Genomic DNA, 288358 nt, shown 5'->3' on the forward strand with positions numbered 1-288358 from the left:
AGAGAGACATATATCTTGTTGCTTCTGTTTCTCTGGAAAAAAACTACTGGTACAGGCAGTCCATCCACCAACACAATTTGGAACCAATCTTTATAACACTTATTCAGATGTTCCATTTTCTCTTTGGGGAGTATACTTTTTTTAGCGGTAACATCACAATACTGCATCTGCATTTATGGGGGAAATGAGTACTTTTCATTTGAAATCACGTAGGAAAAGAGAGATTCAGACAGAGAGGGAAAATGAGAAGGGAAAAAAAACATAGTTTATACAACTTTTCTTGAGTTCAGAAAGTGCTTTTCCATTTTTTATTAAAATGTTATTCTGCAAAGACTATAGAAATACATCCGGCAGTGACTTGTTAGAAGTCAACCATCTGCTTCAAACATACATAAGAAATAGATCCACCAAATTCTGCCTCCTCAGAAAATAAGTAGTACATGTATATTATCAGAACTACACAAAAGTGGCTACATTTGACAGATTCTTCTAAAGTGGACATGGTTTTCTGACAGATGGTTTTCCCCCTTGATAAAAGCTGTAACAGTGGTGAGGGTTTTGAAGGATGAGCTTGAAGGGCCACAACGTTAGCTGTCAGGCGAGGAGCTGGGGATGGGCACGGAGGGCCCTGGGGAGAGGCAGCCGCAGGAGGGGGTGTGGCAGGACTCCTTGGGGGCTGTGGGCCACAACACTCTAAGGAGACCTGGTCCTCAGAGGAAAGCGCTCCCTCTGCGGGGGCAGGGCCTTTGGGTTCACATTCAGGAATCACAAGACCCCCCTACCCAAGAGAAGAAAAGAAGAGGGAACTCCTTGCACCTGTCTGGGCTCCCTTGGAGGGCAAGGGCCCACTTGGCTAAAGGAAGGGGCGTGTGAGGACCCCCGGCTTGAGGATGGGGAAGTCTGCAGGTGAGAATACTCAGGCTCCTTTCAAGTTTGCTTTAGGGACTGGAGAGGCTCGCTAAGTAACAAGAACAAGAAGAAAACACCCTAGAGAGAAGAGTGAGTGGCGCTGGCACTTGACTTGCCCTCGTTAAGAGTGACATGCCATCTGTGGTTTGAATTCAGCTGGGAGAAATCCACTCCAAGAGTGGGCTCCCGTCACCTGGATCATCACCAGGGCGCCCATCAGCCGAGGGCAGCATCCTCCCTCTTCCACCCGCTCTGGCCCCTGCTAAAACTTCACCGAGAAGGAGGAGGTGAAGCACTCACCGGAGGCTCAGGGTTGCCTTGGTATTTTATAATGATTATCAGGATTAGTTTTCCCTGCTGTGTTCCTCCTCCATGACCAAAATGAAGGGAGAACCACAGTTGTGCAAATAAACTGGAAATGAGGCAGGCCTGGCCTGGGTTCTGCAGTCCTCATTCGAAGGAGCTGTCTTTGTCAGATGCCTTCTCAGTCTTAGGGCCGACTCACCTTTCCCAATAAAGTATTTTAATTTCATGTGTCCAAAAGCCCCAGTTAACACTAACTTTGCATTTTTTTACATTACCTTTTCATTCTGAATGTTTGCGTAATTTTTTTCACGATACTTCACTCGCACATTTCACCTAGCACCTTTCATGTGAGATCGCATGGGAAGAGAAAAGACTATAGGTGTCATGGCACTGTGTAATCTCTCTCCCCTCTAAGCTTCTCTTTCATTTTTTTAGAAAACAAAATTTAAGGGAGGAAGAATATGGCGAAGAACTTGGAGTGTTTCCCACCCAACACCTGCCTGGAGGGTGGAGGTGCATCGTTCTGAGACCTGGGTGATGCTAGGAGAAGCCGACAACCAAGACAAAATATCTCCTTTACCCCTGGGCACAGATATCTGTCAAATAGGGGTGGAACAGTCTGCACTTCCTGACTCCCAGGGAGAGGAACGAGGGTGCGTGAGAAGGTCCGTGATTGGACCTTCCAGAGAAGAGGTGTCATATCAACATAAAAAGCTTTGATATTTTGTCATTTTTAAGTCAATCAAACTGACATTTTCTTAGTGGCCATACCACTCCTTAATTATCTTAGGCTTCCCTTAGAGAGTCCGCACTCCCTGTGGGCTCACGGATGCTCTTCTCTCTGTGTGTCTGTTCACTGCTGGGCCCAGGGAAATGAGGAGTCCCAGGAAATGCACATGGAGCACCTGCCGGGACATGGACTTTACTAAGCAGATGTATCACTGAGATAAATATATATAATAAAAATATACTCCCTCAATAAAGAGGACATTTGAATATACATATATATGTACATGTACATATTCATATACATATACATAAACATATACATAGATATATATAATTGGCCTTTCATTCAAAAGTATTTGACCCACACAGGAAGAAGTTAGCCCATACCAGGTTGCAATGCCAAGCCACGTGATCAGACAGATCATACAGCAAGAGTGAAGGGAGGGCAGGAACGTGGAAGCTCCCTGTCGTTTCCACAGTCCTTGCTAGGAATCCACCTTTGGAAAAATGCTCACTTTATTGTTTCTGCTCATCTTCCGCTCCCCCCTGCCTGCCCTGGGCATCTTTGTCTGGATCAGCTCTTCGGGAGTGTTCCCCAAAGGGGGAAGCAGCCGCTTCTTGCTGTTTCGGGTTTCAGAGAGCCACTGAGGAGGCAACTCAAAAGGCCCAAAGCCGAACTGTAGGGAATACTTGTCAGGAACTGTCTCGGATTCCACAGAGGTTGCTGATGCCATCTGGGACATAAAGTCTATGGTGCCAGGGGGCGATGCCACAGGACCAACCTGCGGCCCCTTCTCCAGCTCCAGGCAGGTGCTGAGTATCTCCTTGGCCTGGAGATCAGCTGAGCCAATGTACTTGGCTTCACCCTCTTCCTCGTCCTGTGTGGATTTAAAGATCTGCTGCTGCCCTATGTGGAACATCTCCAGGAGCTGGCTGCCTGAGCGCATGCTCGGCTCCAGGCTGGCCTCGGCCACCCCACTCCCCATACCGACCACGTTCCGCCGACTGTACCGGCGGTGCAGCTGCACCAAGGTCCCCATCAAGCACTTGCGGACAGATTTGTTCACGGTGAGGAAGAGCACAGGGTTGGCCAGCAGAGAGACCTTGGGCAGCCAGATGGCAGTGAGCAGCAGGAAGACAGACGTGTCGTGCACGTGGAGCACGGTCTGGTAGACGAGCAGGGTGGTGTAGGGCACGCTGCATAAGGTGAACACTGTCACCATGGACAGCAGCGTGGCGTGCAGCTCGGCCTCCCGCTGGGAGGCGTAGGGGATGGAGATGGTGTTCTGTGGGGTGCGCAGCGCAGCTATGACGACCTTCTTCTTCTGGCTGGCGCTCAGGGCCCGTCGGATCAGGATGAGGAAGAGGAAGACCACAGCCACGGGCACGATGACCGTGGTGATGTTGTAGACCAGCACGTACACCAGGTGGCCCAAGGAGTAGCTCCAGACTTCGGCGCAGGTGGACATGGCATAGATGTCGGCCACGTTGGTCACTGCAAACACAGGGACGCTGGCCACCACTGCATGGGCCCAGATGTAGATCACCAGTTCCCGGGACCTGGCATCCGATATTTTCCTCTCCAGTGGATAGAGGACTGAGTAGTACCTGCAAAAGACACAGACAAAATTAATTTCATAGGCGATCCTTTTTTGTTTTTTTTGTATGCTCAATGGCAGGGTCACATTTCATTATTTTTTCATGTTGAGTATCCCGTTATTGTAGCATCATTTGATGAATTTTTGTTTGTTGTTTTGGGAAGTGCATGGACTAGGAATTGAACCCAGTTCTCCTTCAGGGCAGGCAAGAATTCTACCACTGGACTACCCTTGCACCCTCAAAAGATATTCTTTTAAATTAGGAGAAACTCTATAACCAAATGCAAGAGAGTGGGGAGAAAAGTGTCAAGTCTTTTATTTTGCCTAAGACAGAGAAATTCACTGGGGGAATTTGGCACATAATACCTTAACTTTTTAAGACTTGGCTGCACAATTTGAAAAGCATCACTAGACTGATTAAAAAAAGGACCATTCCAAATGAGCCTAGGGACACAGCCCTGTTCTTCATGGTACTTTCGAGACTCTTTCTCCATCAGGAAAACAACGCAATACTTTGAATTCATAGCCAGCTTTATAATTATTGTCACCAGGATTACATTCCAAAGAGTGCCCTCAATACAAAGGAGGTCTCCATCTACTGTAAACACATCTATTTCTCAACTTTAGATTCAATTTGCAAAAATGTTGCATGAGCTATAAAAACTTTAGGGCAATTTTCAAAGCCACTGGAAGAAAGAAATGTGTCTACACACACATTCAAAGCAGAGTCACAGCATAGCCTACACACTGGATATCAATAGTGTTTAAAGCTCAGGGCAGGAGAACCCACATAGGGGATGGATTCTGACAGGGTCCTTCTACAAAGTCAATCTGGCTGACAAAAAATTAGGACTGGGCAGTGCAATGGTGGCTCAGTGGCATAATTCTCGCCTGCCATGCCAGAGACCCGGGTTCAATTCCCAGAGCCTGCGCATGCTGAAAAAAAAAATTAGGACTGCTTAATAGTCACTGCTCCAACGATAATCACTCAGTAACCCTAGGAACAATTAATAGATCTAAAATCTTGCACAGTCAGATTTTTGTTAAAATCAGATCAGACTCTTCTTCCTGCCAAGCTTTAACTGGGTTATTCTAAACCTAAACAGAATTCCTAAAGCACCTGGTCAGTGTTAGCAAGGGTTTGGGGGACCTGCATAATTCTTCAGACCCTAGAACCACATCGGTTATGGCAGGACTGCCACCAACCATAAAAGTTAGGGTTGCTTCTTCTTTATGGCTGGACCCACATCTCTTCATCTAATTGGGTTGGTGTCAGCCTTACAACCCAATTAGATTCATTCGCTCACGGGGCCAGGTAAGCATGCACGCCATCCTGGAGCAAGTATTTCTGAGCACCTCCTACATGCCAGGTGTGACACCAGACACCAGGGTACCAAGATGAAAAAGCACACAGGAAGCTCTCTGAACTCCATAGGTAAAAAGACATACAAATAAACAATTGTTAACAAGATGATGACTTACTGGAGGTGTGCACAAAGAGGGTACAAGGAAAGGATCATCTAAAGCTACCTGGGAAAATATCAAAGAGAAGGCAGCACCGTGAAGGAGTTTGGCTTGAGGACAAGCCTGGGAGAGTGTTCCAGGCTGAAGGAGTTACTGTGCAAACACAGCCGTGAGCATGGATGGTCAGGGACGGATGGAGCACGGTCAGGGATGAATGGAGCACAGTCAGGGATGGATGAAGCACGGTCAAGTGTGTTCTAGATCTCTTTCAGAGAGGGAGAAAATAAAGAAAAATAACTGTATATGTTCAGCATTCTTTCCAATTTTTTTCTGCCTATTAGCTTTCCTGTTAACAACTGTATAAATACAATGAGATGATGGCCCTGCACCCTCACACAAACTAATGCTCAGGAACCCACGGTCTCAGACTTCCCTTTGCTCATTGCCATGTAACAAACTCTGGCTTCTATAAATTTCTAATTCTGTTATGTATTGAGAAATAGGTTGCAAAATAAGTATATATTTGCTCATTATAAATAATTTTCTTGGTGTTTACATCTCTAGAAGATGATGCAGGAAGTGTAGGCGGCCACCCCCAAGGAACATGCTGACTTGGTGTTATGAAACAAATAACCAAGAAAAAAATAAGAGAAAGGCTACTGCAGGATTTCCTTTCCTTATTTTTCATGTATACCATATTTACATTTGCAAGGAATTTGTATCTCTGAATAATAAAATAGGAATTCACCAGCCTTGTTTCTCTACTGGAAGGACCTCTTTACATTTTTTTTTAATGATGGTGAAAATACAGTAGTTTTCTGCTGGAAAGAAAGTAAGAATCTCTTATTGTTTGCCTATTTTCTTCTCTCAGATCAAAAACAGCCTCACAGAGATATATCACCTCGTTTCCAGGTATAACAGCAAATGGTTCAGAATAACGTGTCCTACTCTCCCTGAATGCTATTCTTAAAAGACTGTCAGGATTCAACATTATTCACAACAGCCAACAAAGTGGAAACAATCCAAGTGTCCATCATCTGATAAGTGGATAAATAAAATGTGGCACATATGACATATACAGTGGAATATTTGGGGGTAATACAAAAGGAACAAAGTACTGATAAATCCTACAACATGGATGAACCTCAAAAATGTTATGCTAAGTGAAAAGAGCCAGCCACAGAAGGCCACACATTATATGATTCCATCTATATGAAATGTCAAAAAAAAAGTCAAACATATACAAAGAGAAAGTAGACGAGTGGTTCCTGTGGACAGAAATGGACACAAAGTTTCTTGTTAGGATAATAAAATATTCTAAAATTAGACTGTGGTATTGGCTGTACAACTCCCTAAATGTACTAAAATTCATTGAAATAGAGCCAAAACGGGCAAATTGTATGGTATTTAAATTATATCTCAATAAAGCTGTTTTTAAAAAATCTTTCAAGAAAGAAAAGTCCAGAAGGTAAAATGGAAGACTCAAGATCTAATCAGAGCAGGTGGTACAAGAGGCAGTGGGAAGGATGTACCCCATGAAAACAAAATGGCTCAACAGGAAATAGATTAGAGTACCTACTAGGGTATAAACTTGAGGGAAGGGATCTGACTTTTCACTATTGTATCCCAGTGCTGTCCAGTGGCACACATGAGATGCTTAAAGACTCCTCGTTGAACAATGAAAGAGGCATGCAAAGTCATTGTCAGGCTGGCAAATTGGCATCTCATGGCCCATATTTTGTTTGCTAAAGTGATTTCGGTGACCCGCAAAATATTTTTTAAATGAAAATTAAATTGCCAACATTTGAAAACAAAATTCTGGATTTATGATCTCTCTTCTTAAAAAAAATTAGAAAATCCTGCCCATTGAGGATCTAGATACACACAAAGTAGTAATTAGCTACATCTGACACACTCTCCAGAGTGCCACAGCCCCCAGTTTTGTCACCTGCCTCACCTGCCCATGTGGATGGTCGAGTTTCTAGCCCCTTCTGTAAGAAGCCCTAGCTGTAAGAAGCCATTACAGCTCTTTAGAAGGGGCTTCTAGCAAGACATGATGGTAAACTGATTACAGGCATTAACATGTCTGAGGAAAAATGTGCAATCAGAAGGGCAATCTAGAGAAAGGGAGGCAGACTTTGGCATGGTCTATCCAAGCACAGCATGAATGATTTACTAATCCTTACTGCTGAGGACCCCGGGGCCATGAAAATAAGCATCTCTGCTCAAAACCACCCGGCTAGAAAGCAGTACAGGCAGGACTCACAGCCAGGCTTCTGGCTCCAGAGTTCACCTTCTTGACCACGAAACCAATAACTTCCCCAGGTCTGCTGGGGAGTTTGTGTTACTCTGTGTCCCTGCAGTCAACACTGGGCAGCTGATGAAATCAGGGATCCAAGACCGAGAAGCTAAGGTGGCTCACAGATCTGACTGTACCTCTTCTTCATGGTTCTGCCATCAATACCCTCATAGGTCTCCAAAGTATTAACTATTTTTTGAAAGGACAGGGAGTTCTAAAATTCCAACTCATCTAAAAATTTAAATTTAAAATAGGGTGTGAAGTCAGAATAGCTAGCACTTTCTCTTTGGCAATTTTTTCTCTCTGTAAATCTTGAAATCAAAAGTACTCAAGGTTGGATGATTACACGGTATGTGAATATATAATATATATCAATAAAACAAATAAATAATTTTTTTAAAAGATCAAAGGAGAAGGTGGAGTTATAAAAGAGAAGATAGGATTTAACAAATGAGTATGATGCCTGAATCATTATATTGATATTTCTTTTAGCTTCCAGTGCCTTGGAGCAGCCAGAAGGAAAAACCTAAAATTGTGGAACTGTAACCCATACCAAACTCTGAAATCTGTTCCTTAACTAATTGTTGTGGTGTGCTTTGAAATTTATTGCTGTTTTGAATATATATTATTTTTCACAATTAAAAAAAAAATAACCAAGAACATAAAATACTTTTCAATTCCTGTTCACTTATTGAATTCTATTCTCTAAAATGTATTCTGATCTAAACCATGTTCATGGAATACTAGCAAAAAAAGGGGGGGGGAGGCACGAACTATTGATTACTGTGATCTTTACCACTTAACTTTGATAAATTGGATCAAATTATGTATGACAGCAGTTAAACACAAGATATGAGATATTTCCAAGTGAATATCCTTGTGAAGAGTTTGAGAAGAACAAACAACCTCCAGCGTGAGACCTTGGAAATAAATCCTCCAGAGGAATTCTGGTGTTATCTGGTTCAGTCCAACGACTGTCCAGTCGCTTGTTAAATAGCCTCTGAAATGTTTCCTTGTTCTTTAAGGAAGATTTTCATCCTGCAGCAAAGAGCCGTAACTGCAGAGTTATCCAATCAGGCAGGCAATCGGCTGCAAATTGCAATGCAAATACTACCAGTCCCCGCTAAGGTGAACCTCCTCATGATCCAGAAGCTCGGCCCCAGCCTCCTCCCAACGTCACCCTCCTCCCGGGGTCTTCTCTCACTGTTCTCTGTTCTTTGGCTGCCGTTAAATCAGACTGTGCTTTTAAAGGCATCTCTATCAGACCCTCATTCTCTTTCTGTTGACCACAAGCAGGCTAATGAACAGTTTTGGAACCGCATCTATTCACCATTTGCTTCATAATGCTAATTTGTCAATACACCTTAATAATTTAAAAAATATTTAAGAGGCAGAGCACCTGGCTACCTGATCTTACCTGTCCAAAGCAATGGCAGGGAAGCTGAGGATGGTTACGGAACAGAATACTTTGTGCAAGAATTTGAGGCCCTTGCAGAAGAACACGGTGTGGATCCACCTGCAGCAGTGAGGGCTGGTGCTGAGCATGATGTCAAAGGGCACACAGACCAGGCTGGCACAGAGCCCCGAGCACGCCAGGTTTTTAATGAACCTGTTGGTGACAGATTTGAACACGGTTGTGCGGCAAGTTGACCATAACACCATGATGTTTCCTGGCCGGATATGAAAAAGAAATAAACAGATAAATAAGTAAATAAAAGAGATAAACAGATTTAGAAAAGAGAGAGAAAGAAAGAAAGTACAGATTCAGAAAAGATTTTAAAAACCAGCTTTGAGAAAGGGGTGGTTTCTTTCCCTGGCTTTCTGGGGCCTTCTTTTTATTCTTGAAACGCATCAAAGTTGTTCCTGCCCCAGGGCCTTTGCACAAACTTTTAAAAACTGCCTTTTAAATACTTATAAATCAGGATATTGTCAACTTATGTGAGATGAGTCAATCGCTTATTTATAGATCAGGGTCTAGAAGACTTAGTGGTGAGTTTTGTCATTAAACTGTAGGCATAATAGTATTATGTTAATGATGATTCAGCCTTATCTGAGAATAAACAGTTTGCTAGGTATTACTCAATCTCAGGGAGTTTACTTTTTTCAAGGTTGCTAATGACCTCCACCCCGCCAAACACTGCACTAGCAATACAACACAGGCCACACAGGTGATTTTAGATTTTCTAGTTGGCATATTTTTTAAATCATTAAAAAGAAACAGGTGAAGTTTTAATAATATATTTTATTTAACAGAATATATCCAAAAATTATCATTTCAGTATGTAATCATGAGAAAAAATTAATGAGCTATTTGACATTTTTTTTTTTTGTACTACGTCTTCAAAAACTGCATTTTATTTTACACTCACAGCACATCTCAACTTGGACTAGTCACATTTCAAGTGCTCAGTAGTCACATGCAGCTTGTGACTACAGTACTGGTCGGTGCTGTTCTAGACCTTTCAGCAACAACGACACCATTAGCCATTTCCCCTTAGGGCTCTCTCCTCTCCTGGCTTCCAGTAGACTCCTGACCTTCCTCTCTTATCCTGCCCTCCCCCCCCCCATTGGACTGCCCGTTCTCCTTTACCAGGCTCTGCTCTCTTTTCTCTCTCCAGCCTCTCCATGGATCACTCTCACATTCACCACCCAAACTAGCTCTCTCCTCTCAACTCGAGACTCCTACATCCAACTAGTGGTTCTGTACTCCCTCTGAACCCACCAGGGGGCCTTACCCTTACCAGGGCTCTCAAGGGCGTGAATGAGCCAGCACTGGTCTGCCAGATCTCACCCCTTTCTTTCCCCAGCTTGTGGGACCTGCTTCCTATTCTTGAAGCACAGCAATATGATTCTTGCCCCAGAGCTTTTGCACAAACTTTTTATACTACCGCCCATGTTTTTCATTGGTATGGTTCCTTTTAATCCAGGTCTTAGCTTTTAAATGCTGTCTCCTCAAAGAGACCTTCTCTAAGTATCATTTTATTTTAAATATTTATTGCTCAAAAAAAAAATAATAAATAAATAATAAAATAAAGTACTTATTGTTCCCACCCGTATTTTCTATGATAGTAATCTGTTGTCTCTTCATAGCTTTTATCACAATTATTAATTTCTTTACTTCCTTTAATCACTTCACTTCTATTTTATGAGGACAAAAACTGTGTCAATATCGTTCACTGTTACAACCCCTCTGCTTACGTCAGTATGAGGTCAGTATCTAGCATACAGTGGGCATCTGATAAATATCTGTTGAATAAATAAGTTTGTAAAATAAAGGGACCAACAGTAATTGAAAGTCCCTGCGGTAAGAAGAGCCCTTTTGTGGCATGTATGACATGAGAAGATATTCTAAGTTAGTAGTTCCCAAACGTCACTATTCATCAGAATTACTATCGAAGACATACTGAACCGGAGTGAAGAGTAAGGGCACTGGGAACCTGCATTTGTAACAAGCACTACAGATACAGTCAGCTCCCGACCAAAATCTTAGAAGCACAACTTTTAGACCCAGAATCTGGGGCCGCCACCTGCAGAGTCTAAGGGCCCAGGTCTTCAGGTATGTAGGGCGTCCTGCTCTCTTGATCGAGCTTTTACCTGGGAGCCAGGTCTATTCAGTAATCCATTCATAACCTGGGGACACTGCTACTCCCCGCACACATGCTCAGAGAAGGCCTTAGAGCCGAGGGAGCAGAAAGAAGAGCAACTGTGCCAGGGAAGGGAGCCCAGAAGTCAGGGCTGTGGCCAAGGTTTTAAGTTGCATCTCAGAGGCCGACACAACACACTGTGAAGAGTCTATCTTCAAACACGACATTCTAGGGCCACCGAATATCTGTCAGACAAGGTAGATAAGCCCATCCCCTTGTGAGGAATATAGGCCTGTGGCTTCCAGGAAATTCTCTACCAAACATTCTTCACATTCCGAGGCCGACTTGGAGAGATTAAAGCTGCTCTGTGCTTATGTATGCATATTTATTCCTGTAAGAGTCGTTTATGCTGATAAACATCACCACCTCCCGCCTTCTCCGACTTTCTTGTTACCAAGGTGATAGGCTGACAGTAATGATTTATTTGAAGCGCCACCAATTCAGGGATTTTTCCCTGGCCTTCTTTTGCTGAAACACAGATCAGAGTCTCATCTTTCCTCACTTAGGTTAACATACCAGATTTTAAATCTCATAAGCATCTAATCATGAAGTGGTCAACTTGAGGGGATCTGCCACGGAAAGAATGTACATGGCAGCATTTTCAGTTGTCAAAATTGGGGGTGTCTCCAGTCCAGGGGAGTGGTTTGCCATTAATTATAATCCTTCCTTGTTATAAAGCAAGACTTTTCTTTTTTTTTTTCCTCACATCACTATTAATCTTCATAGTTGGATAGGTTATGCTGCATAAAATATATTGAGACTCAGAACAAAACAGGATAATTCATGACAAAGGCAGGTCCAGCTCTCCTTTGTAGGCCAGTGGTCTGTTGTCCACACAGCAGTTTCTCTCAGAACAGAACTGAAATTAATTTCCGTCATTACTCTCCTGTCCTGTCCCCCACCTCCTTATTGTGTCAGACATGCTTTTAATTGTTTGGGTTTTTTTTTTTTTAAATCAAATTTTAGCCACGTATGTGCTGCTCAAATACATTATAACAGTAATAATTTGAAGTCAGAATATTCTGGCTATAGGACAGGATACCAGAGAAGTCATCTTTGGAAGGATATTGGAATATAATGAACATTTTGTTTGAATGTCTACACTTGTAGGAAACTTTTTTCAGTGAGTTAGCATTTTAAAAAGTAAGACTGCTATAATCACATTTTATCTTCATTGATTCATGAGGCTCTGGGAAGCATTTGAAGCTTAATCTCTTTTGCTATTATGACCCTGAAGCTAAAGACCATGCTCTTCCTGTTTCTAAACCACTGATTTCTCTTCTCATTAAAACCAACTCATTTGGCTTGAAGAACCATCACTGGGACAAAATATCAGGAGAGAATAACCCATGCCCAATATCTGATTGGCCACACATAAAAGAATACAATGTGTGTATGTATAGACATGTATATTGTGTGTGCTTATAAACGTGCATGTGTGCATATATATTTACATATACTTGTCTACACACACACATTGTATTCTTTTATGTGTGGCCAAAATACAAATAAAGATTTCTCTTTACACAGTACACTTGATAGACAAGGTATCTATCAAGTTGAAGACAGAGACATGTACATTACCTACAATTCACGAATAGTGCTTCACAGATCACAAGGAGTTACACAGTAAAATTTTTTTCCAACTAATTTTGTCTCAGCAAAATTTTCGCTGTGACTCACCTATTAAACTGGTTTATAGAATTTGCATCTTTGAATGAGGCAATCCTGGTGTGTTAAAGAGACTAACAACCAAAATGAGAAAGATATTCCAAAAAACAACCTGGAAAAATTGTGTGCCTTTGAAAATCTTCCTAAGAAACGAGAAACTTTTCCATTTAAAAACTACCAGCTTCCCCAGAGATTTACAATGGCAAAAGGATCACTGATGATACTTTTACAGAAATATAACAAACCACCAAGAACATTCTAAAAATCAAAATTTGAAAAGGCAAATGTAAACTGGAGTAATTTGTTAAATTACAAGGAAAAGCCTAAGAAGACAGACTGTGCCGAGAGGTCAAAGAGAAGCAGAATCAAAAAAAGATGGGAAAGACTACAAAAGAACATTTATACTCAGCAAACACCTGTGATCCCAAAGAAAAGTTTAAGCAAATTGAGAAATACTAATCCCATATAGAAACAACAACAAATTTTTTTTAACTTTTTTTATTGTGTAGTATAACATATATACAAAGCAAAGAAATAAAAAAGCAACAGTTTTCAAAGCACTCTTCAACAAGTAGTTACAGGACAGATCTCAGTGTTTGTCATGGGCTACGATACAATCCTCTCATATTTTTCCTTCTAGCTGCTCCAGAATATAGGAGGCTAGAGGACTTAAATATTTTTTTATCATCACAATCAACTTATTTTCCTTTTTTTGTGAAAAATAGCAGATAAACAAAAAAGCTATAAATTTCAAAGCACAGCATCACAACTAGTTGTAGAACATATTTCAGACTTTGACATGGGTTACAGTTTCACAGTTTTAGGTTTTTACTTCTAGCTGCTCTAAAATACTGGAGACTAAAAGAGATACCAATTTAATCATTCAGCATTCATATTCACTTGTTAAATCCTATCTTCTCTGTATAACTCTATCATCACCTTTGATCTTTCCATCCCTCTCTTTAGGGGTGTTTGGACTATGGCAATTCTAAATTTTTCATGTTGGAAGGGTCTGTCACTAATATGGGGTTCAGAGATGGAACTATCTGATGTTCTGGAGAGGCTGGGCTAGGTTTCAGGACTTATCTGGACCAGGGACCCATCTGGAGGTTGTAGGTTGCTGGAAAGTTACTCTAGTGCCTGGAATCCTTGTGGAATCTTATACATTGCCCTAGGTGTTCTTAAGGATTGGCTGGAATGGTCCTGGTTAGGGGTTGGTGGGTTATGATAGGTAGCAAGGTCTACCTGAAGCTTGCATAAGAGCAACCTCCAGAGAAGCCTCTCGACTCTATTTGAACTCTCTCTGCCACTGACACTTTATTAATTATACTTCTTTTCCCCCTTTTGGTCAGGATGTAATTGTTGATCCCACAGTGCCATGTCTGGATTTACCCCCGGGAGTCATCTCCCACATCCCAGGGAGACTTTCACCCCTGGATGTCATGTCCCATGTAGTGGGGAGGGCAATGATTTCACTTGTAGAGTTGGGTTTAAAGAGACTGAGGCCACATCTGAGCAACAACAGAGGTCCTCTAGAAGTAACTCTTAGGCATGCCTTTAAGAAGTCTAAGCTTCTCCACTCCCTTCATAAGCTTCACAAGAGTAAGCCTCATGATCGAGGGCATGGCTTATTGATTTGGGTACCCCTAAAGTTTGACACAGTATCATGGATTCCCTGATGGTAAGGTTTAATAGTTTCATATTCTTTCTCCCTTCCCTCAGGGGACTTTGCTAATACTTTTTTATTGTCTGCTTAATATACTCTAGGATGTTTCCAGGCATTACAATAATCTATACAGGATTAAAGGACCTCTTTCTTATTCTGTGCTCCCTGTGTTTCAATCGTTCAAATGAGCTATATAGATAAATTGAATTAGATTATGCACTACAGAAAATTTCAGTTCCAGACCAAGTAAACCTTTCTTCTATTGGTCTCAAAGAGTATGTGTGGTTCCAAAATATAGACACTGTCTTCCTCACCCCTCTGTTCTGAATTACTTCAACCCCAACCTGTTCAGCTTTGCTCTTATCTCTAAATATCACATTATATATATATATAAAACAGCCTCTCAAAATCCAAAAACAACAATCACCACTCCAGACTTAATGTGTCTGGTCTAAAAGCTTACAGTCTAGGCCCCTGTTTTCTTATAAGCATTTTCTAAAGGTGACCATACCATTCTTGTTCTTTTGTTTCTGGTTTATTTTGTCTCACCAAATGTCCCACAAGTTCATTCACATCATTGCATGCCTGATGACTTTGTTCCTTATTGTAGCAGCACAACCTTCATTCATGAGTATGCACCATCATTTGCCATTCTACTTTATCAGTGCATCCTTCAGCCACCTGCATTCATCAGGCATCAAGTAGAGGGCCCAAAGTCCACAGTCCATCAACATTATCAATTTTAGATAATTTCATTGTTCCCAAGAGAAAGAAAACCAATAAACACACCCTCGCCAAATAGGAAATCTAAACCTCCTCTTAACTTTTGTCCCTCACCCCTTATTTACCTCTGCTGTTGCTGTGGTACTGCTGATGGTTTCCTTTTGGACATAGCTGATAGCATGCAAGAGCAGTTTTCCCCTGTACCTTGGACTTAAAAACTCTTTTTCACAAGAATTATATCTTTGAAGTAATTCTTGTGAGAACTCATTCAAATTTCTAGTGTAAATCAGTGGGACACATAAGTCTATACAACCCTTTCAATCTTGTTCATCTTCAATATGATAATATTACTTATAGACCCATTAGAGAATCACCTTCACTCCTATCTATTCCCTTACATTGGAGTTCAACCTCATTAGCTAACAGTTCACCCATTTCTAGCTTTGACGTATCTGTAAGTCCCCCATATTCTGTATTATAAGCCTCTGATTATACCTTTATGCTGGTCATAAAAGTGGAATCTTACAGTATCTATCCTTTTGTGCCTGGCTAATATCACTCGGCGTTATATCCTCAAGGCTCATCTATCTTATCATGTGCTTCAGGACATCATTTTGTCTTACTGCTGCATAATATTCCATCATATGTATACCATATTTCATTGATCCACTTGTCTGTTGATGGGCATTTGGTTTGTTTCCATCTTTTGGCAATTATGAATAATGCTGCTATGAACATCGGTGTGCAAATATCTGTTTGTGTCATTGCTTTCAGCTCTTCTGGGTATATACCAAGTAGTATATATACTTGGTATATATATACTTTATTGCTTGGTCATAGAGCAACTCAATATTTAGTTTCCTAAGGAACTGCCAGTCTTCCATAGTGGCTGCACCATTATACATTCCCATCAGCATTGCATAAATGTCCCAGTTTCTCCACATCTTCTCCAACATTTACACTTTCCTGTTTGTTTAATAGCAGCCATTCTTATAGGTGTGAGGTGGTATCTTATTGTAATCTTGATCTGCATTTCCCTTAAAGCCATTGAAAATGAGCATCTCTTCATGTGCTTTTGAGCCATCTGTATTTGCTCTTCAGAAAATGCCTACTCAAATCTTTAGCCCATTTTATAACTGGATTGTTTGTTCTTTTGCTGTTGACTTGTGTGATTTCTTTGTATATACAGAAAATCAACCCTTTGTCTGATATGTGATTTCCAAATATTTTCTCCCACTGAGTTGGCTGCCCCTTCACCTTTTTAACAAAGTCTTTTGAAGTGCAGAAGCATTTGATTTTGAGGAGTTCCCATTTATCTATTTTTTCTTTTGTTGCTTGTGCTTTGGGTGTAAAATTTAGGAAGCTACCTCCTATTACTAGGTCTACATTTTCTTCCAGAAGCTTTATTGTGCTAGTCCTTATATTTAGGTGTTAATTTTTTAACTTTGAGTTAATTTTTGCATAGGGTGTAAGATAGGACCTCTTTCATTCTTTTGCTATTGATATTCAGTTCTTCCATGCCCAAGTATTGAAAAGACTACTTTATCCCAGTTCACAGGATTTGGGGGCCTTGTAAAAACAAGTTGACCATAGATTTAGTGGTCTATTTCTGCAATGTTAATTTGATTCTATTGATCAATGCTTCTATCTTTGTGCCAGTATCATGCTGTTTTGAATACTGTGGCTTTATAATAGGGTCTAAAGTCAGGGAGTGTTAATCCTCCCACTTTGTTCTTCTTTTTTAGGATGCTTTTAGCTTTTCAGGGTCTCTTTCCCTTCCAGATGAATTTGGTAGTTAGCTTTTCCAAATCTTCAAAGTAGGATGTTGGAATTTTTATTGTTACTGTATTGAATCTGTCAATCAATTTGGGGAGAATTGACATCTTAACTATATTTAGCCTTTCTATCCATGAGCAGGGAATGAAAGATCTCCTTTGTTTCATTTTAGCAACGTTGTGTAGTTTTCCGTGTACAAGTTCTTTACATCCCTAGTTAGGTTCACCAGACAACAATTTTGTGAGAAGAACTTTTGGGGGGCGAGGTGGAGGAAGGGGAGATGAATGGTCTGGGAAATGAAGAAATTTTTCATTTCTTCTCTGTTTCAGTTTGAAGCCAAAAAGATAGCCAAGAACATAGTCCCTTGGGTTACAAGAATTATGTGAAGGGGATATTAGGAAATTTTTTAAATTAATTTGCCAGGTAACAATAGGAATTATTTTAATTGATTTATAGCTTTATATTTAAAGTGGCTTTCTTGTAAATAGAATATAGTAAGTTTTTACTTTCTTAATCAATCTGACAATTTTTCATTGGTTTATTCAGAACATTTAGAGTAATGTTATTATTGCTATGGTTGGATAAAATCTACCATCTTGCTACTTGCTTCCTGTTCTTTGTTCCTTTTTATCGACTTTATTTCCTGTTTTAGATTGACTGAGTATTTTTATGATACCCTTTCATCTCCACTTTGGCTTATTATTTGTACTTCTTTTAAAGTTATTTTAGTCGTTGCCCTATGATTATTATATACATCTTGGATTACTTGCAGTCTAATTTCAAATGCTATCACACTGCTTTGCATGTAGTGTAAGAATCTTTTATGACAATATACTCTTAATTCCTCTCTCTCAACCTGTGAACTTTTATTGTCATACATTTTACTTTTATATTAACTATAAACTGCAAATATGTCCCTACAGTTTTTGCTTCTTACAGTCAATTAACTTTTAGAGCAATTACAAAATAAGAAAATAGGGCGGGCAATGGTGTCTCAGTGGCAGAGTTCTTGCCGGCCATGCCAGAGACCTGGGTTCAATTCCCAGTGCCTGCCTGTGCTGGTTTGAAAAGATGTATGTCCCCTAGAAAAGCCACGTTTTAATCTAAATCCCATTTCATAAAGGCAGAATAATCCCTATTCAATACTGTATGTTTGAGACTGTAATAAGATCATCTCCCTAGAGATGTGATTTAATCAAGAGTGGTTGTTAAGCTAGATTAGGTGACAACATGTCTCCACCCATTTGCAGGGTCTTGATAAATGTCTGGAATCCTATAAAACAGAAAACATTTTGGAGAATGAGAGATTCAGAGAGAGCAGAGCAGATGACATAGTCATGAGAAGCAGAGTCCACCAGCCAGTGACCCTTGGAGATGAAGAAGGAAAATGTCTCCTGGGGAGCTTCATGAAACAGGAAGCCAGGAGAAGAAGCTAGCAGATGATGCCATGTTCGCCATGTGCCTTTCCAGATGAGAGAGAAACTTTGACTGTGTTCGCCATGTGCCTTCTCACTTGAGAGAGAAACCCTGAGCTTTACTGGCCTTCTTGAACCAAGGTATCTTTCTTTGAATGCCTTTGATTGGACATTTCTATAGACTTGTTGTAACTGGGACATTTTCTTGGCCTTAGAACTGTAAACTAGCAACTTATCAAATTCCCCTTTTTAAAAGCCATTCCGTTTCTGGTATATTGCATTCTGGCAACTAGCAAACTAGAACACTGCCCATATTAAAAAAAAGAAAGAAAGAAAGAAAAAGAAAATAAGTTTTTTGTGTTTATCTTCATTCTAACCATTTCTTCATTTCTTTGTACAGATCCAACTTTCTGCCTGGTATCTTCCAGGCCTGAAGAACTTCCATTAATATTTCTTGTAGTGTGGGTCTGCTAATAATTAATTCCTTTATTTTTGAAAGATATTTTTGCTAGAGATAATATTCTGAGTTGAAGGGGCTTTTTGGGGGACTTGAAAGATGTCATTCCATTGCCTCCTGTATTGCATAGCTTCTGACAGAAATCTGCAGTAATTCTTATCTTTGTTGCTTACATATAATGTGTCTTTTTTCATTAATTTTCTTCAACATTTTCTTTGTTTTCATTTGTTTAAATATGAGGTGTCTAGGTGTATGTGTGTGTGTGTGTGTGTGTGTGTGTGTGTGTGTGTGTATTTACCCTGGTTAGAGTACTCTGATCTTGGATCTATGATTTGATGCTTTTATTATTTTTGGAAAATTCTGAGCCAATATATCTTTTTGCTTGTTTGTTTTTCTTTATTTATTTATTAAACATAACAACATACAAATGGAAATATTCTTACCATATGATCATTCCATTCTTGATATATAATCAATAACTCACAATATCATTACATAGTTGTATGTTCATCATGATCATTTCTTAGAACATTTGCATCAATTCAGAAAAAGAAATAAAAAGAAAACAGAAAAAAATTCATACGTACCATAACCCTTACCCCTAGTGATCCCTTTCATTGATCACTAGCATTTCAATCTACTAAATTTATTTTAACATTTGTTCCCCCTATTATTTATTTTTAATCCATATGTTCTACTCATCTGTCGATAGGGTAGATAAAAGGAGCATAGACACAAGGTTTTCACAATCACACAGTCATATTGAGAAAGCTATATTATTATACAATCATTTTAAAGAAACATGGCTACTGGAACACAGCTCTATATTTTCATGCAGCCCCCTCATCCTCTACATTACACCTTAACTAAAAAGGTTAAACCTTAACTAATAACCTCTCGACTCTGTTTGGAATCTCTCAGTATTGACACTTTATTTTGTCTCATTTCACTCTTCTCCCTTTTGGTTGAGAAAGTTTTCTCAATCCCTTGATGCTGGGTCCTGGGTCATTCTAGGATTTCTGTCCCACATTGCCAGGAAGGTTTACACTCCCGGGAGTCATGTCTCACATAGAGAGGGGGAGGGCAGTGAGTTTGTCGTGTTGGCTGAGAGAAAGGCCACATCTGAGCAACAAAAGAGGTCCTCTTGGGGGTGACTCTTAGGGCTAATTTTAAGTAGGCTTAGCCTAATCTTTGTGGGGTTGAATTTCATATGAACAAACCCCAAGGTTGGGGGCTCCACCTATTGCTTTGGTTGTCCCCACTGCTTGTGAGAATATCAAGAATTCTCCACTTGGGGAAGTTGAGTTTTCCCTCTTTCTCTTGGCATTGGATTTTTAGAGTTAGATTCTGAACTGTAATGAGGTAGAGTCTAGCCTCAATATGGGAAGAGGGTGAAGGCCAAATTTGCCCAAAAGTTTCCAACCATGTATATTATAGGACATCTGGTGATTTCCACCCATGTTCCCCACCTCCCACATTCCCATACACACACATGCACAAATTCCACAGCAGCACCACTTAGGTTAGAATCCAGGTCCCAGACCACATGTCAGTCACCTCACTTAGTAGTCCCAGTTAATATATGTAGGATTTCACATAGGCAAGAAACAAGAAGGGGACATGAGTGATAATTTTTTAAAATGAGAGGACAGGAGAAGGTAAGGAAAAAAGGAGGAACAGGTCATTGAAAAATATAAATGTTTTATGATGTGGGGTAGACAACTCCTACTACTACACCATGCCACAGTGCTGTGGTTCCTAAACCCGGCTGAACATTGGATCTCCTGGGAAACTTTTAACTACGGATCCCCTGGCTTCAGCCCTACTGAATCAGAATCCTGGGGTCCTACAAATCTTTATTCCTAAGTGCTCAGTGGGTAATTCTCATTATTGACTAGGGTGCAGCCCTACAGCCACTCACTGTCTGCTTTCATCATACTGAGCAACTTAGGAGCACTGTACTCACTGTTGCTGGTTTTTTCCCAATATAAAGATAGCCCCTTTACCCTACCTCTTGCCCCAATAACAAAGCCAGAAACACCCAAGTCATAGTGAGCTCTAATTATAGTCTCCATGGAGTCCAAAGCAAATCCTTCTCTGGAGAAGAATCAGTGGACATCTGCTGCTCAGCTTCCCAGCACTGCCTGCAGACAGGGTGAGCTACCACTACAGAAATAGCTTTTCTACCAGAGGAGAAACACAACAATGGTTCACCTCCTTTGATCATTTTTTATTATCAATGCTCACTGATGCTTCACATGTCTCCCAGTTGGTCCTTGGCCAACCCAGAAAGAAAAATCCATTTATTTCCAAAGCTTTAAAAAAATTAGGTCATTCACACAGCAAAAATAAAGTCCATTTGGGACTATATATGTGATTTAACAAAGAGAGGGGGAAAACTGAAAAATATAGTTGCTTACTCAGAGCTGCAAAGCGAAGGAAAAAGGTGAGTGAAACAAAAGGGAATGCAACCCAAAGGACTTGCTTTCCAGGCTACAGTTTTGGTTACCACGTACAACAGTATGCCCTTTGGCCATCTAGACTGCTTTAAATCCTTACAGTTGGAGAACTTCAGGGTACCACTTGGTTTCAGGTTTGTTTTTCCTTATTCCCCAAGCAAAACACATTATTGTTTTGCATGATTATTAAAGTAACACATACCTAATTTTTAAAATTCAGACAATACATAAAAGGATAAAGAAGAAGGAAAAAATTATCTACCCAGTGATAGCTGTGTATAAATTTAAGTATCCATCCTTCCAACTTCTTTTCCTAAACCGACTTTTGTTCAGACCCATGCGACCATACTATGCATTTTGCTTTGTAACTTGTTCGTTTCACCATATCAATCACTTTCCATGACAATAATATTAGACTTAGATCATCTTAACAGTTGAATGGAAGTGTTTTTTGTATTTCATCTATGGCATATTGATAAATTTTTAAGGAAATTCCCAATATTTCATTATTATACAGTTCTGAGATCAACATCCTGTATATTTAAGCTTTTTAAAATTGAAGTGATTGTTTGCTGAGAATAAATTCCTGAAATAGAATCTCTGCATCAAACTACTTGCATGTTTTTGGTTCATATTGGTAAATGACCGTCCACAAATAACATTTCAGAGAGTTGGTTTCCCCATATGCTCACCAAAATGTCTGCAATTTCACTACCGTGTTTCTAGGCCTACATTAGTTCATTTTTCCTGTTTGGAATATTGTGTAATTTCTCAATTGCAGAATTTATGTTTTCCTAATTTCTAGAGAATTTTCATCTATTATTTCTTTGAATTTTACATTACCATCTTCTTCTTCTTTTCTTTTGAAACTCTTATTACACTTAACATCTCATTCTATTAGTTGTATCTTAAATGCTCATTCATGCTTTCCATCATCTTATCTTCTTAAGCAAACTGGATGATTTTTCTCAAATGTAACTTCATTTTAGCAATTCTCAATTCATTTAGAGCTAAGAAACAATACTTTATTATTATTTTTTTGGGCTCTTTTAAAGTTTGTTTGGGTCTACTCAAACTGCCTAATCTTTATTTCTAGTGTTCAAACATTTTTCACTAATGGCTTCTATTCCTTTTTAATTTTTAAATTATTTTAAGGATGTTAATAGTTTCTTTCAGATTATTTTATTGTGTCTAGTTCCAAAAATGTCCATCTTGCTATTTGTTGGTTCCAACTGTCCCTTATAGTTTTTCTCATATGGTTGGTTTATAATACTCAATTGTGATTTCATAGGTTGTAGAGATTGTCTGTTGTGGTAGACTGTATTCCTTGCTTCAAAATGGCTAGCCAAGTGCACAGTAGCATTTTGTTGCAGTTTTCTGAGCAAATAAAAGACAATAGGGTTGAAGGATCAAAGGTTAAGTTTGTAGGGACATTTTTATTCTACGGAGAGGCAGGCTATTTTAATGATTAAGAGCATGACACTGAAATTCTACCCCTAGAATAAAGTCCCATTCTACCACTTACTAGCTGTGTGACCAGGAGTAAACTCTCTGTGCTTCCATTTCATCATCTGTAAAGTGGCATAATAACGATACCTACCTCCTAAGGGCATGTGAGGATTCATTAAGTCAATGCAAGAAATTTGTATATAGCACTGAGAATGGTTTCTGGTTCAAAATGTGTACCATGTAAGTGTTAGATGTAATTGTTATGATTCACTGTGCAAGGTTACCAAGGAAAGAGCTGACAGAGAGGGAAAGAATGGGTCAGAGGAAAAGGAGCCACAGAGCAATGTGAAGTGAAGAGAGATGAGAAGAGGACCATTCACCAGAGGGACTTGGGAAGCAGCCAGGAATAAGAGCCATAGTAGGGCTGACTGGCCTATGACAAGATGCCGATGACAAGATTCAGCACTGAATCCAGACAAGAGCAGGGAGGGAAAGACAAGTTGTGTGCCTCAAAAAGCCTGAAAAGAGACCTCTGAGTTGGTCACAACTTTCCAAAGGGCAAGTTCCCAGGCACCCATCTTGAGCCCATATGGTGCCGAATGGAACACCAAGGAAGACTCACCAAGGATTAGTCCCATGGAGGTCTCTTGGATGGTGCCGCTCTAGCAGAATCATAGCAGTTCGCCTTATGGGTTCAAGATGGGTGCCTGGGAACTTGCCCTTTGGAAAGTTGTGACCAACTCAGAGGTCTCTTTTCAGGCTTTTTGAGGCACACAACTTGTCTCTCCCTCCCTGCTCTTGTCTGGATTCAGTGACTTCACTAAAGGATTGCTTCCCCAGCAGAGAGGGCAGGAAATGCCGCAAGGCTTACTCCTTCCTGGATGACCAGCTTCGACTGCAAGCACTCAGGAGGGGCTGCAGATCAAGGATGTCTCTTCTCCAGGTGGATTCCTGCTCCTAGAATCCATCAAGTCTACTTTAAACACTCAAAATCCCCTGCAGCAATCTTGCACATAAACATGAGACATCTTAATAGACACCAGAATGAATTAAAAACCATGAAGGACACATTAACAAAAGGAAAGGGAAAAACCACATAATCATCTCAATTGATGTGCAGAAAAGGCATTTGACAAAATAGTGCATCCTTTCTTTATAAAAACACTTAGAAAAATAGGAAGAGGAAGGAAAATTTTCAGCACGATAAAGGGCATATATGAAAAACCCACAGCTACCATCATACTCATACTTGATCTGGAACAAGACAAGTATGCTCATTGTCATCACTATTATTGAACATTGTACTGGAAATTCTATCCAGAGCAGTTAGGAAAGAAAAAGAAATAAAAGGCATCCAAATTGGAAAGGAAGAATAAAACATTCCCTATTTGCAGATGATAATAGTAGCTTTATTGTAGATTTTTCAGACAGATACATAGAAAGTCTGAAAAATCTACAATAAAACTACTAGTGCTAATAAACAAATTCAGCAACAGGGTGGGACACAAGATTAATAGGCAAAAATCAGTACTGTTGCTATATAATAGTAATTAGCAATCTGAGGAGGAAATCAAGAAAAAATTCCATTTAAAATAACAATAAAAAGAATAAAATATTTAAGAATAAATTTAGCTAAGGATGTAAAGGACCTGTACAAAACATTGCTAAAAGAAATCAAAGAAGACCTAAATATATGGAAGAGCAATCCATGTTCATGGATTGGAAGACTATAGTTAAGATGTCAATTCTACCCAAAATGATTTATAGATTCAATGCAATCCCAATCAAAATTCCAACAGCCCACTTTATAGAAATAGAAAAGCCAATCATCAAATCTGGAAGGGTAAGGGGCCACAAATATCCAAAAACATCTTGAAAAGGAAGAACAAAATTGAAAGACTCACATTTCCTGACTTTAAAGTACATTATAAAGCTACAGTGACCAAAACGGCATGGTACTGTCACAAGGATGGATATATTGACCAATGTAATTAAATTGAGAGTTCAGAAATAGACCCTTACATCCATGGCCAATCGATTTTCTTTTTATTTAAATTTCATATAATTTTTGCATTACAAGTATTTTGATTTTTTCAACCATTTAAAAATATAAAACCATCTTAGTTCATGAGTTGTACAAAAACAAGTGGTAACACAGGCCAATTTGCCTGACCCCCGTTCTATAGTTACTATCCCAGAGCCAGGGAGTTTGTTATTCATTCCAGGGACTTCTAGATTTCTCTACTTGACTTAGAATAAATACTTGGCTTCCAACTGTATTATAGTCTTTTTATTCTTTTGGTTAAATTCCTCCATAGTTAACTACTTCCATTTGTAGATAATGAAATACATAAAAATCCACTTCAAATGTTGGCACTGCTATGAACATGGTCTCTCCCCTTCAGCTCAGAATTAAGAATTTTGGTTCTTGTTTTTATATTCCAGTCCCAGAAGTAGGCTAATTGTAGGCGTTATACGAAAACAGTCTTATGCTGCCTATGAAAAGGCTCTAGCTTCTCCAGGAACACTACAGGGTGAATTTAGTTTAAACATATTAAACTAAGAGCCATTCTCTCAAATGAGTTTAAATGCATTTTTATTTTTAGATAGCCTACATCACATGTTTTTCTTAAAAACAATGCCTCTGTTCTAAATAAATCAAGGTCAAAATAAATGAGTTTGAGATGGCATCAGTCCATTTGTCTAAGTTCTGATACTGTGTGGATGAAAAGCAGCAGCCAGTTATGACAAGTGATAGATCCAAGAAATTGCCAAGTTTGTTAACATTTCTTCATTTCTAAACCACCTTAAAGAAAATCATATATGGGGTCACACCATCCTCACGGCAGTCCAGGAGAGCCACCATACCATCTGGATTCACATTTTCACCAACATAGAACTGGTAGTTTTTCAAATTAGCAAGGATGCTTGATTTTTTTCTGCAGCCCCATCATAAAAGATTTTACTCTTTCTGGTCTCTGTTCTGCAGGTTTGCCTTTGATTGATTTCATGTAATCTTTGTTGTGCTTCTTGTAGCCTGCTTTTGTGAAGTTGGTTTCCTATAAGCTGATGGTCTCAGCACCAGCGATAACTGTGCTTTCAGTACCTCCACCCACGGGGCCCTTGGTGGAGACATTTCTACCAATGAGCGTGTCGTCAATGCCACCCTGTCCTATTGATCATCTTTCCCTCCACTTCCAGGCACAGCCCACGTGCAATTTCCTGGATCTTGTAAATGTTGGAGAGCATCTCATGGCTGATGAGATCCCAGTAGATGATCACAACGGTGGCTAGAGGGAGGCGGCAGTGGTGCTGGCATGGCAGGAGGCAGGAGCTCTGAGCCAGCACAGAACAGTGCTGGGGGGTGGGAGGTGCGGGCGGAAAAGTGGCTAATTGATTTTTGACAAGGCTGCAAAGTCCGCTGAATTGGAAAGAATATGCTCTTCAACAAATGGGGCTGGGAAAAGTATCACATGCAAAAGGTTGAAAGACGACCCCATCTCACACCATATTAAAAAATTAACTCAAAATAGATCAAAGACCTAAATATAAGAACCAGAACTATAAAATTCCTAGAAGAAAATGTAGGGAAGCATCTTCAGGATCTTGTTTCAGGCAATGATTTCTTAGACTTTACAGCCAAAGCACAAGCAATGAAAGAAGATAAAACGTAAATGGGACCTCCTCAAAATTAAAAACTTTTAGTGCATCAAAGGATTTTGTCACAAAAGTGAAAATACAGCCTACATGATGGGAGAAAATATTTGAAAATCACATATCTGATACAGGTTTAACATCCAGAATATATAAAGAAATCCTTCAACTTAACAATAAAAAGATAAACAACTCAATTTTTTTTAAATGGGCAAAAGACTTAAATAGACATTTCTCCTAAGAGTATATAGAAATGGCTAAAAGACACATGAAACGATGTTCAACATCACTAGCTATTAGGGAAATACAAATTAAAACCACAATGAGAAAGGAAGGTAAGTGGGAAGAGGACAGCTCCAATGCCAGAAGGAAAAGGAGGGAGAGGGTGGGAAGGAAGGATTCACGTCACGTGATAGGGTGAAGTGGCGGAGGTGTCAGTGTGGAGGAGACTGAGTTAAAGTTGGGAGTGCAGCGATGTTGGTGTCAGCAGCAGCGCCACAGCCCGGCGGGGTATTCTACCTTATAAACACTGTTATTTGTATATACTTAAATGATAATGTCAGTGGGCACTAACTGAGCCTGGGGAAACCGGGAGCAACCTCAAAACCAAAGCCAGGCCACTGCGGAACAAATTCGACTTGCACAGGTGATTTTGGACCATAATGATGCTGACTTTGAGGAGAAGGTAAAATAATTGATTGATATCACCGGCAAGAACCAGGATGAATGTGTGATTGTTTTATATGATTGCAATGGAGATGTCAACAGAACTATCAGTGTACTGCTGGAAGGAAACCCAGACACACATTCCTGAGAGATGGGCAGGAGGAAGAAAGGAGGCTTCAGGACAGGAAGATGGTGCAGACAGAATCCAACAAGGAAGGCAAAGAACATTGAGACCAAGACAGAGGTTATAGTCAGTGACATGGTGAGCCACCAAGACAGGGGAGAGATGGCACTGTGGATGAGAGTTTCAGGGATAAGAAAATGGATCAGATGGCACCAAGAGTAGAGGGCTTTCTGGAAGAGGCACACTTCTTTCTGGAAAGAAGAAGGGACTGTGGCTAAGGCAGAGGTGGTTCTGGTAGGCAGGGAGGAAGGTTCTCTACTCAAGGAATGGGAACTTTTAACCCAGATGGTTATGCGGAGCCAGCCAATACTGACGATAACTATGGCAACAGTAGCAGCAATATGTGGAACAACATTGGCCACTTTGACCCAGATGATGAAATGAGACTTGATTTCACTGGGATTAAGGGGTAAAATTATCCCTCAAAATTTGGGACTGCTCCTGGTGCATGGAGGACTACAACAGAGGAGTGGGGAACTGAAGTTTGGAATGAAAATCTTTCTGAGACCAAGATCTTTGCTGCCTTTAATGCATTTTCAGTCCCTCGACCTGGAGAGAATGTGACAATCACCGCTGGTCACCAATGATTCATCTCATCTGGATCCATCTCCGGCTCCTTCTCTTGCCCAGCCTCTGGTGTTCAATAACTCAAGGCAGAATGTCCTATCACAACCTGCTTCTGGGAACAAGTTTTCTCATCACAGTATGGTGAGCACATTAGGGAAAGGATTTGGTGATGTTGGTGAAGCTAAAGACAGCAGCACCACAGGCCCCCAGTTCATGGAGTAATTCAAGATTGCTCAGACCCTGGCTCAGTTGGCAGCTCAGCATTCTCAATCTGGAAACACCACCCCCTCCTCTTGGGACACGGACTTAACCACACAATCCCCATCACTGGTGTAGTATGGTGAGAAGGATGATTTGTAGACCCAAATAATTCAACAGTACACAGCCCCTTTACAGAGCGCCAGGCCTCTACCCCATTTCCACCATGATGGAGGTGTTCCTTCAGGAGACCTGCAGTGGCTACATCCACAGCTGCATCTCCACCCCACTTCTTCTCCTCTGCCAAGCAAATCCACTTCAGCTCCACATGTTTATCTACTCAGCAGAATACCTTTCATTGTCAACATCTCCCAGGCAGACTTCAACATCTACTCTTGCACACAAGCATTGAGAGTGAGGCATATCTCCATTCTTCCTCTAGTACTTTCTCCACCTCATCTAGCACAGACTCTTCACCTCCCTCAGTAGACAGTGTCTCCTCCAGTCTTAATAGTAGCAGTAGCCTGAGATTAAGCCTAGGCAGCAACACCATAACAGCCTCAACTCGAATCTCAGTTGCTATGACTTCAGGAAAAGCTCCTCCCAACCTTCCTCCTGAGGGTCTCACCATCGTTGCCTGATCCATGTATTAGGCTCCGGGGCTGTTACATGCTTACCCACCCAAGTGTATGGTTTTGATGATGTACAGATGCTTCAGACAAGATTTCCTTTGGGTGACTACATTTCCCACACCTGCCACTCTGCTGACTGGGAGGGATGGTAGCCTGGCCAGCAACCCTTATTCTACCGACCCTACAGAATTTGGCCAGGGGGATGCCTCCTCCCCAGACCCGGCCACAACCTTGGCCCCACCCCAACAGAAACAGGTGCAGACTCACCACACCACCCAGCAGACATTCCTGAACCTGGCGCTGTCTCCTGGCTACAGTTACCAGTCTGCCAGACTACACTAGGGGTCCCAGACCTCCCTACCCCCTCCAGTGTGGAGCTGCTGTGTTCCCTGTGGTTCCTAACTCTTCCAGGCAGCATGGTATGAATGTCAGTGTGAATGCATCGTTCACCCCTTTCCAGCAGTGGGGTGGATATGGGGCTCATCGATACAACACTGGTCTATCAGTCACCTACAGTAACATGGGTGTGCCAAATATCTCAGGTTCTATGTACACCGAAACCTAGTTCTTTGAGAAACAAGGTTTTCATTCCAGGACTTCTTCTGCCTCATTAAACTTACCTTCAGCCCTAGGAAGTGGAGGGCCCATTAAACTGGCCACAGTTGCTGCCTACCCACCTGTCCCCTTTATGCATATTCTGACCTCCCATCAGCAGCAGCACCCCCAGATCCTTAACTCTCTTACTGGAGTCCTTTATAAGAAAATGAAATTCAGACAGAGAGAAAGATGCAGAAGCTGAGAGAGAAAGCTACAGAAACAGAGAAGAAGCCAATGAAGCCAGAAGTTGGAAGCAATGAAACCCAGAAGACAAGGGAGAGATCAGCATACACTGCCATGTGCCTTGCCATCTCACAGAGAAGTCTATGATCACCTGCAACCTGTCTTCAGGAAGAAGGCATTGTCCTGATGATGCCTTACTTTGGACATTTTCACAGCCTCAGAACTATAAGCTTGTAATGAATAAATTCCCATTGTTAAAAGCCAGCCCATTTCTGGTATATTGCATTTCCACAGTTTTAGCAAACTAAAATGGGGTATATGGGAACAATGTGTTTTTTACCTGATTTTTCTGTGAACCTCCAATTTCTCTGATTAAAAAGATTTTTTTAAAACTAGGACATATTTCACAGGTCTGTGTGTATTGAGTGTTTTAAATGAAGTAATCCATGTGATTTACTTCACGTAGTGCCTAGAACATAGAATCTCTCAATAAATGCTGGTTACTACTGTTTTAAAACAATAGTACAGTTATTAAAAAGTGCTGTCATCAGTTATGACAAATGCAAACGTTCCATGCCATGCAAAGCTTTGGTGGTGGGGTGATGTATGGGAATACTGTATCTTATGCATGACCGTTCTATAAAACCACAACTTCTCTAAAAAAAACCACAAAGGATCAAGAAAATGGAAAAAGGAATAAATGGTTTTGGCATTGTTTCATTAAGAAAAAGGAAAAATCCTAAAGCAATGATGACTGCCCAGTCTTGCTTTAAATTCAATTAGCTAAACAGCTTGAAACAACCAAGAGACTATATCATTATGAAAAAAAAAAATTAATGTTATCTGGCTAAGGATATGTTACAAGTTATAAGTCAGTGACTACAATTGTACTTTGATACTTGTAAATAAATAAAAATCTTTAAAAACATTAATCATTTTTTTCTCTATAGTAACATTCTATATCTTTTTCGGTTATGTTGCTAGTTCTTCTAAACCAATGCAAATGTACTAAGAAATGATGATCATGCATCTATGTGATGATGTTAAGAATTACTGATTGCATATGCAGAATGGTATGATTTCTAAATGTTGGGTTAATTTCTTTTTTTCCGTTAATTAAAAAAAAAAAAAAAAGAGAAGGGGTGATTGGAGCTGAAGGGATACAGACTGTACAACGGGACTGGATATAAAAACTCAGAAATGGACAGCACAATACTACCTAATTGTAATGCAATTATGTTAAAACACTGAATGAAGCTGCATGTGAGGTATAGGGTTTTTTTTTTCTTTCTATTATCGTTTTAATTCTTATTCTGTTGTCTTTTTATTTCTTTTTCTAAATCGATGCAAATGTACTAAGAAATGATGAATATGCAACTATGTGATGTTATTAAGAATTACTGATTGTACATGTAGAATGGAATGATTTCTAATTGTTTTGTTAATTCTTTTTTTAATTAATAAAAAAAAAACATTAATCATTACCCACTATCTTTCCAATAGGTAGCCTCTAAGCACTCTTGTGAATTTAGGCTCCCAAGATGAGCAATTAAAAATTTTAATCAAAATGGAAAAAAATACTATCCAATTTCTTAAGGACATCATAGGAAAATAAAAGTGTCCCTAAGTATCTGAGGTCATTGCTCCATTTCATTTCAGTATGATTCATATGTTATATCATTGCGACACTGATTTGGGGCAAGAATTGGTAAGAAAAAAATTGCCAAGAGACAAAAAAGTGTTGAGGTTGATGGGCTAACTCTATTTTAAAGAACATCAAGTGTTCATAAGGTGTTTGTATATCAAAGGTGTACAAAAGTAACTTGATTCATTTCACCAAAAGTATCTGTTCTAGTTGATTAAGCTGCTCAAAACAGATACCATGAAATGCACTGGCTTTAGCAATGGGAATTTATTAACTTATAAGCTTACAGTTTTGAGGCTGAGAAAAATGCCCACACCCAGACATCATCAGGTGCTGCTTTCTTCCCAAAGACCAGCTGCCAGCAGTCGCGGACTCCTCAGTCACATGGCAAGGCACAAGGCAAGGCACATGGTGGCATCTGCTGGTCTCTCCCTTCTCTTCTGGATTTCCTTGCTTTCAGCTTCTTGCTTCCTTGGCTTTTCTCTTCATCTGAATTTCATTCTCTTATAAAGGACTCCAGTAAGAGGATTAAGACTCTCCCTGAATGAGGTGGGTCACACATTAACTCAAGATACTGCGCATCAAAAGATCCTACTTACTATGGGTCCACACCCTCAGGAGTGGATTAACTTTAACAACCTACTATGCAGGGGTCCACACAGCTTCAAACCACTAAAATATCCAATGGCACTGTACTGCATTAAGGAAAAAAAAATTCAAACTCCTCGACATCATATAACACCCTTTAAGATATAATACCCCCCCCCCCAAAAAAAAGATATAATACTCTGGCTACCCCTCCACTACTACCCAAAGTTGCAGCATCACGATGAGAGGAATGACCCTGGAAATAGAAGGGTCAAATTAAATCCATGTTTTCCTCTGCACCTCTAAATCTGTTCTACACTCTTTTTTTTTTTTAATTTTTCTCTCTTTAGTTTTGTGAGTAAATTGCCCAGCTATCCAGAGAGTCAGCGCTAGCTTGAGGTGGTAAACAGGTTTTTGTGTTTTGTTTGTCTGTTTTTACCACTGGCATCAAGAGAATTATGGCCATCAACAAGAAAGTGAGGAAAAAACAGCTTGGAGGCAGAGTCCTGTGCCTGGTAGTTTTCAACACAATTTGCTCTTCCTCCCAGTCTAAAACTGTGGGCCTCTTCTCACTAATGAAGTGTCAATTCGCTGAAACCTGTGATTAAACTATCTAATACCTACCAAATCTGTTTAAGGTGATTGCTATTAGGATGAGAAAATTATGTTATTTTAGCTATAATTGATTTGATTCCAGAGGTTTTCCTAAAATGAAATAGGAGGTTCAAATTAAGCAGGAATCAAATGAACACAAGGAAGCTATTAGTACATTTATTAAAATTCATGGTGAATTTTAATTACTTTGAATGAAAAGCACCTTATGAAATATATATCTCTAATCTGACCTTGGATGGCTTCTCCTTAGAATACTTGTTCCCAATGAATGATTCTGATAAGCAAAATATTAACCAGACTCACTTTTGCAATATATAAGAAAATATAAAGAGAATCCAAGACTAGCCTCCACTTAGCAACGGTGAAGCTGCTTAAAGGGTTTCGCTGAGTCTACAACCAATGCACACATATGTCGGCAAAAGCGGTCTTCCAAAAGGTGAGGCCAACTGGGCAGCACAATCAAGACAACAAACACCTCCGTGACTACAGCCAAGCCTGCCCCATCCCTGAGTCTCTCACGGAAGTCACAAAGCCCCTGAAATTAGCCCAGTCCCTCATATCTCTCAACACACAGTAAGATCCATACAGATACGTAAGGCAAGAAGAAAGACAAAGCTTTGGAGTCTGAAGTTGAACATCTCCTTCTTCAACTACTCATATTTGTTTCCAAATAAATCAACTAGAAAATGTCTAAAGCTTCATAAGACATCTCACCCTCTGATCTCTCCCATTGTCTATGAACCTCCCTGAAAAGCTCTGGGAGGAGTCTCAGTATCATTGGCCCCTTCTAATTGTGACAAAGTTGACACCCTTGCTAACCGTGGGTTCCATTTCCCCCTCTACTGGTGTGTGGAGAAAGCATTCAGAGAAAAGGGAGAATGGAGTCCTCTCACCCTCTCCATCGTTAAGCATGCTCGCTTTGGATCAGCATCCTAACAAGTCATTCTTGATTGAGTGAAAGTGACTTAGTTCACCACCCTAAGTATCTGCTGCACAGGAGATGAGAATGTCAGGCCATCTCACTAAGAGTCCCTGCCTATAGATTAAATTGCTCACCAATCTTTGAAGGCACGGTCCATATCTACTGCACCACTTGCATTGCATTTACCTTAGAGGGGCTATTTCTCCCCTACCATATTGTAAGATCTGAAGCCTGAAAAGAACCTTATCTGACAATTCTGCTTTAACCCTTGTTAGTACCAATCACAATTTTAAACCTAGGAGTTGCTTCATAAAGACCTGAATAAATGAATAAACACCTGAAGTTTAATATAAGTTTACCAGAATTTTTTTCTGCATGCTCAGTTTTGTAGGTACTTCTTTTAATGGCCACTGCATTTGATCAACGAGCTGAATGTTTACTATCTCCCCATTGCCAACACATGGTGTCAGAGCAGCCTGGGAGAGACGTATTGTACAATGGCACATCAGGCTATACTATAATCAGTCTAGTGAATATACAAAGAATACCCAAGCACTCTATTTTCCTACTTCCTCTGTTCCAATAACTATAATTATGCAGTCTAAGGGAAAATCATGATGGAAACATTTCCAAAGACCCCAAGAGTAAGATAATGAATGACTAGGATAGGAAAGTGAGCCCACTCCTGCTTCAGTCCACCGGGACCCAGCACGGCTGATGTCAGTTGGAGGAGTAAGATTCTGGGAATGAGGGCATTTTACTCATGATCTGGCACAATCTGATAATGATGTTAATTAGAAGTTGAAAATTCCATTCCTTTTTCTGTGGCTGGGGAGGGGAGGCAGGAGGAAGAGGAGAGGCTGGGGGTGAGGAAAAAGAAATGGCATTTCAATTCTTCAAGTAGATTTTGGGCTACTTTACACTAATCACTATCAGAGAGATTAAATTTGCTCTGAATCATACTTCCTATGTTTCTTTCATCCATTTCTCCTGTCCCTGCAGGCAGGGAGAAGGCCAGCAACGGAGAGGTAAGAAGCCAGGACTAGGAGAGCCAGAGCAGCAAACTGCAGAAGAGCTAGAAATGGCCAGATCCAGCTAGAGACAAATGGCGGAGGCAGGGAAGGGTCTGGAAAGCAGTGATGAATCTGAAGGTCAGAGCCAGGTCAAGAGTAGAACGCAGAAGGCACTGAAACGGTGAGTTACAGCACAACTTTTCAGGGCCAACCGGCAACAACAGAGAATGAAATAAATACTCCAACAGAATACTAGGCGCCAAAAGCTCTATAGGAAGGAGGGAGAGGGGCAAAGTAAGCAGAATAAAAGATTGGCGCATTGGTAACAAGGAAGGAGCTTGATAATGAGACAACCTCAGCCTAAACCCAGAATCTGGCTACTGTTCCTTTTGAGAAGAATTGAAACAAGATGTACTTAAGGGTCCTGCAGATGCAACATGATTTTTAGAAGCACCTAGCTATAATGAAATGCATGTAGGTGGACAGACACAACACCTTTTGGATAGCAAATCTTAATGCTTTCTTACTCTCCCTTATAGCCTTCCTCAAGTAGTAACAGAGAAGGGAAAAGAGGAGTAGGAGAGGGGAAAAATTGAGAACAAAATAACAGGGAGATTAATTTCAGTTCCATTTATCTCTAGACGCCAAGCCCTGTTTTGTATGTGCATTTCCAGTGATTATTGAGGGCAACCAAGGCTTCCTAAGTCTGAATCTTCATTAGTCACATTGCTGAGAACTGGACAGAAGGTCTCCTTGCTTTGCACCATGTTCCAAGAACCTAAAATTCACGGTGAGAGTGCTCATGGGGACACAGAAGAAGAGAGGGAGAAGTCTCCTTCTATTTCAATATTTCATGAAGAATCAGCTCCCAACTCCTGTGTTTTTCCTCCAATATTAAATAATTTGAATAACACTGAATTATTTACCATGTATTTTTCCTGTTGATTCAAAATAAAATCAGCAGGAAATGTTATTAGCCCATTTAAAGCACTAAGATCAATGAGGAGAAGTGACCTCTTATTTTCCCATTATAAGACAAAAGGCAGGTGGAAGAATTTTCGATCCTGAGAGATACTGATTTTTCACTTTGTGGGTTTATAAATTACTGGCTTTCACAGTGCAATCAATGTCACTTATTCAATGTGGATGAAGTAAATAAGATAAAATGTAAAAATCTGCTCACTTTCATTAAGCCACAGTGTCCATTAGTTTCACCCTTGACATTATTCTTAAAAAGGTGTAAATCTGCAAATACCATGTCTAATGACAGAACACTTGCTAATAAATATAAGCCAACAAATGTTAATATTATCCCAAGTAAGGAAATTAAGGTGAACATATAGAGTAAGAACATGCAGCAGCTTTTAAAATTATTTCTCCAATGAAGAATTCTGAAATTCTTTAATAGGGGTAAGCAGCAGACTAAACACCAAGAGGACTCTACACATTCATATGGTTGCAAGGAACCTGGAAGAGTCATCAGCACCTGCTTTTGTTTCCAGAAAAGACTCTGCAAGCCTTGTAGAGGGAAAAGATATTTTTGCTAAATTGTTGGCAATTTCTGGGAAAGCAAGATCCAAAGGCCACCTTTGATAATCTGCCTCCATGATGGCCAGTGGTCCTTGCCTCCTGGTACTCATGTTCCTCAGGCAGGCTTCTCCTATGGTGAGATGGGCCTACCTGTATAAACAGGATGTAGCAGAAATGAGAAAGGAAGGTTCTAAAAGACGTTGTTGCTTCTGTCTTGATCTCTTTGGAATCACTTGCTCTGAGGAAAGCGAGATGACACAGCATGAGGACACTCAAGCACGTCCTTAGGGCTCCTGCTAACAGCCATGAGAAGGAACCATCTTGGAGGCAGGCCCTCCAGTCCCTGTCCAATCTTCAAGTGACGGCACCCCAACCAACATCCTGATGGCAACCTATGATGGACCCTGGACCAGAACCACCCAGCTAAGCTGCTTCTGAATCTCTGATTCACTGTGAGATAATAAATATTTGTAGATATAAGTTCTCTGGTTGGTGTCTACCACTTAAAGACAACACATAAATTCTGCCTTACTTTTCTCATCTGTAGAATAGGCATGACAAAATTTACCTTGCAGGGCTATTGTATTAAATGAGATAATACAGAGGAAGTACCAAACACTGCCTTGCCCAAAGTAAGTATTAAATAACTATAAATTAGCGAAATTTATTTCTAGTAGTCACAAACAGCATCCTAGTACTCAATCACAAAATGATGTTTCTTCAGAGTATTGGATTTTATTTATGCTTCAAGAAAAAAAAAATCAAAATCTTTTCAACATGACTCCTAATGGCATCTCATTAATCATGTTTACTCTCTGACTTTCTCAGAAGTATAATGACCACCAAAACACCAAACAATTAATAGTCCTTAAAATAAGTTTATCAGCTTGACTTCTTTCCATCACCAATAAAATTAATGAAATCAGAAAATGTGACTACTCAATTGGCAAAATATTGTTTATCCTAATTAAGTGGGTATTTAAAAGACCACAAAAACCCTGGTCAAGACACATCAGTCATAACACTGGGCACTAGACCCCTGGGGTTGCAGCGAGGGCCCGATAGAGGTAGCAACTACCTTTACTTTATGGAACATTAACCAGATCATTCAAAGGTCTTGGTTCAGCTCCCAGTTAGAAATTAAGAATTGCCAGTAATATGTATGCTCAGAGTACATGCTCTTGGTCTTCCTCCTACTTCTTTAGCCACTTCTTCTAGGTATATTTTGCTGACTCTCCTCTTTCATCAGAGCTTGGTCCCTCAGCCCATTTCAGCTGCATTTTTAATGGCTCCCAAGTTTTTTGTCCCATCTCACCTCTCATATAAGCCCTAGACCCGGATATCCATTTACCCACAAATACCCCCAGGCCCACCTGGCCTCTCCACTTTGGAGTTTCACAAGCATCTTGAATTTAACATGTTCAAAACAGAACTTTTGATCTTCTTACCCAAAACTCCTCCTCCAGCATTATCCATTTCAGGAAATGGCACCGCCAATCCTCTTGGTTGCTTATGTTAGAACCCTGGGATTCATCCTTGACACCTTCTTACCTCTCAACCTCACATCCAATCCCATGTTGAGTCCTGTCAACTCTACCCACAAAATGTAATTTGTAAAATCTGCTTCTCTCCACCACCAGCACTCTGTCTGCGCTGTTACGCCTGACCCCCCACCTTGGCTGCTGCAAGCGCCTCCTAACCCATCCCCCACTCTCCTCCTCCTACTCATCGAATCAGTTCTCCAGACTAACAACCAGACTGAGCTTTTTAAAGGAAGTTAGGAGCATCACTTCCCTGCTTGAAAGCCTCCATCGATTGCCCACTGTTCGCCAAGACAAAATCCAAAATTCTGTTTTCCACCAATAGAGTGGAAAAATTGTCCCTTCACTGTCCTCTCTCATTTCATTGTAATAAATACACAGGTCTGTGACTGTGAATGTTAGCAGCACCCTAGAGTGAGGTTTCGGATAAGATGCACAGTTCCTATGGGGCTTCTTTTGAATCCTAAAACTTCAGAGCTCCCCTCTGCCTGGGGGCCATCCCTGTACCCCACCCCAACCAAATTCACCTCATTTTTCAGGTCTTCCTCAAAGAAACCTTCCCTGACCGCCCTCTGTGCCCCCCTACCACCACTACCCCCCACCCCCACACAGCCAATCTAAACTGAGTCCTCTGGTATCGTTTTTCATCAGGCTGACTACATTTTTGTAGCACTTTTTATACTGGCAAGTAGTTCACCATCTGTGCCAATCTCCATTAAATCATGAGCTTTATGAGGGCAGAGAAGTGTATCCTACTAGCCCCAGGCCTACTGGACATGCGGGAACCAATTTGGACCTCAAGTTTAGGGGGAACCCAGAAATAAGATTCTGGACCACACAATACAAGCCTTGTAGTTCCTCCCTCTAACCCTCTGTTTTTGCACAGTGAAAACAGCTTCAGTTTCTCTTAACCAGCACATATTCACCGCTATATATTCAATGGTTCAGAAAAGTAGAGGAAAAAGGCAAAAATCACCTGGACTCCCAAGACCTTAAGATAAGCACAATTAATCTTTCGGCAATCATCTTTTTTCATACTGTATATACACATACATACACATACATAATTTTATGTAAATGAAATATCTTTGGGATGCATTGTTTTTCTTTGTGGACAGAATCTTCTTAAAGCAATCAAAGTGAACATACCTGTGATGGTTTGAAGCTTTATGGACCCCAGAAGATCATATTCTTAAAGCTAACCCATTCTTGTGGGTAGAGACCTATTGTGGGTGGGACTTTTGATTAGGTTATTTCGGTTGAGGCATGCCCCAGGTGGGACTTGATCTTCTTATAAGAGGATGAAACACAGAGAGAAAGAAGCTCAGAGAGAAAGACACAGGACCTGAGAGAGAAAGCCAAAGAAACAGAGAGGAAGCCACTGAAGTCAGAAACTGGAAGCAACAAAACCTAGAAGAGAAGGGACAGACCAGCAGATGCCACCATGTGCCTTGCCATCTGACAGAAGGATCCAGATATCACAAGATGATACCTTAATTTGGACAATTTCACAGCCTCAAAACTGTAGGCTTTGCACCAATAAGTCTCCACTGTTAAAAGCCAGCCCATTTTATGGTATCTGTATTACAGCAGCTTCAGCAAACTAAAACAATATCTTTCTCCAATCTTACTATTTATATATAAACATACACACTATATTTGCATACCTATATGCTCTTATCATTATTTATTTTGTAAAATATAGAATTTTATTATCTATATACTTGCAGCACATAGTGGGAAAATCACCATAGATTAGTACATAGATTTCATCTTTTTTCTTTTTTCAAACACCATGTTATTCCATGGTGTGTATTAGTTTCTTAGGGCTGTGGTAGCAAAGTACTACAAACTTAAACAATGTGAACTTATTCTCTCACAATTCTGGAAACTAGACATCCAAAATCAAAGTGTTGGTAGGGCCATGCTCTCTTGGAAGGCTCTAGGGAATCTAGAATCTTTCCTTGCCTCTTCCTAGCTTCTGGGGGGATGCCAACAATCTTCACCGTTCTTTGGCTCACAGTTGCATTACTCTAATTTCTCCTTCCATCTTTGCATGGCCAGCTTCCCTCTGCGTGTATCTGAGTGTCTCCAAGTCTCCCTCTCCTTATAAGGACACCAATTATTGGATTTAGGACCTACCCTCCTCCAGCATGACCAAATCTTAACTTGATTGCATCTGCAAAGACCCTATTTCCAAACAAGTTTACATACACAGGTACTGGGGGTTAGGACTCAACAGATATTTTGGGGGGACAAATTCAAGTCGCTACAGTGTGATTATATCACAATTTAATCAACCTTAATCCCACAGATAGGCAATCACTTAAATTAGAGGTTTCTGCCAATATTATAAACAATGTTGCAATTGTTATTCTTGTACATATATCATTATTTTCTGGTGTTTTTACTTCTGCGAGATTGTTTCTCACTTCCACCGGCATTGTTTATAGAACCTTTCCCCACAGATACCTGTCTGCAGCAGGTGCTATCACTTCTCACTGCTTTTTGGCAATCAGTAGGTGAGGGGTTACATCAAAACCCATAAGAAGAAGTCCATGTGCCCTGTGCTTTATGGACATAACACCTGTTGTTCATTAGAGCATATATTTTTCAGAATAGATTACTATAACATTGATGAGAAATAATCCAGCCAGTTCAGGGCTGAACACTGCTGTCAGTCCACCATCAGTTCAGCAACAGGCTAAGCTGGCCAGGTCCACCCTCCTACTTCAGTACTCTATCCCCAAGATCATATTTGCTGCCTCTATGGAAGAAAGTACTTCCAGCAGAGTGTGAGCATGCATTGCCCTGGAGTGCCTGCTCCATAGCATGCTGGATGAGAAGGAGAATAGAGTGGCAGGAGAGGAGGAAAGACGGAACCATTATGCCTCAGAGGAACATTAACATCTAAAACAAACTCCCAGGGACTCTGGTCCAAGAGACATCATATTTCAGCCAGTTGGAACAGAACAGGAGGTGGGGACATTGAGAGAGCAGATCAGAAGCAGAGATAAAAGGTCATTTCTAGAAAACTCCACTCACTATTAAGCAAAGTGCATTAGGAGTGGGGTCCGGGTCTGGGACAGGGTTGCGACGTTTCCATAAGCTACAGTAAAGGCAAGACCCCACGGGTTGCCAGGGTTTCCTGCTTTCCTGCCTCAGGAAAGGAGGACCACACAGGAAGATGAACCTCATTTTAGCAGGGAAGGGGTGAGAAAGGTTGGGAAGCTGCTTAACTTTGGATGTCTCATTATGTGCCTCTCTCCAAACCAGCCACCTTCAAAGAATAGGTCCTCCCCTCCTGCAGGGCACTCCTGCAGGTTCTGCAGAGAGGTGGGCAGAGCAGGGCAACCCCTGAGGAGAGCTGGGGAGAAGCCAAGAGAGAGCAAAAATCAGCACCCATAGCATCTGTGCACACACAAGTATGTATTTTTCCCTTCTCTATAACCTTTCCAAATGGCATTAGCAGGAAATCCATCTTTCTGATTGTTTTAAAATCATACAGCACATATCAGCTTCTGTGATTAAAATCCATTCTGTTGGGCAGGCCACGGTGGCTCAGCAGGCAAGAATGCTCGCCTGCTACACCAGAGGACCCGGGTTCGATTCCTGGTGCCTGCCCATGTAAAAAAAAAAATCCATCGTGTTCACTGAAGCTACTTCTTCAGCTCCTGCCTGAGAACTCTAAAAGCAATCCCATAGATGCCATTAAGAAAGAACGCTGACCGCTGAGGCAGTGCTTCCTAAGGGAATGGTAAAATTGCAAATTAAAAAGGAAAAATTGTTTTCCACCAATATTTGGCAAAAATAATATAGAACTGATAAGACCCAGTGTTACAAGGGTATGGAGAGGGTGCACAGGTGGTTCAGTGGTAGAATGCTCGCCTTCCATATCAGAGACCTGGGTTCAATTCCCAGATCATGCACACACACACACACACACACACACACACACAAAAAAAAAAAAAAAGAAAAGAAAAGGGTATGGAAATACAAGCATTCTTATATGTTTTGGGTGGGCAAGTAGAAAACTCAGAATTTCTGGAAAATAACCTGGTAGTACCTATTATATTAAATGCATGTAACTTTGAGCCAACAAGTCCTTCTTTTGTGAAACTATCCCATGAATAAAGGATCAATATATAAGGCTACATGTTCAAGTGCATTGAAGGATTACTGATAGGAACCCCAAAATGAAAACAACCTGAAAGTAAATTACAACACGAACCTATATGAGCATTGAGAAATATGTTGAAAGTTACATCCCAGGTTGTCGACGATGGTTGCCTCAAGTAAAACAGTGAAATGTATGTGAATTATTTAATTTATTTTTAATCTAAAGACATGAGAGGGAAAATATTCAAAACCACAAAAAAAAAAAGAAAAAGAAAAAAATTCTCCACTTCCGGCCAGTTTGATATGTTGCTGGAAATGCCAACTTTAGGGGTTAATTTTTCTATTTCCAAAAGTTGATTATTAAAATACAAATATTCCTGGAGTTGTTTTTCTGCCCCTGACAACGGAGGATGTATTGGGTGATGGGGATGGGTGGGTGGTGGGGAGATAATGTCTTGATTGCTCTCCAGCAGTGACAGGCAGCTGAAAGAAATGTCCTTAACTAGGAGGGTTAAGTTTCTGCATGGGGAAGGAAGGATAAAAGGAGGGAAAGAGGGACAAGGCTTTCCTGACCGAAACGCATCTTGCTGACACTTGTCTGGGAAGGAGAAACAAGAGATGAAAATACATTGGATGGAAGGGCTCATTGGGAATACACATTTCCTACTCCCTGCTTTGCTTGAGGCCAGTACTTAAGATGCTGCTCAAGTTTCCTTCCAGGTTCTCTGGGACTTGGTACAAGCCCTGAGACGGCCCTATTGCCAGCCAGAGGGGCAGCTGACAGGGACCATGAAGGGGTTGCAGACCTCACATGGGCCGAGGGAGTAGCCTCACAAGCAGAGATCAAAGGCGCCAGACGGGTGGGCTGTGGTGGCTCACTGGCAGAGCTCTCGCCTGCCATGCTGGAAGCCTGGGTTCCGGTACCTGCCCAAGCGGGGGGGTGGGGGGGAGAAGGTGCCAGACACGGTTTCTTGCAATTAACTCAGCGCAGGACAATTAGAAAAGTGCGATTTTTCCTCCTCTCTAACGAAATGAAAGGGGCTGTCCTTTTTATAAAGAACTGGGAGAATCAATAAGGAGACCTTGGCATGCCCTGAGGTGCCAAGTACTGACCTATGCGTCCACCATATGTAACCTGAGGACAGAGGCTCTTTGTCCCCAGTGGCAAAACTGCCACATCGTAGATGGACCTGTTTGTCCAGACTGGTGTCACTAAATAATGTAAGCAGATTAAGTGTGCTAATATGGGAAAGAATAATGCTGCTAGCCAGCATTTAGGGGGCACCTCCTAATTGCCTGAGTCTTCTTTGCAAGAGCCCATGAGATTAACACTATTTAACCCATTTTATAAATGAGGAAACTGAGCACTGAGAGGTTAAAGGATTTGTCTGAGGTTATCGAAATCAGAAGTGATGGAACTGGAATCCAGACCCTGGAGACAGATTCAAGCCTGGGAAGTAAGCACCCCACCACACCGCCTTTTCATGAACAGACAACTGACCTGACAAGAAAACCCCTTATGCTGAGAATTAGGGCCAAGGATGTGTTGCTGAAAATCTCAAATTCTGACTTTGGGGCAATGGAATTTTTGTTATATTTGGCATGAATAAGGGAGCCAGGAGATCAGAAAGAATGCCAAACTCCTAGGGGCAGATGTACATGTGGCAATAAGGAGCTTTGGATTAAACACAATGATCTAAGGGTAGAACCTAGGAAAGTTCTGTGGTAAAGCTGTCAGTGTCTACAGGGAAAAGGGAGCCATCCTGCAACTGAACAGTGGGACTTGGGACACACCTCAAGGAAAGGAAAGCTTAAGGTGCTTGACAGACTCTAGTCAAAAATAAAAACAAGGATAGTTACTAAAGGCAGATCCATATGCTCTGATTTGCTGGCTATTTCTCTGTTATAAAGCATATGTATTTATTGCTATGACTTTATAATCACTCTCCCCGCTCGACCTGAAAGCAAGGCCACCTGGTTACAGCTCCAACATGAAGATTTTAAAATCCCCCTAAGGGACAGAGTTGACCTATTCTTCAGGCCCTGCCTTTTCTCTCTGAGCATGGAACCAGATGGAAGCCTGCCCCAAATATGACATCCTCTGCCCGCAGTTGGAAGAACATGAGTTGCTTGTCTAGCTTTTTTTCTCTGTAAGTTATTATAATACTTAAGGCTGCAATTTTTAATCAAGAGCAGATCATAAATATTCATTGGGGGTAGATTTTATTTTCTCTGTCCAGAACAACTTAAAGAACTTTGTATAGTCTTAATAAACACTGATGTTATGGTAATTATATAAGTTTTCTCTCAAGCAGTCAGAAAAATAAATCTTGTTGTTATTGCTACTAGTGTGATTCATTTACAAAACCCAAATCATCATGAATATTTTGCATTACAAGACAACTGGGCGTATAAAGAAAATCCTATAGTGTTGTTGAGAACATATTGTCATTATTTAATTATTTTTCTAACTCGCCATTTAATTATAAATTAACACCCTTTGATATAAAAAAGGAACTACATTTATGATAATAGCACCAACAAAATAAAGTCCATTGAGAAAGAAGGCCAGGCTCTGAGCTAATACAGGCTTACCAAATACTACAAAATCTCAAGGAACTGACAAAGGGCATGGAGATAGATAAGTAGCTGGGGGATATGCAAGGCACTCTAGGAGCAGAGAGGAAGAGCCAATCTTCCTAGGCTCGGAAGGAAGACTCTTGAGCCGAGTCTTGGATGGAGGCTCGGGGAAACCATGGGGAGATGTGGGGTTGAGAGAAGGGGCACCACAAACATTTAGGCTGAATGCACAGCATGAATATGGCAAGAGTAAGGGGTTTAGCAAGGCCAGCGAGCAGAATGACTTTGGGGAAATAAGAGTTTGAGAAAGTAGATGAGGTGTCAACCAAAAAGTATCTCGATTCCCATGCTAATTGTCAATGGTTGAAGCAATGCAAAATAGTAAAGACAAAGATGTTCATAAATGGCATGAGATTTAAAATTTTTTATTATTATTATTATTTTTGCATGGCCAGGAATCAAACCCGGGTCCCCAGCACAGCAGGTGAGAACTCTGCCACTGCGCCACCATTGCCTGCCCAGCGAGATTTAAATTTTAATGCTTTATTTTCTCAATTCTAAAACACCCCTTTAATGTCAACGATTTAAGAAATGTTAGAATGTAAAAGAACAAAGGAAATAAGGCAATAACTCCTAGAAGACCTCATCCAGGAGAATTTAAACAGAATGAAAATGTTCTGTTTAATTGCTGTGGATGTCTGCTTTGCCCCAGAGCTAAGGTCACTATAAGTAAAACCCTCCACTGCATTTCATGTTGAGAAGCTAGTTTTCAAGCATTTCAAGCTGGGACAGCATTGTCTGTAAAATTTTTTCATTGGTAAACTGAATTAGAATTATTAAAAATTGAAATAGTTCTTTTTTAGGGTAAGGCTGGAATTGAGGATGATTTTTAGGCACCCTCAAAGCATGTGTCAGCTTGATTCTTAAGTAATTAGACATACTATAGGAAAATGTAGCTACCTTCGTTTCTACTCCTACTAAACCACAACAGCTGAAGCATCTTTTGCCCACCTCTCTGTCTCTCCCACAGTTGGCTCCTCCAAGTCTCATTTCCTCAAAGGATGTTTCTATCCTTAACCCACTTCCCTTCTCATGCCACACACCCCACAGTTGATCTCATCCACACCCAGTTTCAGCTAAACCTACTGCTGTCGATGCTTACTTTCGTCTGCCTGGCCCAGACCTCTTATCTTAGCTCCAAACTCAGGCGTCAAACTACTCAGAGGACATTTCCACCTGGATGCTTCACAGGCATCTCAAGGTCGACATGTATTACTGTGTGCTGGTGTGAAAGGATGTATGTCCCCTAGAAAAACCATGTTTTAATCTAAATCCCACTTCATAAAGGCAGAATAATCCCTATTCAATACTGTATGTTTGAAACCGTAATCAGATCATCTCCCTGGAGATGTGATTTAATCAAGAGTGGTTGTCGAGCTGGATTAGGTGATGACATGTCTCCACCCATTTGGGGTGGGTCTTGATTAGTTTCTGAAGTCCTATAAAAGAGGAAACATTTTGGGGATTGGAGATTCGGAGAGAGCAGAGAATGCTCCAGCACCACGAAGCAGAGAGTCCACGAGCCAGCGACCTTTGGAGATGAAGAAGGAAAACACCTCCCGGGAGCTTCATGAAACAGGGAGCCAGGAGAAGCTAGAACATGATGCCATGTTCACCATGTGCCCTTCCAGATGAGAGAGGAACCCTGACCGTGTTCACCATGCGCCTTTTCAGATAAGAGAAAAACTCTGTGTTCGCCATGTGCCTTTCCAATTGAGAGAGAAGCCCTGAATTTCATTGGCCTTCTTGAACCAAGGTATCTTTCCCTGGATTCCTTTGATTGGACATTTTTATAGATTTATTTTAATTGGGACATTTTCTCAGCCTTAGAACGGTAAACTAGTAACTCATTAAATTCCCCTTTTTAAAAGCCATTCTGTTTCTGGTATATTGCATTCTGGCAGCTAGCAAACTAAAACATACTGTATTAGTTTCTTATTGCTGAAGTTACAAATTACCACAAACCTGGTAGCTTAAAACAAATTCGGAAGATCAGAAGTCCAAAATGGGTCTTACCCCGCTAAAATCAGGGTGTCGGCAGGGCTGTGTTCCTCCATTTCCCTTGCCTTTTTTTTCCAGCGTCTAGAGGCTGCTGACATTCCTCGGCTTGTGGCTGCATTCCATATTTAAACCCAGCAATGGCCAGTCAAGTATTTCCCACATCACATCACTCTATTTCCTTTGTCTCCATCTTCCATATTTTAAGGCAACTTTGATTATTTTGGGCCCACTCAAATAATCCAGGATGCTCTCCCTGAAGTGAGCTGAAACGCAGTCTTATTCCGTCTGTAACCTTAAAATGTCCCTGCCATGGAACACAACATATTACAGGTTCCAAAGATTAGGGTGTGGACGTCTTAGGGGAGAGGAGGGAGGACACTATTTTGCCTACTATCCAGCAATTCCATTCCTAGCTATGTGCCAGAGAGAAAAGAAAACGTATGGACATGCAAAAACTTGTCCACAAATATTCACAGCAGTATTATTCATAATAGCCAAAAAAAGTGGAAACAGCCCAAATGTCTATCAAGGGATGAAAAGGATAAATAAATTGTAGCTATCCATACTATTTAGTCATAAAAAGGAATGAAGTACTGATACATGCTACGTGGATGAACCTTGAAAACTATGGTAAATGAAAGAAGCCAGTCATAAAAGGCCACATATTACATGATTCCATTTATATGAAATGTCCAGAATAAGCAAATCCATAGAGAAAGAAAGCAGATTTGTGTTGCCGAGGGCTGGAGGGGCTGGGGGAGAGAAGTGGGGAGTGACCACTGTTGCCTAGCAGATTGGAGTGAGAAAAATGTTCTAAAATTGAGTATGATGATGGTTACCCAACTCTGTCAATATGCTAAAAACCACTGAACTGTATACTTTAATCGGTTGAATTGTACAGTAAGTGAATTATATCTTGATAAAGCTGTTATTTTTAAAAAAGGGGACTCAGAGAGTATGTTCGTGACAGCCTGGGGCACAGAAATGAGGGAAGTCCTCAGTCACATTCAATTACATTTCCCTTAAAGGCTGCTTTCAGTGCTACTTTGCAGGGAATGCAGTCTCCTGAATACGTCAGAGAATAAAGACAGCTGGCACAGAAGTGTGTCTGGCCTCTCAGACGCTGCTTCAATTTCATGCACCGGAGGAATGTGACATTGCTCCCTCACTGGCATGAGTCTCTGCTCCCCAGAAAGCCATTAAACATGTCTTTTTTTTCCTTCTCTCACTCACTCAATACACACACAGAGAAAGCACATTTCTACTAGTTCTCCCAAGATAATGTAAGTCCATTCTCTCCGTCCTTTCACGGTCAGTAAACAGCTTACTTATTTCACTAAGAGCAAGCTTCTTGTAATCCACTAATACAAATCATAGGCACAATCAGAACCCCAAGCCAGTGCAACCAATTCTACTCTGTGTACGTGTGTGTATACAGAGAAAGTGTGAGGAGAATAGCTATGAGTGTTTTTCTTAAAACAAAATGGTAACAATTAAAATGAAAAGTTCTAAATCCACTGATTGACAAAAAGCTATCAAATTAAAGCACAAACAAAATTGTTATATTCCATGAAGGCTTGTTATGAGGAAGAAGCCAATCAGTTTTTCTCCATCTTCAGAGACTGAAACAAAAGAAAACAGAAAAAAATTTCATCAAGGATACTTTTTAAAACATAAAAAGGAATATTTTGCCCTTAAGGATGATTAAGCCCTGTAATAAGCTTCCAGGAAAGGTTACGAAAGCTCCTTTCTTGAAGGAAGTATTACTGAATCACTTAAGATTAGACATAGCTAAATACAAAACAATAGTTTAAACAAGACAAAGGTATCTCTCTGTCTTGTATAAAACTCCAGAGACAGTCCAGGGTTGGGCTGTGGATTTTTAGGGGATAGGGGCTCTGTCCCATAAAATCCTCATTGTCTTTCCGATTCACTGTCCCAGCATCCCAAATATGTGGCGCCCATCCTCATAGTCCAATACAGTCCAAGGTGGCAACTAGAGGGCCACCCAACACATCTATGTTTCAAGCTGCAGAGGAGAAGACGGGATGGAAAAGCTGGGAAAAGGGCAGCGTGTGTAAACTGTCTTCAAGTTTGCATGGGTCACATGACCACATTGGTTGCCATGGAGCCTGTCTTTATGCTAGGCAGGCATGTGCCCAGGAAAAATCATGGTTTCTACTGCCATGGAAAGAGTGGGAAAAGATATCGAAGAACATCCCACAGTCTATGTTACTGTCATCAAAATGCATCTCTTTTACTTTAGGCAGACCCTCAGAAAGTACTTCTTTTGATAAAATTTATAAGAAGACCGAGAGAGAGAGAGAGGGATTTTTCACACTTTGTACACCCAGAGACATTTAAGTACCTTCCCATTATCAAGACTTTTGGGTAAATTTTTTACTTTACTCTGCTTTAGGTTTGGAAAAAGATGCAATTGTGGGTGGGCCACGGTGGCTCAGCAGGCAGGAATGCTTGCCTGCGAGGCCAGAGGACTCGGGTTCGATTCCCGGTGCCTGCCCATGTAAAAAAAAAAAAAAAGATGCAATTGTCCCAGACCAAAAATATCCAGAATCTTATCAAGTAAGCGCAGGGCAAACAGTTAATGAATAAAACTATAAAAGCAAACAAAAAAATTAAGAAACAAAAGAATCCTCACTGTCAACAAGTCCCTACACTTATGCCTCCTGGAGGCGGCACATCTGAAGCAATCCACATGTGACATCAAAACAGAACCTTAATTAATCACATTGCTGAATCTGGATGATTCCAGCCTAACTCCCTTAGGCAGAACCAGCTCTCTCAGAAGAGTTGTTTTCATCTGCAGAGCCCACGATGGTCCAGACTATCAATTTCCAGGTACAAGTACCATGAAGTACTGCTCGTGGCTTCTTTGAATTTTGGATGAATTTGATTTAGTTTCTATGTACAAGTACCCTCAAGTACTATTCATGGCCTCCTTGGGTTTTAGATGAGTTTGATTTAGTTTAAATTAAGGGGATTTAAATGTTGTATTTAGTATTTTCTTGATATTTGTTATATATGAATCCATTTGAAGATATAATAAATAATTATAATATATACAAAATTGCTACCAAAGGAAAACACAGGTTCTATTTTCTAGAAAGTGCACAATATTTTAAACAATGATAGATCATGCTACATAGACAGCTGCTGTGTAATTATTTCATATGAGATTATCATTTAGTTATTTACCAAAGCTAACTAGAGCAAATATCTGTGAACACATCCCAGTTATATAGGCTAATTGCAACAACGTGTGCATGGTCTTTGCTATTCTGTGTTGGAAAGGCAATTATCAGAACCATTAGCTCCCCACCAGGTCACAGTGCTTCCAGAACAAAAACAACTCTCCATGCTCTTGTTTTTATTGCTACTGTCTGAGTTCACACCTTATCTTCAGATTGAGATACGGTGCTCCTGGCTCACCAGGGACTGGGACCATCCTGTATTAAAAGAGGACTCCAGTGCTATGCCCCTGCCCAAGTACCTTTACTCAAGAAAAACATTTCATAGACTTTATGAGGAACTTCAGCCAGTGCTTCAACATGGAGAGATAAAGAAAGACAAGTTTCTGGGAATTTGGGGGTAAAGGGAGGTAATCTCAGCATAGGAGAAATTATAGAGGAGATCCCATTTAAATTAAGAGGGCAAGGATATTCCAGGGTCTGGGATGAGCTCGCAGCAGTGAGAAAAGATAGAGAGTGAGGGCCTAGAATGTATCAGGGATTTCAAGTAGGAAAAAAATGAGCCTTGGGCTTAACTAAATTAAAAGTAGCTTTGCCCCTGAAATCAGATTGTCTTTGGGCTCAACTCGATTCACATACCATAGACCTCATTTGGCATCAGATGAACTCAGAAGGGTCTGTTATAGTTTGTTAAAGCTGCTGTAGTGCAATATACCAGGAACAGAACGTCTTTTTTTTTTTTCTTTCTTTCTTTTTTTTTTTTTTGCATGGGCAAGTACCATAATTGAACCCGGGTCTCCAGCATGGCAGGTGAGAATTTGGCCACTGAGCCACCATCGCACCGCCCTGGAATGCCTTTAAAAAAAGGGATTTTATTATTAAATTGAAAGTTTTCAGTTCTAGGGCCATGAAAATGTTCAATTTAAGGCACCAACAAGATGTTACCTTCACTCAAGAAAAGCTGATGCCATCTGGAACACCTCTGTCAGCTGGGAAGGCACTTGGCTGGCATCTGCTGGTCCCTTGCCCCAGGACTCCATTGCTTTCAGCCTCTGTTTCCTGTGGGGGTTCCTCACTTGGCCACTCCAGGGCTGGGTGTCATCCCTTGGCTTCCCTGGGGTCTCTCTAGGTTCTGGCTTGCTTAGCATGTCACGAAAAGGCACATGGCGAAGTCTGCTGGGCTCTGCCCATGTCTAGGCATTTGCTCTCTCTGTTGGCACTCCTAGCATCTCCAAACATCCGTGTCTCTACCAGTTCTGAAGGAACTGTTCTCCAAGCATCTGCATCTAAGTTTTCTCTAAAAGTTTCCCCTTTAAAGAAAGGACTCTAGTAAACTAATCAAGACCCACTTTCAATGGGTGGAAACACATCTCCATCTTTAAAAAGGCTTCATCTACAATTGGGTGTATCATATCTCCATGGAAGACATCAAACTGAAAGGTCACACCCACAACTGGGTGTGTAACATCTTCATGGAAACAATCCAATCAAAGTTTCCCACCCTAAACAATAGGTCTGGCCCCACAAGACTGGATCAGGATTAAAACAGGGCTTGTCTGGGGTACATAATAGTTTCAAACCAGTACAGGGTCCAAGACTGGAGCACAGCACAGCACACCACAGGGCAGCATGTGGCTCTTCTCTTCAGCAGTTCTTGATATAGCCTCCCTCGCCCCACTCCCTCCCATGGGTAACAGCTCAGGAGCAAGATGAAATCACTGTCACTGGGCGTGACAACTACCTTAGCTGTGAAACTCCATGTCCCAAATAGAAATCAATATCAGTGTCCCAGGAGCATGACTTTTCAGGGGAGGATGTGTCCAGTTACATCAGTTGCTGCACTTAGGAGGCCATAGGTTATGGTTTTCCGTCAGATACTAACATATCCTGGCCCAGATGTAGTTCGCCAATCAGGGATCATTTTTACCATGAGCGATACTGCTTCATCTCACAGCTGGATTGCATCATTATTAGACTTCCTGGGGGACAGAGGTATAAAGTTGACCCAAATTTGTCCTAAGATAAGGAGAAAGGGAAACATTTTACTTATAGGCTCCTTCAGCTAATACAGTGACCTTTATAGAGTAGTTAACCAAGATTAGTTCAGGAAATGCCCCTGTTCTTGAGTCAAACATAGTACTTAGCACATGAAGGTGTTTAATAAATATTTGTCAATGACCAATGAACAATGACAAATAACAAAATTAAAGTGTTACATTAAATTAAGTTTATGCATTGTGGATATCTTTCTGATCCTGCAGCTGAGATATCTGCCTAAGCCCAGAAACAAACAAACTTGGGAAGGTAACTAACTGAAGGTGTCAAAGAGGCAAAGGCATTTCTCAAGGAAATACTGAAGATAATGATAATGAAAAGCCAAATTATGGCTCAAGATCTACACAAGGACTCCTACAAAATATTTCTCCTACTGAGTGGTTTCTATTTCCATTATCTCTCTTCTTCCAAACCATCCTTCACATTTTTGCCAGTCATCTCTTAAAAGCCAGACTTTAAAAGATTTTTCATCACTTATTCACTGCTGGTGGGACTGTAAAATGGTACAGTCGCTGTGAAAAACAGTTTAGAGGATCTTCAGAAAACTAAATATTGAATTGCCCTATCACCTGGCAATTCCACTACTCCTCGGCATATACCCAGAAGATCTGAAATCAGGGACACAAATAGACATTTGCAGACCAACATTCACAGTGGCCTTATTCACAACTGCCAAAAGATGGAAACAATCCAAGTGTCCATCAACAGATGAGAGGATCAACAAAATGTGGTATATACATATGACAGAATACTATGCAGCAGTAAGAAGGAATAACGTCCTCAAACATGTGACAACATGGATGGACTTTGAGGATATAATGCTGAGTGAAATAAGTCAGACACAAAAGGACAGCTATTGTATGATTTCACTAATATGAACTAACTAAAATATATAAATTCAGAGTTCTAAAATGTATAGACTACAGGGTACCTAGAGATAGACAAAAGCTGGAGAAGGCAAACTAGTTACCTAATATGTATAGAACTTTTAATGAGGTTGAACTTGAATGTTTGGGAACAGATAGAGGTGAACATAGCTCATTTTTGGGATTGTAAGTAATAGTGCTGTATCATAGGTGAATTTGGTTGAAAGGGGTTGTTTAGAGTCATGTATGTCACCAATTAACACTACAAATATAAATAAGTTCTTACATGAACTACTACAAATGCATGACACTTGTACAAACAATTAATAATGGAGTGGTATATGGGGAAATTATCTTTTGCAAGCTATGGACTACAGTTAACAATAAAACCTTAATATTTTTTCATTAACAGTAACAGGGGTACCACACCAATACTAGGGGTCAATAATGAGGGCATGATAAGGATTATGGGGTACTGTGGGTTTTCTATATTTGTGTCTATCTGATATTTTTCTTTTTGGAGCAATTAAAATGGTGTAAAATTGAGAATGGTGATGACTGCACAACTAAGTGATGATACTGTGAGACCTGATTTCACACTTTGGATGGAATATATGGCATGAGAGTATATCTCAATCAAAGCTGCAGATTCATTTAAAAAAAGGTTTCACTCTTCTATTAAAAACCCTTCAATGACTTCAGGTATTTATGTGATACCTGAGACTCAGAGTTAGAGCTACGAAGCTATGAAAGTCAGCATTACCCCATACAGTAACTGTTAAAAAAGTGAAAAAATGATCAGACTTTGACTACAGATATGAATGAAGCTAATCTAGACAGGACTAAAGTAAATCAGAATACAGGGTGTGCTGGTTTGAAAGGATGTATGGACCCTAGAAAAGCCATGTTTTAATCAAAATCCCATTTCATAAAGGCAGAACAATCCCTATTCAATACTGTATGTTTGAAACTATAATCAGATCATCGCCCTGGAGATGTGATTTAATCATGAGTGGTTGTTAAAATGGATTAGGTGACGACATTTCTCCACCCATTTGGGTGGGTCTTGATAAGTTTCTGGAGTGCTATAAAAGAGGAAACATTTTGGAGAATGAAGGAGATTCGGAGAGACAGAATGCTGCAGCACCACGAAGCAGAGCATCCACGAGCCAGCAACCTTTGGAAATATAGAAGGAAAATGCCTCCTGGGGTAGCTTCATGAAACCGGAAGCCAGGAGAGAAAGCTAGCAGATGACACTGTGTTCACCACATGCCCTTCCAGCTGAGAGAGAAGCCCTGACTGTGTTCACCATGTGCCTTCTCACTTGAGAGAGAAACCCTGAACTTCATTGGCCTTCTTGAACCAAGGAATCTTTCCCTGGATGCCTTTGATTGGACATATCTATAGACTTGTTTTAATTGGGACATTTTCTAGGCCTTAGAACTGTAAATTAGACACTTATTAAATTCCCCTTTTTAAAAGCTATTCTGTTTCCGGTATATTGCATTCTGGCAGCTAGCAAACTAGAACACAGGGTGAAGGATAATATCATCCATATTTTAAAACTTCAACTTCTGTGTGAGACAAAAGGCAAAGGTGTTTATTTGATGCAAAATTTATATTTTGGGTAGCGCATTTTCTAATTTAACTTGCATGGTCAGTTTATTTGAATACCATAATTACATGGAATCTTGAATAAGGTGTGAGATGTTGTTAATTTGTACAGGTTAGTGTAATGCCTGATTTATTCCAGAGTAATTTGACCTGAGAATAAACAAAGTATTTGCAAAGTCCCATTGGGGGACTGGAGAAAAAGGAGGAAATATTAAGCTTCCCTATCTGAGGAATTCCTGATATTCTCACAAGCAGTGGGGACAACCAATTCAATAGGCTGAGCCCTTGATCTTAGGGGTTGACATTATGAAACTTATTCCTGCAAAGGAGAAACTAAGCCTACTTATAATTATGCCTAAGGGTCACCCCCAGAGAAACTCTTTTGTTGCTTAGATGTGGCCTCTCTCTCTAAGCCAATTCGGCAAGTGAACTCACTGTGCTCCCCCCTCCATGGGGCATGACTCCCAGGAGTGTAAATCTCCCTGGCAATGTGGGACAAGACTCCTGAGGTGAGCCAGGACCCAGTATCATGGGATTGAGAAAGTCTGCTTGACCAAAAGGGGGAAGAGAAAAGTGAGACAAAATAAAGTTTCAGTAGCTGAGAGATTTCAGAGTTGAGAGGTTATCCTGGAGGTTATTCTAATGCATTATATAGATATCCCTTTTTAGTTTATGGTGTATTGGAGTGGCTAGAGGGAAGAATCTGAAACTGCTGAACTGTGTTCCAGTCGCCTTGATTCCTAGAGACGGTTGTATAATGATATAGCTTTTACAATGTGACTATGTGATTGTGAAAACCTTATGTCTGAGCTCCTTTTATCCAGGGTATGGATAGATGAGTAAAAGATACAGGTAAAAATAAATAAATAATAGGAGGGATAAAGGGTAAAATAAATTGAGTAGACTGAAATACTAATCGTCAATGAGAGGGGGGCAGTAAGGGGTATGGGATGTATGAGTTTTTCTTTTTATTTCTTTTTCTGGACTGACACAAATGTTCTAAAAATTATCATGGTGATGAATACACAACTCTGTGATGATATTGTGAGCTATTGATTATATACGGTGGATGGACTATATGTGTATGAAGATTTCTTAACAATATTAAAAACAAAACAAAACCTTCCACGTCTGTTCCCTACCCACAGAATAAAATCCCAAATCCTTAGTACAGTATCAGAAGTGACTGACAAGCTGACTGTAACCAGCAGCCTCAGGTTATCTCTGTGCACTCTCATCTGCCTGGAAACCCTATTCCCACTTTCAGGACCCACCTTAAAGGGTCTCCTCTGTGAAGACCTCTCTGATTTCTCAGAAAGTTCGAACTTTATCTTCCATTTCTCCCTTATACTTTGTTCACACCAAAAACACAGCACTTAACACAGTAGTAGTGACAGAGAAGTAGTAGCTAACATGTGTTGAGCACTCCTATACATTAAATGATTAACCACATGGTCTATAACCTCAGTTGCAAGTTAGTTCACATTCTGGACTTTGAACATACCAGTTGATTGACAAACAGTAGGACACTGCTAGTACCAAAGATCATTCCATGAAAGTAGCTCTGGCAGTGATGGGAAAGAAAACTGATTGCCCATCTAGGATGTCATCTGTATTTATAATATAATAAATCCCACTCTAGAGTAGATATTATTTTTTAAGTATTAGACATTTGATGAAAGCCAGTGCAGGTAATGGGAAAAATGCTGACTTTAACCAAAAAGAAAAAAATTGCTCAGTTATCTCCTGGGAATTCAGCCCAGTTTCAAAACACAGGGCAGCAACTGCTTTCTTCTTTTCTGTGTGATTCTGACTCTTCTTCCCTTTTAATTTTCCCTTCAATTCTTGAGAAGGCAAGTAGCACTGAGAGCAAAGGCTGTTAAACTACTATGAAGATATTATTCTGTCACTTACCACCAACGTTCTCTCTCTTTCCAATGCCCAAGGCAGAAATAATAGCATCCGCAAAATATTGGGAACATTGTAAAAAGCCTACTGAACCTTAACCTATATGATAAAGCTTCGGTTCAGCTATTCACCTATCCCACTTTCCAAACCACAGCTAGACAGTGCTGCCCAGTCCTCACCAGTCACTGCACCAGACCAATAAATGGAGATCAGGAAAGCTTTCAAACTGCTCCTGGTGATGTAATGAGAGCTCCCCTGACTCCACTCTAAATTCACTTTACTAGATAAGAGCTAAAAGATGATGGAGGGGCAGAGAATGAACAAATTAAATAAATAGTGGAGATTACTGATAGTGATAAGAAGGGAATGCCTGAGGGGAGGGGCCACTGGATACAGGTATGCGCTGCCTACCAGCATCCCTTGTAAGCTGGGCCCATGGACAGAGATTTTGATTTAGTGTGGGGTGAAACTTGGCCTTCTGATGCTGGCCTGGTGATGCCAACACTTAGCCAAGGTGGAAAACCCCTGACCATGTGAAAAGGAAAGCTCTCTCTGAGGACCCATTTGAGCTGAGACCTTAGTGAGCAGGAGGGAACTGGGGAAAGGGCCTTCTAGCAAGTACGAGGCCCTGAAGCAATAGTGAGCTTGAAGTTAGAGGAAGAAACTATGTAAATTCAAGGAGGGCGGGGACTTTGTGCCTAGAACACCAGCCTATACAAACATCTGAAATGAAATAGAGGAAGTTCATTTTTTTAAAAGGCCAATTGCCTGAAGCCACAAAGTAAGCAAAGGGGAAGAAAACACATGGCAAAGGACGGAGGGGTAGGCATGGAAGATGGTGCCCTGTGGGCCGAGGCGCCATGCTGGGCCTCTATGGTGAGCACAGTGAACATAGCTGGAGGGTTTCAGGCAGCAGGATGACATGACTTAATTTATTTAAAAGATCACTCTGGACTTCGCTTCTGGGAAAATGGAGCAAAATACTTCTCCCTAGTCATTCCACTAAGTGCAACTAAAACCTCTGGCATTACCCATGGAACATACATCATATCTTGGGTCACAAAATGGTCCTAAACCAATTCAAAAGAATTTAAACCACGCAGAGTATGTTCTCAGGCTGCAGAAGAATCAAACAAGAAATCACTAACAGAGAGATAACAGGAAATCTCCAAACGTTTAGAAAACTGTGAGACACGATCAAGTGTGCCAATATGTGCATTGTGGGAGTCCTAGAAGGAGAAGAAATAGAGAAGGGGGCAGAGAGAATATTCAAAGAAATAATGGCTGAAACTTCCCAAATTCAATGACAGACATGAATATACACATCAAATAAAAAAAAAAAACTCAACAAACTCCAAACAGAATAAACCCAAATAGACCCAGGCTGTTGCATATTATAATCAAACTGCCAAATGCCAAAGATAAAGACAGAATTCCGAAAACAGCAAGAGAGAAGCAATGCATAACATACAAGGGAGCCTCAATACGACTAAATGCCAATTTCCCATTGGAAACCATGGAGGCAGGAAGGCAATGGGATGACATATTTAAAGAACTGAGAACAAAACACTGCCAAACAAGAATTCTTTATCTGGCAAAACTATGTTTCAAAAAAGAGGGAAAGATGAAGACATTTCCAGATAAGCAAATGCTGAGGGAATTTGTCACCACTACACCACCCTTATAAGAGATGCTAAAGAGAGTTCTGCAGGATGAAAGGTTAAGGACCATAAACAATAGATTGAAGCCACATAAACAAGGATCTCTGGTGAGGGTAACAACACAGGTAAATATAAAATGAAGTATGTTGTATTTTTGTTTTTTAACGCCACTTTTGGGTGCACTGATGGTTCAGTGGTAGAATGCTCGCCTTCCATGTGGGAGACCCAGATTCAACTCCCAGAACTTGCATCCCCTGCCCCCACCCCCCCCACACACACACAAATATATATATATCACCACATTTTACTTCCCATACAATCTAGAAGGCAAATGCATAAAATGTAGGGATAAAACAGTGGCTTTGGATTCATAATGTATAAACATATAATTTGTGAAAAGAACTATATAAAGGAGAAATAGAAACATAGTGTGTATACTATTGAAGTTAAGCTGGTATCAAAGCAAACAAGATTGTTACAGATTTAGGAGGTACTCCAGAGTGGAAGACAGTTTGGAAATTTCTTTAAAAACTAAATATGCAGGGCGGGCCACAGTGGCTCAACAGGCAGAGTTCTAGCCTGCCATGTCAGAGACCCGGGTTCGATTCTGTACATGGAAAAAAAAACAACTAAATATGCAGCTACCATACCATCAACAATTGCATTCCTGGGCAATTATCCTAGAGAAATGAAAAATTATGTTCACACAAAAACCTGGTCAAAAATCTTCATAGCAGCTTTATACGTAATTGTCAAAAAGTGGAAACCTAAATGTCTTTCAGTGGGTGAGTGGTAACAAACTGTGTAGAATCTATACATGGAATATATCCATACTTGGCAATAAAAAGGAATAAACTATTGATATATGCAATAACCTGGATGAACCTCCAGAAAATTATGCTGACTGATAAAAGCCAATCCCAAAATGTTGAATACTGTATGATTCTATAAAGCATTCTTGAAATGACAAAATTATAAAAAATGGAGAACAGTTAAGGGGTTGCCAGGGGTTAAGGAGGGCATGGGATGAAGGGAAGTGAATGTGGCTATAAAAAGGAAACATAGGGATCCCTGTGGTGAAGGGAATGCCCTATATCTAGACTTCATGAATGCCAATATCCTGGCTATTATGTTGAACTCAACTTTTGCAAGATATTACCAATGAGGGAAACTGGTAAAAGGTACATAGGCCGTCTCAGCATTATTTCTTATAACCACATGTCAATCTACAGTCATCTCAAATTAAAAGTTTAATCTAAAAAAGATCACCCATTCTTCTGTTGAGAATATATGTGGTAAAAAACAAAACAAAACAAGTGTGTATCAACAGAAATTTTTCGAAAGAGCAAATACAAATAGCTAAAAAGCACATGAAGAGATGCTCATCTTATTATCTATAAGGGAAATGCAAATGAAGATGACAATGACATATCACCTCACAGCTAAAAGACTGGATGCTATTAAATAAACAGAAAACTACAAATGTTGGAGAAAATGTGGAGAAATTGGAACATTTATGCATTGATGGTGGGGAATGAATAATGGTACGAAAGCAGTTTGGCAGATGCTCAGAAAACTAAATATTGAGTTGCCTATGACCCAGCAACATCAATACCCGGTATATACCCAGAAGAGCTGAAAGCAGTGACACAAACAGACATTTGCACACCAATCTTCATAGCAGCAGTATTCACAATTGCCAAAAGATGGAAACAATCCAAGTGCCTATCAATAAATAAAATGTGGCATAACATAGGATAAAATACTATGCAGCATAAGATGAAATGACATCCTGAAACATATGACAACATGGATGATCATTGAGGACATAATACTGAGTGAAATGAGGCAGACACAAAAGGACAGATACTGTATGATTTTACTATTATGACTCTGGTAAAAGTAATCTCAGAAGTTTACACTGTAGAAGATAGAGGACCTAGAGGTACACAGAAGCTAGAAACCAGGGAAAGATTACCCAATGAACTTAAATGCAAGTAACATTTGATAGAAGTGATGATAGCTAATTAGTGAAATTATAAGTAACATTGCCATACTGAAGGTAAATATGATTGAAAGGTGATGTATAGTGCCACGTATCTCACCATTTAACTCTACAATTATAAACAAAGTCTCAATGAATTCCTTTGAAGGTTTGATCTTGTTAAAAAGAATCAATAATACAGGGGTATAGGGGGAATATTAATATTGCATGCTATGGCCTATAGTTAACAGGAAGACAGTAACAGTACCACAGCAATACCAGGGGTCAATAATTGGGGGAGAAGGACAAGAGATTAGGGGAGGTGTTGATTTGATATCTGATGAGGCTGTGTTTATCAGTTCTTTGTTGCTGTGAACCAAAGAAAACTGTCTAAAATTGAGGGTGCTGCTGATTGCACAATAAAAATGAGGACACAGAAGGAAATGATTTGTTTATTTTGGACATTATTCATGATGTCCAATGGATGGAGGGGGCCGAAGGGTAGTATATGACTGAGAAGCTAAAAGGCAAACTGTGATGTATATGGTAAACTACTGTGAGGCTACAAAAAGGAGTGATATGGTAAGGCATGCAACGAACTGAATAAACCTCAGGGACAATGTGTTGCACAAAATAAGCCAAAAACAAAAGAACAGATATGCTATGGTTTCTTCACAAAACACTTTTAAGAAAATTAGAGCCTAGATTGTAAGTCCTTAATAGCAGCCACACTTTGCCCAAAGTTGTAAGTATTTTTCTAGACTCTGAGACACTGAGCTATATGTGCATAAGATGGTATTTCCCTGGAACTTTGAGTACCTCTGTGATACCTAAGACTCGAGCTGGAGTTCTGCAGCTCTGAAAGTCAGCATTGTTACATACAACAACAGTTATAGTAACCGAGAAATAGACCAGGCTTCAATGCGAGATAAAAACAAAGCCTGGGCAGTGCAATGATGGCTCAGTGGCAAGAATACTCAGCTGCAGAGCCAGAAAGAGACCTGGGTTCGATTCCCGGAGCCTACCCATGAAAAACAAAAAAAAAAAAAGCTCATCTGCTTGGGATTAAACTAAATCAGAATACAGGGCAGAAGATGATAGTATATGTACCCTAGAGTTTCACCTACTGTATGAGACCAAAGGCAGAGAAGTTTATTGTGTCTAAAACCTAAATTTTCTGTAACACACACTCTAAATCAATCTGTCTGGATAGACCATTTAAATAACCCAAACACATGGAACCCAGAACAGGAATGCGGCCTTGTAATTCTGCATAGCTTAATGTAATACCTGGATATATCACAGATTATGTGGGCTGATAATTAAAAAGTATTGGTAGAATTCCTTGAGGGACAGGGGGAAAAATATAGAAATATTAAATTTTCCCATCTGGAAAATGCCTGCTACTCTTTCAAACATTAGGGACTCCAAAAAAACAGGCCAAGCCTTTCATCTTAAGGCTTGCCCTTACAAAACTTATATCTGTAGCAGAGATGCTAAGACTACCCATAATTATGCCTAAGAGTTGCTTCCAGGAAACCTCTGTGGTTGCCCAGATGTGGCCTCCCTCCATTCCTCCCTCCCTCCCTCTCTCGCTCTCTCGCTCGCTCTCAGCCCAATTCTGCAAGGAAAACAATTACCCTTCCCGTATGTGGGACATGACACTCAGGAGCGAAAATCTCCCTGACAGCATGGACCATGACTAGCAGGTAACTGGCCCTGGTACCATGCGATCAACAATGCCTTCTGGGCTATCCTGGAGGCTACGCGTACACAAGCTTCAGCTAGATATTGCTAATTACCATGGTTTGCCCAATCCCAACCAACATCATTCCTGTTAACCCCAAAGAACACCTCAGCCCCAAAGACTGCGGCTCTACAAGTTTCATGTAGTTTACTTTCATGAAACCTCTAACCTCCAGAGGGTTCCTAGGCCAGGTAAGTCCTGAAACCCAGAGGGGCCAGCCTCTCCAAGAATATCAACCAAATCTATCCTCTATTCTATATTGTTGACACCCCTTTTCAACATGAAAAAGTTAGAACGGGCATAGTCCAAGATCCCTATAGACTAGGAGAAGGATCAAAGGAGAAGGAGGAGTTATACAGAAAGGATAGGATTTAATAAATGAGTATGACTGCTGAATCATTATAGTGATATTTCTTCTAGCTTCCAGTGTTTTGGAACAGCTAGAAGGGAAAACCTGAATATGTAAAATGGTAACCCATACCAAACTTTGAAATCTAACTGTTGTAACTTATTAAAATGTACTTTGAAAATTATTGCTTTTTTATATATGCTATATTTCAGGAAAAAAAATGTTAAAAAAAAAAATCTAAGTGTGGGTCAGGAGATACAAACTAACTGGGAGAACGTGCAGTCATGCAGGCAAGAAATGACCGTGCTACACTAACGCTGTGAGAGTTAAGATAGGAAGAAATGGGAAGATTTGGGATACATTATAGAGGCTGAATCAACAGGATTTGCTGACAGGTGAGCAGTAAAGAGGAAAGGAAAGTGTGAAGTCAAAAGTTATCCAGGGCAGCCAATGGTGGCTCAGTGGCAGCGTTCTTGCCTGCCACGCCAGAGACCAAGTTTCGATCCCCAGGGCCTGCCCATGCAAATAAAAAGATTCAGGCTTTTTTCATTGGATCAACCGGATAGATGGTGGTATCATTTACTGATATGAGGAAGATTCTGTTCTAGAGAAACTTGTGAAATTTGAGACCGTTTCTTTAAAACACTCAGTCCTTGGGTGTAAATACCACTCCACCCCGCCCCCATGTGAAAAGCCTCCAAGTTTAACACAGGTGATGCTGCTTTGAATAAAATCAGTGAAGAAAAAATAAGACTGAAAAGACTAGAAACAAGTAAATACTTCTTAGTCAGACACTTTTGTTTTCATCAAGAATTTGAATACCAGAGCAAGACAGGGTTCCTTATTCTGAAACTGTAAATAAATTACTTCATTTAACTTATTTGCTAAAAATATTTTTTTCCACTCAAACTGTCTTCTTGTTTTGATATCCTCTTCGTAATGTCAGATGCTTCACCTAGTTAAAGATAACTGAATGACCTAAACCAAAAGGCAGATGATCGTGGTATATTAGAGAATTTATGTCTTCTTAGATACAAGATGGGCCCTGCCACTTAAATGAGCACACACCAGATTCAGTTTTTTTTTTTTTTTTTCAAAGCAATGCTTGCTTCTCATCCATTAACATCAACTCTTGTTTTCCTTGAGCAGGAACCAGTGGGGTGCAGCCCCCGGTTGCCATAGTAACTGCAATCTCACGCACCAAAATGGGTTTCTCACAACATAGACTTAGAGTAGCTTTTCTTTTCTTTTCTTTTCGAACATATATTTTAGCACATGAATGATTTGGTGCCATTTCCAGTCATCTTTTTTGTGTCCAATATGTTTTGTTTTTAAAATGTCACGGTGACTGAACATCAAGACCAGAAAAGGATTTCCAGCTTTGTCCTTTAATTAGACTTTTGATTATAATTGCTCCCTTGGTTGCTATCTGCCCTCAACAGTCTCATTTCAGTTCTGTGGCCCAGGATATCATAAGGTCATGCAATCAGCTTCAGCCCACCAGGCAGCAGCAATCTACTGATAAATCCTGAAGGCAAGCACTTACACATTCCTTTATTTCATGCTGTTCTTATTCTTCTAAGTGATTCCTGCTAGGCCAGAAAAGAAAAAAAGAACAGGATTGGCTCAACTAAAATATTATGAGAAATAAGGAAAAGAATCATGAAGGCAGTGTTATTTGTTTGACAATAGTTTCCTAAATGGCCTTAAAGCACACATAAATTATACAGGGTAAGGGCTAAAGTTAGGGTTTTATATGCTGCCACTCCTCCTTTCTCACCCACAGCAAACTCTGCAAATCTACCACAGCCCTCTTTCCCTCTGAGCAAAGTGCAAACACCTCAGAATCCTTCTCAACACTACTGCACTAGAGACAGCTGTTATCAATTAACTGGAATTGGCAAAAGCCTTAAAACCTATTTGCAGCTGGGAGGAGAGTGATGGTCAATGTTTCAAAACATTAAGTTCAGCACACTATCTGACTGCAGGAGTTAAAAAGTAACCATTATATAAGAGCTAAGATTTTGGAAAAGAGCTGAAAAACAGTCTGTTGTGGGTTGCTTGCTTGTTTGTTTTTAATATGTTTATTGAGAAATCTTCACACACATGCAGTCCATACATGGTGTACAATCAATGGCCCACAATATCATTGCATACTTGTATATTCATCACCACGATCATTTTTAGAACATCTGCATTACTCCAGAAAAATAAATAAAAAGAAAAAAACTCATATATCCTATACCCCTTACTGCCCCCCTCTCACTGATGACTAGTATTTCAATCTATTCAATTTATTTCACCCCTTATCACCTCTATTATTTATTTATTTATTATCTGTCTCTTTTACTCTTTTGTCCATACCCTGGATAAAAGGAACATCAGACACAAGGTTTTCACAATCACACAGTCACATTGTAAAAGCTATATCATATATAATAGTCTTTAAGAATCTAGGCTTCTGGAACACTGCTCAACAGTTTCAGGTACCTCCCTCCAGCCACTCCAACACACCATAAACTAAAAAAGGATATCTATATAATGCATAAGAATAACCTCCAGGATAAACTCTCAACTCTGCTTGAAATCTCTCAGCCACTGAAATTTTATTTTGTCTCATTTCTCTCTTCCCACTTTTGGTCAAGAAGGCTTTCTCAACCCCATGATACCAGGTCCCAACTCATCCCAGGAGTCCTTTCCCACATTGTCAGGGAGATTTATACCCCTGGGAGTCATGTCTTGCATAGGGAGGAGGCAATGAGTTCACCTGCCCAGTTGGCTTAGAGAGAGAGGCCACATCTGTGCAACAAAAGAGATCCTCTGGGAGTGGCTCTTAGGCATAATTATAATTAGGCTTAGATTCTCCTTTGTAGGAATAAGTTTCATAGGGACAAACCCCAAGATTGAGGGCTCAGCCTATTGAATTGGTTGTCCCCACTGCTTGTGAGAACATCAGGAATTCATTTCCTCCTTTTTTCCCCAGTCTCTCAAGGGGACTTCGCAAATATTTTTTTATTCACTGCCCAAATTACTCTGGGATATATCGGGGCATCACACTAATCTGCACAAATCAACAAGATCTCACATACTATTCAAGATTCCATGTAATTATGATGTGCAAATAAACTGACCATAAAAGTTAAATGAGATAACGTGCTATCCAAAATACAAATTTTGCACTAAATAAACATCTCTCCCTTTGGTCTCACACAGAAGTTGAAGTTTTAAAATATGGACCATATCATCCTTTACTCTGTATTCTGATTTACCTTAGTCCTGTCCAGATCAGCTTCATTGATGTCTCTAGTTGAAGTATGATTACTCTTTTTACCCTTTTCAACAGTTGCTGTATGGGATAATGCTGACTTTCATATCTTCAGTGCTCTAACTCTGAGTTTCAGTCAGTCTGGTTTTATTTCCTGGGTAATACACTTGTACAAAATAAACTATTCTACACCTATCAATACATGCAGTTACAATATGACATTAATGCAAACAAGGGCATAGGGTGAAACCCAGATGAAACTGTTAGCTCTTCTCCTTTACCCAAATGGACTGTATTTTTAACCCTAACCAGCTACACTACAAGTATAAAATGTATCCAATTAAAAAGACATATCAGGTAAAAAAAAAAAATAATAATGGATGTATCAGCACTAAACTATCAGCAATGGAAGAGCAACTTGAGATACATAATATTTCAATAAGTACATCAAGGGCAGGATTCGTCTGTCTTATCACAATGCTGAGCCCATAGTGAGCACTAACTAAATACCTGTCAAATCAATGAGCAGAAACATTTCTTTCCTTTTCTAGACATAGAGCAGTTTCTCACCCAGGGGTAAATCATCCATCCTGCAGGGGACATCTGGCTGTGTGACTGCCATACCTGGGACACGGGTGCTTCTGGCATCAGGTGGGTAGAGGACAGGACAGCTCCCCACAACAAAAATGATCTGCCCAAAATGTCAATAGTGTCAAGGTGTAGAAACCCTGCTCTACAACTTTCTGTTAAATAAGAAATCCATATAGAATGCACAGCTCAGGGCCTCAAAAACTGTTAGCTGCTATCATTATCATCACCACTACCACCACCACTTTACTCTGAACTAAGGCTGAAATGTTTTTGTTTGCCTGACTTGCATTTGACATAGTAACCTGAGGTCCACGCACCTACACAGTCTACTGCATATCCTTCCACATTTGCCATCATAAAGCTTTTGAGAAAACAGGACCCATGGATGAGGCACCCACAGCTCTGGGACTACTGCAGCCACATCCACTCAGCGAAAGAGACTTGAAAACAAGAAATAATAACCATGCAAAATATCTGCAAGAAGGACACCTCCACCATCACATAAATGTATGTTAAAAATAAAAAGTGGAGGACTTCCAGGAAGATGGCAGAATGGGGTAGGCTGAGTTCACTCCTGCTCTACTGAACAAGCACAGAGGTGACAGAAGAACAACTGGGACAGCAGTTCCAGGGTATGAGTGATGGAGGGACCTCTATACTATATAGGGAGGACCTGGATGAAAAAGCAGAGAAATTATGATTCAGAGGATGAGTTGAGTTTATCTGCACCTGGAGCAGGCTGCAACTTGCAAGCCGGAGTAGGAGCCGAAGGAGCAATGCATTCTTGAAGTCTCATCACCATATCAGCTTGAGAGATCTTCCCTTTTGGCTCCAAAGCTGGGAGCCCTTATGGTAACCCAGAACCCAAGAAACTTGGTATACCTATGCACGGTCACTGTGCTGCAGTACACAGTGCCTATACCCCACTCCTGAGGCAGGGTTATCTAGGCACCTGGTTAGGGCTGAGATTGAGGGTCCCTTCCGTTGGGAGCTGGAGGGACACATAACTAAACTGATCTGACAACCGGTCTGTGAAAGAGACTCCCTGGGCCTTGATGCTTCTATCCTTTTGCCACAGAGGCCTGAAGTGCTTATGGCGTGCATGCGTGGAAGAGCAGGGATATGGGAGTGAGCCACACTGCACCACCAGGTACTCCCCAGCTGGCTGTGGACAAGGGTAGTTGAAATTCTCAGTCCCCAGCCCAAGGTCATTCCATGTGGGAGCATGGGGACCACCAGACCTATCACGTTCACAAGCAGATTCTCTGCTGACGTGCACATTGCCCACCTCCCAACTCCAGGGCTGACAGCTTTTAGCACACACAGAGACCTGCAGCCTTGGCTGGAATCCCACCTGGTTGGGTCCTGGCCCAACCAGCTGACTTAGTCTGGGCCTGAGGGGAAGAGGTGACCCAAGAGCACCATCAGCTGGAAAGATGCAGAAAGTTAAGTCTGGCAAACTGCCTTTCTGTATAGCTTTTAACAGATCTCAATTAGAGTTGCGTCTTCTGCATAAGGTCCTGGGCAGGGAATTAACTGGCAAACCAAATGCAAAAGGAGACCTTCAATGCAAACCTAAGCACTACAAAATCGTAGATGAGTGAAAGAAATCAACTTTCAAAATAACCTTGTCTAGATGGCAACAGAAGAGCAAAAAGAAGAATTAGAAAGAATAAATAGAAAAATAGCAGATCTTACAGAAATGAAAGATACTACAGATCAAATTAAAAACATACTAGAGACACACAACAGCAGATTTGAAAAAGCAGAAGAAAGAATAAGCAAACTAGAGACAGAACAACTGAATGCAAATGCACAAAAGACAAATGGTAAAAAAGATGAAATAATTTGAATAGGTTCTTAGGGAAATGATAGACAACATGAAGTGCACAAATATAAGAATCATTGGTGTCCCAGGAGGAGAAGAGAAGATTAAAGGGCTAGGAAGATTATTTGAGGATATAATTGGGGAAAACTTCCCAACCCTTCCCAGAGAAACCCAAAGAACTCAAAACAGAATAAATTCAAATAGACCCACTCTAAGACAAATACGAATCAGACTGTCAACCGCTGAAGAAAAGTCAAAAATCCTAAAATAGCAAGAGAAAAGCAATTCTTCATATACAAGGCAAGTCATGTAAGATTAAGTTCAGACTGCTCAACAGGCACCATGAAGGTGAGAAGGCAGTGGTATGATATTTTTAAGATTCTGAAAGAGAAAACTTTCCAGCCAAGAATTCTTTATCCAGCAAAGTTGTCCTACAAAAGTGAGGGAGACATTAAAATTTTTCACAGACAAACAAATGCTAAGAGAATTTGCTAAGAAGAGACCAGCCCTATAAGAAATTCGAAACCACAAGAGTCCACACTGCCAGGGACCTTTGGAAATGAAGAAAGAATATGTCCCCAGGGGAGCTTCATGAATCCAGAAGCCTGGAGAGAAAGCTAGCAGATATCACCATGTTCATCATGTACCTTTCCAGATAACAGAGAAACACTGAACTTCATCAGCCTTTCTTGAGTGAACATAACCCCTTGTTGGTGCCTTAATTTGGACATTTTCACGGCCTTAGAACTGTAAACTTGCAACTTAATAAACTGCCCTTTTTAAAAGTCATTCCATTCCTGGTATATCACATTTTGGCAGCTTACTAACACAATGGGTATATGGAAAAAACTGCTTATTGCATGCTATGGTCTATATTTAACAGGAATACATCACTAGTACCACAATACTAGGAGTAAATAATTGGTGTGTGTGGGGGGGGGGGCGGATAGGAACAAGAGTTAAGGGGAGTTTTGTATTCTTTTTTTTGGTGTAGGTGTGTCTATCTGGTGATTTTTCTCTTTGGAGGAATAAAATTGCCTGAAACTGAGTGACAATTGTACAACTAAGTAAGAATACTGTGAAACATTGTTTATTCTGGATAGAATATATGCTATATGAATATATCTCAACAAAATCTGCAGATTCTAAATAAGTAAATAAGCTGAAAGATTCAAGTGCTAGAGAAAATGTGGGGAGAGAGGCCTGCCTATCCCATGTCAGCAAGGTAGCAGAATGGGGCAGCTGCTCCGGAGAAGAATGCAGTGGATCCCCAGCAGACTAAATACAGTGTCACCGTGTGGTTAGGCAATCTCATTACTGAGAATATACTCGAGAGAACTGAAAGCTGGGACTCAAACAGAAATTTTCACACTGATATTTATGAAGACATTCTTCAGGATGCCCAATGGATGGAGGTGGCTGAAGGGTAAGTGGACTGAGATGCAGAATGGCAAACCGTGGTTTATACACATGATGGGATATTGTGCAGTTACAGAAAGGAACGAAGTCATGAGGCATGCAATGAGGTGAATGAACCATGACAACATTATGTTGAGCAAAATAAGCCAGAAACAAAAGAACAAATATTGTATAGTCTCTTTTAGAAAATACTTTTAAAAAATTGGGGCCTCGATAAGTGTTACTTTTAAATTCTGAAATGTTGTATTATATATGTATAACCTGGTATTTTTCTGGAACTTTGGGTCCCTTATGACACTTAAGACACAGAGCTGGAGTTCTGCAGCTCTGAAAGTCAGCATTCCTACATACAGCAACTGTTAAAGAAGCCGAAAAAGAGATCAGACTTCAATTAGAGATAAGAAGGAGGCAATCTGGTTGGGACTAAGATAAATCAGAATACAGGGTAGAGCTTAATGCTCATATTTAGAACTTTACCTACTGCATGAGACCAAAGGAAGAGAACTTTATTTTGTCCAAAACCTAAATTTTCCATGGCACATAATCTAACTTAAACTGCTGGCTAGTTCAGTTAAACTAAACACATGGAGCCTAGATTTGGGAATGAGGTCTTGCAATTCCATGCAGCTTAGTGTAATACTCCCAACATTCCAGAGTATGTTGGGGAGATAATTAAAAAGTATTGGCAAATGTTCATTTCCCAGTGCCTGCCCACGTTAAAAAAAAAAAAAAAAAAAGCATTGGCAAATGGAGTGCTGCAGTCCTCAAAGTTAACATAGCTATATACAATAACAGAGTAACTGAAAAAGAGATCAGGGCTCAATTAGAATTTAAAACAAAGCCAACCTGGCTGGGGCTAAGGTAAATTAGAAGGCAGGGTAAAAGATGATTGTGCATGTACTCTAGACCTTCACCTACTGTGTGAGAACAAAAGCAAAGAGGTTTATTATGTCTAGAACCAAAATTTTCTGTAACACACAATCTAAATCAACCTGCCTGGATAGCTAATTTAAACAACCCAAACTCCTGGAATTCAGAATGAGAACGAGGCCTTGTAATTCTGTATAGCTTAATCTAATACCTGGATACTAATGTATCCATAATACGCTAATCATAAAGAGTATTAGTAGAGCTGCTTGAAGGTCCAAAGGAGAGGAAAAAAAAAAATATATATATATATATATTTGCTTTTTTAATAGTGTAACTATTAAAATTTCCCATATGGAAAACCCCAGACACCCTCTCAACCATTGGGGACTCCCAGGAAAATAGGCCAAGCCCTTGATTTTGACTCTTGCCCTTATGAACTTATTTCTGTAGTGGCAAAGCTAAGACTACATATAATGAGGCCTAAGAGTTGCTTCCAAGAAATCTCTTTTGTTGCTCAGATATGGCCTCTCTGTAAATCCAACTCTGCAAAGAAAATCATTACTCTCTCCCATATGTGAGACATGACATCCGGGGGTGAAAGTCTCCCTGACAATGTGGAGCATGGCTCTCTGGGATGAGTCTGGCCTTGGCAACGTGGGATCAACAATGCCTTCTGGACCAAAACGGGGAAAAGATGTGTAATAAAATAGGGCATCAGTGGCTAAGAGAGATTTACTAGAGTCAAGAGACTATTCTGAAGGCTAGTCTTATGTAAGCTTCGGGCAGATAGTGCTAACTGCCATGGTTTGCTAACCCCCAACCAACATCACTCCTTGACTCTTAAGAACACCTAAGGCTTGAACTGAGACTCTGTAAAGGTTTCATGCATTAAGTTTGCCTTCCTGGAACATATAATTCTCAGAGGGTTCCTACGTCAGATAAATCCCGAAACTCAGAGAAACAAACCTCTCCAAGATTATCAATTAATTTCTTCTCCCTTTCTTCTACTGTGAACACCCCTTCTCAACACACACACACACAAAAGAACAGGCATTGTCCAAAGATCCCTATAAACTGGGGGAAGGATTAAAGGAGAAGGAGGAGCTATAACAGAGAACATGGGACTTCACAAATGAGTATGGCTGCTGAATCATTATATTAATAGTCCTTCTAGCCTCCAGTGTTTTGGAGCAGCTAGAAGGAAAAATCTGAGATGGTGGAATGCTAGTTCATGACAAACTCTGGGATCTGTTCTACAACTACTTGGTGGAGTGTGCTTTGAAATTTATTGCTTTTTCTTTGGTATATATGTTATATTTCACAATAAAAAATGTAAAAAACAAAAAGACAGTAATATCACCTCGCTAAATCAGTCTCAGATGCTGCACAGAAAAACTTTCCTGAGTTGCTAGGGACCCATTACAGCCAATAGGCCTCTCCAAAAGTAAATAAGAACTTGTGGCATAGACACTAGTCCAAAAGAAAATCTCAGACATCTTCCCAAATTGGGGCCGTTCTAGTGTCTGCTTCCAAAGACTAGATCATTTGGTTGATGTTTGCATCAGTTTCTTTAAATGAATATATTGCCAAGATGACAGCTGAAGCCTCTCTGATACTTTATTATAACCAGGAGAAATTTTCCTGAACGCTTTAATTTCATGTCATAAGAAAACCCAAAGTTTTACCTAAGATATCTATGAATTTCTATGCATTTACCATCTCAGGGTATTTAACAATTTGTGCTCTATCTTTCCCCCTGACATAGTCTTTTGCTCTTAAACTGGTTTCCATTAAGACAAAACAAAAAAAAACTAGCCACATTTAGACTTTTGTGATTTGGGGAGACTTTTCTGAAGATCTTATTGAGGAGCATGGGAATAGATCACTAGAGGAGCACCCAGCAATCCCCTATCATACTCATTTACCTCTCTCCTCTTTTGGTGCTCCCCCTCAGTCTCAGAAGTAAAGGCACTGGAGAGAATCTTGGTGAATGCTAAAGTTTATGACTATTCAGAAAAGGAATTTAGATGGGCTTCTGGTCCTGGCAACATGGAAGACTTTGTAACACAGCATCCCCACCCCACATCCCATCCAACCCCCGCTCCCAACACACACATGCTAAAAAAGACATGGAAATGACACACTTGAAAATAATAAAAATGTATCATCAAACCTGAAAGAAAAAATTGGGAAGCCTCAAAGAGGAAACTCTAAGGGAGTGCTAAAGTCTCCACCTGACCCACAGAAGGGAACTGGCCTACATCTCAAGGACCTGGAGGCTGGGGTTTAAATGCCCAGTGGAGAATAGGTGAAGCTTGGAGCTAGAAATGAGGCTCTTGAATAAATCTGGGCCCACCCTAGACTGCCCAAAATGACAAAGGGTCTAGAAAAACTCCACCCATTGGCAGGAAAAAGAAGAAAATTTACTGTCAGACCAGAGGTCTGAGTATTCTCCCATGAGAAAAAAAAAACAAAAAACAAGATTACACCAAGCATGGGTGTGGAAATCCCAAATCAAGAAATTAAATATATAATTTAGTCCTGAACTGGTAGAATCCCTGAGGCTTTGGTAGAAATGAGTTCAAAACTGATATATAGGGAAACATCCAGCCCCCAGTACGCAAAATTCCCGTAGGGTAAAAAATACCACTAAAGGACACTCACAACAACATAGAACTAAAATAATAGATTATAATAATTTGGAAATGGGAGAAAGTGATTAGAATTCAAGTATCTAAGGTCCTTGAACTTCAGGAAAAGGATAAAGATGTGATTAACTTTGTAATTTGTCAAATCAAATGCGCAGGTTAAAATTTAAGGGATACTACTGAAAGATTAGATGTAAATTTAAGCCTTCTAAATCTATAGTAGCAAAAAAAATTTAAAAACGAAGAGGGCGGTGCGATGGTGGTTCAGCAACAGAGTTCTCGCCTGCCATGCCAGAGACCCAGGTTCGATTCCCGGTGCCTGCCCATGTAAAAAAAATAAAGAAATAAAATAAAGAAAACTTGATAGATACAACAGAAAAGATTGAAATGAGAATAGGGTGATATCTTAGACAAGCCTCTCAGTCTCTCTGAAATTCAGTTTTCTCATCCCTAAAATGGGATAAGACCACCTGCATTGTAAAGGGTAGATCAGTTGAAGGAGCTGACAGATACAAAGCACTAGTAGCATAGTGCCTGGCACTTCACAGATATGCATTAAATGGTGGCTCTCATTTGCAGAGAAAGACATTTTTGAATACTAAAAATCCATCATCAACTATAGAGCTGTACTCCAGTAGCCATGTTTCTTGAAGTTGATTGTATAATGATATAGCTTTTGCAAAGTGACTGCGTGATTGTGAAAACCTTGTGTCTGATGCTCCCTTCATCTACGGTATGGATAGATGAGTAACAACTATGGATAAAAAATAAACAAATAATGGGGGAACAAAGGTTAAAAATAAATTGAGTAGATTGAAATACTAGTGGTCAATGAAAGGGCGGGGTAAGGGGTATGGCATGCAAGAGTTTTTCTTTCTTTTCTTTTTCCTTCTTTTGCTGAAGAGATGCAAAAAATGATCATGGTGCTGAACACACAACTATGTGATGATATTGTAAGCCACTGATTGTACACCATGTTAAGAATGTTTGTATATCAAGAATGTTTGTATGTTAGTTGTTTACAATAAAAACATTAACAAAAATAAATAAATGAAAATAAAAAGCCATCATCATTTCTGTTTGTTACAAGATGATTAAGATTGGCCACCCAATCTCTTTTATTAATTTCATGGATCTTAAACTTCAAAGTGATTGATGTTCCACTGAAAATAACACTATATTAAGAAAAAAGCAACACTCACCCAATGATAAGTATGAATGAATGAACAATGGAGTAAATACACGCTTTTCACAGCAGATGAGAGGATAAGCAATGAAAAGAGCTGAGACAGAGGATTTTACAATAAAAGCTTCAAGTTCTGGTAAAGGCAGGGGTTCAAGCCGATGAGCTTCAGGCTGTCCTTGGCCAAGAAACAGCTTCTCCAGCATTGCCAAGAAGGGGAACACAGGCACAGTTTCCTCCCCTGCCATGGGTGCTTCAAACGCTTTCCCCTTTATGCGCTGCTATGTCTCCTGTGAAGGGGAACGGAAGCAAGGGTGAGTGCTCCAGTGTCTAGAGGAGAAATTGAAACACAAAGGAAGTTAAATGACCAGCTTGGATTGTATTCAGGATCGGTGACAAATATTCCCAATTTGGTACTTTTTCCTCCAGATTTCTCACCCTCTGCTATCTGAATTTTGGAATATCTGTTCAGAAAATGATTTAGTTTATAAGTTACTTTCTTAACAGCTGTCAATTACTACAGTAGGATGTCAGATCCGCCTCCTGTGGTTGGCTAAATCAGAGCAATAGAAAAGAAGGAGGCCTGAGAGCTGGTAATACCTGCAGGCCTGCTCTAGCCTGGATAAGAGAAGCTGATCAAGGCCTGTGCGCCCACAGGGATTTTAGGATGATATTTCTCTGACCAGAAGTTTTAACTACAGCTGAACACACAGCTCTACTTGCATCAAAAAAAGCCAGGCTGATTCTGAGAGGCACTTCTGTGAATATTTACATTCTGTTTTTACAACTTTCCCAATGCTTAAGTCCTACCTGAAAATGAAACATAAATTCTATTTTTAATTATTACAGTATCAGGCACCTTGGAATAATCTAGTAATCAGCACTATTTAGAAAGCAAGAACCACGTGGAATACTAAAGAAGAAGCGGTGATTATCAAGAGGAACAGAAGCTCTCCTAAGGGGGTTTTGACATAGATTGCAAGCATTCTGTTCCATTATGGCCTATAAATCTCTAAAATATCCCAGGAATTCTAATGCATCAGCAAACTGTAACTGAATGAAGCCAGTGAACTCTAGATGGAAAGCCACCAAACACCTTCCTAATCCAAAAAAAAAATAAATAAAAAATCCATGTAATCATGACAACTAGCAAAACTGGTCAACCATGATATAATGTAGCCATTGGTAGTAAATATTTTCAGGAACTATGTAGTATATGGTTACTTTAACTACAGTATAAAGAGTTTTTTAAATGATCTAATTATAAAATTATAGTTTCATATCAGCATGACTAAGAAACTTTACTTTTAACAAGGCTGTGCAAAAGAAATCTCTCTTTTAAAAAAAGATTTGAGACAATACTCATTTAACATGCGGCACTCTTTATATGAGAGATAAACGGTGTACCCAGCAGGAAATCCGACATTAATTCAAATCAAAGAGATATCAGTTAGCTGTCAGCTGGAGAGCTTTTAGTATTTCAATCCAGACATTTCTCAAAAATATTAAAAGATGTGCTTTACAAAGGAAGCAGCGACTGCAAATCAAACCTTAACAAGCTAACTGTTTCAGAATGTTAGATTCAACAAGAACTATCAGCCCTAATCCTGTATCTTTTAACAAGATGAAGCACCAAGTACCAAGGCTGAGACCCTCAGGCCTTCTCCCTCTGTTCTAGGTATTTGTTTAGGACACTTTCTTCCTCTCGGGCCCCTCAGGAACTTGCCGCTCCACAGTGGCCTTCGGACTGACTGCTGACCAACTTGGCTAGTCTCCATTTCTTGCCCTGTCACTGCCCTCGGAATGAGAGGTGTGACTCTCGGTGTTGGACTTGCCCTACTCTTCTGTGTTCATTGCTTATTCCCCCTAGTTCTTCTGGTAATTATAGTACCTAACCTCACCCCTTCAAACACACACACCACACAGGAGCTGTGAATCTGAAACTAAGCCTATTTCCATATTGTTTAATCTAAACGTTCACTAGCACAATACAAAATCAAAGATCAAAAACCAGAAATTGTTCCTTTCACTGAAAATGTAAAAAGCTTTACCTATGGGAGTAAAAGGAAGGAACTTTTGATCATGACATCCTACCTAAGGATATAAGTCGCGATGGCTTCCCTGTTAGGAAAAGCAGGTCTGTGGATCAGATTGCTGGCATCTGAGCTGGTTCATGTAAAAAACTACAGAGATGAAAATCATAAAGATTCTGAGAATCCTTTCCAAAGCCAATGGACCACTACAACTAGTTGCAGGTCACATATTTGCAACACTTCTATAAATAACCCATCTGGTCCCCCAGAAATGTAGTAATTATTTTGGTAAAAGCATTCATATCTGTTCATGTTTATTCAGTACAAATGAAGACACTAAATCATTCTGTGATCACCAAATTGGAGAGTTGACAGCTTTTGCCATACTTGAACAACATTTCTTATAGTAACATCTGTTCTTGGAAGGATATGAATAAAGTTGAAAATGCTGCCATTGTTTGTTTAAACTTTGTAAGTTTCCTTAAAGATTTGAACAAAAACTTGAAGCAATAAAAAGCCATCACTTGTTCTTATCTAGGGCTATTCAATATCATAAGATATCACTTCTCCCAAATTAATATATAAATTTCATGTGAATCCCATAATAGAATCTGTAAATTTATTTTATTCTGGAATTAGATAAGTTGATTTTAAAGTTCATATGAAAAAAAATAAACAATCCTTAAGAATAAGGAAATTTCTGAATAAGAAGAATAACGTGGGAGTAGTCTACAGCTATTAAAACATCCTACGAAGCTTCTTTGAGTAAAGTGATGGGACTGAGCCTAAATAGATGAACCAATCAATGGAATAGAATAGAAAGGCAAAAAACAGATGAAGTACATTTGGAAATGTAGAATATGATAAAGATGGCATCTCAATTCATTGGGCAACAGAAGGAGTTTTTAATATCGGAGTTAGGACACCGGATAACATTTGGAAAAGATAACATTAGTTCCATGCTTCCCACCATACACTCGAAAAAATTCTAAATGGATCAGAGATGTAAATGTAAAAATGAAAGTATACAAATACTAAAAGAAAAAATGGTGAGTTAGGCATGGGAAAACATTTCTATGATTGAAAATCTAGATGCAATTAAAGATAAAATTGATAAATTTGACTGTAAAAATTTAAAAATATATATTCTGGTAAAAGAAAAATCTTAAGTAAAGCCAAAAAGTAAGTGATAAATTAGGAGAAAATAACTGCAATTTATTTCAAAAAGGACTTATCTCAATAATGCATAAAGAGATCCTAAAAATCTGAGAATAACACCAAAAACCCAAATGAAAAACACATAAAATAAAAAAAGAAGAAGAAGAACAAACATTCAAAGAAAAATAAAAGCAAAAAAAAAAAAAAAAGGCCAAATGACCCTTTAAAATATGGAGGGGGTGGGGGGCAGCAATGGTGGCTCAGTGGCAGAGTTCTCACCTGCCTTGCTGGAGACCTGGGTTCGATTCCCAGTGCCTGGCCATGTTAAAATATGTATATATATGGGGGAAATTCTTAACCTCATAATTAGAGAAAAGAAAATTAAAATTATATTCATGTTAAAATATATATATATGGGGAAATTCTTAACCTCATAATTAGAGAAAAGAAAATTAAAATTATATTCTAATTGTTTCTCACTTATATTGAAAACACATTGTTTTGGCAAGGCTGTGGAGAAACAGAAACTTTCTTACATTGCTGGTGGGAATGCAAAATGCTTTAACCTCTATGGAAGGAATATTTAACAAACTGACATGTGCACTGGCAACACTTTACAAAATTACATATGCACTTATCCCTTGACCCAGCAATTCCACTTCTGTGAATCCACCCAGAAGATGAACTTCCACAAAATACTTAAAAAAAAAAAATACAAAACAGTGGCAGATGATATTCTGAGATGAGACAACTTATTTGCAGGTGCTCTTTCTTGCCAGCTGACCCCAATCAGTCCCATAATCAATATGTGGGCTAGATGTCTAGATAAGTAGATCTACCAGCCACATGTTACGGTGCGAAAAGGTGCAATGTAACCACAGAAAGAGGCATCAGACTCAAACTGCGGTTCAGGCTCTGAATTTTGAGGATGAGAATAAGTTAGAGAAAGATGGGGAGAGGTGACAGCTCTTGCACAGGGCGGGAGGCCTGGAAAGCGTGTTCAGTTAGCAAACAGCTGGTCCAAGGAGAGGCTGGGGTGAGCCAGATGTGAAAGCCTGAGTCTGAACATAGCCCTGGTGTTCTAGTTTGCTAGCTGCTGGAATGCAATATACCAGAATCAGAACAGCTTTTAAAAAGGGGAATTTAATAAGTTGCTAGTTTACAGTTCTAAGGCTGAGAAAATGTCCAATTAAAACAAGTCTATAGAAATGTCCAATCAAAGGCATCCAGGGGAAGATACCTTGGTTCAAGAAGGTCAATGATATTCAAGGTTTCTCTCTCATCTGGAAAGGCACATGGCAAGCACATTCACAGTTTCTCTCTCGGCTGGAAGGGCACACAGTGAGGAAGGCATCATCTGCTACTTCCTCTCCTGGCTTTCTGTTTCATAAAGCTCCCCGGGAGGCATTTTCCTTCTTCATCTCCAAAGGTCAATGGCTTGTGGACTCTCTGCTCTCATGGCTATGTCGTTCTTCTCTGCTCTCTCCGAATCTCTTTCTTCAAAATGTTTCCTCTTTCACAGGACTCCAGTAAACCAATCAAGACCCACCCAAATGTGTGGAGACACATCGTCACCTAATCCAGTTTAACCACCACCCTTGACTAAATCACATCATCCAGGGAGATGATCTGATTACAGTTTCAAACATAAAGTATTGAATAGGGATTATTCTACCTTTATGAAATGGGATTTTGATTAAAACATGGCTTTTCCAGGGAACATACATCATTTCAAACCAGCACACTGGGTAAGCAGCTGAGTGAAATAATTGGCTGTGGATTTTAGAACGAATGGAGGGGAATGAGACAGAAACACGGTTAGCATCCCTTCACAAGGGATGACTAAGGCAGTGGCAAGAGAATAGATTCTAGAGGAGTATTTATGAGATCAGACTGCCAGAAAGGAAAAGATTCATAGTGAGAAGGGAAGCAGGGCTGAGAAGCCTGCAGTATCCTGACCACGCCTATGCCACTGGACACGGTCTATAATGAGTGATGAGAACTGTGGCATCTTTGCTAAAGTATTTCTGGAATAAGAGACAATTTGGGTGTCTAGGGGGAGCAATATTTTGTACGAGGTTTTAAGCCTCTTCCAATCTTAACTAGATTCTACCTATTTTCTCAGGCTGAACCAACCAAAACTTAGGCATTGATGCCATTTGCTGAATCGACAAATGAGATCTCACTAGAGAAGTGGGTTGGGGCTGTGGGGACCTCTCCACCATCCACAGAAGACCACAAATTGAACAGGGCACCAGAAAATAATGAATTGAGGTTTACACTGGCCTGAGGAGAGAGCTGTAGAAAGAACAACACAGAAGAAAGTACATCTGGGATAAGAACAGCTGTTCACCAAGTGGTGTCTTTGGGTTCTCAGAGTCGTTAGCACTTTATAGACACAATTTGACTGCTGTTTAGGAGAAAAGTGATCAATGTGGCCATCAGGACACAGTCTGTAGAAGGTTTTTCTTAGCAAAGACAACCCATAAACCAGCCTGAAAACAAACAGCACCTAGTATCAACACCAGCTACACCAGAGATTTTTAAAATCGAAAGCAATGGAGAAAACACGGTCTGAGGATTTTAGTATAGCATAGAAACAAGATACAAACTATGAATTTACAGCTTGGACACTTCTTCACTGGAGCTGGCACACTGCCACATCTTATCTAGGGCAGTGAAGGAAGTCATCCAAAGAGTAACAGTCTGTGCACACACAGTTTATAAAACTACTTTTCCAAAAGACTTGCTGTCATTCTTTGTTGGTCTTTTCTGGAACTCCAAGACAGAGACTTTATTTAAGACTTAGTGTCCTTAATTAGTGCTAACATAAGCCCATTAGCCCAGTGGTTACAATTAAACGTGGGACTTCAGCAAAGTTTCGGTTTCTGAACTGGTTTCTGGTCAGCTCGCCAGTCTTCCACACCGCAAGGGGCTACCTGGACGGCATCTGTGCCCACAGGAAGGGGCAAGGATGGCCAGGTGACAGTCTAACCCCCGTTCAGATGCCTGACCTTCATCTGAGTAACTTGTCTTCAGCAAAGTAACGGTTTTAGTTTTGTAAGAGCATGTGCGCTTTCCAGAAATGGGGACAGCCTGCTACTGAATTAAGTGCTCCTCAGATAGGCAACTCAGCCTTACAGACCATTTTCTGAGACTTCGGAGATTCCAAACACCCTGCGCATATGCTCTCCTCTTCATTCTGTTCAAGGAGCAGAACTGTCCTTCGCCCCATACTTCACTTCATTTTGCCACTAAAAAAAAAAAAAGAAAGAAAGAAAAGGGAAGGAACCCCTTTATGAGCATTTCATTTTGCAGTTTAGAGCCATAATTTTACTTTAGAGAGGGTTGTATCATAGGTATCTTGAAAAATACATAGGTTTGGTGAAATAAAAAGATCTGTACCTTTTCCTATGTAAAAATGATAAAAGGCAAAGTGGATATTCTCAGGTCTGGAATCCCAGACAACTCAGCAGCTGAAGGCACAAGTGGCAACAGAGGCAAGCTGTTTGTGGAACATCCCTGCCAGGCAATGGAAAAGAAACAGCTCAGTCACGATGTCGACCTCTGGCAGGTCCCTCGGCTCCTGGAGCTCCAGCCCTGAGCCATCAATCCTTCCAAACAGAGCCACTTGTCACAAGCTGTTTGCAGAGCAAGTCAGCAGGGCCAAATTGTACTTCTTGGTCCCTTCTTTCTTCTTCTCTTTCTTCCCCTCAACTTCATTTCATCCAACCTTTTCTTCTTCTTCTATTCCCTCCCTTCTTTTAGCACTCTTTTTTTTTTCTGGGGGCGGAGGCATGGTCCAGGAATTGTACCCAGGTCTCCCACATGAAAGGTCCAGGAATTGTACTCAGGTCTCCCGCATGAAAGGCAAGTATTCTACCACTGAACTACCCATGCACCCTAGTATTCTTTTTTATTACCACGGAGCACTTCTTGTTCAAAGGCCTATTGCCTCCCTGTGATAGCATAATATTAGTCCTTTACCCCAATCACATCTGAGTCTTGGAGATATTCCCTAACTAGCTCCACTTCTTCCAACTTTTGGGGACTTTCAAAACTTCCAAATAGCCTCCGTGCATGCAAAAAAAGTATATATCTTAGTCGTGGTGACAAATACGTAGGGTAATGATGCCACATTGGTGTACCTAGAATTATGTTCACACATTAGGGGTATATTCATTTCTTATGGCTGCTGTAACAAATTACCACAGAATTAATGGTTAAAAAGAAGAAGAACTGGTTACAGACTGTGCAACAGAACTAGATACAAAAACTCAAAAATGGACAGCACAATACTATCTAATTGTAATTATGTTAAAACCCTGAATGAAGCTGCATCTGAGCTATAGTTTTTTTTTGTTTGTTTGTGTTTTTTGTTTTTTTCCTTTTTTTATATATTTTTTTATTTTTTATTTTTATTATTTTTATTTTTTCTCTATATTATCATTCTATATCTTTTTCTGTTGTTTTGCTAGTTCTTTTCCTAAATCGATGCAAATGTACTAAGAAATGATGATCACACATCTATGTGATGATATTAAGAATTACTGATTGCATATGTAGAATGGAATGATTTCTAAATGTTGTGCTAGTTAATTTTTTTAATTAATAAAAATTTTTAAAAATAATAAACATATGCACCCTAAAAAAAAAAAAAAGAAAACCAACTTCTTATGATTAAATGAACATTTTGATTACATGCAACTTCCTTGGAAAAATGTCCATTCAAGTCTCTGACCCATTTTCAAATTGGGTTGCTTGCCTTTTTGCTGTTACATTGTAAAAGTTCTTTGTATTTTGTGGATATTAAACCCTTCTCTGATATATGGTTTGGAACTATTTTATCCTGCTCTGTAGATTGTCTTTTTACTTTCTTGATGATGTCCTTTGATGTACAAAATTTGATGAAGTCAAATTTTTCTTTTGAGTCATTTGCTGCTTGTGCACAATCTTCAATACTTAATCATTAAAATTCAAATAGAATTCATAGAACCCTTAAAGTATTGCCTAAAATAAATAAGTCTTGCCTTAAAAAAAAAAAAAAAAAGAAGAAGAACTTACTCTTTTACAGTTCTGGAGGATAGAAATATAAAATGAGTTTCACCAGCTAAAGTCAGGGCATCAACAGGGCTGGTTCCTGCAGAAGCTCTAGGGGAAAAATGGTTTCCTTACCTTTTCCAGCTGCTGGAGGCTGCCTGCATTCCTTGGCTTATGACCTTGACTTTGTATCATTCCAGACTCTTGGTTCCATTATCACATCCCTTCCTTCTAATCAAATCTCCTTTTGTCTCCCTCTTATAGGGCCATTTATGATTAAATTTAGGGGGCACCCAGGCAATACAGGATGATCTCCCCATCTCAAAATCTTTAATCACATCTGCAAAATCCCTTTTGCCATATAAGGTGACATTTACCAGTTCCAGAAATTAGGATGTGAAATACTGTGGAACTGAAGTAACTCCATCCATTCCTATTTCTATTTCTCATCCCTGGTGTACATACTCACTATAATCCTCTCCCCTTGAATGTTAGCGGGACCTGTGAATATAATAGTCATACCCGTGACTGCATTACATAATGCATGACTCCTTCATAGCAGATTGGAATGAGATTCTTCGCCGACTTCGAAGAAATAAGATGCCATTCTGGGTGAAATCCATGTCAATAGGACCTGAGGGAGCCGTCTAGGAGCTAGGATGACTTCTAGTTGATAGCCAAAAAGAAAAGGTAACTCCTGTCCCACAACTACAAGGAAATGAATTTTTCCAACAATCTGAATGAGCCTGTAAGGGATGCCAAGCCTGATACCTTAACTCACTCAGCCCAGTAAAACCCTGAGCAGAGAATCCAGACTCCTGACCCATGGAAACTCTAAAATAATAAGTTTGTGTTGTTGTAGAACACTAAGTTTGTGGCAATTCATAACTCAGTAATCGAAAACTAATGCAGTTGGCAAACATAGAATTTGAATGGGGGTTACATGTTTACCCGTAGGCAAAAATATTGGAAGGTCAAACGAACTATCTGAAATTATATGAAAAATACAGAACACCCATATGCATGTACAGCTAACTAAGGAATAAATCCATAACTTGTATCAGATTCTCAACGGGCCAGGGACTCATAAAAGATGAAGAATACTAAATTAGAGGTCTAATGGAACAGTTGAAAAACAACTTTTTTTGTATTTTTATTTTGAAATTCCCATCTGGCATGATATCAAGAGTAGGGATATCTCTGAAGAAAAACTGGAGACAAATAAACCATTCTTTGTTAATCACCTTCTAATTCTTGCCATCTAGGCTAAGGTAGAAAGTGGAGCTGTAGGAATATAACAAAGCATTTCTGCAGAGAGAAACACAGTGGCACAGCCCTTCCTTACTGCAGGTTTCACGGGCTTTTACAGTACCAATGCCCAACAGCCAGTGCCTACCATGTGCTGAAGTTATCTTCCTCCATTGTCACCTTGACCTAGCCCCCTTCCTAGTAATCTACTGTGGTTCCTCACCACTTTATGAATAAATGCTTCAAAACCTTTTTCCAACCTTCTCTGAGAGAATTTGAAGTCCTCTCCCTTCAACTCAAGAGTACTTGCATAAATTTTTCCCCCATTAGGATGACCCATGCCTGAAGGAAAAATACCTTTTATTACATGATTTCCTAGCAACCCAAAAAAGTCAACTGCCTGGGAATATAATCTATTGTGCTATGAATTTAAAGTACCTATATTCATCTGGTGTCAACACCATCATATATACTGAGTCCCGCTGAGTGACCCAAAAGCTAGAAAGGAAAGACACTTAGAAATAAGTCCTAGCATGGCACTGTAAATGAGACTGCTGTTAAATGGGTAAGGACTAATGAAGGTATAATTATTTTACCCAATTCAGCATTTATTTCCTGAGCACTGGCAAATATGCAACCCACTGAGTTAGACTCTATGGGGAACACAAAGATTCTTAAAACAAGTTCCTTACATTACCAAGTTTTGAATGTGATGTTGGTGGAGGCATGAAAACAACTCAGTGAACCCTTATTTTAAGGCAGGAATAAATCAGTTGAATAATAGAGATACAAACAGTATTATGGGAGAGAGGATGAAGTATGAAGTCTGACTTGGTGGACCCTGAGGAATGAGTAGATGAGGCTAGATGAGATGTTCCTTCCTAACTGAAGGAGCAATGTTGTCCAAAGGCAAAGAGAATGTGAAAGGAGTGTGATGTGTGCAGGGAGGGAACAAGTAAGTGTAGGGGCAGCATTGGCTGACAACCTGAATATCATAAGACATGAAGCTGGAAAGGTAGGATAGGATTCAACTATAAGAAGTCTCAATAGACAAAATTTATCCTTTAGGTAATGAGATGCCATGAAAGGACTTTTTGGGGTTGTTGTTGCTGCTGGTGGTGATGTGTGTGTGTGTGTGTGTGCTGAATCATGAGAGTAATAGAATCCAAACACTGTTTTAAGAATATAACTCAACAGTAGTCAAAGCAGCAAAAGATAAGAGAAATGAAAACCAGTTAGGAGTCTTCTATAATAATGCAGGTTCTGAGAGCTAACACTTATTTGACACAAAGCACTATACTTTCATTATTTCATTTAACCTTCAAAACAACAACATGGGAGAGAAACTATTACTAACCTCATTTTCTGGCTGAGAAAACTGAAACTTAGAGAAGTTAAGTAACTTGCTCAAAGCCATCAAGTTAATGAGTAGAAAATACCAGGTTTTCAAATCAGGTCTGACTCCTGAGCCCAAGCTTTTTTACTACATGGTATCTCAGGCGACAAGTTCTGGACTAGGGCAGAGGCAGGTGATGTGGGAAACATTGCTGGGGGAGAAGCAATTTGACTTGATGTATATTAGATCTGAGAATGAAGTAAGCAGAGAAATCAAATATCACTGAAAGTTTTCTGGCCCAGGTGTCTGAAGGGGAAAGTGTCATGAACCAAGAAGACAAGAGAACAGGACTGAAAACTCCAACACTGGCTGCAGCAAATGCAGTTACTGACTGAATCTGTGAATCTCATGGGGACTGTGGCTCATTTATTAGCACCTCATTTTAAATGAGCAGTCAAGCAGCCACAGAGTAAAGTTCTTTTCATTAATGGATATTTAGTGAAGGTAAAGTAGCTTCCTAGCAGGTTGACCAAGTGGAAAGCACGGACACCTGTATGAGCACCCTGCCCCACCATTAGCACCCAACCAATCCTTCACAGTGGTCATCCAGGCCATTTCCTTTGCATCCTATTCTCTTCTTGGTCCTCCTTTTGGCCAATCTATTCTTTAACCACATTTTTATTACCAAACAGAAAAGTGCAAAGCTAGAAGATAAAATTCAAACCTACCAAATTTGCTCCCTGTTAGTGATTCTGATTAAAGCTTTTTCAGGGCAGATAGTAAAATTACTGGGTAAAACGGTATCTGTGAAACCAACTAGCCATGCCTTTCCTAAAAGCTAACAAAATTAAGAAATCAAAATTTACTGCAAAAGGTTAGGTACCAAGAGGCTATTCACCAAGTGTTATAAGTTTGCAATCTCTAGATACATGTCCACCAAATAGGTATGTGATAATTTCAAAGTTTATCACAAGTCATCTTTCTCTTTTCTTTTCATTCATCTTCCTTAATACTGACTATATTTTTCCAAAATACCTGTGGTTATTAAGGAATAACTCCCCTCCCCCTCTTTTATGACCCTCCAAGAGTTAGCAACCCCTTAGGAGGTTTTATATATATATACATATATATATCAGATACCAATGGACTCCTCACAGAGATAATTTAGGGCTGAGAACAGTTCTAAAGCCTGTGAAACATCCATGGCTTGTTTCAAACATTTCGTCAGCAGCCTTTTCACCAGATCAAGCCTGTAAGTTCTCAAACTCCTTGCTCTCTCTTAAATGAAATTTGGCTCATTGGCATCCCTTTTAGTACAAACTGACTCCTTCTTGAGTAACTAAAGTTTTTCATTTCCTTTTCCTTCATTCTTGCCATTTATTGCTAACTACATAGGCAAGTAGTTTGCATGTGTTACATGATTTGCAATTTGTCCTTCAGAAACATTTTGTTGTCAAGTGATTCATCTCTTGCATACTTGCAGAATTCATCATTGTCTCATCACCTTTTATCATCCTTACTTTCTTAAGAGCCGGTAGGAATTGGGATAATAGAATACTTCTTCCTACCATCACTTTCAACTCTGTCACAATCTTGGCCAAATAGGCATCAATAAGAATATGTTTATAAAACCCCTAAAAATTAAGTACAAGCCCAGCAAACACTAGTCCACCATAGATAACAGAAAACAGATGTCAGTGTCCAACCAATATCGCCATCTGTTGGTGGCAGCCAGAGTTGACTCACTTTCGCTTGGGAACATGGCTTTGTTCCTATCCATCAAAGTGAGTAATTTTTTTAATGCAATTTTATTGAGATATTTTATATATTCACATACCACATCATCCAAATTATACAATCAGTGATTCACAATATCATCATATAGCTGTGCATTCGTCATCACAATCGATTTTTGAACATTTTCATTACTCAAAAAAAAGAACAAAAGTAAAAATAAGAGTAAAAAAGAACACCCAAAACGTCCCATGCCCCCTTCCTTCCCAAGTATTTATTTATCCTTCACCATTTTTTTTCTTACTCATCTTTCCGTACCCTGGACAAAGGGAGTATCAGTCACAAAGTTCTCAATTACATGATCACACCTTAAAAGCTCTATAATTATTCAATCATCTTTAAGAATCAAGGTTATTGGATTACAATTCAATAGTTTAGGTATTTCTCTCTAGCTACTCCAATAACTAAAAAACTTGGTTATTGGATATCTATATAATGCCTAAGAATAACCTCCAGAATGACCTCTCGGCTCTGTCTGAAATCTCCTCTTCTTATAAGAACACCAGGCTTATAGGATTAGGCCTCACCCCAGTCTAGTTTGGCCTCATCTTAATAACTTCAAAGATACTATTTTCAAACAAGTTCACATTCACAGGACCAGGGTTTAGGACTTAGCATGTGTTCTAGAAGACATGATTCAATCCATAACAAATTTAATTTATATTAATCAAGTTTATACTTTTACTTTTATTGCTATTATTAAGGTATGGCCTATCTAGCATCTTATGAAAACTAGGATTTTTTTCCTCACTTATGTTCTGGCAGGAAGTTTTCACAGTGGCGAGATAGTTGCCCTAAGAACATGTGGCTTACAGTATCTTTCGCCTCCTTAAGGTGGTCTTATTTAAAAAAAAAAAAAAAGTTACTTCTTCAGCTCACAAATACAGCCTTCTTTTCCAGTTCTACAGTTTGGCTGCTTTATGAGGTTAATTTTACTTAAATCTATTTTTCTTAAGACAATTAAAAGTCTCACAAGAAACCCAGTTACTGAGTCTAGCAGCTCCAAAAACACCTCATGGGAATCCATATTGGTCCCCAGTGCTATTTATATTCTCTCTTTCATTCTTTAGTCTGATGTCTCATTAGGCTTGGAGAGAACTCTTTATCAAAAAAGTTATTGTTACCAGGAAACATAAAAACAATCAGGAGAATAAATGCTAAGAACAGAATAGGTTTATTTTCTTCCCTTCCCTTCCAAAGAGCTATGTTCAAATGAATATCCTTGAACACACAACCACTTAAAATCACATTCATCCAGATTCACGCAAATCCAAATGTAGACAAACACAACAGATCTAAATGTAGACAAACATAACAGTTGCCCCCACAAATGCGAGCAAATACTTTTCTACATATTACTCCTCTTTATCAAATTAGCATCCACCTGTGAAGTCACAGGTGCACTAAACCCAGCCTCCCGGCTCCCAACTTCATGCTCTTTCCACTGTACATGAAGTATTTCCCTAATCAGGGTGTTCAAAAAAATGAGACAGCCATACTCTTCTTCACCACAAATACTTCTTGCCTTTAGTTATGCAACCACTTTAAGGCTTTTTGAATAATAAAACCCACTATTATACCAAAGAAGAGAATAAGACAAAAAGTTAATGACCAGAATGACAGTTGGGGAGGGTTGGCTGACTGAAGAGCCATCCTCTGAAGTCAGGTCAGCAAAGCACTCAAGAAACTCCTATATATTTAGGTTCTGGGACATGGTCCTTCCTGAATATCATAGATGGGGTAGAAATAAGAGCAGGCATTGTTGGATGTACACATACGTGGCTGTGCTTGCAAGATGGTCCAGCTTGGTGAAGATTGTGGTGAGAAGACATTGACCGCATAATGGCCCATAAGCACCACATATAATGGAAGAAACTAGGAACAAATGTAGTCAACCTAACATTTCTGAGCTGAAAGGGACCTGCTTTAGTTTCCTTGGCTGCTCAAGCAAAACCATGCAATGGGTTAGCTTAAAGAGTGGAAATTTATTAGCGCACAGTGTTGAGGCTGGGAAAAAGTCCAAATCATGGCATCATCAAGGCAATGCTTTCTTCCCAAAGAGTGGCATTCTGGGACTGACTGTCAGCAATCTTTGGTCCCTGGCTCCTCTGACACATGGCAATAATGGACATGGAGGCCCTCCTGGCCTCTCAGTTCTTTTCTGGTCCCACTGAATTTCAGCTTCCTGCTGCTCCCTGTGGCTTTCTCTCTGAGTATCTGAATTTCATTCTCTTATAAAGGACTCCAGTAACAGAATTAAGATTCATCCTGTTGAGGTGGGCCACACCTTAATTGAAGTAGCCTCTTCAAAAAGTTCTACTTACAAAGGAATCACAGGAATGAATTCAAGTTAAGGAAATGCTTTTCTTGGGTCCATACAGCTCCAAACCACCACAGCACCTAACGGACTGTCCAGCCCAACCCCCTCACTTAAAAATAAAGAAAATGAAGGCTTTAAAGGTTAAGTAATTTGCCTGAGACTTCAAAGCAGGTTAGAGGAAAAGCTAAGACTAAAACCTGGTCTCTAACTTTTCTCTCCAAACTGAAACCTTGAGTAGTAATGGTGTTGCTTCATGGAAAAGTCCACTCACTCTCATGCACAATATTGGAAGAAGGATGTGACCACAGGGCCACACATCCTTAACTGGAACGGGTCAGTGATCATTAGTTGATTCTGAGGTATCTGTAAACATCAAAGCAATTTTATCTCAAAGATCTGTTGAAATTCTGAGGCCAATTAATTCTATTACAGTTCACATCCTTGTCGTATATCCAAAATGGTACTCTCTCTTACCCTCCTTCTCCAACGTTGCTCAGAACTTCCTCTCCCTGACACTGTTCCACTTTACTCTCCTTCTCTAGCCACCATACTGCATCCTCTAGAACTGCTATTCCATGATTAGGACTAACATTTGACATTAATCTGTTAATACTTGACTACTCCCTACAGCCCTGGCTTTAACCAAAATCCAAGAGTCCTGCTTTCCCACTGAATGTTGCTCATTCTGCTGTGTACCCCACACCTAGGGGTTAGGAATTGGGTCGTCAGATGCCTCTCACTCTCTCTACTCCTACTTCTAAACCACTGTCCTTCTCTCTGTATTGATGACAACACCACAGAAACCCAAGTTAGAAAACCAAACATCATCCTTGACTCCTCCTTTTCTCAACCTCTACCTGCATATCTACTCAATCACCAAGCCCTGATAATTTTATCTCTTTTATATTTCTTCAATTTTTCACCAGCTCTTCGTCCCTAATGCCACTGTCCTGGCCTGAGCCCTCATTATGTCTTACCTGGAATTCAACAACCACCTCCTAACTGGTTGCTGTTCTAAGCTTGTCTCTGTCTTCACCTTCCTCCACACAGCCAACAGAATGATGTCACTAAAACATAAACGTGGCTTTCTCTCCGCCCTGTTTAAAATCATTCCATGGCTCCCAAAGGCCCAAAGGACAAATTCCAAGTTTCCTAACCAACCATGTTCAGCCTTCTGGGATAAGGTTTCTGCACACCCCTTCAGGCTCACCTTTCACCACTCTCTGCCTTATAATCTATGTTCCTACATCTCTGAATTGCTTATAGTTTGCAAATGCCATACTGCGCTGTCACCGGCATGTCTCCAGCATTATATTTAACACAATGAATTACAATTATTTGTTTATATTTCTGTCTTCCCCAACAGATCATGAGCTGGCTCCCTGAGGGGAGAGAGTATATCTGTTCATCTTTATTTCTCCATTATCTAACAAAGTGCTTGGCATATAGTTAGCATTCAATTAATGTTGAAGAATGAATGGTTAAACTTAGAAACTTCCTGTTAAAAGGCTTGATGCTACAACCCACTATGTCATTAAAGGACCTAACAATATAGGGTTCTCAGGCAATCAATCAGTCAGGTAGTCCAGATCGGCATGTGGCAGTTTGGGAGAAATAGTTTCATTTACATATATCTCACAAACTAGAAATGCAAAATTGATTAGGATTTTCATGCCAATTCTGTTGTGTTCTTAATAATCACCATACTCACCACACTTTTAAAGAGAGTAATTGGTGCAGCTGCTCCCTGCTAACATATTTTGACATCTTTACGTTACTGTTTGTTAATAAAATTTGCATTTTTCACTGTTACTAACGTGTGTTTTATCCCCGTTCACACAAATGAATGGATGCTTCAAAAGTGCTCATAAAGGTACAAAAGTAGTAACGAAAATAAGCAAGCAAAATACTAGAACTCGGAATAATGTTTTAAATATTAACAGTGACCTGACTCTCTACAAGTAGAGAATGTGACTATGTTACTATAATGATTTCACACAAGTGAGAAAAATCTAATCAGCTGCCAAGGAATGCTTAAGAATGTGATTATTCCATTTGCCAGTGTGTTTCTGTGTCTGTCATAAACACTTATCAAACAGTGATGTAAAGCAGCCAAAGTTTTCACATCAATTTCAAACTGTATTTCAAAAATTGCACAGCAAAGCTTATGTACATAGCAGAGAAGCTTAGCCTACCTATAGGTATGCCTAAGAGTTACTTCTGGATGATCTTTTTTTGCTGCTTAGATGCGGCCTCCCTCTCTCTAAGCCCAACTCTGTAAGTGAAATCATTGTCCCCCCCATGTGAGATGACATCCAGGGGTGAAAGTCTCCCTGGTGACGTGGGAGATGACTCCCAGGGTTGAGTCTGGCCTTGGCACCACGGGATAAGCAATGCCATCCTTCCCAAAAGGAAAAGAAGTGTAACAAATAAGGTACCAGTGGCTGAGAGAGTTCAAATAGAGTCAAGAGGCTACCCCGGAGGTCACTCTTACGTAAGCTTCAGTTAGACGTTGCCACCTATCATAACTTACCAAACCCCAACCAAAACCATTCCAGCCAATCCTAAAGAACATCTAGGGCATCATATAAGATTCTGCAAATGACCCATGCACTAGAGTAACTTTCCAGAAACTACAACCTCCATGTAGGTCCCTGTACCATATAAATTCTGACACCTAGAGGGGCCAGCCTCTCCAGAACATCAGCTAGTTCCATCTCCCTACCCCACATTATTGACAGCCCCTTCCATCATGAAAAAGTTAGAATGGGCATAGCCCAAATACCCCTAAAGAGTAAGATGATGGTGGAGTTATATAGAGAAGGTAAGGTTTAACAAACAAGTATGATTGCTGAATCATTATATCAATATTTCTTTTAGTCTCCAGTATCTTAGAGCAGCTAGAAGTAAACACCTGAAGTTGTGGTATTGTAACCCATACCAAACTCCGAAATATGTTCTACAAGTAATTGTTGCACTGTGCTTTGAAATTTATTGCTTTTTTGTATATATGTTGTTTTTCACAAAAAAAGAAAAAAAAGTTGATTGTGATGATAAAAAATATAGCCTTCAATGTTCTGGAGCAGCTAGGAGGAAAAACTGAAATGATGGTATGGTAGCCCATAACAAACTCTGGGATCTGTCCTGTAACTACTTGTTGAAGAGTGCTTTGAACACTATTGCTTTTTTCTTTCTTTGCTTTGTATATATATTATATGATACGATATTTAAAAAGTTAAAAAAAATTGCATAACAACCTCTCAAACTTACTGAATGTGATGGTTAGGTTCTGGTGTCAACTTGGCCAAATGATTATGCCCCAGTTGTCTGGTCAGGCAAGCACTGGTCTGACCATTGCTGCAAAGATATTTTGTGGCTGGTTGATAAACTGGAAGGCTGATGTATTAAATCATCAGTCAGTTGATTACATCTGTGGCTGATTACATCTACAATCAACTAAGGCATGTCTCTCCCACAATGAGATAATCCAATCATTCAAAGACTTTTAAGGAAGAAGAGAGACTTTTTCACTGCTTCTTCAGCCAGCCAGCCTTTCCTGTGGAGTTCATCCAGACCCTTCATTGGAGCTGCCAGCTTCACAGCCTGACCTATGCATTTTGGACTCTTCCATTCCCATGGTTGTGTGAGACACCTTTATAAATCTCATATTTACAGATATGTCCTATTGGGTTCTATTTCCCTGGAGAACCCTGACTAACACACTGAGTTTTTCCAAACAAGTACAAAATAATGCTTTCTGGTTTGAAATTAACCCATCTTGTCATTAAAGACAGAGTAGAGACCAAAACTACAAAAGCATTAAAATTGCATTTCTTGGTTCAGTGGCAGAGTTCTCACCTGCCATGCCAGAGACCCGGGTTCGATTCCCGGTGCCTGCCCATGCAAATAAAAAAAAAATTACATTTCTCATAGCAAACTCAAGCAAACATTATTTGCTCTATTTCCAAGAAGCTAAAAATGCCAGGTACAAGGTTAATGACCTCTGCTCTGAGGAAAAGCAGATTATGCAAATATGAGCAAAATTATTAACAGCTCTATTGAACATCATACACTGATGACATGCAGCATGGAAAAGTAACTGCCATGACGTATGTGCACTGGCATATATTTTGCTTTGCTGTTAGATGAAATCAATGATGTGTGGAATATGCATATCAATTGGTATATGAGTGGGACATCTTTGAGAAAGAAGCATTTAAACCTTTTGGTTCCATCTATCACCCAAAAGCCAATTTAGAGATGAGACTTTTCATTTGGTTTTATTTTGTAAGCTATAATATAAATCATAAAAGATGCATGTGGATCAGTACTGATGGAATAGCGGGCTGTGCTTGCACTGAGGAAGGAGATTCCTGCACAAAATTTTACCTATATGTCAACACCCTCACCCAACCACCTGCTCTATTCACCCAATACAAATGATACACACAATATGCCTTCTGATTTTAATGTGGCAGTATAGAAAATCATTAAAAATATGAATATAATCAAATCACAGCCACTGAGTATATGTCATCTCAGCATGCACTACAAAGAAATAGGCAGAGAACATGGGACTAATTGTTCCATCTGGAAGTCCTCTGGCTGTCAAAGACACATAAACTTTCAAAATGAGGAATGAGATCAATGCATGCCCAGCCCATAGAGATAAGGTCAGGAAGGAGCAGCTCAATGGTTTCAAATGGCAAAGGTTAGCAATGTCAGTATCTTTATTTTCTTCATTCAGGGCCAATATATGTTTACTTTTAACAATGAGAATGAGCTGCAGAAATTCCTCACGTAGACAACAATGAGTTTGGGGACCATGTTCTTTTAGACTTCGCATCGGATGAGGCACTGACTCTGGTCTTCAGGAGGAACTCTGCATGATTTCTGGACATAGGTTCGATCTGAGTTACCAAATATACCAAACTGACAGAGTCATCACACATGTGCTGCCACTGCTGACAGATTCTAATTATAAAGAGGTATTTTCCATTTAGTAAAATAAGAAGAAAAAAAAATACTAGATATGGAACCAGTCATCTAGCCAGATAAATATTTTATTTAGGCATTGAAAATAATATTTTTCTCACTGATTTAAGAAACATTTATTATTCTTTCAAACATGATTTTTATTGTTAAAATATCTGATAGCTTTTAACTTATCTCAAATTATGGTCAACTCATTCATAAACCCCCCTCTAAGCAGCCTATAGTTGCTACAAGTTTGAGAATCATCATGATGGCATATAAACAAATACTGTGTACAATATTCCATGTGGTCCCTGGCCAATTTTCCGCTTCATTAGCCTAATGATACCAAAATGCTCACCATGTAATTATTTTCCTTTCTCGACATAAAAGAATGCAATTATCAATCCATAATTGCTACCTACTTCCTTAGTAAGAGTAAGATCTAGAAGATATACGAAAAGCAACAAGGAAAGAGAACCTGTAATGGTTGCAAAATCCCTATTATAAATCTTTGCTCAGGAATGCTGTTATTTGCAGTTTAACGAATCTATTAAAGAAAACAGGCTTATTGTAGATCCCTCAAATAAGGTAACAGATCTATAGTCGGATATGATCCTGATCACCATATGTGCCCCAGAGGAGGAAATAAGAGGTCAAAAGACCCCCTCCCTTTGAGGCAGTCACCAGATCATGCCCACAGAGCTTGGCTGTGGGTTGTAAGCAAACCCCTCAGGACTCATTCCCCTAAGTCTTGGCTCCACTCTGACTTTTAAAATAATCCTCCTCAACAAAGAGCTGCAAATAGTGTATGTAAAACCTGATTTCTGCTAAGCACTCACTGCTGTAGACAGAACGTTTGTCAAGTATCTTGGTGTCCTGTAATTTCCGATAGAAAAGTATCTTGGTGTCCTGTAATTTCCAATAGAACAGGCCAAGCAGAAGTGGGAATCTCTCTATATCTAAAATTCCAACTCTCTGTAATAAGGCAAACTGTCCATTGGCATATACTATAATTAAACACATTGTATATAAGGACCACCGAACCAGCAGTTTCCCAAAGTTGTATTTGACTTTATGTAACAGAGGTTCAACCACAATAGTTTAAACTAATAAAGATTGCTTTTCTCAAACTTACTTTGAAGTCCACAAGAGGGTTGGGAAAGTTACTCGAAAAAGATAAAGCTAGCCAGAAACCTAGCTTCTTACTCTGGCTTTCTTAGCCCCTGCTTTGCGTCCTTATAATTTCAAAAGAATGACTCCACCACTAGGCGTGGGCAGCTGTTATTAGGCAGAAAGGGGTAAGGGCCACATGCAAGAGCAAGAGGCATGTCCCAGTCTAGTTGTCTCTTTTCACCAGGAAAAAAACGGCATTCCAAGAAGGCCACCCAGTAAATCACACTTACAACTCACTTGTCAAACCCGGTCATACAGCCACCCCTACCTGGAAGGGAGCCATTTTTACAAAATCAGAGTCCTTTAAGTAAGAAACAATAAGAGGATGAATATTTAGTAGGCAACCAGCAGCAGCTGCCATGTGATCAGAGCCATCTTAGGATTTTGCTCAAGTTTTTTTTTTTGTTTTCTTTTTTGTTTTAATTTTTATTAATAAAACCAATCAACATACAATATGAACATTCTTTTTTTTTTTTTACATGGGCAGGCACTGGGAATCGAACCCAGGTCCTCGGGCATGGCAGGCAAGCACTCTTACCTGCTGAGCCACCGTAGCCCGCCCTGAACATTCTTTTTTTTCATCACATAGTTGTATATTCATCATCATGATCATTTCTTAGAACATTTGCATCAATTCAGAAAAAGAAAACAGAAAAAAATTCATAGATGCCATATCCCTTACCCCTCCCTTTCATTGACCACCAGCATTTCAATCTACTAAATTTCTTTTAACATTTGTTCCCCTATTATTTATTTATTTTTAATCCCACATGTTTTACTCACCTGTCCATAAGGTAGATAAAAGAAGCATCAGACACAAGGTTTTCACAATCACACAGTCACATTGCGAAAGCTGTATCATCATACAATCAACTTCAAAAAACATGGCTACTGGAACACAGCTCTACATTTTCAGGCAGTTCCCTCCAGCCTCTCTGTTATGCCTTAACTGAAAAGGTGATATCTATTTAATACGAAAGAATAACCTCCAGGATAACCTCGCAACTCTGTTTGGAATCAGCCATTGACACTTTATTTTGTATCATTTCTCTCTTCCCCCTTTCGGTAGAGAAGGTTTTCTCAATATCTTGATGCTGAGTCCCAGCTCATTCTAGGATTTCTGTCCCACGTTGCCAGGAAGGTCCACACCCCTGGGAGTCACGTTCCACGATTTTGCTCAAGTTTTACAAATCAAAAGTCATTGACTCGCCCCTGAAACTGTCTACTAACTTCTTCCTCCCAGAAATGCCTCTAAGTTCCTGATCCTTTGCCATAAAATTACTTTCCATGATTGACTTATCTTACCTTTTCTTCCCCCCCAAAGGATTGACCACACTCCAGGAAACATCACTTTAGTATACTCACAAAGAGCATTTGAATAGAAGAGGTAAAGATTCACCAGCTCATCACCATCCTCTGAGGGAAGCAACAAAACCCTCCGGCACTGCTCTTTGGCAGAACAACTTTCCTGCTGATTCCACAGAAAAAATTTATTCTGAGCTCTTTTTTAAAACCAAGATGGTCTCCAAAGCAAGCTGGGTAAAGAAGGGGTAAAAGAAAGGAATGGAAATGCAAAATAAAAACACACTCATAAAATAAACCGAAAAAACAAACCAAAAAAAAACCACACTCATCCCCCCTCCCTTGCTCCTAGGCAGCTGCTCCAGCCCATTAATTGAATCACTGTAGGTCTCCAAAGTAAATTAGAGACAAGTCTTCCAATTAATTAACTGTGGCACAATTATCACAGAACTTGATAATTACACCACACCTGCCCTCACAGGCACTGAGAGCAGTTCCCTGGCCTAGACTGCTTTGGCCCTGTGCTGTCCCTCTGCTCTAAAAGGTGAGAGGGAAATCCAGTTTCTCCCAATCTCACACTGAATGGAGAAACAACCCAACTTACCTGCTTTTGCAGGGAAACACTTAACAATGCAGAAATGGGAAACACTGGATTTTGTCTGCCAGGGACCCTTCCTCCTGCCAGTGAAGGACAGAAGCTCACCTATAAGCAGCAAGAGGCAGAGGCCTGTTCCCACCCTCCCAGGCCTGCTCAAGTCCCTTTGTCCCTCTGTGTTTTGATTTTCATGTCTATAAAATGGCAGAAACATCTGAGGGTGGAGGCTGAATGATTTTTAAAATTTTTAATCTTTTGAGAATATCCACACGTGACATATCAATGTTAGAGTGACCCAGGATGAGTCAGGGGCACAAAAAGTATTTACTCATCCTGACTCACTTTTTGTCAATAATAAAAATGCCTAGGTTTTGTTACATAACATTAGTAGAATTAAACTTTAGCAGCTAAGTATGGCATAATTAGTTGCACTCACCTTCAGCTGAAATGACTAATTGACTGGGCCTGCTGGCAGCAAAGTGTCACATAATGGTGACCCTGGAGAATGGTGCTTCTTAGTTCTCACTGGCCTATTAGATTGTGTGGGCATCATAATTTAAATGGGAAAGTTAGGCTAAAAACCTCTCCCAAGCTTAACTCCAGAGTGCAGCAGGCTACATTTGTTCCAGTGGGACACAGGTTGGACCCTAGCGGACTCCAAGGTTATTTCCTCTCCAGCATTCTTTATCTGAATCAGTGGTTTGTAAGCATTCGTGCATGTATGGATCACCTGGGGAACTTATTTTAAAATGCAAATGCCTAAGCCCCACTCCAGAGACTGATTCAGTGCATCTGATGCGTCCCAGGAATGCTTGAGTTTTTTTTTAATTAGAGAAGTTGGTTTACAGAAGAATCATGTAGAAAATACAGCATTCCAATATACCACCCCCATTATTAACATTTTGCGTTAGTGTGGTAGCTTTGCTACAACTGATGAAAGAATATTATAATTGTACTATTAACTATAGTCAGTAGTTTACATTAGGATGTATTTTTTCCCATCTATCACCCTATTATTAACACCTTGTATCATGTGGTACATTTGCTACAATTCATGAAAGAGCATTTGTATAATTGCACTATTAACTATGGTTCATCATTTACAATAGGGTTCAACATGTACAATCATGTTTTATCTTTTAATTTTTATTCTAATAGCCTATATATGACCTAATATTTCCCCTTTTAACCAAAATCACACTCATAATAGAGAACTGCTAATTACACTCACAATAATGTGCAACCATCACCACTGCGCTGGTTTGAAACTGTTATGTGCCCCAGAAAAGCCACAGTCTTTTAATCCAGTCTAGTGGGGACCGACCCATTATTGGTTGGGACCTTTTGATTAGGTTGTTTCCAGGGAGATGTGACCCTGCCCATTCAAGGTGGGTCTTAATTAGCTTACATGAGTGCTTTAAAAGGAGAACATTTTGTTCTAAGAAATGATGAATATGCAACTATGTGGTGATATTAAGAATTACTGATTATATATGTAGAATGGAATGATATCTTAATGTTTTGTTTGTTGTTAATTCTTTTTTTTAATTAATAAATAAATTTTTTAAAAAAAAGGAGAACATTTTGGAGGAAGCTCAGACATAGATGCTTGGAGGTGCTGTGTGAGCCGTTTAGAACTAGAAGCTAGGAGGCAAGGACAGCAGACATTGCCATGTGTCTTCTTTGTGACAAAGAAACCCCAGACTTGATCAACCTTTCCTGAGCGAAGGTATCCTCTTGATGCTACCTAAACGTGGACATTTTCATGACCTAAGAATTGTAACATGCAACTTAATAAATCCCCTTCATAAAAGCCAATCCATTTCTGGTTTATTGCACTCCAGCATCTTAAGCAAACCGAAACTACCACCAATCATTTAAAAAACTTTAAAATCAAACCAAATAGAAATTCTGTACAATGTAACCATTAATTCCCCATTCCCTACTTCCAACCCAGCCCCTGCTAACCCATACTCTAGATTCTAACACTAAGTTTGCTTATTCTCATTATTTCATATACATGAGCTCTTATAATATTTGTCCTTTTGTGTCTGGCTTATATTTCACTCAATATAAGGTCTTCAAATTTCATCCACGTTGACACATGAATCAGAACTTCAATCAGGAATGGGTATTTTTTTTCTCTTGCATGGGCAGGCACCCGGAATCAAACCCAGGTCTCCAGCATGGCAGGCAAGAATTCTGCCACTGAGCCACCATCACACTACCCAGGAATGGGTATTTTTAACAAACACCAGAAGGTGATTCTGGTAAGTTAATCTATAGCCAATACTCAAACAAACATTGGTCATTTTAAGGCAGCTAGGAGGGCTCCTAGTGATTGAAAAGGGTCTGGGTTTTCTTCATTTGGTTAAAAACAGCATGATCAAGAATTAAGTTCCAAACCAGCACAACGAAAATGTAGGTTCTTGTTTCTAAGGAAGATCAAAACGCTAGTGACTCTTGCCTTTTTGCCAATGAAAAACCAGAAACAAAAATCTGCTCACCATCCACTTAATGGCTCTGGGCCCCATAATAAGAAACCTGAAGTAAAACTGAGGTTCACCAGACAATGCTTTGCTGGACATCCTTAGGGACCACAGACACAATTGGGTGCCCTTACATGTCCCTTCAAATTTACAATTGCGGAGTTTAGTGGAAGAGAATAGAACCCAAGGGGAGGATGCAGTCACTGTTGCCTTAGGCATTGTCCTTTAGGAAGAGATATAAGACAAGATTGAGAAAGCCTCTTAAATGTTTTCCAGCTATGTAACAGGGATGATAATAAAGATAAAGCAAATTACAAAACTGGTTCATTTATGCTTTCAGATATTACACCACTGATAAGAAATTATCTCTCAGACACTGAATTGAGTACTGACAATAAATGACAAGAACTTCTTGCAGAGTACTTGATATGCCAGCAGCATCTGCTTATGCTATTTTAGGGCCAAAATAGGCTATGGAACCAGGATGAGAATAACATGCAATACTAATGCTCCAAGTAAAAGTTTTAGAACAAAGAAGGAAAAAACAATAGGCTACCAGACTCATTTAAATTGTCAAGACAGACCCTCTTGGACCCTCAAGCAACTTGAAATTTGAAATTCAAGAACATTAATACATTATTTCACTTTCTTTTCAATTTAGAATCCATACCCTTCCACATTATCAGAAAATTAATCAAAATATTTATTAAGCACATATATATGCCAGCACTGAGCTAGGTGCTATAGAAGTGAACAAGAAAGTGTAAATTACAATCCCTGTCCTTATGAATGAGAAGATTTGATTAGATGAAGAGAGAGAGAAGGACTTTCACGTGGGGGTAGCAACACAAAGAGGAAAGGTTAAAAATTAGGGACTGCAGTCTCTTATGGTAAGAAATCATCTTAGGTAGATAGATTGGAGCAAATAAAGAAAATTTAAACCACATGTCGGAAGCAAAGGGAAACGAGTAAGTTAGATGATACAACTAATAAATTGAGGCTAGAAATGTGCAGTAGATGGGAAGGAGAAGTTAGTTTCTGCTTGTATTCAGTGAGTTTGCCATGCACGTATGCAGTAGAACAAAAATGGCGGAGGAGGGGCAGATCAGATATGAAGCATCATTATTTCCTAATTTATTTTTCAAAATTACCATTGCTTCTTTTGAGATGGCTCACAGCTCTCAAATTACACTAATTTATACTGACATTTGTGGGTATCAAGAATATTGATTCTCTCTCTGCCTCTCTTGCTTTTCAACACACATCTAACTGAAACACACATTAAATTCGAGCAGCCATGAATTGCAAACTCTGACACAATATTAAAACCACAGATATGTTGGCCAGTTAGACCATGCTGTCAATAAATTGCAATAATTTCCTGTTTGTTTTTGAGTTCTTAAGCATTTAACAAAATGCTTTAAATAAAAACTATACTGCCTTCTCCTCTCTACCTTTCACCTTCATAAATAATTATTTTAAGCAAACAGCTTTAAAAAAGAGCTTTAGGCTATATATTCACACATACAAATTTTATATCACAAAATAAATATACAACTCAGTGAACATATATTCATTATTTTTCTTTAATAGATGATAGGGTGTTGAAACACTTAATGATATGATATGGACTTGGTATGGACCAGGATGTATAAAAAATTAATATTTACCAGTCATTGGACTGTTGCATATATTATCCCATATCCTCGAGCATTATAATGCAGATAGATAAGAAAACTGCAGCTTAGTTAAATTACTTACTCTTTACTCTCCTACAGTTCTTAATACAATTGTAAACTATCAAAGCCTTTCTGAAATATTTTTGCTTATCAAGAGCTTTAAAAGCAAATATTTAAGGGGACTTCCGGAGAAGATGGCGGCTTAGTAAGACGCGTGGGTCTTAGTTCCTCCTCCAGAAAAGCAACTAAAGAAACAGAAACAATACGAAACAGCTCCCGGAGTCACGACAGAGACCAAAAAGACAGCGTACCCCATTCTGGAACAGCTGAACGGGCAGGGAGAATCTGCTGCGGTGAGATACCCCAGGGGCGCGCGTTTTCCTGGCCGGGGCGGCTGGCAACTGGGGTCCCCTCCACGCACGTGGCTCCCCGGTCTGACTGGGAACGTTGGATAGCGGGGCCCTCCCGTCACGCTTGCCGTTTCGGGCCAGCTGGGCAATTAGGACCGGCACTCTCCCAAGCCGCGGCGGCCAGCGACCCCCGCCTCCACGCGCGGTTTCCCGGGCCGACTGCCGTGCAGACAGACGAGCGCCACGAGCGCCACCTACTGGGCAGGAAAAGAAAAACAGAGCCCAGAGATTTCACAGAAAAAGCTTTCAACCAGCTGGGTCCCACACCCAGGGAAATCTGATCAAATGCCCAGACACCAGCAGAAAATAATGGATGACGCTCGGAAAATTGAAGATATGGCCCAGTTAAAGGAACAAACCAATAGTTCAAATGAGATACAGGAGCTGAGACAACTAATGCTGAATATACGAACAGAAATGGAAAAACTCTTCAAAAACCAAATCAATAAATTGAGGGAGGACATGAAGAAGACATGGGCTGAACAAAAAGAAGAAATAGAAAATCTGAAAAAACAAATCACAGAACTTATGGGAGTGAAGGACAAAGAAGAAAAAATGGAAAAAACAATGGATACCTACAATGGTAGATCTAAAGAGACAGAAGCTACAATTAGTGAACTGGAGGATGGAACATCTGAATTCCAAAAAGAAACAGAAACTATAGGGAAAAGAATGGAAAAACTTGAGCAGGGGATCAGGGAACTGAATGACAATATGAAGCGCACAAATATACGTGTTGTGGGTGTCCCAGAAGGAGAAGAGAAGGGAAAAGGAGGAGAAAAACTAATGGAAGAAATTATCACTGAAAATTTCCCAACTCTTATGAAAGACCTAAATTTGCAGATCCAAGAAGTGCAGCGCACCCCAAAGAGAATAGACCCAAATAGGCGTTCTCCAAGACACTTACTAGTTAGAATGTCAGAGGTCAAAGAGAAAGAGAGGATCTTGAAAGCAGCAAGAGAAAAACAATCTGTCACATACAAGGGAAACCCAATAAGACTATGTGTAGATTTCTCAGCAGAAACCATGGAAGCTAGAAGACAGTGGGATGATATATTTAAGTTACTAAAAGAGAAAAACTGCCAACCAAGACTCCTATATCCAGCAAAATTGTCCTTCAAAAATGAAGGAGAAATTAAAACATTTATAGACAAAAAGTCACTGAGAGAATTTGTGACCAAGAGACCAGCTCTGCAAGAAATACTAAAGGGAGCACTAGAGTCAGATACGAAAAGACAGAAGAGAGAGGTATGGAGTAAAGTGTAGAAAGAAGGAAAATCAGATATGATATATATAATACAAAAGCCAAAATGGTAGAGGAAAATATTATCCAAACAGTAATAATACTAAAAGTTAATGGACTGAATTTCCCAATCAAAAGACATAGAATGGCAGAATGGATTACGACCCAGCAATACCACTGCTAGGTATCTACTCAAGGGACTTAAGGGCAAAGACACAGACGGACATTTGCACACCAGTGTTTATAGCAGCATTATCTACAATTGCAAAGAGATGGAAACAGCCAAAATGTTCATCAACAGACGAGTGGCTAAACAAACTGTGGCGTATACCTACGATGGAATATTATGCAGCTTTAAGACAGACTACACTTATGAAGCATGTAATAACATGGATGGACCTAGAGAACATTATGCTGAGTGAGTCTAGCCCAAAACTAAAGGACAAATACTGTAAGGTCCCACTGATGTGAACCAACATTCGAGAATCAGCTTGGAATATATCATTGGTAACAGAGACCAGCAGGAGTTAGAAACAGGGTAAGATAATGGGTAATTGGAGCTGAAGGGATACAGACTGTGCAACAGCACAATAATACCTAAGTGTAATGTAACTATGTTGGAACACTGAATGAAGCTGCACCTGAAATATGGTTCTTTGTTTGTTTGTTTGTGTGTTTGTATCTTTTGTTTTTGTTTTTTTTCTTTTTCCTTTTTATATATATATATATTATTAGTATTATTATTTTAATTCTCTTCTCTATATTAACATTCTATATCTTTTTCTGCTGTTTTGCTAGTTCTTTTCCTAAATCAATGCAAATGTACTAAGAAATGATGATCATACATCTATGTGATGATACTAAGAATTACTGAGTGCATTTGTAGAATGGAATGATTTCTAAATGTTGTATTAATTTCTTTTCTTTTTTTTTGATTAATAAAAAAATTTAAAAAAAAAAAAGCAAATATTTAAAATGTACAGACAAACAAAACTCAGTTACACCCTTCCCAAGAAATGTCCCATTAAAAAAGAAACTTGGACAAGAATATTTTTTTAATTAAAAGATTCTTCATGACTGCCATACAATTACTAGGTACATACTCAGAGAAACTGAAGGCAAGGACACAAACAGACATTTGCACACCGATGTTTATGGCAGCATTATTTATGATCGCCAAGAGACGGAAACAGCTCAAATGTTCATCAACAGGTAAGTGGCTAAACAAGCTGTGATACATACATACGATGGAATATTATGCAACTGCAAGACAGAATAGTCATGAAGCATGTAACAACATGGATGAACCTTGAGGACATTACACTGAGTGAAATAAGCCAAAAACAAAAGGTCAAATACTGTACGGTTTCACTAATATGAACTAACATTAGTGAGGGAACTTTGAGCGTTAAGAACCTAGAGTGGGCCACAGTGGCCCAGCAGGCAGAGTCTTGCCTGCCATGCCAGAGACCCAGGTTCAATTCCCAGTACCTGCCATGCAAAAAAAAAAAATTAAGAACACAGGTTATCAGGAGACAGAAAGAAGGTAAGAGATCGGACATATGGTACTGAAGGAATACAGAACGTACAGCAGGACTTACTGTGAAGACTCAGAAATGGATAGCACAGTACTACCTGACTGTAGCACAATAACATAAGTACACTGAGTGAAGCTGAATGTGAGTATGATTGAGGGAGAAGGGCTTTGGGCATGTACTAGAAGGAATGATAGAGGATAAAGACTGAGACGGTATAACTTAGGAATGCCTACAGTGGACAATGATGTGGATTAAATGTACAAATATAAAAACATTTTTGCATAAGGGAGAATGAAGGAATGTTGACATTGCAAAGTGTTGGAAAAAATACAATCAATGCAAGCTAAGGTCTATAATCAATAGTAACATCGTAACATGTTTCCAACGAATGTAACAAAGGCATTATCCCAAGACCTTCAGTTTTGGGATATAGGAGGGGTATAGATTCTTTGTGGAAGAAAAGGAAATATCTCCATATAGATTATGGTGGCGATTGCATGGCTATTTCTTAGGTTGGGGTGTATGATGATATGGTCCATATTTTAAAACTTCAATTTCTGTGCAAGACCAAAGGCAAAGATGTTTATTTGGTGTAAAATTTATATTTTGAGTAGCACATTTTGATGGTTTGAAGCTATTATGTACCCCAGAAAAGCTTTGTCCTTCAATCCTCATCCAATATTGCTGGCAACTCTGCAAGTGAAATCATTGCCCTCCCCCCTATGTGGAACACGACATCAAGAAGTGAAAGACTCCCTATGTGGGAGAGGACTCCCAGGGATAAGTCTGGCCCCGATACTGTGGGATCAACAATGCTATCCTGACCAAAAGGAAAAGAAGTATAACAAATAAGGTATCAGTGGCTGAGAGAGTTCAAATACAATCAAGAGGTTACCCTGGAGGTCACTCTTATGCAAGCTTCAGTTACACATTGCTACCTACCATAACTTGCCAAACCGCAACCAAAATTATTCCTGCCTATCGTAAAGAACACCTAGGGCATCATACAAGATTCTACAAAGGTTCTGTGCACTGGGGTAACTTTCCAGAAACCTACAACCTCCAGGTGGGTCCCTGGACCATATAAGTCCTGAAATCTAGACAGGCCAGCCTCTCCAGAACATCAACTAGTTCCATCCCCCTATTTCCTATTATCAACAGCCCCTTTCAACATGAAAAAGTTAGAATGGGCATAGCCCAAATACCCCTAAAGAATGGGAGAAAGATCAAAGGTGATGGTGGAGTTATATAGAAAAGGTCGAGTTTAACAAATGAGTATGAGTGCTGAATCATTATACTGATTTTTTTTTTTAGCCTCCAGTACCTTGGAGCAGCTAGAAGTAAAAACCTAAAATTGTGCAACTGTAACCTACATCAAACTCTGAAATCTGTTCTACAACCAATTGTTGTGCTGTGCTTTGAAATTTATTTTGTATATATTTTATTTTTCACAAAAAAAAGAAAAAAAAGTTGATTGTGATGATAAAAAAATATTTTTTCCTTCTAATCTCCTATATTCTGGAGCAACTAGAAGAAAAAAATCTGAGAAGATTGTATGGTAGCCCATGAGAAACTCTGGGATCTTTCCTGTAGGTATTTGTTGGAGAGTGCTTTGAAAACTCTTGCTTTTTTATTTCTTTGCTTTGTATATATGTTATATTATACAACAAAAAAAGCTAATATATATTGCTGGGTGGGGTCTTTTTTATTATTTTCATGAAGACGTGACCCACCCAATTGTGGAGGGTAACTTTTTGATTGGATGGTTTCCATGAAGATGTGTCTCTACCTATTCAAGGTGGACTGACTTACTGGAGCCCTTAAGAGGGAACCATTTTGGAAAAAGTTCAGCACCAACAGAGCCAAGAATGCCCGCACAGTCACAGACTTTTGGAGATGCAGAAGGAGAATACCCCTGGGGAATCCTTACAAAACAAGAAGCTAGGAGAGAAAGCTAGCAGACATGGCCATGTCCCTTTCCAACAGACAGAGGTGTTCTGGACCCAAGGGCCTTTCTTGAATCAAAGTGTATTTCCCTGGATGCCTTAGTTTGGACATTTTCACTTTCATAGAACTTGCAATTAATAAATTTCCCTTTTAAAAAGCCATTCCATTTCTGGCATATTGCACTCCAGCAGCTTACAAACTAAAACACACATTATCTAATTTAACTTATTTGGTCAGTTTATTTGAACACCACAATTACATGGAATCTTGAATAGGACATGAGATGTTGTTGGTTTGTACAGGTTAGTGTGATGCCCTGAAAAATCCCAGAGTAATCTGGACAGATAATAAAAAAGTATTTGCAAAGTCCCCTTGGGGTACTGGGGAGAAAGGAGGAAATATTCAACTTCTCCATCTGAGAAATTCCTAATATGCTTGAAAGCAGTGGAGACAACCAATTTAGTAGGCTGAGCCCCCGATCTTGGGGTTCAACCCTATGAAACTAATTTCTGCAAAGAATAGGCTAAACCTACTTATAATTATGCCCAAGAGCCATCCCCAGAAAACCTCTTTTGTTATTCAGATGTGGCCTCTCTTTCTAAGCCAACTGGGCAGGTGAACTTACTGCCCTCCCCACTGCATAAGACATGACACCCAGGGGTATAAATCTCCCTGGCAATGTGGGGCAGGACTCCCGGGATGAGCCTGGGCCAGGCATCATGGGACTGAGAAAGCCTTCTTGAACAAAAGGGGGAAGAGAGAAATGAAATAAAGTAGAGTTTCAGTGACTGAGAGATTTCAGAGTCAAGAGATTATCCTGGAGGTTATTCTTATATAATATAGATATCCACTTTTAGTTTATGGTTCATTGGAGTGGCCAGAGGGAAGTACCTGAAACTGTTGAACTGTGTTCTAGTAGCCTTGATTTTTTAAGACAATTGTATAACCATACAGTTTTACAATGTGACTGTATGATTGGAAAACCTTGCGTCTGATGCTCCTTTTATCCAGAGTATGGACAGATGAGTGAAAAAAAAAAAGGGGGGGTGGATAAATCAATAAATGGGGGGGAAAGGGTTAAAAAATGGATGGATTGACATACTAGTGGTCAATGGGAGGGAAGGGTAAAGGGTAGGGGATGTATGAGTTTTTTCTTTCTTCTTTTTCTAGAGCGATACAAATATTCTAAAAATGATCTTAGTGATGAACACAGAACAAAGTGATGATATTGTGAGCCACTGATTATACACTTTGAATAGACTGAATATGTGTGAAGATTTCTCAATAAAAACATTTTTTAAAAAGATTCTTCACAGCATTATTTATCACAGTGTAATCAAGAAACACTTTCAATGTCCAAAGATTGAATAATCAAATACCATAAACATACAAAATGGTGCATTCAAAGAATGCTTAATGATATGAGAAAATGCACATATACTACGTGAATGTTTATTCTTTTCTTCTTCATAACTTATTTTACAACAGTAAAGAATTTATTTTAAGAAAAATAAGAGCTTGCCCAAGGGCAAAATGCTAGTAAGTGGCAGAACCAGAATTTAAAAGCAAGATAATCTGATTCCAGAGCTGGCTGCCTACCTCCCCACCTGGGTCTCAAGTGAAGTCCTATTTTTATCCAGGAATATTATCCTCAAAAGAGGAACAGGGTTGGCAAGGCCAAGTACTATTTCAGAAAACAGACTATTGAGTAGGCACGTTCACAATTTAAAATATTGTCTCTAGCTCTGGTTGTGGTCTCTTGGTTTTCTGGTCCAACCTACCAGAGGCAGAGTTCAGTTTGAATAAATAAATCATACTGAAAGGCAATGTAAACCAAGACAATCATTATCCAGAAATAGACAGGTCAGGAAATCAGTGAAAAGAAAAGAGACCAGAGCTCTCACTCCAAGTATTTCAGCTAGAAAATAACTGATCAACTGTGCCATGTCTTAATACATGCTATATCCTTAATGAAGCTGACAATTCTTCTTCTCTTTTACATGCTTCTCTCTATAATCCCAGGAATCCAGGACATAATCTGTTCCTGTAAGCACTAACAATACCATAAAGAGTGGTTACTTAATAAAAGCAAAGGTGTTTCCTTCATTTAATTGTAAACACTTCACATAATTTAGATTCATTCCACACAAATGTACAGAATATCTGTTGCATACCAGGGATTAAGAGTTATCTCTGAAATGCACACATTAAGATCATTTCGGAATTAAGGATTTAAGTGAATTAGGCCTTCAACCTCCACCTTTCCCCAACCTTTCTCATATCTGCAAATGTCATAGCAACAATGCTTCTGATAGCTAATTGCATTTACTGGAGAGATCATTGTGACCACAATTATGGAAATACTTTAAATATTTATTAAAATTTGTATTTGGCCATAGCCTACTTTCTTTTAGGCTTATTTTATTCCAGATTCTGAGCCACTACAGATTGAATAATTAATAATAATCAAGGCCTCAGTGTCTGTATCATTTCAGGTAGCCCTCCAACTCGAGTCCCTATTACTGTTAAGAAAACCCAATCAGTTTAGTGATTTGCATAAGGCCACTCTCTAGCCCTACTTGTTAGCCTAATGCCAAGGGTGGCAAGTGCAAGATGTTGCCAAAATTCTGAGTTATCATTTGAAAATCGTATCATCCATCACTGACACTGTGGAACACATTAGTGAAAATAATTCTTAACTGATAAAATAATTTTATTACTGCATTTCCATGAAGTTATAATGTCAATGAATATTGTTTAGGATCAGATAGAATAATTTATACAATGATAACCTAATTTAAAATATTCATCTTCCTCTTAATTTACAGAGTGGTAGTGAAGGCTTCCTTTTCATTTCTGAACAAGGTTTACAGTGACTTTGTCAAGTGAAATGGTATCCTTAAAACCCTTCTATAGGGCAGACCACCACCATGTCAAGACAATACCTCCTTACAATAATTTTATAGTTATATCTTTCATTCATTCTTGTATTATGCAGATAATAAGGAACTTACTTTTCTAATGGGGGGCAGTGAGTGAAAAGAATTTCTGAAGTATGAGAGCAGTTACCCAGGTGAATAAGGTAGGTAAGAACTTTTTTCCCTTTAGATGTAGGAAGAGCAAAAGCTAAATCAAGGAGGATAGAAAGAGAATAATGTGCCCTAGGAGCCAAACCAAGCATATTTTGGAACTCCTGGGGCATAAGAGATGAGCTGGGGAGGGGTATTGGAGCCAAGTTATGGAATGCCACTACAAAGAGCTAGAAGGAATGGGGAGTCATGAAAGGGTTTCATAGGGGTGAGTGGCAAGATCAGGGTTGGTGACTGAGCAGTAATAAGGAGGAGACCAAAAGGAAGCATGAAATTTAAGGCTGCTCTCCAAAGAAGAATGACTGTGAACGTAAGAAAGTAGAAAGGCACTATCAGAAAAGACTGCAGATAGAGGGAGGAGTGCATTTGTATAGGACGAGGTAAAGGAGGCAGAAATAGCATGGGATGCTAAAGATAAAGGAATTAGGAGGGAGGATAAAGATGCTGATGAGTTTGTAAGTGTGGGAATAAGAATTTGACAGCATTACCCACCAGAGACTTCCTTCTTGTATTAGAGAAGCACCCAAATAAAGATCTATTTAAAAGACCAAGTGTTCTTGTCCCTAATTACTCAAAGTTTGGTTCATGGACCAACAGCATCAACATCATCGGGAAGTTTGTTAGAAATGCAAGTTCTCAATCCCCATCCCAGACCCCCTGAATCTGAACTGCCTTATAATAAGAGCCCTAGAAGACATTTTTATATATTCAAGTTTAAGAAGCACTATCTAGACCAAATCTGGAGATCTTTAAGGAATTCTGGAGAACAAGAAAGGAACCAGATGTCTAGAGGCAGGAAAAAGGGAAGAAAAAGATACAGCAAAATTCATGTTGGTCGACACTGCGGGCCAAGATGGCGGCTTAACAATGTACGCATTTTAGTTTGTCCTCCAGAACAACTACTAAATAACAAGAAACAGTACAGAATAGCTCCTGGGGCCACGTCAGTGACCTGACACACAGCATACCCCAGTCTGGACCAGCTGGACCAGCTGCAAGCCCCCACAGAACCGTGAGTTCCCAAAGCTGCGGGGGCCAGCGCCCCTCCCCCACAAGCTGCTTCCCAGAGGGGAAAGGAAAGGAACTTTACCAGCAGCAGGGACTGAGCACAATCAAACGCCAATTGTGGAATTAATTAACAAATTCTGACTACTGAAAATAGGCCTCCAGCTTAGGTGAACCTGGTCAAAGCGAAGGTTGCTCATTTTTGCCCCGGCGCCAAGGGGGCAAGGCTGACGGAAAAAGAGGGAAAAAAAAGAAGGAAACAGAGGTTTTTGTGTCTGTGTTTCTACAAAGGCTTGACTGCCTCTGGATATAGCGGCAGGACTTTTCAGGCTGCAGCTGCCCCAGGCATAGGCAGAAGTGAGCTCTTTTGGGGGCTTGTCTGGAGCCTGTGCCTTCCCCAGGGGAGGGGTGAAGCCCAACTCAGGTGGAATCCCTCCATCAAGGAATTCAGACACCAGGGCTTGGTAATTTGAAGCCATTAAAACCAGCCTACAACCTCTCCTCTGTCTCCACCACACCCCCAGCAAGGAGAGTCAGGTACTGCATCATCTTATGCTGGTGGGACCTGCAGGTAGATAAGCACAACATACTGGGCAGGATAAGAAAAACAGAGTCCAGAGACTTCACAGGAAAGTCTTTCAACCTGCTGAGTCTCACCCTCATGGAAAACCGATGCAGGTGACACTTTCCTCCCGATAGCAGTCCAGTTTGGTCTTGAAAAATCCGGCTGTGGTTCATAATATCTAAGTAGACCCTCCTAAGTGTTGGGGGGTGGGGTGGGGAAGGCACCATACAAGCTGGGCAAGAAACAAGAAAACAAGAACTGAAAAATTCTCCTCTGTTAAACAAAACTTAAGCTAAAGGTCCAGATAAAGCTGAATGGAATGTCAAAGAACAGACAGACAATAAATTCATTCAGCAAGAAAAACCTACGTAAAAGAAGTGAAAGCAATCTCCAGAATAAACTAATTAAGGTAATTAAATGCCTAGACGCCAACAAAAAATAACAAATCACACTAGGAAAATTGAAGATATGGCCCAGTCAAAGGAACAAACCAACAATTCAAATGACATACAGGAGCTGAAACAATTAATTCAGAATATACAAACAGACATGGAAAACCTCATCAAAAACCAAATCAATGAATTGAGGGAGGATATAAAGAAGGCAAGGAAAGAACAAAAAGAAGAAACTGAAAGTCTGAAAAAACAAATCACAGAACTTATGGGAATGAAAGGCAAGGGAGAAGAGATGAAAAAAACAATGGAAACCTACAATGGTAGATTTCGAGAGACAGAACATAGGATTAGTGATCTGGAGAACGGAACATCTGAAATCCGGCAAGAAAAAGAAAATATAGGGGAAAAAAATGGAAAAATATGAGCAGGGACTCAGGGAATTGAAAGACAATATGAAGCACATGAATGTACATGTTGTGGGTGTCCCAGAAGGAGAAGAGAAGGGAAAGGAGGAGAAAAACTAATGAAGGAAATTATCACTGAAAATTTCCCAACTCTTATGAAAGACTTAAAATTACAGATCCAAGAAGTGCAGCGTACCCCAAAGAGAATAGATCCAAATAGACATACTCCAACACATTTACTAAGCAGAATGTCAGAAGTTGAAGAGAAAGAGAGAATCTTGAAAGCAGCAAGAGAAAAGCAATCTATCACATGCAAGGGAAGCCCAATAAGACTATGCACAGATCTCTCAGCAGAAACCACAGAGGCGAGAAGACAGTGGGATGATATATTTAAATTATTAAAAGAGAAAAACTACCAACCAAGAATTCTATATCCAGCAAAATTGTCCTTCAAAAATGAGGGAGAAATTAAAACATTTTCAGACAAAAAATCACTGAGAGAATTTGTGACCAAGAGACCAGCTCTGCAAAAAATACTAAAGGGAGAACTAGAGACAGTTACAAAGACAGAAGAGAAAGGTGTAGAGAAGAATGTAGGAAGGAAGACTATGAGTAAAGGTAAAAAGAAGGAAAATTAGATATGACATATAAAATCCAGAAGGCAAAATAGTAGAAGAAGCTATTACCCATGCAGTAATAACAATGAATGTTAATGGATTAAACTCCCCAATCGAAAGACATAGTCTGGCAGAATGGACTAAAAAACAGGACCCATCTATATGCTATCTCTACTCAAAGGACATGAGGGCAAGGACACAAATGGACATTTACACACCAATGTTTATAGCAGCATTATTTACAATTACCAAGAGATGGAAGCAGCCAAAATGTCCATCAACAGACGGTTGACTAAACAAACTGTGGCATTTACATAAGATGGAATATTATGCAGCTGTAAGACAGAATAAAGTTATGAAGTATGTAACAACATGAATGGACCTTAAGGACTTTATGCTGAGTGTGATTAGCCAGAAACAAAAGGAAAAATATTGTATGGTCTCACTGATATGAACTGACATTAGTGAATAAACTTGGAATATTTTGTTGGTAACAGAGACCATCAGGAGAAAGAAACAGGGTATGATATTGGGTAACTGGAGCTGAAGGGATACAGATTGTGCAACAGGACTGAATGTAGAAATTCAGAAATGGACAGCACAATATTACCTAACTGTAATACAATTATGTTAAAACACTGAATGAAGCTGCACATGAGAAGGATAGAGGGAGGAGGGCTGGGGCATAAATGAAATCACAAAGAAAGACAGACGGTAAAGACTGAGATGGTATAATCTAGGAATGCCTAGAGTGTATAATGATAGTGACTAAATGTACAAATTTAAAAAACGTTTTTGCATGAGGAAGAACAAAAGAATGTCATTACTGCAGTGTGCTGAAAAGAGATGGTAATTAATATTTTAAAATTTCAACTTATGTGTGAGACTAAAGCAAAAAATGTTTATTTGGTACAAATCTATACTTTGACTAGTGCATCTCCTAATACAACTTATGTAGATAGTTGGTTGAACACCTTAAGTACATGGAATTCTGTATAGGACATGAGATTTTGTTGGTTTGTCCAGGTGATGCCCTGATGAATCCCAGAGTGATCTGATCAGTGAGTGGAAAAATATTTGCAAAGTCTCCTTCAGGGAATGGTGAGAACAGGGGAAACTCAACTTTCCCAAGTTGAATTCTTGATATTCTCACAAGCAGTGTGGGCAACCAAAGCCCTAGGCTGAGTCCCCAGTCTTGGGGTTTGTTCATATGAAACTTAACCCCACAGGGAACAGGTCAAGCCTATTTGAAGTTAGACCTAAGAGTCACCCCCAAGAGAACCTCTTTTGTTGCTCAGATGTGGTCTCTCTCTCCAGCCAACACAACAAGCAAACTCACCAACCTCCCCCTGTCTACGTGGGACATGACTCCCAGGGGTGTGGATCTTCCTGGCAACATGGGACAGAAATCCCAGAATGAGTTGAGATTCAGCATCAAGGGATTGAGAAAAACTCTAGCATGAGCTGAGACCCAGCATCAAGGGATTGAGAAAACCTTCTCAACCAAAAGGGAGAAGAGTAAAATGAGACAAAGTGTCAATGGCTGAGAGATTCCAAACAGAGTCAAGAGGTTGTCCTGGAGGTTATTCTTACACATAAAGTAGATATCACCTTGTTAACCAAGTTGTAATGGAGAGGCTGGAGGGAACTGCATGAAAATGTAGAGCTGTGTTCCAGTAGCCATGTTTCTTGATGATGATTGTATAATGATATAGCTTTCACAATGTGACTGTGTGATTGTGAAAACCTTGTGTCTGATGCTCCTTTTATCTACCTTGTCAACAGAGGAGTAGAACATATGGAATAAAAATAAATAATAGGGGGAACAAATGTTAAAATAAATTTCATTTGAAATGCTAGTGATCAATGAAGGGAGGGGTAAGGGGTATGGTATATAAAAAATTTTTTCTGTTTTTGTTTTATTTTTCTGTTGTCTTTTTATTTCTTTTTCTGAATTGATGCAAATGTTCTGGGAAATGATCATGATGATGAATATGCAACTATGTGATGATACTGTGAATTGCTGAGTGTATGTGTTGTGAATGTTTGTGTTTCTTTCTTGTAATTTTTTTTAATTAATAAAAAATTTTCAAAAATTTTATGTTGGTCAATTTGATGCTTGAATGAAATATTGACGAAAGAGCAAGAAAGAGTCCCTAGGAGTCAGCATGGATGTCATAAGAATAAATCACATCAGGTGTTCTTTATTTTCTTATATCAAAAAGCCTGGGAAATGCAATAGGCACAGTATAGCTGGCTTTCAGTAAAGTATCTGACAAGAGGTCTCAAATTAATTTTGCAAGCAAGATAAAGAAATAAAGGCTGGATGGTAGTTCTATTCAATGTACTAACTGGTTTAACAATTATTATAAAACAGTTTGAATAATGAATTAATGTTAACCCATATTAGCAGCTTTTATAGGTATTAGCTAACCCTACATTAGTAGGTTTGTGGTGACAAGACCTCCAGTCTTTTGTCCCTGGACCATTCAACATGTTTTTATTGATAATTTAGATGGAAATACAAAAATTGCATAGCTAGTATCACCGAGAGCAATAATGTGTTATATGGTAGAAAAAGAGCCCCCAAATTTAATGGATTGATACAAAGAACTAAAACATTTTAGTTAAATTTGAATTAATTATAATGATGATAAAAATGAAAGTGCTAATCTGGGCTCCTAAATTGAATAAAGACAAGGATGGTGAAAAAGAAGCATAATAGCAATACATGAAATAAAGGCTTGGAAGTTTTAGTAGCTGGTAAATTCAATATGAGTCAACATATTGAAGTTAACATGAAGTCAATAGGATGAAAGAAGGGTTCAGTTAAACCCACCTGCTAATCATCCAGCAAAATAAACTCATGCTAAGATTAAAAAGGAATAGCAGAGATTAAACTACCTTTTGCACTCTATAATTTGAGGTAATACAAAAAAGGACCTCAAAAAAGATGCCTGATATTAACAAGAAGGAGGCCTCATAAGCAGACCAAATTGAAGTGAAAATTATTTTTCAAGCTGCCCACATGCTCCCTTTTTGTTCATATTCTAACAAGAGATTTGCATGCTGAACCAGTTACAATTCTCCCCAAAGCCAAATAGCCCTTAATTGGTCTTTCTGATGACCCACTTGCTCCCTCTGTTCTCTTTTGCACCAGTTAAAAATGATCCTGTACTATATTATGCATGTTCCTATATGTGCAATGCTTATTGCTATTCTGAAAGGAAAAAAAAAAAATACAGTGCCCAGTCTGGCACTATTCCTTCGTGTATACTGGATATTTAGAAAACACACTTGGACTTAAAATATGCAGACAGGATATTTGGAGGATATATTTAGACGTAAAATACCTCAGGGACACTGGGAAGCCTGGACTGGTGGCAGGTGTGTGGAGCTCAATAGCTTTAACTATTGAGATATCAAGAAGTCCCAGAATAGGGTACAGCAAGCACAACTCAAAAGGCAGAAGGGGAGAGGAGCCCAAAACAGTAGGGGTGGTATATGATGAATCCCCATGAGATGGTGCACATTGCCCAAATTTTAATTTCTATCTTAATGAAAATTTGATGTATTTTGAAAATTTTTGCATAAAACAAGTAGAAAATGATTGAGTGTTTTACCACCATGTATGTAGCTTCAGACAGTTCTATCATGTTTCTGACAGGTAGGTGTTCCAGCTAATCCTCCACATTGATAGGTAGAGAATGAGCAATGAAGATGACTGGGAGACAGGGGTGCGGACCTTCCTGGCAACGTGGGACAGAAATCCTGGAATGAGCTGGGACGCAGAACCAAGGGATTGAGAAAATCTTCTTGGCCAAAAGAAGGAAGAGCAAAATGAGACAAAATAAAGTGTCAATGGCTGAGAGATTCCGAATAGAGTCGAGAGGTTATCCTGGAGATTATTCTTACACATTATATAGATACCACCTTTTTAGTTACGGCGTAGCAGAGAGGATGGAGGGAACTGCCTGAAAATGTAGAGCTGTGTTCCTGCAGCCATGTGTTTTGAAGACGATTGTACAATGATACAGCTTTTGCAATGTGACTGTTTGATTGTGAAAATCTTGTGTCTGAGGCTTCTTCTATCTACCTTATCAACAGATGAATAAAACATATGGATTAAATAATAAGGGGAACAAATGTCAAAATAAATTTAGTAGATTGAAATGCTAGTGATCAATGAAAGGGAGGGGTGAGGGTTATGGTATGTATGAATTTCTTTCTATTTCTTTTTCTGAATTGATGCAGAAATGATGATGATGAATATGCAACTATGTGATGATATTGTGAGTGACTGATCATATATCAGAATGGAATAATCATATGGTAAGAATGTTTGTGTTTTATGTGGTTATGTTTAATAAATAGAAAAAAAAGATGATTGGGAGGGTCATGTAACACCAATATTACTCATAGAAAAGCATATACCCCAAAAAGCAGAAAACAGAACTTCCCCTCCTACCTAAAATACTTTGGTTATTACTTATACAATATGGATAGAAATGGAAATAGTTGGCAGGGGCAGAATTAGGAAATGAGATTATCTCATTTATAAAATTCGGGGGTAAATTGGTAAGTTTGCTTCTCTAAGTTAAATTTGAGAAGGCTTCCTGTCTAATCATACTCATGCCCACCTGTCACCTCCACAGACATGGGGCAGTCAGCTGTGCATCCCCTAGATCAACGTTAAAGGTGAAGCAGCTGCCTCAAAATTACTTAGAGCGCTCACTCATTAATAACATAGACTTCAAGACTCATGAAAACAGAAATTCTGTCAATAGAGCTCAGGAATCTGCATTTTTACAAATGATTCTTATGCATACCAGGTTTGAGCATCTCTGCCTTGCAGGTACAATCGTGAAGAGAGGCAAACTGATTTACCAGCAGTCCATCCACCACATAGTCAGGCTAGAATCACCCATCCTAAGCACCTGGTGAGATCCTCTCTCTCTAGAGCCCATTGATTTGTTACTAACAAGAAAAATGATTTGACACTCTTCAGAGAAAAGTCCCATCCAATCTTAACAATAACAGCATCCTGCAGAGAAATAGGGCAGTTAACCCTCTTGTCCCTAATCCTGCCTTTCATGTGGCAGAGGCAGAAAGCTTCGCCTTAGGGCTTCTGATCATTTGTAGATTGCTTGCTGCTAAAGATTTGCAGCCTTGGGAGCAAGCCACAGAAACAACAGGGCAAATGGAATAGGTGCTATTCTCATCAATCAGTGAGAGGGTCTGGAAACCAAAATTTGATTATTTTGTCTCTGCTTGAGTCTCACTTGAACTCTGTGTTCCTGGAAATTAAATTCACACTCAGGTTGACTTCAGAGAGTTATTCTTTCCTTCCCATTTAACAGCCTCTGAAAGTGTTCCTTGTCTTTAGAAACTACACAGGAAGCCCCAACAAAGAAGTAGCTGTAATTAAAGGTGCAAATGAGCACACACAGGGATACTCAGAGAGCCAAGGAGTAACAATCCCTTACCCTCCAATGCAAAGCAGAGGTTTTCTCAAAAATTCTCTCTCAGAAAATACAGAGTCAACTCTTAATACAAGGCACTCTCTCAATCGCTTTATTTTGGACAACGAAATGCTGACTGGAGAAGGCACAATGACTTGAAATCACTTCAACCAAGGCCAACTCAGGTTCCTTATAGAGGTCATTTGATGGAATAAGTTAAAAAGTAGGCAACAATGTATCCCACTGATTAACACTGTAAAATATAAATAACTTCGTGCATGAACTACTTCAAAGGTATGAATCCTGTACAAAGAGTAAATAATATTGGGGTATGGGGAAAACTATTATTGCATGCTATGGTATTTATTTATCAGGAAGACATCAACGGTACCACAGCAATACCAGGGGTAAATAATGGAGGGGGGGAGGTACAAGAGTTAGAGAGAGCTTTAGATTTTCTATTTGGTGAGGGTATGTTTATCGGTTATTTTTCTCTTTGGAGCAATGAAAATTGTCTAAAATTTAGAGTGTTCATGATTGTACAATTTTGTGAGGATAATGTGAGACATGAATTGTTGACCATGGACATCACATGATGCCCAATGGAAGGAGGTGGCTAAAGGATACACTGACTGAGAAGTAGAATGGTGAACCGTGGTGTACACATATAATGGAATATTGTATGGCTTCAGAAAGGAAAGAAGTCGTGAGGTATGAAACAAGGTGAATGAACCTTGGGGACATTATGTGTTACAAAATAAGCCTGAAATGAAAGAACAAATATTGATGGTCTCATTTAGAAAATACATATAAGAAAACTGGGGCTAAATCATAAGCCCTTATAGCAGTCACATTTAGTCTGGAGCTGTAAATGCTATTTCTAGATTTTAAGATGCTGTGCTATATATGTATAATCAGTAACTCCCCAAAACTTTGGGTACCTGTGTGACATCTAAGACTCAGAGTTGGAGTTTTGCAGCTTTGAAAGTCAGCATTGCTACATACAACAACTGTTAAACCAAAAAGAGACCAGGCTTCAATTAGAGATAAGAACAAAATCTATTGGATAGGGACTAAAGTAAATCAGAATATAGAGGTAAGGGTGACATTGTCTGTATTCTAGAACTTACCTACTGTATGAGACCAAAGGAAGAGATGTTGTCCAAAAACTAAATTTTCTACAGCACAAAATCTAACTCAGTATGTCTAGATAGCTCATTTAAACAACCCAAACACATGGAGACCAGAATGGGAATGAGGGCTTGTAATTCTGTTCAGCTTAATATAATACCTGGATACAACTCAGGGTACATTGAGCAGAAAATTTAAAAGTATTAGCAAAGTCCCTTGAGGAGTAGAAGAAAAAACATAGAAGTATTAAGCTTTATAACCAGGGACACCCCTGATACTCTCATACATTAGGGACTCCAAAGTCAATAGACCAAGTCCTTGATCTTGAGGCTTGTTTTTGTGAAGCTTACTTTTGTAGCAGAGAAGCTAAGTCTAACTATAGTTATGCCTAAGAGTTACCGCCAGGAAACCTCTTTTGTTGCTCAGATGTGGCCTCTCTCTCTCTCTAAGCTCAACTCTGCAAGTAAAATCATTACTCTCTTCGTTTCGTGGGACATGACACTCGGGGGCAAAAATCTCCCTGGCAACATGAGACATGTGTCCCAGGGATGAGCCTGGCCCGGGCACTGTGGGATGAACAACACCTTCCTGAGCAAAAAGGGGAAAAGAAATATAACAAAATAAGATATCAATGGCTAAAAGAGATGAAATAATCGAGAGGCTATAGTGGAGGCTATTCTCATGCTAGCTTCAGTTAAATATCGCTAATTACCAGGGTTTGCCAAATCCCCACCAAAATTATTTCTGTCAACCCTTCTAGTGTTTTATCTGAGATTCTACAAAAGTTTCACACACTAAGATTATTTCCCAGAAACCTACAACCTCCAGATGGGTTCCTAAGGCCAGATAAGTCCTGAAATCCAGAGGGGCCAGCCGCTCCAGAACATCAACTATTTCCATCCCCCTGTACCATATTATTTACACCCCTTTCCAACATGAAAAAGTTAGAATGGGCATCCCTCAGATACCCCTGAAGATTGGGAAGAGGATCAAAGGAGAAGGAGGAGTTATAACAGAGATGATAGGATTTAACAAATGAGTATAACAGCTGAATTATTATATGGATATTTCTTCCAGTCTCTAGTATCTTGGAGCAGCTAAAAGGAAAAACCTAAAATTGTGGAGCTGTAACCCATACCAAACTCTGAAATCTGTTCTATAACTGTCACGATGTACTTTGAAATATATTGCTTTGTTGTATATATGTTATATTTCACAATAAAAAATGTTAAAAAAAAAAAAAAAAAGGAGGCAACAGTATCAATCATACTTACTGGGGATATGAGCTCACTGCTGAAAATTTTATCAGGTCTCTTTAAAGAACCACACATTATGTCATGGAGTTTATGAATGGCAATCAGACAAGAAGAAAGAAGAAAAAACTGCCCTGAACAGATCAAAATTGTTACCCAAGCATTAGTGTGAAATTTTCAGTAGCCACATCTGAGTTTTTAAAAATATATATGGTCTCTCACTCACACAACTTGGAAGTGATGATGATGGCCCTGAAAAACTGTTAGATGGCTCCAAAAGTGCTTCCAGCAAAAGCAGATGCTCATGTCAAACATGTATGTGGGGAGTATGGATAAAATTCCTTCATGAACTTAAAGGAGGAAAAAAAAATTTTTAATTAACATAGTATTTTCATCATTGTAACTGGAAAATTCTATAAGGCACCAAGATATAAAAATATAGCATACAAAAGTAAGGTGTCAGAACAAGGAGCAAATTTTTCAAAGTTAAGGCCAAGTGGATTTTAAGTGGGTCTTAACCTCTCATCTGCCAGGAAGGTATAAATGAATAGAGAGGAGAGAGAGCTATTAATGGCTTGTGAATTTTACCCACCCAAGTAGGAAGGGGAGAAGGGTACCTGTCTCTCCCCTTAAGCCTAGTAATGGGGCTTCAACAAGCCCATTCATACAGCTTAATTGTGTCCCCTGCAACTGGGGCTCACAATGAATGTGTGACAAGTTCCTGCCTGGGAAAGCCAAAGTGCAAGAGATGGGCTGATCAGCTACTACAAAGAAGAGGCTAAGGGCACATGAGTTTCCCATGGATCAAACGTGGACCAAGGTATAAGAGCAATGGAATCAGGGTGTCAGGATTTGTCCAAGGGAGTCACCTGCAGGGGCAAACAGGCCTTCTCAGAGAAAGTTGGAGGTCCAACAGCATTCATGGAACTGAGACAAGAGTAAGCTACCAACCGAGAATAGGAGAGGACAATTGCATCATCAGAACAATGGATGAAAGTTGAGGAACCTGAAGCCATGCTCAACAGCATCAGTCACTTAAGGCCTTTTGTTTGTGTCCCTCTGACTCCTTCCTCCCCCACTCTTTACACCATTGACCCCCATCCCTGCTCCTTCCTAGAAGGATCTAGAAATCTTAGCCAGAAGCTCAAGATGGAGGAGAAAGCAAATCAGATTCTTTTGCCCAAGTTCTGGTTTTTCCTAAGCAACAGACCTGGGTTTGGGATCACAGGGAGGAGGAAATGTTTCACTTTAACTCAAGTTTGGTACTTGAACTTTTTTATCTGATTGCACAGATTAAGTACTAAGTTGAGTGGTTTTTTTTTTTTTTTTGCAACTTAAGAGTAACCAGAAAAGTTGTGAGACTGCCCAAGCTCTCATTCAAGAAAGTTCTATAAATGACATTAAAATAAAAAAGAACTATTGATACATGTAACAAATTGTTTGAATATCCAGGGAATTATGCTGAGGGGGAGGAAAAACCCAATCCCCAAAAGTTGTAAACTATATTATTCCATTTATATAACATTCTTAAAATAACAAAATTATAGAAATGGAGAACAGATTAATGGGTACCAAGAGTTAAGGGAGTTATGTAGGAATAGTAGGGAAGTAGACGTGGCTATAAAAGAGCAGCAAGAAGAATGGAGATGCCCTGTATCCTGACTGTATCAACATCAGTATCCTGGTTGTGATACTGAACTACAGTTTTGCAAGATGTTACATTGGGGGAAACCAGGTAAATGTACACAGGATTTCTCTGTATTATTTCTTACCGCTGCATGTGAACCTACAATGATCTCAAAATAAAAAGCTTAATTTAAAAAAGATGCTGAAAGCTACGTGTGCACAAATGAGCAAAACAAATGATGACCAGCCCTTTCTGCATTCACAAACAGTCTGCCAGCTTTGCATGATGCTTTGTGTGACTTCCTTTGCAACCCACCACATTCAGCAAAAGTGGGAGGCAGGCAGAGTTTCAACCTAATTTTTGCTGGTTACCTTGGCTAGAAATAAAATATTCCATTGGTTTTGGCCCTTATTCAATACCCCCACTCCCACCTAGATAGACAGGTTGGTAACAGTTGATAAAAACTCAAGGATACCACTCTAATCCCACATACCTAGAAGTCATCTGTGCCAAATGCCACCTGTAGCTCCCCTATGACAATAATGCCTTCCAACCTCTCTCCCGTAAGAAGGGTCATGTCCCCAGGCTGCTTCCAGAATTTGGATCCTCACCAAGTTCATCCTGAGAGCTGGGAGCTGGATCCAAAACCTTCCAAAAAGCTATAGCTATTTTCCCATATACATTGTGCTGCCTAGTTCAAAAAGTTGCCAGCCTTAGCTCCTAGGTTCACTCTAATTTTCAAAGTCCAGCTATAAAGGTCTGCCTTTGTGGATTTCCTCTTTGGTCCTGCTATCTCTCCAGACAGCTGGCTCCTGTTGTACCACTCTAGTTTGCTAGACATGTCTGTCTGTGTGTGAATCCTACCAGTGGACAGGGTCCATGTTCACTTCCACAAGCCTCCTAAGCCACCTGCAAATCAGGATAGCAGCTAGTCACCTCTTTAATTATTCCCAAGTATCCCATTCATTCACTCAGTATTTATTGAGCACTATGTGACGGTGCTGTTCTAGATGCTAGAGACCCAGCAGTATAGGAAACAAGGTTCCTGTCCTAATGGAGCCTGCATTCTAAGGCAAGGGGATAGAACACAAAACAAACAAAAAAACAAGATAATTTCTGGGATTACAACTGTTATAGAGCAAATAAACAGGGTCAGGTGATAGGGGAGGGGTAGGGAGAGCTGCTTTAGATAAGCGGTCAGGAAAGCCTTCTTAGAGGAGTTGACATTTGGACTGCAATTTAAAGGATGAACACAAGCCAGCCACGGATGGCATTAAGGGAAGAAGAGTCCAAGGCAGGGGATGCAGCACGGACAACGGCTTTAGTGGTACTGAGCTTGACATGCTCAAGAAACTGAAAGGTGGTTGGGAGGCTGTGCTGGATGTCTCTAGTTTGCTCCTCTCTACCTTCCCCTACTTGCTCTGTGTCTTCTGCCTTTCCATTGTCTATTTAACTTGATAATACTCAAATGAGTGTGGTCCAGATTACCATCTGTACTTTGGCTGACAAAGAGCTCACTCTCCCCTCCATGCCCTGAGCTTGGGTCAATGGAAGACATCATTCACCCCTCATAGAAGTATTCTGCTTTGACCATCCTGAGAGCTGGGCACTGGCCATGACGAAATGCAATGTAGGAAACACAGAGCAGCTCATCCCCAACCACAGGACTGCAGATGTCCAGAACCTCATCCATAGGCCATTAGATGCCCTGACTGTGGTGAAGGTTGTGTTTCCCAGGACTCACCCAGAGCCTTGCTCACTGGCCTCCCCAGAACCTCTTGTAATCGCTCAGGAAAGTGGAAGCCAGATTATACCTCAGAGACTGCTGGTCTCACCACCTGGAGGAGACATCTAACAACAGAATTGCTTCCTTTTTCTGATACAGATTTTTTTTCTTGCTATTAGGTTTTTAATTAATTAACTACCAACAACCATTTATAGAATAGTTATTGATTGTTCTTAATTTTTTAATAAAAGGATGTTAACCAAAAAAGAAAAGAATCAGAGGCTATATGTCGATTAAGGACAGTTGCCACTGGAATCTTCTTGGGGCTTCTGCCTCTCTGCACCCTCCTTTACATTCTTACTGGTTTCTTACTCTCAGATTGTACTTCTGAGCCTGAGAATGACATTCTGCTCCTAACCTCTTCAACTACCAGACCTTACAATCCTCCTCAGAATCTAAGAGCATCTCTCCGGCTATCAGCCCATCCCAGGCTCCTGCCCAGTTCTGTGGCGGCCCTGGATTTCAGCCCTCTTCTTTCCTGGGGATCAGGCTTCCATCGCCTCAGTCCCTGCCTGGCTGTGAGAGTATGTTATATATAAATCAAGCCACTAATCCCTCTGAACATATTATGATAGAAAGAAACAGTGAAAAAAATACATATATAGTGTTAGAATACTATTAATATATATTAAATACTAAATATATTTTATATGTATATATAGTATTAGAAATATTAGCCAGGATATTTCTGTTGTATGTGACAGAAATCCAACTCAAACAAGTTTAACAAGGAGTGTGTTCCTTTGGTTGGTTGGTTGGCTTTTGTTTTCAAAAGCTTTTTGTGCATGGGGAAATGCATGGGGTGGTATTAGGCTCAAGACCTCCAGGGATTCAAACGATGACAGCAGGACTCTCTTTCCATCTCTCAGCTCGGCATCTTTCTCTGTGTTAGCCTTACGCTCTTCTAAGCAGACAGCTCCTGGCTTCTATTATCCCTGCTTAACAACTCCTTTGGAAAAGGGCTTCTCAACCAGCATCTCCACAGCAAAGACATGGATTGACCAAGCTTGGGTCCCATGGCCATCCCTGGGCCAATCACTGTAGACAGGGAATAGAATTCTGGGATCAGCAAAGCCTAGATCTCATGCCAACCCCCATATCCCAATGTGGGAGTGGATCCCTGGGAAGTATTGTGAGGGGCAGTCATATAAGAAACCACATAAAATAGAAAGCAGCAAATACTGCAGATTGGCTCATATAACATTCTCTCCATTATCCTCCAACAATCTACTATGCTTTGCTACAAGGCTGGAAAGCTAAAATCAATGCACCAAGGCTTCAGCCTTTTATTCTAGGTTCTACCAAGCAAATGTACCCAAGGAAAATGGGCATGATTAACATGAAGTGGTGGCTGGATGCAGTCATTAGATAATCTTGTAGATACAGTAAGATAACAGACACCTTTGAGTCTTCTGGGTCAGCTGTGTTAAAGTTCTAGGATCTACAGGAACAAGACAAGGATGTCCACTATCACCACTGCGATTCACCATTGTGTTGGAAGTTCTAGCCAGAGCAATTAGACAAGAAAAAGAAATACAAGGCATCAAAATTGGAAAGGAAGAAGTAAAACTCTCTGTTTGCAGATGATATGATACTATATGTCAAAAACCCTGAAAAATCCACAGCAAAACTACTAGAGCTAATAAATGAGTACAGCAAAGTGGCAGGTTACAAGATCAACACTCAAAAATTTGTAGTGTTTCTATGCACTAGTAATGAACAATTGGAGGAGGAAATCAAGAAAAGAATTTCATTTACAGTTGCAACCAAAAGAATAAAATATTTAGGAATAAATTTGACTAAAGAGACAAAAGACCTATACAAAGGAAACTATAAGAAATTATTAAAAGAAATCACAGAAGACCTAAATAGATGGAAGGGCATACCATGTTCATGGATTGGAAGACTAAATACAGTTCAGATGTCAATTCTACCTAAATTGATTTACAGATTCAATGCAATACCAATCAAAATCCAAAAAACTTACTTTTCAGAAATAGAAAAACCAATAACCAAATTTATCTGGAAGGGCAAGTGCCCCAAATAGCTAAAAGTATCCTGAGAAAGAAAAATGAAGTTGGAGGTCTCATGCTACCTGACTTTAAGGCATATTACAAAGCAACAGTGGTCAAAACAGCATGGTACTGGCATAAAGATAGATATAATGAGCAATGGAATAGAATAGAGAGTTCAGATATAGACTCCCTCATCTGTGGATAAGGCTGTCAAGCCTACTCACCTGAGACAGAACAATCTCTTCAATAAATGGTGTCTAAAGAACTGGATATCCATATGCAAAAGAATGAAAGAGGATACCATATCTCACACCCTATACAAAAATTAACTCAAAATGTATCAAAGACCTAAACATTAGCTCTAAGACTATAAAACTGTCAGAAGAAAATGTAGGAAAATATCTTATAAATCTTATACTAGGAGGTGGTTACCTAGACCTTACACCCAAAGCAAGAGCATTGAAGAAATAAAAAAATGGGAATTCCTCAAAATTAAACACTTTTGTACATCAAAGAACTTCGTCAAGAAAGTAAAAACACAGCCTACACAATGGGAGACAATATTTGGAAACAATGTATCTGATAAAGGTCTAGTATCCAGACTATATAAAGAGATTGTTCAACTCAACAACAAAAAGACAGACAACCCAATTACAAAATGGGAAAAAGACTTGAACAGACACTTCTCAGAAGAGGAAATACAAATGGTCAAAAGGCACATGAAGAGATGTTCAACTTCCCTGGCTTTTAGGGAAATGCAAATCAAAACCACAATGAGATATCATCTCTCACCCGCCAGAATGGCCATTATCAACAAAACAGAAAATGACAAGTGCTGGAGAGGATGTGGAGAACGAGGCACACTTATCCACTGTTGGTGGAAATGTCAGATGGTACAACCACTGTGGAAGGCAGTTTGGCGGTTCCTTAAAAAGCTAAATATAGAATTGCCATATGACCCGACAATACCATTTCTAGGTATCTACTCAGAGGACATGAGGAAAAGAACACTAATGGACATTTGCACACCAATATTTATAGTAGCATTATTTACAATTGCAAAGAGATGGAAACAGCCAAAATGTTCATCAACAGACGAGTGGCTAAACAAACTGTGGTATATACATATGATGGAATATTATGCAGCCATAAGACAGAATAAAGTTATGAAGTATATAACAACATGGATGGACCTTAAGGACATTATGCTGGGTGAGATTAGCCAGAAACAAAAGGACAAATACTGTATGGTCTCACTGATATGAGCTGACATTAGTGAATAAACTTGAAGAATTTCACTGGTAACAGAGACCATCAGGAGATAGAAATAGGGTAAGATATTGGGTAATTGGAGCTGAAGGGATACAGATTGTGCAACAGGACTGAATGTAAAAACTCACAAAGGGACAGCACAATACTACCTAACTGTAATACAATAATGTTAGAACACTGAATGAATCTGGAGATGAGAATGATAGAGGGAGGAGGGCTGGGGGCACAAATGAAATCAGAAAGAAAGATAGACGATAAAGACTGAGATGGTATAATCTAGGAATGCCTAGAGTGTATAATGATAGTGACTAAATAAATTTTAAAACAAATTTTTAAAATGTTTTTGCATGAGGAAGAACAAAGGAATGTCATTACTGCAGGGTGCTGAAAATAGACGATAATTAATATTTTAAAATTTTACCTTATGTGTGAGACTAAAGAAAAAAATGTGTATTTGGTACAAAATTTATATTTTGACTAGTGCATTTCCTAATATAACTTATGTAGACAGCTTAATTGAACATCATAAGTACATGGAACCTTGAGTAGAACATGAGAGTTTGTTGGTTTGTCCAGAGTAATGCCCCGATAAATCCCAGAGTGATTTTAACAGTGAATAAAAAAGTATTTGCAAAGTCTCCTTTGGGAAATGGTGTGAAAGAGGTAAAATTCAACTTCCTCAAGTTGAATTCTTGATTTTCTCACAAGCAGTGCAGACAATCAAAGCTATAGGCTGAGCCCCCAATCTTGGGGTTTGTTCATATGAAAATTAACCCCTCAAAAGACAGGTCAAGGCTACTTAAAATTAGGCCTAAGAGTCACCCCCAAGAGAATCTCTTTTGTTGCTCAGATGTGGCCTCTCTCTCCAGCCAACACAACAAGCAAACTCATGACCCTCCTCCCATCTACATGGGACGTGACTCCCAGGGGTGTAGACCTTCCTGGCAACATGGGACAGAAATCCTGGAATGAACTGAGACTCAGCATCAATGGATTGAGAAAAAACCCTAGAATGAGCTGAGACTCAGCATCAGGGGATTGAGAAAACCTTCTCGACCAAAAGGGGGAAGAATGAAATGAGACAAAATAAAGTGTCAATGGCTGAGAGATTCCAAACAGAGTCGAGAGGTTATCCTGGAGGTTATTCTTAAACATTAAATAGATATCGCCTTGTTAGTCAAGATGGAGTGGAGAGGCTGGAGGGAACTGCCTGAAAATGTGGTACTGTCTTCCAGTAGCCATGTTTCTTGAAGATGATTGTATAATGATATAGCTTTCACAACGTGACTGTATGATTGTGAAAACCTTGTGTCTGATGCTCCTTTTATCTACCTTATCAACAGATGAGTAAAACATATGGAATAAAGATGAATAATAGGGGGAACAAATGTTAAATTTAGAGTGAAATGCTGGTGATTGATGAGGGGGAGAGGTGAGGGGGATGGTATATATGAATTTTTTTCTGTTTTCTTTTTTATTTCTTTTTCTGAATAGATGCAAATGTTCCGAAATGATCATGATGATGAATATGCAACTATGTGATGATATTGTGAATTACTGATTATATATGTAGAATGAAATGACCAAAAGTTATGAATGTTCGCATTTGTTTGGTGTTTTTTAGTATTTAAAAAAAAATCTTTTTAATTAATTAAAAAAACAGTTCTAGGATCTAACTCTTCACATCATTGGTGGTACATGGTAAAGCCTTCATGGTTTCACTAGAACCAAGTGGTATAACTGTGCACAGTTCTTAACTATGACACTAAATCTGTGGCATCCAAGTTTGATTCCCAGAAAGCAACTGTGTTGGAGATGTTCTTGGTCTTGATTCTCACTCTGGAGGGAATCACTGGACCCATTGCAGATAGGATCTCTCAAAGCTGTCTCTTTGAGTTAAGGTGGCCCAACTGAATCAGGTTGGACTTTAACCAGATTACTGGGGTCCTTTATAAACAGTATGAAATTCAGACATAGAGGCTGGAAGTCAATGCAACTTGGAAGAAAAAGGAGAAGCACTGCATTGTGACAGAAAAGCTAAGAGCCAAGGATCACCAGCAGCCAGCCCCAGATGCCACAATCTACAGGGAGAAAGCACGGCCTGACTGATGACTCAATTTGGGACTTCTCACCTCAAAACAGTGTCAACCCAATGAATGATGTTTGTTTTACCAGCTGGAAAACTACAACAACAATCCTGTAGTAAACTTCTTTCTTCATAAACTGCTAGCTTGGTGTAAAAGCAAAATTAAGACCTTGCCATGCTGCATCAGGGAGAAGTGTGCACATTATGTCCCCCAGTCAGGAAAAAAAAAGCACCCTGCACCCCTTCCCCCAACCAAACAAAGACATATTTTTAAAACCCAGGACCACTCCATCTAGTTCCGGTTCCTAAAATATATGAACCCTTGAGCCTTTCCTGTAAGTTAATGACCCCTAATAAAAGCAACTTTTACAATACTGATACCTGAAGATATGACACAATCTTTGCATTTATAATACTCATATGAGAAAATTGTTTTGTTTTGATTTTTACCAAGAAAACAGAGACTATAAATCTGATAAATAATCTTATGGTTGCTTTATTTTAAATATCTATTGTATGTTTAATTTGGAAAACCAGTTCTTCTGAAGCCTGGACCTCTTTGCAATCCATCTTTACAAGTAAACAGCTTTCTCTTCAAATTGTAGCTGGGTCTTCTTTTGACAGTAGGTTCTGTTGTCAGCAAGTAAGAACCCTCATGAAAACTAGAAGGGAGGCTCACTAATGGATGTGCATGTATTAATGAGGAGGTGCTGTTAGAAGGAAGGAGTGTGCTAAGAAAATAAAATGTCTGTCAGAAAATGTCCCTTAAATTATTTTATAAGGTGATTATGATGATTGAATGAAATAATGTGATATATGTAAGTTCATCATATTTATAAACATATGTGTGTGAATAGTGTAAGTATAAGGCTAAAGCATTATTTTTGGTTAGTAGGATCATGTTTTCAGATAAGTTAGTGTACCTAAATTGCACAGAAAGCAGCCATCTCTTATTAGCAAAACCCTCCTTGTCCCTCCTCATTAAAAGCCTTCTATGAATGTTCTAAATTTCCATGTATAATGTCTTCCCAGACTAGATAACCATCATTTGGAAATCAACATTGTGTATGGCTTCATTTTCCAGGCAATAGGCAATGACTAAGTGTTAGCTGGTAAAATGTCACAATCACAAGCAAGAGTCAGGTGGAACCAAAAGGGCAAAGGAAGTTTATATTGTAAACCAAATTCAGCACAGCAACTGCTTCTAGAAGAGGATAATGGATTGGGGAGAGGAATAGAAGAAATTAAATTGCACCTGTAACATTTTGTTCATTTTTATAAAATAAAAAAAGGTATGAAACAAACATGACAAAATGTTAACATTTGTTATTTCAGAGTGATGGGTCTGTGATAATGTGTTCTTTTTTTTTTCTGTTATTTTTAAAACCACTCAAAAGAAAAAAAAAGGGAGGAAGACAAAAAGAAAAACTGTAACAACAGATTACGTGCCTTTACCTTTATAAATTTCCCCCTAAGCAGGAACTTTTCATCAGAAAACAGCATGAATTTCAAAACTAATAATAAACCATTGTTAGAATTTTATTTAAAATTGTACTAAACCTGTGGTTTAACATGAAAGCTTATTCAGGTGTCTCTGATTTAGTGAAGCAACCTTTCAGTGCTGGCCTGAAAGAACTGTTTCCCAGCATTCCTCAAAATTAATTGTGGCTACCAGTCAAAAGGCTGCTTGAATCAGTCTTCAGGCATTTCCCTGTAAATCACTTGCAAATGCAAAAGCAAAAGAAACCACCACTACCAAGAGGGATTCAGGAGTTTTCCGTAGCAGTGGCCAGAGAGAAATCCTTGGTAGGAGAGTTTTTTTCTTTTCAAGTAATATAGTGATAACTGAGAGGTTCAAAGCTGTACACTTGGCATACTGGATGTGGGGCAAAGGGAGGATTCATTTACACTTATGTTCCTTTTGTAATCCTTTTTAATACCCTAGTTTCATGATGGAATTTCAGTGAAGTTAAACTTATACAACTCAGAACTGTATAATTAATTTAGTTCTACAATTATTAATTGATCTAAGCCTAGGGAAAAGAGTCCTGGAGAGAGTCAACTGGTCAAGTGATAAGGTTTTAGTTCACATTAACAGCCAAAATTGAATTAAAAAGTACTTTGGCTAACAACTCAAGTGTGTCCCCCTCCCTAGCCCCTAACTCCTCAAGGAGTAGATTCTGCATTTGAACCATGGGCTACATTTTCTGACACAGCCAAGAGCTATGGGATTAAACAGAAAAGGGAAACATGTTTAATGTTTCATGAATGTAAAAATAACAGAACACACCTTTTACTCATTCATGTATTCAATAAAATATATACTGAAGTCCCACATTGTATATCAGAAACAAGCACTTGGCAAGCCCTCGATCTTGAGGCTGACCCTTATGAAACTTATCTCTGCAATGGCGAAGCTAGGCCTGCATGTAATTATGGCTAAGAACCACCCTCAGAGAACCTCTTTTGTTGCTCAGATGTAGCTTCTCTCCTTAAGCCAACTCTGCTAATAAACTCACTACCCTTCTCCATTATATGGGACATGACTCCAAGGGGTGTAAGCTTTCCTGGTAATGCAGAACATGACTCCCAGAGATGAGCCTATCATTGTGGGATTGAGAATGACCAAAAGGGGGGAAAGAAATTGATCAAAATAAAGTTTCAGTGGCTAAGAGATTTCAAATAGAGTTGAGAAGTCATTCTGGAGGTTACTCTTATGCAAGCTTCCGCCAGATACTTCGAATACCACAGTATGCCATGCCCCAACCAACAGTGTTACCTGAAAACTCTAGGGAGTGCCCTGAGCTCTATCGAAATCTCTATAAAAGTTTTTCTTTTTAGTTTTTTTTTTCCCCAGAAACTTAAAGCCTCCAGATTAGCCTAGGCCAGATAATTCCTGAAACCCAGAGGTACCAGTCTCTCCAAGAACAACCAGGTTCATTCCTCTATCCCAGAAGGTCGACACCCCTTTCCAGCATGAAGAAATTAGAGTGGTCATTGCCCAGATAACCCTGAAGATTGAAAGATCAAATGAGAGGAAGTATAACTGAGAAATTAGGATTTAATAAATGACTGTGAACACTGACATTATACAGACATTTCTTTCTAGAGTCTGGAGTTTTGAAGTGGCTAGAAGGAAATTGCTGAGGTTATTGAACTGTTTTATGTAGTACCCTAATCTTTGATAATGATTATATAACTATATTGTAAAAAGAAAAAAAAAACAATTGCCCACATTTGTTAGGATCTACAGATATATACATATAGATCTGTCAATACTTTCTATCTTGATTGTAATACTAGTGGTCAATGGGTGGGGAAAGGTAAGGGGCATGGGATACATGGGATTTTTCTTTTTATTTGTTTCTCTGGAGCAATGCAAATGTTCTAAAAATGATCATGGTGATGAATACACAACTATGTGATGATACTGTGAATCACTGAGTGTATATTTTGGACAGACCGTATGGGATGTGAAGATACCTCAATAAAAATATGTTTTTAAAAAACAGAAATAGGCACTTGGGTCAATGAATTTCAACACTCTTTACAAAACCCTCACTTCACCTCAGACTGCTTTTTTTTTTTTTTTTTTTGCTTCCAGATACCCTCGGTGCTGGTTTGAATGGATTTATGTACCCTAGAAAAGCCGTATTTTTCAATCCTAATCAATGTTATAGGAGCAATTGTTTCTTCATTTTCATAGACTTGCTTTAATTGGGATATTTTCTCGGCCTTAGAACTGTAAACTAGCAACTTATTAAATTCCCCTTTTTAAAAGCCATTCCGATTCAGGAATATTGCATTCCAGCAGCAAGCAAACTAGAACATCCTCAAATGCCAAGGGTTCCTTGATATCCAACTTGAATTTGTATATTATAAATACAACATCTTGTAATCAGGTAGTTATTTCATAAATAATTTTTAATGCCTCTATTACCGTCTATTAATTTTTTAAATGCCTCTATTAACCTTTATTAACTTATAAACTGCTTCTATTAAACTTATTTCTACATGTGTTTACTTTTTTAAAAAACTAATATTAGTTTGTACTATATGATGTTGCAGTGTTTGAAAGTCAAAAATGGCCAAATATTGGCAATATATACACATTCTTGATATGTTTTAAACTAGATCTCCTAAAATTTCTTGTGCTTTCTTCCCTTGTACCACTTAATTTCTTTTCCTTTATCTTACAAGCTATTTTTACTCTAACCAGATGCCATCGCCCCAGTTTATAGTGACCCAATTTTAATTAAATGTCTTCTGGAATCAAATTTGGCAATCAACCCATTTTCTGCTTTTTATTCTTCAGCTTCTGATTCTGGCAACACGTTAGACTAAATATTATCGAATTCTTCCTGTTACGAACACCTAAAACTGATGAATAAAACAGATGTCTTTAAATTCATAGTTGAGCTTACATGAAATAAAGGGAAATTCCCAGTTGCCTGAAACAAAGAGTCTATAGTACTTGCATTCAGAGATGATTTTCAGACCAGGAACTGAGACCTAACAGCTAGAAGTTTCGGTTTTAACACCCATAAAAGGACTGGACACTAGAACTGGGGCTACCTGATGCAGGGAGCTGGAATGAAAACTCATATATAAAGCCCTAATCCTCAAAGAGTAGTCACCTTAATAAAAGGGAAGCTATATTCTACCTCAGAGAGATAACAAGGAAATTTGTCTCTGCCTGAAGTTGAGGTCATGAGCTGGCGACAACTCTGTGACACCTGCAAGAACAAATGTGAAACTGCTCTAGAAGTCACTTCTACAGCCAAGATGTCACAACAACCTTCAGAAAAAAGTAAAGGACTCACAAACAAAAATTTAGAAGCACACAAGGAAATGATCCAGCAAAGGGAGAATCGGCAGACACAAGTAACAATCTGAAGTATGTTTAAAATTATTAAAGAGATAAAAGAGGGAATTAAAACCATAAAGACTGCACAAGCCAAAAATAGAAAGAAAAAAAAACATAAAGACAAGAAACTAGTATTAATCTGATGCCGTCCTGCTTCTTTATGTGACAGGTTTGTGCCTATATCTTTAACTTCTTTAAATGCTCTACCTGCAATAGGCATGCCTATATAATGTGACTGGATGTTCCTAAAAGATCCATCCAAACCATTTCTCCCTATCATCAAATATATGAAAAGCTCAAATTTCTCACCCTTTTACTTAAGATAGTGAACTTCTTAAAAAATAAATAAAAGTACCTCAAAAGATCAACACATGAATACACTAACATCTTTAAGCATCTAAGTTTAAAACAGTTTATTTAGCATGCTACCTGATGGGATGGAACACAGTACAGTCAAGTTTGGAAAGAGGGGATATTCATATAAATAAGAAACTCAAAATAACGCAACGGCATCCAAAAGAACAATAAGAAAGGGTATCTGAGAGGAGATAGGGAGAAAGTACAAAGACATGAATATAAAATCTCTGAAAACAGAGATTGAGCTTTCTGAAGATAAAGTTTTCTTGCTTTTCTGTTTTGACTAGGGTAAATCCTTACTTCTAAATTTTGTCTAGAGCTACTCTTAAATTTTTATGCTAATGAAGAAAGTTTCAGGCACTATTCAATCTAAAAGACTTATGCAGAAAAAAAATGACGTGTAGGGAAATTCTTTGGCAAATTTTACAGAAGAGATACTTTCAGAGACTTGGATAGCCCCAGAGTAAAATAGAAACATGTCTGTTTGTTTCCCACTTTGAGACAAATTTCATTCCATTCTAAAAAATGCCACAGAATAAAGTAAAAGTATATATCTCTGCAGAACCTAGTATATAAGGAGCTGAGACTTTGAAAGCAACAATATAAAAAAGACAATAATTAGACAATAAATAAGTTGATTGCCTTGTCTACCAGAATCAAAAATGTTCTGTTTTATTTAAGCATATAAAGGTATGTTTCAACACCATGTGAACACTGCTCTGATATGGAGATGAGGTACTTACAAAGATTATGATTCAAATTCTAAATCAAAGGATTTATGTATTTCAGTAGCACAGGAACACAGACTACGGTCCAAAACAAACAAGGTTAGACAAAAGAAGAACCAGGAGCATAACAAGAAAATGAACCAAACTTTAATGTGTCCTGCTACACTGGGCTCACAGCTGTCGGAATATTTGTAAAGGTGGAATTGTAAATATTTCTGGAGTTACTTATTTTAGATGACAGCAGTTCCTGTTAGAAACAACATTAATGAGGTAGAGTTACGACGCAGACAGATTATTTATTAACATCCCAGAAATTACAAGTGACTAAGCCGTAAAAAAAAAAAAAAAAAAAGCCATATTAGCACACAAGAAAAGGGTCTAATTGCTTATTTGAGGTCAAAGAATCTAAGAAACATAAAGTAAGTCTCTATTAATACGCTGGATAAGTCATTCATCTCCTCCATGCCTCTGGAAAACTCTGTTTCGAAATTACGTTTAAAAACACATTTAAAATTGATTAAAGCAAAGGGCAAGCAATGGTGGCTCAGTTACAGAATTCTCTCCTGCCAAAGCAGAGACCCGGGTTCGATTCCCAGAGCCTGCCCACGCCAAAAAAAAAAAAAAAAAAAATTGATTAAAGCAAATTGCCAGAAGGGGTAGGAGGGTAGGGAGAAGAGATTTATTTCCCCATTATGTATTAATTTCTATTCTTCAATGGGACAAGAGAATCGAAAGTTTTAAGAGGACAGACAAAAGGGCGAAGACAATTTGATGGCGAAAGAACAGTCTTTCCAACATGCGGTCATAGGACTACTGGATATCCATAAAAAGATACAAAAGAATGAATTTGGACCCCTAACTCACACCATACGCAAAAATTAACTTAAAACATATACAATCTCAAGTTAAGAGCTAAAACCATAAAACACTTAGAAGAAACCACAGAGGGAAACCTTCATGACTTTGGATTTGGCAATGGATTCTTAGTTATGATACCAAAAACACAAGCAACAACTCTGTAAACATCCTAAAAATCACTGAGTTGAACACTTTCATTGCATAAATTGTATAGCCTATGTCTCATTTAAGTTTTGATTTTAAAAAAATTGCACCAGAGAATTAATTTCCAAGAAGAATTGGCAAATGAAAGGATAAACACGTAAAGGCCAAAAAAGGAGAAACATGGGATTACCAACAATGTTTCATTCAGAAGGAGGTCAGATTGATTTTCTGTGCCAAATATATGGCATTATAAAAGAACAGGTAGAAATGCATCCAATATATAGAAATCAAAGACAGTTTGAGGCAATTTGATTCAATGTGTAAGAATTTCACATACCCAGTCTGGTAACTATTGACTCCACCATTTCATACTCTTTAGGTCAATTCAAGACACCTTATTCTTAACGTAGTCCCCTAGGTTTCAAAGCACACCAAAAGCAGCAAGCAGAAGTAAGGCTATTGACACCACATTATTATTGGCTATAACATGGTGAACTAAAATCATCCTGTATAATTAAGAATTATGTAATTATAGTATTAACATTTTCTATCAAGCACTTAAGTAATGAACTCCCAAAATATTCCAGGTATTATCTGCTTAGTTTTCACTAGCATCAAAAGCACAAGTATATTTCTTTATCAAACATGATACCATGAACATTGCTGGTACCCAAAATGATTTTGTTGAGTGATTATAAACAAATGTCTTAGTTTCCTAACTGCTAAAATAAATAATATAAAATGGGTTGGCTTAAACAACTGTGAATTTATGGGCTCACAGTTTTGATGCTAGAACTCCAAAACTTAGGTATCAGCAAGGTAATGCTTTTCCCCAAAGGCTGTGGCATTCTGGGGCTACCTGCCTGCAATCCTTGGGGTTCCTTGACTTTTCTATTACATGGCAATGTCCGCTCCTTTCTCTTCTAGGTACCACTGACATCCCACTTTTACCTTCTTCCCATGGCTTCTCTTTCCATGTCCAGTTTCTTTTGATTATAAAGACTTCAGCCGCATTGCTTAAGGTCCACCCTCATTCAATCTGACCTTATCTAACATCTTCAAAGGTCCAATTTATAATTTACAGGACCAGGGTTTGGGACCTCAACATACCTTTTGTCAGGGACATGATTCAATCTCCAACAATGAGCATGAACAAAACGGTGTTTATCCATATCATTAGTAAAACAGATTCAAGAAGTCAGTTTCTCACCTTTCCTTTGAAGTGACTACTTAAAATCACTACCTCATGGAATCAAGTGACACACAAGTTGGACTGTCACTTGGGGTCATCAATTTCATACTAGTTCACTACAGACCACTGGTATGGAATAGGATATAGATTAAAAATAAGAACCATCTGATTTGGTTTGGTAAAGCTGACGAAACGCAACATACCAGTGTGATAACCCAGTGCCGGGGCCCCCTCCTAAATACCCATAGCAGACCTGCTTTAATCAAGGACAAAGGTCAAGAAAGTAAACAATCTCCCTGAGGCAGAAGAACATAATTAAGGATGTAAAAAAACAGCATTGATTGTACCCTAGTTTTAAATACTAACCTTAGTAAAATATCAGGTCATAGGCCCCTTTAATGATTACCCTAGAGACTGGATGTCCTCATACTATATAGAATGTCTTTGTTGTGAAATCATATAGTGCTTTGTGCATTTCTGCACCATTTGCAGAGCACTAACATCCAGCTAGCTGTCATCAGAAAACTTCTCCTGTTTGTAAGTCCCAATAAACCCATGTCCACTTCTGAGCCTGGTGTGTTCTTCGGTTTAGCAGCTGCCCCTTCCCGGGTTCTATACAAACTTGGCCTGGGCCCAAACAACCAGAAATAGACTGCCTTTTAACCATAAGGATTTATTAGTGTACAAGTTTACTAATTCTAAGGCTGTGCAAATGTGCAAATTAAGGCATCAACAGGACAACATATTCTCTGAAAATCAGTTACCAGTGAGCTTGGGCTCCTCTGTCAGGTAACAAAGTACATGGCAATGTCTGCTGGTCCTTCTCTCCCAGGTGTCATTACTTCCAGCTTTGGGCTTCTGTGGGTGTGTCTTTTTAGCTTCTGTGAGCGTGTCCTTATCTCTTAGCTTCTCTGGGGCTTTCTTCTATCTTTTATCCTCTTATAAAGGATTCTAGTCGGAAGATTGTGACCCATCTTGAATGAGGTAGGTCACATCTCACTTGAAATAATCTAATCAAAGAGGTCCCAGCACAATAGGTCTACACCCACAGGAATGGGTTAAAAGAACACATATTCTGGGGTACATAACAGCTTCAAACTACCACACCATTCATATGATGGCTTGGCAGGATAGAAGGCTGATTTCCCTATTTGGAAACACTTAAAAATAGATATTGGAAGTTCAGGGTAGGACATACATGTTGGCTATTGTCCACAGTGCTAATGTTCTTTAAATAAGTGCAAATTCATTTATAAAAAACTCCACCAATGATGGCACTGTGCTAATAAGGACAGATACACTCTGTCCTGGAGGAAGTAATATGCCAAGTCACAACCACTGACCTTTTTCAGGTCAAAGCTCCAGAGAGGAGATGAGCTCTCCAGATACTTGAATTGTGATGGGGCAGGGGGCAGGGGGGGCGAGCAGAGAGAGAAAGATCAACCCTGAGGAGTTAGATCCAAGCCATCTACTTAAAACGGTGATTCTAGATCATTCTGAGTCTTTGATTTCCCACAGTTCACCACTGAAAGTGGTGTGTGCTATAAATTTATTGAAAGGGAATTTAAGTTGCTTGACCCTCTTTCAAGATCTGAAGATATCGATGGTGCATGAAGAAGGTTGAGAAATACTAACCCCCAAAAGGCATTACTTGGATATTATATACAATTCTTGAGTTCTTTTTTGACACAGTGACGCTCCTCCTGGTTGGAAAATTACAGTTATTTCAAGTTCTTAGGGATTTTCTCCTATTACAGGGCACTAAAACAGTTTTCTAAAAGAGGAGAAGGGCACTGATAGCACAAAGGAATTATTTCCACATAATAGTGAGTCTCCAGAAATCCCAATGAAGAAGAAATTCTATTTAGAGAACATGTGGAGCATATTGGAATTTATTTAAAGGGAAAAAAAAGAAAAACCAATTTTTTTGTTTGGGGCAGAACTAAGTACATTAAATCAGTGTCATATGCTATTCAAGATACAATTCCATTCCTCCACAATTTATTTTCCAGCCATACAGATTCTTCTTCCACAATAAATCCTTTTCAGTTATTCCTAATTCTCTTCTCTATTTTTTTTTGTGATTTTTTTCTCTATTTGTGTGTGTGTGTGTGTCTGTGTGTGTGTGTGTGTGTGTTTATGTGTGATTTTTCTCTATTTTCAGGCTTCATGAAGTTATGTTTCCCAAATTTATTTCTAGCTCTAAAACTGAATGCACAAGGCTTTGGAACTTAAGCTCTCATGGCCTTAACTGGCATTACCAGGAGAATTCAACGTACATAGATATGTTTGTATAGAGTAAATCCTTAGAGAACAATGAATCAAGAATACTATTTAGTAACAAGAACCTCAGTGCAATATGATTCAGCTAAGCTTTTAAGGAAACAAAGTTTATCACTTTTGCACATGTTGACTTCTGATTTCTAAAAATTTACTCAGATCTATGCTTCTTCTAAAAAATAAAAAGGAACAAATGGAATTCTGTCTTAGAAGGACCCAAGTAATGTGGGAGAGAAAAACATACTCCTGTGATCAAACTGGGCGTAACCAAAGATGAAGGAAAAAATCATTCTCCTCTTTGGAGACATCGACAAAAGCAGTTTTTGCAAGTTGCTTACGGTGTTGTGTGGAAAAGAGCTGACATAAGGTCAGATTTATCCATGAATTCCTGAATCCAATGCAAGTTACAAAAATGGAAAGGAAATAGGAAGTGGCACTAACTTTAACACACAGGCTTTACCTTTTATTTCCATGGTACTTAAATTTTTGGAGTCAAACAATGGGAAAATTTCTAACATCCCCATTTTTCTTTAGCATTAAAGTTACCAATATTCATTTTCTTGCCTTTTTATCTAAAGCAAGACTGATACCCGACCCCTGCCCATGGTAAAATAATGCTGAGTCAGATGCTAGTTTTCCTGTTCAGTATTTCTGGTTTTGTACCTATTTGGCTGTAGCTGCACCCTTTGAACTGACTGGACGGCAACGACATTCTGATTCCCAATCTGTTGTGTATGGGGTCAGTGTAAAATCTCCATGTCATTGCTTTGAAATGATTCTACACCCTCTCTTGCCAGGTGTCAATGAAATCAGTCCAGAAAGAAAGGAAACCAAGTGTTTCTAAAGAATAATAAACTACACTCTGGGAATATCAAACAATAGTGTAAACAGGTAAATGCATTCCTTCCTAAAATTTTTGGCAGAGCACAGCCTCTACAAGCAGATGGCTAGACTTTAAATCTCAATTTTACTACTTCTCCAGTGACCCTGGGCAAATCAACCTCTCCATACCTCGCTTAGGTCCTTAATACTTGAAATGGAGATAGTAACAGCAATACAAAACCAGAGTTCTTAGGAGAATTCAACAAGTATTTACCGTAAAGCACTTAGAACAGTACCTGCCACATAAAAAGCATTATATTCATGTTAGCTGTAATCATTATTTCTACATTAGTGAAGAGTAAGTCTAGTTGTAGAAATATTGGATAATTCTAAGTGTTCTCTGAAATCACTAGAAATACGTGGGAAATGTATCTTCCCCTATCCCACAGTCTTCTTCAATTCCAAGCCAAAGATATAAAAACTAAACCATTAATCAACTCAGTCAAAACATGATCAAGTCTAGAATTTAGACCAGCTACATCCACTAGAACTATCTGCAGTAATAGGAAAGTTCTATATTTGTGCTGTACAATCTGACAGTCACATGTGACTAGTGAACACTTGAATTGCACATGCTGCACCTGAGGAAATGAAATTTTATTTTATTTAATTTTATTATTATTTTAAAAAGGCACACAGGGCTAGTGGCTTCCATACTGCACAATGCATGCTAAACTACAACTGTAATTGCTCTAAGGAAAGAAGAGCCTATCATCACACAAAAGGACTAAGGTTTTTCTTGCCCTTACCTAGCATTTGAAGACTCTGAACTTGGTTTATGTTGGGTTTTTTTTTATTTGTATAACTTTTTCTCAAGTACCTGTATGACCTCTTTTCTAATAGTCTTGTCTTGTTCTTATAGCCAGCTTACGGGTTTTCATTTCAGTGCTAGTCCTAGCATCAGATGCAGGTCTTACTAAACCTGGGTAAATTCTTCTACTTACTTAGGGCTAGAAGCAGCTAGCACATGTCCCAATATAGTTGCATAGCACCATTAAATGTTTATTAAAACCATATACACAAAGAAGAATCAAATTTATTCCAATTTGCCAAAATGTTTTAACATTGGGGCTGGGGAAAACAAATATATATATAGGTTAAAAGCAACTGCAGAAATAAAAATACATCCACTTCTATTGCCTGCCTGATAATTTACACTTTAAGTACATGCACCGTTACTGGAATTTAACTCTCCTTAATTTACAATGCATCATGCCTGGTACCTATTAGGTGTTAACAATAAGTGTCTGTCAAATGTTGCTATTTGGAACACAGGCTCTTGCTTTGTTATTGTGCATTTAACAATTCACCCACAAAAACACATCTTAAAAATAAAAATCTAGACATAGCCCCATTGATGTCTACCCCTGAAAATGTCCTTGGGAGAAGAACTGGAAAATTAAATACTATGACAGAATGGATGGGATGTGACAAATGGAGAAACTATGAATGGAAATTCCGAACTCTTAAAATTCTTCCCAACACATTCCTCTTGATATCAGTAATCATGGTTTCCATGGAAATTCACAAGTGTCTCCAAAAAGTAACCCATTCCTACTTCGAAACTTTAAGATTGGTGTTGGCTACAGTATCACATATAATCATAAACAATCTTTTTGCATCCTTATAAATACTACATCTGAAAACTTATATTTAAAGAGGAGCCACATATTAACATGTAGTGTGTAACATGTTCAACATACTTCAAAACAAAAGAATATTGACTGTATCATTATTTAAGAGTAGCTATCACAGGTACCCTTACCTCTCATACTGGTGGCAAAACGTTTTTACAAGCCATTCATTTCAGTCCGTTTATCATTTCTTCTCTGAACTATTAATACACCTGTTTTGTTGTTGTTGTTAATCCTGTCTTTATTCTGTACTTCAAACAAAACATAGGTAGTGGGTTTTATTTGGTTTGGGTTTTTTGTAAATATCTGAAGGCAACACAGAATTTAACTTCACAGGGTTGTTTACCAGCAGGTCAGTGGTCAGAAGAAGGGAACCATAAAAAACGCACCAAAAATAAAAATAAAAAATAAAAAAAGACTTTCAAAATAATTTTACAATGTAGGTAACAGATGGGAGGACAGACCACGTTTTTAAGGGAGCGGATAACATTCATGTCAGTCATCAGCAACAAATTCCCACAGAAGCTCTGTTTCTCCTATGTGCAAACAAGAGCTGGGGCCAGAGCTCCACCCTGGCACCCAAGAAGTAATGAATGATGTGCACAACCCTGTGCCCATTCCCGAGCGTTCCGCAACGGCTGTGTGGAGAGGGTGACCTCCGCCAGGTCCAGGCACCGATCCTCGGGCCAAGAGAGAGCCCCAGAGGAATTCTTCTGCTTTCAGCTTGTCAGCTGGCCGCTGCTAGAAACTTCACTGCAGTTACCCGGGGATTCCTAAACCTCCTTCAACTACCTGCACTTTGCCAGGCACCCCGAAACCCACCGCACCTCCGGAGACACCAGACCCCCGCTCTCGCGACTCTGTGCCCTCGGGGAGCTCCACCCGGGAGGCGCCCGGCGAGTGGCTTACCGAGCAGCGAGCCTATGAAGATGACGATCTGCACGGTGGTGGTGAACTGCCGGTACAGCTGCGCCTCGCCGAACTCCCCGAGCGCGCTGCGGTTCGCGCCCACCGCCTCGGCGCCCGACGCGTTGAGCGGCTCGCTGGCGTTTCTGGAGACCCAGGTCCGGTTGTGCCCCATGGCGAGGCTGGGGCTCCCGCTCCGCGCGCTGCCCGCCCACCGGCCCGCCTCGGAGCCCCGCGCGGAGCCTGTCCTCCCCGGGACGCCGAGGGACGCGCGGGTGCCTGGCGGAGTCCTGGTGAACCCGGGGCAGTTGATGGGTCCCCTCACGTCTCCACATCTCCCACCCCGGCGCCCAGGAGGCGGGGAGGGAAAGAGACAAGGCTGCGCCCCATGTCCGTTCCCCGCCGGGTCTCCGTCAGCAGCCACATGAAAGCAGCGCGGTCAGAGCCCGCCGAGCGTCGTCCGTCCCTCCTTCCGGGTGGTCAGCGCGGGGGAGCCCACTCAGCATAGACAGAAACCCAGAAAGAGGCATTTAATAGTCAAGGAAGGCGCTCTCCGCTCCTGCCGCCTCTTCAACCCCTGCTCCTTCAGTTCGCAGAGGGACGGGGCATCCCTCTCCAGTCCCCTCCGACTGACGGGCTCAGACCCTCTCCTTAAGGGAAACCAACAATTGGCTGAAGCTATTTTTTCAATCCTGCTGCTTCGAGGCTGGGAGGGACTGAGAAACCCGTGGAACGCTCAAGCCAAGTGGTCGGAGCCCCGAGGGTGCCCCCGAGTCCCGACGGTAGCCGGGGCCTAAGCGGAATCCCCCGAATCTGCCCACCGACCTCACCCACCCGTCCCCGCCTGGCCGTCCGCCAGGACACCCCGCGGTCTCCTCCGGCCCAGCCCCTCGCGGGGGGCACCGACCACCCGCCTCGGCGCCGGATGCTGCGGACCCGATTCCGCAAACCCGCTTTGCTTCTGTACTGCGTGGCGACCCTTTTTTGTTCCCCGCTCCGGCTCTACGATGCTGGGAACGAGCCTCGCGACTATGCCGGGTCAGAAAAAGACGCCCTTAGCGGGAAAGGGCCACCGCCTGCGCGGCTGCGGGGATCGCGGCGCGAGCCTCGGGCAGCAGGGGCCGCGCGCCCGGCGGGGACGGTCACGTGACGCGCGGCCCCGCCCCCCACGCCGAGGCCGCGGGGACGGCGCCATCTTGGGTCCGCGGAGCGTGTCTGCCTCGGAGCTGAGCTTGGGAAGCGTGAATCGCTAGGGTCCGGCTGCGGTGGACACCCTCCCAGCCCCCTCCCTCCCGGCTTCGCGTGATCTACTTATGCCGATTGTTACTGCGCATCTCCTCAGAAGGGGCTGCCTGCCGGATTAGACGCTGTGTCGCTGCCGCTTGGGCTGAGTGTCCAGTCTTCCTGGCTCCTCAGTCAGGCTTTGAGTGTAGCTTAAGCTTTAAGAAAGTCCGAATTTAGGAACTCGGTGCATGGTTTCCTGGGCCTTTTTATTGAGCGTCCTTTCTGAAAGTTGCACAACATAACCCGGTCCCGGCAGATTGTTGGGAGGAAGAGTTGGTTGGGAAAAGAGTTGGAAAAGTTTGGGAAGCTGGGCTAGCCAGGTAAACAAACAAAAAAAAAAGTGTGGATAAAAGAGGAACGAGAAGGGGAAAGACAAGATATGCTTGGTTTGACTTTATGAAAACTGGTTTCTTTTTTCTAACTGAAAGGCATGGTGGAGGACCTTGACACATTGACTGATATGACTAGGTCCCTGGACAGTAACTCATTTTACGAGTTGATTAAAATAACAGTATAATTCTTGTTTGTCCCAAATTGGTCCTGCTACGATATGGCTACTTCACTTTCACTGGCAACATTTATTACTTGCAAGAATCCAAGTGTTGTACATATTTGGATTTTCCCAATACCTGACCATAATTATCCTTGATGTAAGAAGATGGTTATTTTAAATATTTGGTGACCAAAAAAAAGGAAGTGGGGGAGGGAAATTATTAATTACACTAATTATATTATCAAAATAAATGTGCCACTTTCAGTAGTAAAAACAGTAGTTGTGAATGTTCAAACATGTTTTTCAAGATGAAGCCCTTTACAGCTTACACTTTGATCATTACCAAACAAAAATTATAGAAATAATTCACCAATATCCAGCATACTATTTTAGGTAAGGTTTAGGGAAGAATGTGTATGAATAGAATTATTTGGTAACAGTTGGGAAAATACCCCTTTACCCATCCTTGTCCCCACCTCCAGTTCAAAACTGCTGAGAAGAATTAGCTAAAGGTGTAGAAAAAGGATCAAATTTTGCAGGTCTAAACAGTACTTAATAAAGCAAGAAACTCTCTTTATTCTGAAAAGATACCAGTAAAATCTTCTCTCCAACCCCAGAATTGGTGTTAAAGTACAGCAATATAAAGACAAGGAATAACCTGATCAGCTGAGGTCACCATGATTCTCAGACCTAAGAGAGGATTGCCTTGTGAAAGTATAGGGCCAAGGACAGGAGAGGGGTCATGATTCTCATTACTGTATGTTACATGGACTTTTCACTGATTACAGTGGTGAGTTAAGAGAATTTAAGATTGTATTGTAAGAGATTTGGACATGATTTAAATATATGTTAAATACCTATAAGAGGGTTGTTTATACCTGTTCTGGTCATCTAGTGCTGCATAACAAACCATTGAAAATTTAATGGCTTAAATTAATAATATTCATTTATTTAGCTCATAAATCTGCATTCTGTGGAGGGTTCCGTGGGACAGCTTGCCTGTGCTCCACATGACATCAGCTGGGGGAGCTCAGAGGGCAGCCAAATTCTGGAATCTGAAAGCTTGTTCCCTCACGTGTCTGTTGTTGGATGCTAACAGTTATTGCTGGCTATTGTCTAGTACCTTAGCTGGAATTGCCAGCTGGAACACCTTATATGTGGCCTCCGTCATATAGCTACTCAGCTTCCTCATAGCAAGGCAGCAATGTTCCAAAAGAGAGCATTCCAAAAGAGACCCAAGAGATGAGGCAGAAGCTGCAGTGACATTTATGACCTAACCTCAGTGGAAGTTAGCATCACTTCCACCGTACTCTTATTTGTCAAAGCAATGATAAAACCATCACATTTAAAGGAAGAGAATATAAACCATATCTCTCATGGAGTGTCAAAGTCACTGTTCTAGTTTACTAGCTGCAAGAATGCAATATATCAGAAACAGAATGGCTTTGAAAAGGGGGAATTTAAGTTGCAAGTCCACAGTTCTAAGGCCATGAAAATGTCCCAACTAAAGCAAGGCTATAAAAATGTCCAATCTAAGGCATCCAGGGAAAGATACCTTGGTTCAAGGAGGCTGCTGACGTTCAGGATTTCTCTTTCAACTGGAAAGGCACATAGTGAACATGGCAGCATCTGTTAGCTTTCTCTCCCAGCTTCTGATTTCATGAAGCTCCCCCAGGGATGTTTTCCTTCTGCATCTCCAAAGGTCTCTGGCTGTGCAGGCTCTCTGCTTTGTGGCTCTTTTCACTAATCTTTGCTTCTTTTAAAGGATTCCAGCAAACTAATCAAGACTCACCTGGAATGGGTGGAGTCACATCTCCATCTAGTTAAGATTAATATCCACAATTGGATGAGTCACATCTCTGTGGGAACAATCAAAAAGCTCCCAGCAGGCAATATTGAGTGACGATTAAAGGAAATGGCTTTTCTGGGGTCCACCACAGATTCAAACCGGTACAGTCACATTGAAAGAAGAGCTTATGAAATAGAGATATTGTTGGAGTTGTTTAAAGAAAAATACAGTATGCCACAGTATCTATTTTCCTTTTGAAGAAAATCCTTGGAAATATTCCAGGTCAGGTATTTTCTTGTCTGGAATTAAACTTGAAAAAGACGAAAGCCACATTAATTATAAGGCACTTTAATTTCTTATCACGTACAGGTATTATGTTCATATGAGCTGGCCAGTATCACAACCGGCAGCAATCAGGTATACATATAGCCACAGTAGAAGGCAGGTGATTAGGACCACCAACTCATTATGTGCTTATTTTGATTATTTATTTCCAAAACTTTCTGGGGCTACACTAAAAGCATAATATGTAAAATATAATGGGAAATGGAGTGGGGTAAAAATTGGGTAACTCTTAGCTTAGATAATGCTATTATAGTAATTTTTCCTTATATGCCTTCCCCATAATCAATAGTATAAAAACATGCTCCTGACTTGAAAACACCTTGTATTCCCAAAGTCTTTTAGTTGTTTAGCATGCAGGATCCATTTTCTCATAGAAATAGTAAACAGGTCGATAGGATTCCCAGGCAAAGTTGGAGGCTAAAAGAAGGAATGAGAGGCTCTGAGGAGAAGGGCTCCCCCACAGGTGCTACTCTGTAGGTCTACCTCTCTCTCTAGAGGCCTGCCTCCTTTAGTCTCCAAGTGTTAGTAGAGTTACTCTCTTTCTTGAGCCTGTAGGTCATTCAGTTAACCAAAAAGACCCTGTGTTGGAAAGAGATATACAGTGGTGTGAAAGAGAACAGATTCTCTCAGCTTTCTCCAATTACCTGCTCCAGATTAATTATATACCTACTAGGATTTCCTAAGAATTTTTCCTCCCAGAAACCATGGAACAATAGGTCATTAAAAACAAAACTTCTAACAGACTACTAAGCAGCTGCAAGAAAGAATGAAGTTGTGAGGCATGCACCTAGGTGAACGAATGAAATGGCAGAAACAATAGGACAAATATTACCATGCCTCACTCCTATGGATTACCTATAGTCCATATGTTCATTAACTATACTGTATGAACTCAGAGATGTGAAGTGGAGAACATGGGTTATCAGGTTGGAGCCTGTTGTAAAGGGTCCTTGATTGTAAGCTCTTAACAGCAGTCACATATAGGTAGGAGTTGTAACTGTTATTTCTAAATTCTAAGATACTGAACTGTTTGTTAAAACCTGGTTGTTCCTAGAAAATTCGGGTATTTATGTGATACCTCAGACTCAGAGTTAGAGCCCTGAAGCTATGAAAGTCAGCATTAGCCCATACAGCAACTGTTTAAAAAGTTGAAAAAGTGATCAGACTTTGACTTTGACTAAGGTAAATCAGAACATAGGGTAAAGGATGATATGGTCCATATTTTAGAACTTCAGTATTTCTAAAGAATACCTAGGGCAATATATAAGATTCCACAGGCACTAGAGTAACTTTTCAGAAACCTACAACATCCAGATGGGTCCCTGGTCCAGGTAAGTCCTGAAACCTAGCTTAGCCTCTCCAGAGCTTCACATAGTTCCATCTCCCTATGCCATATTAGTGACAGTCCCTTCCAACATCAAAAAGTTAGAGTTGCCATAGCCCAAACACCTCTAAAGAGAGGGATGGAAAGATCAAAGGTGATGGGGGAGTTACACATAGAAGATAGGATTTCACAAATGAATATGAATGTTGAATCATTAAATCGATATCTCTTTTAGTCTCCAGTATTTTAGTGCAGCTAGAAATAAAAACCTAAAATTGTGAAATTGTAACCCATGTCACACTCTGAAATATGTTCTACAGCTAATTATGGTGTTGTGCTTTGAAATGTATAGCTTTTTTGTATATATGTTATTTTTCACAAAAAGAAGGAAAAAAGTTGATTGTGATGATAAAAAAAATATTTAAGGCCTCTGGCCTCCTATGTTCTGGAGCAGCTAGAAGGAAAAATATGAGAGGATCATATGCAATTATGTTAAAACACTGAATGAAGCTGCATGTGAGGTATAGGTTTTTTGTTTTTGTTTTTTTTTGTTTTTTTTTCTTTCTATTATTGTTTTAATTCTTATTCTGTTGTCTTTTTATTTCTTTTTCTAAATTGATGCAAATGTACTAAGAAATGATGAATATGCAACTATGTGATGTTATTAAGAATTACTGATTGTACATGTAGATTGGAATGATTTCTAATTGTTTTGTTAATTCTTTTTTTAATTAATAAAAAAAAAAAAGCTTTTTTGTATATATGTTATTTTTCACAAAAAGAAGGAAAAAAGTTGATTGTGATGATAAAAAAAATATTTAAGGCCTCTGGCCTCCTATGTTCTGGAGCAGCTAGAAGGAAAAATATGAGAGGATCATATGGTAGCCCATGACAAACTCTGGGATCTGTCCTGTAACTACTTGTTGAAGAATGAGTTGAAAACTATTGCTTTTTTATTTCTTTGCTTTGTATATTTGTTATACTATACAATTTTTAAAAAGTTAAAAAAAAAAAAAAAAAAAAAAACTTCGATTTCTTTGTGAGACCAAAGGGAAGAGATGTTTATTTGGTGCAAAATTTATATTTCGGGTAGCATTACCTAATTTAACTTGTATGGTCAGTTTAGTTGAACACCATAAGTACCGGGAGTCTCGAATAGAGCATGAAATCTTCTTGGTTGTACAGGTTAGTGTGATGCCCCAATATAGTCTAGAGTAATTTGGGCAGAGAATAAAAGAGTATTTGCAAAGTCCCCTTGAGGGACTGGGGAGAAAGGAGGAAATATTAGACCTCTCCATTTGGGGAATTCCTGATATTCTCACAAGCAGTAGTGACAACCAATTCAATAGGCTGAACACTGATCTTGGCGTTCACCCATAAGGGACTTATTCCTGCAGAGGAGAAGCTAATTATGCCCAAGAGTCACCCCCAGAGAGCCTCTTTTATTATTCATCTGTGGCCTTTCTCTCTCAGCCAATTCGACAGGTAAATTCACTGTCCTCCCCCTTCCGTGGGACATGACTCCCAGGGGTGTACATCTCCCTGGCAACTTGGGACTGGACTCCTGGGATGAGCAGGGACCTGGCATCATGGGATTGAGAAAGCCTTCTTGACCAAAATTGGGAAGAGAGAAATGAGACAAAATAAAGCTTCAGTGGCTGAGAGATTTCAGAGTCAAGAGGTTATCCTGGAGGTTATTCTTATGCATTACATAGATATCTATTTTTAGTTTATGGTGTATTGGAGTGGCTAGAGGGAAAAACCTGAAACTGTTGAACTGTGTTCCAGAAGCCTTGATTCTTGATTCTTGAAGTGATATCACTTTTACTTGTGACCATGTGATTGTGAAAACCTTGTGTCTGATACTCCTTTTATCCAGGGTATAGACAGATGAGTTTAAAATATGGATAAAAATTAAACAAATAATAGGGGGAACAAAGGTTAAAATAAATTGAGTAGATTCAAATACTAGTGGTCAGGATAAGGGGTATGGAATGTATGAGTTTTTTCTTTTACCTTTTTTATTTCTTTTGCTGGAGAGATGCAAATGTTCAAAAAAATGATTATGGTGATGAATACAGAACTACGTGATGATATTATGAGTCATTGATTGTACACTATGTATAGAATGTAGGTTAAGAATGTTTGTGTTTGTTAAGGATTGAAAATAAAAATTTTTTTAAAAATAAGTAATTAATAATAGGGGCAATAAAGGCTAAAAAAATGAGTAGATTGAAATAACAATGAGAGGAAGGGATAAGAGGTATGGGATGTATGAGTTTTTTCTTTTTTCTTTTTATTTCTTTTTCTGGAGTGATGCAAATGTTCTAAAAATGATCATGGTGATAAATATAGAACTATTTGATGATATTGTGAGCCATTGGTTATATACCATGTATGGACTGCATGTGTATGAAGATTTCTCAATAAAAATATTAAGAAAAAAACTCCTTCCTACTATTTCCTTCTGTTTTAAATCTTATACTTCTACAGGGTAGTGATAGGCAAAATCTGCATGTAAGTGATAACAACCAGTCTTTCCTAGGATGCACAGAATATGCTTACAAAATGTAATGTTCAGAAGAATTCCCAAATCCCAACTTTCTTGAGCATTTATTGAAGAGTAGAAAGGAAACTGGTTGGGGGAAGAAGAGATGGAATACAATTCAGAACAATTGCAAAGACCAAGGTGACAGAGGAAAGTGATGTGTAGCCTATGAGTTTTATTTTTTCCTTCTTTCTTCCCTCCCATCACTGACCAGTATCCTCCTCCTCTCTCTGCTCCCCCATATGCAACCTCACACACTCGTGTCACCTCATTAAAGGAGGAGAGAAGAAAAAAGCTGGAGAAATGGGAATATTTTAGTGTTGGTAAGCCCGAGCAGCAGTATGCTGAGAAAGGAGGAGGCCATATGGTCACTGGATACCTTTTTGGAATAAGAGTTCTGTATCTAAATGGTTAGGTCTATGCCTATATTAAAAAAAAACATAGATAATGCAGATTGTTAAGTAAACATTGCTCGTGTCCACTGATATCTGGTTCTCTTCTCCCAGCACACAGAAGACTATATTTCTCAGCTTCCCTTGCAGTTGAGCAAGGTCACATGACTATGATGGCTAATGAAATGTGAGCAGAAGTGACAAATCATTTCTAGGCCGAGACAGTGAAAATCTGTTTGTGATTCTCAGATCTCTCATACCCTGCCACTGCAGTTCTGGAAGAAGCCTTGTGTTGAGATGGAAGAGCCAAAAGATGGAAGCAGCCTGTGGCTCTGAGTCACGATATGGGTGGCAGATGTCCTGAGACCCACCCAGATCCACAACAAATTTTGTAAAAGCAAGAAATAAATCTTTATTAGGTCACCAAGATTTTTAGAGTTGCTCACTGCCGCAGCATAATCCATAATACCTTGGCAAATAGTTATGAAAATTGGGGACTGCATATTTAAGAGAGCATGTACTTTATTTTTTGAGAATAGAAGATATTGACTCAGGACTTTAAAAAAATCTCTGTGTATTATGTTAAAATTTATGTTATTTTTTTTTCATCTTAGTTGCAGTGGTATGTTTGTTTTTATACAGCTTCATTCTCTCCCCTTTCTTTTGTACTGTTAGAAAAAATTACATCTTAATACATTATATACCTATCACAACATTTATAATTATTGTTTTATGTGGTTGTCTTTTGAATCAGTTGGGAGAAAAAAAAAAGAGTTCCATACAAATAATACATTTATACTGCCTTCTATATTTATCTATATGTTTACCTTTACTCATGCTCTTTTTTTCTTCACTTGTATTAAGTTAGTAACTAGTGTCCTTTCATTTCAGCCTGAAGGATTCCTTTTAATCTTTCTTGTACAGCAGGTCTGCTCAGTACAGATTCTCTCAGTTTTGCTTATCTGTAGATATCTTGATTTTTCCTACAGTTTTACAAGATAGATTTGTTGGATATAGAATTTTTGGTTGACAGTCTTTTTCTTTTGGCACTTTTGTTACTAGACAAAGGTAATGGATTCTTTTGACCATGTACTCAAATGACCAATTTCTGGAATACCTTGGTTCAAGAAGGCCGATGAAGTTCAGGGTTTCTCTCTGAACTGAGAAGACACATGGTGAACACAGTCATGGTTTCTCTCTCGGCTGGAAGGGCACATGGCGAACATGGTGGCACCTGCTGAAATTAATGTTATTTAAATGGCTTTTTTCTTTGCAACGTACTTAAGTGTAGTATGGGTGATAGCCCATTTCTTTCTACTTGGAAATTCAGATTCTCTCTTTGTACCGGCAAACCTGCCAACTCTCTGAAGATTAAAAAGTGTAGTATAGTAGGGGTTGGAAGAGGGAAGAAGCATGAATGTTGGTGTCAAACCTGGGTTTGAATGCAGGCTCCACCATTTCCTGTTGTAACATTGGGCAGTTACTTGGCCTCTCTAAGCTCAGATTCCTCCTTTACCAATCAGGGATAAAAATACCTATTTTGCAATGCTCTTTTGAGGACAATTCAATAAAATATTGGATTAATGAAAACCCCTAACACAGTATCTGGCACATTATAGGAATTCAGTAAAGGTTAACTATATAAAATCAATTCCTGGTTGATTTTTTTTTTTTTTGGCGTAATTCCTGGTTGATTTCTAATGTTTAAAGGAAACAAAATATCAAAAGGTTGGAAGTCATCACCTTCCAACATTTTTAAAATTCTCTCTCCATAGATTTTAATAAAATACTGCCTTGTATTTCAAAAAAAATGAGAGAGAAAAAAAGTATTTTGCATTTAGCAAAGGGCAAGTGGCTTTCAGGAATTTTTGCTTGTTTTAGAAGTCCAGAATTTAGTCTTTACATTGTTGGGCTAAGTATGTTTACTTCGTGGCTCTTTGTTTTTTGATATGTTAAATTACCATAAAAGCAATTATCTGTTTACAAAGATACTAATATAACTCTTAATGTATTCCAAATTATCCCGATACATTGATTGGGAATTGATTCCCTACTGATATGAATCTATGGCTAGATCTCCAAATGCAGTTTTCCAATTTCTAATGGTCCTCACACCTGCAGGGAATTCATCAAAAACTGGAAGGTTGAATGCCCTACCCCCAAGTAGCTTCAACAGTCACAACACACACGCTACACACACACATACAGCACACACACACAATGATTTAGAGCAACCTGACATTTTTTAATAACAAATATGCCAAAACTAAAAAACCCATGAGTGCTATCACCTTCAAAGGAGTTACCTTGAGAAGCAATTTAGCTATTGACAAATATCACGATTCGTCAAGACCTTTTGGGGATTCCTCTTTTATAGTTACTTTCAGAAATTGGCACATTCTTTCCTATATCCCTGATCATATGCTGGGAAGTCACAGAGAGCTCAACAGCCATCTCCCAATCCTCACCGATCTCCCTTTGCTTTTCTTTGTGTGTAGATGTTTCAGTATGTTTCCATTCCACAGCCAGGACTAGAAATTAAGTCTAATGTAATGGCCTGACCATACCTTGAACCTAAAACTGGAAACAAATAGCCCCAGTTCCTTATCAGGGTGGAAACTGCACAATTGTTGCTTGATGCATGCTTTCTGCTCAGTGGCAGGGACCCCTGTCCCTGGACAACACAGGTATTCAGGCTCTCTGCTAAAGCAGGGCATGTGGAGCTGCCATCAACTGACCCCAACATGAGCAGTTGGCCACCCCAGGAAACTGCTTTTTTGCACCCTTTGTGCTGTATAAGTAATAAAGCAGCCATTTGCTGAAAGTCTTTGTTGTGCCTGAGCCTGGGTTCCCACTCTGCACTATATAGTAACTATCATACTTCATGACAAATATTTATTAATAATAAATTTGATTTTTTTTGAAGAGCCAAAGATTATCTAGGGCTAATGCTGGTTAATTAAGTGATCAAGGTAGTGATATCTCCTGTAGTAAAAGATGAACTATGACTATAAAATACCATGACTCACAGTCTGACTTGGAGGCAATTGCACAGCTTTAGAATAAAAGTGTGAACTTTATTTATCCCAAATTTAAGGACAAGACTCATTTGGTTATATAAATATGTTAAGTATACACAGGAACTCACAAAGTGATGCAAAATCACTGTCATTTTTATTTCATCCTTTCTTGAGCAGTCAGATCAGTGCTGCCTCTCCTGCTCCTGGCTGCAGGCTGTAGTAAGATGCAAGAACAATTGCCTTTACCTCCCTAGCTTCGTAGCCCAAATACTACACCATCTTTAATGAAGAAAGGAACAGTTATCCAAGGTCCTCATGCCATCCAAACATCTGCATGTTCCTTTGAGTGAAATCCCATCGTACTGTTACTACTATGAGCAACCTCTAATTTGATCCAACCCCTCTCCAAAACTTCCCCACTCTCCCAAACTCTTTCACTCTGAATGTGTCGTCTATAATTTCTTATGCACAATCAGTAGGTTCCCTTAAATCTTCAATGTCACCTCTAAGTAATTCCTTGCTGTCTTAATATTTAAACAAAACCTCGTGTTCTAGTTTGCTAGCTGCCAGAATGCAATACACCAGAAACAGAACAGATTTTTAAAAGGGGAATTTAATGAGTTGCTAGTTTACAGTTCTAAGGCCAAGAAAATGTCCCAATTAAAGCAAGTCTATAGAAATGTCCAATTTAAAGCATCTAGTGAAAGATACCTTGGTTCAAGAAGGCTGACGACATTCAACGTTTCTCTCTCAGCTGGAAGGGCACATGGCAAACATGGCAGCATCTGCTGGCTTTCTCGTGGCTCTACCAAAAAGGGGCTCCCTCCAAAATGTTTCCCCTTTTAAAGGATTCCAGCAAGCAACTCCACCTTCAGTGGGTGGACACACACCTCCATGGAAATCATCTAATCAAAAGTTACCACCCACAATTGGGTGGGTCACATCTTCATGGAAACAGTCAAAATGCTCCCACCCAGCAATATTGAATGAGGATCAAAGGGCATGGCTTTTCTGGGGTCTACCACAGATTCAGACCGGCAAACCTGGTTAGCTCTAAATTCCTCTCAGGTGAAATCTAATTTCTTTCTTACACAACCAACATATCTCAGGGCCAGGATATCTTCCTTGTTCTTTATTTCTACTTTCCAACCACGTCTTTCTCTCCTTCTTAAAAACCTCAGCTCTTTTGAAATCCATACCCTTGGCCTTTATCACCTATGTTTCCTTCTTAATGCTGCCTTATAATACCACCCAGTTATTCCTCAGCTTTCAGTAATAACCAGAGCACTTTCCACCTATTCCTAGAACCATTCTTGGGGACTCCATGTCCATATGAATGATCCAGCCACACGCCTGGCCTCTCTTTTCCTTGACCTCCCTTCCAAATATCAGTTCCTTTACTTCCAAGGTGTTTTAGTTTTCTAGGCTGCTCAAGCAAATACTATGAAATGATTCTACTTAAACAATGGGAATTTATTAACTTACAGTTTTGAAACTAAGATAGTCCAAATCAAGGCATTGTCAAGGTGATGCTTTCTTCCCTAAAGACTATTGCATTCCGGGGCTGGCTGTCAACAATCCTTGTCTCCTCTGTCACATGGCAAGGCACATGGTAGTGTCTCCTTGGACTCTTCCTTCTATTTCAGGTTCTGGTTCAGCTTCTTGCTTCCTATGGCTTTCTCTGTCTGAATTTCATTCTGCTTAAAAAGGACCCCAGTAATAGAATTAAAACCCATTCTGACTGAGGTGGGTCATACCTTAACTGAAGTGGCCTCATCAAAAAGTCCTACTTACGAAATGGATTCACACATCCATAGGAATGTATTAAACTTAAGAACATAATTTTCTGGGGGTACATACAGCTTCAAACCACCACACAAGGCCACATGCAAATTTCATCATTACTAATAACAGCACCACTTCCAAATCTCACCTTTAAGCATCATATTTTCTAAGCTCCACCTCCAAATCTTCCAGAGTGCTTATGCTTACTTTGGAATGCCACTGCAACAGTTCTTCGATCTCAACAAGATCCTACACTTTTCACTACCCATCAGCTCCCCCTTAGCTTTACTTTCATCCTCACTCAACCTAGAATCCATGATCCATCATTACACACACACACACACACACACACACACACACACACACACACACAGGCAAAGACTTAACTCCATTTCTCCTCTGTCCCTCTGTTATATGATTTTGGCACAACCCTTATTACCTTCACTCTTGCACCAAGGCAGCTGGTAAATAGTACACTTCCAGGCTGACTGGGTTCACTTTAAATTCCTTACTAAAATCTCAAGTGGAAATTTATTTGCACCCTACTACTTTTTTTTCCTTCTAAGACATGTATTGTTTAGCTTCTCTACTCAAACCTTCCACCTTGCCTCTTCCCCTTTCTTTAACTTGGCACTTGCATCATCTAAGTTCTGGTTTCATATTTCGTTAAGAAAATAGAGGAACTTCCTTATATCCTAAGCCACCAAACACTTAAAACCTTCTTGAATCCACGCCCATATCTTCTATTCACCTTCTGTTATAACCCTGAGGTCTTCTGTGCTCTCATTTGTGTTCTGAATCTATTTCTTTTGACTTCCCACTGTCATCCTCTCTCCTGCATCATTGCTTTCACCCTCCTATTATTATAGTTAGGAGAGAAACATGCACTTAGTGGTACATAGTTGTGACGGTTTGAAAGTATTATGTACCCCAGAAAAGCCATGTCTTAGTCCTAATCCAATCTTGCTGAGGCAGAAGTTTCTTTTAATCTTAATTCAATACTGTAGGTTGGATAATTTTTATTAGATTATCTCTACAGAGATGTGGCACACCCAGTTGTGGGTGTGACCTTTGATCAGATGGAGATGAAACTCTACCTATTCCAGGTGGGTCTTGATTAGCTTATGGACCCCTTTGAAAGAAGAAACATTTTGGATAAACCTCAGAAATGACTGAAGCCTCAGAGCTGACATGGTCCAGACCTGACACAGATGCTGACACCTGGAGAACAGAGACACAGATGTTTGGAGATGCTTGGAGCCCAGCAGATGTCACCATGAGATATTAAGCAAGCCAGAACCTGGAGAGAGCCAAAGGAAGCCAGCCCCGGAGAAGCAAAGTGAGGAAATTCCACAGGAACAGAGGCTGAAAGCAACAGAGCCCAGGAGCCAGAGACCAGCAGAGGCCAGCCACGTGACTGCCTAGCTGACAGTGGTGTTCCTGACCTTTTGGCCTTCCTTGAATTAAGGTGTCATTTTCTGGATGTGTTAGTTTGGCCAATTTTACAGGCTTAGAACTGTAAATTTATAACTCATTAAATTCCCCTTTTTAAAAGCCATTCCAAGAAAAGAAACAAAAAATAAAAATTAAAAACAAATGCTCTTCCAGTTTTGGTATACTGCATTATGGCAGCTTCCAAACGAGAACAGTAATCTTTAAAATCCCTTCCTTAATCCCATACCCCTCCAACTACCACTCTATTTCTCTACTCTTCAGCAAGTAAACCCTCACTGCCTGAATTCAACCTTTCATTTACTCTTGAATCTATTCCAATATAGCTTCCATTCCCAACAAGCCGCTGAAACTATTTTGCAAGGCCCTCAGGGGCTCCCATGTTGCCAAATCTAGTGGGTTTATCTACCATTTTAACCTCTCTTTCCTTCTTAAATTACTTTTTCTCCCTTGGCTTCCATAACACTTTTAATCATATCTCACAGGCTATTCTGGTTCTCATTTGATCACTCTTTCAATTTCATACAAAATATTGGAATATTCAGGTATGCCAGGTTGCCTGCCTCAGCTCTCTACCTCCCTAGAGATCTCATCCAGTGTTTTGTTTTAATTAACATCTATATGCCTATATCTTTCAAATGTTATCTCCAGCTATGGCCCATCCCCCCAGTATAGATTTATAGAACCAACTCGACTTACATACTCCAATATCTGATAACGCATTTCAAACATAATAACCACAAACTGAAGCATATTTTTTCCTAAAAATCATATTTCTCTAGCAGCCTTCTTATCTCAGGAATTAGCTCACCATTCACTCTTTTGTTCAAGAAAAAATAAAAACAAGGAATCATCCTTGAACTCTCTTTATCTCTCATTCAGTCCTTTCACACATTCATTTATCCACTCAACATAAATTTATTGAGCACCTACTATATGCCACCAGCTGTGCAGGCACAAGAGATTCAGAAGTGAACAAAACATATCAAATGGACATGAACTGTGGAAGCAAAAAGGAGGATAGAGAGTTTAAAGTAGGGTGGCTAGGGAATGGCTTGTTAATCAGGTGATATTTGAGCAAAGACCTGAAGAAAGTCACATGGATATCTGGGGCAAGAGCATTCCAAGCAGAGAAAATAGCAACTATAAAAGTCTTCAGGCAAGAATTTCAATTGTTAAGTCCAAGAAATAGAACATAGGCCAAAGGAATAGAATGATAACAGTTGAGATCAGAGGAAATAAGATTTTTTTTTCTGGTGGTAAGATCATGTGGCTCCTTGAAGGTCATTGTTTGAGCTTTGACTATTTCTCTGAGTGAAATTGGAAGACATTGAAGGATTTTGAATGGAAAAGTGATATAATCTGATTTACCATTTGAAAAAGCAACTCTGGCTGCTGTGTCAGCAATAGAATGAAGGTAAACAAGGACTGAAGCAGGGAGATATTTAGGCTTAGAATTCAATGTGAGTGATCCTGGAATTGTGTGATACAGTAGAACTGCTTAGGGGACCATTGGAAAACTCCAGGCAAGAGATGATGGTGGCTTGAAGAGGCCAGTGGCAGTGGAGATAACCAAATCTATCCAATTATGGATAGATTTTGAAGGTTGGGCAACATGATTTGATGAGAGGTAGGACAAAGTGTGATGACAAAATTTTGACCTGAGCATTTAGAAGCACAGAGAAGGCAATGGAGTAGCAGATTTGGCTAGGGGGAGGAGGAGCTCAGATTTGGATATGTTACACTTGAGATACCTTTCAGTCATCAGTGTACACATGGCATAGGTACTTGGATGTATGAGTCAGGAGAGAAGTCCGGGCTACATTTTGGAATTGGACAAAAATAAATTATTTTCATTTTTTAAATAAATCTTTTGGGATTTAACTTTGGTCAGCAGAATTTTTTCTGAACTCCACTGTCATCTACCATCAGATCCTAATATTGGTATCATTGAAAATAAAGTCCATCTGGACCTGTCACCCCTATAATTCTTGAAAAACTGTCTTCACTTCCCCATCACTCCCATCCTGTTGGCATCTCTTCTCTCAAATCTCAGCAAGGCATCTCCTACAAGCAACCATCCCAGTCCTTTTCCTTAGATCCTTTAGACCTTCTGTTTCATTTATCTTTGATCTTTTATGAGAAAATGCTGTATAATATGAACCTAACCATTGTTTGTTTCTTCTTTCAGAACTGGAGTTTCATTTTCCCACTACGTATTGACTTGTAAATGGATACTATTGCAAATATGGCTGAGTTTTTAAGGGAAGGACTAAAATCATATCATATAGATCAAATAATTTCACTAATTTAAAGAAAACCTAGTTCTTTTTTTCCCCTAGTTATTTTCAAAGTAAAGCCTATTATTAGTACAGAAAATATTTGAAAACTTTACAACATCTAAAACTCTTCCTGGAATACTAACCTATTCTATTGTAATCTTATCACTTTAGTTCTTTTAGCAATAAATTTAACTAGAAAAAAATATGAAACTTTAATAAGTTGTTTGATGAAAAAATTAAGTGAGTGGAAACTCTTTAAAAGACTACACAGACAAAAAAACCTGTTGTTTGTTCCTGAACAAACTGTTGTTTACTGTTCCTGAACAAACAAGCCCAAAAGGAAAAACAGAACAGAGTCTCTGTATTTATCACCAATACTATTGGAATTCTCAGGTAACTATGATCATCACAATCCCAGAGTGAATTTGGCATTACTGGGAAAAGATGCCAAAGGAAGTCAAATCCCAGAGGTCATCAATACTTTTGATTGATGTCAATCAGTGCTGACATGATATAGGGAGAGAGTCAAGCAAAATGATAATAGGCAAAGATATAAAGGCAGTAGGAAAGAGGAATGAGAACTGAAAACTTGGGCAGCACTATTCTAAAAGCTGCAGAAAACTGCAGGCAACATAAGAGGACAAGAGGACTGTCTGCACAACAGAGTATTGTACCACTGCAGATACAAAAGCCAACATGGTTAAAAGACCAACAAATATGCACTGTAACTGCATTCTATCATATGGCTTCAGAATTCCTAAAGTGAAAGACAAAGGATAAAAACATAAATGTGTTAGGCATCAAAGAGAAAATAATTATCTCTTTGAAAAGGGCAAGAACCAGAAAGTTTTGATGGGCTGACATTGGTTGGCATTATATGACCTTAGGCCTCAGAAATAATAGCTCCCAGTTTCAGCTACAGATCTCCTTTATAACATCATCTGTGGAGCAGCAATCTGGGTGGAGGGAGTGCTGTAGAATGCAAGCAGAGAAAGGGAAAAACTAAGGCGTTTTCTTGAGTTGGCATTTGCATTGCTAGCATATACTTATACATACATACATATATATATTAGATCGTATATTTCTGATTCATGAGAAATCTTTTATTTTTTCTAGATATATGTCTTATAATAATAATTGTCATTATTCACATTATTACTATTATTAGAAAGTGGTTTAAGATGCTGATGGAGAGTATGGGGATGGGAGCTACATCCCTCAAAGTCACCCTTGGTCCTGACACTGACGGGGTTGCCACGCAAATTCATTGGAAATTCTGAGTCAAATAAAACTTTGGTTAACCATATTCTTAATGCCTGTTCTAGTTTGTTAGCTGCTGGAATGCAATATATCAGAAACAGAATGGCTTTTAAAAAGAGGAATTTAATGAGTTGCTAGTTTACAGTTCTAAGGCCAAGAAAATGACCCAATTAAAGCAAGTCTATAGAAATATCCAATCTAAGGCATCCAGGGAAAGATACCTTGGTTCAAGAAGGCCGATGAAGTTCAGGGTTTCTCTCTCAAGTGAGAAGGCACATGGTGAACACAGTCAGGGTTCCTCTCTCATCTGGAAAGGCACATGGCGAATACAGTCAGGGTTCCTCTCTCATCTGAAAGGGCACATGGTGAACACGGCGTCATCTGCTAGCTTCTTCTCCTGGCTTCCTGTTTCATGAAGCTCCCCAGGAGGCATCTTCCTTCTTCATCTCCGAAGGTTGCTGGCTGGTGGACTCTGCTTCTCGTGGCTATGTTGTTCTGCTCTGTTCTCTCTGAATCTCTTATTCTCCAAAATGTTTCCTCTTTTATAGGACTTCAGAAACTAATCAAGACCCACCTGAATGGGTGGAGACATGTCATCACCTAATCCAGTTTAACAACCACTCTCGATTACATCACATCTCCAGGGAGATGATCTAATTACAGTTTCAAACACACAATGCTGAATAGGAATTAGAAGAATCAGCTGCCTTGACAAAATGGGATTAAGATTAAAACATGGCTTTTCTAGGGGACACGCATCCTTTCAAACCAGCACAATGCCACTACCTAAGGGTATATAGGCCATGTTTCAAATGAACAGTGCTTAAAGGGAGGCACAGGCATACCCTATCTAGGGCTCCATGATTGTTTTCTTAAATGACTGATGATTCTTTGATATTTTAGAATTATACAGTGATCTGGTTTTAAAAATTCTATCATGTAACAAAGGGTATCAAAACGTTTTAAAATTTTTCCTGCATAATAAGATATATACTGTGAATACTTTTGCAATGATGAAGCTGGTCTGTTTTGTTTGAAGGTATTTGACAAAATTCTGTGAAAATGGGTTTAACCCACATTTTCTGGGTATAAAGTGATTAGATAGTGATGTTCCAAGTCCCAATAGCCTATTTAATGAGGCTACGTACTCAACATTGGGAGGCTGGAAACATAGGGTGATTTATTTTCAGTTTGAACTCTAGGAATAAAGTGACCCACTGACCAGAATTCTGAGAGATACAGCAGCTGGACCAAGAGAGCACCGATCCCCAAAAACAGGAGTTAAACACAGCTCCTAAAACTGTGAGATCACAGCCATCAGCTTATAGCACGTGCTTTGTTTGCATGAATAAACATGCTTAAGTAGAAGGACAGAGAGCTATTGCATTCCTCCACCACAGTCAGCCTTTTGAGCGAGCAAATGTCTAAGCAAAGAAAGACTCAGACCAGCAATAGTGGTCTTGGAGCAGGGAGCACATGTGCTAGTGCCGACAAACCATAGCAGAAGAGAATAATGTGGGTGGCCCATAAGTGGGTCCAGATGAGGCCAATATTAAATCTGTTTCTATAGCCACTGTTTAAGGATTATTGTCAGCTTCTTATTGGTCAGGTGTAATTGAAACTTTTTATTAGAAAGCAAGCTATTCTATTGCAAAAAAAAAAAAAAAAAACGCACAACGTTTTAAGCTTTTTTTGCAGGGGTGGAGTTGGGAGGAAGTAGTATAATGGAAAGTACATGGACTTTGAAGCCAAATAGACTAAGGTTCAATACAAATTCTGCCACTTCCCAGCTGTGTATGGCCATCAAGTTACACCTTGTATTTGACTCCTAGGTTTTATAACATTGCCCATTTCATATAACATTAGGGTAATTAAATATTGTTTCTAAATCTCTCTATCCATCTCCTCCCTCGTTACTGTTTGTCTTTCCTGGTCCTTCGCAGTCAGGACAAGACTCCATCTTGCTTTCATTTCCTCATTATTTATTCCTCAAACCACTACAATCAAGTCAAATAGTCTTTCAAGATTTTGCTGGGTGTCACCTCCTTTGGTGATCTCTCTTACACAGACCTGTAGAGCCCAGTAATCACCTGATGTAAGATTTATGAGCACTTTAGTTCAGCACCTGAAACACTGTACATTCCCACCAAACCCTGGTTTTCTTGCCCTTACCATATTACCAGAGAATGATTCAATCTATGAACCAGAACATCATTCAAAGCACGAAATATTACTATAGCAGAAACTCTTCAGCTAGGCATTCAAGGCTTTCCACTCTATAGCCTCAATCTACATTTCTAAAGTCAATCAATGAAAAAATATTCATTGAAAATTCACTTCCTATCAAACACTATTTTAGGTATTGGGGATGCTGTAGTGAACCAGACAGAAAAAGCTCCTGCCCTTATGGATTTAATTTGGGGGCTCAGGAGGGTGACAGAAAATAAATATAAACAAATAATAAATAATATGGTGATAGAAGAATTTCCACTTCAGGAAAGATGGTGTAGACACACTTTAACCTATTCCTCCCACTAAGTCTGTGTTAGTTAGGGTTCTCTAGAGAAACAGAATCAACAGGGAACACTCGCAAATATAAAATTAATAAAAGTGTCTTACGTGACCATGGGAACACAGAGTCCAAAATCCGCAGGGCAGACTGTGAAGCCAATGATTTCGATGGAGGGTCTGGATGAACTCCACAGGAGAGGCTCACCAGCTGAAGCAGGAAGGAAGACTGTCTTTTCTGAATCCTCCTTAAAAGGCTTCCCATGATTAGACTGAGCATCACTCATTGCAGAAGACACTCCCCTTTGGCTGATTACAAATGAAATCAGCTATAGATGCAGCTGACATGATCATGATTTAATTTTATGAAATGTCCTCATCACAACAGACAGGCCAGCACTTACCCAACCAGACAAACAGGTAACAACACTTGGCCAAGTTGACACATGAACCTGACCATGACAGTCCACCCCTTGTCAACTTGGCAGCTATACATGCCATGTTAAACCATACCTAGTTTCTAAATAAAAAACAATAAAACATACATTTTTATACTCAGCTACCCTGCATATAACTGGAAACACATTAAATCTCTCCAGAATAGGGTGCAAATCCTTGGGTAATATTCATTCTTAAACTTGATATCTTACAACTTAAATAGTATAACATGAACAAAACATCATTACAGTCCTCATTTCTGTAACTGATCACATGGTCGAAGTTCATATCTATCACTACCTACTTCCACTACCCATTCCATGTTCCCTTTAACCTCAGCAAGCACTTCAGCTGTCCATGGTTCTTTGCCGGGTGGGGTGACCCAAACCTTCATTCCTGAAGTTTCAGAGCCATCGGTAGTCCTGCCTAGATGGGGTTATTACACTTTTCCATTGATTTTAATCACAGGGTATGGTAGTACTAAGAGACGCTCTAAGGGATCTCCTATATTCCAAGAAAACTCTTCTTTACCTCCATTATGTAGTTGCAGTCCTACTTCCCCCTGATAGTCAGGGTCAATCACCCCAGACAGTAATGTAATCCTCTTCTCGGCTTCTTCATCCAGTGGCATAAGGAGCCCAAAGTGACCAGGTGGCACTCTTAGATTCCAGTTCAATGGAATCATTGTTGTTTCTCCTGGTGGAAGCACTCCCTGTTTTGGAACTAAAACCTGTAGACCAGAAAAGCTCAGGGTCACAGGAACAGGAAGCAAAAATTTTCCTAGTGGATCACTAGGGATAATAATGAGTGGAACCACTCCCATTTTCACCCCTTGGTTTCTGGACCCATGGATCCTGGCTATGGGAGAAACAGCACCATACAGCAGATGCTGATTCAGAGCATATACAGCTTTCTGTAGAACATTACCCCAGCTTTTCAAGGTATTGCCACCTACTAGGCACAGTAATTGGGTTTTCAAAAGGCCATTCCACCGTTCTATCAATCCAGCTGCTTCTGGATGATGGGGAACATGGTAAGACCAGAGAATTACATGAGCATGTGCCCATTCCCACACTTCATTTGCTATGAAGTGTGTTCCTTGATTAGAAGCAATGCTATGTGGAATACCATGACAATGGATAAGCATTCTGTAAGCCCATGGATGGTAGTTTTGGCAGAAGCATTGCATGCAGGGAAAGCAAACCCATACCCAGAGTATGTCTATTCCAGTTAGAACAAATCGCTGCCCCTTCCATGAAGGGAGGGGTCCAATGTAATCAATCAGCCACCATGTAGCTGGCTGGTCACCTCGGGGAATGGTGCCATGTAGGTCTGTGCTGTCTGGCAGATTGGACACTCAGCAGTAGCTGTAGTCATGTCAGCCTTGGTGAGTGGAAGTCCTTGTTGCTGAGCATAACCTCCATCCCTACCACCATGACCACTTTGTTCGTGAGCCCATTGGGCAATGACAGGAGTTGCTGGGGAAAGAGGCTGACTGGTATCCACAGAACGGGTCATCTTATCCACTTGATTATTAAAACCTTCCTCTGCTGAAGTCACTCTCTGGTGCACATTCACATGGGACACAAATATGTTCATGTTTTTAGCCCACTCAGAAAGGTCTATCCACGTACTTCTTCCCTAGACCTCTTTGTCACCAATTTTCCAATTATGGTCTTTCCAAGTCCCTGACCATTTAGCCAAACCATTAGCAACAACTCATGAGTTAGTATACAAACGCACCTCTGGCCAGTTTTCTTTCAAAGCGAAACGAACAACCAGGTGCACTGCTTGAAGTTCTGCCCACTGGGAGGATTTCCCCTCACCACTGTCCTTCAAGGACACCCCAGAAAGGAGTTGTAGTGCTGCAGCTGTCCACTTTCAGGTGGTACCTGCATATCATGCTGGACCATCTGTAAACCAGGCCCGAGATTTCTCTCCGTCAGTCAATTCACTGTAAGGAACTCCCCAAGAGGCCATAGCTCTGGTCTGGGAAAGAGAAGGTAATGCGGCAGGAGTGGAGACTGTGGGCATTTGGGCCACTTCTTCATGTAACTTACTTGTGCCTTCAGGACTTACTCTGGCCCTATCTTGTATATACCATTTCCATTTTACAATAGAGTGCTGCTGCACACGCCCAACTTTATGGCTTGGTGGGTCAGACAACACCCAGCTCACGATAGGCAACTCAGGTCTCATGGTAACTTGGTGGCCCATGGTTAAGCGTTCAGTCTCTACTAAGGCCCAGTAGCAGGCCAGAAGCTGTTTCTCAAAAGGAGAGTAGTTATCTGCAGCAGATGGTAAGGCTTTGCTCCCAAATCCTAAGGGTCTGCATTGTGATTCTCCTGTAGGGGCCTGCCAAAGGCTCCAGACAGCATCTCTATTTGCCACTGACACTTCCAGCACCATTGGATCTGCTGGATCATATGGCCAAGTGGCAGAGCAGCTTGTACAGCAGCCTGGACCTGTCACAGAGCCTCCTCTTATTCAGGTCCCCACATAAAATTAGCAGCTTTTCTGGTCACTCGATAAATGGGCCAGAGTAGCACACCCAAATGAGGAATTATGTTGTCACCAAAATCCAAAGAGACCAATTAGGCATTGTGCCTCTTTTTTGGTCACAGGAGGGACCAGATGCAGCAACTTATCCTTCACCTTAGAAGGCATATCTCATTATCATGGTGAAGAATACACAACTATGTGATGATATTGTGAGCCACTGATTATATAATATGGTTGGGCTGTATGTTGTGTGGATATTTCTAAATAAAAATATTTTTAGAAGGCATATCTCAACATGCCTCACACCACTGGACACCTAGAAATTTCACTGAGGTGGAAGGCCCCTGTATTTTTGTCAGATTTATCTCCCATCCTCTGACACACAAATGCCTTATCAGTAAGTCTAGAATAGTTGCTACTTCTTACTCACTAGGTCCAATCAACATGATATCATCAATATAATGGACCAGTGTGATGTCTTGTGGGAGGCAGAAACGATCAAGGTCCCTGCAGACAAGATTATGACATAGGCTAGAACAGTGAAAGTATATTGCTGATCTTGTCAGCTGAAAGCAAACTGTTTCTGGTGGTCCTTACTAACAGCTATTGAGAAAAAAGCATTTCTCAGATCAATAGCTGCATACCAGATACCAGGAGATGCACTGATTTGCTCATGCAATGATACCACATCTGGAACAGCAGCTGCAATTGGAGTTACCATTTGGTTGAGTTTACAATAGTCCACTGTCATCCTCCAAGACCCATCTGTTTTCTGCACAGACCAAATAGGAGAGTTGAATGGGGATGTGGTGGAAATCACCACCCCTGCATCCTTCAAGTCCTTAAGAGTGGCAGTAATTTCCACAGTCCCTCCAAGAATCCAGTATTGCTTCTGATTTACTATTTTGCTAGGTAGGGGCAGTTCTAGTGGCTTCTACTTGGCCTTTCCCACCATGATAGCCCTCACTACATGAATTAGAGAGTCAATGTGGGGATTCTGCCAATTGCTCAGTATGTCTATACCAATTATACATTCTGGAACTGGGGAAACAACTACAGAATGGGTCCGGGGGCCCACTGGACCCACCGTGAGATGGACCTGAGCTGAAACTCCATTGATCACCTGGCCTCCATAAGCCCCCACTCTGACTGGTGGACCAGAGTGACATTTTGGGTCCCCTGGAATTAATGTCACTTCTGAACCAATGCCTAATAATCCCCGAACTATCTGATCATTTCCTTTTCCCCAATGCACAGTTACCCTGGTAAAAGGCCGTTGGTCTCCTTGGGGAAGACTTAGAGGAAGGTTAGCAGTATAAATTTGTGGCAGTATAACAGGGTTCTCCCCCAAAGGGACCTGGCCTCCCCTTCATTCAAGGGGCTCTGGGTCTGTAAACTGTTTCAAGTCTGGAAATTGATTAAGGGGCCATGACTCTGTGTTTTTGTAATTTAGGTTAAACTTCTGTTCACTTGACCTAGAACTCTTTTATTCATACAGCTCGAACAAGAATTTAGTAGACTGGGCGGGCCGCGGTGGCTCAGCGGGCAAGGGTGCTTGCCTGCCATGCCGGAGGACCCCGGTTCGATTCCCGGCCCCAGCCCATGTAAAAAACAAACAAACAAACAAAATATAATAAAATAAGAAAATGTTTAAAGATGTTTCCCTTTCTTCCTCCCTTCCTTCCTTCCATCCTTCCTTCCTTCTCTGTCTTTCTTTAAAAAAAAAAAAAAAAAAAAAAAAAAAAGAATTTAGTAGACTGCCCTTCTATTGTATTTCTAGGTACCCCATGATTTACTAGCCAATGCCACAAATCTCTGCGAGTCATATAATTCCGATGCCTGCTTTGAGTTTGCTGTCTATTATAATAGCCATGTCTACCCTGTCTTTGGTGATTAAGTGCTGCCACCTGGCTTCTGCCAACTCGGATCCAGTCATCCCCACTGTGTTTAAGGATTTCAGCTCAGTGACAACAGTTCCTACAGTAATATCTGACCTACAGAGAAGTGTAACTACAGAGCTCTTCAGGGATGATGGCACTAGTCTCACAAATTTATTTCTCACTGTTCTAGTAAAAGGTGTATCCTCCAGAAATTCCTGGGATGTAAGAGCAGGTTTTGCATGATAAATCCATTCTAACATTCCAATCTCTCTAAGCCTCTGGATGCCCTCATCTACATTACACCAGGGCAGTTCTGACATTTCAACCTCAGGTAATGTTGCCACCTTTTGATCCATGTTTCAAACAACCATCCAAACAGACTGTTAATACCTTTTCTAATCCCTCAAGCTATAACATTGAATGCAGGATCTCTGCTTAGTGGGCCCATATCAATAAATTCAGCCTGATCCAGCCTTATATTCCTCCCACCATTATCCCACACCCTTAAAATCCATTGTCACACATATTCCCCTGATTTCTGTCTATATAAATTGGAAAACTCATACAGTTCTTTTGCAGTATAACGTTCCTCCACATGTGTGATACTTTGTACCTCACCTTTAGGGGCCTGTTGGGACTTTAGTCTAGTTATAGGTCTGGAAGAAGTGAGGAATGGTGGGTGTGGGTCATGAAAAGAATTAGAAATATCTTCCAAACCATTTGCTTCAGGGCCTTTATTTGCAGTTTCATCTGGTGAAACAGGATTAATCATTCTTGGGCTAATCCCTTCAGGAGAAGGTTGAGTGGCCAACTCCTCAAGGAAGGCTGGAGATGGGGTGGTTATATCCTCGGGGCAAACTATTACAGGGTTATCTAAAGAAGGATCAGCATGACCCATGGTTTCAACCTCACCCCTGACATCATTATCAATCCATATGTCACCATCCCATTTTTCAGGGTCCCACTCCTTCCCAATCAACACCCTCACTTTAACGGTAGACACCATGTAACATTGAGATTTCAGTTTACATTGTAAAGCTGCTACTTTAACAATAAGATTGTGAGTCCAATTTTCAGAGATCTCAAGTCTACAGCTATAGGAAATGAGATTTCCCTTCAGGATGCTCATAGAAACATCTACATCTGTCAGATGGTGCTTAAGCTTCTTGTTTGAAGTCTTAAGCCCATCCCTTTCACTCCTTAATGTAGCCAGTGTATCTAACAACAACCAGCCAACATCTCTATACCTCTTATTTCCACAAAACTCTGTATAGCTATCAAAAACATTATCCCCCAGAGTCTGGTTTCATATAAGTGAAGCATCAGGAGAATAAAATGGTGATATTTTGACTACCTCTTTTGCCAATTCACTCCATGGATTGGGAGTGTCATTCTGATTATGGGAATCAGAATCCTGAGTGCCTTTGAGTCCAGTCACGGTAGAAAACCATTCATAAGAGCCCATTTTTAAGATTCTGTTTCTTAAGAACCACTCCTGGTACCAAGATGTATTAGTTAGGGTTCTCTAGAGAAACAGAATCAGCAAGGAACACTTTCAAATATAAAATTCATATAAGTGTCTCACATGACCATGGGAATGCAGAGTCCAAAATTTGCAGGGCAGGCTGTGAAGCCGACGATTCTGATAGAGGGTCTGGACGAACTCCACAGGAGAAGCTTGCCAGCTGAAGAAGTAGAGAGCCTCTCTCTTCTAAATCCTCCTTAAAAGGCTTCCAGTGATTAGATTAAGCATCACTCATTACAAAAGACACTCCCCTTTGACTGATTACACATGAAATCAGCTGTGGATGCAGCTGACATGATCATGATTTAATTCTATGAAACGTCCTCATCACAGCAGACAGGCCAGCACTTGCCCAACCAGACAAACAGGTACCACCACTTGGCCAAGTTGACACATGAACCTGACCATGACAAAGTCCAACTAAAAACCACTGGACATTATATATGAAATAAACACAGGAAGACTCAGAAAGATGGAGAGAAGAGGCAGATCTGCTAGGGACCTTGGGACAGAAGGAACATAGTGGTAAGTTCCCTGCGATTTCCCTTTTCTTTTTTCTCATATATTCCAACTGGATACAGGTGAAGCCAGCAACCAGAAAAAAAAAAAGGTACGGATAAGGACCCGGAAAGGGGCAGCCTAACAAGACAGAAAACCATTAGATAACAATTGCTAAACACTAAAGGAAATAACCTCAGCCTCTCCCACCAACAAAGGCTGAATAGGCAGCCCAGTCTTGGACCTCTACCCCAGTGAAGTACTGTCAGAGCAGGCCCCATGGAGAATCAGGGCTTGCGCCACCGCTCAGCCACATGAGAAGTAGGAAGGAGGCAGCTCCTCTTCCCTAGTTAGGGTGGTTATCAGCCAAGGCCTGGTAAAGAGCCTGAACTCCATCCCCTGCTCAGCAGTGACACTGAGCCCCAACCCCCATCCAACAGGTAAACTTATAGAAAGTTGCAAGGATCATCCAAAGAACTTCCACATATTCTTCACCCAAAGTCCCCCAGGGTCAACATTCTACATTTGCCTTATAGCAATCTCTCTCAAATATGAGAATATATTTTTTCTTATATCATCTAAAAAAAATGTATATGTACATTTTCCTTGAATCATTTATGAGCTAATTGCATGCATAATACCCTATTAGCTCTTAACGCTGCAGTTTATATTTCCTAATAATGAGGACATGACCACAAAACAACCATTAAAAGCAGGAAATTAACATTGATACTATACTGCCCTCTAATCCATGGTCCCTTTCAAATTTCGCTGTTTATTGTGATTATGTCCTTTATGAGCCCAGCAATAGCACAGATTCTTATTTTAGATAAATGGGGAATGCTGAAGACAGATTGGGTGTTAAATGATATTAAGAAATTGTTACTTTTTTAAGGTGTAAGGACATTATGCTATGTTTGTAAAAAGTCCTTGTCTGTTAGAGATACACAATTGTTTATAGAAAAAATAATATGACGTCTAAAAATTTCTTTAAAATGCTCCTGGAAAAGTGTGGGAAGAATGGGAAGAAATGAGATAAGATTGGCAAAGTACTTATAATTGTTGAAGCTGGGTGATAAGTATGTAAAGATGGAAATGTAGAGCTTATTATAATATTTCCTCTACATTTATGTATGTTTGAAATTTCCCATAATTAGAGTGGTTTTTTTCAAAGAAAGAACAATGAGGAAACAAAGATAATTTTACAGATAAGTGTGAGTTGATCAAATTTCTGATTTAGAAACATTACTCTGGTTGCAGTGGGAAGAATGGTTCAAAGTTGGACAAGAATAAAGATAGAGTGACTGGTTAGCAAGCTGTTAAAGTAATCCAGGGAAGAGATGATAGTGGCCCGAACTAAATTAGTGGGAGCAAAATGGAGCAAAGTAGATGAATTAGAGGAATAGTTAAATGATAGCAACAATAGGATTTGGTTACTATATGGGTGTTAGAGTTGAGTGAATGGGAGAAGTCCAGTATGACACTTAGTTGGCCCGGGCACTAGGGTGGTGGCAGTGGTGACATTTACCAAATAGGAATTATTGGACAAGAACAGGGACTGGGTGGAGGGAAGGATATAGTTTAAAATGGCCTTGGGTCAAGCTAGTGCATTTGTTCTATCTGACCAGAACTGAGCAGAGAGATGACAGCAAGATACTCAACAATCATTATTTAGCAAACAGTACAGGGGTGGACAGAAGAACCATGTCACTTAAACCCAACTTCAGGGAACATGATATTCTAATTGACAGGCAGCATTAGTAGGCAATTGAAAATGAGTCTCAGTGAAAGGGGGAAAATTCAGCTTCCCCAAGTAGAGAATTCTTGATATTCTCACAAGCAGTGGGGACAACCAAAGCAATAGGCTGAGTCCCCAATATTGGGGTTTGTTCATATGAACCTAACCCTGCAAAGGATAGGCTAAGCCTACTTAAAATTATCCTAAAAGTCACCCCCAAGAGAACCTCTTTTGTTGCTCAGATGTGGCCTCTCTCTCTCTCTCTCTCTCAGCCAACACAGCAAACAAAGTCACTGCCCTCCCCCTCTCTATATGAAACATGACTCCCAGGGGTGTGGACTTTCCTGGCAACGTGGGACAGATATCCTAGAATGAGCTGGGACTCAGCACCAAGGGATTGAGAAAACCTTCCTGACCGAAAGGGGAAAGAGAGAAATGAGACAAAATAAAGTGTCAATGGCTGAGAGATTCCAAACAGAGTCGAGAGGTTATCCTGGAGGTCATTCTTACACATTAAACAGATACCTTTTTAGTTAAGGCATTACAGAGAGGCTAGAAGGAACTGTCTGAAAATGTAGAGCTGTGTTCCAGTAGCCATGTTTCTTGAAGATGATTGTATAATGATATAGCTTTTACAGCGTGACTGTGTGATTGTGAAAACCTTGTGTCTGATGCTTCTTTTATCTACCTTATGGACAGATGAGTAAAATATACAGATTAAAAATAAATAAATAATAGGGGGAACAAATGTTAAAATAAATTTAGTAGATTGAAATGCTAGTGATCAGCGAAAGGGAGGGGTAAGGGGTATAGTATGTATGAATTTTTTTCTGTTTTCTTTTTCTGAAGTGATGCAAATGTTCTAAGAAATGATTATGATGATGAATATACAACTATGTGATGAAAAAAGAATGTTCATATTATATGTTGATTGGCTTTATTAATAAAAATTAAGAAAAGAATAAAGAAAAAAAGAAAATGAATCGCAGTGACACTGGAGAGTATTTTATAAATAAGAAAAATTAAATTTGGGGGCAAGATAATACAGAAAGACCCCCTAAAATCACATTAAATGAATTTAGGCAAGAATTTGGGCAAGGAGAATAATTCTCTTCCTGGATACCTGAGTGGAAAGACATTTTTCAGTTGAAATTGCAAGGTGGAACCAGAGATCCTTACAGATGGTCATGTAGGGGCAGAGGACATGCTGGGGGATATTGTATCTGTGATTAAGGGGATGAGTTTGGGATACTTAATTGGGGGAAAGGGAGTAGTGCTCATGATTTTCACTCCTGGTACACTTGTTTTGGGAAAGTTCAAGGAGATTATACGTGACGAGAACACGTCAAAGTTTCCCTCCCTTAAAAAGCGTCCTCTCTCTCTCTCCACGCCAGACAGGAGGAGTTTCAACAGACACTTCTTTTGTTAAACAGTCTTATTTGGTGGAAACCACTCAATTTGACATCGTCATCTGATTCTGCGTGATTTGATTTCTCACGTTCCTGCAGGTTCCTTTACTCTTGTGACCAAAACCCCCTCTGCTTTCCTCCCTGCTTCGGGTTCCTCCAGTAGGCGGACGCGCAGAGCTCCGCCCCGCCCACGAGTCTAACCCGGTACGGAGCCCCGCCCCGAGCCCAACCAGGCACCGAGCCCCGCCCCGAGCCCAACCAGACACCGAGCCCCGCCCCCGAGCCCAACCAGACACCGAGCCCCGCCCCCGAGCCCAACCAGGCACCGAGCCCCGCCCCCGAGCCCAACCAGACACCGAGCCCCGCCCCCGAGCCCAACCAGACACCGAGCCCCGCCCCGAGCCCGCCCCCGACACGGAGCCGGGTCCCGGAGCCCGCCCCCGCACTGAGTCCCGCCACGACGCGGAACCGGGTCCCCGAGCCCACCCCTGCTCCGGGCCCTGCTGGAGCACAGAGCCTACCCCCGCGCACTGAGCCCCGGTCCCGCACCGTAAGGGACCCACTGCCGCCTCCCGGCCTCCCTCCCTCGGCCACCGCGCTGCCATGGCTGGGGGCCGCGGGGCCCCTGGACGCGGCCGCGACGAGCCGCCGGAAAGCTACCCACAGCGGCAGGACCACGAGCTGCAGGCGCTGGAGGCCATCTACGGCGCCGACTTCCAGGACCTGCGGCCTGACGCGTGCGGACGGGTAGGAACGTGGGTCGTCCGGCCGGCCTTCCCCGGGCCTAGGCCCGAGACGAGAAGCTCCCAAATTGGGCCGACCCTTAGGGCCCTGCAGCCCTCCCATTCCTCCAGGTTCCACCCTCACTCCCTTTTTGCCCTTGCACCCGCAGCCGCCTGGCGGATCACCTGAACCCCCATCTGGGTAGAATTCTCTTAATGCCTTTCCCCCCAAGTCGACTCCTCTCACCTGGCAGTGCTTCTTATCCCTGCTGAAAAGCCTATGACTTATACCCTGATTTGTATAGAACTTTATTCTGGGGGCGCTTTGGGGGCGACGGATGCCTTCAGTCAGAATCCCTTTCAAGGTCCCGCCCTTCCTTATGTTCAAAACTATAAACCAAATCATCCCCACTTTTCTCCCTAGAAATCCTTACTGCATTTTCGGTATGGAGGAACTTCCTCTAAGGGGGCTTAATTGAGAGATAACGTTCATCTTAGCTGTAATAGAGAAGAGTGTGCCGAATCTAGGCATTTTTAGAAGGCATTTGATTTAAAATACTGTTTTGTTTTTTGCCTGGAAGTAAGTTAAGGCACATTACAAACCACCAATACACCTCCATCCCATTTCACCTGAAAGAGTTCATCCACTAAATGAGTATGTCTCTGATATTATTTTTGTCATAGTACTGTCAAGTTGTTCTTCTGAGTGAGATCTGAACAACCTGACAAGTACTTTCCTTTGTCTGTCTTTAATTCTGTCCCTCCACAGCATCTGCCTCTTCTGCATGTCCAGGCTTTCCTCCAGAAACAGATCTGAGTTGTCAGGGTAGCTCACCCAATGCATTTTTTCGTTCATTCATTAAATATTTATTGTTCTAGGCATTGAGAATATAGCAATGGAAAACACAGACAAAACCTCTTTCCCGAGGGAGCTTACTTTTCCAGGGCTTAATTTCAAGTGAGATTTTTAACCTGAAATAGCAAGAATGTAAATATTCCCCTATAACTTTCTAGTGATCTGGCAACTTCTCTATTCCAAAACATTATTGAGAATGAGGAAGTAGGCCCATTAACAGCCAAAATACGTGTCAGAAAGTGCAAACCACTGCTCAATGCAGAGCTCCTAAGAGTTCATTCAGAGCCAATTTATTTATACAAACATGATTATCTGGTTCTAAGGCAGCAAGAAAAGGGAGAGGAAAAAGAATTGTTCAAAGTAGGGATACTGACAGTTCCAACAATTTACAGCTGCTGGCCTTTTTAACAGGATAGGAAGCGGACAAAGCAAAAACTGTAGTGAACAGGCAGAAGAATTCAGGAAGCTAACAAAACAGGACAAAAGCTATAGTGGGTAGGTAGAAGAATTCAAACAAGCTGTCTGTGGCCCATGGGGCACAGAACAAATGCCCCTGGACACTTGTAGAAGACTACACGGGCAAATAATTGATGGTCATAAAGTCATAATCAGAGTTTAGTCATTCAGTAGATACTTATTATCACCTGCTATTTGCCAGCCCTCAGGATAAGCTTATATAGGTCCGCAATCCCTTCTCCTTGAGGCCTTATCGATTTCACAATTAAAGTGTTCATGTTCAGATGTGTTCATGTAAACATTCCCTAATACCTCCTGTGGGGCTTGGGGCAGCATCCATAATCAGTGACAATAGCAAAATGAATGAATATTCACATATTCAAACGAGAGAAGGATAAAAAAAAGCTACAAATAGCCTCATGTTGATTCAGGCCAAATTTGCAATAGATCATTTCAGGTTAGTTTTTTTTAACTTCTTTTGTGGGGGGTATGTTATAAATGTAGATTTCAGTTTAGAAGCACGTGTATATAATTTATAAATAACTGAGCATGCTCAAAGTACACACTAAATATTATTTTAAGAACTGAAAAAATTCAGATACCACTGTTGACAATATGATTTACCATATAGTTACAAATTTATTAGTAACTTAATTAGCTTGGCTAGCTTTTCATATCAGCAAAGGGCCTGTTCATTTGTAATTTGATGGCTATTGCAAATTTCCCTCCAAAAAGCTTGCTTCTATAGTGTATGAAAACAAGGGTGCTTGTTTTCCCAAATCTGCCAACATTGTATACCTCAGATTTTTTTCATCTACCTGCAGCAGGCAGATGAAATATATTTCATTTTAATGTTTATTTCTTCAGTTATAAATTATATAAACTACCTTTGTATGTAAGCCATGGATTTTTCTTTTTCTGTGAACTGTGTGTTCGTGTTCTTTGACTATTTTTCCACTGTATTATCTTTTCTCTTAAACATGTATGTATCATCAAAATACCTCCTTTTTGTTTTATGGTCTCTGTGGTTGGGTTTGTTCTCTTTCCCCCCTTCCTGGAAAAGATGTCCTTACTCTAGTGTTTCCAAAAAATGAATTCTCCTAGATGTTCTTTGAATTCTTTCATGACTTTGTTTTTAAACTTCTACCAGATAAAGATAGTAATAGACTAGTATTAATATAGCCATCCCCATCCTCTCCCTGCCCGCATAGCTAACCAGTTAGACAAACACAATGAATGAGTTTTTTAATTTTTTGCACTACTGATTTGAAATTCTACCTTTACATTACATGATACTGGTAGCTTCATGAGGATAGAATCTGTGTATTTGTTCACCCCTACATACCCTGTGCCTCACAACAAGCTCTCAAACATTTTTATTGAATGAAATAATTTCCGTATGTTTGGGGTCTTTATTTGGACTCTCTATTCCATCAATCTGTTTAAGCAATACAACCGCACTGCTTTAGTTATTATAGTTTTATCCCGAAGCTTAATATTCAATGTGGTTGCATTTTACTTTATAGAATTTTCCTAACTAGTTTTACATCAGTTTTTTCATATGAACTTTAGAGTCAGTTTGCCTGGTTCAGAAATCCTGCCAACATATTTATTGGAATAGCATTGCATGTATATAATCTGAGGAAGATTGGTATTTACTTCTGAATATTTTAATGCTTATTTATAGTGGAGCTGTGGGTTATTAAACTTTTAACAATCTCGCACTTCTTAGATTGAGAGAAAGCAAATACTTGGCCAAAAGATGAATGAACTCGGTGGTTTTTACAAGGTTAGTTACAGAAAATATTCATTTTTAGAAAAAAGTATAGGGGAAATTTGACATTTTTTAAGCATTTAACAAAATCTAGAGGGATGGTATCTAATTTCCATGTTCTGAGCTTTTTATTATCAACATTTTTATTTCGTACATCTTCACAGATTTAAGAAAACCAAAGGTCTGCCCAGATTCTGGCTTGCATGTTACTTTATTTCTACATTTTTATATTTTCACGTTGACTAGTTTCTCTCCCATGTTACAGTATATAGGGATCCAAAGCAGGTGAAAAATATGAAGCCATGCTAAGCAAAGTCTTTTTTATTTATTTCTTTATTTATTTTTAAATTTGTTTTTTAAAATACAAAAAAACACCAAACGCAAACATTCTTATTTTGATCATTCCGTTCTACATATATAATCAATAATTCACAATATCATCACATAGTTGCATATTCATCATCATGATCATTTCTTGGAACATTTGCATCTATTCAGAAAAAGAAATAAAATGAAAATAGGAAAAAAAAAAGTTATACATACCATACCCCTTACCCCTCCCTTTCATCCATCACCAGCATTTCAAACTAAATTTATTTTAACATTTGTTCCCCCTATTATTTATTTTTATTCCATATGTTCTACTCATCTGTTGGCAAGGTAGATAAAAGAAGCATCAGACGCAAGGTTTTCACAATCACACAGTCACATTGTAAAAGCTATATCATTATACAATCCTAAGCAAAGTCTTGCCATCAAAATTCAAAGGGGCTAGATTAGCAGAATCCTAGGTAACCAAACATCTGAGAGTGATTTAAATTGTCTCATTTTCAGTTAACTTCCCCAATCTCATCCTCATTTTGCTCTTTTCTTGTAAATCAGTGAAGTTTGATCGCATGCTGTCATTGACCTTAATACTTCAGATTTGCAGTGCATGATAAAATCTTTAGTTTTTAGTCTTGCCCTTCACTCCAGTTCTGTAAACACAATCAGATGCATTGCTTTGTTGGACCTAAGTAATAGGGTGTGCCTGAGAAAAGCACCTACTTGACTGAGCAGTAGGGATTTCTGGCAGCATTGGCCAGGGGCTCCTTGGCTAGGTGTCCATTGAGCCGAGAAGGGTCTCCAAATTCAATGTTGCTCATCCTTGGGGTGTTTTAAAATCTTTGACTACTTTTGTTTCTGGAAGAGCTGATGTTGTTGTTGTTGTTTTATGAGCTCCAAATGAGCATTATCGCTCATGTTTTAGGGCTGAGTTTCTGTAACTCTTTTGCTTTTAGGTGTTTGAGATTTGTTTGGGTCTTTGGTAACAGTTCAGAAGAGTATCGTCTTTATGATCCTATTGGATGCAAATTTAATTTGTATCTTATTGTAGCAATATATGGCCTCTCTCGTGTTGTTTTCATGTCACTTGCATTTCCATTCTTCAAAGTAGATACTTTGTTTCTCATTCAGAACTTCATATATTTTGTAGCCAATAAACTTTGCATTGTATTTTCCTCTCCTTTGGTGCCACTCAAAAAAACTCAGTTACTCTTTACTTTGTGTTTGTCTGAAAATATTCCAGGAGTTCGTTACTTCCTTGTTCGAGTCATGTCAAAGATTTTTATCAACACTGAATCCTAATGACCGTTTATATTCATGGAGACCCTAACCCACCCAGTGTCTGGTGGTTACACTGTTTTTAATCAATCCTGTTTTCGCTCCAAGAGGAGTTCTTGAATGCCATAAAATTAGCCCATGATAGTATCCTAAATATGTCTTACATACAAGTCTCTTCACAGGTTGCAGAGCCTCAGTTAGCTTGAAAAAGACCTGGCAAGTGTTGTTATCTTGGAAAGCACTATTTCCTGATTTTTCTTTTTTGTTTATTGGTTACGATTATGCTTGGCTGCATGTGACAAAATAAAAAAAACAACAAAGTTTCTTTTTTCTCATGTAAAAGTCTGCAGTCCAGGGCTTCTTTTGTCTTGCTCTTCCACCATCCTTGGTTTGCCCCTCATAGTCCAAAATGGCTATCTGAACTCAGTTAAGAGATCTGCGCTCTGGATGCAGCCGGCTGGAAGAAAAAGAGATGAAGAAATTGCATCCCTTTTCTTTAAGGTCACTTTCTGGAGATTATGTTTGATGGTTTGTTCTAGTTTGCTAGCTGCGGGAATGCAACACACCAGAGACAGATTGGCTTTTAATAAAAGGGGATTTATTTTGTTAGTTCTTCAGAGGAAAGGCAGCTAACTTTCCACTGAGGTTCTTTCTTATGTGGGAAGGCTCAGGGTGATCTCTACTGGCCTTCTCTCCAGGCCTCTGTGTTCCAACAATTTTCCCTGAGGTGATTCCTTTCAGTATCTCCAAAGGCCTGGGCTGAGCTGCTTGTGCTGAGATGAGGTATGCTGAGCTTCTTTTTTGCTGTGCTATGTTGAGCTCTCTCATTTAAGCACCAGCCAATTAAATCAAGCATCATTCATTGTAGCAGGCACACCTCCTAGCCGCCTGCAGGTGTAATCAGCAACAGATGAGGTTCACGTACCATTGGTTCATGTCTGCAGCAGTATAAGTAGGCACCTTCACCTGGCCAAGTTGACAACTGAATCTAACTAACACATGGTTCTTCTTACATCTTACTGGCTAGAAATTAATCCAGTGACCACTAGCTGCAGAAGAGTTTGGTATCCAGCTAAAACATCTGTTTTGTTTCATTACCTCTTTCAGAAAGCATGTTTTTACACATTCTTGAGAGTACACAAATTCATAAATACAATTATAGTAAGGAAATACAGCGATAAAACTGGGGCCACTCTTATAAACTAACTCACAATTATTCTGGAAGAAGGGCTCCTCTTCCTATCAGATCCAGTCCATCTCTCTCGTGCCCAGGATCCATTGCCTTCCGCCCTCTGATCTTAAGCTTGAATCTTTCCTGCTCTTCTCCAACATTCCCATCAACATCCTCACAGGCCCTACCTAGTGTCTCCCTCTTTTAAAAATAGAGCAAAACACATTTCTCCCTTGATTTCACATCCCTCTCCATCTAGGTCGCTTTTCTATGATCCCCTTAATACCCAAACCCAAACTTTCTAGGAGTGGCTAGACTCGTTATCTCCCCTTCCTCACCTAATGTTCACTCCTCAGCACACTCGGATCTGCATTCAGTGCCCACTGTTTTCGGGTCACTCCTTGCCCCAACCAATAGATGCCTTCTCCCCTCATCCTATTCAGCCCCGGGGAACATCTGTGACAAGACACTTTCCTTGTGTTCTCCTCTTTCATGGCCAGCTCTCTTTGCCAGCTTTTCCTCCTCTGCCCAGCCTCTAAATATTAGAGCATCCCGGGGTTCATTCCTGTCCCCTTTCTTATCTTCTTATATAATTCCTCTGCCAGCAACTCCCAGCTTTTTGTCTTCATCTCAAGCATCTTAGACTCACATTTCAACTACCTACTTGATGTTTCCACTTGGATGACTCTCAGATATTGCAAACTCAGGATGACAAAAGCTGAACTCTTGGTTTTCCCTCAAAAATTTTTCTCTCCTGACCTTCTCCCATCTGGTAATTGTCATCAGTTTACATCACATGTTCGAGCCAGAAATCTGAATCATCCTTGATTCTTCTCTTTTTCATTGCCTGCATCTAATCTATTGGTAAGCCTGCCAATTCGGCCTCCAAAATATACCTCAAATCCATCTTCTTCTCTCTCTCTCTGTTGCCATCAGTATAGTTTATTTTTTTATAATAGCTTTTAACTTCTGCTCTTGCTTTTCTCCATACAGTCTTTACTCAGCTGCCAAAATGATCTTTAAAAATATATATTAGATTCTATCTTTAAAATGATCTTTAAATATATATATTAGATTCTTTCTTTCCCATCTTAAAATCCTGCCATGACCTCCCAAATAGTATAAAATCTTATGTATCTTACCTGGCTCTAAACCAGCTGTACCCTATCATGCCTAATTTACCTGGCCTTCCCTGTATCCCTCTATATTCCAGACATGCTGGCCTTTGGTTTGGAATACACAGATCACTTACTGTTCTAGTTTGCTAGCTGCCGGAATGCAACACACCAGAGACGGATTGGCTTTTAATAAAAGGGGATTTATTTTGTTGGTTCTTCAGAGGAAAGGCAGCTAACTTTCCACTGAGGTTCTTTCTTATGTGGCAGGCACAGGATGGTCTCTGCTGGTCTTCTCTCCAGGCCCCTGGGTTCCAACAACTTTCCCCGGGGTGATTTCTTTCTCCACCTCCAAGGGCCCGGGCTGAGCTGCAAGTGCTGAGATGAGGAATGCCAAGCTGCTAGACTGTGCTACATTGCATTCTCTCATTTAAGCACAAGCCAATTAAGTTAAACGTCACTCATTGCAGCAGACACGCCTCCTAGCCGACTGCGGATGTAATTAGCAACAGATGAGATTCACCTACCATTGGCTCATGTCCACAGCAACAGAACTAGGTGCTTTCACCTGACCAAGTTGACAACTGAATCTAACTACCACACTTACTCACTTTTGAGGCTCTTTCCCTTTCCCTTGTCTGGGATGCTCTACCTCTGGCTTGTCTCTGCTCTTTGTACCAAGCATAATTTCTGACACAGTGTCGGCGTTCCATAAGTGTGGGGGAATGATCCATCCTGGCTGAATGGGTGTATGAAGGCCTCTTGGGTCACACAGTGTTTAAACCTCCCCAGAACCACATTCACAGAATTGTGCATTACTAGAGTACCCACAGCTTATATCAAATACTCATATAAAATCTGATTTTATATGTTTTATATATTTAGTTGATGAGAACATTGTTAATTATGCAATTCAGGGTACCACATATATAAGGTGCCATGTTATAAATTTCTGTTAGAATTTAGTGCTGATAAGTACATTGTTACTCCTAAAGGAATTTCTGTGCTTTCTCTGTTCTTACTATATCGTTTTCTCTTTTTGCTTTGGCTGCCTGGACATTCAGAGACAAAGTCAAAGCTCGGTCACAACAAATGTGCTATCTCTCAGTAGGCATTTTATGTTAGGCAGAGTGACCTATGAAAACAACAGAAGTTTAAGAGAAAAAAAAATTGACCTCTGTCTGCTCTCTGTCCATGGGCAAAAAGGTTTAACTGTTTGGACCTGAGCTGCTTTATCTGTAAAATCTGGATAACATCTACCTTGCCAAATTGGTAAAGTGCCTGGACCATGTAAGTGTTCGGTACATGCTTTTTCCCTCAGCTTCCCAAGTTTTTTTTATGCACTTTCCCTGATGCACTTTCTAAAATATCTTCTCCTCCCTTACAGTGTCCCATTATCTTGCTTTATTTTCTTTACACCAGTCATCACTATTTCAAATTATGGATTTGTCTTCTAAGTTCATATCAGCTAGTTGGGACCATGTCTTCTCAATTTTCCCCATTCTCGTAGTATAGGACAGTGCCTGACACATAATCAGTACTCAGTGACGCATCCTCTCTAGTACAGGTTTTGTCTTTAAACCATGCTTTAAGAAAATATGACCAAACCCCTACATAGAATATAATTACATATAATGTTTATAAAATAGAACTTTTGATGATTATCATCCTAATCCTTACTGATTGACTCCCTAGGAAAAACAAAAGTGATTTTCTTTTTCTCTTTTAGGTCAGAAAGCCCCCTGAAATCAATTTAGTTTTGCACCCTCAAGGTCTGACTGGTGAAGAAGTGTATGTGAAAGTGGATTTGAGGGTTAAATGCCCACCAACCTATCCTGATGTGTGAGTACATTTGTAAAAGCTTTGATATGATTTTAGTTTTCGTTTCAACAGCCCAGAAATAGGGTGAAGTTGATGGCATTTTCTCCTTCCTTTCTCTATTCCCTTTAAAGTTTTATTTCCTATCCCTTGTTTCATCAAAACTACATCAACAATAGAAATTTTCATGAAGCCTTTCTTACTTTAAGTCTGCTTATAATTGCAGAATAGTCATTACAGATACTGTTATTTGTACAATGACTAATTGTTTGCTTCCTCTTCTGACATGTTAGCTTTTGTTTGTCTATTTCTTCATAAAATAGGAAATGTATAGAATGAAAGGATGAAGGTTTGGTAACTATTAAAGTTCTTGTGTACTTCGTTTTAAAGTTTGATTAGCATTAAAATTCAGAGTAGCCTTCTGTGACTAATACACCTTTACTTCTAGAGTAAAGGAGGAAGAGCCACAGTGTGTCTCAGTGGGACACTCTTGGAAATGAACAGGGTTTTTTTGCAATTATATATCTTAGTTTCCTTGCACAGGGCTGTCCCCCACACTGCAGGATGTTTAGCATCCCTGGCCCCTCCCCACTAATGCCAGTAGTGTTCTCCACTCAATTGAGCCAACTACAAAAACCCCACCTATTTCCAAACTCCCCCTGGAGGTGATCCCACCTCTGGTTGAGAATCACTGGTTAGAGCAAAGCATTAGCTGGTGGGACTCCTGTGTTCTTTTTTTTTAAGGTATCATTTATATTTGTGTAATCTTTCCCCAGACATTCCATGTGAAATGGTAGATTGGCCTGAATGATGTTATATGGGTTGGACTTAGTTTGCAGGGTACGAGTGAGTATTTTTTAGTAGGAAACTAACAAATAAAAGGAAGTATTGTTCTTAGTGGGTAGTGAATGTATGGAACTTGTTTTCCTAAGAGGTGATGGAGAATATGAAAATACGTATATGTCAAGGCTGGGCTCCGTGAAGGCATTAGCCCCTCTGTTGCTTCCAACACTGTACCTAAAATATATATCATCGATATACAAAAGTTAATTAATGGACTCAGCATCAAGGGATTGAGAAAACCTTCTCGACCAAAAGGGGGAAGAGTGAATGTAGACAAAGTGTCAATGGCTGAGAGATTCCAAACAGAGTCTAGAGGCTCTGCTGGAGGTTATTCTTATGCATTAAGTTGATTTCACCTTGTTATTCAAGATGTAATGGAGCGGCTGGAAGGAACTGCCTGAAAATGTAGAGCTGTGTTCCAGTAGCCATGTTTCTTGAGGATGATTGCATAATGATATAGCTTTCACAAGGTGACTGTATGATTGTGAAAACCTTGTGTCTGATGCTCCTTTTATTTACCTTGTCAACAGACGAGTAGAACATATGGAATAAAAATAAATAATAGGGGGAACAAATGTTAAAATAAATTTAGTTTGAAATGCTAGTGATCGATGAAAGGGAGGGGTAAGGGGTATGGTATGTATAATTTTTTTTTCTGTTTTCATTTTATTTCTTTTTCTGAATTAATGTAAATGTTCTAAGAAATGATCATGATGATGAATATGCAACTATGTGATGATATTGTGAATTACTGATTATATATGTAGAACGGAATGATTATATATTAAGAATGTTTGTGTTTCTTTGTTGTCATATTTTTTAATTTAAAATTAATTTAAAAAAATTTTTTAAAGCTAATTAATGAATTAAAGGGTAAATAAATTTATGAAAAGAGAACAAGACAGTACCTCAAGTACTCAAAATGTTTCTTCATCTGGAAAAATCGAAATGAAGAACTTAGATATGTAAATGTTAAAATGTTCATTGTAGCATTATTTATGAAAGTAAAACATTGGGAGAGGGCTAATATCAGACACCAGGGCAGGGTATCTCAACCTTTGGCTCTGTTGACATTAGGGCTGGATAATTCTTTGTTGTGGGGCATGCACTGTGGGATGTTTAGCAGCATCCCTGGCCTCTACCCACTAGATGCTAGGAGCACCCTCCTCACCAGCTTGTGACGGTGCCAGATATCCCCTGGGGACACAGTGGTCCCTGGGTGAGACCCACTGCTCTAGAGAAACATCCCGGGAAATCTTGATGTCTTCACTTGGTAAAAATATCATGGAATTATTCTTTAAAACAACATGGAAATACTTGTAAAAAGTTAGAAACTAAAAATGATAATATTAATGAGTGAAAATTATGAATTAATATGGCAAGAACTTGACAAGAATACTGGAAAATTAGAAAAAATTTTCATTACTCAGTATTGTAGATAAAATTTTCACCATTATGTTCATATTGCTATATAATATTTGTTCAATTTTTTAAAAATAATAATGGAAGACTTGAGTTGGGGGAATAGTCCTGATCCTTTTGAAATGATATTATGTAGGAAAACTTTCTTTTTCTGCATATAGTCTTTGATTGAGAGACCGTACGTGGACTCAGGACTGTATGGTATTTCTGTTATTGTTTTCTCATATAAGCTTCTTTCTCTCCGAGTTCCCTCTATCCAAGTAGACAATGATCACAGTGACTTATCACACTGAAGTACTGGGAGAATGCATAGAGTAGATGAGTAGGCTTTGTTAAAGTACCATGCATTACTCAGGAATACTTGGAAGAAAGTGTTGAATCATCTACACTTCAGTAAAATTAAATGAAGTCACTTAATCTCAGTGAGTTATTATTAGATATTTATTGGTTGGGAATAAAAAGAAACTTGAGTTTTCCTTGAATAGAAAACATTGACTCTTAGAGAAGCTCTCTAGGGATGAAGAGGTGCATGATTAGGCAAACTCGGAAGTCTCAGTATGCAAGACTAGATTTATGTGTTGTTTTATCAATGGATTTATATATGAGAGTGAGCATTTCCGCCTTGTTTCCAATCATAGAAGGGTGACTGTCAGGCTGTGGGAACACTAGCCTCTATGGCACCCTCTTGCCCAGTACTTCTCTTTCTGCTTTATGCTGGAGGACACGAACGAGCGCAGAGCACTTGGACTTCTGCCAGTGAGCGCTCAGAGCCGGGTTCATTGAGATTGGGGGCAAGCCAGAATCAAGAATTACCGTACAGGAGAGTACAGAGCTGGAATGATATTTTTAAAAAGGAGAAGAAACACCTAGTTTGGGATCTAGGGCAAAACAGGCAAAAAATGATAACTGATGGTGGGAACTTGGGAGATTCTGATCAGATTATAAAGCTGGTCTCAGAAAAGAGAAGTTGGGAGACACCAAAGTCAGACCCTGTACAGCCAGGTCACCCACCTGAGAGCCCAGACTGCAGCTTTTCACCAGCCCGCTTCCTGCCCACAAAGTGCCAAGGATGCCACACCAAGGATGTCAACTGGAATTGCTGGGAGATAGTTAAAACCCTTTTGAGATTAAGGGAAGTGTGTTGCTGAGGGCATATGAAATTCCCAGGACCATTGTTCAGAATTTAGCAAATGTTCATGTGAACAGTCCGTACTTTCTGGAATGACTCCCTTTTTTGTTCTTTTCTTTTCCAGAGTCCCTGAAATAGAATTAAAGAACACTAAAGGTCTATCAAATGAAAGTGTTAATTTGTTAAAATCCCGCCTAGAAGAACTGGCCAAAAAACATTGTGGAGAGGTAAGATTTGTTAAGCTATATGTAAGACAATGAAGATTTCATTGTGTCCACCAGCATTCACCTGGCTGCCCTTTCTTTGGTTGAAAGGCTTTTCCTGTGCACTTCAATCCAGTTTGGACTAGAATTTTTTGCTTTTATTGGTAGCTATGAAGAGGAACATTGTTACTTGTATTTCTTTAATTTACAATGTTTGTGAATTACAAATTGTAGAGTATGTATAGATAGTAAATGAGGTTTAAATGAGAATTTTTCTGAAAATATTTGATGAGAACCTGGCCATGTTTTTTTCACACTCTGGGCCTGCCATTATGACTTGCTCTTGGCTTAAACCTTTATGTTAGAAAATGTTAGCAGGAAGGGAATTTCTAACCAAACTTTGCCGCCCTCGAAAAACTTACTGTTTTCCTTCTCAATAATTAGCAACATATGCTACTTCTTCACTGTTCCTTCTGGACCTGAGCATTCAGTTCAGTACCAAATTTCTTTTGTGACCCTCTGAGAACCCACATGAGTTCTCCTTTAGGTGGCAGAACTCTCTTTGGAAGGCAAGACTAAGTGACTTCTGAAGACAGACTTTTACTGTGTTTTCCTTCAGCCATACTTCTTTCCTTTGAGTACAGATCATCCTTTCCTCACTTTTGTGTAAAATCCCTCAGTGTTTTTGCCTAGGCAGCTTGTGCTTTATTATCCCATCATGACAAAACTGAGAAGAGTTAAGTAAGGACTAACCCTAACTGCCAGGTCTATTGTGGACCTCCATTAAAGATAATCAGTGGTAGTTTTCACTTCCTATAAAATGAACAGACTGTTTATCACTTTGCATTCTGTTACACAGTATAGAGTAATGTGACCTGTCAGTACCTTATGGCTATGAAATCATATCTACCTCTTTGCTGTTCCAAGGACTTTAGTGATTGATGAGAATAGCCTGGTCCAAAAAACAACCAAACAAAAAACCCACACACAGAGACATATAACTAAGCCTTGGGATTTTATTCTAAAGTTTTTCTAGTGTCTGGGTACTTTAATGTCTAACTGAAAAACTTTAAAGTTATACTGGGAATTTAATGCAGAAGTCCTCTGGTTTCTTGGATTCATATTTGTGATTTCTTTTTCCTGAAAATTGTTTTTGCTCTATTTTTTATTGCACTTTCTATTTTGAGATAATTATAGATTCACTCACTGTTGTAAGAAAAAAAACAGTGAGATCCCTGTTCCACTTACCCAGTTTGCCACAATGATACCTCTTGCAAAACTGGAGTACAATATCACAACCAGAATAGTGACATTGCTACAGTTAAGATACATCATTTCCATCACCACAGGGATCCCTCTTGTTGCCCTTTTCTAGCTACCTTCCCACCCCTACCCACTCTTGACACTTGGCAAACACTGATCTGTTCTCCATCTCTATAATTTTGAAGTTTCAAAATGTGATATAAATGGAATCATACTGTATGTAACCTTTTAGAATTTGCTTTTCTCAGTCAACATAATTCTCTAGAGATTCATCCAAGTTGTTACATATATCAATAGTTCATTAATTTTTATTGCTGTGTAGTATTCCATGGTATGGATTCCCACCATTTGTTTAACAGCTGACCCTTTGAAAGACATCTGAGTGTTTTCCCGTCTGGAGCTGTTGCAAATAAAGCTGTTATAAACATTCGTGTACAGGACTTTATGAGAACAGAAGTTTTCATTTCTTTGGGATAAATCCCAGGAGTGCAATTGTGAGTGGTTTATTAATTGCATGTCTATTTTTTTCACGAAACTGCTGAACTATTTTTCAGAATGGCTGTACTACTGTGAGTGATCCAGTTTTTCCACATCTTTGTCAGCATTTAATACTGTCACTTTTAAGTTTTATTTTTATCTTTTTAATAGACCTTAACTTTTACAATACTTTTAGGTTTACAGAAAAATTGAGCGGATGGTTCAGAGTTCCCATATACCCCTCCATGAACACTTTTGTGTGTAAATGTTACACATTAATTAATCACTATTAATACATTATTATTAACTAAATCCATAGCATACATTCAGGATTTCACTGTGTTTTACAGTTCTATGGACTCCAAAACTCCCCTATAATTCATCTATTCATCTTTCTCCCAAAATTCCAGGCAAATACTGATCTTTGTACTGTATAGTTTTGCCTTTTCATGTAGCTTGATTTCTACAGTATGCAGCCTTTCAGATTGGGGTCATTCCTTGCAATATGTATTTTCTTCCATGTCTTTTTGTAGCTTTTGAACTTGATAGCTCATATATTATATTTTAAATTTTATCTGGAAGTAATTTCAAGCTTATAAGACAGTTGCAAAAATAATACAAAAACAATAGAGAGAACTCCAGCACACCCCCACCACATTTGCCATATCATTCTATCTATCCATCCGTCCCTCTGTCTACCTTCCTGCCTACCTACCTGCCTACTTATTTTTTAAACATTTGACAGTAATTTACATACATAATGCTTCTTGAACACTTAATACTTGCATGTCCATTTTCCCAAGAACAAAAATATCCACTAAATGTAAATGTACTCAACTGTAACTTAAGTACAGTTAGAAAGTTTGTGAAATTTAACATTGATATAAAGATGACAGTCTATATTCTAGTTTTTTCATATGTCCCAATGATGTCCTTTTGGGTATTTTCTCCCCCATTATTTGATCTACTCCGGGATCATATATTGCATTTAACTGTAATTGTCTCTCTCTCTCTCTTTTTTTTCTTTGTATGGGCAAGCACTGGGAATCAAACCTGGGTCTCTGGCATGGCAGGCAAGAATTCTGCCTGCTGAGCCACCGTGGTACCGCCCTCTCTTTATTTTTAATTGTGGAAACATACAACATGAATTTTCCCATCTCAACTGCTCCCAAGCATACAATTGCTGGAATTAATCACTTTCACAATGTTGTGCTACTTTCACTACCATCCATTACCAGACGTTATCAACACTCCAAAGAGAAACCCTGTTTCTATTAAGCATTAACCCTTCATTCCCCTTCAACCCCCTGGTCACTTGTGCTCTGCTCTCTCTGTCGATGCGTTTGTATATTTTAGCTACTTCATACAAGTGGAATCATATAATATCTGCCCCTTTGTGTCAGTCAGGCTTATTTCATGCAACATGATATCTTCAGGGTTCATCCATGTAATGTCTCACATCAGAATGTCATTCCTCTTTGAGGCTAAAGAATGTACCATTGTATGGATATATCACATTTTATTTATCCATTCATCTGTTGATGGAAACTGGTTTGCCTCCATCTTTTGGCTATTATGAATAATGTTGCTGTGAATATTGATGTACGAATATCTGTCTGAGTATCTGTTTTCAATTCTTGGGATATATGTGTAGAGGTGGGATTGCCAGGTCATATGACAGGTCTATGTTCAGCTTTTTGAGGAACACCAAACTATTTTCCACAGCAGCTGTGCATTTTACATCCCACTAATAATGTGCCAAGGTACCTATTTCTTGTATCCTCATTCCTATTTGTTATTTTCTGTTTTTTTGTTGTTTTTTTTTAGTAACAGCCATTCTAGAGGGTGTGAGGTGGTATCTCATTGTGGTTTGGATTTGCATTTCTCTAATAGCTAATGATGTTGAGCAACTTTTTGTGTGCTTATTGGCCATATGTGTATCTTCTTTCAGTAAAACTTTATTCAAGTCCCTTGCCCATTTTTAAATTGAACTGTTTGTTGTTGAATTGAAGTGCTTAATATATTCTAGACATTGAACCATTATCAGATGAATATTTTCTCCCATTCTGTTGTCTGTACTTTCTTGATAATATCCTTTGATGCACAAAAGTTTTAAATTTTGATGAAATCCAATTTATCTATTTTTTTCTTCTGTTGTCCATGCTTTTGAAATAAAGTCTAAGAATCCATTGCCTAATACAAGGTCCTGAAAATGTTTGCCTTTGCTGCCTTCTAAGAGTTCTATATTTTGCTTCTTATATTTAGGTCTTTGACCCATTTGAGTTAATTTTTGTATGTTCCATGAGGTAATGTCCAGTTTCATTCTTGTTCATGTGACTATCCAGCACCTTTATTAAAAAGACTGTTCTTTCCCCACTGGATGATCTTCTTGAAAATCAGTTGATCATAAATGTATGGGCGTATTTCTGGATTCTCAGTTGTATTCCATTGATCTGTCTTTGTGCATGTACCACACTCTCTTGATTATCTTTGTTTTTCTCAGTAAGTTTTCTTTTTTTCCATTCTCCATATATAATCAGTAATTCTTAATATCATCACGTAGTTGCATATTCATCATTTCTTAGAACATTTGCACCGATTTAGAAAAAGAAATAAAAAGACAACAGAAAAAAAAATAAAACGATAATAGAGAAAAAAAAGTTATACATACCATACCCCTTACCCATCGCTTTCATTTACCACTAGCATTTCAAACTAAATTTATTTTAACATTTGTTCCCCCTATTATTTATTTTTATTCCATATGTTCTACTCTTTTGTTGATATGGTAGATACAGGGAGCATCAGACACAAGGTTTTCACATTCACAGAGTCACATTGTGAAAGCAATATCATTGTTCAATCATCATCAGGAAACATGGCTACTGGAACACAGCTCTACATTTTCAGGCAGTTCCCTCTAGCCTCTCCACTACATCTTGAACAACAAGGTGATATCTACTTAATGCGTAAGAATAACCTCCAGGATAACCTCTCGACTCTGTTTGGAATCTCTCAGCCATTGACACTTAGTCTCATTTCACTCTTCCCCCTTTTGGTCAAGAAGGTTCTCTCAATCCCTTGATGTTAGTTCTCAGCTCATTCTAGGTCTCAGTAAGTTTGGAAATTGGAAAGTGGTATGAATCATCCTCCTTGATTCTTTTTCAAGATTTTTTTGGCTATTCAGGGCCCCTTGCAATTCTGTGTGAATTTTAGAAACAGCTTATTAATTTCTACAAAGAAGTCAGTTGGGATTCTGATATAGGGGTTGTGTTGAATCTGTAGATCATTTTGGAGAACATTGCCATCTTATGACATTAAGGCTTTTGATCCATGAACATGATATCTTCTCAATTATTTAGATCTTCTTTAATTTCTTTCAACAATATTGTATAGTTTTCAGAGTATAGAATTTTCTTTTGTTAAATTTATTCCTAAGTATTTTATTCTTTTGATTCTGTTGTAAATAAAATTGTTTTCTTAATATCAGTTTTGGGTAATTTAAAATTTTTTAGCTGATTTAATGGATGTGTAGTGATATCTCATTTTGATTTTAAATTGTATTTTTCTGATGGCTAATGATGCCAATCATTTTTTCATGTGCCTATTTGCCATTTAGTATATCCTCTTTGGCAAAATGTTACTTCATGCCTTTTGCCTAATTTCTGATTGGATTGTTTGCTTTTATACTGTTAAGTCTTGAGAGTTTTTTTTTATATATTCTAGAAACTTGCCCAAGAGACATGATTCAAAATAAAAGCTGGAAACAATCTAGTTGAAAAGAAGAAAAAAGTAAGAGGTATCAGTGTGCACAATTTCAGTACTTATTATATAGCTGTAGTAATCAAGGCTGAAGGATAAACACACTGATCAGTGGAATATAACAGGGAACCCAGTAGAAATATAATATACAAAACTCAAGAGGAGAGGGATAATCTATTGTAAGTTACCCATATTTTTGCAGTGTTCTTTCTTTCTCTGTTCCTACTTTCCTTCCTGATATTTCAAGCTCCCTTGTATTATCATTACCTTTCTGTTTAAAGAATTTCCTTCAGCAATTCTTTTGGAGAAGTTCTGCTGGCAAGAAATCCCCTTAGTTTTCCTTTTACTGAGGATGTCTTGGTATCTCCTTCATTCTTATAAGATATTTCACTGGGTATTGGATTTTGAGTTCAAAGCTCTTTACTTTCATCATCTGAGAAGTGTTACGTCACTTCCTTTTGGCCTACATAGTTTCTGATAAGAAAATCTGCTGTCCTTTGAATTTTTTTCTCCTGTAGTAAAGATGTCATTGCTTTCTTGCTCCTTATAAGATTTTTTCCTTTGTCTTAATTTTTCAGATGGTTAACTATGACATGTCTTGGTGAGAATTTCTTTGGGTTTATCAACTATCTGGGTTTTACTTGGCTTCTTGAATCTGTAGGTTTACATCTCATGCCAGATTTAGGAGGTTTTCAGCCATTATTTCCTCAAATACTTTTTAGCTCCAATCTTTCCCTCCTCTCCTTCTGGGATTGCAGTGACAAGAATATTAGATCTTTGTTACAATTACACAAGTCCCTGAGGCTCAGTTCCCTTTTATTTTTTTCAGCCTATTTTCTTTCTGTATTTTGGATTGTGTGGTTTCTATTTTCCTATATTGGGGGGTACTGCTTCTTCCTGTTCTCTCCATTCTACTGTTGAGCCCAATCAGTAAGGCTTTTTTAGTGATATATATTCTCACCCCATACACACCACCTGAGGAATACATTTATTGGCTCACAGTATCATCACATACTTGTACATATATCCCCATGATTAAATGTAGAACAGTTTCATTACTCCAAAACAAAGAATTAAAAATTAAAAAGAAAACCCTTATCTTCCCTATTATTGACCCATAGTATTAGCGTGGTACATTTTTTACTGTTGATGAAAAAGTGTATTAAAACAATACTATTTCTTTTGGTCTCCAGTGTCTTGGAGCATCTAGAAGAAAAATATGAAAAATCACAGAACTATAATCCATACCAAAATTTAAACTCTGTTGTACAACTACTTGTTAAAATGTACTTGGAAATTTATTGCATTTTTGTATATATGTTACTTTTCACAATAAAAAAAGGTTTAAAAAATAAAAATAAAAATTACTGTTAATTATTAATTATAGTCCTAGTTTGCAGAAGATACAGTTTTTCCCATATTTGTCTTTTATTAACTCCTTATAATAATGTTGTACATTTGCTCTAGTTCATGCAAAAAATTTTTATATTTGTACATTAATTGGAGGCATCGTCTATCAAAAGATTCAGTACATTATCCATTCCTATATTTTAACCTTCAACTTTTCTTCTGGTGACATACATGACTGTAAACTACCCCTTCTCTCCCACCTTCACATGCCATTCAGCACTGTTAATTATTCTCAAATAGCATTGCACCATCACCTCTGTCCCTTTCCAAACATTTAAGTTCAACCTACTTAAACATCCTGTACATATCAACAACTGCTTGCCATCAGGACTTCACTCCTTGTTACTGCTGAATAGTATTCTGTCATATGTATATGCTGCATTTCATTTGTCCATTCATCTTGGGTTGCTTCCATCTTTTGGCAGTTATGAATAATGCTGCTAAGAACATCATTGTGCAAATGTCTGTTTGTGTCTCTGCTTTCAGTTCTTCTGGGTATATACTGAGTGGCAGGATTGCCGGGTCGTAAGGAAACTCTATACTTAGCGTCCTGAGGAACCACCAAACTGTCCTCCACAGCATGTGTACCATTTTACATTCCCGCGAGCAGTGACTAAGCATCTCTATTACTTTACATCCTCTCCTACATTTGTAGTTTCTTGTTTGTTTAATAGCGGCCATTCTAGCAGATTTAAGATTATATCTCATGTGCTTTTGAGCTATCTGAATTTCCTCAGTGGAAAAATGTCTGTTCATGTTTTTTGCCCATTTTTTAATTGGGTTATTTGTCTTTTTTGTTGTTGAGTTGTAGGATTTTTTTGTATATTCTGTATATCAAACCCTTATCAAATATGTGCTTTCCAAACCACATAATTTTTTATTTCACATAGCATAGTAGTTATTTTTCGTTTGTTAAATTTCCATTTGGTTCTTCTTTATGTCATCTCTTTCTTTGCTGAGACATTCCAGGTTTTTGCTTAGATTTCCCCTTTTTTCAAATGTTTATAATTGCTCATTAAAGCATTTTTATAATGACAGCTTTGAAATCTTTATCAAGTAATTCTAATATCTCTTTCATCACATTATTGCTATATTTGATTATCTTTTTCATTCAATTTGAAATCTTCTTGTCCATGGTATGACAAGTTATTTCTTTTATTGAAATCTAGACATTTTGGGTATTATGTTATGAGACTCTGTATCCTAGTTACATCTTCTGCTTTAACTGGTTTCCTATAAAACCACAGAGGCAGGGGACATAACCACCTCATCACTGCAGGTGGGGCTAAGAGTCCAGGTTCTCCACTCAGCCTCCACTGACACTTGAGGGGACTTGAAGCTCCTGGTCACTGCTGGATAGGAGTGGGACTTTCAGCTCCCCACTGGGCCTTCAGTGACACCTCAGCATGCCTTGTTAATGTTCCCTACATGACCGCCACTGTCACTGGGGGAGGGTTGGTGGCCTTGTTACCTCTAAGCAGTGTTAAGAGGAATGACTCTTCCCTAGCCCTCCTCTGACACTACCCCAGTGGGGAGGGGTGGGATGCCTTGTTACCGCCAGATTAAGGTAGAGGGCCAGGCGCCCCATGTGGCCTCCTCCGACACCTGGGGAGAGAGGGGCATTATTTCTGCCTGGTGGCAGAGGGTGAGGGTGGGAGAGTGCTGGGAGTTGGCTTGCTATATCCTGACTAGGATGGATGCCTAAGCTCTCTACTTGGACTCTGCTGGCAGGGGGGTCAGAAACTGGTTTTTGTGTGATATTATCTGGAATAGAATGGTTATTGTCTAAAAGTTTTCTGTATTTCTAGGATTCCCCTTTCCCGTCCTTCAACTAGAGAGAGAAGGCTTTTCTGCATACTTTTTGTTTGTTTGCACCTTTTTCTGGGTTGCTGGCTTCTTAAGCTCCCAATCTAGAATATGTGAGGCAGAATGTAAACCCAGGAAGCTCTTCAGTCCCAGGACCGCTCACTGGTCTGTCTTTTTCTCTTCTTTCAGAATCTTCTTATGTTTGTTTTATATGTATTTAATGCCCAGGGCTTTTAGTTGGACTCAGTAGGAAGAGCAGGAAAAAGTACATCTACTTCATCTTCCTGGAAGTGGGAGTCCCAGTTTGTGATTATTAATATTTATTTTATTTCCAAAGATTTGTAAGACCCCATGTCTTTCATGTTAGTGGCACTATAGCTGCTATTTGCAAAGAGAGCACATCTTAATTAAAAATATAAACTGTGTTTAGACATACTAGTATCTAAGTGAGGTATCCACATGTAATGAAACTTGAAAGGGCACTAAACGTGGGATTGTACCATGCAAATCACTGTTGTCATTTGTCTAAAAATCAGTTTCTGTTCAATCTGAACTACAGGGAACTCTAACATATACATAATTTCTAGAGAAGTAGATTTATTTTCAAGTCAAATAGCATGTAATTAGGTATTAAAGTATGGCTTACGGATTCATTGAGGTATTACATTCACTGAGAAACAGCTCTTAAAATAATGAGTTGTTGGGAGAACTCCATTAAAAATATTCTGGGGCCACGGTGGCTCAGCAGGTAGGAATGCTTGCCTGCGATGCCAGAGGACCCGAGTTCGCTTCCCGGTTCCTGCCCATGTTAAAAAAAAAAAAATATTCTGGTCTATATTTTGTTTGTTTTTCATTTATTATGTTTTTTATTCCACCACTTGTCCATGATTGCCTCACTGGATAGTTGTAGATGTGAGGTTGGTTTCAGCTTGGGCGATTACAGCTCCCTGCATAAGCCGTGCAGCCGCTGTGCAGGGCCCTTGCATTCTTACAGCTCCACTGGGCTGCTCCCTGGGCCTCTTGGTAACACATACTCTAGGCCAGTAGCTAGATTAACGCTGCTCAGAGGCTCTTAACTCAATTCCTTGACGTGTTTCATTTACAATTATATGGATTATTTATTTTAGGAGCTTTTCTTTTTAAGGGCCAAGTAGGCCCTTCAGATAAATGAGCTGCTGGGCTATGTAGAAAATATTATCCAAATGTTGCCAAATATTGACTTCATAAAGGGGATATCAAGCTGTTGTTTATAAACCTGAATGTCTTAAAAAGCATCCTTGCTTACTCTCTCTGTTATAGATGGTGTCTTAGCAAATCCTAAGTTTTTCCAATGAACCCAATTTAATATATAGTATTTTTGTACACCGGACTGATGTCTTGTTCTTTGTATATGTGGTAATGTTGGTTTTATGACTACTGTTAAAACACATTTGCTGGGTGGGCCACGGTGGCTTAGCAGGCAGAGTTCTCGCTTGCCATGCCGGAGACCCGGGTTTGATTCCCAGTGCCTGCCCATGCGAGAAGGAAAAAAAAAACACATTTGCTATGATTAAAATTCATAAAATGATTTAAAAAAATAATAATGAGTCATTTAATGGGAATAAATGCTCAAAAATACTTTGTTCTTGAGCACTCCTTGCCTCTGAAATATTTTTAATCCATATAGCTGCTCTGTATTTTTCAGTAACATAAAAGTAAACCTAAGTGTGTTCTTTAGACTCAACATTTTTTTTAGTTAATAAAGTCAAATTCATTTTTCCTTTCTTGAAATCATCTAACAAATATTTACTGTGTGTCTATTACACACTAGCGCTGCCAAAACTATAGTGAACAAAACTGTTCAAGTCCTGTCCTGAGGAAAATAAAGCAAGCAAGCAAATAGCTTTATAACAAGTCAGGGGGAGATACCTCTATGAAGAAAAATTAGAGTAAGGGGTTTAGGGAGTGATTGTGAAGGGGCTGTTTTATTAAGGAGGTCAGGAGAATCCCTAATAAATTGATATTTGCAGAGGCCTGAGGGAAGCAAGGAAATGAACCATGTAGATTTTAGGGAAGGGGTGGAGGGTGGTGAGTTCTCATCTTTATCCAGTCTCATATACGGTGTCAGGGTTATTTGTACAGAAAACTACAATAGAAAACTAAATAGATTTGCAAAGAAAAATCCCTCCACCACTTGACTCCTGGCTCCTTTATGATTTAGAAGTGGTTTATCTTTGCCATAATAGAAACTACATACTTTCCTCCGCTCTCCTTTGAAGAGTATTTCTTAGAAGATCTTGCCTCTTAGACTTTAGACTATTTCTCCGCCCTGAATTGAAGTATATTTGCTCAAATACCAAAGCTTCTCATGTAATGAAAAATACCTTAACTTCCCCCAACAATAGCTGTGGTTTCTTTGTGTCTTACCCCCTGAGAGAGTGGTAGAACACCAAGTTCACTAACTTCTATATTTCTATGTACATGAGTACTGTTATTGTTTACCGTTGAGTCCCTTTTGAAACTGTTATAAACACATAACTGAACTATGAAATTTTAAATTGCTTTGTTAATAATTGAAAAAGAAATCTCACTGTGGGCTTGCTCATCTGCATAAGAAACGTGGCACTCTTGGGGTTGGAGTTATTAGTCAGTATGGGGTCTCTGAATCTCTTGTTCTACTGATTTACCAACTCAAGTATAATTTATGGGGATGGAGGAGAGCGGCTTCTATGTTCCCGTAAAGAATGTCTTAATTTCTGGTCCATGCACATCCCCCACCCCCATCCCCCCCCAAAAAAAAATTCAACAAATGGTGCTGTGGTAATGGGATAGTCACATGGAAAAAGAATGAAATGTGACCCCCACCATACAGCATATAAAAGAAAAGGAAAAAAAAAAGGATATCTTAAGGGGGGGCCTTTTTCCTTTTGGTGCTATCTATGAATGCTCCCCTAAACGGAAATGAAATACTTTCTAAGTATTCATCAGCCTCCTAGCAGTCCATTCCCAACACGTAGGGAGGCCTTGGCGTATTTGCCTGTATAACACCAGCAGGATATTTTCAGTATGTTCTGTGGATAGATGAAAGCTCTGCTGTTAGCAATGATTATTCTCTCTACAGCTGACATTATTTCAGGTTTTCTCATTTGGGAGGTAGTTCTTATTTTCATCCAGATTTAAATATCTCATCAGATTTGTACAGAAAAATATTGTGTTAGATTTATTACACAGAAAATGCCAGTAAATTGAATAGGTTTACCAAAGAAAAGTAACACATTTTATTTGTCTAGTTAATGATTTGTCTTGATAGTGACACAATGAGATGAGCCATTTAAAAGCTTTTTCCTGCAATGAGTGCGTCTCATGCCTAATTCAGAACATGCCATATAAAAATGAATAACACCATTGTAAGTGGTCTCTGATTGCCTGCTTGTTTTTCTGTAGTCATTCTCCTTTGAGCCGTGTCTTCCCATTATTTGATCGATTGTGGTTGATTTTGGTCTACACGTTTAGGTGATGATATTTGAATTGGCTTACCACGTACAGTCATTTCTCAGCGAGCATAACAAGCCCCCTCCCAAGTCTTTTCATGAAGAAATGCTGGAGCGGCGGGCCCAGGAGGAGCAACAGCGGCTGTTAGAGGCCAGGCAGAAGGAGGAGCAGGAGGTGAGACACTGCCCGCCCCGCCTGAGACGGCAGACTGCTGTGCGCTTTCGTTCTCTGTCTGCCTGACCCGGGCACAGCTTCCTTTTACATTTTGTTCAGTATTTGATTCAAGAAGTGTGGATAAGTCTAAGAAGAGGTCTTAAGAGTAACTGGAAAGCTGAGACTTAGCATCAAGGGATTGAGAAAACCTTCTCGACCAAAAGGGGGAAGAGGGAAATGAGACAAAGTGTTGATGGCTGAGAGATTCCAAACAGAGTCGAGAGGTTATCCTGGAGGTTATTCTTATGCATTAGATAGACATCACCTTGTTAGTCGAGATGTAATGGAGAGGCTGGAGGGAACTGCCTGAAAATGTAGAGCTGTGTTGCAGTAGCCATGTTTCTTGAGCATGATTGAATAATGATACAGCTGTCACAATGTGACTGTGATTGTGAAAACCTTGTGTCTGATGCTCCTTTTATCTACCTTGTCAACAAAGGAGTAGAACATATGGAATAAAAATAAATAATAGGGGGAGCAAATGCTAAAATAAATTTAGTTTAAATGCTAGTGATCAATGAAAGCAAGGGGTAAGGGGTATGGTAGGTATAATTTTTTTCTTTCCTGTGTTCGTTTTATTTCTTTTTCTGTTGTCTTTTTATTTCTTTTTCTGAATTAATGCAGATGTTCTAAGAAATGATGAATATGCAACGAAGTGATGATATTGTGAATTACTGATTATGTATGTTGTTTTATTTTGTTTCTTTATTTTTTTAATTAATAAATAAATTTTTAAAAATTAAAAAAAAAAGAGTAACTGGAAAATAATGAGTGGTTACTGCTCAATAATCAGTGCTACCACTTAGACTCCTTAGTCCAGATCTTTTAAGAAAAGAAAGAAAAAAATAGAGGCAGTTATTCAAGCTTCCGTCGCCTTTCTGTACTTGTAAAGCTAAGAGCACACTGAGATTTGGAAGCTATTTTCTTATTCTCTGTCTGAGACAAATATCCCCACGCCCAAATAAATAGCAAAAGCCAGAGATGGAACTTTTTTTATGCTAGCAAGCAACTTCTGTTTTTTCCCTAATCTATTTGTGTAAGGATATAAAATCCTGTGCTATTTGTAGGAATATTATTCAACTTTGTCTTTGTCTATGATTTTTTTTTTCTATGTAAAAAATTTAATTTTTACTGGAACTTTTCTTTTTTAGGGCTTCTTTCATTGCTGTTATGTTTAACTCCTTTATCCAGAGGTAAAATATACATCTAAATCACCCCCTAGATTTCAACTTAATTTTTTTCTGTTTGATCCTTTACTTAATCAGTTTATCTAGAACTTATTTTGATGCAGGTTGTAAAAAAGAGGATCTAAATTTATTTTTGCCAGACATTTTCTTAACACCATTTATTAGATAATTGTTCTTTAAGTGATTTGTAATACTTTCCTTGAAACATATTTTAATTGCTTATGTATTTATTATCTATTCTGCTTAATATATCTGTTTTTCTTCACTCTTTACCAAGCTCTGAACTATTTAATTATTTAACATCTGAAGTCAAGCTTATCTTTGTCCCTCCCCTTTCTATTCTTCTTTTTTAAAAAAATTTTTTTCTCAGCCATTCTCATCCATTCTTACATATGAACTGTAGAATTTCTCTCTCAAAATCAAAACAAAGTAAATTAACCCTTTGGGATTTTAACTAAAATTGTACTAAACTTGTATTTTTCATTTGGGAAGAATTGGCATCTTGACAATATTAAGCTTCTCACTCAGGAATGTTTCTCCATTTATTTTTAATCTCTTTGTGAGTATTTCTAATTTTTTCCATGCAGTTATCACAGTTATTTCTAGGATTTTTTTTTTCTTCCCCCTGCCTTCTTTTCTTAGATTCTTATGCCTGGCTCACTTTTTTCTTCTTCTTCTTTTTTTTTCTTTTTCTGTTTTATTTTGTTCATCCTGTCTTTATGTTAATTAACCTCGTCTCTTTGTGAGTCCCATTCTTTCTGCTACTGCCTGTCTTCTATTTAATTGTGTAGCCTAGTTATCATTTAGTATTTAAGATTCCTTATTGTTGTCATTGTTTTTAGGAAGGAACATTTTTACTTAGAAGGTAGTGAATGTTTAACTTGTTTTGGTGTACTTCTCTAACTATAAATTTGGTATGTGTTTTAACATTTTGTAGTATTGCTGTTACAGTCTTTATGAGTCTCTTAATAATTTTTATAATTACAATCTAGACTTGTAGGGTGCTAATAAAAAGAACACTGTTTTTCCCTACATAAATTCAGAACCAGTTAAGTGATAGATAAATGAGTCAAGTGGATGAAGCTCAAAATACCACTTTTAATACTAAGAAAGGTGTTGGAGAAAACAGTGAAGACCTTAGCATGAAGGCATGGTGTCTGTGCCATCGCCACCCCCTCTCCATACCCAGGCACTGAGGACAACCCAGCCGCCCTCCTCCAAGCCAGCCTCTGACCCCAGCAGAAAGCAGGCCCAGTGCACGCTGTCCGTCAGCGAACAGGTATCAGAGTGAAGAGGCTGAGCCTAGCCACTGTGGGGAAAGTCCCTCCACATGGAAACATGAACAATGGAGATTAAATGCCTGTTGCATAAGAACGCTGATAAAATTATCTAACCCCAGTTTGTATTATGGTTCTTTGTATTCAGATCTCTTAGGAAAGAAGGGCTTGAATTATTGAAATTCACATTTTCTGTGGTTCCAGAATTATACATTATATGAGTTTCAGAGATTGGCTTTTGATGATAGTGTAATTTATTTCAGCAACGTGAAATCCTTCATGAGATTCAGAAAAGGAAAGAAGAGATAAAAGAAGAAAAGAAAAGGAAGGAAATGGCTAAGCAGGTATTCTTTCTTTCCAAAGACCAGTTGTTGGTGATCCTTGGCTCCTCTGCGGCATGGCAAGGCATATAGTGGCATCTGATGATCTCTCCCTTCTCTTCTGGGTTTCATGAATTTCAGCTTCTTTCTTCTGCGGTCTCGCTCTCTCTCTCTCTCTCTCTCTCTCTCTCTCTCTCTCTCTCTCTCCCTCCCTCCCCCTCCCTCTCTCTCTCTCCCTGTCTCTCTCCCTCCCTCCCTCCCCCTCCCTCTCTCTCTCCCTCTCTCTCTCCCTCTCTCTCTCCCTCCCTCCCTCCCTCCCTCCCCCTCCCTCCCTCCCCCTCCCTCTCTGTCTCTCTCCCTCTCTCTCCCTCCCTCCCTTCCTCTCTCTCTCCCTCCCCCTCCCTCCCTCTCCCTCCCTCCCCCTTCCTCTCTCTCCTTCCCTCTCTCTCTCCCTCTCTCTCCCTCCCTCTCCCTCCATCTCCCTCTCTTTCCCTCCCTCCCTTCCTCTCTCTCTCCCTCTCTCTCCTTCCCTCTCCCTCCCGCTCTCTCCTTCCCTCTCTCTCCCTCCCCCTCCCTCTCTCTCCTTCCCTCTCCCTCCCTCTCTCTCTGTCCCTCCCTCTCTCTCCCTCTCCCTCTCTCTCTCTCCCTCTTTCTCCCTCTCTCTCCCTCTCCATCTCTCTCTCTCTCCCTCTCTCTCTCTCTCTCCCTCCCCCCTCCCTCCCCCTCCCTCTCTCTCCCTCCCCCCCTCTCTCCTTCTCTCTCCCTCTCCCTCCCTCTCTCTCCCTCTCTCTCTCTCTCTCCCTCTCTCCCCCTCTCTCCCCCTCTCTCCCTCTCTCTCCCTCCCTCCCTCCCTCCCTCTCCTTGTGTCTTTCTCTGTCTCTGTCTCTCCATTCCATTTATAAAGGACTCCAGTAAGAGGATTAAGACCCATCCTGAATAAGCTGGGTCACACCTGAAATAGCTTCATGGAAAGGCCCTACTTAAAATGGGTCCAAAAGACAGTTTGGCGGTTCCTCAGAAAACTGAACACTGAGTTGTCCTTAGGTCTGGCAATACCACTACTTGGTACATAGATAGAAGAGCTGAAAGAAGTAAACAAACAGACATTTTCACACCAATACTCATGGTGGCCCTATTCACAATTTGCTAAAATGTGGAATCAATCCAAGTGCCCATCAACAGACAAATGGATAAACAAAATGTGGTATATACATGCAATGGAATATTATGCAATAGTAAGAAAGAGGTCCTGAAGCATATAACAATGTGGATGAACCTTGAGGTCATAATCTTCAGTGAAATGAGCCAGACACAAAAAGAATGGATATTGTGTGACCTCGATATTATGACTCTGGTAAAGATGACAACGTCAAGGCTCAGGTGAGCCCAATGAGTTGCTCTGAGTAACAGGCCACTCCCAGATGGAAAGTTAGTGCAACTTCCTGTGATATTTTGTTCTGGTATGATCTGGATGAAGATTCTGAGGACAGATGGGAAATGTGGTGCTCTCCTGCCACATTACCGTCCCTCCTCCACCCTTCTTCCCTCCCTCCTCCCCTCTCCCTTCTTCTTTCCTCTCTTTTCCTTTCTCTCTCTCACTTTTTCTTCCCTCCTTCCTTCCTTAAAATAAAAAAATAATAATAAAAGGAATAAATTTAAGAACATGTCTTTCTGGTGGTACATACAGCTTCAAATCACCACATTTACTAAGATAGTTTACATTTTACTAAACAAAAAAGTTTTTATTTCCATTGATATATTTTTCCCTTCCATATTACTTTCAGTAGCAAAGCTTAAAATGAAGCAGTAGGAAATGAAAAATATCATTGCAAATCTTAGATTCCCCAAATAAGTAGCAAAGTTTAGAATTGTGTGCAGGTGACTTTGTATAACTACAGTAGCTTATCAGACCAGTCAATGGAAGGAAGAGGCTAGCTAAGAGATTGAATCTCTGATAATTAGCCTAGACTGGAATTTTTAATACTTGGAAAATAAAACTATTTGTTCATACCTAAGAGTGAATGAAAACAATATGAGAATCTACCTGAGATTTAATTCAGTGATGGAGAAGAAAGATTCAGCAGAACGGGTTTTAAAGGCAGTGGTAAAAAGGATAACATATAAGAATTACTGACTGTATATGTAGAATGGAATGATATCTTAATGTTTTGTCTGTTAATTTTTTTTTTAATTAATAAAAAAATTAAAAAAAAAAAAAAAGGATAACATAACTTTCCTTTATCTTTCCTGAATCCAACTCAATCAAAAAAACAGTTTTACATGTTTGGAAAAATCCAGAGAAATTTTTACTTTTTCTTTTTTATAGAGTTTAACTTCAGGGAAACTATGAGATGCAGCAGACGTAGGCACTGACATATGAGGATGCAGCCCCTGGCTTAAAGCTTTGCCTTTTTTACTGCCCAGCTCTGTGAACTAGGATGTGACACTCTTTGTGATTCATTCTCATCTCCTAAAGTGGGACTGATAATGCCTTCCTTTCTGCCTCGGGTAGTTATTCCCACGAATAAATGTGCTGCCTATGTGAAAATACAAAGCCAAACATAAATGTAAGATGATTTAACTGTTTCTCCACTTCTCTCTTACATCTAATCTGCCTTCCCATCAGTCAGTCCTTCTTCTCTTTGAATGCCGCCTTCTTCTGTTTTCCTCCTCTTTCTCTTCTCTCCCACTTCTCACCCACATTCCAAAATTCTAAGCATGTGCATATATAAAATTCACATCTCGTAAATGAAACTTGGACTTCAGACCGTGCTTCTTGAACTAGAACATATTTTAACATTAAATTTTTTTATGTTGAGTTAAACTCTATTTTATTTATAAGTATTCAGCTTAAATAAAATTTGCCGTCTATACTGAGTTTATGATTACATATTATGATTTTCTTCCTTCTGTGATTTACATCTAACATAGGTTTTGCTTTTTCCAGGAACGCTTGGAAATTGCTAGTTTATCAAACCAAGATCATGCCCCTAGGAGAGACCCAGGAGGACACAGAACAGCTGCCATTCTCCATGGTGGTTCTCCTGACTTTGTAGGAAATGGCAAACACCGGACAAACTCCTCAGGAAGAGTTAAGTAAGTTCCTGGGATTTCTCATCTGGGAGAGTTAAAGGTGTGAAATTAAAACAACTTGTAGTGAAATTTGTTGGATATTCTAGGAGTAGTCTTAACAACTTTTTTTAAAGCTTATACATTTTAATATATTAGCAGTATAAAAAAATGTAGTTAACCTTTCCAAATATATTTAATAAAATCACTTTTGCAGCTTATTTGCCATAGATAAACCTCTTTAAAACAGCCTTTAACACTTCACAGTCTTGTTTTCAGTGCAGTTTGATCTGACTTTTAATGACCCAGCTACTCAGTAAGTGATTTTTAAAAATTCTTCCACCTGAATAATCATCATCCAATCAGATTTCATGCACACCTATGTAAAATTAACTTTTGCATGAAAATAATACACAGTGATGACATTGGATTTTGCTTCTTTATTATTTTCAAACTCTGTGTGATTTACTTTTTAGCCTTCAAAACTATTGCTGCTGTCAAACAATCTATCCTACATAAAGGATGTACCATATTTATCATTTTCTTGCCACTTTCACTTTAAAATTTTGCTGTACTATTTTCCTTAAATCCTAATTATATATCTTTCCTACTAGCACTCTTTACACCTTCACTGTGTTTTTAATCACTCACGATAAGGGTTTTAAATATTCATAAACTCCTGAAAACTAAACATTAACATACTATAAACAAAAGAACAAAAATGTGACCCAAACAAAAATGACTTTTAGCAGGTGTAGAGATGCTTCTAGATTATTTTAATAAGTCTAACATCATTTTAAACCACAGTTTGCTTTTACCCTTTTCTCCATTATCTTCTAGGTGTCCCCTGGTTGCACAAATAACTCTAGAAGTGGAAATTTTAACAACCACCATGGATTGGTTATTTTCTGATACTTATTATAAGTGAAATATTAGAGACCCATCCCCTAATAAGTCCTGTCAGGAATGTGGAAGGATATGGTTTTGGGAGAAGATGGATAGGTTTCAAAGTGAAGAAACCAGTTAATGATAGAGTATTACGCATGTCCAAGAGGAAGTTGGTGATGACCTGAAAGGGGACAGGAGAAATGGAGTGGGGAGCTAGCTACCTGGGGGTTAATTAGATACAGGAAATCAAAGGGCGCAGGGTGACTCACAGGTTTCTCTCCAGTGAGAAAGAGTGATGGCTATTCCACCAACCAAACTGAAAAAACAAGGGGAGAAATCAGACTAAGAATGGATGGGACCCTGAAACTTCAGGTTTTTATGTGACACCTGAGACTCAGAATTAGAGCTCTGAAGTTGTAAAAGTCAGCAGTACCCCATATAGCAACTGTTAAAAAAGTTGAAAAGATGATCAGACTTGGACTAGGGATATGAATGAAGCTAATCTGAATAGAACTAAGGTAAATCAGTATACAGGCTAAAAGTTGAAATGGTCTGTATTTTTAAAACTACAACTTCTTTGTGAGACCAAAGGAAGAAATGTTTGTTTGGTGCAAAATTTATATTTTGTGTAGTACATTATCTAATTTAACTTGTACAGTCAGTTTATTCGAACACCATAAATACATGGAATCTTGAATAGGGAGTGAGATCTAACTACATGTTAGTGTGATGCCCAGTACATCCCAGAGTAATTTGGGCAGAGAATAAAGAAGTATTTACAAAGTCCCCTTGGGGAACTGGGAAGAAAGGAGGAAATACTAAACTTCCCCATTTGGGGAATTCTTAATATTCTCGTAAGCAAGTGGGGACAACCAATTCAATAGGCTGAGCCCTCTATCGTGGGGTTTGCCCCTATGACACTTATTCCTGTACAGAAGAAGCTAAGTCTACTTATAATTATGCATAAGAGTCACCCCCAGAGAACCTCTTTTGTTGCTCAGATGTGGCCTCTCTCCTCTAAGCCAACATGGCAAGTGAACTCACTGCCCTGCCCCCCTACATCTGGCATGACTCCCAGGGGTGTAAATCTCCCTGGCAATGTGGGACAGGACTCCTAGGGATGAGCCAGGACTTGGCATCATGGGATTGAGAAAGACTTCTTAACTAAAAGGGGTAAGAGAGAAAAGAGTCAAAATAAAGTTTCAGTGGCTGAGAGATTTCAAACAGAATCAAGAGGTTATTCTGGAAGTTATTCTTATGCATTATATAGGGGTCCCTTTTTAATTTATGTGTATTGGAGTGGCTGAAGGAAAGTACCTGAAACTGTTGAACTGTATTCCAATAGCCTTGATTCTGGAAGACAATTATATAACTACATAGCTTTTACAATGTGCCCATGTGATTGTGAAAACCTTGTGGCAGGTGCACCCTTTACCAGGGTTTGGACAGATGAGTAAAAAAATGAAGATAGCAAAATAAATAAAGAGGGGCATAAGGAGTAAAAAAAAAATAATTGGGTAGATTGATATACTAGTGGTCAATGAGAGGGAGGGGTAATGAGTATGGGATATATGTGGTTTTTTCTTTATTTCTATTTCTAGAGTGATTCAAATGTTCTAAAAGTGATCATGGTGATGAATACACTACTATGTGATAATATTGTGAGCCATTGATTATATACTTTGGATGGACTGGAGTGTGTGAAGATATCTCAATAAAAATATTTTTTAAAAAGAGTGGATGGGAGGCAGGCAGCAGTTTAGTTGATACTGCAGTGTCAGGAGGAATTTATAGAAGGTGAGAAAGTAGAGGCAGCAAGTGTAGAAGTTTGAATATGAAGAACAAGAGAGAGTGGTGCAGGATTGAGGGAGGGGTGTTTGGGGATGGGAGAGATGTATAGGTTGAAGGGAAGGAGCCATGTAGAGGGACAGATTGAAACATACAAGAGAGAGGAAATAACTAAAAGATCAAGATCCCAGAGGAGACAGGAGAAATGGAACATAGAGTATGGTAGCTGACCTTCCTCATATTCTGGGAGAAAGAAAGAATGCTGCACATGCCAAGTAAGTTTATAGGTAGAGCCATAAAAAATGTGGGATCTCATTCATTGTTGCCTCATGTTCTCAATGAGAGTAAAAGTCAAGATCATCCTAGAGGTCTGCTTCTGTACCTTATCAAAGCATTTCCTGTAAGAACCCAGTTGTGGTCTGGTCATCAAGAGTTCCCCTGCCTCTTCCCTGCAACACCTTCCCCAATTTATTGATTGTTTTGGCATTATAATCTAGCTTTCCAGTTATTGCTCCCCATCCAAAAAGAAAATGAGGGGTTAGGTTGCAAGTATATTGGGAAAGTCGTGTACTGTGGAAGGGGATGGGAGGAGGTATCTACCAAAAGACAAGTAAAAGGATCAACAAGCATTCAACGGTTGAGGACCCAACTGAAAGCCAGAATATGTAGTGGTCCCAAGCTCCCCTGTTTTGCAGCTTTCTCCAGATGTGCATGTCCACGGGAATGAAGAGAAGTGGAATCAATGTGGAATTGATCTAAATCATTGCTGTCCAATAGAGCGTTCTGTGATTATGGAAGTATGCTCTGTCTGTGCTCTCCAGTGTAGTAGCCACTACCCATTTGTGGCTATTGAGCTCTTGACATATGGTGACTGCAGCATTAGGGGTTTGTAGAGTTCACATGGAGAAGACCACAGTGGGGAGTAGGAGGTAGAGTTGAAAAACTTTCCCATTAGCTTCAACTCACTTCCCAGTAAAGGCGGATATTAAACTGCAAATGGGCTAATAAACAGGGGGAAAAAATGGTGGGTCAAGGATTTCCTGTGTTACTCTTAAGTTAAAGAAAAAAATCATTGTCCAAATTTATTTTTAAGGCGAGAACGTCAGTATTCTGTATGTAGTAGTGAAGATTCTCCTGGCTCTTGTGAAATCCTGCATTTCAGTATGGGTAGTCCTGATCAGCTCATGGTGCACAAAGGGAAATGTATTGGTGAGTAAACCAGCTAAATTCATTTAAATTATTCTAATGACAAAAGTTGATCATTGTCCAGAGGCACACAACGAACTAAATAAACCTTGGGCACAATGTGCTGTGCAAAATAAACCAGAAACAAAAGAACAAGTATGCTAAGGTGTCTTTTAGAAAATTGTTACAAGAAAATGGAGCCTAGACTGTAAGCCCTTTACAGCAGCCACACATGGTCTGAGGCTATAAATGCATTTCTAGATTCTTATTCACTAAGCTATATGTGTATGAGCTCGTATTTCCTTGGAACTTCAAGTGACTCTGTGACACCTGGGACCCAGAGATGGAGTGCTGCAGCCCTGAAAGTTAGCATAACTATATAAAATAACAGTTAAAGTAACCAAAAAAGAAATCAGGCCTCAATTAGAGTTTAAAGTGAAGCCAGTTTGGCTGGGTCTAGGATGGATCAGAACACAGGGTAAAAGACGATACTGTAAATGTACTCTGGATCTTCACCTACTGTGTGAGACCAAAGGCAGAGAGAGGTTTTTCATGTCTGGAACCCAAATTTTCTGTAACATAATTTAAATTAACCAGCCTGGATAGTTCATTTAAATAACCCAAACTCCTAGAGTCCAGAAGGGGAATGAGACCTTGTAATTCTGTACAGCCTAATGTATTACCAGTGTACATCTCGGACTATGGTGGGCTGATAACTGAAAGGTATTGGTGGAGACTAAGTACAGGGAACCTTGAGTAGGGCACGAGATGTTGTTGGTTTGTTCAAGTTAGTGTGATGCCCTGATAAATCCCAGAGTGACTTGAACAGTGAATAAAGAAATATTTGCAAGGTCTGCTTTGGGAAATGGGGAGAAAGGGGAAAAGATTCAACTTCCACATTTGGAGAATTTCTGATACTTTCACAAGCTGCGGGGATAACAAATCAATAGGCCAAGCCCCCGATCTTGGGGTTCACCCTTGTGAAACTTACTCCTACAAAGGATAGGCTAAGCCTACTTAAAATTAGGCCTAAGAGCCAACCCCAGAAAATGTCTTCTGTTGCTCAGATGTGACCTCTCTCTCTAAGCTGACATGGCATGTGAACCCACTGCCTTCCCCACCCTACCCAGGGGTGTGGATCTCTCTGGCAACATGATGAGCTGGAACCTGGCATCAAGGGATTGAGAAAGCCTTCTTGACCAAAAGGGGGAAGAGAGAAATGAGAGAAAAAGTTTCAGTGGCTGAGAGATTTAGACAGAGTCAAGAGGTTCCTGGAGGTTTTTCTTATGCATTATATAGATATCTCTTTTCAGTTTATGGTATATTTGCGTGGCTAAAGAGAAGTACCTGAAATTGTAGAGCCATGTTCCAATAGTCTTGTTTCTCGAAGATGATTGTAAGAAGATATAACGTTTACAGTGTGGCTGTGTGATTGTGAAAAACTTGTGTCTGATGCTCCCTATATCTAGGTATGGACAGATGAGTAAAAATATGGGTTAAATAAATAAATAATAGGAGGACAAAGGTTAAAATATATTGGATAGATGGAAATACTAGTGGTCAGTGAGGGAGGGGTAAAGGGTATGGTATGTACAATCATGCTTTTTTCTTTTTGTCTTTTTATTTCTTTTTCTAGAATGATGCAAATGTTCTAAAAATGATTATGGTGATGAATATACAACTATGTGATGATATTTGAGTCATTGATTATACATCATATATGGAATGTTTGTATGTTAAGAATGTTTGTGTTTTTATATTGTTTTATCAATAAAAATATTTAAAAGAAAGAAAGAAGGAAAGATATTGGTAGAGTCCCTTGAGGGTCCAAAGGAAAAAATTAAAAGGAAACTAGTAGACTTTCCCATCTGGGAAACCCCACGTACCCTCTCAACCACTGGGGACTCCCAAGAAAATAGGCCAAGCCTTTATTTTGAGGTTTACCCTTACAAAACTTATTACTATAGGGGAGAAGCTAAGACTACCTATAATAAGGTCTGAGAGTTACTTCCAGGAAACCTCTTTTGCTGCTCAGATGTGGCCCTTCTCTCTCTGAGCCCAGTTCTGCAAGGAAAATCATTGACTTGCCCTCCCTATGTGGGTCATTACATTCAGGAGTGAGAATCTGTCTGACAATGTGGGGCATAACTCCTGGGGATGAGTCTGGCCCTGGCATCATGGGATCAGCAACGCCTTCTGGACCTAAAGGGGGAAGGGATGTGTAATAAAACAAGGCATCAGTGGCCCAGAGAGATCAATAGAGTTGAGAGCCATTCTGGAGGCTACACTTATGCAAGCTTCACTTAGATAGGGTTAATTGCCATGGTTTGCTAAAACCCAACATCATCACTCCTGTTTACTCTTAAGAACACCTAGGCTCTAACTGAGACTCTATAAAGGTTTCATGCACTAAGTTTGCTTTCCTGGAACCTGTAATTCCCAGAAGATTCCTAGGTCAGATAAATCCTTACACCAAGAAGGATCAGCCTTTCCGAGATTAATTATTAATTATATCCCCCTATCCTTTAGTGTCAACACCCCTTTGCAACATGAAAAAGTTCAGAATGGGCATTGCTAAAGATCCCTATAGATTGGGAGAAGGATCAAAGGAGAAGGAGGAGGTATAATAATGATAGGATTTAATGAACGAGTATGACTGCTGAATCACTATATTAATATTCCTTCTAGCCTCCAATGTTTTGGAGCTAGAAGGAGAAATCTGAGATGGTGGAATGGTAGCCCATGACAAACTCTAGGATCTGTTCTGTAACTGCCTGTTGAGGTGTGCTTTGAAAATCGTTTTTTTTTCATTCTTTACTTTGTATATATATTATATTTTACAATAAAAAAGTTTTTTAAAAAAGTTAATCATTAAGGAGCAGGATAGACTAAAGACAGTGTGGCATCTAACCAGTGCAGTTCAAGGAAGGCTATCCATACAGTAGAGAGAGAGTCATTCTAGCTCCCATTCATTCCTGATGACAGAAGAAGCTACTAAGATTTCCCCATTTGTAACACAGAAATAAATATCTGTTCTCAGAAATATTGTTAGCATAGAAATAATTTTAAATGTAATCATTGTAATTATCTTTGATACAAAAAAATAGCTGAAATTATGAATCAAAATTTTGCATTATGTGCATCTGCTACTGATAAAATATGTGTAGCAATATAAATCCTAATGCTTGTGATCTTTAATGACCAAGCCTCATTTTCTTCCATTGATATTCATCAGCTTGGCTTTTTCCTGCTTGGCATGTTGTTCCTGACTAGGAAAACCACTCTATTTTCTAAATGTTTTATTTAGTAGTTTTTTCTACCAACAGCTGTTTGGAGTGAAGTGTGTTCAGAAATTCAGAATTTGAATTGCTTATATTAAAATTGGATTTTCAGAACCTACTTCCTTTGCCCTAAACATATATCACCTATCATCAGCCATGCAGATATAGCCATTCGTTAGTAGGGATCACTTTCATATACCAAATTTGACAACTTTAATTTTTAATTCAATTGGTATTTCTACCAGTGCTAAAAGGTAAACCAAGTTATCTAAACTAAATTTGCTTTCTCTTGGCATCATTTTCCCTTCCTCTTTAAGGAGTTACAGATGATCAGGGAAGCCACCAGGAAGCAAGGAGCAGGTGGAAGAAGAAACCAAACATCTATTCAGCCTATGAACTGGACGCTTAACCTTGGGTGGCCCAAAGTGGCCTGGACAGTTCAGGGTCCTGCATGTGCGCAGAGCCTGCCATATACAGATAAGCAATCACTTGGGCAGGTTTAAAACCGTGATCAGGATTATTGGCTTTGGACTTGAGACTGTCCTTGGCATTTCAGATTCATGAGACTGACAACCTAATATTCACTATTGTCTAATAATCTGGGGAAATCAAGAAGGCAAATTAATCCATCTGCTTATCACCTTGACTCAGTCTGTTATTCTCATCCGTACTCATTAGACAGATTCACCTTAGTTAATAAGCTCATTAGGAGTAACTTGCAATTTGAATTTTTTTTTAAAACCACTGAGTAAATTGTTTGTTTTCTCATAGTGGTTCCAGTTTTTAAAATATGCCTTAATTTTCTACAGAATGTTTTAATAAAAGATCAACTAATTAATTTTTGTTTTTCAGTTTAAAACTGGAAAGAAAAGAGAACTTACATTATAGGTTATAGTATTAAAAAAAAAAAACAGCAATTATGAAATACCTACCTACTCCCAATTGGAAGATGGATATTGCAAGATATTGCACTGCATACCACACAGATTTTATTAGGCTTTATGTAAATAACATCACACTCCATCCCATAAACACTTAATGTCATGTGTCTCTAATGTGTGTGCCCCTTAGATCCCACTTGTCACAGGCAGCTTCCTTTCACTGACAAATCTTCAAACATCAGGATTTTTCCCCTGGCCTAAAACATCAGGAGTTATTTATGACAAGTGGAGCAGATCATTTTAATTAAAATCTAGAAATTGTCAGTATTTCTATGAAATAGAAACTGCTTCTCAGACAAAAATTCTAGGTGAGTTAGTTTAGCCATCTTCAAAATATTTTTGCTATGACTACTGTACTTTTTGTTTTTCAAATGGAAAAAAAATTATTCTTTAAAAGGTTTTTTCATTTTGAAGCCAATGGTAGCAGCATCATGAAAAGTTATTTATATGCTAAGAGATAAAGGTAGAATACTATATATCAGTGGTTCTCAACTGGGGACAATTTTGTCCCCAAAGGGATATTTGGTCATGTCCACAGACATTTTTGTGTTCACAAATGGAGTAAGGGTGGTAATGGCATCCAGTGGGTAGAGCCAGGGATGCTGCTAAACAGCCTGTACTGCACAGACTAGGCCCTGACAACAAAGGATTATCCAGCCCAAAATGCCAGTGGTGCTGAGGGTGAAAAACCCTGCTATATATGCTATAATTTGATAAATTGAGAGGGTGGGAGAGAAGCACTAGACAGCCAGAAGAAAAATAAAACAAAATGGTGATATGTGGGTATTTTTCTCCATTTTCCAATTTTTCAGGAATTCCCTATCATAGTCTCTAATGAAAGTATAGATTTTTAAAGGAAAATTCTTAGTGTTAACGGAAGTTTTGCACTCCTTGGTACAAGTGAAAACCATATGCCTATCACCAAATAAATGTGTTTTTCTTTCTACTTTTGAATTTAAATTCCCATTTCCAGTTCATTCTCTTGAAACCATTGACTAGTTTGTATTTACTAAGCATGTGCAAAGTTTGTACTTACAAAGCCATTAATAAGTTTAAATTTCCAAATTACTAAAGCCTATTTTTACTGTGCACATTAATCGCTATTGATGGAGTGCTCTCTATTACCAAATTCTTTTTATCATTTTAGTTCGTATTCAGCTGAGTCATACCACACAGTCATCAGAAGTGAATTGGTTGTGACAGTAAAATTGTGAATAATGGCAAGTAAAAAAAACACCAGTCTCTTCATTTGCTCTTATACTAAGATCTCATTATTAATTCTTGTCCCTTTGTAAAAAAAAAATAATATTTTAGGGTGCAGGGTATATTGTTAAATATTAAAAATTGGTTATAAAAGAGCATTGTTATATAAGATCATGTTTTTCATATTTGGCATAGGTACCCATTGTTGAACAAATGAATGTGTATCACCCCCACCCCTTTTTTCCCACAGAAAATGTGCCAGTGAGATTAATTACATTTTCTGTTGAATGTATAGGCAGTGATGAAGAGCTTGGAAAAGTTGTCTACAATGCTTTGGAAACAGCTGCTGGCAGCTTTGTCTTGTTGTATGAATGGGTCCTTCAGTGGCAGAAAAAGATGGTTCCTTTCCTTACCAGTCAAGAAAGAGAGAAGATTGATAAGTGCAAAAAGCAGGTAGGGGGGAATTCCTGATATTCTTGCAAGGAGTAGGGACAACCAACATAATAGGCTAAGCCCTTAATCTTGGGGTTTGCTCCTATGAAACTTATTCCTGCAAAGAATAAGCTAAGCCTACTTATAATTATGCCAAAGAGTCACCCCTAGAGAGAACCTCTTTTGTTGCTCAGATGTGGCCTCTCTAAGCCTGCTCCACTGGTGAACTCACTGCCCTCCCCACTATATGGGACAGAACTCCCAGGAAGAGGTGGGACCTGGCATCATAGGACTGAGAAAACCTTCTTGATCAAAAGGGGGAAGAGAGAAATGAGACAAAATAAAGTTTCTAGTTTACTGTGCATTGGAGTGGCTGGAGGGAAGCACCTGAAACTGTTTAGCTGTGTCCCAATAGACTTGATGCTTGAAGACAATTGTATAACGATAAAGCTTTTACAGTGTGACTGTATAATTGTGAAAAACGTGTGTCTGATGTTCCTTTTCCCTAGGGTATGGACAGATGAGTGAAAAACTAGGGATAAAAAATAAATAATAATGGGAATAAGGGGTTTAAAATAATGGGGTAGATTGAAATACTAGTGGTCAATGAGAGGGAGGGGTATGGATGTGTGAGCTTTTTCTTTTTATTTCTTTTTCTGGAGTGATGCAAAGATTCTAAGAAAGATCGTGGCGATGAATACCAAACTATGTGATGATATTGTGAGCCATTGATTGTATACCATGTATGGACTATGTATGTGTGTGAAGAGTTCTTAATAAAAATATTTTTAAACAAAGCAAGTAGGCGTTACATGCTTCCAGGATGGCTGCCTGGCTGCCTGAGCAGTAGGAGCTTTAACAGATGACAGAGTAGCTCTGCCTGTGGTTAGCTCACAAAGATGATCCTGGGTGGCATGAGATCTGTTTAACCAAACTGGACCGTAGGAGACCAACCCCTTTGCTTTTCTCAGCTTCCTGTTGCTTCTCTTAGAACTTTCACAACTTGGCCAAAGCTTTTGCGCCTTTTTCCTTTCCAGTTCTTATTATGGCCTTAACAGCCGTCTCTGCAGCTAGGACTAAACTGTATTTCATAATTGTGGGGGGGGGGGGGGGGGTTTGCATTCATCTCTGTTTTCTCCACACTTTTGAATACTGCCTCAAAACTATTTTGGGAGACTGGAAAAATTTTAACTTAATGCTTAATACTAAGATTAAGAACATTTAGAGGGTGCAAGGGTAGTTCATTTGGTGGAATTCTCACCTGCCATGCGGGAGAGCCAGGTTCAATTCTCAGTTCATGTACTTCCCCCCAAAACACAAACAAACAAACAAAAATTCAACAAATGGTGCTGCAATAACGGGATACTCACATGGAAAAATAATGAATGTGACCCCGCCCTTCAGCATACAAAAAAAAGAGCATTTAATATTGCATACTGCAATAAGTAATAAGGAAATTAAAGACAGTAGTTCCACCGAGACCACATCCACCCTGCGAGCACAGGCCTCTTGACGCTCTGCTGCCACCGCCACTGATTTACACCTGCCACCCCCAAGATCACCATGGATGATGACTTCACTGTGCTCGTGGTCAAAAATGACACTGGCATGTGCAAGGCCAGCTTTGTTGGGTAATGATGTTCCCCAGGCAGTATTCCCATCCATTGCGGGGCACCCCTTGCACCAGGGTGTGATGGTGGGCATGGGCCAGAAGGACTCCTTTGTGAGTGATGAGGCCCAGAGCAGGAGACGCATCCTGACCCTGACGTATCCCATTGAGCACAGCATCGTCACCAACTGGGACAACATGGAGATCTGGCACCATACCTTCTACAGAGAGCTGCATATGGCACCAGAGGAGCACCTGGTGCTGCTGACTGAAGCCCCTCTCAATCCCAAGACCAACCATGAGAAGATGACCCAGATCATGTTTGAGACCTTCAGCATCCCTCCATGAACATCCAGCCTGAGGCCACACCATGGCATTGTCGTGGACTCCGGTGACAGGATCACTCACACAGTGCCCATCTGTGAGGGCTATGCCCTGCCCCATGCCATCCTGCCTCTGAACCTGGCCAGCCAGGACCTGATGTGCCACCTCATGAAGATCCTCACCAAGCGCGGCTACAGCTTCACCGCCACGGCCGAGCAGGAGATCATGCGCGACACCAAAGAAGAAGCTCTGCTGTGTCACCCCAGACTTCAAGCAGGAGATGGCCACTGTACTCCTTCTTCTCACTGAAGAAGAACTACTAGCTGTCCGATGGGCATGTCATCATCATTGGCAATGAGAGTTTCCGCTGTCCCGAGCCCCCTTCCAGCCCTCCTTCCTGGGCATGGAAGCCTACGGCATCCACGAAACTACCTTCAACTCCATCCTGAAGTGGGACATGGACATCCGCAAGGACCTCTATGCCAACACGGTGCTATCTGGCAGGACCACCATGTACCCAAGCATCGCCAACAGGATACAGAAGATCACAGTGCTGGCACCCAGCACAGTGAAGATCAAGATCAACCCCCGCCTGAGCACAGGCAAATAGAAAGATGTATATGACTTACGAATAGAAAGAAAAATTTTAAGCAAATATGATGAAATTGTTATCTTTGGAGAACGGTGAGATGGATAATTTCAGTGTTTTCATTGTATTACTACTTTAAAAAAAAGTTAGCTGTATATCTTTATAATCAGAAAAGGCTATTTTAAAACTTAATGTTTCAGGTGCACGGGTAGTTTAGTGGTTAGAATGCCCACCTTCCATGCAGGAGACGTGGGTTTGAGTTCTGGACCATGCACCCAAAAAAAAAAAAAAACTGTTTCTACTTTTTTCTGGTGGCCACATCTCAAAAGAAATTGCTTTTAAAAGCTGTTCACTAATATTACAGTATTTCCAACTAGATTTTGAGTTAAGAAGTTGAGAATTAACTAAATTTTTCCATCTTTATGAACTAGTAGGTGGGCCATGTAAAGGAAGATGCAATTCAGAACATTCATTATCCTCTTCTTTGAAAGTACATTTTCTATCAAATACTTCACTTTGGGAATGAAGCACCAGTTAATGCTGATCAGCCCAATATTATCTTATTGTTTTTTTCTTTCTCAGATTCAAGGGGTAGAAACAGAATTCAACTCACTGGTGAAGCTGAGTCATCCAAATGTAGTACGCTACTTCGCCATGAATGTCAAAGAGCAAGATGACTCCATTGTGGTAGACATTTTAGTGGAGCACATCAATGGGGTTTCTCTCGCCACGCACCTGAGCCACTCTGGCCCCCTCCCTGTGCAACAGCTTCGAAAGTACACGTCACAGCTTTTGGCAGGCCTCGATTACTTGCACAGCAATTCCGTGGTGCACAAGATTCTCAGCACCTCGAATGTCTTGCTGGATGCAACGGGCACCATCAAGATTACAGACTACAGCATTTCCAAGCGCCTAGCAGACATCTGCAAGGAGGATGTTTTTGAGCAAAGCCGAGTTCGTTTTAGTGACAACGCCCTGCCTAATAAAACAGGGAAGAAAGGGGATGTTTGGCGTCTTGGCCTTCTTCTGCTCTCCCTCAGCCAAGGTCAGGAATGTGGAGAGTATCCTGTAACCATCCCTCGTGACTTACCCGCAGACTTTCAAGATTTTCTAAAGAAGTGAGTATCACTGAGATTCTTTCTGATTGGATTTCATTCCTGTTCTTTTCATTGTGTTTCGGTGGGCTAAGCATCTAAGTGATGTGTAAACTGAAAAGTTGAAGACCAGGATTAGGGCTAATTCTTTGTTCTTCTAAACTTTTCCATCTGCATATTTTCGGTTTTCTTTCTTATGTTTATCATTCTCTCAATTCCCACGCTTCCTAAATTCATTTGAACTTATTAATTGATTTTCAGATTAATTTGGGGGACTGCCTGGTGTACTCCAGGAAGTCAATAAGGATTGCTATACCTATTGCTGAGCTGTGGTTATCCCAAATGGAAGACCTTCTCTGTCCAGCTCGTTATGGCTCCTCAGGGGTCAAAGACAAATCCTCCTATTTAGAAAACAGTTTTAGGAGTGCAGTTCTGACTCTCATTCTTCTTAACCACTCTTCTACATTAGCAATGTCTTATTCAGGCAAGTTGTAGAATACAAATGCCTTCTTAACACCAGTAAATGACAAGTGTGCATTTCATTTTTGGCCAAGTTTTATCTAGTCTGAGAGAATCCTTCCTGAGAGGCTTTTCTTGGGCCTAGAGTCTTTGTTCAGGTATTTTAGTTAGGGTTCTCTAAAGAAACAGAAGCTACAGGAAATATTCGTAAATATAAAATTTATAAAAGTGTCTCATGTAACCATGGGAACATAGAGTCCAAAACTGGCAGGGCAGGCTGTGAAGCTGACGATTCCGATGGAGGGTCTGGACGAACTCCACAGGAGAGCTCACGGGCGAAACAGGAAGACCTGTCTCTTCTGAATCGTCCTTAAAAGGTTTCCAGTGATTAGATTAAGCATCACTCCTTGCAGGAGACACGCCCCTTGGCTGATTACAAATGGAATCAGCTGTGGATGCAGCCGACATGCTCATGATTTAATTCTATGAAATGTCCTCATAGCAACAGACAGGCCAGCACTTGCCAAACCAGACAAACGGGTACCACCACTTGGCCAAGTTGACACATGAACCTGACCATGACAAGACCTTAGCCTTCCTTGTGATTCAGAAAATTGTACTTCTGTCCCACCTCTGTTCTCAGTCTAAACCAGAGCTAAGTTTTCTCATTTTCTCTGTTAGATGGTAATGAAGATCCCTGCTGTCTAAGTTTTTCCAGATATACCCCTGATCCATCCTTCCTGCAGAAATTACCTAGACTGGTTTATTAACACTCTCGTTCCATTTTTCAGCTTATTTCTGTTTTTCTCAACTACTTACTTTTATTCATTTCATTCACTCCCTATATGTCTTTTCTTTTACCCTTTACATTTCTTTCCCTGTCCTCATACATCCCAATTGACCTGATCCATATTATTTCCTATCACTTATTGTCTTACCTGTTACAAATGTGTAAGTGGCTGCACTTATATTTAAATAAGAAAGTTTCTGTGCAGCACGAAATAGAAGTAGATGTGATACACATGTATTGGTAAAATGGTTGACTGATTCTTTATGCTGTGTTCTTACCTTAAAGAATATAAAAAACTCAAGTCAAAGAAATAGTCTATAATTTCTTTTTAATGCTGTAGAACTTCAAAAATATTTATTTAAATGAACGCTAATGATGAAGTTAGCTTAAGTGACATCAGAGGAAATATGGTTAGAGAACCACTGAAGGAGAGACTCATTTCGTTCTTGATTCCTTTAGTCTTCTGCCCTTCTTCATCCGTCAAGAGTAATTTAGTAAAGGTTGGCGATAGCATTGTGTATTTTTAATCTAAGTAGATGATAGCTTGCACATTGAATAGCAAAATGGCTGGCTCTGTAGATAAAACTTTGCTAGTTCACCACTTACGGAAAACACAGCTACTCTCTTTCAGTTTTTAACTTGAGATAAGCAGTCTGATTCTGTTCAGGTGGTGGTTCTTTAGTGTTTTTTAATATGCCTTTAGCTTCCTAGAGGGGTTTGCTAGGCCGTGCTTGGTTACGTAGGAGCTGCATGGTATTGTTTTACTACCTTTGTTGCCAGCTACCCAGCCCTGTTAAAAAGGAAGAGGTCATTCACAGAGAATAAAAGAACGGCAGGATTCCATTTGTACACGTTTTTACTTATGAGTGAACACCTTTTGGAGAAAGGTTTTGTGCTGTCTGTGGTGATTAGGAGTCTGGAAGCAGCAGCTGGGCTCAGACCCTGTATCTATTCCAGTACTGACTGAGCCGCCTGACTTCCCACCCTGAGTTTCCTCCCTTGTAAAGTGGGGTTAATGTTGCCTGCCTCCTGAGGTTTTCTGAGGATTCCTTTGGAAGTGGTTAGTCCTCCTCCTCAGCAGTGAGGGTCTGGACTTAATGTGTATGTTTCCAAGCACTCTTGATTCACACCTGCACCTGGTGCCCACCTTTGCTACTTTGGGCTACTGTGTTGCCAAATTATGGGCTTAGTATTTCATCTAAGTGAGAGTTTGGTGACTCTGAAATCTCTTAAAGATAAAATGCACTCTAAGCAGACTTTCATGTTTGTTTTTTGATCCAGACTTATTATCATGTCAATCACAATAATGTCTCAGCTAAGTTAAAGTGGATATATACCTCAGAAAGCCATCAAGGCATGCATTTTTTATACACATGAACAATTGGAAATAACCCTAAAAATTGAATAGTAGGAGAATGTAGAAGTAAATTCTTGTAGGACCGTACCTATACAGCAGTTTAAAAGAGCTTTAAAAGATCTTCAGAGAGACTTCCGGGTCAAGATGGCGGCTTAACAACGTGCGCGTTTTAGTTCGTCCTCCAGAACAACTGCTAAATAACCAGAAACAGTACAGAACAGCTCCTGGGGCCACGTCAGTGACCAGACACACAGCGTACCCCAGTCTGGACCAGCTGGACCGGCTGCGAGCACCCCGCAAAACCTTGAGTTCCCAAAGCTGCGGCCGCCAGCGCCCCTCCCCCACAGGCCGCTTCCCAGAGGGGAAAGGAAACGACTTTACCAGCAGCAGGGACTGGGCACAATCAAATGCCAATTGTGGAACTAATTAACAAATTCTGACTACTAAAAATAGGCCCCCAGCTTAGGTGAACCCGATCAAAGCGGAGGTTGCTCATTTTTGCCCCGGCACGAAGGGGGCAGGACTGACAGAAAAAGGGGGAAAAAAAAGAAGGAAACAGGTTTTTGTGGTTGTGTATCTACAAAGGCTTGACTGCCTCTGGATACAGCGGCAGGACTTTTCAGGCTGCAACTGCCCCAGGCATAGGCAGAAGTGAGCTCTTTTGGGGGCTTATCTGGAGCCTGTGCCTTCCCCAGGGGAGGGGTGAAGGCCCACCCAGGTGGAATCCCTCCATCAAGGAATTCAGACACCAGTGCTTGGTAATTTGAAGCCATTAAAATCAGCCTACAACCTCTCCTCTGTCTCCAACAAACCCCCAGTCAAAGTTAAAGGTACCGCATCATCTTATTCTGGTGGGACCTGCAGTCAGACAGGCGCCACATACTGGGCAGGATAAGAAAAACAGAGTCCAGAGACTTCACAGGAAAGTCTTTCAACCTGCTGGGTCTCATGCTCAGGGAAAACCGACGCAGGTGACTCTTACCTCCTGATAGGAGGCCAGTTTGGTCTGGGAAAATCTGGCTGGGGTCTATAATATCTAAGCAGACCCTCCTAAGTGTGTGGGGGGGGAAGGTACCACACAAGCAGGGCAAGAAACAAGAAAACAAGAACTGAAAAATTCTCCTCTGTTAAATAAAACCTAAGCTAAAGGTTCAGATAAAGCTGAACAGAATGTCAAAGAACAGATAGACAACAAATTCATCCAGCAAGAAAACCCTAGATAAAAGAAGTGAAAGCAATCTCCAGAATAAACTAATTAAGGTAATTAAATGCCTAGGCGCCAGCAAAAAATAACAAATCACACTAAGGAAATTGAAGATATGGCCCAGTCAAAGGAACAAACCAACAATTCAAATGACATACAGGAACTGAAACAACTAATTCAGAATATACAAACAGACATGGAAAACCTCATAAAAAACCAAATCAATGAATTGAGGGAGGATATAAAGAAGGCAAAGAAAGAACAAAAAGAAGAAACTGAAAGTCTGAAAAAACAAATCACAGAACTTTTGGGAATGAAAGACACAGTAGAAGAGATGAAAAAAACAATGGAAACCTACAATGGTAAATTTCGAGAGGCAGAACATAGGATTAATGAACTGGAGGGCAGAACATCTGAAATCCGACAAGAAACAGAAACTATAGGGAAAAAATGGAAAAATATGAGCAGGGACTCAGGGAAGTGAAAGACAATATGAAGCGCATGAATATACGTGCTGTGGGTGTCCCAGAAGGAGAAGAGAATGGAAAAGGAGAAAAACTAATGGAGGAAATTATCACTGAAAATTTCCCAACTCTTATGAAAGACTTAAAATTACAGATCCAAGAAGTGCAGCGTACCCCAAAGAGAATAGATCCAAATAGACATACTCCAAGACATTTAATAATCAGAATGTCCAAGGTCAAAGAGAAAGAGAGGATCTTGAAAGCAGCAAGAGAAAAGCAATCCATCACATACAAGGGAAGCGCAATAAGACTATGCGCAGATCTCTCAGCAGAAACCATGGAGGCGAGAAGACAGTGGGATAATATATTTAAATTATTAAAAGAGAAAAACTGCCAACCAGTAATTCTATATCCAGCAAAATTGTCGTTCAAAAATGAGGGAGAAATGAAAACATTTTCAGACAAAAAATCACTGAGAGAATTTGTGACCAAGAGACCAGCTCTGAAAGAAATACTAAAGGGAACACTAGAGACAGATACGAAGACAGAAGAGAGAGGTGTGGAGAAGAGTGTAGAAAGGAAGACTATGAGTAAAGGTAAAAGGAAGGAAAATTAGATATGACATATAAAATCCAGAAGGCAAAATAGTAGAAGAAAGTCCTACCCATGCAGTAATAACACTGAATGTTAATGGATTAAACTCTCCAATCAAAAGACGTAGTCTGGCAGAATGGTTTAAAAAACAGGACCCATGTATATGCTGTCTCTACTCAAAGGTCACGAGGCCAAGGACACAAATGGACATTTACATGTTTATAGCAGCATTATTAACAATTACCAAGTGATGGAAACAGCCAAAATGTCCATCAACAGACAGTTGACTAAACAAATTGTGACATTTGCATAAGATGGAATATTATGCAGCTGTAGGACAGAATAAAGTTATGAAGTATGTAACAACATGAATGGACCTTAAGGACATTATGCTGAGCATGATTAGCCAGAAACAAAAGGACAAATACTGTATGGTCTCACTGACATGAACTGACGTTAGTGAATAAACTTAGAATATTTCCTTGGTAACAGAGACCATCAGGAGATAGAAATAGGGTGAGATATTGGGTGATTGGAGCTGAAGGGATACAGATTGTGCAACAGGACTGAATATAAAATCTCAGATATAGACAGCACAATACTACCTAACAGTAATGTAATTATGTTAAAACACTGAATGAACCTGCATGTGAGAATGATAGAGGGAGGAGGACTGGGGACATAAATGAAATCAGAAAGAAAGATAGATGGTAAAGATCGAGATGGTATAATCTAAGAATGCCTAGAGTGTATAATAGTAGTGAAATGTACAATGTACAAATTTAAGAAATGTTTTTGCCTGAGGAACAAAGGAATGTCATTATTGCAGGGTGTTGAAAATAGATGATAATTAATACTTTAAAATGTCACCTTATGTGTGAGCCTAAAGCAAAAAATGTTTATTTGTTACAAAATTTATATTTTGACTAGAGCATTTCCTAATATAACTCATGTAGATAGTTTGAGTGAATGTCATAAGTACTTGGAATCTCAGGTAGCATATGAGATTTTGTTGGTTTGTCCAGAGTGATGCCCCGATGAATCCCAGAGTGATTTGATCAGTGACTGGAAAAGTATTTGCAAGCCCCCTTCGGGGAATGGTGAGAGTGGGGAGAAATTCAACTTCCCCAAGTTGAATTCTTGATATTCTCACAAGCAGTGTGGACAACCAAAGGTATAGGCTGAGCCCCCAGTCTTGGGGTTTGTTCACATGAAACTTGGCCCCACAAGGGATAGGTCAAGTCTGCTTAAAATTTAGGCCTGGGAGTCACCCCCAAGAGAGCGTCTTTTGTTGCTCAGATGTGGCCTCTCTCTCCAGCCAACACAACGAGCAGTCTCACCATCCTTCCCCTCTCTGCGTGGGACATGACTCCCAAGGGTGTGGACCTTCCTGGCAACGTGGGACAGAGATCCTGGAATGAGCTGAGACTCAGCATCAAGGGACTGAGAAAAAACCCTAGAATGAGCTGAGAATTAACATCAAGGGATTGAGAGAACCTTCTCGACCAAAGGGGGAAGAGTGAAATGAGACTAAGTGTCAATGGCTGAGAGATTCCAAACAGAGTTGAGAGGTTATCCTGGAGGTTATTCTTATGCATTAAGTAGATATCACCTTGTTGTTCAAGATGTAGTGGTGAGGCTGGAGGGAACTGCCTGAAAATGTAGAGCTGTGTTCCAGTAGCCATGTTTCTTGATGATGATTGAACAATGATATAGCTTTCACAGTGAGACTCTGCAAATGTGAAAACCTTGTGTCTGATGCTCCTTTTAGCTACTATATCAGCAGAAGAGTAGAACATATGGAATAAAAATAAATAATAGGGGGAACAAATGTTAAAATAAATTTAGTTTGAAATGCTAGTGGTAAATGAAAGCGAGGGGTAAGGGGTATGGTATGTTATAATCTTTTTTTTTCTCTGTTATCATTTTATTTCTTTTTCTGTTGTCTTTTTATTTCTTTTTCTAAATTGATGCAAATGTTCTAAGAAATGATGAATATGCAACTATGTGATGATATTAAGAATTACCGATTGTATATGTAGAATGGAATGATCTCTTAATGTTTTGTTTGTTAATTTTTTTAATTAATAAAAAAAGTTAAAAAAAAGATCTTTAGAGAGATCTCTAGGACTCATAGTTAAATGAAAAAAAGCAAGTTAAAGAATAATATATACAAGATGATGTCATTTAAAAATAAATATTCACAATACATCATATCTTTAGTTTGCTGTGTGTTTATGTGAATGCACAGAAAAAGGTCTGGAATAATAAACACTCAGAAGGGGAGGAAGTGTAGAGAATGGGGGTTTGGTCAAAAACTTGATCATTATCAATAATGTTTTAATATTTATAAGGAGGAAGCTTTCATCTTTTACTTATGTAATTAAAAATTACTTTTACATTTAGGGAAAAATACAGTATCTTATGCACATAGATTTATTGGAATCTTTCCTTGCCCTTTCAAGGTGTGAAATTAAGAGTGCTTTGCTTTTCAGTGCTGTGACATACAAAAATTAAAATGTTACCCTTTTGCGATAGTTGCTTTTACCACTTTATATGTATTTTAAACCATATTTTAAACTTTATTTTAAAGTTTAGACTCACCTTGATGGTTGGTTCTTTTAAGCACATTTTCTGCAGTTAGGGCCAAGGGCTACCATGTGGTGTACTTGGGTATCCCTGCTATCTGGAACCCAGACAGCTTAAATGAGTTAAAACGGTGGTGCTCAGACTTTAACTTGGATTTGAAATCACCTGTAGGGCTTGTTAAGCTACAGATGACTGTGAATCCAGATTTGCTGATTTACTAGGTCTGGGGTATGGTAGAATTTGTATATCTAACACATTCCCAGGTGCTGCTGGTCTAGGAACCTCAGTTTGAGAAACACTTGAGATTGTGTGCTTTTGATCATTTAAAAAGCAAAAAGGCATTTATTAGAACATTAAACAGAACATTAATAGCCTCAAGCGATAGAGTTAAAAGAAAGCATGTGGGGCCACGGTGGCTCAGCAGGCAAGAATGCTCACCTGCCAGGTCAGAGGACCAGGGTTCGATTCCCGGTGCCTGCCCATATAAAAAATAAATAAATGAAATTAATTAAAAAAAAAAAAAGATCATGTGGTAAAACATGGGACTTCAAAAATTAGTCCGTAATTGTTAGCAACTTATTCCGTATTATGAATAAACTTCAATTAAAGTTTATCAGATTGGGCCCCACCCTCAAAAAGAGATCTGCTTTACTTTCCTTTTAGAAAGCTTTGTTTGTGACTGGTCCCAGAAAGGCTTAGTTTAGCATGGCAAGTCCTTAACAGAAGTGAAAATTCATAGCCTACTTGTGCTACCTTAAATTTTTTTTTTAATTGTTCCATGAGGATAAGTTTTCCTGCTTCTAGAGACCCTACGTTCTCTGTTTTTTTTTTATTCCCCGTGGCACCCAGCCTGGCGTTCAGTATCTAATCTTGTAGGAATATTTATTGATTTAAATTGACCTAATAGGTGCATTTTGGTCCATAAGTAACATGAACTCTCTAATGTGTACCTTTAAAAAATAAGCCCATAATTAAATGCCTTGGATTAGCCAGTTTCACAATTATTTTGAGTTATTGAGATTCTTCTTTCCCTCCCACTGAGGTGCGTTTGCTTGGATGACAAGGAAAGATGGAGTCCTCAGCAGCTGATAAAACACAGCTTTATAAATCCTCAGCCCAAAATGCCTTTACTGGAACAGAGTCCTGAAGGTAAGTCTGTGGCCCTTCTTTTTTGATACCCTTAAATTATTTTGAAATTATACACAAGCCTAAAATTGGAAGAGGCTACATGGGTTATTTATTTTATCTTACACAGAGCCATACATAAATCCAGTCATTTAATAAATACAGTCTGCATGGAATTGTTTCGCAACCCTGATTTTCCCAGTCTCTACCAATGGAGTGTTCATTGGTGTAGCCTCTGGTAACGTTTAGTAATCCTTATTGTTGTGTCACCCTTATTGTCATGTCACGAGATTTCCTTGATGCTCCTTAAGTCAGTTTCTGTTGGTCACCCATTAATTGTGACCAAGCAGATTAAGGAACCTCAGAAGAGGTTGGAATGAGTTGGGGGGGGGGGGTCTGGGTTTGAGTTCTGGCTCTGTCCTTCATTCACTCACTTCATTACTCTGTTTCTGTTACCCCCACATGGCAAAATTACATATTTCTACCGATTTAAGGAGGGTAAGATGAGAAGTATTAAAGGATGTGCCAGGTCAGAGGTACTTTTTAAAATTACTTTTTGGAGACCTTTTTTCCAGTGCTTATATAATTTTCCTTGTTGGATATGGTAGCTCTTCCTATATTTTAAAGGTCTCATTTGTCTCTTACTCTTTGTTTTCACTCAGATTCTGGAGGACAAGATTATGTTGAGACTGTTATTCCTAGCAACCAGCTACCCAGTGCTGCATTCTGCAATGAGACACAGAGACAGTTCTCCCGATATTTCATTGAGTTTGAAGAACTGAAGCTTCTCGGCAAAGGAGCTTTTGGAGCTGTCATCAAGGTGTGACAGGGTTACCCCCGGTCCCTTTTAGTGCTGCTTCTGTGTTCTGTTTCTGCAGAGACTTGACTTCTGTTTTGGAATGGGGAGGGAACCTATGGTCAGCTTCACCTACCTGGAATTAAAGAGTTTCTAAAAGGACACATCATTCCTTTTTCCTTGCTTGATGCAGACCATTACCATGAAAAATACATGGTTATAACAGCACTTCAAATAGTGCCAAGACCTGTAAATGATGAGCGTTTTTGTGCACTTTGGTTCAGGAAAAAAAATTGTTCTCTTTTCCTCCTGTTTGCTGTTAGAGTTACTATGAATAAAACAACCGTGAGGTTAGAACAGAGATGAAATTCAAGGTGGAAAACGGACCCAGGTGGGTTTTAATGGCTTTTATTTTCCAGCTCTTATTGAAAAGGAAAATCATTCCTGCTTTATTAATATGTGCTTTTGATAGGTCTTCCTTTCTCCATTTGTCCATTTAGATGACTTTTATTATTATCTGCCCTTTGTAGAAAGGAGTTTAGTTTCTTTTCTGTAACTAAAGTCTTTTTATTGATTTTAGGAGACCCACATTTATACTCTCTTATTAAATTCATGTATGATGTATGTCACCTGCTGGGGCAGGTGGCCCACCATCACCAGGGCATAAGTCTACTTAGGATTCTGAGAGTCTCACTGGGAATTACTATTGTACTAAGAAGCATTACTAAAATTGCTACAGAAGGCCTTTTCCACTGACAGAAGAATTGAATTATTCTGTAGTAGTGAGTGCCAGAAAGAAAATCTTAAGCAAATTTTCCAAAAGGAAATTATAGTATTATAGGAAGCTTTCAGCTTTCTTCTTGAGAGTATAGACATTACAGTTAGGTGACTAAATAGGACAGATAGATATCCTGATCGGGATTATTAGTTATCTTTGAGGAGTGGATGATTGAAGTATAACCTACCCTTAACTTACAAGTCCTTTAAACTTCTTTACATTTTATATCCTTAAAGAAAAAACATTAGCAGTATCTTCATTTCCTTACAAAATAATGAAGAATGATTAGTAAGCTCACATTACAAAAGCATCTTAGTAATTTAAGTCCCTTCAATTTTTTTTTTTTTTTTAGGAGAACCCCAGATCCCCTACACCCTAACTCTGTATTTCTGGTTTAGAGTAGAGCAGACTGTTCAGTGATCTATTTCCTTAGCAGTTAAATCCATTATTGTTCCTATACCTTTCCATTTTAATAATTGAATTCCTAGGAGTTTCCTGTGTGGCTAGTTTTATATCTTAGTGACTTACAGCATATATTAGATTTCATATAGTTGTGCTAAAGACAGGTAGATTAAATATGTGAATAGAAACTTATGCCAAAGCTTTCACTGTCCTCTCGAATGACGTGCATGAAAAGAACACATAACCTACATTTATTAGAGCAGATTCCTTGTTTCAGGTCATTTCCTGGATGTTTTACAAACATTGTCCTTCAATTTCATGACATTCTTACGAGGTCGGTATTTCCCTCATTTTTCAGATGAGGGAATTGAGTCTCAGAGAAGTTAAATGTAATTTGCATGAGGTTACACAGCTACTAAGACATGAAACCAGCATTCAGGTGATATGTATTTCACTCCAAATCTTGCGTTCATATCACTATTTCCACATAAACAGAAGCAATCTGAAGAGAAAGATGCTCACTTTTGTCTTCTCTAGTCAGCTAGCTTCTCCCTCTGTCCATGACTACGTTATTGCTTTCCTGAAGTATATCACTACCTCAGCCTGCAGGATTGGGACTGCAGTGTTCTGGTGAACGAAGTTTTCTAAAAGTGCTTTAATCGACCCAATTACCTAGTAAAACTGCCTGGGATATGAAGGGTCTTGAGACTTGCCTTTGAAAGTTTTTCTTGTACTATTTATCATTGTACTCTTGATTGTGTTCTAGTTTTCATGCATATTATCAGTCATACATCTTCAGTCTTAGTAACAAAGTCAATGGACAGTAATTGTGCTAATAGCAATTACTGTTACTTACTGAGCACCTTTCTCTGCTGAGACCTTAATACAGGTGCTTTGCCTGCTATCTCGTTTAATCCTACAGTCACTGTTTCAGGTAAGGGAAGTGGTATAAATGCCATTTTATAGATAAGTTGAATGTTGGGAAAATTATGTAATTCACCCAAGTTCACACTGTTTTATAAGTTAAGGAATTAGGACTTATTCAGGTTTGTTAACATTTTTGGAGTTTAGTTTATCTTTGGTGACTGTGTAAGAAAATCAGAAAGAAAAACTAAAATTATCTTCTGAAACTTTACACTTTAGAAGTCCCTCAAAAATTATCATTATTTTAAAAACAAAGTTTATTTAGAAATTTAGATCGCAGATGTAATATTGGGAAATCAGGAAAGTAATTGTCAATAAAATTAATGATTGAAATGGAGAATTTGTTTTGCCCCAGGGTCTCTTCGCAAACTAAATAAATCTACACATTTTCTGTTTTGGGAAAGGAGAAATTCAGCTTAAGACATGTTTTAGAGTGTGGTTCTCCACCGTAGATGTTGCTTCTCACTTGGAAATCCCAGTTCTCCTGGAGAGATGAGGTGACACTATATAAAGTATCAGTTTATGTGAGATTCCGATCACATAACGATACCGGGTCCCTTCCCCTTCCCGTGCGGCAGGTGCAGAACAAGCTGGACGGCTGCTGCTACGCGGTGAAGCGCATCGCCATCAACCCGGCCAGCAAGCACTTCCGCAGGATCAAGGGCGAGGTAACGCTGCTGTCGCGCCTGCACCATGAGAACATCGTGCGCTACTACAATGCCTGGATCGAGCGGCACGAGCGGCCTGCCGGCCCCAGGACGCCACCCCCGGAGCGCGGGCCGCAGGCACAGGACAAGCCGAGCGCGCCGGGACTGCCGGAGGGGGACACGGACAGCGTGGAGGCCGCGGCGCCGCCGCCCATCCTCAGTAGCTCGGTGGAGTGGAGCACGTCGTGTGAGCGCTCAGCCAGCGCCCGCTTCCCCGCCACCGGCCAGGACTCCAGCAGCGACGAAGACGACGACGATGAGGACGAACACGACGGCGTCTTCTCGCAGTCCTTCCTGTAGGAGTGCGCGCGTTTCCAGGGCTCCTGGGCTTCCCTGGACGCGCCCCCAATCTTTGATCCCAACCCATCCCACCCCAGGGAAAAAAGTGATTTATGTAGAAATCCAGACCTGCCTTTACGACGTTAAAAAGCAAACAAGAAATCCACTTTTAGAGAGTATCCAAATGCAATCCCAAATTGTTCTTGTTTTGTTTTATCTTCAACAGATCTCCATAATCCACACCCTGCAGAAAGGCAAAACATAAATTACTCCCAATATCTGATCTTAATATATTTAACAGAGTTTCTTATAAGGCATTCCTTTAGATAAGGAATTCCAACTCTGGAGCTTTTCAAAAATAATTTGGAGGGGGAACAATGATGGTACAGCTGCAGAGTTCTCGCCTGCCATGCGGGAGGGAGACCCCAGTTCCCGGTGCCCATGCAGAAACATAAATAAATAAAAATAACTTGGAGTTGTGATATAGGACCAACTCTAGTTCAAAAAAAGATTACCTAAACTAATCATTATAATTTAAAAGTTAATCCATGTTAAAAAAAAGAGTTAATGCATCTTAGAATTCACCTTGGTCATGTGCTTTCATAATTGTATCTGAAATACAGTCTGATTTCATTTTATTGTATCTAGTTGAATAAAATTTATCATAACTCTTAGCTGTTAACTTTTTTTAAGGAAAATTAATCAGGCTGATTTTTATCTAAATGAAGAGTTCTATGTTTCATATATTAGTGACATAAACATCAACATGGTGTTATATACAGAGTTATGCCAATGAAGTGATGGTACAGTATTTATAGCCTCTTTGTTTTTTTTTTTTTCTCATATGGGCAGGCACCGGGAATGGAACCCGGATCTCCAGCATGGCAAGCGAGAAGTCTGCTGGCTGAGCCACCATGGCCCGCTCTTTATAGCCTCTTTGCATTCTAGTAATTACAAAGCATGCTGATTTTTAGAATTTTAACAGAATTTTGCTTTCTCTAACATTTCTCTTTCTCTTTTTAAGTCCTGCTTCAGATTCTGAAAGTGACATCATCTTTGACAATGAAGATGAGAACAGTAAAAGTCATAATCAGGTAAGTATATAAATAAAAATTACACTGTTTTATTTATCATGGGTGTAAGTAAGGAATCTAACATCTCATGTTATAAACCTCAAGTAAGATATTAAAGCCTCAATCTGACATGTAGATGTAAAAACCAGCAATTTTAAAATTTGATCATTCATTTAAAATATATGCTGGGTAGGCCACAGTGGCTTAGCAGGCAGAGTTCTCTCCTGCCAGGAGGGAGACCCAGGTTTGATTCCCAGTACCTGCCCATGCAAAAATATATATGTGTGTGTGTGTGTGTGTGTGTGTGTGTGTCTACGTGTGTATATGCCATTCTGTGTTTATCGGTAGATTTTAATTTATCCACATAATAAAATATGCCTCCTTTTGCAAGAGGTATAAATTGAGACGCTACCTTTTTTTTTTTTTTTTAGTGAAAACTGTTTCCTAGAGGATTTCAGGAAATTGTACATGTTTGAAGATGCATATTGAATGCAAATTGATAATTAGCCTGATTGTGGAGTTACCTTGCTTTCTCCCCACATCAGTTAATCTTGATTTATTTTCATAGGCCTTCCTCTCGAATAGTGTTTTAAAACTGTGAGTCATGCATAATGAAATCAATTTAAAGGGTCACAATCAGCTTTATTTAATTTTTAATGTCCTAGAGAGGAGTAGAGAATTCCAAAATGTATCACACTAGTAGTGGTATGCCCCACTTGTGGAACTTGTTTCTCATGAGTATTTGTAATGGTTGTGATGTAAAATATATTTCTTAATGTGGATCATGGTCAAAAAGTTTGAAAAACACTGCTCCAAGTCTCAGATGCCACTCAGTTCCTCATCTTCCTCTTCCCAGGCCAGCAGACCCCTCAAGACTGGTGTGTGCAGTTCAGTGATAAAGCTTTTTAACTTCTAGGGCTATTAGTTATTGCTACAGAGAAACATTCTGCAGGTCAGGACCTAATGCAATGATTGTATTATTAGGGGTAGACGTAATTGTGAGAAGTTAAAAGGGTACATTCACAGTCTACCTGTAGACTCTTAGATAAAGCAGTTAAACTGATTTGAAATAGGTTTGAATGCATCAGTTCATTTTTTCGTAAGTATTTCTATCATCTATTAAAATTATACTTTCTCAGTTACAAATTGTAAACTTAACCAAGAAAATAGCATAAATAATCTAAACTTAGGCTAGTTATCTATTTCTGGTTTAAGGATGCATTAAATTATGATAGAAGCATCAAATGTATAATCCTGGGTTTGCTCAGTTAAGGGCAGTATTCCACAAGCATTCTAATTGATGGTAGAGGCCTCCAAGAGATTAACAATTTTCTATGGATAATCCCCACGGTATATAATTGATTCAAGAGTAGAACCTGATATTTTCAGAGCAGTCCTTTTTTATTTCCTTTGACAGAGGAAAAGATGTTTAAAAAGATGATGTCAAAGACAACTTTAAATCAAAAGTGATCAAAAGCTGTTGCTTTTTTTCATACTTGGGGAGAAATATTTAAATACACATATTAGAAAATAAAAGAATTAAAAAAAAAACTGAATGGTGTTGTGTATTAGAAAGAAAATTAGCCATCAGAGACAAACATACAAGCCATGTAGAAAAGCAGTCCATCAGATCAGTGGCTGCCAGCAAAAGCCCTGTGCTCCTTCTTCAGAAGTGGAACTCAGATGGCGGTATGCCTTTCATAGCATAGTCACATTGAAATTGTTTTAATTGAAAATCGATTTCTAGTCTTAGGTTTCTAAAGTAAACCAACTACCAAAGGAAGACATTTCAGTAAAATGGAAGCTTTAAAATATTAGCCTGTGTACATTCTGCCCTTCTTATCTATAGAAGGATCTTGATTATGATAAAGATTTGGCTTGATCTGAAGTCATTCTGTAGATTGCACATCCTGAATAAATCCCTGTTTCCTACTTTCCTCATCATAGTTCTGTGTGCTTGTAGACTATGCGGTAGGTTCTGGTAATAGCAAAATTGCTTTTAAAATACTGTAAGCCTCTGAAGGACAGTGTTTGTGTTCTGCTCACTGGCCTCCACAGTCAAAGGGATAGCCATGTATGTGGGAGGGAAAGCACGCATATTTGATAATAGTGATGATCTTGTTTAATGTCAGCCCCCATTTTGAGTTCTCATGTGCTCCTCTTGGGTTAGGATGAAGACTGCAATGGAAAAAACGGTTGCCATGACAGTGAGCCATCAGTGACAACTGAGGCTGTACACTACTTGTATATTCAGGTGAGGCTATGGTGTGCAGCTTGGTGACACAGCAGCTCCCTGTAGTTACTAGTAGGTATAGTTCAAGAGGCTAGAACAAGACAATAGATAGAAGAGATCTCACAAGTACCACCAAGGTTTAATTGGCCAGAAAGGATCAAGGCCCTTCCCTCCAGCCTTGAACTCTTTTTTGTCCCCTATACTATAGCAGGAAACAGCATAGGGCAGTGGTTATGGGCCCTGGACTCAGACTGTAAAATAACATCCTGGATCCTCAGCTGTGTGATCTCAGGCAAAGTTCTTAAACATTCTGTGCCTAAGTTTCTCCATCTGAAAATTAAATTCTAGAACCTATTAGACTTCTTGTAAGGAATAAGTGAGATAATATATGTCATGTGCTTAACCATATCTGAGTTCAAGAAATGATAATTTTTACAATTTTTTAACATGCTAACTAGAACATGCATATACAGAAACTCCTCTTCATCTAACAAGCCAAATTTGGACAGGTAGGGTATGGTGCACACTAATGTATGTGCGTGCATAAGAAACACTGACATGACTTTAGATAAACCTCTGGAGCACAAGAGCCATGAGAAAACCAGTTTTGATAAGACATTATTTAAAATAACACTGAAAATTAGGCCTAAGAGTCACCCCAAAAAGAACCTTCTTTGTTGCTCAGATGTGGCCTCTCTCTCTCCAGCCAACACAACAAGCAAACTCACCACCCTCCCCCTGTCTACATAAGACATGACTCCCAGGGGTGTGGAACTTCCTGGCAACGTGGGACAAAAATCCTAGAATGAGCTGAGACTCAGCATCAAGGGACTGAGAAAAACCGTAGAATGAGCTGAGACTCAGCATCAAGGGATTGAGAAAACCTTCTCGAACAAAAGGGGGAAGAGTGAAATGAGACAAAATAAAGTGTCAATGGCTGAGAGATTCCAAACAGAGTCGAGAGGTTATCTTGGAGGTTATTCTTACGCATTAAATAGATATCACCTTGTTAGTCAAGATGTGATGGAGAGGCTGGAGGGAACTGCCTGAAAATGTAGAGCTATGTTCCAGTAGCCATGTTTCTTGAAGATGACTATATAATGATATAGCTTTCACAACATGACTGTGTGATTATGAAAACCTTGTGTCTGACACTCCTTTTATCTACCTTATCAACAGACGAGTAAAACATACAGAATAAAATAAATAATAGGGGGATCAAATGTTAAAATAAATTTAGTAGATTGAAATGCTAGTGATCGATGAAAGGAAGGGCAAGGGGTATGGTATGTATAAATTTTTTTCTGTTGTCTTTTTATTTCTTTTTCTGAATTGGTGCAAATTTTCTAAGAAATGATGATGATAAATATGCAACTATGTGATGATATTGTGAATTACTGATTATATATGTAGAACGGAAGATATTATGTTAAGAATGCTTTTGTTTGTTCTTATTTTTTTTTAATTAATAAAAAATTAAAAAATAATAAGCCTAGGCTTTGGCCTGCTTACTCCTTAAAGGCAGCAACCCAAACGGTGGTATACTCTCCTCGCACAAACCAAAGAGAAAGCAAACACGGCCATGGGGCATTATTAGTGTGCTCAGTCATATCTGCAAGCAGGTTGATGTTTAAATGTGAACTACAGCTCTGTGTGGAAGAAGGAATCTCAGACAAGCTGGAAACTAAAAGAAACTAATTTAGTGGTTGCATTCCTGGGGTTAAAGCTGGTCTTTGATATTCTCTAATATAAATAGCCTTGAGGTACCACTTACATCTATAATAAAGCATTTGCTACCTAACCACTATTTGTTGAGTTTCTACTATGTGCCATTGCCCTCTAAACAGTGATATTGAGACTGAAGTACGTAAAGGAAGTACATAGGAGGTGAGTGGAATCATGGTGTGGGGACCAGGGCCCCTGGCTGAGACCGGGAAAATGAGGCAGCATGTACGGACAGTTGTTCTAAGCACAAGAGAAGCCGTGCAGGTGTTCCTCTCTTTAAAAACAGTAAGAGCCTTCTTTGTGAAAAATCTCAACTCTGGCACCGATTTGAAGCATATAGGCTAGCTTTATAAATCAGATACTACATGCTGATTATGATGTAAATGATGCTGCATTGTTTTCCAGTACATTAATACAATTAAGAAGGAATCAGACAACCCCCCTTTTTGAAATGTTGTTATAAGAGCAGTGTTTTGCTTTAGGCTTGAAGGTTACTTGTCATTAACTTAATGTACAAATAAGAAGGACTGGTGATATTATTAGATTAATGATTCCCTCTTGGGAATTTGGGTTTGGAATCAATCTTGTTAAAACAGTATAAATAAAATTTTATTTAAATTTAATTCTCAGATTTTCATATTATTTGTGAAAGATTTTAAACCAGCCTCATTTTTAAAAATAAGCAATAATATGAAAAATAAAAATGATTTTTTGGGGGATGCTGAGATTACACGTCTGCCCCAATTTTTATTTAATACTGTCAGTTTCTTTTCTCAGTTTAAAAAAATTAAGGCTTTCCCATACCGTTTAAAATCCATGGTACATGTTTTTTTAAGAAGGATAACATTAATTGCAATTATCCTCCTTAGTTTTTACTAGTATAATCAAATCCTGACTGGCTTGTTCTTATCTGTAGATGGAATACTGTGAAAAGAGCACTCTACGAGACACCATTGACCAGGGACTGTATCAAGACACCATCAGACTGTGGAGGCTTTTTCGGGAGATTCTGGATGGATTAGCTTACATCCATGAGAAAGTAAGCTACAGCATTTCATATCTGAGAACTTATGTTTATATAATATTTATAACTGAATTTTAAAAAATCAAATTGTGAGAAGGGAGAAAAAATAAGAAATAGAGGGAAAACTATGGGTATATTGAAATTATTTTTGTAGGAAATAGCATGAAGTGTCAAAAGATAAGAAAATAAATATGGCGAATGTGGCAAAGTGTTAAAAATTGGTGAATACAGGTATCTGGGTGATGAGTAAACTCAGTCCCTGTTTGGGTTTTGTATTATTTTTACAACCATTCTGTAAATTTGAAATTATTTCACAATAAAAAGTTAAGAAAATAGTACATAGTATCAAAGTTCACAAAAACCACGTAAAGTTAGGAGAACAATTGGCAAACTCAAACCTGTAAGTCAAATGCTAAATTGCCACCTAGTTTATATGGCCTCTGAACTAATTATGGCTTTTACAATTTTAAATGGTTTGAAAAAAATTAAAAGAAAAATAATATTTTGTGATACATGAAAATTATATGGAATTCAAGGTTCGATGTCCATAACTAAAATTTTAATGGAACACAGCCATACTCACTAGTTACATAGTGTCTGTGACTGCTTTCACATTATAGTGGCAGGGTTGAGTAATTGTGACAGAGCCTGTCTGGCATGTAGAACATACAGCTACCATCTGGCCCTTTACCAAAAAAAAGTGTGCCATCCTCTGGGTTAGAAGGAAATGTTTCAATATGAATGGAAAGTGAAGATGATTCATTGAGTGGCTTAGAATAAAGTGAGTACATAATTAATACATGCCAACTTATTTGGTTCTAACTGAATTAGCGCTGCCCTTCCTAGGAACCCAGAGAAGCCAGAAGTCACCTGGCAAGGATAGGAACTGACTCTTTGAATAATATAGTTTGTCATATGTATAAAATATCACTTTAAGCTGGATATTGTCACTTCAGTGTAAATGCTAATGAGCCCATCTTCAGAGTAAAAACACTGCTTACGTTTTGAAACCAGGATTGTCTAGTACATTAACTAGCATAAATATATTAATTTTTTCCTTTGCCTCAATTTTCCTTAACCTTCAAATGTTCATGCTATATATATTTATACTGAAAATCAAGAGCTTTAATTTATATATGACTTGATAGAAGCAGACTTTGCAAGGGTAGAAATAAAAATGACTTCACAAGGACCTTCAGAACTCTTCTATTATGCTATCACCCTGGTGTCCTAAAACCAGGTCCTGTGTACTCTCTTCCTCTCCATCTAATTTCTTCAGTATTTGCTAATCATTTGCTGGGTGTCTAACACTGTGCCATATCTAGGAGTATAAAGACGTCTATATGACAAATTCCGTACTTGAGAGGGACTTATTTTTGAATGAGTCAAAACTTACCTTTATGGAATGGTTAAAAAAAAAAAAAATCATACAATAAAAAAGTTGTATGATTTTAAAAATTTTAAAGTATTTTATTAAATTTGATAATTTCCTGTATTATAATATAGGAAGCAGTAAGCATCATGAGCTGTCAGGAAGGGAAGAAAACCATGTTAGTATAATAAAGAATCATTGAACACCCCGTGTGTGCTGGGGATACAAAGTTGAATTTTTAGAACTACTGCAGTAAGTGTCATGCATGAGGGGTGGTGCAGCAGTGGCTCAGTGGCACAATTCTCGCCTGCCATGCTGGAGACCCAGGTTCGACTCCCAGTACCTGTCTATGCAAAAAAAAAAAAAAAAAGTCATGCATGAGTTAGCACTTGTAAATGTTGGTCCAATTCAGTTGAGTAGAGGAAAACAAAAGAATTTCCTAGGGAGGCGAAATGGTATGAAGGGAGGAAAATGTGGTTTTCCAGACCAGGGTATTTTGTGATGCTACAGAGGAGGATAATTTGGTGAACCTGGCAGAAGGGGATGCGACATTTGGATTTGGATTTTCCTGATCAGAACCACTACCAGGTAGAACTGGGGGAAGGTAGGGAGATCCCTGGCAGGACAGTCGGGAGACATTGCAGAGGCCAGAAAGCCTGGACCAGGGGGTTTATGGGAGGAGACCTCTTCGTATTTTCATCACTAGGTTGGCCTCTCAGCTTAGGAAACAGATGTAACTATAAATGGTGACTGGGGACAAGCACTGGTTTCTTTTGTGCCTTCCAACAGGGAATGATCCACCGAGATTTGAAGCCTGTCAACATTTTTCTGGATTCCGATGACCATGTGAAAATAGGTGATTTTGGTTTGGCAACAGACCATCTGGCCTTCACTGTGAGTATTTTTTAAATTGAGCTGAAACTGAAAAGGGACACAGGCCTTCATAATCATGAGAGTTTTGACAGTTCACTGAATTCTGCTATATAATCATCAGGAAATATATGTAAGTCTGAACAGGAAAGCTGCTAACGATCTTGGATTCTTTGAAATTGTGAATATATGAATAGTGAGTGCATTGTATTTGAGGGAAATGAAATGATTGGCTTGTGGATAATGTTCAGGTCAAAGTTATATATTATTTTATGAAATAATTGGGTATTTTAGTTGACTGTGCTAAGGACTGGATTGAATGCTTTACATTTGAGGGGCTTCTGGTTGGTTTGGGTCTGAGGCTCAAAAAAATAAAACACCAGGAAAACCACTTCTAGACAGTGTATAATTTAAAAAGTGTTTGTTCTTCACAACCTTGGAAAGTAGTTGTTTAACATACAAAGCTAAATAATGTAAGGTGAGAAAAAATAGTGATATAAAAGTTGAAAGAGAAGAGGGTGGGCCATCGTGGCTCAGAAGGCAGAGTTCTCACTTGCCATGCCAGAGACCTGAGTTCGATTCCCAATGCTTGCCCATGAAAAAAAAAAAAAGTTGAAAGATAAGAGAAAATTTACATGTAATTGTGAAGGTAAAAGTTATAAAGAGAACCGTATTTCAAAGAGGCCTCAAAGGATGGCTGAGAGTCCAGCGGACAGAGGTCGAAGCCAGGGCATGCTGAGGGTCAGGGACTGCAGAGAGAAGGAGCAGCATAAGCAAAGGCCATGCGGTGAGCAGATGTGGGTTGTTTGAAGCCAAGGACATCGTCTGGTTAGCTGAAACTAGGAGGTTTGGGGGAATAAGGAGAGGGAGGCTGGAATATCAAGGGGTCGTGTAGGTGGCCAGCTCTGAGTGCCAAAGGAGGAGTTTTACTGAACACCTAGGCTAAAGTTATTAGGCCCCCAAATCTGTAGTAGATGCAGTTAATTCTAAAGGTGATCAGAGAAGGAGAATAGATTTTGATGAATGGTGGGAACAACCACAGAGGCTATTATACAAGGTGAGGTTAGAAGGAACAGAGAGGGAAGAGATGGAAGGGGGCAGTAAAGATGGGGTTCTGACCAGAGATGTGAATGGAAGAGTCCTAAAATGAAGGAAGGACCAGTGATGGGAATGTGACCCCAGACTAAAAAAATTTTGCTTGATCCAGAAGGCTATAGAAAAGTGAGCTGTGTAAGAACACAGGCTCTGGAGCCCCACTCTCCAGGATAATAATCTCAGCTTTGCCACTTTTTTGTAGTGTGAACCTGGACAAGTTAGTTAACCTCTCAGTGTCTTGTATGTCAAATGAGCCTAGCACTAATTAGGGTTGCCACCAGGATAAAATGAGGATGCACATGAAACATCTGGAACAGGGTTTAGCGCTAAGAATGTCAAATGCCGTTGTTAATGATAGTGGTTGTAACATCATAAGAATATCGATTTAGAGTAATGCACGAGACAGTGCTATTGCAGAGACGGTAGAGGAAAGCAAGGCTTCCATGGAGGTGCTTTCAGTAACAATAGAATAGATTTGATGACCAACCTCTAGGAAAGAAGAATAAAAAATGATCCTGAAAAATCGTTAGCAATGGGAAAGAAAGATGAGTCTGGTATAGTGGTTTGTTATTTTTTTTAATATGCTCTTTTTCTTCCTAATAAATAGATTTGGTTTTGGAATTTGCAATATGAAAAGTCAATTTCTTTAAACTTTCCAGTTTTCTGTCCTGAAGGAAGAGTTCTTCTGTCCTTGCCCTTCTCCCTTGTGATTTCATCTGGGCTTCTGCTGAGCCCTTTATTAGTAGATTAACAAAACAAAACAAAACTTGCAAAACATATCATTATAATTATTCTAATTTCAATGTAATATTTTTTCTCAGTCTTTATTTAGAAAAAGATAAACGATTCTCAGGGAATATAACGTTTAATTTGATATTGGTTTATTTGCATTTTTAGGCCGACGGCAAACAAGATGATCAGACAGGAGACCAAGTAATTAAATTAGACCCTTCAGGTAAATGCAAAAGTTAGATATTTAATTGGTGTATTAAAACAGAGCAAGAGAATTATTAACTTGAAACCTATTTCCCATTTAATAAAGATTATTGTAAAGCAAATGGTAGGTATTCATTAAATAAACAAAATTATGAAATTGCCAAAATTTTTTTTTTCCTTTTCACTATGTTAATTGTACTTCAACACTCTAAGAAATTAGAGCTTAGGTTAGTTGAATAATTGCCTCCCAAGGACAGGCAGTTACATTTTGCTTAAGACCAAATGGTAATGTGGGGCTTCCTCCCAACCTGGCCTGTCTGGAGTCTCCTTTGTCTGCACTGTCCCTCCTCTGCAACGGCAAGACCTCCATGCGGGACAGAGTGCGTGCGCATATGGGACCTGGGGTGTGTCATTTCATAAAGTGCATTCCGCTTCTTCCTGGGAGTAGTGTGAACAGTGAACAGATTGTTACATATTATGCTTCAGTCCCTCAGAAATTTTATTTTTGATAAAAATCTGCCTTAACCATAAGTCTTGTTATTGGAAAGCTTTCCCTCTGTCTTCCTTCACACAGGCCATTTGACTGGGATGGTGGGCACTGCCTTATACGTAAGCCCAGAGGTCCAGGGAAGCACCAAATCTGCATACAACCAGGTAAAAGGGAACCCTTTGTGGGGGAAGCAAAGCTTTGAAGAGTTAGATAATAGTAAGAACATCAAGATCACTGCATTTGATATTTAGATACTAACTGAAATAGTTATGAGCATTCACGCATTCATTTAACAGATATGCGAGCCCCCCTGGTGAAAAGAAGCCACAGCATTGCTGTCAAGAGGCTTACCATAGGGTGGGCCACAGTGGCTCAGCAGGCAGAGTTCTCGCCTGCCATGCCAGAGACCCGGGTTTAATTCCCGGTGCCTGCCCATTCAAAATAAAAAAGAGGCTTACCATACAGCCATCAAATGAGCTAGTGCTCCGCGCCGTCTCCCTCCGCGGTTACCCCGGCTTTCCGCCCCTCCCTCCACGGCGCCCCAGAGACTATGGCGGATCCTCGCGTCAGGCAGATCAAGATCAAAACTGGCGTGGTAAAGAGATTGATCAAGGAAAAAGTGATGTATGAAAAAGAAGCTAAACAACAAGAAGAAAAGGTTGAAAAAATGAGAGCTGAAGATGGCGAAAATCATGCCATTAAAAAGCAGGCAGAAATCCTACAAGAGTCCCGCATGATGATCCGAGATCCCAGCGTAGGTTGGAAGCTGCATACACTGATCTTCTGCAGTTATTAGAAAGTGAAAAAGTCTTGGAAGAAGCTGAGGAATATAAAGAAGCCCGTTCAGTACTGGATTCAGTAAAGTTAGAAGCCTGAAATTTATCTGTTCAGGGTATTTTTGGCATTCAGTCCTGGGATCCATTCCACAATGGATCCATTCCACTTTTGACCACTCTGCATGTTCAAGTAGTGTGAGAATATGATTCTTTTTTTTGCCATTGCATATATTTTTCTTAGCCTAATTTCACGTGTCAAATAAATGAGTTCATCTAATAAAAAAAAAAAAAAAAAGAATGAAACTAACTCCTCTGCTAGAAGGACCCCCAGCCAGGCTCCAGAAACACAGAGAATATGCCGGCCAAATGAATAAAACAGATGTGGCCCCTGTCCTCAGGGGCCTATGTAATAGTAGATAAAACAGATGATAAACAAGTCAGAAACAAAAGAAATAATCACAAATTTTGATAAGTTTTAAGAAAAGAAATTGAGTTCAGTGACAAGAGAACAACAGGAGAGCATCTTCTTTAGATAGGCTGATAAGAGAAGCTCCCCCAAGAATAAAGGATGGGAAGGACAAGCCATGCAAGACTAGAGGTAGAGATGTACCTTGGAGGGAAAAGGGGGTGAAGCAGAGGAAGCAGCATGCATGAAGAGAAGACGCTGGTTGGGAGAGAGCTTGGCACATTTAGGAGACTCACAGAAAGCCAACGTAAGTAGAGCATGGTAAGGAACAGATGGAGAGAGGCAAGAAATGAGGCTGGAAAAGAAGACAGGATCAGATCAGTCAGGGCCAGATTAGCGGCAGTAGGAGTGGGGATTTTATTTAAAGTGCATAGGGAACCATTGAAGAATTTTGTACAAGAATTTTCTGTAGCCACTCCCAGGACACTTTGCAGAAGTCCAGGTAGAGAGGCTGATAGCTGGAACTAGAGTGGTAGCAGTAGAGATAGAACTATGCTGATTTGAGATACACTTTGGAAGAAAGCTGACAGAATTTTCCAGTGGAGTGGATACTGGGTGAGGAAAAGGAAGGAAAAAAAGTATAGTCCCCAGGTTTCTGCCTAGAGGAACTGAGTAAAGGTTGTTGACTGAGATGAGGAAGGCTGTGGAAAAGATACATGGAGTAGGAGGAGAAGATGGCCAGAAAATTCAGTTCGAGACATACTAAGTTTGAAATGTCTGGTGAGAAATCCATTTAGAGTTGTCCAGTAGGTTCTTAGAGACCCAGGACTTGAGTTTGGAGATGAGGGTCAGAGTCAGAGGTATATATTTAAGTCATCAGTCCAGAGATGGGATTGAAAGCCACATGACTAGATGAGATCACTTAGGGCAAGAGTGTAGAGCAACATTTTTTTTAAGTAGCAGGAAATTTCCATCAAAGCCTATTCTTAGGCCTGTAGTAGAAACTCAAGCCTGAGTTTTGCTTCTGACAGGGTGCTTTGGGCAGTGACATAAAAGTATCTAAATTTGAAACAGACCTCCAAGCAGTCAGTGAGGGTAAGAGTGAGATTATGGGGAGTTGTCGTGCACACACCATAGCGTGGGCGGGCACATTTAGTGTCATCTTTCTGATGTCAGTGTGACAGTGTCATGAAATGCGTACAAGTACTCTGCTCTTTCGTCCAGTAGCCTTGACTTTAGAAAGTTATACAAAGGAAACAATGAGGGATGTCCAAAAAGATTTATGTAAAAGAGGCCCACACAGCATTATTTACAACAGTGAAAAATAATGAAACTTGGGCGAGCCACGGTGGCTCAGCAGGCAGGAATGCTTGCCTGCGATGCCAGAGGACCCAGGTTCGATTCCCGGTGCCTGCCCATGTTAAAAAAAAAAAGAAAGAAACTTTAAAAAAACAGGGATCGGGTTAAATAAATTATGAAACATCCATGTAATTGAATCTGTATGTCATTAAAATCATGTTATGGAAGCCTCTTTAAGAAAAATGACATAATATTGAAAAATACTCTTGCTGTTTTAAGTGAATAAAAGTTGCAAACAGTAGTTTTGTAGAATGTGCATGTGTGTATATAGAGAAAAAAATGCAAAGTGGGTATATCTTAAACATCATATAGTAAATATCCCTCAGTGGTGTAGTTATACATGATTTCTGTTTTGCTCTTGGTGCTTTTCATATGTTCCAATTTTCTACCACCTGTGAGGTCTAGAAGATGTCACAATGAATGTTTGTTTTTTAAGACTTCAGAGATCACTAGTGATCATTTGGTAGGCTTTCATACTGATCCTTGAGTCAAAATTCTTTTTTCTTTTTTAGAGAAGTTGTGGTTTACAGAACAATCTTGCTTAAAATACACGATTCCCATATACCACACTATTATTAACACCTTGCATTGGTGTGGAAAATTTTTTACAATTGATGTAGCACGGTTTTATAATTATGCTATTAACTATGGACCATGATTTGACTTGGGGTTCACTGTTTGCATAGTGTAGTTCTGTGAATTTTTTTAAAAAATTTTATTCTGTTACCATATATACAATCTAACATTTCCCTTTTTAATCACATTCAGATATATGTATTTCAGTGCTGTAAATTACATTCATGTTGTGAATGTAATTTATGCTACCATCACCACCACCATTATTACCAAAGCATTTCCATCTTTCCAAATAGGAACTCTGTACATTTTAAGCCTTAACTTCCAATTTCCTATCCTCACTGTGTCCCCTGGTAACCTACATTCTAGATACAGATTCTATGAGTTTGCTTATTCTAATTATTTCAGATCCGTGAGAGCATACAATATTTGTCCTTTTGTGTCTGCAGAATTTATTTTTAAAACTTTTCCTTGAAAGTAGCTTCTGTACCACTTTGCGTGGTACAGAATGACCCAAGGCAATTTAAAATAAGTTCTGTCCTTCCCCAAGATGGATTATGAACCTGGCTTCCTCAGACACACTGCTTTCTGAGGGTCATCCTAGCCTTCGCAGCGCCATAGCTTAGATTTTCTCTGTACTGTCTTACCCATTGTCTTCTTTAATTGCATTTCCATATTTTGTTAAAACCATTCACTTGATCTTTCCAAACCTGTTTTGTAACTTTTCATTCCTCATTAGTAAGACTTTGCTCTCAGCTGCTGATTTTGGTCAGTGTTTCCCTTTTGAGAGCTGTATTAGTTTATTAAGCTGCCATAATGCAATATACCAGAAATGGAACGACTTTTAAAAGGGGAACTTAATAAGTTACAAGTTTACATGTTCTAAGGCCATAAATATGTCCTTACTAAGGCATCCAGAGAAAGGTACCTTGGCTCAAGGAAGGGTGATCTGGGAAGGCACGTGGCTGGCGTCTGCTGGCCCTTGTTCCGTGTCGTCACTTCCAGCTTCTGAGCGAAGCCTCTGTGGGCATTCACAGACACTGATCTAGGACGAAACTCTGGATTTCATCTTTTAGCTTAGCATCTGCCAGGGCCAGAGATTTCTTCTCTTTAGGTTTTGGCTATTTCTGTGAGTCTTTGTTGCGCACCTAGGCTATTCCTGTATTGATCACTAAAGTCTACATTGGCTCAGTCAACTCTGCCGCAACCTCTGGGTCTGCTCTGAGGTTTCTTCAAAATGTTTCCCCTTTTAAAGAATTTCAGTAAACTAATCAAAACCCACCTTGAATGGGCAGAGTCACATCTCCATCTAATCAAAAGGTCACACCCACAATTTAACGTGTCACATCATCACCCTACAATAATGGATCAGGATTAAAAGAAACTGCTACCCCCACAAGATTGGCTCAGGGTTAAAACATGGCTTTTTCTGGGGTGCATAAAGCTTCAGACCAACAAGGAGGGTTGGTTAAGATGCAAACAAAGCAAATTCTAATGACATATCTCAGCTGCCCTTTCTCTTTTAGCTATTATTTTAAATCTTCAACTAGTATTTATCCACATCTGTGTGTATAGCTAAATCAGTTAAATTCATTTTCTTTTTGTTTTGTTTGTTTTGGTTTTGGTTTTGGTTTTGGTTTTGGTTTGTCTATGGGCAGGCACTGGGAATTGAACCTGGGTCTCTGACATAGCAGACGAGAACTCCGCCTGCTGAACCACCATGGCCTGCCCTAAATTCATTTTCAAGACAAGTGTTGACCGAAATCAGATCAAATTATCTTACCATAATTTAAATTTAAGATCTCTCATTTAGACTTTATAGCTGTGATTTTTTAGAACAAACCTAATTTTTCTAGTGTGGCTTGTTTTTTCATTAATGCCAACTTTATTCCTTCCAGCTAACGCTGCTTATCCTACAATTCCCTGGTAAATTATACTTTCTTATCAAAGTCTTTAAATACATTTGGTTTTTCTCCCTCAGAAAGTGGATCTCTTCAGCCTGGGTATTATCTTCTTCGAGATGTCTTATCATCCCATGGTCACGGCCTCAGAAAGGATCTTTGTTCTCAACCAGCTCAGAGATGTATGTATCAGATGTTTCATTGCCTAAATTTCCAGTAACCTGAATCTTTTGCATGAAAATCTGAATTCAAGGTAAAGGGATTCTCTGATATTGATAATATAGAAACTCGGTTGCTGAGGCATACTAGGTTAAATTGTTCTCCTATTTGCAGGTAAGCATTTTTCAAAGCAGGGGAAGTCACTTTGCTTGAGTTCTTAGGATAGCAGTTTTGATGGTCAAAGACTTTTACCACCTGGAAGGGATCTTACTGGTCTCTCTTCTGTATTTCTAGTGAGTGGAAATCTCCTTCTGCTTATGCATCTCCAGTGGTGAAAAACTTTCCCTAGTTTTATTTGTTTTTTGATGATAGTTGCCTTTAAAAAAATTGTTTTGAGAGATTTCACTCTTGATATTAAAACAAAAAAGGAGTTTTAAAAATTGTACTTATCAAAACAGTTACAGCAGTAGTAATGGATAATAAGGATTATGACAATTTAGTTCTAGAAATTAAAAGATTCCTGCGGATGGGGACAATCAAAGCAATATGCTGAGCCCCCAATCTTGGGGTTTGTTCATATGAAACTTAACTCCGCAAAGCATAGACTAAACCTACTTAAAATTAGGCCTAAGAGTCACCCCCAAGAGAACCTCTTTTGTTACTCAGATGTGGCCTCTCTCTCTCAGCCAACACGACAAGCAAATGTACTGCCCTCCCTCTCTCTATGTGGGACATGACTCCCAGGGGTATGGACTTCCTCAATTTCTTCTCTGAATTGATGCAAATGTTCTAAGAAATGATCGTGATGAATATACAACTATGTGATAAAAAAAGAAAAACAACTATGATCATGGTTGCACAGCTCAACAACTTACTGAAAATTATTGAGTTGTACCCATAAAGTGGGTTATTTTATGTTATATAAATTATGTCTCAATAAAGTTTTTAAATATATATATTTAAAAAAAAAATAGATTCCTGCTGAATGAACCTGAAATAGTAATGCTTAAAGAATACCTCAATGACCAGAAGTAAAAAGGGACCTGAGAAAATATCCACCACTCGAATTGAACTTACTTTTTCCCCCAGTGAAATCTGCATTTGTGTTCTGGGGTTAATCATTTGTCTCTGTGGTTGCCCAAACTAAAAGAGACTAACGTTATATTGTATGAGATCAAGGTTACCTATTAGAATATGGCAATAAGATTTAAGTTGAGAGTAATGTTTGGTTGAGGGTGATTTAGATTCAGATATTTATGAGCAAGAGGTTTGGAGAACTGTCTTCTTCCTTCCTGAGCAGAGCGCAACAGGAGAGTCCAGTAGATGAAATCATGCACAGTGTAACTAAGAATAGTCCTCTAGATATTTTGGAAAACCATTGAATTATTTTACCGCCAATTCAGCATGGACAACTGTGTTCATATAGTAAAGGAGTAGTAAAGTGTCCTTGCCTTGACTTGACAGTGCTCTTAGATGATTGTCCTTGATGAAGAGCATTTATTTAAGTTTAAAATTCATGTTTCTTTCTTCATTTCAAGAGTTCTTAAACTGTCGAGTTAGTGTTATAATTGCTGTCCTAGTTACCAGAAATTCAAAAGCTTTGGAGAGATAGAGCTTTTAGAGTTAATATTTTTCTCCACATTGGTGATTTGGTGTTTTGCCTTTTTTCATCTATGTGTTTAATAAAGCTACTTTGTCTTTCTCTGAAATGTTAGGCTTTAAAATACTTCTTTCTCAGATGAGGCATTTCTATAAACCTAGGCTAACCCTTGAGTAATGTTTGTATTAAAATGATATGTGTGTATTTGGAAGTATGGACATTGGGGTTCAAGAAGGTTATCACCTCAGTTTTCCCTTGTTAGCAAATTTTTATTTCTATTTTTTGCTTTTCCGACTCCCAGTGAATAAATGCTTTCACTGTGGCAGTCTGCCAAACATTTGCTGATTTGAATATAATATCCTTTTAGCCCACTTCGCCTAAGTTTCCAGAAGACTTCACTGATGGAGAGCATACAAAGCAGGTAATTTTCTGATGCTTTAATTACTATGTCTTCAGTCTTGGGTTTTAATTACTATTTCTGTTCTTTTTCAATTAGTAATCTTCTGCCACTCATTCTCTTGTGTCCTGGGAACAACATGGGGAAAAAACTCAAGAGATGAAGCACTTAAAATGTTATTAGACTTGAAAATACACCATAAAGATGCCAAGGGCTGGCATAGAAAATTAACAAACTACAGGTTCTTTTGTTGGTTCACTGTGCTTTTGAAATACTATTTAGACCCTGGGCTGAGCTGTTGAAACAAAAAGAATGCTTTTACACCTCATTGTTTCAAATAAGGCTTGGAATTTCAAGAAAAGAAGAATATCAGTTAAGAAAACTGCATTTGTTCTGCTTCATAATTGAAGTGGCTTAAATTAGAAAAGGGGGAGGGTTGAAATTTCTAGGCAATTTGATGTTACAGTATTTTAAAGCAAAATAATTTCTTCTCCGCACCATTAATATCTGAGTGTGTGTCTATGTAAATCATCTCATAAGTTAATATTGGCTTCTAGCTAATAGGAGAGGATAATTGTTAGTGAATTTGTGTGGAGTTTCTGATGTGCCTTCTCTTCTCAGTGCTGATTGCTTGTCTTGGTGAGACCACCTGCTGAAGTGGTTAATTCTCTTGTCATGTGGAAGTTTTGTACTTAAGCTGACTTTTCTTCACAATTATAATCAAGGCAGAATTTCTTATTTACATTATGAGCATTGAGAACAGAAACCTAGATAGAACAATACATTCGTTTGCTATTCTTGCTTATGGGTTATGTATCTCGCTGGACATGTCACTTTACTTTTTTAGAGTTTAATTTTCCTCACCTGTAAAACTGAAAGAATTAAATAAACTTTTTTTTGTATTAACACTAACATTCTGTAATTCGGCAGTGTTTAGCAAGACATTTATATATGGATCTAAATCCCCATTCTGCCTCGTATATTTAAATGGCGAAGGGCCATTAGAAAGTACATTGTCATGTTTCTTATTTGAGCTGAATCATTTGTTGTGTTTCTGGATGTCATAAATAAATGTTCATTTCATAATCTTTACCTATAACAAGGTCATTTTATTCAGTATTTCCACATGTCAACAGCTGTCATGGCATAGAAACATTATTGGACTAGAAACTACAAGCGTGAGTGCAGCTATACAAAGACAAGATCTCAAAGATGGTTGTTCTCTTCTCATCAGATGTCTTTGGTTCCCTTGAGCACTTGGGTTTAGACTGCAAAATAATTGGCACCACAGCCGCCACTGACATCATCATCATTGCTGTGTGTCTGAAAGGAGGCAACATAGGAAGAACATATAGTCTGAGTATAATACAGTCATTACCATTACCACACGTAGAAAATACGCGGTATAACAAGAGCCCATTTTGCTAAATAGGGTTTTATTGCTTTCATCAGTTTATTTCAACCTAAATTTTCATAGAGGCTACATCATGTCAGTTTCTTTCATGATAATATAAAACTGCCACATCACAAAAAAAGCAATTAGCTATGTTTTTATCTCAGCCTAAGACAAGAATAGGAGGTGGAAGGGAAAGCATTTTAAAGATATATAATTAAAAAATGATTAATATAAGCTTCATCCAGAAATTGAGGTATTCTGGTCTCAGATATTCCTCTAATGCCTTATAAACCAGAGAATTAAGAATCATTAAGGAACTATTCAAAAGCTTAGATTGCTGGTAAGTGGTTCCCTGCTTAATGATGTTTTAGCTGTGGAGGTATAACAAATAAGTAATGTAAATCAAAAGGATTCAAGGGAATGGTGTCAATACAAATACATGGAAAAAAAAATGAAAATACATTACATTGCCTTAAGGAGTCCAGCAGCTAATATGCATCATGATGTTTACTAAAATTAGACATCTAAAGCATTTGTTTTATTTTATTTCTTTGCACTGTGTTTATAAGGCCTAAGCTAATAGTACTTCTCTATATTTGTTAAGTTGAAGATTTTTTTAGTTGGCTGTGACAATAAAATATAAAAAGGGCCTCCACCTTTTAACAAATGATCATATTACATTGTTGCAGAACTCTGTGGCCATGACAAAGTATAGAAAGAAAATGACAAATTCCGAGATTTCATAAATAGCCATTAAAGTTCACCCTGAGTGCAAGAATTGTGATCTCTTTTCTTCAGCCTGACTAACCACTGAGTTGTCAGGAGAATGCTGAGTATTCCCACCGTGTCCCCTCAGTGGTGTGCCTGGGGTTTCCTTTCAGAGGTCTGTCATCTCCTGGCTGCTGAACCATGACCCTGCCAAGCGGCCGACAGCCACCGAGCTGCTCCGGAGTGAGCTGCTGCCACCGCCGCAGATGGAGGAGTCAGAGCTGCACGAGGTGCTGCACCACACCCTGGCCAACGTGGATGGCAAGGCCTACCGCACCATGATGGCCCACCTCTTCTCCCAGCGCGTGCCCCCTGCCATCGATTACACCTACGACAGCGACATCCTGAAGGTGCGCAGCAGCCGTGCTGCCCAAAGACAGCTTCCCCTGGCCCACGGGAAGGAGCCAGTCCATCCCTTGTTCCTAATAGAGTTCTTTAATGCTCCAATATAAGTCTTAGTCTGAGGTCTGTGAAGCCCCAAAGAGGGTATGCAAAGTCTTGTATGTGCAGTATCCTGAGAATATGAGCCACACTGTTAATCACTTACTTGGAGTTGTTAACCCACTCCTCTTCCTCACCCACCCAAAAGATTAAGCACGGTACATCTAGGAGCTAAGCCCTGGCCCAGCTGCCCAAAGCCTGCAGCATCCGACCAGCTCAGACTCAGATCAAGTAGTACAATAGAGCATCCAAACTGCTAGAAGGCGTTTGGGCTGTGCTGATGCCCAGGCCTTCGATTCCAGTGACTCAGAATCTCCCAGTGTGAGGCATTTCAAGAATATCTATATAAAAGCTCCTAAGAGTTTCTGAGGCACGACCATGTCTGGACACCATCAGTATTTTATTTATTTATTTTGTAAATTTATAAATAGGTTTATAAAGCAATATAACAGTGAAAATTTGATAAATCTGGGATATGGGCACACAGATATTTGTTATAGTCCCTATATGTTTCTGTATGCTTATAACATGATATAATTTTAGCATGCACAGGTGGTTCCGTGTAGAATGCTCGCCTTCCATGCAGGAGCCCTGGGTTTGTTTTCTGAACCTTGCACCGCTGCCTGCCCAAAAGTATAATTTTTAAAGCCAGAGTAGTGAAGATAGTAGAGGTAAAATTTGGGAAAGATCAGTATAAATTTTAAGAGCCAAAAGAGTTTTTCCTGCCCATCAATATAAGAAATGTATCTGCGGGGTTATGAGTGATTTCCTTTACTTTTGCCTCTTGCTCTTCTGTTTGTAAATTTTATATAGTAAAATGGGATTACTTTTATAATAAAAAAATGAAAAGGAAAGCTTCTACAACATATGTAAATGTCCCATAGTTTTAAAGGGGCCTACTGTGAATCACCTGAATTCTCTGGGCGTGGGCCTGATGCCATTAGGTTATTTGATCTCTCCACAGAGTCTGAGGCTCTCAGGGGGAACATTTGTATTTGATTAGCTCTCTGAAAGGCATATATCAAAGTGACTAAGAGCTTGGACTTTGAACTCAAGCAGCCTTCCCTTTTCTGGAAAGGTAAGGACATGCGTTCCGAAGCAGGATGGGTCGCAAAGCATGTAGTCTCTTCTCCCTGAATTTGTTCAAAAATGGACTGACATGTTAACATCTCTTTTGTGATCCTGGGAATAAACAATGTAGAACATTCTACAAGCCACCTATTAATGTTTTATGGCATCTCTTTGATAAACTTTGCTAATGTTATTATAATTGATCATATTTCAGGGCAACTTCTCAATCCATACAGCCAAGATACAGCAACATGTATGTGAAACCATCATCCGCATCTTTAAAAGGCATGGTATGTCCTTTTAGCAATATCTTATTCCTTCTCAAAAGGTGTTTGTTCATCATTACAAAGTATTGTTAGTGGATTTGAATACAACCATATTTCACTTTTAAATTCAGTTACAAGCAATTGATATAATGTGAAATTTAAGCTTATTTTTCTTGTGGAGAAACTGATTTAAAGATTTATACCTTTGCTGCTAAAATATACCTGGTTTATGGAGTCAGAAATGGGACTAAATTGACAAACTTAATCTAGATGAGCTCTCCATTATCAGTCATTTCAGCCAATTGAAGGAAGAGAAACTGATGATGATTTCAACAGTCCCAGTAACAGATTCCTTAACTATCAGATTTGTGTTCCTTTTAAGTTGCCTCCTTGGAAGAATGAGAACCTGCTGATTCATTATTTTTCTAATTTGATAGGAGCTGTTGAATTATGTACTCCACTACTGCTTCCCCGAAATAGGCAAATATATGAGCATAATGAAGCTGCCTTATTCATGGACCACAGTGGAATGCTGGTGATGCTTCCTTTCGACCTGCGGGTGAGGCTAGAGATGCTCCAAAGGATTACCCCTGTTGATCATCTTTTTCTCTAGGCTTATTTATAAATCTTGCCTATAAGAAATGTATTTTTATTATGGAATTCAGTGAGCACTTGACTCTCCATTCTTCCACTTTGCTAACAACAGAAGTGCTTATGGTCCTAGAAACCGGAGCCTACATCCCAGGTGCCTCGTCTGTACCTCGGTATCGAGCTCCGCTGAATGGCCCCAGCAGGTTAACCTGGACAGCTCAGACAAATAAGTGTCGTTTTTCCCTTTGCTTCCTGGCCAGGTTTTCAGAAACGTCTTAACATGTTAATGTCTAAAATAATTAAATTATTTTAACAACAAATATCTCTGCTAATTGGGCATGGTGAGTTTTTCAAATGCTTGCTTTCCTTTGACCTCCCAGGGCTCCCTATAGCGACCCCATTCTCACCAGTCATTCCGTGCACGTGGTGTAGGCTGCTGAGAAGCACTGCACCACAGATTGGAAGAAAGCATGCAGTTCATATGTCACACGAGGGTTTCAGACCCTAGCATATGGAGAACACTTAAAAATTGTGGTTTTCTTGGGACAAGAGCTTTGTAGAGAAATGAGGAAAGGATAGAACCAGACAGTCTCAGAAAATGTACATGGCTGACAAACATCTAAAAAGATTTCAGCCTCACTAATAATAAAGATGTGCAAATCAAAGCTATATCAACTTCACCCAGAAGACTGGCAAAATAGTTAAATTACCATCATCCAGAGATGGCAGGGACATAGGGAAGTAGGTACTTTCATACATTACTGGTGGGAATGTAAATTACTAATCATTTAGAAAAGTAATCTGTAAGTATTAAAAGTTTTAAATGTACATGCTGTACCCTTTGAATGAGCAATTCTACTTTGAAGGATTTATCCAAAGAAATAAAAACACATTACTATTTGAATGTTAAAAAGATGTTCATTGCGGTATTTTTATGGTGAACAGAAACTGAAAACTGTGTTTATCAGTAGGAAAATGGTTTAATAATTTATAGTGCATAATTATTATTATTAAAAAGAAATTTAGAGTAAATTTTTAAATTAGAGTAAATTATTAAAAAGAAAATTTCAAATAAACTTTTATATGATCAAATGCAAATACATACTATTTATATATAAAGTTAAACATACATATATATTTAGATATAGCCATATCTATATTTGACCTGTAGGAGTGTCTATGGTATAGTGTTAGCTAAAAAGAAGTAAGTTTCAGAGGAACATCTAATATCCCATTTTTGTATAAAGAAAGAGAAAAAGTTTTTTTAAAGTCTGTGTGCATGCTTAAAGTATACCATGCATGTTTGTGCACACACAGTATATGTAGGAATAAACTTACTCTTACATTTACCCTCTTTGTGTTGCCATAGAATAAGGTGCCAAAGAATACCCTTAAGCCGTTAACTTTATTTTTCATATCTGTGTTGTGTGGCTTAATACAAGAGCATGTTTTTGTTTAAGAGGAAATTCCTTCCATATTCTTGGCCTCTGATTTTTTTCAACAGTGAGTAAAGTGGTTTGGGATTATTTTAAGTTTAACGTGAATAAACAGTATATTAGACATATCGAGTCTGCTAAAGAAAAGATAAAAATATAAACACATATAACTATATTGTATTTAAAATTGGTTTCTTATTTTCTAAATATTGGGAGACTAAAGTGCAAATTTCCAGATTGTCAGCTCCCTTTCTGTGAGCTGTTCACATACAAAAATAAACAAATAAACAGTGATTGCCCTTTGAGAATTAATTAATACTATTATGTTAAGTCTTTTCAGACAATCTGACAATAGTTTTATAAGTTGTGGTTACTATTTGTGGGTGGTTATTAAGAGTTTCTCTTAGATCTTTAGGAAAATCAGGAATTTCACTGTGAAAGATAATACCCACTTTGATTCTGTTATCATAAAAAAATGACACTTTAAAAAAAAGTTTCACAGGGGACCAAATAACTTGCACTGATTTTAATTTACATAATAAACATTTGGCAGAGTATATTTAACTAAATGTGAATTTTTCTCAAACTTAAAAACCTGCAAAATGCCGCAATGGATAAGATTGATGGTACATTTCACTGTGTAGTCTGTTGCTGACTTAAGCACCCAGAAACATTTAAGAAGGAGCATAGAGTGGTGATCAGTGCAAACTGTATCAGTCAGGGTTTTCCAGAATAGCAAAACCAGCAGGATATGTAATGAGATTTATTTTAAGGATCTGGCCTGTGATTTTGGGAACTGGCAAGTCTGAAATTTGTACACGGGCCAGCAGACTGGAAAGCTGTGGCAGCAGTTTATTCTACAGTCTTGAAATTTCTTCTTCTCCAGGAAGCCTGTTTTGCTCTTAATGCCTTCAGGCTTGATTGGATGAGGCTCACACATATCATCAAGGATTTTCTTTACTTAATGTCACTTAATTTTAGATATTGATCACATCTACAAAGTCCCTTCATAGCAACACCTAGCTTGGTGTTTGGTGAAATAACTAAGTACAACAGCCTAGCTTCCCTAGCCATATGGACACCTAACACTAACCTTCACAGCAACCTTGTGAGTATATTAAAAAAACACCAGATTGTGCAGTTTAAAAGGGTCAACTTCATGGTGTATGGGTTTTATCTTAATAAAGCTGATTTTTTTTTTAATGTGTAGTAGTTAACATGTCTTGACATTGATTTTTAAAACTGTGTATCTTCTAGATTCCTTTTGCAAGATATGTGGCAAGAAATAATATATTGAATTTAAAAAGGTAAGAAACAGTGAGAGTTTCCATTTGGTGGATGTGGAAAGAGACCAGGGAGGATGTTTTATCTTCCATGATCTTTACACTGTAAAGAATTTTGGGTTCAAAGTATTGAGCTTGGAATATTGTCAGAAAGCCCAGCTACTAGACCACTTCCTTAAGTGATGAGGACTGCCAGCCTCCTCTGTGGAAAGGATACAGCAATTAGGACCTAGGAAGTTCCTATAGATTGTGCTGTGCCTTCTCAGTGTCCCCAAGTAACATCACTTAATTATTTTCACAAATGGTGTCTTGAAAAAACATCTGGCTGATCTCAATCACAGATGCTGCTTTTAAAAAATCAATTGGAGGGACAAATGTCCAGTGGTCTCTGTGTGAAAACTGCCTACGCAGGTAACTGAACAAAAGCTCCTTGTAGAGAAGCAAAGTAAACCAGCAGGATTGCTGAATGCTGAGGACCTCCAGGCACTTAGCATTGGGAAAAGATATTCTGTACGTTTAAGTACTGCAGGAGTCAAACATTGAGATCTTCACAAATTGGAGCAGCGATGTTCTCAATGAGGCACCCTCCTGTAAGGCTTCTGTCTCCTGGTGAAGTCAAAGCTCTTTATGCGTTTTCATTCTCAGCTGCCAGTGAACAGTTAGTAGTCCAAGTCCTAAGGTGTGGGTGTGCCTGTGTAGATCCCTGTGTAGCGCTTGAGGTAGGCTTGTTTTTTGTGTAATTTCATCTCTATTTTAAGACATTAAAAATAATAATAATAAGCCTCACAGTTTAACAGCACAAAACTAGGAATAGGAACCTAGATCACAAGTCAAGACTGTTTTGGCCCATCCTATCTGTAAGCCCTTTTGTTCTACCACCAATTAATTTTTTCATTTGTTTTTCTATTTTGTTCAACAATTTCTTGTATATATTTGTTTCTAGTAAGCATAACCTTAAAAATCTGGGTTCTTTCTCCAGGTACTGTATAGAACGTGTGTTCAGACCTCGGAAGCTAGACCGATTTCATCCCAAAGAACTTCTGGAATGTGCATTTGATATTGTCACTTCTACCACCAATAGTTCCCTGCCCACTGCTGAAATCATCTACACTATCTATGAAATCATCCAAGAATTTCCAGTGCTTCAGGTTGCTTTCTAGATTTTAACATTCTGAGATTATCCCTGCTAGAGTGCTTCACCAGATGTGATGGGGAAGCAGCAACTACAGAACTGCCTCTCTCAGTTTCTGCTGGCAGTGAATCTCATTCTTACTGAAGTCACTGAAAAGAGCCTGATGATGTTGCTTTTAAGGTTTATCTCAGGCTCTTACCTCTACCTTGACAGGAACTGGTTTTGTTTTTGTCTGCTTGTTTTGTTTTGTTTGGAGGGGAGAGGGGTCGTTTCTCTTCTCATATTTCCAAAATGCAAGAAATCAGGCTGCGTCCTACTAGGGTACGTTTAACATGTTCCTACCCTGTTCTGAACCCTCAGGGGCTCCTTCCTCTCCCCTTTCTCTTAACTCTCCAGCTTTACTTTTCATTGTGTTTCACCCTACCTAGCCCGTGTGACTCCCTGCTGCTTCCAACTCAATCTTTACTCTAGTCGGGCATCCCCACCCATGTCATCTGTCAGCCCCTGCAGTTCCTCATCTAGACAGTCTTTTCTCTTCCCAGCTGTAACTTGGGGCCTTGAAGCTGTAAATCCTTCCCAGGGAGCCTGCTGCTCCCTCATTGGTTGGTCCCCTTTCCTTTCCACTTGATGTGAGACATCCATATATCACCTGGGGTCGTGGTAGTTGTTTTCTCCAACCTGAGTAAGTTGCAGGACCCACACATTCCCTTTTTTCTGAACCCCCCCATTACATCTCACTTGGCACACAGCTCGCTGTACTGCAAATGTTTTATGTTCTGTCATATGTGGATAAAAGCAGTGATAACTTTCCACCTGTCCATGCATATAGGTTGATTACTATTGAACCAGATCCTCTTCCTCTTTGAAATCTACATGAACTCTTTTGGGCTTTTTTGTATAGCAGAGGGCCTGTCAGAGCATTTTTTATCATAAAGTATTATGCTGTATTCTTTGAGTACAACTATGTAAAAAAGAACATGTATGAAAAAATAAACAGAAAGAAATACACTAAAATTCAATTTTTCCATTGTGTTAAAGTGGTAAATTGATTGTAAGATTCTGGATTTGGTCATATAGCTATATTGCTTTTATGATAAAAATATGTTCTTTTCCATATCCTAGGAAAGAAGTTACAGTATTTACTTAAACCATACCACATTATTGAAAGCAATTCTCTTACACTGTGGGATCCCAGAAGATAAACTCAGTCAAGTCTACGTTATTCTATATGATGCTGTGGTAAGCATTTGACTTGATGTTGAAAGATAATAATAATAGTTTGTTATATTTTCTTACTGATACAGCAAAACTACTATAGTCAAGTCTAGACTTTTTATTCTTTTTTTTTTTTTTGCTTCTATCAATAGTTTATTCCTTTTTATTGCTGACCTGTATTACATATTATTCCTTGTACCACAGTTTATTTAACCATTCTCCTGCTGGACTTTTTATTCCTAAGGACAAAGGGAATCTCTCTGCATTATACTAAAATACTGGAAATGCATAAATTATGAATTAGACAGCAGTTCATAGTTAGTAACATTTTAAAATCTGGAAGGCAACATAAGAGCACACTCATCACTACACCACGCAGTCCAGCTCTCTCACCTGGTCTCATCTAGTCTGGGGTTGCTCTAAAAGTGGCACAGAAATATAAAATAATAGCTCACTGTATTGGTTTGCTTATGCAGAATTCAAAATGAACATGAGAAGGTGATGACTTGGGAGTTTTATCTCCTTCCCTCATTGTTCTAAAGTGAAAGAACCAATTGACTTTGATTATGTCACCATTTTTTTAGAAGAGTAACTTCGATTTAAAATGCTTGGGTTATCTTGATTTATAAGATAATGAGGCTCTTTACTAACCTACTTCTTGAAGCAAAAAAATCACTACGTTATTGGTTCTAATACTTGCTAATAACAAAAAATATTGTATTATTTATATATAGTATTATCATTATTATTACGTATTACTTATAATATTTGTTGAGCACCTAGTGCCAGGCATTGTTCTGAGCACTTTACATGGATTAACTTACCTCATCCTCACAAGTACTCTTATTATCCTTATTTTACAGAGGCCAAGCGAGGAAGTATTAGAATTGAGAATAATAATACCCTATATTCAACTCTTCCAATTTGCTCATGCTTATTGGTAGTCATTTCTAGATTTTCTTTGACTGAATTGGGAGAGAGTGGTTAGAGCCTCATTTATCACCCCTTCCTGTGGTACTGGGACTTCAGCACCTCTAGTTACTCTTCCCTAATTTAGCCACATTGTAGTAATCATTACATTATAGTATAAATGCAGATATTGAGCCTGGAAGGGAAATATTGAAAATTAAAATATTGTTACTTTATGATGCAAGGATAGAAGTAAATACTATTTTTTCTAATTTGTTTTCATGTTCAGTATATTTATTTATTTATTTATTTTTACATGGGCAGGCACCGGGAATTGAACCTGGGTCCTCTGGCGTGGCAGGCAAGCATTCTTGCCTGCTGAGCCACCGTGGCCCTCAATATTTTTTTACAATGAAATAAGAGGCATCAAGGAGATTGAATAACCAACAGCACCAGGCAATCTATAATTAAGGCAGAAACAACAGCAGAAGTCCACAATGACTATTTGTTTTTTATATACCAAAAGGCTTAACTTGGTTTTCTTTCATCTGGCAAGGACACATCAAAGACCTCAATTTTATCTCTTAATGATTCTTTTCTCACCAAAAGTGTTACTGCTGCTTTGGTAATGACAGATACAATAAAATCTGTCAATCAGACCCTGACAGAAATGCCAAGGATTGTGCGGGTTTCAGCTCATTCTTGTTCATATCCCCATAGCCACAATCCCCTCTGCCAGCTTGTGATGAAATGCTCAGAGCCTATCAGTAATTAGCTTTTATTAGGGAAGGACAGCTCAGAGTGATTACCTCCACATGCAAACTAGAAACCCCTGATTAACCCTGTCAAGGTCTAGATTACCTCACCATTCGATAAGTACACTTCTCTTTTTTTTTAAATTACTTTAAGTCAAGTTTTCCAAATTTTAAAACAACTTTAGTTATGGCTTTATGTGAATTGAAAAAAAAAATTAATTACAGAATTAAACCCATCCTTTATGATTAGGAGTAATTTGTCCAGAAATGAAGGATATAATTGTTAGAATTAGCTTGGAAATTGTATCTTTATCCAGGGCCAAATTTGGGGGCTCTCACTGTTACCTTTTTCTTCCACATTAGACGGAAAAACTGACGAGGAGAGAAGTGGAAGCTAAATTTTGTAATCTTTCTCTGTCTTCTAACAGAGTAAGTACCTTCTAATGTTGTTATTACAGCTTTCTCTGTAATTTTGTGATACCAGAAAATGTCACCAAATTCTTGCTGCAGTAAGGTAGCAGCACTTCTTGCTGCCTCACAGGCCCAGTTCTTCCCTTTGAAGATTAACAGGTACCATGGCAACCTCTGGGATTAGGAGAAGAGAGAAAAAAAGAAACAGTGCTGTGATCAAAGAATGTCTCTCCACGGTTCTTCCTAATGTGCTTTAATCACCCTGTTCTACTTGCTCACCAGACACTTTCTTTTACACCCTCGTGGAGGCTGTGCTGGGTGGCGCTCCTGCTGAGCGGAGCTAGTCTTAGCTGTCCTCCCCTGAAATAGGCTACATGGGACCACAGGAGACACAGAGCTCAGCACATTCGCCTGGGCATCTCCCCAGGTCTTCCACCTCAACAGAGCTGAACTAGAGCCCCTGCTTTCCTGATACATTTTCTACTCCTAAAATCTTTTTTTTTTTTTTTAACTTTTTTATTGTGTAATATAACATGTATACAAAACAACAGAAGAAAAAAGCAGTAGTTTTCAAAGCACTCTTCACAAGTATTTACAGGATAGACCCCAGAGTTTATCATGGAATAAACCATACCATCATCTCAGATTTTTCCTACTACTTGTTCTGCTCCTAAAATCTTATATGTGAGCCCATTGGCAATGAGAAAATTTTTAGAAGATACACAGGTCTGTCATATTCTCCCTGCAGGCATCAGATCAAACCCACATCTTTGGTACAGTAACCCATACTTAATCGGGCAGCTGAATAACAGAAGACAACAGGGATTTCTTACATCTTCCTGAATATTTATATAAGAAGGGATTTTTTTTCTGAATTTTCCTAGAACCTGTCTGGCTCCTGGTCTGACACTCCATTACATGATCCTGTGGTCAGTAAAATTCCCATGTGGGATAAATCAAAATATGATAGGACACGGGCAAGACAGAGTCACTCAACCTTTCGGACACCTTCACTATGGCAGGTGTTTTGCTGGAGTTACAAAAATGGGTAATTCGAAGAGCCCACAGTTTGAATTCAACTTCTTAGTTCATGTGGGCATTAAAAAAAAAGCTATGGGGAACACATGTAGCATATATCTCCCCTCAGCTCTTAGAACAACTTTCACAGGTTCTGCAAAAACCACCATAATGATATTACCTATACAGTATGCAAGCAGAGAAAATAAACCAGATGCATAGCACTAGGAGTTCTGAAAATTGAGTCAGGTAGGATTTCAAATATCTACATTTAAATATTTCATATTGGAGGAAGTATTAATGAATGACCCAATGGCATAATATTAAAATATGAAGAACCATATGTACATAATACCCTAGACATGTACACAGCACATGCCTATATGCAGAAATAGTCCCATTTAAAAATAATGCAAAAAGTCTATAAAGTACAAGGAAAGCTTGAACTTGTAAGTCATACAACTTTAACTTAAAAGACTGTCCAATTCAGGGCTTTCCCACCTGAAGGTTCAAGCCCAAAAGTCTCTTTGAAACAAGTTCATGTTTTAAAAATTCTCACAAATGGTATACTTGCACATGATAGAGCTAAATTGTTTGCTAAAATGTCAACTTCTTTGCTTTTTGCTAAATCTCTACCAACTGGTTATCTTACTATAGGAGGAAGTATTAATTAGAAGTTGTGTGTTTGATGAGTTTAAATGGGAAAAGTTGGTATTTTCATTATTTCAAAGTGGTACTCTAAGGATAATAGAAAGGGAAGTAGAAATGTTGTGAAAGAGTTTCAAATATCTGGCACAGTCCTCTTATTTGTTTTTTGTTGTTTTGTATGCTGTGTGGTAAGGTCACATTTCATTATTTTTCCATGTGAGTATCTGTTTTTGCAGCACCATTTGTTGAATTTTTGTTTGTTTTACTTGTTTGTTTTTTGTGCATGGACCGGGAATCAAACCCGGTCTCCCACATGGCAGGTGGGAATTCTACTACTGAGCCATGCATTCACCCCCCAATCATCTTGTTTCACAGATGAGACTCCTGAAATCCAAATGCTGTAACTTGTCCATATTCACTTGGAGTTAGTTAATGAAAGGGTGAGGGCAAAAACCTGTGTGGTCTGACTCCAGTTCTTCTGGTAGTTTATTAATGGGGTAATTTTATGTTAAAGTTTATTGAGAAGAAATAATTTTTATTTCATTAGGAAGAGTAATGTTTACTGTTTAATAAAAGTAAGCAGATTATAGGAGACTTTAACACATTTTGGATTTTTTAAAATACAAGTGATTTATAATTAACTGTTGTGGTAAGCTGTATTAAACTGTCTTCAACTGTCTTCATTCAGCTCTTAGTTTCCATGTGCCCGTTTATCGTTGAAGCAGGTTCTGCTTGCCTGCCATCTTAGTATGGCTATAGCTTTGTTTCTTAATAATTTCTACTTTAAATTCTGGGACTTTTCTTTCTTGTTTTGTGGTCATAATTATTTATTTCCTCTGTCACCTGCTATGTGACAGGGACTATGCCTGGCCCACAGATAGATAATCTCTGCCCTCCTCTGGGGGGGATATGGTAGAGCTAGTCAGAACTGGGTTCGAGGTCTGAGCCAGCAGAGGATGGCTCAGGAGGCTGCCCACAGGAGATGACATCCAAGCTGCATCCCAGGGTTACAGATAGGAATTATTCCAGCAAAGGGAGGAGAGGGAGTTTCTGGTTGAGTGTAATATTAGAATGAGTCAGACTTTGAACCTTTCTATGCCCCCATTTATGTGCCAGTAATAATGGAAATTCATGGAAATGAGAAAGGTAAAGAGGAACAAATACTGGCTTTAAAATATATAATGGAGGTCTGCTCTGCTGGGGTCAACATTAACTATAAGTATGCATGAGTAAGAACTGTGAATACATGTCTAAAAGCACTTCTGCCGGGTGCTTTAGAGTTGTTGGAAAACATAATCCTCAGTCAGGGTTGTGACAAAGGCTAGAATTACCTTTGACCACAAAATTCCCCTCTCAGAGATGCAAAAGCTTTGCCTGTCCTCCTCTGAGTACCAAGCACAGTGCAAAGTGAGCCTTTTCCTGCTGTGGTTTGGAAGCTAATGTGTTTCTTTGCTTTCCAGCTGTGTCGACTCTACAAATTTATTGAGCAGAAGGGAGATTTGCAAGATCTAACACCAACAATAAATTCATTAATAAAACAGAAGACAGCTGTTGCCCAATTGGTGAAATATGGTTTAAAAGATTTGGAAGAGGTTGTTGGACTATTGAAGAAACTTGGCATAAAGTTACAGGTTAGGCAACTGTTTAATTCTGGCAGTGCACATTTGTAGCATTAATAATAATAGCATAAGGGGGAAATGGGTTTTATAAGCAATTTTATCATTGCTTTTAGGTCATTTATTGTTCCAGAAAAACTCTGTTTTCCATTTTTGGAACATTTGAATCTAGTAATAATTTTGGCTTAAATCAGGATTTCTTTGAAGCATCACAATTTCTATTGTGCAGCAATTCTGATAGTGTTAATTAGCCATGGAGAAGTTATTTTAGAAGAGAGGAGAGTTTCTCTTAGTTGGAAGGATATATAGTTAAACAGACTTTGTGCCAAATCTTACTGAATATGTTGTTTAGGCTAAATAGATTGTTCTGATGCTGTTGATGGAAAATGGCATTTTCAGAGTTGCATTCCACATTCTAAATCTCGAGCTCATTCTAAATCTCGTTAATATGGCATTTCACTTTACAGGTCCTAATCAATTTGGGCTTGGTTTACAAGGTACAGCAGCACAACGGAATCATCTTCCAGTTTGTGGCATTCATCAAACGAAGGCAACGGGCTGTACCAGAAATCCTTGCAGCTGGTGGCAGATATGACTTGCTGGTGAGGGCGTACCTGTTATTTATTTTTTTTGTTCTGGCTTAATTTTATTTTTCTCTTCTTGTTTAAATATTTTCAAATCTGTTGAAAAATTGAATCATTAGAATATTTGAACACCTGTGTATCTTTCATCTAGAAATAGAAATGTAATATGAATCACATTATCATTTTTTTAACTTTTATTTTTAAATAATTATAGATTCACAAGAAGTTACAAAAAGACGGTACAGAGAGGTCCATGTACCCTTCACTCAGTTTCCCCCAGTGGTTAGATCTTGCATAAACTGTAGTAAAATATCAAAACCAGGAAATTGACATTGGTATAATATGTGTGTATGGTTCTGTGCCATTTTATCACATGGGTAGATTCCTGTAACACCCATCACAATGGAGGCACCTAACTGTTCCATCTACACAGAGACCTACAGGTGTCAGCATTTTACCAGTTCAAGTGAAGTGTAGCAACCTTACCTCCCTTTACATCCCTTTACCCCATCCCCCATTTGATTTGTCTTAAATAGTTCCTCTACACACATTGAGATCTATAGCAGACAATGTTATATTATTTGTTTTGACTGTCAAACAGAATGTTGAAAACTCAGGAGGAAAAGGAAAGTCTATCGTATTACCCATTTATCCATAATTTTGTTCTTTCCATTGTTCTACCTTCCTGATGTTATAAGACTCCTTCTATCATTTCCTTTGCATTTCAAGAACTTCCTTACCTATTCTGTTAGGGCAGATCTGCCAATGACACATTCTGTTAATATTCCTGTCTGAGAATTTTTTTTTTTTTAACATGGGCAGGCACCAGGAATCGAGCCCAGATCTCTGGCATGGCAGGCAAGAATTTGCCGCTGAGCCACCATCGACCACCCTGTCTTTATTTCCCCTTCATTCCTGAAAGATTTTGCTGGATATTGGATTTGGAGTTACAGTTCTTTTCTTTCAGAACCTGAAAAAATGTTACGCCACTTCCTGCTGGCCTCCATGGTTTCTGATGAGAAATTTGCTGCCACTGAGAGTATTTTCCCCCTATAAGAAAAGTATCATTTCTCTCACTACTCATAAGATTTTTTTTTTAATCTTTAGTTTTCTGAAATTTCATTATGATATATCCTGGCATGTACTTCTTTGGTTATATCTTGTTTGGGTTTTGCTCACCTACTTGAATCTATAGGCTTACATCTTTTGCCAAGTTGGGAAATTTTTCAGCCATTATTTCCTCGATTATTTTTCAGCCCTGCCTTCTTTTCCAACTTTCCATCTAGGACTCTGATGACACAGATCTTTTGTTTTAGTCTCACATATCCCTAAGGTCCCTTTCATTTTGTTTTTCAGCCTATTTTCTCTGTTTTTATTTAGATGGAATAATTTCTGTTGTTTATCCTCCATTTCACTGATTTTTCCTTTCATCTCCATTCTGCTTTTGAGCCCATCCAGTAAGCTTTTTATCTGCTATTTGCTGAGACTTTCTAGTTTTTCATTTGTCTCAAGCATATTCATAAATGATTTTTATGCATTTTTATAATATCAGCGTTACATTTTTTTCATGTAATTCCAGCATTTGAGTCTTCTTGATACTGCTTTCTGTGCTTGTCTTGTCTCATTCCGTTTGAGATCTTCCAGGGTTTTGGTACAATATGTGCTTTTCATTTGTACCCTGGATGTTTGGGGTTTTATGTTATGACACTCTGAGTCCTATTTAAATCTTCAGTTTTAGCAGGGCTCTTCTGACGCCACACCACTGGGGAGAGGGGGCACTGCCTAACTACTGCCAGGTGAGGGTGAAGGTCCAGGCTCCCCCATTATGCCTTGCTATTGCTAAATGCTGGTGGGAATTCAGGCTCCCCACTAGACCTCTGCTGTCACCTCTCTGGTAGGAAGAGATGGAGCCCCTCGTTACTGCTTCCCACATGCCTCCACTGACACCATTGGGGCGGTGGGGGTGTTACCACTGGTAACACTCAGCCGTCTCTGACAGTGCCCCAGTGGGGGAGCACAACCGGGGGATCCTGGCCACAGCTCGCACTGTTTGGACTGCTTAATACACTTGGGCAGGGATGAAAGTTCAGTCTTCCCACTTTGTCTTCTCTGATGCCACCTTGACAAGAGTGGGGCAGGGAGAAGGGTAGGGAGTAGAAGAACAGGCCTCATTACATCTGGGCAAGGGTGAATGTCTAGGGTCTTCACTCAGCCATTTCGGGGGGGAGAGGGCCTGCATTTTTACTGTAATATTGGCTGAAGCAGGGCTGTTACTATGTAGAAGTTTTCTGGCTTGCTAGGTTTTCCCTTTCCAAGTTCTTTAACTAGAAGGTACAGGCTTTTCTTGGAGTTTTTTTTTGTCTGCTCCTTATGGCATTTCTCTGATGTCACTTTCTCCAGCATGCAGTACAAGATATATAAGGCAAAAAGAAAAACCAGGAAAAAATTCCATTTGCAACTAAAAGAATCAAATATTTAGGATTAAATTTAACCAAGGATATAAAGGACTTGTATACAAATAACTACAAAAGAAATTAAAGAAGACATAAATAAATGGAAGGACAGTCTGTGTTCATTGATTGGAAGACTAAATATTATTAAGATGTCAGTTCTACCCAAAGTGATTTACAGATTCAACACAATCCCAATCAAAATTCCAACAACTTTATTTGCAGAAATGGAAAAGCCAATCATCACATTTATTTGAAAGATTAGGGACCCCAAATAGCCAAAGCCATCTTGAACATAATTAACAAGACTGGACTATATATTTGAATGTGATTAAAAGGGTAAATTTTAGGTTGTAAATATATATATATATACACACACATTATAAAATTTGGGGAAAAAAATTCATGGAACTGCACAACAAAATCCTAAATTAAACCATGGACTATAGTTAATAGTACAGTCTTAAAAATGTACTTTCGTCACCTGTAACAAATGTACCACACCAATACAGAGTGTTAATAATAAGGTGATATATGGGATCCTGCATTTTATGCCTCACTGTTCTATAATCCCACAACTTCTTTAATAAAAAAGAAAAAGAAAACCCAGGGAATTCACCATATCTTATTCCTCTAGTCCCAGGATCCCTACCTGGTCTGCCTTCTTCTGTCTGCTTTTCAGAATCTTTTTATGTTGGTTTTATGGAGAGTGTCCAAAATTTTTGGCTGTACTTAAGAGGAATAGAGAAAAATGTGCCAACTACAGAACCAGAACCTATATATGTATTTTTAAATTTTCTAGTAACATTTAAAAAGTAAAGAGAAACAGGTAGAATTTCTAATAACATATTTTATTTAACCTAATATACCCCAAATATTGTTTCAACATTTTGAAACAGTTTCAAAAGTTTAAAAATTATTACTGAGCTATTTTACATTCCTTTTTTTCATACTAAGTCCTTGCCATCCGAGTCTATTTTACATGACCAACACATCTCAGTTGGGATTAGCCACATTTCGAGTGCTCAGTAGCCACAAGTGGCTATGACTGCCATACTGAACAGCTCAGCTCTAGATGCAGCATGTGTTAACATTTCCCAACGCTGTATGCAGGCTTCCTGCTCTCTCTCTCTACACACACACATGCACACAAACACACACACATTTCCTTTTGTTGAAATATTTGGTAATAAGTTGCCAATAAATTACTTGCCCTAAAACCAATGTTTCCCCTATAATCAAAGTTTCTCCTCTATTTCCTAACCATAAGTGTGTCTTTCTCCACAGATTCCCCAGTTTAGAGGCCCACAGGCTCTCGGGCCGGTTCCCACTGCCATTGGAGTCAGCATAGCTATAGACAAGATATCTGCTGCTGTCATCAACATGGAAGGGCATGTGAGTCCCAGCTCTGCTTCCAGCATCCTTCGAGACATGTTTCTCTTCTGAAGTACTGTTTATCTTTTGTAGTAATTTACATGGCGCCTCAAATGTGACCCCAGTAGACTGACAGGGAGTGTCAGTCCTTAACCTCTGCTTTTCAGCTGGGTGACCTGAGGCAACTCGGTTATCCTCTCCTTGCCTCACTTTCTTCATCTGTAATGCGCTGTGTGGATGTGAGATGCGGCAGTTGTTAACGGACTCACATCAAAGCCCCTTGTTCAGATATCCTGCTGTAGTTTGCTGTACTAGAAACGGTTCTTTTTCCTTTGAGTTTCTGGTATGATTAGTGTTCTCAGAGGAAAAGAATATCCTTCTGGCGGCTCAGAGTAATCACAGTAATTTCTGTCTTGTGTGTGTGTTGGGGGGAGCTCCCTCTGCTTCAGACATTTCCCTTCTCTACCCTCTCTGAGGCATATGCTTACTGAGCCAGAGGTCTGCTATATTCTCTCTTTCTCTCTGCCAAGTCACAGATGATTTCATTCCTCTAAATTAAGTACATGTATGGTCTGAACTTAACTGTATCCAGACAATTGATTTGTTAATCTAAATATTGTATTTTTATTGAGGTAAGCCCTTTCCTTGGCAGTCATTTAATTATTGAATGCCTAAAACTTATTTTAAGCATTCAATAATTATTTCTTTAAATGTATACTTTTTACCAATGAAGACTCAACTTTCACTTCTTGTCCAAATTAAGTGCTAATGATGTCTTCAATTCTTTTTTTTTTCTATTTTCTTTTTCGCATGGGCAGGCAGCAGAACTTGAACCCAGGTCTCCAGCATGGCAGGCGAGAACTCTGCCACTGAGCCACCATGGCCCACCCCAATTCAATTTTTAGTCTTCAATTCAGTTTAAGGGAAACTTCCTGGTAGAGATGGCACGATGATTATTGTCTGTTGTCTTAGTAGAACCACTTTGAAAATATTCTCGAATCCTCGGTCCATCACATCCTAACCAATTAGTTGTGAGCACTAGAGATCTGCCATCTGACAAGTTAGCTCCACTCAGATTTTTGACTAAAAAAGAGCCTAAATTGGCAGGAAACTGGAATGCCTCATGTACCAGGAAATTTTGTGACTACAGTAATTTCTATCTTAAAAGATGAATATTTTTATTTTACCGTGTCCTTTTGGAGCGAAGACTTTTGTAACACTCTGTTTCTGATGCAGGTTACAGTCAGCTCGTGCGACCTCCTGGTCGTAAGTGTTGGCCAGATGTCCATGTCCAGGGCCATCAACCTCACCCAGAAACTGTGGGCGGCAGGAATCACGTCAGAAATCATGTATGACTGGTCACAGGTAATGAGACGAAAGGTGCCTGTTTATGAAGTACAGATAGTCATGACTTTAATAACACATTGTCCTGTACACCTTTTGGCTCCATCAAACTGTGGTTCTCGTTGCTTTCTTATGTTAGTTTCCTATGGCTGCTATAACAATTACCATGACATTAGTGGCTTAAAACAACACCAACTTATTATCTTACAATTCTGGAGAGCAGAAGTCCAAAATCATTTACACAGAGTTAAAATCAAGGAGTTGGCAGCGATGGTTCCTCCTAGAGGGTCTAGGAGAGAATTGTTTCCTTAGCTTTTCCAGCTTTTAGATACTGGCTATATTCTTTGTCTCGTGGCCCCTTCCTCCATCTTCAGAGCCAGCAACGTAGCCTCTTGTCTCTGATATCTGCTTCCATCCTTACCTCTCTATCTCCGATCCTCTTGTTTCCCTCATAAGGACCCGTGTGATTACATTTGGCCTACCTACATAATCCAGGATAATTTCCCCATCTCAGACTCCTTATAATCACATCTGCAGAGTCCTTTTTTCCATGTGAGTAACATGCACGGTCCTGAGGATTTCTTCATGAACATCTTTGCGGGGCCACTCACCAGCCTCTCACACTTCTCAAAGGCGTTCTCTGTTGAGAGTGTCTGTGCCTTCACAGCCCCAGGCCTCCCACGCTAATCAGGCCTAACACCTGCCCTGAGTGTGGAGGCGAGGAAAGTTTCACACTGACCACTTGCCTGTTCTCTAGATGGGAGGCTTTCAGGTTACTAATGTCTGTGTGGCCACAAGAGGATCACAGATGGGGCTACATCCTCAAGTGACCATCCACATTGTACCCACATCCACCTACACTGAAATATGAATATGGGAACCCTCCCAGCACTTGCCAAGGGACCTCTGAAGCTACTGCTGTCCACTTGTGTGTGTGTTGTACACAGTCCCTGTCAGAGATGTCCTGCACCACAGGTTTTAATCATTTGACAGAGAAGCACCTTCTTCCACTTGTTTCATAAGTTGTTCTTTCTTTAAGTAAAATATAAGCCCAGCAACTTCAGTCCTGCACGGTGGCATCCCCTGCAGGCTTCTCTGCCTTAGTGCTTATTTGCTTTATGCTTCCTTGCTGCTTTTCATCTTCTCATCTTTTGTTGCCTTTGCTTCCTCAAAGGCTTTTTCTCTTTCTCTTTGTGTGTGTGTGTGTGTGTGTGTGTGTGTGTGTGTGTGTGTGTATGGGTATGGTGATTTTTGGAAACTAACGTTAAGATTTGAAGTTTTTGAAAACCTCTTTCTGCATTCTGATCAAATTGGTTGTCCGTGATAAAAGAGTTCTTATTCTTCCTTTGAATTCTGTGTTTTTCTTGTTCAATATTTATATTCCCTGGAGTCAACATGTTTAGTAATTCATTAACTCATTTTGAGAATACAATTGAAAACAGCATTTTAATTCTCCTTAATTACTTGAAGCTGCTCCAGGTGCTCTGTGTTTATTTTATACTCTATGTTTATTTATTTCAGTCGCAAGAGGAATTGCAAGAATACTGCAAACATCATGAAATCACCCATGTGGCTCTTGTTTCAGATAAAGAAGGAAGCCATGTCAAGGTAAAGATCATAGGAAAGTTTTTACAATTCAACAGTCAGATTTCCCAAACTGTGTATTCCCGCTGGAGCACCCAGTTACCACTGAGACCCAGCTCCTGTGTGCCAGCTGAAATCCATCACCTCAGTACTCCCTCTGAGTTGCTGGGCTTGTTATTAAAGAAAGGGTATAAAACAAGGAACAGAGAATCTGACTCTGACCACATTTTGGGGGGTTTTAAAAAGAAAACTACAGCTGTAGTTTTTTTTTTTTCCTGCTCTGCTCCCGTTCTCTTTTGCATTTAAGGAAATAAGAATAAAGCTAAAGCTGATATCTGCTTATGTATCCTCTAGCTGCTTCCTAACCCTTTTTTTACTATATTGCATTTAACCAAAAATATTTATAAATATGACACTTCATAACCTTTATTTCTAATTATTTTTAAAGGAGATTATATATTTTTTATGTTTTTTTATTGTTAAATATAACATATACACAGAGAAAAGAAAGAAAAGGCAATGATTTTCAAAGCACACTTCCACAAGTAGTTACAGAACAGCTTTCAGAATGTGTTATGGGTTACCATTCCACTATTTCAGACTTTTCCTTCTAGCTGCTCCAAAATACTGAAGGCTAGAAGAATTTTTTTTCTTTTTTTTGTGAAAAATAACATATATAAAAAAAAAACAGTATATATATTTTAAACTAGGTTTTATCCATTCAGTTTAAACAAAATCATAAAGCTGATTCGTGTCCTAACATGGTTTTATATGTTCTGCAGCTCTACTCTTCCCAGTGTCACCATTTGAGGCATTTAATCTTAGGACTCAGCATACCACTAAAGTATGTTCTGGATGTTTCGTAGATCATTTCACTTTTAATACAATATAAGCTAAATAAAACAGTACTACACACCCATAGGTTCACATCTATGTCGACATTGCGTTAGGAGTGTTGCCACCCACATATCCTTAGACAAAGGAGCCCTGCAAAGCACTGCCCTGCAAGGGTCCACTTTTTCACAGGTGAAGATACCCCAGTGTTCCAGCACTGTGTATTAAAGACTATCCTTATCCTCATCGAATTGCTTTGGCACCTTGTTGCAAATCAATTGACTCTAAATTTATGGATCTATTTCTGGACTCTCTGTTCAGGTCGTTTGGGCCTCTTCTTGAGACCATGCCAAACTGGCAGTCTCAGCTACTATAGCGTGATAATAAGTTTTGAAATCAAGTAGTTTAAATTCTAATTCTGTTCTTTTTCAAAATTATATTGCTATTCTGAGGGATTTTTATTTCCTTTTAAGTTTTAGAATCAGTTCATCAATTTCTACAAAAAAGCCTGCTGAGATTTTGACTGGCATGGCATTGTACCTGGGGAGGATTAATATCTTACCAGTATCAAAGCTTCCAATCCCTGAACATAGTCTCTCTCTCTCCATTTATTGAAGTCTTTTTAAATTTCTTTCAGTGCTGTTTTATAGTGTTCAATGAACAGGTCTTAGATGTAGTTTAATGAATTTATCCCTATGTATTTCACATTTATTGATACTGTTGTAAATTGTATGTTTTTAATTTCAATTGACAATTATTCATTGTAGTATATAGATAGAGAATTGGTTTTTGTATTCTGCAACCTTGCTAAATTCTCTTTATTAGTTCTGATAGCTTTTTGGTAGATTATTTTGGATGTTCTACATAGACAATCAGGTCTATGAATTAAAAGTTTTATTTATTCCCTCTATCCCATATAGCCTTTATTTCTTTTTCTTGCCTTATTGCAATGGCTTAAGACCCACCAGTACAATGCTGAATGAAAATGATGAGAACTGACATCTTTGCTTTGTTTCTGATCTTGGGAGAAAAACATTCTTTCACAGTTATGTGTGATGTTGGCTTTAGGGTTTTTATAGATGTCTTTTATCATGTTGAAAACATTCTATTCTTAGTTTACTGTGAATTTTTTTCATGTTTGGATATTGAATTGTGTCAATTGCTTTTTCTGCATCTATTGAATTGACTGCTGTGCATAAGAGAGTTAGCATAACCATCCTTAGAAGGGTCTGTTTGTAAGGTTACCCCTTGACTGGTGTTCTAGTTTGCTAGCTGCCAGAATGCAACACACCAGAGATGGATTGGCTTTTAATAAAAGGGGATTTATTTTGTTAGTTCTTCAGAGGAAAGGCAGCTAACTTTCATCTGAGGTTCTTTCTTATGTGGGAAGGCTCAGGGTAATCTCTGCTGGCCATCTCTCCAGGCCTCTGGGTTCCAGCAGCTTTCCCAGGGGTGATTCCTTTTTGCATCTCCAAAGGCCTGGGCTGAGCTGCACGTGCTGAGATGAGGTATGCCGAGCTGCTTGGGCTGTGCTACGTTGTGCTCTCTCATTTAAGCACCAGCCAGTTAAGTCAAACGTCATTCATTGCAGCAGGTACGCCTACTAGCCGACTGCAGATGTAATTAGCAATAGATGAGGTTCATGTACCATTGGCTCATGTCTGCTGCCACAAAACTAGGTGCCTTCACCTGACCAAGTTGACAACTGAATCTAACTACCACAGCTGGCATCTGGTAACTTTGATTTCAATAAGGTTCCCACTGTTTCCTGATAAGAGTAACTCACTGTGCCTAAATTGTTTATGCAAACAGTGTGGTTTATGCTGAACACCTGCTTTCCTTCTGGGAAGCTGAAATTTTAATATGTGCTAGGCAGAGGGGGCCTCCATGAGCGGTACCCAATAAAAACCCTGAGCACCAAGTCTCTAAAGAGCTTCCCAGCAGGCAATATTTCACACATACTGTCACTACTCACTGCTGGGGAAATTAAGCATGTCCTGTATGGTTCCATTGGGAGACTGCTCTTAGAAGCTTGCATCTAGTTTCCTCCGAAGTTTACCCCATGTTCCTTTTCCATGTGCTGATTTATTTTGTGTCCTTTCACTATAATAAATCACAGCCAAGAGTATGACTATATGCTGAATCCTATGAGTCCTCCTAGTGAATCATTTAGCTTGGGAATGGCCTTGGGGACCCTTGACATGATTACACTGATTATCAAATGTTAAAACAAACTTGCTTTCCTGGATAAACCCCTCTTAGTCATGGCATCTAGAATGTTGAGTACTTTCCAGAAGGTTTTCAATTTACTTTGCCCAGTTCTATCAGAGGACCTGGGTAGCTATCACCTCATGAAATGTACTTCTTAAATAATAAGTCTTGAAAGTCAGAATTGCTCCTTGATCCATGGGATGCAGAATGGATGTATGTTAGCAGGCATGAAAACAACATTCATTTCATTGTACTTCTCCATTAGAGCTCTCAGGTGATTGGGTGCGTACTTTTTTTTTTTCTGAGCAGTAAGTCTCAAGAGTGGGCTCAAAATATTCAGTAAACCATATGGTAAACAGAGGTACTGTCAGCCAAGTTTTGTTATTCCATTTATAGAGCACAGGTAGAACAGATTTAGCATAATTCTTAAGGGCCCTAGGATCTTCAGAATGGTAAATGAGTATTGGCTTCATCTTGAAGTCACCAGCTGCATTAGTCCGTAACAAGAGTCAGCCTGCCCTTTGAAGCTTTGAAACCAGACATTGACTTTTTCTGTCTAGCTATAAAAGTCCTAGATGGCATTTTCTTCCAATAGAAGAATGTTCCATCTACACTGAAAATCTGCTTAGTGTAGCCACCTTTATCAGCTGTCTTAGCCAGATCTTCTAGATGACCTGCTGCAGCTTCTACATCAGCACTTGCTACTTCACCTTGCCCTTTTATGTTATGGAGATAGCTTTTTTCCTTAAACCTCATGAACCAAAACCTCTGCTAGCTTCAAACTCTTCTTCTGCAACTTCTTCACTTCTCTCAGCCTTCATAGAATTGAATAGAGTTAGGGCCTTGCTCTGGATTAGGCTTTGGCTTAAGGGAATTTTGTAGTTGGTTTGATCTTCTATTCAAATTCCTAGAATTTTCTCCATATCAACAATAAAGCTTTAGTTTCACTTTCTTAACATTTTTGTCTTCACTGGAATAGCACTTTTCATTTCTTTCAAGAACTTTTCTTTTGCATTTACTACCTGGCTTACTGTTTGGTGCAAGAGACCTAACTTTCAGCCAGTCCTGGCTTTCAGCATGCCTTCCTCACTAAACTTAATCATTTATTTATTTATTTATTTATTTATTTATTTATCTGACATGGGCAGGCACCAGGAATCAAACAAACCCAGGTCTCCAGCATGGCAGTCGAGAACTCTGCCTGCTGAGCCACCATGGCCCACCCCATTTCTAACCTTTGATTTAAAGTGAGTGACATGTGACTCTTCCTTTCACCTGAACACTTAGAGGCCAATGTAGGGTTATAATTGGCCTAATTTCAATATTGTTGTGTCTCAGGGAATAGGGAAGCCTGATTTTTTTTGTATCACATTTTGGTGATTTTCATACTATTCTAAATTTTGGCATTATTATTATATCTGATGGTGCTCTGTGACCTTTGATGTTACTGTTGTAATTGTTTTGGGACACCATGAACCACACGCATCTAAGACGGCAAACCAATCAATAAATGTTAGTGTTCTAACCGCTCCATCGAGCCGTTCCCCTTTCCCTCATCATAGTTTTAATTCCTTTACATTATAACATTTATAATAGTCCTTTTTAGTTCCTTGTCTACCTGTTCCATCATCTCTGACACTTCCAGGGCTGTTTCTATCAATTGCGTATCTCCTGGTTATAAATCGTATTTTCCTTTCTCTTTGCATGCCCAGTAATGTTTCATTGGTTGTTGTCCATTGTGAGTTTTGCGTTTTTGGATGCTGGATTTTCTATATTCCTATAAATACTATTGGGCTTCATTCTGTTTTGATCTTTTCTAGGCTTGATTTTAAACTTGGTGAGGGCAGATCCAGGGTAGCCTTTAGTTTATGGCTAATTTAGCCCCACTACTTTGTAATACTTTGTACTACACGGTTTCCTGGGTATTACAAGGTTTCTCCCAGCCCTGTGAATTCCAGAAATTATTCTACCTACACTTTGCTGGAGGTTGTTCCCCCAGCATCAGGTAGTTTTTTCCCACCCTTGCACAAAACAATACTCAGCAAGACTTGAATGAACTCTTCTGCAGAGCTTCAGAAATCTTTCTTTCTCTGTGAGTATTTAACACTCTCCTGTTTGGTCCACTCCCCTGCGATTTCTAGTCTTCTTGGCCTATCTAAACTCTAACCTGTTTCTTCTACTCATCAGCACCCCTGGGCTCTGTTTAAGTTCTCCAGCTCTGCACTGTGGTCTGGCAACTGCCTCAGCACAGTAAACTGGGCCACCTGTAGGGCTCGCTTTGTTTGTAGGGTAGGGAACCTAGGATGTTTATGAATGATTATAAGCTAGAAAATGCTAAGTGTCATGGAAGTCCTATAGATAAAATGCTTTGGGGGTTCGTTAGCCTAGGAGATACTTTAGAGGTAGCAGGAAAGTCTTCAGGGTAGTGATGGGATTTATGCTGCACCCTCATAGATGGGCAGGATACAGGTAATTGCCTAAAAGGAATAGCAAAGGTGAAAGTAGTTCTTTCAGTAAATTGTCCCAGAAAAAGAGCCAGGCCAGCAGAGAACTATTCTGGCAATCCTCTGAATAGTCTACATGTTGGGTAAGGCGGAAGGATTATAAAGAAGGGTACTTGGGCAGGAGAGCATGGTTATAATGAGATCATAGAGAGCCTAAATGCCCAACCAAGGAATCTGTAGCTAGTGAGGAGCCACTGAAGATTTTGGACAAAAGGGGACATCAGTTATATTTGAGAAAAATTAATCTGCAGGGATGTGCATCATGGGTAGAGTGAGTAAAACTGAAGACAGGGACAGCAGTGTGAAAAATATTGTAGCCCAGGTCAAGGGCTGACACTGGCCATGGAGTGAAGATTAAAGAGCATGTACCACAAAAGTAGGATGACAAGACTTGAGTTGAGAAAGCAGAAGAATTTATAGATAATACCAAGATTTCAGAAACCTTACTGACCAGAGGATATTTAAGGGAAAAATATGTGAGCAAATCAAACGAAATGGGAGTTGTATCATCTTGCCTTTTCTTTTTTAATTCTATCATCTGTAGTAAACTTTTCTAATCAAGACTTCTGACATTTTGGGTCAGATAATTCTTTGTTATGGGAGATTTTCCTGGTTCATTGTAGGACGTTTAGCAGCATCCCTGGCCTCTATTCTCTAGATACCTGTAGCACTCCCCCCACCCCACAGTTGTGACAACCAAAAATGTTTCTAAACATTGCCTAATGGCAATTTTTAGCCAAAGTCACCCCTGGGAGGCAAAGTTGCCCCAGGTTGAGAACACTGGTCTATACTATTGATTTGTGGTACTCTGATCCAGATTTTTGGCTTCAGAAAACTCCTAATGATGGATCTGTTTTTGTGTGTGTGCGCGCGAGTCAAAGCTTAACAGGTTTATTGGGGTGAGGGATCAGGAAGAAGATAGTAGGAGAGTGAAAGAGAGAAAGCAGGTGAGAGCCTGAAAATAGCTCCCACCTGGGGAGCCAGCAAAAGGAAAGAGAAAATGGCTCCTGTTTCATTTATTTTTAAGGTTAAATCTTTTGAGAAGGAAAGGCAAACAGAGAAACGTGTGCTGGAGTCTGATCTTGTGGACCACATGATACAGAAACTGAGGACTAAAGTCAATGACGAAAGGAATATCAGGTAAGTTAGTAAACGAAAGCCCAGAACATCAGGTGTGAACTATCCATATGGAACGTGCACATTTTAATTTAAAAGTCTATTTGATTCTTCAGAAAAATAAAGATAAGTCAGGACAACTTTTAATGAACCACTGTATTTCTTCCAAATAATTTGGCCAGCACTTTAATTGTATGACCCTTTATGTGAGAGTAATCATAATCTCCCTTTCAACATTTGTTCATTGTAACAGCTCACAGAATTTTCTTCTGTTCTGAAAGGACTAAGGAGCCAAAGTCTATCTGCCAAATCTTATTCTGTCTGCTAATCAATGAATTTGGGTTCATCTTTTGTCAATGTAATTTGAAAGATACATGTTCTGGGAAAAGTTCTTATATAGTCATGCTGGGAGTGTAAATTAGTTCAACTGTCCACTGGTAATTTAGCAAAATAAGTTAAAAGACTTAAAATTAAAAATAAAAGTAAAAAAATTTGACCCAGCAATTCTGCTTTCAGGAATTTACACTAAAAAGTTTTCCATAGAGATACCTACAAAGATATCAAGGCATTGTTTAAAACAGTGGTTCTCAAACTCTGGGGTCTCAGAACTCCCTTACACCCTTAAAAATTATTAAGAACCCCAAAGAGTTTTTGTTTATGTGAGTTATATCTATCAATATTTTCTAAATTAAAATTTAAACTGAAACATTTTTCAGTTTAGAAATAACAATAATAAACCCATTACATGTTAATCTAAATAATATACTTTTAATGAAAAATAATTGTATTTTCCCAAGCAAAAAACTTGATAAGAAAAGCAGCATTGTTTCACATTTTTGCAACCTCTTTCATGCAGTGTTTTACATTTTTGTAATTGTTGTAATGCCTTAATAGAAGACAACTCAGTTCTCATTCCTCTTCTGCATTCAGTCTGTCAAGAGGTCACACGTCGTGTAGTTTCTGGAAAGCTCCATTGCATACTTGTGAGAAGATGAGAGTAAAAAGACAAGCAGTGTTTAGGATTATTATGAAAATAGTTTTGACCTTGAGGATCCCCTGTAAGAACCTCTAGGCGTCCATGTTATGCTCGCGAGCCCCATAATTCTTGGTGAGGTCAAAACCTCAACCAGGAGCTAATGCCATAACGGTTCTTGACTCAGCCATGGGAAAGAATTCAAAGACTAGTCAGTGTATACAGCCAAAAATTTTAATGCATGGTGAAAGTGCACACTCAAAGGAGGTGAGCATGGGCATTCTTCAAAGGAGAAGAAGCCCTCTGAGGTCAGGATCCTTGCATTATAAGGACTTGGAGGGGCCCTTCCCCCTCTCGCTATGCTAATAAGGGATTGATGAGCTGCACTTTTCTTTGGTTCTTTTCAGGCTCTAACCTGTGTAAGGGCTAGGTGTGCCAGGTGTGCACGCACTCAAAAGAATATATTGTTATGGGTCTTAGGGTCACTTCTTCCTTCCTTCCCTGAGTGCCTCACCTGGACACACTTTTAGAATCTCTGGCTTATGATATCAAAATATCCATTGAGAGAAGATTGCTCAGATTATGGTAAATAGAGTGAAATATGTACAGCCTTTAAAAATTTTATGATTTTAGGAAAGCTAAGTTGAATGACATGGAAGGATGTCCACAAATAAATGTATGGTGTTATCTTATTTTTGTTTTTAACTAAAATATACAGCCCATGCATAGAAAAATGTCTGGAAGCTTGTACCAATTTTTAGTTGTAGTTACTTCTGATTATGGGACTACAAGGGATCTTGATTATATGCTTTAAGCTTTGCTATATATTTACAATGTGTGCATAAAGGTTCATAATCAGAAAATGCAACACCAATTCTCTTTTACTTATAACAGTGATTTTCAGCCAGCAACAAGTTCGTACACAACCCCACCTCCAGCCTATGGATTATTTGGCAAAGTCTGGAGACATTTTTTGGTTGTCACAGCTGGGGGGCGGGTGGTGGGGTTGCTACCGGTTTCTAGTGGACAGAGGCCAGAATGTGGCTAAACATTCTACAGAGCACAGATCAGCCCCACCCCACCCCAATAAATAACAGTAGTCCTTAGATTGAAAAATCCTGACTATAAGTTTTGCTTTCTTCTCCCTTCCCTGCCTCATCCCATTTGCCCCTAGCTTGAATATATTCACCATTAGACTTTTTCTAAGGAAATGTAATGTTCTAGAAGTCACCAGGAATTAGAACCATGGACCCAAATCAAAGACAAAAGTTTAGGAAAAAAAAAAGTCAACTAATTAGTAGAGAGTACAGATGAATACTATTCAAACACTTAAAAGGCTAGATGGGAATTAGTTTTAGCAGGAAAAGGTTCAAAATCTTTCCTTTCTGTGAACAGTTATTTCCCTGTATTCTCAAGATACAGTGTTATTGTGTGTCTCAGACTTAAATTAAATCACAGCATTTGTAAGAACATCTATCCACAGCTTTTGAAAAAATATCCTTGTTTACCAAATGCTGTCCTGTGAGTGGTCCCAAGGCTTGCCACTGTAATTAAGGTGGGGCATGTATTGCTAACGTTTCCTTGTATTGTGAAGGGAGCAGGAAGAATGCTCATTATATTTCATTGAAGTTAGCTTCTTGTGTTGAGCCAGGATTTCAAACCCAGCTGAATAAATCAGTGTTTTCTATAGGTATTTGTTCTCTCAAAAATGATATCTTGTATAACTTTTTTACTTGCTCTTGACACGAATCCTAAGTACAAAATTTTTGTTGTGTTTTTGTTTTTCCCCTAATAACCGAGAACTTATTTCTGTATTTGATATAAAAAGTGGCTCACTGTAATTGTGACTTGCTGAAAGTTGTCTGTGTTGCTTTTGCCCTATTGCCCATTTCCTAATTGTTTTTGTTTGCTTATTTTTAGAGACGCTTCCGATAATCTTGCAGTACAAAATCCGAAGGGGTCATTTTCTAATGCTTCAGGTATAACAACTAATTATAATCCCAACATAATAATGTGTTATGTTCCTTATGTATGTTTGCTCTAAGCAGTTACTACTGTGACTAACTCCTTGTTTCATTGGCAAGACATTTTTAAAGTAACAGTAATTAACCCAATCAATTGTCCCAAATTTATCCTCATGCTTTGAAACCCATGTCCTAGAATGTAGTAAAACAACTAGGAGTTAGGTCACTCTTCTGAGCCATGGTCTATCTCTGTCTTAATGTCCTGTTTTTACAAATGGCTTAATCTTCCTTTGATTCAGTTTATTGTATAAATTGAATGTGAATAATTTTCCTAGAAATTTTTCCAATAGAGAAGATTGAAGATAAGTGTTTTGAAATTCCTTGAAAAAGCAGTCTTAGAGTTTATGAGATCTTAAGCTTGATTTTCTTAGGTCCATGAGGTTTTGGTGACTCGTATTGCCTCCCTACACCTTCATCACCCCATCCTCTGACTCAGGGAGAGGATGCTGGTAGTCTTGACAGAGGCAACAGAATTCCTGGGAGTGGGGTTCTGGGCTCCTCCTGGTCAAGCGCTGGTGGTTGCAGAGATAGAAAACAAGGCCCGGGGGTCATCTGGCCCTTAGAATCATAGCATTGTGATTCTGCCATCTCTCTGTGGCGTGCTACAAAAAGCCGGAATCAGGTCAGGCCATAAACTCTGAAACTCTTTGTTTCAGGCTTGTTTGAAACCCATGGAGCAGCAGTCATTCCCAATGTGAGTGTGATAGCCCCGGAGAAGCTGTCAGCCAGCACAAGGAGGCGATACGAGACTCAGGTACATGGGCAGGGTTTCTTTGGCTTCCTAATGTGAACTACATAGGAGAAAGAAACCCAAAAAAGAAAATAAGAAACATGGCATTTTCTGGAAATCTTTCTCTTCCCACTTCCCTAACTTGGTGGCTTCTGAAAGTTTCATCAACACAAAACCTTTCTCTAGTGTCAAGATTCTGATCCCATTTCTTCAGAGGCATCAGTGTGCTTTGTGAGCACCTTGAACTTGCAAACTGTTTGTCAGAATGTAATGAAGCTAACAAAACTTTCTGCTCTGGCTCTAATGGCAGACTGGGTTTTGCCTGGTTTTATTTTAAACAAAGCAGAAGAGGTCCATCACAGACTAGAGGCTAGTTTCTCATTCCGTACATGTTTTTAGTATCTGCAGTATGCTGTGCTGAATGCTGTGTGAAATATAATAGACACATGACCTGGCTCCAGTCCTCAGAGTTTATAACCATAGAGGTATATACATTATATAATTGAAGAACAGTAGGACAAAATAAGTAATAGAATGCTTAATTAAATATATTGAATGTGAATGTTCGACTGCATTATGGACAAATGGGAAAGATAGAGGTCACTGTTTGCCTCAGTGAACAAGAAAGGCTTCACGGAGGAACACTAGGAAAGGTGATACAATGCTTAATAAGCAGTTGGGACACTGGCCTCATTTAGGAAGAGGGCAAATATTAGACAATGCTCATTATTTAGTGTTCTAGTTTGCTAGCTGCCGCAATGCAATATACCAGAAATGGAATGGCTTTTAAAGAGAAGAATTTAATCAAATGCTACTTTATAATTCCAAGGCCGAGAAAATGTCCCAATTAAAACAAGTCTATAGAAATATCCAATCTAAGGCATCCGGGGAAAGATACCTTGGTTCAAGAAGGCCGATGAAGGCCTATGAGAGAGGCCTTTTCTCTCTCAAGTGAGAAGGCACATGGCCACACAGAGTTTCTCTCTCTCATCTGGAAAGGCACATGGCAAATATGGTCAGGGTTCCTCTCATCTGGAAGAGCACGTGGCAAACATGGCATCACCTGCTAGCTTCTCCTCCTGGCTTCCTGTTTCATGAAGCTCCGTAGGAGACATTTTCCCTCTTCATGTTCAAAGGTTGCTGGCTGGTGGACTCTGCTTCTCGTGGCTATGTTGTTCTGCTCTGCTCCCTTTGAATCTCCCATTCTCCAAAGTGTTTCCTCTTTTATAGGACTTCAGAAACTAATAAAGACCCACCTAAATGGGTGGAGACATGCCTCTACCTAATCCAGTTTAACCACCACTGTTGATTAAATCACATCTCCCGGGAGATGATCTAATTACAGTTTCATGCATACAATACTGAATAGGGATTAGAAGAAACGGCTACCTTTACAAAATGGAATTAGGATTAAAACATGGCTTTTCTAGGGCACATACATCATTTCAAACCAGCACATTTAGAAATGTAATTAGATTGAAATACAGAAGATCAGGTACCTAATTTTTACAAATGCTTCTATCCGTTCTTAGGATATTAGGATGTTTCATGTCTTCCTACTGCTTTCATCACCTAACATATTTCATTTCCATATTCTTATTTGTTGAGTCACCTACCCCTTTTACAAAATTTGGCTTAGTATAAAAATTGCCCTGCTTCAGAGTATACTATTTCACTGTACTAAGCCTTTATTAGGTATGATTTCAAAATTATAAAGAAATAAGCAATAAAGAATATTACTAAACAAATGATCAAGATAGGTTATAAAATCTTACTTTACCTAAAATCTTTGTGGGCTGGCCATCCATCTTTCTGAGATGGATTAAGAGCAAATCTTCAGATAATATTTGAAATACTCTTCTAAGCTTTGGTTTGTCACTCTGTGATTGTTCCGTGGAATAGAAGATAAGATGCAAGAAAAGATGGCATGGTTTGATGTGTTCTGAATTTCATTTTCTTATTGTTAGGTACAAACCCGACTTCAGACCTCCCTTGCCAACTTACATCAAAAAAGCAGTGAAATCGAAATTCTGGCTGTAAGTCACTTTCTTTTAATGTTTTGAGGATGGCTTCTGTCCACATTATGAAAATAGTTTCCTGAGAATTTAGGGCTTTTTTGCTCAGTGCCAACAATATTTGATGCAGGCCTCGTAATGTAAACTACATGCAATCTAGACCTGTAAAGTTCTGGGGAGAAAATTGGGGGGCTTTTCCCCCTTTTTGTTTCTCCTGCTTTCTTTCTCTGATAGAGAGGAGTAAATGAAAACAAAAATCCTTATTTTTCTAAATGTTTTAGGCCTTTGCCTCACTAAGCCTACACTGAGTACATGTAGCAGTGTCAGACTTTGGGGTTGTAGTTTCTACTGCTTACAATTCATCAGTGCTGAGATCTTATCACTGCACAGTTCAAGTTTGTTCTATAACACAATGGTGTCTGAGATTCTGCCAGCCCTATTCATGCTGCACCATCCGAAATGACACCATAGTCACAAGTCAGTATGTGCAGCCTAGAGCTGCCTGATTGGTGATACACATTTCTGTCTATTGACAGGTGGATCTACCCAAAGAAGCAATCTTACAGTTTTTATCTTTAGAGGTAAGCAACATAAACTCTTCTGTACCAAAGCTTTTGCTGTTAACTTGCTAAAAGAAAATGAAAAATGTATTAATATTTTCTTCGTGATACTAAGTATTTTTCTGGCAGTCCCATGACTTCATTTACATTATTCCCTTTATTTAACATATATTACTAAATAATATGTTGAGGAAATCATATTTTCTAGTGACTTTCTTTTTAATTTCAGAGATACATTATTTTTATTTTATTTAACAAACACATAGTACTTTTACTATATGTCAAACTCTGGCAGACCCTGTTCTAGGGGGTTTACAAATACTGTTTAATCATGACAACCCCAAAAGGTAGGTACTATTATTCCCATTTTACAGCTAAGAGAACAAAAGCATACGGCTTAAATATTTTACCCAAGGACACCTAGCTAGTAAGTAGCAGCGTTAGGATTTGAACCTAGGTAGGCTAGCAGAATCTGTTATTTTTTGGGTTTTTTTTTTTTCCAGTTTTTTTTTTTAACTTTTTGTATTATTTAATATAACACATATAAAAAGCAAAGAAATAAAAAAGCAGTAGTTTTCAAACCACTCTTCGAAGAGTGGTTATAGGATAGATCCCAGAGTTTGTCATGGGCTGCCATATGATCCTCTCGTATTTATCCTTCTAGCTGCTCTAGAATATAGGAGACTAGAGGGCTTAAATACATTTTTATATCACAATCGACTATTTTTTCCTTCTTTTTGTGTGAACAATAGCATATATACAAAAAAGTTATAAATTTCAAAGCATAGCGCGATGGTTAGTTATAGAACATATTTCAGACTTTGACTTGGATTGCAATTTCACAATTTTACTTCTAGCTGCTCTAAAATACTGGAGACTAAAAGAGATATCAATTTAATGATTCAGCATTCATATTCATTTGCTAAATCCTATCTTTTATGTATAATTCCACCATCACCTTTGATCTCTCCATACCTCTCTTTGGGGTTGTTTGGGCTATGGCAAACTAAATTTTTGATATTGGAAGTGTTGGTCACTAATATGGGATAAGGAGGTGGAACTATCTGATATTCTGGAGAGGCTAGGTTAGGTTTCAGGACTTATCTGGACCAGGGACCCATCTGATGGTTGTAGGTTTCTGGAAAGTTACTCTAGTGCTTGGAACCCTTGTGGAATATTATATATTGCCCTAGGTGTTCTTTAGGATTGGTTGGAATGGTCCTGGTTTGGAGTTGGCAGGTTATGATAGGTAGCAAGGTCTACCTGAAGCTTGCATAAGAGCAACCTCCAGAGTAGCCTCTCGACTCTATTTGAACTCTCTGCCAGATACTTTATTAATTATACTTCTTTTCCCCCTTTTGGTCAAGATGTAATTGTTGATCCCATGGTGCCAGGTCTGGATTCATCCCTGGGAGTTATCTCCCATGTCGCCAGGGAGACTTTCACCCCTGGATGTCATGTCCCACGTAGGGACAAGGGCAATGATTTCTCTTGCACAGTTGGGCTTCGGAGGCTGAGGCTACATCTGAGCAACAATAGAGGTCCTCCAGAAGTAACTCTTAGGCGTGCCTCTAGGTAGTCTAAGCTTCTCCGCTACCTACATAAGCTTCATATGAGTAAGCCTCATGATGGAGGGCATGGTTATTGATTTGGGTGTCCCTAAAGTTTGAAACAGTATCAGGGGATTCCCTGATGGTAAGGTTTAATAGTTCCATATTCTTTCTATCCTCCTTCAGGGGACTTTGCCAATACATTTTGATTATCTGCTTAATATATTCTAGAATGTTTCCAGGCATTACAATATTCTATATAGGATTAAAGGACCTCTTTCTTATTCTGTGCACCCTGTGTTTCACTTGTTCAATTGAGCTATACAAATAGGTTGAATTAGATTATGCACTATAGAAAATTTCAGCTCCAGATCAAATAAACCTTTCTTCCATTGGACTCAAAGAGTATGTGTGGTTCTAAAATATAGACACTGTCCTCCTTACCCCTATGTTCTGAATTACTTTAACCTCAACTTGTTCGACTTTGTTCTTATCTCTAAATCTCAGGTTATATATATAAAACAGCCTCTCAAAATCCAGAAGTAATAATCACCACTCTGGACTTAATGTGTCTGCTCTAAAAGCTTACAATCTAGGCCCCTGTTTTCTTAAAAGCATTTTCTAAAAGTGACCATACCATTGTTGTTTTTTTGTTTCTGGCTTATTTTGTCTCACCATGTCCCACATGTTCATTCACATCGTTGCATGCCTCATGACATTGTTCCTTTCTGTAGCAGCACAACCTTCATTCATAAGTATACACCATCGTTTGCCAATTTACTTCTCTGTCGGTGCATCCTTCGGCTACCTGCATACATCAGGCATCATTTAGAGGGCCCAAAGTCCACAGTCCATCAACATTCTCAATTTTAGATAATTTCATTGTTCCCAGGAGACAGAAAACCAATAACATACCCTCACCAAACAGGAAATCAAAACCTCCTCTTAACTCTTGTCCCTCACCCCATTAATTACCTCTGCTGTTGCTGTGGTAATGAATGTTGATGGTTTCCTTTTGAACATAGTTCATAGCATGCAGTATTAGTTTTCTCCCTGTACCCTGAACTTATACACTCTTTATACAAGAATCATATCTTTGAAGTAATTCTCACAAGAACTCATTCATATTTCTACTGTGAGTCAGTGGGACACATAGGTCTATACAACCCCTTTCAATCTTGTTCATCTTCAATATGATAATATTACTTCTAGACCCACTAGAGAATCACCTTCACTCCTAGCTGTTCCCTTACATTGCTAACAGTTCATCCATCTCTAGCGTCTGTATATCTCTATGTCCCCTATATACTGTATTATAAGCCTCTGATTATACCTTTATGCTGGTCTAAAAGTGGGATCATGCAGTATCTATATTTTGTGACTGGCTAATTTCACTCAGCATTATGACCTCAAGGCTCATCCACCTTGTCATGTGCTTCAGTACATCATTTTGTCTTACTGCTGCATAATATTCTATTGTATGTATTTACCACATTTTGTTGATCCACTCGGCTGTTGATGGGCATTTGGTTTGTTTCCATCTTTTGGCAATTGTGAATAATGCTGCTATGAACATTGGTATGCAAATGTCCATTTGTGTCATTGCTTTCAGCTCTTCTGGGTATATACCAAGTAGTGCTATTGCTGGGTCACAGGGCAACTCCATATTTAGTTTCCTAAGGAACCACCAAACAGTCTTCCGTAGTGGCTGCACCATTATACATTCCCACCACTATACATTCCCATCAGCAGTGCATAAGTGTCCTAGTTTCTCCACATCCTCTCCGTGATTTATAGTTTCCTGTTTGTTTAATAGTAGCCATTCTTATAGGTGTGAGGTGGTATCTCCTTGTAGTCTTGATCTACATTTCCCTTCAAGCCAGTGAAAATGAGCATCTCTTCATGTACTTTTTTGCTCTTCAGAAAAATGCCTATTTATATAGCCCGTTTTATAATTGGGTTGTTTGTTCTTTTGTTGTTGAGTTGTATGATTTCTTTGTATATACAGGAAATCAAACCTTTGCCTGATATGTGATTTCCAAATATTTTCTCCCTCTGAGTTGGCTGCCTCTTTACCTTTTTGACAAAGTCTTTTGAAGGTAGAAGCATTTGATCTTAAGGAGTTCCCATTTTCTATTTTTTCTTTTGTTGCTTCAGCTTTGGTTGTAAAGTTTAGGAAGCTATCTCCTATTACTAGGTCTTGAAGATGTTTTCCTACATTTTCTTGTAGAGACTTTATGGTGCTAGTTCTTATATTTAGGTATTTGATCCACTTTGGGTTAATTTTTGTGTGGGGTGTAAGATAAGGGTCCTTTTTCATTCTCTTGGCTATTGAAATCCAGTTCTTCCATGACCAATTATTGAAAAGACTATTTTGTCCCAGTTCAGATGATTTGGGGGCCTTGTCAAAAATCATAGTTGACCATAGATTTGGTGGTCTATTTCTGCACTCTTGATTTGATTCCATTGGTCAATGCTTCTGTCTTTGTGCCAGTATGAAGCTGTTTTGACCCCTGTGGCTTTATAATAGGTTTTAAAGTCAGGGAGTGTTAATCCTCCCACTTCATTCTTCTTTTGTAGGATGCTTTTAGCTATTTGGGGTCTCTTTCCCTTCCAGATGAATTTGGTAGTTAGCTTTTCCAGATTTTCAAAGTAGGTTGTTGGAATTTTGATTGGTTCTATGTTGAATCTGTAAATCAATTTGGGGAGAACTGACATCTTAACTATATTTAGCCTTTCTATCCATTAGCAGGGAATGTCTTTCCACCTATTTAGATCTCCTTTGATTTCTTTTAGCAATGTTATGTAGTTTTCTGTGTACAAGTCCTGTATGTCCCTAGTTAAATTCATTCCTGGGTATTTGATTCTTTTAAGTGCTATTTTGAATGGAAATTTTTCCTTAACTGACTCCTCAGCTAGGTCATTGTTTGTGTATAGAAATGTTATTGATTTTTGCACACTGATTTTATATCCCACCACCTTGCTGAATTTGTTTAGTAGCTCAAGTAACTTTGCTGTAGATTTCTCAGGATCTTCCAAGTATAGTATCATATCATCTGCAAATAATGAAAGTTTTATTTCTTCCTTTCCAATTTGGATGCCTTTTATTTCTTTGTCCTGTCTGATTGCTCTAGCTAGAACTTCTTGCACAATGTTGAATAATAGTGACAGTGGGCATCCTTGTCTTGTACCTGGTCTTAGGGGGAAGGCTTTCAGGCTCTCTCCATTGAGTACGATGCTGGCTATCAGTTTTTCATATATTCCCTTTATCATATTGAGGTAGTTACCTTTGATTCCTATCTTTTGGAGTGTTTTTATCAGAAAAGAATGCTGAATTTTGTCGAATGCTTTTCACCATCAATCAAGATGATTATGTGATTTTTCCCTTTCAATTTGTTAATGTGCTCTATTATATTAATTGCTTTACTTGTGTTGAACCATACTTGCATTCCTGGTATAAACTCCACTTGGTTATGGTGTATAATTCTTCTAATGTGCTGTTGGCTTCGATTTGCTAATATTTTATTGAGAAGTTTTGCATCTGTGTTCATTAGGGAGATTGGCCTGTAGTTTTCCTTTCTTATAGCATCTTTACTCGGTTTGGGTATTAAAATGATACTACCTTCATAAAATAAGTTTAGGTAGAATTCCTTTTTCCTCAATATTTTGGAAAAGTCTGAGCAGGATTGGTGTTAGTTCTTTCTGGAATGTTTGATAAAATTCCCCCGTGAGGCCGTCTGGCCTGGGCTTTTCTTTGTAGGAGGATTTTTGATGACTGATTGTATCTCTTTACTTGTGATTGGTTTGTTGAGATCTTCTATTTCTTCCTGAGTCAGCTTGTTTGTGTGTCTTCAGGAATTTGTCCATTTCATCTAAGTTGTGTAGTTTGTTGGCATATAGTTGTTCATAATATCCTCTTATGATTTCTTTTATTTCTTCAGGATCTGTGGTAACACACCCCTTCTCATTTCTGATTTTGTTTATTTGCATCCTCTCTTTTTTTTCTTTGTCATTCTTGCTAGT

The 288358-nt window shown here is 39.2% G+C and overlaps 2 protein-coding genes and 3 pseudogenes across 5 annotated transcripts in view; 4 read left to right on the forward strand and 1 right to left on the reverse strand.

Moving 5' to 3' along the window:
• Positions 1-288: 288 nt before the first annotated feature.
• On the reverse strand, positions 289-142070 carry GPR176 (G protein-coupled receptor 176). Of its 4 annotated transcripts, XM_077127428.1 has the most exons (4): positions 141899-141961; positions 73078-73348; positions 8723-8975; positions 289-3552 (listed from the first exon to the last, which is right to left on the reverse strand). In XM_077127428.1, exons 2-4 carry the CDS (start codon positions 73304-73306, stop codon positions 2430-2432), a joined length of 1605 nt encoding a protein of 534 aa, XP_076983543.1. In that variant the 5' UTR covers positions 73307-73348; positions 141899-141961; the 3' UTR covers positions 289-2429. The 4 variants fall into 4 exon arrangements, 3 of the variants coding, with proteins under 3 accessions (XP_076983543.1, XP_076983544.1, XP_076983545.1); XM_077127429.1 differs by lacking the exon at positions 73078-73348 and having other exon boundaries at positions 141899-142070; XM_077127430.1 differs by lacking the exons at positions 73078-73348; positions 141899-141961 and adding an exon at positions 136560-137403.
• On the forward strand, positions 26770-29265 carry LOC143656493 (ubiquitin-associated protein 2-like pseudogene; annotated as a pseudogene).
• Positions 142071-172970: 30900 nt separating the features above from the next.
• Positions 172971-288358, forward strand: part of EIF2AK4 (eukaryotic translation initiation factor 2 alpha kinase 4) — a 120787-nt gene continuing 5399 nt past the window's right edge. The window contains exons 1-37 of the mRNA XM_077127431.1: positions 172971-173114; positions 181793-181905; positions 185400-185502; positions 197689-197841; positions 200608-200688; positions 203612-203760; positions 207503-207618; positions 213315-213472; positions 216556-217091; positions 225567-225673; positions 226312-226469; positions 229128-229552; positions 230560-230629; positions 232779-232862; positions 235483-235605; positions 237752-237856; positions 239825-239882; positions 240438-240517; positions 245452-245553; positions 247498-247551; positions 249805-250041; positions 251418-251493; positions 251907-252028; positions 254754-254803; positions 255759-255927; positions 257034-257150; positions 259154-259219; positions 262327-262497; positions 262950-263084; positions 266804-266911; positions 268127-268255; positions 269756-269842; positions 276395-276507; positions 279377-279435; positions 280137-280234; positions 282178-282246; positions 282762-282806. Of these exons, the coding sequence (XP_076983546.1) occupies positions 172971-173114; positions 181793-181905; positions 185400-185502; positions 197689-197841; positions 200608-200688; positions 203612-203760; positions 207503-207618; positions 213315-213472; positions 216556-217091; positions 225567-225673; positions 226312-226469; positions 229128-229552; positions 230560-230629; positions 232779-232862; positions 235483-235605; positions 237752-237856; positions 239825-239882; positions 240438-240517; positions 245452-245553; positions 247498-247551; positions 249805-250041; positions 251418-251493; positions 251907-252028; positions 254754-254803; positions 255759-255927; positions 257034-257150; positions 259154-259219; positions 262327-262497; positions 262950-263084; positions 266804-266911; positions 268127-268255; positions 269756-269842; positions 276395-276507; positions 279377-279435; positions 280137-280234; positions 282178-282246; positions 282762-282806 (4770 nt within the window). The remainder of the gene's footprint in view (positions 173115-181792; positions 181906-185399; positions 185503-197688; positions 197842-200607; positions 200689-203611; positions 203761-207502; positions 207619-213314; positions 213473-216555; positions 217092-225566; positions 225674-226311; positions 226470-229127; positions 229553-230559; positions 230630-232778; positions 232863-235482; positions 235606-237751; positions 237857-239824; positions 239883-240437; positions 240518-245451; positions 245554-247497; positions 247552-249804; positions 250042-251417; positions 251494-251906; positions 252029-254753; positions 254804-255758; positions 255928-257033; positions 257151-259153; positions 259220-262326; positions 262498-262949; positions 263085-266803; positions 266912-268126; positions 268256-269755; positions 269843-276394; positions 276508-279376; positions 279436-280136; positions 280235-282177; positions 282247-282761; positions 282807-288358) is intronic.
• On the forward strand, positions 214527-216517 carry LOC143655112 (actin, cytoplasmic 1 pseudogene; annotated as a pseudogene).
• Positions 240527-245441, forward strand: LOC143655903 (tubulin-specific chaperone A pseudogene; annotated as a pseudogene).

This window comes from Tamandua tetradactyla, chromosome 14, assembly GCF_023851605.1.
Source record: "Tamandua tetradactyla isolate mTamTet1 chromosome 14, mTamTet1.pri, whole genome shotgun sequence".
Classification (NCBI taxonomy): domain Eukaryota; kingdom Metazoa; phylum Chordata; class Mammalia; order Pilosa; family Myrmecophagidae; genus Tamandua; species Tamandua tetradactyla.

What these genes read in the sequence shown, in the direction of transcription:
- GPR176 (XM_077127428.1), bottom strand. Translation starts at nt 73,306, where the DNA reads ATGGCAGGGGAGGAAACTGTGCCTGTGTTCCCCTTCTTGGCAATGCTG. An exon ending in TCATTCATACTTATCATTGG is followed by an intron (nt 8,976 to 73,077) that starts GTGAGTGTTGCT and finishes ATATCCGGCCAG; the next exon opens with GAAACATCATGGTGTTATGG. An exon ending in CCTGCCATTGCTTTGGACAG is followed by an intron (nt 3,553 to 8,722) that starts GTAAGATCAGGT and finishes TGTCTTTTGCAG; the next exon opens with GTACTACTCAGTCCTCTATC.